This window comes from Pteronotus mesoamericanus, unplaced genomic scaffold (assembly GCF_021234165.1).
Source record: "Pteronotus mesoamericanus isolate MK-2021 breed Mesoamerican mustached bat unplaced genomic scaffold, CSHL_Meso_final scaffold_651, whole genome shotgun sequence".
Taxonomy (NCBI): Eukaryota; Metazoa; Chordata; class Mammalia; order Chiroptera; family Mormoopidae; genus Pteronotus; species Pteronotus mesoamericanus.
The window spans coordinates 35,348,275-35,636,632 of record NW_026555325.1 but is presented as its reverse complement, the minus strand read 5'-3'; the positions used below and the strand labels follow the sequence as shown (position 1 = coordinate 35,636,632).

The window sequence follows — 288,358 nt, the reverse complement described above, 5'->3', positions numbered from 1 at the left end:
TTTAGATTGTTAATATTTAGCCTGGCTACCTGAATCCCAACCCAGATTTTCAGCTCATGCTAGAAGCAGCAGCAAGGGTTGAGGGCAGAAAGTAGATGTCCACTGAGCTTGTTTTTCTAATCAGGAAAATACAAGCTCTCTAGATGGACTCAACCTGTAAACTTTCAATCTGAGAAGTGGTAAAGATTTTTCTTTTTTTTGCTAGGAACAGTGCTCCCCTGAAAAAGACTGAGGTCCTATTGGTAAGATGGTGGGGGGGGGGGGAGGATAGATTATTTAGTGATGGACCACTAGCTGTATCTACTGTGTTCAATTCAACTGTTGAGTTTGAAACAGGTTTTTTGAGCACCTATATGCAGGGCACTGCACAAAACCCTAGGAAGGCAAAAATTAAGACTACTTTAAAACATTTGCCCTTGAGGAGTTCATAATATCAAAGGGGAGCAGATTAGAGAGCTTACAATAACATTTAGTATGACAGTGGAAGTGCATATAAAGGACAGAAAGAATTCGAAGCAGGTAATGTTTAACCCTGATGTTGGCAAGGTGAGGAAGGAGCTCAGAGAAGCATTAGCAAAATCATGGAAAGGAGAATAGCATTATCTTTCTCCTAGACAATAGAATCTGGTTGTGAACAGAGTAGCATCGCATCCTGCATGCTTGTGATATGAGAGTGTGAGGATGTTCACATCAAATGAATGGGAGAGTGCATGTGTCCACACTAGTACCCAGAACTACACTGTTTTCCCCTGCACTGTGGATAGGTATTTGCCTACCATGGTGCAGGTGCCCCTTCCAACACCAAAGGCCATTTTCACAAGCAGTACTTTGTCAAAAAGCTATGATTTGGTTATAAAAATGTGCTTTTGATATAGATGCCCATTTCTTTTATTTGGTGATCACTTAGTAAGAGGAAAAATTAAATGGTTTTCTTAGGGTATGCAAAATATATACCAGAAAGTTCCCTTTTTATTTCCCAAGTAAAAATGGTTTGGTCATTGTTACATGGCAATATTCACTTGTGTTGTCTAACCTGAAAGCTGCCTGTGTTTGAATATTGGGTGTAGACCCCAACAAGCATTGAAAGCAAGAAATGGAAGGCCTGCAGAACATATAAACACTGAGAGATGACAGGTTTTTACAGCGGTTGGAAACGGGGGAACAGATAATTACATCATTGTCTCTTATTCTGTTCCCACGTGTACTTGCTTAAATGTCATTTCCAACTGCAGGTTCTCACTCTTTCTTCCTCGGAAACCTTATTCAACCTGTGCTCAGCCATCATGAGAGCAGAGCCTCGACCCAGGATGTGTGCCCCGTGGGGAATTTTTATTCAGGCATCGCCAGTCATTGACCTGGCTATTGTTGTTTGTGATACTTACTGGTAAAGTTTCTCAATCAATACAACATCAGCCCCAGGAGCTCCTGGGAATGGAAGGCTGCAGCAGCGCACTTAATCTTGGAGCCAGCTTGTGCTCTCTGCTCAGCTGCTAAACTGGGTAGTTGGCCTACTTGATGTGGCATTATTGCTGCTGAGGTCAGATGTGAGCGGCTCAGCGAGTACTGATGAATGGCTGTGTGTGATGAAGCGCCTCTCCCGCCCACCAAGAGACATTTAATAATGATAGACCATAACTGCACTCACACAAAAATCTGTGTCGCTTGTTTGTGAGTCTTCGGGGCTGGAAGTGTAGAAGGGTTGGCATTATTTTGGAAGGAAGCTTTGAAAGTGGTGGTTTTTAGGTTCAACATAGAAAGGGCAGGGGAGAGGCTGAAGGGACTGAAGCAGTATTTTATATGATACTAAATACATTTTTCTCTTCCCTTCTCAGAGAAGGCAGCTGTTATATGTACGTTCTAGTACTTCACACGGTCCTCCTTCTTTCTTTTCACCCTTTGTTTTAGCATGACTCCTAGGCAATGTGGGAATAATAGAAAAGTATTTTATGAAAATGAACCATTAATAATATGTTTACCATTAAGGGAGTGAAAATTCAGAATGTGAAATATGGATTTAGTAGTGTAATATCCATTAATATGAAAGAGGAATTAATATCTAAATAATAATTGAATGTAGCATTGAGCCCTCATCTCCTATTGTTTAGAATATAACCCTGCAAGCCTGAATAATTCTAAAAATGGTTGTCCTGCAAGAGGTTTCAGTGCATTATTTATCTAGCTATTTCCTGTTCAGTCCAATCCTTTTTTTAGTAATCAGACAAAGGAAAGATAAAAATGCTTGGCGTGACCTAAATATTGTCTGTTATAAATGAAGGCAGGTTTCTGTGGAAATAAATAGAACACAAAATACTGTCAAGAATATAATCAAAAGTGTAAATGTTGGGTTCAGACAGAATCTACACAGAATTAGAGGGCTTCACTAAATATTTGATCACATAACAATTATCTAAGGAGTAGAGAGTGATGGCTTCTCGGAGGTGTTGTTATCCTATGAAGAGTTTGGTCTGTGCATTTAGGGAAGTTTGTGGATAATAGTTACATACCTGGCCAGAGCCCCAGATTTATTCATAATCTATCCCAGGACCTAGCACGGAGCCACATGCAAACAAAGTCTGCTATAAGTATGTATGGCTTACATGGAATGAAAATAGAAAATGAAATGAAGTAGAGAATGGTTTTGGGACACACCCTCTGGTAAGAGAATTGATGCTTCTTCAACTCTGCAAAGTTATATTTTTCTGTCTTCCTAGTATTGAGGATTATGTTATGCGGATATAAACTACTGATGTTTGGTCTGAATGCTGCAAATTTTTTTAAAAAAATATTTAAGGTAGATTTCAACTCACCTTTATGATTGTACATGTTTGCATAGCAACTAACTCTCACTAATGTAGAAAGAAAATTGAATGTTTTCATTTTCCATCACCGAGGCAATCTTTTCTATATACTGCAAACCTGTGTAGCCAAGGCAGAATGGGTGTGGAGAACACCTAATTAAGTCCAAATTGTTCAATTCAGTCCCAGGTAACGATTTCAATAGACTATTTGGGTATCTGCAGACTTTCCAATTTTCTGCTCTTCTTCATGAGGCCCTCCAGTACAACTTCATGCGTATCTGGAAGGAAAGGTTTGTTTACACAACGCTTTGGTGGGGGGAAAGAAGGGGTTCTTGGATGACAGACTCGGGTCATTGTACTTTCTTCTAGATCCTGAGAAATAGATATTCCATGTCTTATAAGTCCTTAAGTGTCCTGCTGGCATCTGATGCTGGCTTCTGCCGCTGATGAACTTGTGATCTGTTCGTTCAACTCCATTTTTGTCTGGTAAGTTGTTTCCACCTTGATCTTGTAGGATCTGTGCATGCCCTGAAGTCTGGGTACAGTTCCCATTTATTCCCAGCCCTGGCAGCCTGCCATATGGATCATGCATTCAGGGCTCCTCTGCCTCCACTGTGGGGTTCCTCTTTGTTGGATCCCTGGACTGGCACATGCCCACCCCACCTCCTGTGAGGCTCTTGCACATACCTGGCAGCTCAGGAATGCTAACTTGGGTGCTTTCTCTGCTTGTCCTTGCGGCAGCTTCAGCTTGTTGTAAAGGCACCCTATGAGGTGCTCTCTTTACAAAGCCTCACATAAGAAACAGAGAAAACACTTCTCTGCTTTTGGCTTCTCTAGACCAATCCAACACATTTCTTCCTTCTAGGTCTTTGGCATAGGGTGGGGGACACCGAAGAAACGTATCTCCTCCTCTTACCTCTCACCCCCTCTTTCCCTGTAAACCCTCAAGGCCTGAGAGATTAAGGCCGTGTGTCCCCTATTCTAGGCATAGGACTACTTTGTTAGCTTGTCTTCCTCTTAGCATGCCATTTCCCTGGGTCTGTAACACTGAAACAGTGGATGCAACTGAAGGAAGGAAGGAACTATAAACTGAACATTTTTTGAAATATTATTCCCCTTACACATTCCTCTTTGTTTCACTTCCCTCTAGTTGCAATATTTTTTTCTCTACACCTCAGTAATAAACAGCCAATTTAGTGCTTAAATGTGGGTTTCAGGTTTCTCACAGAGTTTGGCATCATGTGAGGTAGAATGGTTTAAATGATGCCTCTCAAAATGATATACCTAAATCCTGGAAACTGTGAATGTAATCTTATTTTGAAAAAGGATCTGTGTAGATAAAATTAAGCTAAGAATCTCAAGATGAGATCATTCAGGATTATGGCAGGCATAGAAGAAGAGACCTAGAAAAGGAGAACGCTGTGTGAAAATGGAGGCAGAGATTGGAGTGAGTGGCCACAAGCCAAGGAATGCTGACAACCACAAGGTGGAAAAGCAGGGAATGAATCTCCTTATAACCTCTGGAGGAAGCACTTCTGACTGGCACTTTGATTTTGGACTTCTGGTAACCCAAACTGGGAGAGAATACACTTCTGTTGCTTAAGCCATCCAGTTTATGGCAATTTGTTACAACAGCCACAGGAAACTAATATATGAGGTAATGTCAAATTGCTTTCCCCAGCCATCATCCTTTGATTATGAACTCCATGAGTGTGCATTAAACATTCTGGCTGCTTTCTGTACAGTATTTCTCAGTTGCTTCCCTAGGCTATTTGCTTTTTCTCAGAAATATCTCATTTAATTTTACAGACATTTATTGAGCGTTTACTCAGTGTCAGACACTGTGAAATGTGTGCTAGCAGCCAAAGATGCATAAGACCCAGTACTTTCCCCAGGAGAAATTATGTGCCCATGTCTATCAGTAACAGAACATGGCGATGAGTCTCTTGGTTTACTGAGGAAATGGAATGCCAAATGGGCCTCTTTTATGCCTCTTTTCCTATCTAGCAGAATAATTTCTATACAAATTTCAGCCAAGAAATTCCAATGGTTTCATGGCAGCCCAGTTTTCAATCTTTCGTTCCAGGCTTGTCAAATTATTCCCTGTTTTCTGACACTGGCTCCCCAGAATAACAATAATAAGGACAAGTATCTCTAGATAATAAGATAAACTGGGAATTAAAACATGCGTCACATTCATTTTGCAGTGATTAGGCTGTGTTGACTAGACTAGGCTGGATAACAAGTAATAATCAATGTACACAAATGCAGAGTAGAGTGATTCTGGGACTATTCATGGAACCTTTAGAATCACTGAGATCATTGAGTTCAAACACAGATTCAGTGTCCTGAGCCACATCTATGATTTATTGAGTGCTCTCTGAGGGCTCGGTTTACATGGTGGGTAAACTGCATCCTGCTGGATCCCCAGGGTGCACTTGGGATCGTGGGGCAAGAATTATGGGTGTGCATGTTGGGCGCTTTATATTAACAAAAATAAAAGAAAGCCCAATACCTGAAGATGTAGAAATATGCCAGTGATTCTATATATATTTTAAAGATGGCAAGAAACTGAAAATTTAGGACTACGTTATTTATTCAGTCTTTGGAATAAAGCATAGCTTTGGAATAAAACAGACCTGGTTTTAAATCAGGGCTCTGACATTTACTACCACACAACTTGGGGCAAATGACCTCTGTGTTTCGGTTTCCTCACTTCAAAAATTCAGACACTGCTACTTCCCTTTCAGGCTTATTGAAGGATTAGAACTGGCATTTGTAAAGTGCCTAGCACAATGCCTGACACTTAGCAATCAGTTAATAAATGAAAACTGTGGTTGTCATTGCCCTCCTTATTCCTGTTCATCATTTTAGCTGAGGCAGCAGGGCATGAGATGTGTCAGGGGAACACACCTGTGCTGGCACAGAGAGTAGGGACCAGTGGAGGAGTAAGCTCTATAAAGAAAAAAGAGGATGAAAAACAGAAGGGCCCATCAGCCAGGAGGCACCAGGGTGCTGGGACAGTAGCCTGGTCTGGAAGTCAGGACACGGCTTTAGCCTAGATTCTGCCACTGATCTGCTAGTGACCTGTGGGAAATTTCGTGGCCCTGTGTCTTAGTTTCCTTGCCAGTAAAATGTAGGATTTGAGCTACATTAGTATTCTCAAACACCTTTCTGGGAACTAATGCTAGTCCATGATCCAGTTTGCACTGGTATATATTGAACTGAGAAACATAAGGACACTCTAGGCAGTTTTCCAAACGCTAAACTGGTTACATTCAAAGGATTGCCTTTAATATGAAATTATGTCTGTTCTGACTTTCTGATGTTATAATGTCCTTTCTCCTGAGAAATGAAGGTGCTAGTAGATGGCAACTGCATCTTGGCAAAATACAAAACATGGGCAATCTTACTCTTTTCCCAAAGTTCTTTTTTTAACTTACTGGACCCTAAAATCCCCCAACTTGGGAACCACTAAGCTAGATGATCTCATGTGCCTCTAAGCTGTGAAACCTCTAGCCCTAAAGAATATTACTAGTAATATTTTTGAATTTTGGTTGCTTTTCGGACCAAAAACTTGATTCAAAACAATTTCTAGAAGGAGTTGCAATTCAGGGAAGTGCGACTTGAGAAGGCAGTGCAGGACCTTGTGCGTCCGAAAAGGGGCACAGCCCTTGACAGGCAGTGGGATGGACCAAGTAGAGAGAAAGGTCCTGAGATCTAAGAAAAACAGACCTGTCCATCATGGTTAAACTGCCATTTGGAGGTAGGTATAACTTGTGATTCTCTGTCTTAGTGGTTCCCAAGCCTGGGGAACTTTTGGTCCAATAAGTTAAAAGAAAAACCAAACCAAAAATCATTGAATGATTATAAGGTCGTCCACTTTAAAGTTTTTCCCCCCAAGATGCTATTGTCATCATTTCTTAATAAAAAGGGCATTGACACCAAAAAGTGAGGAGGGACATAATCTCAGTGTAAAAGACTATCCTTCGAATGTAACCAGGCCACTGATTTGAAAACCTATAGCTGATATTTAGGAACTCCATCCAGTCCAGACACAGCACGATGTCCAGATGATATGTGGGCAGGTGACCTGGGAGGGTCCAGCTAGAGAGAGGGACTCTGGCTGCTAGGTCAAGAGGAGAGGATGGCAGGCATCTCAGAGCAGACAGCTGTGGCTGTACTAGCAGGTGGGCCTTGTGTCAGTATCCAGGGAGATTTGGCAGCTGGACATGATCTTTTCAATGAGGAGGTGGTTCAAGGACTCAACTCTAGTCCTGGAGAGGGGCAGATGGATGGATGATGAAAATAAGGCAGGGTCTCATTCCAGGAGAACTTTACGCAAAACCTGGTCATCTAGCTGATAAATCAGGCACAGAGGTACAACACCAAGAACAAGTTTCCAAACCGGGAGACAATGTGAGGTTACAGAGTAGACCTGGAATCCAAGATCAGAGTGGAACTGAGCTTTTGAACTGTGGCTGCTCTAGGGGGTCTCACACCTGATCAGCATATTCAAATCATGTCCACGTTCCACTCCCAGGTTCTAATGCAGTTGTTGAGGGGTTAATCCAGGCTTCAGTATTTTTAAAAAGCTCCCTCAGGTGACACTCATATGCAGCCAGGGTAGGAAGCCCTGGGCTACTCACAGCCTCTGTGGAGAGGATAGGATGTGAGCTGATAGAAAAGCACTGAGGTCTGGTTGAGTCTACAGGGGAACACCAGGCAGTTTGACCATGGGGAAAGTAAACCTGTAAACATAAGGCAGAAGGGAACAGTCAGGTGGAAGGTGCCCAGCACATGTGCAGGAGTTGCTCCATGGCTGTCTGGATGGGAGCTCAGGGAAAAACTAGCTTGCTGAAAAATTCAGAGGTCTTTGTTATTCGCTGGTATAAGCTAACACCCCCATTGGGGAGCACTGGCTTAGCAAATATAGCTTTGTGTGTGTTAATTGCTTCAGTAGATGTAAGAAGCATGACAGGTATTCACTCAAGCAGAAAGAGCAGAATTTCTCAGATATCTTCCACTCATTTTATTCAAAATTGAAAGCATAGTCTGCCGTCATCTGGGGCTTTCTGCCCTGCACAGGAAACCCAAAACCTTCATCCCCTGCCTGATGGTATCAAACTGGGCACAGCACTGACTCCATATATAGTTATTTCTACTGTTAGAAATCCAATGTTAAATTTTGCTTTTAAGCCATAGCTGTAAAAAGGTCAAATGGACTTTTTTGGCTTTGGTAGTTTGCCAAGCAAAGGAAAAACACCCCAGGGACCATTAGAAGAACTTGAGAAACTTTTGGTGGGACACATATGATATCAAATAGTAACAATAATAGCCAACATTAACTAAATGATTATTGTCTTAGCCTGCTCAGGGTGCTGTGACAAAATGCCACATATCTGGTAGTTTAATCAACATAAATATATTGTTCACTATTCAGGACTGCAAAGTCCAAGATCAGGTGCCAGTTCATTTGGTTTCTGGTGAGAGCTCTCATCCTGGCTTACAGGTGGCTGCCTTCTCATTGTCTTCTCATGAAGGGTGAGGGGAGAGTGAGAGAGAGAGAGAGAGAGAGAGAGAGAGAGAGAGAGAAAGTTCTCTGGTGTCTTTGCCTATGAGGACACTAATCCATGAAGCCCACTGGGGCAGGGCTCCCCTTTATGACCTCATCACTTTACCTCTTATAGGCCCACGCTGAACGCAGTCACATTGGGGATGAGGACTTTAACATCTGAGTTTGGAGGTTACAGTTCAGTTCATAGCACTTACCATGTGCCCGCACTGTTAAAGAATGTTGTACACATTATATACTTTAATCCTCACTCTCCTGTGAGGAAGATACTTTAATTTTCCTCATTTTACAGGAGAGAAAACAGGCTCAGAGAAGTTAAGCAACCTGCCCAAGGTCACAGAGCTGTAATCTCTTTGAAATATCAAGTATACCAAGAAATGACCAGACAGAAGCACTGCTAATACATTCCCTGATCCTTGTATAATTAGTTCTCTTGTTTATGTCAGGTTTCTTGGGGACTAGAGATAGCTAATGAGTCTGACACCCACGATTAGGAGAGCTATATTGGAAATATTTGGTACTCATACCTCCTCTTTTCACACTCAACCAAAAGCTCAATTCAAATGTACAACCTCACATTTGTTTACAATAACATGAAGTTAATTCTACTTCATGTATATATCAAACCAATATTTTTGAGAACCTACACTTATTTCAGGCACTCAGAACTTTTTGTGTGTTCAAAGAAATTGAGTAGGAGAGGCAGGCAGATTTATAATTAATTACAATACAAAATAATGAATGCTATAAAAAGTTGTATCCAGGAACTCAGAAAGAGGTGGAAGGGATTACAGGTCACATAGGCCATCAAAAAAGAGGTGGTGCTCAGCTGAAGTCTTGAAGAATGGATGCCAGTTGCCCAGTGAGCCCTCCAAGAAGGCCCTTCCAGGCACATGCAAGGAGGACATGGTGGGTGGTATGAGAGGCCATTCTGCACATGGGGCATTCCATGTGGTTCAGAATGGCTGGGCTGGAGGGGGAAGGTTGGGGAGCTCTGAAAGGTTGTGAAAGGGGACACACCCCAAAGCATGCAGAGCTTTCCCTGCCTCTCTGAGAAACACCGCTGCTGTAGCTGCTGGCAAGTCCTGTGGGACTTTAAGCCCAGGAACAACATAACCAGATTTGTTTTCCGAAGGATACTTACAAAGAGGCAAGAGAATTGAACCAGCAGCTTGAAGACAGGGGAGCATTGCTGTAGGTGTTGCCAGAGATTTTGGGAGCCTGAACTCAGGAGCCAAGAGTGAAGGTGGAGAAGCTGGAGTGGAGTCTTGGTATTTATAGTTTACATTTAGGGAAATCAGTGGTAGTCAATGCCAGAAAATAAAAACTGAACTTGCTTCTAAATCATCTGATTATATGTAAATATAACTTTTTGGAAAACATTAAGGAATTTTTTTTCTACTAGCTTATGATACTCTTTATATTTTTCATCATCAGAAATCACAGTATCAGGTTGCTGCTCACATGTAGAGGTCCCCAATTGCCAGTGTGAATTGATATAATTGTTGTATCATTGAATAATTTACATTTTATTATGCTTGAGACTAATTTATGCATTTCTTCAGACTCTTCTTAGTTCCACTGCTGTTTTAAGGAATAAGCCATGTGGGGAGGGAGCAACCACCATAGTCCTTGCCAATTCTATCAGCATCCTGAGTCTATCTTCATCAGCTCCCATTCCCCCCCCCCCGCCATATTTCCCCAGCTGTTTCCAGGGACATGCTGTCCTTTACTTTCCTGAATGTGGGGTTAATGTTTCTCATAATTCTTTAGTTTGGTTGAGATAAAGTTGGAAATTTTCAAAAGAATCTTTACAGATGACAGATTTCTTATATATCAATGAAAAATAGCCCTATAGATTTCTTTATGTAAGGAACAGCTTCCATAACTTTACTTCAAAGTATTTTGACTTCCTGGAAGAGTTATTATATCATATCCTTTCTTAAAAGGCAAATGGCCTCACCTTGTGCTTTGGTTATCAGGAAGTTCATAGCCCAATTTTGCATTCAAACGTAACAAACATCAGAGTTAACTCTGGTTTCCTCCACCCTAGTCTCCCCCTTTCCTTTAGTCCCTTAAAATTTTTTAAGCTTCTGACATGTCATCTCCAATCCTTTCAGAAAAGAAGTAGGTTGTAAGCAAATTCTCATTAATAAATACTTGTCAACTGAACTTGAGGTGCACACTGACTTGCCTAGAAGTTCTCAGATGTTAGTTCTTGCCCTCTTGTCTGACTCAGTCAGATGTAACAACTGTATTACATCTGTCAATGGCATGGTCACTGGAAAAGCTTGAAGTTGTGTCCACTCTGGAGCAGAAACATGCTTGTAGCAAGAATCATGGGGCCTCAGAGTGGGCAGCATCTCCTAGTTGACATTTCCTCCCCACCCTTCCCAGCCAGTAGAAGGCAATTCTGCTCTCTGTTCTAAGCTTATAATACTCCTCCATTCCTAGGTCTCATTTCTACTCTAAGAGTCTCTCTAGTTCTCTGTTTGTCTTTTAGAGCAGAGGTTATTGGCATGCTTTGGCCCATTGAATCCTCAAATCTTCCCTGACCAGGTTACCTAGAACTCACACTCCTCCCAGTAAGTATTCTTACTAAGAGTAGTTACATTAATAACCAACACATATTATGAACTTACAGTGTGACTGGAATTGTGCTAAGTCCTACCAGTACAGTATGTTATTTAATTCCTACTGCATCCCTAGGAGTTCAGCAATGTTATTATTACCATTTTTGAATAGAAATTTTAGACCAAGAGAGATTGAGTAACCTCTTCAAGAACACATAGCTCAGTAGGTTCAAATCAAAGTCAGGAGGTGAAGTGAAGCTTACACTCAGGCAGTCTGGTTCTTGGTGCCCTCCCCGAAGCCTCACAGCTTCCTGCACCAACAGGTGCACTCTTTGCCAAGGAGTGATCATAGCCAATTTGATCATTACAGTTTGGGAATGCCAGTACTTCATCAGCTTCCTGGAGCGGTAACAGGGAAGAGGCAGGTGGCTGTCTCACACACCTATGCCTAAATTACTTTTGTTTTGTCATGTTTGGCTTGAGTACACATGGAAATAGTGAGGAAAATGGTTTTGTGCATACTGTTTCTGGTATTTTCAGATTACAGAAAAGTAATTCTTTACAAATGTGAATTAATTTCTTCAAAGAGTAGCTAACAGGATGTGATTTTTTTCCTGGTAGAGTTAACAGGCACTACTCTCCATGCACTGCAGGCTTTTCCATTAGAAACTACACATATAAAATGTTCAGAAATAAATAATAAAGAACAATACTTATTATGCAAGAAAAAATACCTTAGTGGTAATAAACTGAAATTTCATAGTTGCCTATCTGGTCTAGCATACCAGGGTCTCCATATACTCTGAGAGAAATCTTTGAAGTTAGTATAAAGGAAAATGCCTTGCTTTGGCAGTAAGAAAAAGATTTCTAGTACAGAATCTGTTTCAGGTTTTGTTGAATAGACTCCTTTCTCTCTCTCTCTCTCTCTCTCTCTCTCTCTCTCTCTTTCTCTCTCTCTCTCTGTCTGTCTCTGTCACACACACACACACACACACACACACAGAAATTTTTAGCACACAATAGGCAGATATCTCTGAATGGGTTAAAAGTAAACAGAAGCTCTCAAAAGAAAGGCAGAAACAGTAATGACAGTTTTGAAGTATCCAGTACCTGTTGTGACAGGAATAACAAATTAATTGGGACTATAACGGATTCTTTGTAAAGGTGAAGTAAACACACTTGACTGTATATTTTTCACCATCAGTTAAGTCTCAATTGGTTCTAAAAATAAACAGAAGACATTGAACAGTTTTAATGGATTCTGACACCTAGGTATTATGCTGTCACTCCAGTATAAATGAATCATAACTTTGGACTGCATCTAGGAATTACTACACATTTGGAGAAAATTTATGGTGCACCAAGCTTTGAATCATGATGTGATATCAAAACTAAAGTCAAAAGTGGAAAAAAGCTGGGCATAAATTATTATTCTCAATCCCATATGTATCTTTCAGTGCAACAGGTAAAAGTTCAAGGGTTTAGGAATGCTGACAATAATTATCATGGGCACTAAAACAAATTTATCCTTCTGAAAGTCGTTTGTAGTAAAAAGCAAACAAAACAATCGAGCAAAAGGCCAGTCTTGTGCTCATACCAGAGACGTTTAATTTCCTTGTGTCTGTTCCTCTGTCCAACTAGACTAGAGTCCCCTTGAGCGCCTGAGCACTTGTGCACTCCCAGGGTACCTCTCAGGGGCCACACTTCTCTACTTTCAATAAAAGGACTAGCCTTTGCATCACTTCACTCACTGAATTGACCACTTTAGTAGCCATAATCAGTCAAACTCATTGTTTCCAGTGATGATGACAAAAATCTGTCCTTCTTACTTTTCAGATGAACAGTTGGGATGGTGTAGAGTAGACCATTGCCTTGAAGCCCATGACTAATCACAGAAGGAAGATGGCCAGAGGATATGCCATTTTGAAAACAGAAATCCGTGAATGAAACACGTAATGTCTGAGACACCAAGAAGATTGTTAAATGTTTCCATGTATTTATTTGGTTGAAATATCAGGTTTTAAAGAAAACAATACCTAAAGATATTGGATTCAGACACCAGGAAAAAAATTAAATTATAGAAGTGCTTCTATTGCATAATAGGAATAACAATGCCATACACTGATGTGGCATTTGGCATTTTCCAAAGCATTTTCAACAGTAGTACTTTATTCTGTCTTCTGTACAGCAATAGGGCTGTCATATTAAACAGGGCTGCCCTTCTTTCTCCTCTTTGGCTCACTGTATTCTCATGCTTCCAAACAACCCAGTTAGTTAACTCACTGGATTGGTTGATTTCCTCTGACAGACTTACCTTGCAACAACTGAGGTCCCACATTCTGGGATATGCATCGACGACTGACCAGAGATAGCCATTTGCAGCTATCTGTGTGCATCTCCCTGGTGTTGACGAAAAAATTGCAGTGAAGGCCCTCATCTTTTGGTGATAAGTCTATTCATTCCCAAATGTGTACCAGACTATGGGAGACTCAGAGTAGGTGCCTTTAAGTTCCACGTGTTTCTGAGCTAAGTCCTACTCTGGGCTCTGGCAGGACCAAGGAAAAGACAAATACCCTATGTGGAGGGAAGGGTGCAGGTAAGGTAACTTGCGAGGAAATGGGGAGTGGGAATTCTAGGGTAGAAATGTGCTGGAAGGAGGCAGAGTGGGCCCCCCACCCCCACCCATCTCCAGGCCAGGCCCAGGGAACCTCCCCCACCGTCTGGCCTTGCAAACGAGGGGCTCTTATGACGCCTTTCATGTTCGTTGGCCCATCTCTCCTAGGCAGCCATTTCGGTATACTCCTCCTGAAAGGGCATCTACACACACGTTTGCGATGTGCACTCTCACTTCTAGGTTTCCTCCACCCTTTGTGGCAACATGTGCAGTTCCAGTCTGCATGCAAGCCTTTCTGCATTGACCTTGTACAGTTATAAATGTTTTAACATCCATAAAAAAATAAAAACGTGCGCGCCCATAAAGAGCAGCAAACAGAAAACATAGTAGTGGGAAGATTAGAGGCCGCGCGACACTCGTCGCCATAAGGCCGACGTTACTGTGAGCCTCCCCTGGATCCCTGAAGTTTAATGGCTGTGAATATGGTTATCGCGGGCTCTTTAGAGGGTATTATATTAGTGTGACTGTCCCTAAGTACCAGCCTCACGTTTTTATTTCCTATGCGCCTTTAGAAAGAGAAACGGAGCTTTGCAGCTTTTTTTTAACCCCCTGATAATAAACCGCAGCTGCAGTATTCACCATCCACCCGCTTCGAGGAGGCTTTTGGAGCTTTACTTTTGTTAGGAAAATGTGCTGTTTATGCTCAAACGTAAGTTTCCTGGTGTTTTTGTTTTTAAGAAAACACTGGAGGGGAAAACAAAGCTTTTAAAGCTTCATAAAAGGTTGTGAGTTCACTCCTTTCTGTTTCTCAGGGTTATAAACATGGTTCCAGGAAAAGCTCCATCTCAGAGCTGAGAGACCAGGCAGATATTTAAAGGGGTAGCACCTTAACTTGTCAATTTCGAGAATACCAAATGATCCTGGAGGTTTTTTTAGTCCTTTAATCAGCTGTAATTTTCAGCTCGGATGCTGTCTGACAGGCTTCATCTCAACCCCTGTGCAACAATGCTCCTCTGGCTTCTTCGCTGTGAGATACAAATAAGGGGGAGGGGATCAGGAAAATGAACTGACAGCATAAATTGGACGGGGTCTCACCGACCTATCAGGACCGGTGCCACAGTTGGAGGGTGCGAAGGGGAAGGGCTGCAAGGTGCCCGCTTCATGGGAAGGGTCCTTTCCCCCTTTTTCTTTCTTGCCTTACATCTCTCTTCCCTCCCTACTCTATTCTCTTCCCTCCTTCCCTTTGCCCCCTTCCTCCCTTCTCTCTCTTTCTTTCTCTCCGCCCCCGCCCCTCCCGCCAGTTTTAAACTTAGTCCTCTCCTTTGGCTAATAGATCGCAGACGTCAGGTCTAGGAGAAAGTGAGCGTGCATGAACACACACACACACACACAGAAACAGACACATACACATGTATATTCAAAGGGGCCTTAATAGCTTGTGCACTGAACGACAATAATAGCAGTTACCACTAACTGAGAGCTTTCTATGTGCCAGCCCCTGTGGTTAGTGCTTTACAAACTGTTACCTGAATTCACCCTCAAGTCATCTCTATGAGGCTCATTTTTGCAGATAAGGAAGCCTATGTACGCTGTGGGTATGGATAAGAGACCCACTCTGGAGGTCCATATCCTCCAGGTCAAAAATGTCTCTGCTTTAAATTATTCTTACTCTCAGTTTTACCGATAATAGGTAATCAGCCTGCCATAAATATAGAGTTTCAGCAGTAAGAATTTGTGAGGAATCATATATGGATTGGTGGCCCCTGATAAGAGTTGTGTCTCAGTTGTGAAGACCAGAATTGTTCACACTTGGGTCCAAAAGGCACTTCATCCAGGTGGGCTTTGGGGAATGAGATAAAAACTGTAGTCTGGGGCTTAAAGTATGGGGTCTTAGGACTGCCTTCCTATCAGGGACGCCAGCAGAGAAAGAAGCGGTGGTTCTGGGCATTCTTTCTGATCTTGCAGCCTGGGGAGGTTCACGCCAGTGTTTTCTCGGTTACTTGTCAGGTACTAGGAAGACCTGTTTCCATGAAGTTGAGACCCAAGTGCCATTTTCCATATATGCAGTGCACAATATCTTCTCCTGCCTCTCCCCTTTCATAGGGCTTGCCACCTTTCCTGGGGAAGGTACCTAGCCTTAAATATATAAAAACACATGCCCTCAATTACTTCAAAGTCATTTCTAGAAATCTTTCTGTTTGCATAGTTAGTTTTAGAAGTGTTCACTACATGTGTACTTTAGCTTCCTTGTGGGTAAAATGAGACATAAATTACTTCCTGTTTGAAATTGATGACAAGAATACACAAAGATAAAATTAATTTTAATAATGAAATAATTTTATATTAATATTATATTCCTACTTGATGTGATTTTGTCATTGTATAAGTACAACTCACATTCTATTTCATAGGTACATCCATAGGTATTCTAGGCAAAACTGAATGAGGATATGAAAATCATACTTCTTTCTCATTTATGTCTAACCATGAGGTATATCCAGTGATGCTTTCTCACCCGTCTTCATTCCTCTTCTCCATTTCTCCACCACAAAGCAAAGAGAAACAAACAAAACCAGGCAATTAATTAGAGTTCCTATAGGATTTTGCTCTTGGTTAAGTTTGTAATTAAACAATGTGAGTACAGAGGTCACTCGATTCCAAAATGCACATATTCACATATATCACATATCCTGTTTATTTTGCATATATATATGAAAAATCCCACAATGTTGTATAATTTGCTACTCTTCATCTAGGATTATTTCTTATTGAGAATTATTCTCCCTAAATTATAGTTCAAGGTTGTTACTGACTGACTAGTTCAATAAAATCTAATATGGTCGTTGGCACTAGAGGCACAAATACTTTTGTTCTTTGCTCAGTGTTTTCAGTTTTAAATAATACTGTACCTTCTAGCCACCAAAGTCAAAGATACAAAATATTACCTTGAGAAAGTAAAATAATTGTGGCTTTTAGAGGCCTTAAACTCATAAAAACACCTGTGAACTCATGTGTAGGTGAGACTATCACACATCACATTCTAGTATTATGGTAATTAACTACCTCCCAAATAGCTGTTGTACTTATATAACACTCATGTCAGGATTAAAACCCTTGAAATAGCTGTCATGTTTATGGTTCTAATTTGGTTTTCAATTGATTCTCTTAAAAACCATAGCCAGAAAAGTACTTGTTTTATGGACCACAATATAGCCTTCATGGAGACTATTTTAAAATTACTCTGGTGTCCTACAAACTTCAAGATCTTTTGTTTTCATAAATTATGAAAGGGAAATGTCACAAGCGCTCATCGTTGTGGTGCCCCCGGCTCTGCTGACAGCTGTATGATGCACACTCACTGCGTCTGGTTGGGAGCTGAGAGTTTCATCAATAAATATGACTCCGATTGCTTCATGTCGACAGTCAAAGTAATGGCGTTTAGTATCTTGGAAACATACACCACTACCAGTCACATGTGGACTTGAGAGTTGAAATCCACAATGTAGAGCTCATTTCATTCTTCCCTCTTGACAGAAATTTTACTTTTTATCTTTCTCACAATTCTTGATGATAATCTGTTTTTAATACAGTCATATTTCTTTCTTGTACTTTACCAGCACATAAGGCAGCTCATATACTATAGCATGTGGAAGCAAGAGTTGAAACTAATAATGTCTCACATAAGGAGTATTTCATCTCCTAGCCAGTTTTAGCAGGGGCAGGACCACTGCTTCTCTCGATCCCTAAAGACAATTAGATCAATGCTTTAAAATATAAGAAAAGCAAACCACAGACGGCAAGAGAAACTAATCCTACATGTAGGAAGAATTGTGTGAAATAAATCTCAAGGGCATTTTTTTAGAAATCAATATTAAAACATTTTGTGTGCGAATTAATTTAAAAATAAACTGCAGCTCTCCTTAGTATTCAATCTGCCCTACTTTATCAATTTTTTAATTTACCTTTTATTCTTTATCTGCAGATATCTCTACCATGAAGGATATTTTGAATGGATGTTGGATCCAAACATTGTACATAACTAGCTTTTAAATTCTTTAGGTTTATTCATTTAAAAATGTACTTGTTTAAATTTTGCTTCTCTCACAATTTAGTTATATAGTATAATACATAAAAATGATAGATTAAAAAGGTTTTATGATAAAAAGATTTTTTTAAAACATTAAAGTTACGTGGTAACTTTGGGTATTTTTATTTTTAGCCTAGTCGTCTTGTTATGAAACAATTCTTTCTTGTCAGTTCTTTGTCCATAAATGCTCTGCTTGGAAAAAATTTTAAGCTAATACTTAAAAATATCTAGGTTTAAAATGTCCCCAAAATTAAGTTTACATCTCTTTGCCACTAAATTTTTGCATCAAGGTTTTCCAGTGTTGACTTATAACATTTTTTAATATCCGCAGTCACCTTGACAGAATTTTCAGACTCTGAAATACAGTGTATTAATTTGACTGTGAATATTTCCTTAAACCACAAAACACTGAAAGTCAGGAAATTGAGAAAATCCTTGCATCTGGGAAAACTCAGGGTGGTAAATAGGTTAGCATGTTACTGAAACTATAGGGAGATACAGTTTTTGACATACGAATGTTAAGAACAAGGTCTTGTAGACATTTAAGCTGTATTTTTTTACCCTTTTGAATATATTTTTACAGTGATTGTAATTGAAATAATGTTAAAATATAACCAAAAGAATTCTCAGCAAAAATGTTGAAAGGAACAAATTCATGTGTAAAAAAATCAAGAAAGGCTAATTTTTAAAAAGCCCTTTGCTTCCAGCATTAATTCTTGATCTCTGCAAAATTCATTTTATACTTAAATGACATTCTCTTTTTGTAAATAAAATACTATTTTTTTCTCCTTAATTGACCAAAATGTAATGAGAAAATAAGAAATGTGATGCCAATGGATTATTTCTACATTTTTTTTCCCTGATGACCTGGGAAAGAATTGGCTCCAACTAATGCCAAGGCCACTTTATTTGTATAAAAATATAACGTGATTAACAAAATGTTAACTATAGTGAAATGCAAATGTGGGTGCTGCTAATGTGCAATATTGAATACGCATGTTGATTTCTTTAGTGGAGGGAAATATCTATGATGCTCTCAGTAAATTAAATGATATCAAAATGTGTTCTTTAGGAGGTTTTGGAAGCTTGAGATTTCAGACTTTAATGCCTGCACACAAACTGACTTTTAAAGCAAGGATTTGAAACAGATAAAGCAACATTTTGCCTAAAGTTCATTCATCAAAGGGCCGCATATTTTGAAAAGGGTAAAAGTACTACTAAACCCATCAGGGATAAGTAAAGGCTATATACTATAGATTATTTTAATCCCCCAGCTAGATATAAAAGGGATAATTACATATTTGTGGTTGAAGCCATGTGGTGGAAAAATCAATACAACTTTTTTGTATGACACTTCATTAGTGTGAAAAATTTTTAAAGCTGAGAAGAACTGCCTTGCAATTAAATGCCTCTGCTACTTCAGCTTCAGTAATGGGTTTGTATTATTATCTAGTTTATTTGAAATAGTGGTTGCACTATGGAAGTAATTGGAAAACATTGATTATGCACTTGTATCGGGAAAGCCTGGCAAATCATTACAGTGCCCAGCAACAGTTAGTTAGCCTTACTAATGAAGCACTAATTGCTCTAAGTAGGTTAACATGTTAGTGAAACTATAGGGAGATAATAGTTTAGAAAATTCTGAGGTATTTTGCCAAACATGCATTTTCACTTAATATTCCAGAGATAGAAGCCATGTGTGTTTTTTTCCTTTTGTTTTGTTTTGATTATGATGCTCTCTTAAGGGGAAAAAGAGCCTACATCAAGTTCCCACATTCCTCTGGCTTGAAATGACTTCATTCCTTTTCATGCTCTTTTCCCGTTAACCCAACCACTTTTTGCAAATGGAACTAAGCCACTATTAGCAGAGTTGCCTTGAGTGGGTTTTTGGGTCCTTCAGTTGAGGAACTTCTGGCATATCTCTCCTGGTTCATTCTTCCCGCTCAAGGACTTTGCGATTTAATCCATGCAAAGTTTCCCTGCTGTCAAGTCACCATCCCATTGTCCCACCTATGTAAAACCTATAACTTAAGAACGATATAATTTTAAACCCAAAATCAATTAATTTAATCAGTGGAACTTAATAGGGCCTTCCTAACAGAAAGAGAAGCAGTACATCCCCTCCGCTGCCATTCTTTGGATTTTTAGAAGGAAAAAAAATTATTGGTGGAGAAATTCTTGCATATGTACACCAGGAGACCAAGACAAGAATGTTCATAACAGCATTATCTGTAACAATAACAAACAAAAACACTTGAAACCATTCAGGAGAATGAATAAATAATTGTGTTATAGTCACACAATGGAGTACTATGCAGGAGGGGAATATGAGCACATATGGGCAAAAATAATAAATGAATCTCAGAGATAAAATGTTGAGTGAAAAAAGAAAGTTTCCAAAGACTACATAGGACATTATAACATTTTATAAAGCCCCCAAATAGGCAATACTAAACAGTTGTGGTGATATATATGTATATATAAATTATACTTTTAAAAATCTACGAAGTGATATAAATATCAGTACAAAGTTCAGGATAGAAGTTACTTCAAGAGTGGGGTGCAACACATAGGAGGTGTCACAGATTTTTGTGGTGATGTAAGTGTTGAATTGGGTGGTAAATTCATGGGTGTTCATTTTAATATTATCATTTATGACTAAAATTTATGTTACAGATGTTCTTTTGTACATTATAACAGAACTTTTTAAAAGGTCATTATCTACCACCCCCTTAAGAATTACGTCATCTGGCCAAATCAAATAACCAAATTTAGCCCTTCTTGTTTTCTAAGGAAATGAAAATTATTGTATTGTTTTGGCTATTTGTTGAGAATATAAAAGAAAGAAACTGAAGAAGAAAATATTTTTTCTTTAAAAAAAATAAATCTATGTAGAAGTTTAAAAAAATACTTCAAATTGTCTTTTATGTGTATAATTTATTTATAAGTGAGTACTTCTCTTTGTAAGGCTTCAGTGGCCCTCTCTAGCCCTGGAGGAGGGAGTACATTAAGGCTTCCATCTGCGATGTCCGACAAAGTTCGTAAGTCAGTGAGAGAGGGGTGAGTGGGTGTTGCAGGTCTGGGATTGCTTGCCTGTCCATCTCTTCCTTCCTTGACCTATTATAGAGTGTGGCATATGTGGTCATTACAAACTTCGGAGGTAAAGTTTTTGTTGGACCAGTTTCTACAAAGGTAGATACCTTGAAATTTATTTAAATGCCAAAAGTGATCCTTTACAAATAATAAGGCAATGGCCCACAGAAGAAAATCTCAGCTACCTAAGTCCCTGAAATAAGTGAGAAAAACGCTCCTTTGAAACAAACCAGAGACCTAGCTATGCTCTTAAATTTTTCTTTATATCTTGAGCATGTGGTAGAAAGGCATTATTTTGAAAAATACAGCTCATGAGAAAATGCCCACATGTCTTAAAGGATTTGAAGTTCAACGTATTTCCTTAACCTGTTAAAAAATGCCAAAGCATTATTTTTTATAGATACCTAATGAAACGTATACACATATGAAAATGGTAAGATGCCTAAGGTTTGCTTCAAAATGGTGCAAAGTGGGGAGTGGGAGTATAGATGAAACTAGATTGGCCATGAACAGGAGTTGATGCTTGTTGGAGGTGGGTGATAGGTACATGGGGTTATGATATTACTTTGCCTCCTTTTGTATATTTAAATTTTTTTCTACAATAAAATGTATAAAATGTATAGGGATAGGTTTATTGAATTTCTCATGTGAAACAATTTTGTCTAATGGTTAGTACCTAGCCAACTACTTGTTCTCTTTGAGTTGGAAAAAAATGTCAGATTCTCATTCTGGCCACTGATTCTTCTGAAACAACTCATTTGTTTATTTTAAAGTGACATTGGGTGATAAACAGGTGTCATTAGGTGATGCAAGTTGAAATGGAACTCTCAGCCAACAATAGGGGTTTGTGTTTCCCTCGATGTTGATCTTTTTTTCTCTTGGAGTTATTGGAAGGATCTGGCTGGTGTGGGTGGTTGCAAAGAGAGGGGATTATTGTTTAAATGGGACTCTGTTTCTAGCCCGAAGTCAGAAGAGAGCCATTCTGGTTGCACTCAACACTGCAAAGAGAAGTAACAATGCTCTCAGAGAGCCGCTTTCTACAAAGCAGCTCATTATTGTAAATGGGGCATGTTTAGACTGCTAAGGCAAATCATAAAAGTACAGCCTCCACTCAAGCTCCTTTGGCAGTAAACACTGTTCTCAAGCCAGATATACTTCCGGGCGACCCCCGCACCGCCAGCCTGCGTGGAAGGGTCACCCGATGATTCTGAAACAGGAAAAGTGGAGTTATGGAAGTATAAATCTGCATGGGGAACATTATCTGCAAGGTCTTTTATGTTAAGGAAATCATGACACCTGCCAATCTTTCAAATTCCAAAGGGTAAAGCAGGAGGCCTAGTAGGCTGTCATTGAACATGACAGGCTTAATGCCAAGTTTATAACAGAAAAAGGGCAATCTTATTGTGGTTTATTCAGTTTTACGTTGCTGGGTCAGTAGGAAGTTGCCCTCTCTTTCTCTTTTTTAAAAATCTAATTTATGACATTTGAAATAACAAACAGATCCTTTACATATCTCCCGAGTCCCTGCTCCTCTCCACTACCCCCAGCCTCTTCTTTAGGGAGCAACCCTAAATCCTCCCAATTTAGCATCTTTGTGAGTCCAGACAGTGGTGTTAGTTGAGCATTTCTTTCCGTTGTTATAGAGCTGTTTCTAACAGCAAACATCTCCGTTTAATTACTGCTCCAATTGTTGCTATGTTTTCACCCAACCTGCCCCTCGCTTGAGCCCATTGGGCTGAAGAAAGAATTACTCCCCACGCTGGTCCTTAGCCTGCTTGCTCAGATCTGTAATTGGCCCTGTGTTTTTGACTTTTTGCTAATAAGCAGCTTACTTTCTCTCCCCCTAGACTCAACCCACCACTTTTGTTTCATGAATTTTACAAAGGATTTTAATAGATGCTTTAGGCTATGCAAAATGTTATATGAAGGAAAGCATTAATGCAACAGCCTTGACACAAAGGACGTGTGAATGGCTGCTTATCATTACAGTCAGGTCTCAAAATTTTCATTAGGAGTTCTGGAGGACAAAAGAAGAAAAAAGTGCAGCTATATGAAGGAATATTAACCTATACTGTGTAACCAACTATAATTGCTTAGCATTTTACATTAACTCTCTTCAGACATGGCCTCTCATTATTTTTACACATACATAATAACTGCTTATTACAGCGGTATAGTCCATGTCGATAGCATTGTGGATAAGGTTGTGTCAGCACTTCTAATATAAGACCCACTTTCATGGGTTTAAAACAGCTGTAAAATTTACCTCCAGACTAAAGATTGGTAATCAACTTTCCACCTGGAGAGGGAATTTTGTTTAAAGTTGAAAAAAAAAAAAACCCACTTTCATTAAGAGAAAAAGTTTGCTTGTTTTAAATTATGGATGTAAACAAAATGAATGAACATGCCTAAGGCGCTTTTTGAATTTCTCCTACACATGGAGATTTACTTAAACCCATTCAGAACTGTGCTTTCGATGATAAATGTAAATAACTGAATTTTAAACAGCACCAAACTTAAATACCACATCCATTAATAGACTTTATTGAAAATATTTATATTCCCAATAGATTGCATTTTATACTATGGTGCTAAGAACTCCTCATACATTTTCAAGATGTATAATCCATAGTTTTCATTGGAAAATGAATAGAAATATTTATCAATTTCAAGTGTTAGAGCCCAGGAAAAGCCGTCCACTTATATAACAACATTCAGGCTTTTAGAATTATTCTAAAATTCTGTCTTCTGAAAGTCTCAGAACAAACTGGCTTGGGCTAATAGAAGAAGGGTAGGGATTCAGCAACACAATAGTTTTACTTTGATCTAAAATCAGGGACTATTAAGGGCAGGTGGTAGATTTGCCATATGAAAAAACGAATACTGTTGTGGGGGTTTGGACTTCTGACAGAAGCCTATCCCAACGTATAATCCAAAGGACGACAAAGTGCAAACCCAAAGTATAATCCAAAGGATGATATTACTGGTTTTCATTACCTTTGCAAAATACTCCAGTTTTCCAGTTGTTATACATGATAGAAAAGTATTTTTGAAATCATGCTCAAATAATGATTATAAGAGATGTATCAGCAGTACCCCCCCAAAAATATTGTCAATTCATTTGTCATGAGTTAGATACATTTGTTCCTAAATGAAAAGGAAGCTACAAAACAGCGCACCATTTCTTGAAGTTACCAGAGAAACTCTACTAATGGGTGAATGAGAACTTACATGGAAAATTTCCCTTTTGTTGATCAAATAAAAATATTTTGAAAATAATTCCAACTATACTGGATCCATAGTAAAAAATAGAAAGATAATGTTTATGAACAATAGATCAAATCTATCAAACGCCAATGAGATAAGATAGAGCTTGTGTCCAATTAAGAATTCCAGTTAAGCTTCTAGTCTTTTTGTCTGCTCCTTTCACCTTTTTGCTCAAATGAGAAGGCCACTTTTAGCTACATTTCTTAGACTCAGCCAATTCCCCGACATAGCCTAAAAACTTCGAAAAAAGGAGAAATAAGAGATGTTCATTTAAAAGTACAAACCCACTTAGAGTAATACCAGATCCTACAAAGTAATGTATTCTAACACTACTATCTCCTGAAGTGACAGCTTACAGAAGGTGGGAACACAGACTAGAAGTTGCTCTTGGCACAAGGACATTAATGTTTCATGGTTTTAGTGCAGTAAGGAAGTAGCAGCTCTGTCCCTAAACTATTGGAGTGAAGGGTTCCTGGCTGGCATTTGTGCAATGACTCTTCTTCATTGGAGAAGGTACGACTTGTTAGTACAGTTCCAGTAAACAGCGTGCTGGCCTCACATAGCTAATTAGCTGTGGCTCTGGCTTGCCTGTGCTGTGTAGTGACAGTCTAATCATGGCTGATTGTCATCCGATATCACAGATGTCTCTGTCTTGCTGCTCAGCCCAGGCTGGTGCTGGTGCAGTTTGGGGAAGGAGGAGAGAGATGCTGTTCAAAGACCATGAGTCTCTGGTGCGTCAGCGGCCTGTCACTCCTGCCTGCTGCGAGCAAGATAGCAGGGTTTGGCAAGGGGAGAATCATACCTGTCGGTTTTTCCAGGAGGCAGTGATGCAATCAGTTTGAAAGGAGAGGTTTCAAAACCAAAATATGTAACCGAAGCTACTCAGGACTTTTTTGAGCCACCTGGGATTCTCAGACATGACAAATGCTAATTCTTTCAATTTTATGTAATTTTGAATTGAGTATTTAAGAGGGTCAAAGGAACAGGCTTAAAGATTAACAAGTCGCAATCGAGGACATGGTAAGAAGAATAAAGCATTGCACAAAGAGGTGTGACTTTAACCCTAAAGCAGGAATCGGATAGCCCTGTAATCCTCCGCTTCTCACTCTCCCCTAGTCCTTACCTCACCCCTGCAAATTTTCAATACTGTCCTCTGTTCTCTGACCCCTCTACTTAGCATCCTGTTATTGCTCAGAAATAATGGACTGTCCTCTCACTGGGGTTGCTGGTAGTCTTCCTTTCTGGAAGGCCCTCAGCTTTCTAAACTGCTCTCAGAAATAAAACTTGCCACCCCTCCCACCATTTCTAAACACCCACCCCCATGACTTCTCCAGCGCGCTCTCAATTCCTCCTTTGGCTCTGCCCTGGCCCTTCTTCCCTGTGTGGCTCTTAACATTGGAGTCTCAGGGAATCCATTCCCGTCCTCGTCTAGTGCCCTTGTCAGCTGCCGTCTCCTACACAAGCCCATTCCAGAAATGCCCACATTTGCTTCCAGAGCTCTCACCTAAGTGTCACATATTCATTGAACATATTCACTAAATATTATGTGGACATCTCAGACTTAATTAGCCCCAAACTATAAACTCATCTATCCTGTGCCCCATTCTTCCAAATCAGGTCCTCCTTTGTATTGTCATCTCAGCAAAAACATCTCAGCCAAAACTCTCCACTTAAGTCGCCTGAGTCAGAACCCTGAAAGCACTGTGGACCCCTGCTTCCCTTAGCTCCCAAAGCCTGGCTCTTGGGAAGCCTGGTTGTTTCTCCTTCCTCTGGATTCATCCCGTCTACTCCATTTCCCCATCTCTGGCCTTGGTTATCTCCCTGCTGGGCTCATTCTTGGACAGGTACACCCTTTGCCCTGCAATTCAGCATGATCTTTCTAGAAGGTAAGTCTGATCCTGTTGTTCCCTTGTTCAAAAACTTCTACAGATCCCTCGTTTTAAAGAAAGACTGAGGTACAAGGCTTTCTCAAGTGGCTCAAGCCTTCCTTTCCGGACTGCTTGTCCCCACTGCCCCGCTCTGGTCGCAGGCCAGGTTATCAGTCTTTGCATGTGCATAAAACGCCCTTCCCTGTTCTGCCCACCAGTAATTCCCAGGCGCACCTCAAAGATTTTCTTTTCTAGGAAGCCTTTTCTGACATTTCTAGCAGGGAATGCTACTTTCTAACTACTCCCAGTGTCACATTTTCATATTTCTGTTATATCACTAATTATATTCCTATGAATGTTAAACATATCTGTCCACTTTAATTGACTGGGAACCGCTGGAGGACAAATAATGTTTATCTTTGTAACTCTTTATCTGGCCTACTGCCTGGTATACAGCATACCCTTAAATACTTATTAAACTAATAAATAAATGCAAGGATGAATGAATGAATGAATATATAGGAATGTAACATTGCATAGCTTTAGACAGGAAGAAGACTAACATCTTAAAGGTTTCTTCAACTTTTCCAAAGTCTTAGGAACTCAGAGCCTATGCCAGGATGAGACTGCAAATAGCAGTAATAATAATGATGGTGATAACTAATAATTGCCATTCATTAGGTATTTTATGCCAGTTACTAGGCCAAATTTACATAAATTATCCTATTTCATCCATTTAAAATCTTGTAATACAGTTTTATCTCTATTACAGATAAGGAAACTGATGTTCAAGTTCACATAGCTGGCAAATGATAGAGTCAGGATAAGAACTCAGGAATACTTGCCTATGTGAAAGTCTGTAGTAGAGAACTACAGACTTCCCCTGCCTACATTGTCCACAGCGTGGTCTTGAGAGTTTTGCACTTTGGAATCTTAGGCTGTAGTACAAATGTAGAAGGAAGTAAAGGAGAAAAAAAGGAGGAAGAAAAAAAGGAAAAGGAGGTATGAAAAATACCCTTTCTACTTTGCGGTTAAAAATAAGACAGAGGTTTTTATTAAAAGTTGTCTACTCTAGTATCCCAGCTAATTATGGTGCCATGCTATGCTAAGGGTTCTATTTCTCCAACAGTCAATGACCTTTCTTAGTCCTGGGGCCACAGATGCATCCCTTACCTATGACAGTCACCTTGCAAATTGCCGGCCTTCATTCATGAGTCGGACTCAGAAAAGAATTAAGTTTGAAAAAGCATTTAAGTTGCTGACGTATTGTAGAATGGAATCCTTGCCCAAGAAGTTCAGCAAAAATGTGGCCAGAACACTTGGTTTGCAAATGAAACATTTTCACAACCCACTTGTTATTTGTTAGATGTGATGTTTTTCACTAAATTAGTAGAATAATTGAACCCGCGGTTATTGTGGCACTGAGCAGGCGACCTCAACAGCGCAGAGCATAAAGAATGTGTGTTAGAGCAAAGCGAAAGTGTGGGAGAGTTGGTTGAATTTAAAACTTCTGGATGCTTGTAAATAATATTGAAAGGCTGTTTTCCAACATTTAATTGGGTGAAATATAAGGGTCTTTTTATTTTTAAAAAATTTTTGGAATGGTGAGGAAGTACTGGAAAAATATGTCTTTGGCTTTGGCACTGAAAACAAAGTTTTTGTACCTTCCCTCCCACCCCTGCCTTTTCTAACGTGTTTACTACATTTTTCAGTCTCTGTGTTGAACTTTATTCTGTCAGTTTCTGAATTATAAGGAATACAAAATTTCCTAGCAATTGAGGTAGATGCTGACTTGTTTTAATTTGAACCTTTTTGCTCATTGAGAAACAACAACGGTCTTAAAAAACCACATGCTTTTAAAAGCCTAGTAAGGACCAGGGAGGACCACTAAAGGCTCCTGATTTGAGTGTGAGTTCATAAGTTTAATAAATACGTAATCTGTTATTTTTACTGGGGAGCACTTTTTCAGCCTATGGTTATATAAGGAGAAAAAAAAAAAGCAAAACATGTGTGGCCAAGGAAATAAAATAAATAAAACAGCCTAAATAAGCTAATACTTATCAAAATCTGTACTCGTGCTAAAGTGCAGTTTGAAAATACTTTCATATATATGGTCAGTTACATTTGGACCATAGACCAAAACCTGTAAGGTTGGCAAGTAATTATCATTACCCCTAATTTAGAGAAAAGATAACTGAAGTTCAACAAGTTGAAGTGACTTTCCCAGGGTACGAGTAGGTTTTCTGAATCCTGGTGCCTTCTCTCCCTCATAGCCACGCAGCATCAAATGTGCATGCACCTGTGTGTGCTTAAGCGGTGCTCAGAATGCTTACTGTAACAGGTTAGAACAGTAAGCAAATTTAAGGTTGTGCAAAAGTTGCATTTCTGGTCCCAAAGCCTGGTTTAATAAAAGCAAATCAGCCTTGATTATTGCCTAAGTACATGAAAGTGTTAATTAAGCTTGGCTCCCTGGTTAGAAATAAAAGCTTGTGAAATTCAAACATACCTGAGGAATGTGAGCAGGTAGCTGTGAACTTGTGACAAGGGTATAGGCACATTAGTTTTTTGTTTGCCTGGTAACCAGCTTGGCGACTGCAAGATAGTAAACCCTTTACAAATGTAGAAGGAAGTAAAGGAGAAAAAAAGGAGGAAGAAAAAAAGGAATGAATAAAAATGGAAAAAAAGGGAGAAAAGGAAGGACGGAGAGATAAACTTTATTCACTAATTGGCTGAACTCAAGGTGAATATTAAACTAAGGCATGGTTTGGAGAGTTGCCAATTTGTTCTTCCTACCTTGGCTGTTAGCTGCCTGCCTTTCATTAGGTATGAGTATATATATCCTCAAACATTCGCAGTTCTGTACCCACTCACACCCCCACCACATGCACTCATGCAGGCACAAACACACACTCACACTCAGACTAAGCTTTATCTCTAACACAAAGTGTCAGGGTAAAGATATAATCAAAGAGGAGGATGAAAATGCTGTCAAAGAGAAAGAGGTAAGAGAAAACATTGCAGGGGAGAGTTACAGATCTTTGGCGAAGTGGGACAACGAAAGTGCAACAAACACACATGCGCACGTACAGAGTTTCCATAAACTTGGAATGTGTAGAGAGATGACTGCTGAAATGGGGTTAAAAATATTTAGTAAGATATAAAAGCTGCTCAAAGCAGAGAGTTTTCTACAAATCATAATGAGAGAAAAGAGCACAACTTCTGAAGATGCTAGCCAAATTATGATCTGTTTCCAACAGAAAAGGATCCACCTTAAGAGAGGTCCAGAGAGCTCAACAGAAACCAAATACAATAAGAGAAAGTTGGGAGTGTGGGTGTCAGGCTGTCAGTAATCTGACAGCTATGGTAACTACCCTCTAATCCAGCCAGCTCCAGCCACGCTCTGGGCTGACACCACCAGGACTGACTGACAGCTGAGGAGCAGGCACTTTTTACAGGCTCAAGTGACATCCAGTCTATTAAGGCTGACAAGCACAAAGCAGAGATTTGCCCTGAATGGTTTGGTACTGAAGCCCAGTAAAGGGGTTATTTGAAAGGTCTTAGAGATAGTGTCAGACTCCAGCTCAGATGATAACAATATTGTAATGATGGTACTGGACAATGAAGTGCTATGATTGCCCATACGGGCCCGCAAGACTGCAGGCGAACAGGGAATGCTGACAAGGGGCACACAGAAGCTGATTCTCCAAGACCGGCCGGCGACCAACCAAGGAATTCCCTTTGGTGGTGTGTCTGCTTGGGCCTTGCCGGGCTTCCCAAGATTGCATATTAATTGTGCTGTGTGCGTGTGGGGCCGCGAGGGTGGAGTGTAAGCCATGAAGGAGACCTGGGTATAAACCAAGAAACACCTGAAAGGAATGTTTGCCTGCCTTCGGTTCACTCTTCTGTTTATAGAGAAGCATGGAAAATATTTTTGAGAAGAAAATGAATGGTAATTTTCAGACTACCGCTTTGCTTATTATCTCTGGCTGAAAAGTAAATTAGCAACTGCAGCAACATCACCAGGCTAATCATCACGGCCGTTCTTGACTTGACTGGCTCCCACAGCTGCCGGGCCCCACGTCAACACCACGCAGAATTTAATCAGCAGGATTTTGTCCTAAGGACAGTCAAATGCATAGTTTTCCCTCGGTGTCATTTCAGAGTTCTCTCTATGAACTCACCCTGCTTTATCGGGTGGAAAATGTCTCCCACTGTCACTCTGCACCCTCATCTGGGTGAGGCACATCCTTATGTATATATTTATTGTTGACCATTTATTTATTCTGCACATATTAAATCCTTAGTATAAGACAGGAACTAAGGTAGGTCCTGGAGATAGCACAAGGAATAAAGGAGTGCAGTCCTTGTCCTTAAATTCAGAGCTGGGGCAGATGTTCAGCTTATATGTATTTATTATGTGTACCACTGCCAGCATGTCAGATGTTAATATATCGAGGTACTTCTATACTGGCCAATAGCCCCTACCTTGAGCCCCAGGAAGTGGGTGCCTACGTCCCCCATCTCCTCCTTGGGTGTCTCCCTCATGATTCCTTCAAGCTTCCTATAATCCAGCGATGATAAAACAAAAGTACCTGGCACATCAGGGGCTCCAGTCCCTGCCTCAGCATTCTGCCCAGTGTCCGTTCTCGTTGCTCATTTTGACTTTCATGGCTACCAGCCATGAAAAAGTTTAAACACCTCTCTACTGAAGATTATAATTTTTAAATTTATGAAAAACTTCAAAACTCTTCCTAGACTTCCACATATACTCTTTCAAAATTCTTCTCTAAAGTTAACTTCTAAATTTTCCCACATAGTTGGGAGTCCAATCCATAAAGGAAGTTGAAGGTTGAGTGGGCTTTGATAATAAGGATCTTTAAAATTTGAAAACAAAACGCCAGCATTGCCTCCAAAAAGCTAGAATTTGCTCTTAGAAATTTGGATTTGGCTTTATGACTTCCATTTAATATGACCTCAGGCCTGATTTGGTTATTCCCACTTTTCTCTAAGATTATCCATGAAGAGACCATAAAAGGGCTAAAATTCATAATACCGCTTAAACGTTAGGAAAGATAGTGATTATTATTTCTTTTATGTAGGAATAATGGCCTCAAAACTTTGGCTCCCCCCACAGAGCTCCAATGGGGAAGAACACTGAGGGCCTGACAGTGCTGTACAGCTGAACCAATGGCACCCGCCACCAAAGGGTAGAGGGCGAAATAATATGTTTCTTTCCGTCTGTCTGCCCCATGGCTGAGATGCTAAAATACTGCACCAGTGAAAACACTTGGCAGCCACCCCTCCATTTACATGAATGCCACTTTTTAAATCAGCTCGTGTGCTGTAGTCCCATCCTTCTCCTTGCTTTGTATTTTGAGGCTTCCACCTCAAAAAAAATTAGTAAAACTAAAGACTGGGGGTGGTGCTTTGCATTTTTGGAGGAATAGTACAAAAAAAATAAAGTTTACAGATCAAAGCAAGGAAAAGAACACTGAAAACTGTATGAAGGGTTTTTTAAAAATATAGTTTTTAATGTGAAATATCTTTAGAGTATAAGAGAAGCAGGAAATGGAGAGAGGTAAAGATTCTATATCTACCCAGCATTGCCAGATGAGATGAAAACCTGCTTAACATTAAAGTTTGCCTAGAAGTAGTGCATATTCAATTTTAAGAGGGCCATCAATGGAGCTAAGAGTTATCCAAATAACCAAACTGTTGACAAACCCCAAATCCGGAAGATTTATTTTTGTTTAAGTTTGAATTAAAAGAGAAACAACGTAACATGAAGCCATTTATAAAACAAGACTAATGAATGTTATCTGGATGATCAAAGTAAAAATCACATCTATAAAGATAATTTACTCTGAGACTCAGAAGCATGCTCCTTTCACCTATAATTTTTTTAACAGGAAGAATAAGAATGTGGAGGAGGAGGATAAGAAAAAGGGAATGATAAAGAAGGAGAAGAAGAAATAACTTCTGTAAACCAGGAATAGAAATCTATGAGAAGAAGACATGTTAAGATCAGAAAGCAAATGATAAAAAAAAGTTTGGGTTTCATGAAAATGAAAAGAGCAATGCTATTATTAAAGTCTCCTCTGGAGGAGTGAAGGCAACAAGCACAGAAAATTAAATCACTGACATAGAAGACAAACTTGAAAACATCTCATAGAACTTCCAGTCAGGATAACATCATAAGATCATGCTTTGCCCCTCTTTTTTCCTTGCCAACATACCAAATACAGCAGTATTAAGTAAAATATAAAAAATAAGAGATGTACAAGACATACTGTGCTCAAAATCAATATAAATTTAGCTGTAGCCCAAAACCAAACAAACACAACGCAGTTAGCAGACCTGAATGCACCAGTCTGCTGGGCATGAGGTCCAAAAGAAGCGAGACACAGCTAGGAGTTTATATCTCAGAGAGAACAGAACCAGACTCACCATGACAAGCTGAAAGCTGAAGAGATAATGCCACACTATAAAAGAAAAATGAAGAACAAAGGTAGGAGCAAAGAGACAGGCATGTGGGACCTGGGCCAACCCTCCTTAGCGGATGTATCCGTTATAGCCTTAAACTGAGCCTATAATGTAAGACTGGGTTATAGACTTCAAGATCAACTGGAAGTGACAGAGAGGAATAAAAATCAGTGAACAGCAGAGAGAGGTGAAAGGTAAAAGCAAAAGGGACATGAGGAAGAGACTCAAACTCAACTTGGGCCTCCTAGCCACAGAATGCATGAAAGTAAGTTAGCTAAGAAAGAGGACATCAAAATCAACAATCAGAAGAGGAATTCATTTCAAATAAAATGTAGAGTAATCTGAAGATAAATGTTAAAAACAGTGTTTAGGATCCTGAAGGTAACTAAAACATAATGATGTACTAAAAGATAAAAGAAAAGATAGGCCATTATAAAACAAAATAAGCAAAATTGAAATAAGAACAGGCAGATTTGAAAGAGAACCAAAAGAAATTCCAGCAGTTTAACAATATGGATGTTAACATATAAAAACCAGTAATATCAGTAAAAATGAAGTAAGAACCACTGAAAAATATCCACAAAAGCAAAGGGAAAACTGGCAAAAATGATCAGACAACTTTTTTCAGAACTCTGAAATGCTTGCAGCAACCCAGGGATTGTTTATTCAAGGAAAACAGCTGAATGTTAGTAAAAAAAACTATAAGTTTTGTGGTGTTTTAATTTGCCCTACTCCTCTATTTCATTCTCCAACTCTGCGATGCTCTTGAAAGTCAACTATCTGAAATAACAGTGAAAACCAACAGCTTAGAGACCATTTGAGTCTCCAGAATGAGGCTTCTTCAAAGCCTTGTTCTCAGAACATAGTCATTTCTTGACCTTTCCGGTGGTTCCCTGGAAGACCGCATTTGAAATGTTGTCTTTATTAGACTTGAATCAGAGCTTGCTCCATGCAAAAAGACTTTTCCCTGTGGGTGACTATTGAAAGTAGTTACAGGCAATTTTTTAACTTTGTAACTGCCCAAGGTAGTGGGTTACAGTTGGTACAAACAGTAGACTAACAAGAATCTTAAAAGAAAAAAAACTGGGAATAAAATGTCACTGAGGGTGTGCAAAGCTCCATCATATTCCTAATACAGCATAAGTGCTATGTAAACATTTGTTATACTGTACTGTTTATATTTTTAAATTATTACATCTTTTTGATGGGTTGACACTTTTACATTATAAAATGTCCTTCTTTGTCTCTAGTAAACACTTTTGTCTTAAAGTCTATTTTGTATGATATTACAAAATCCAGCTCCATTTTGGTTATTGTTTATATGGTAGATATTTTCCCATCATTTCACTTTGAACATATTTGTTTCTTTGAGTCTAAAATGATCTCTTTTAGACAGCATGTAGTTGGATCATACTGTTTTTAATCCATCTTGCCAATATCTGCCTTTTTATTAGAATTTTATCCATTTATATTCAATGAAATTATTTGATAATATAAAATTTATATTTATTATTTTCTTATGTGTTTTATATATACTTTATGTCTCTTTTGCTCTTCTATTCCTACATTTTTGCCTTATTTTGTGTGAGATGGATATTTTCTACTGTACCATTTTAACTACCTTGTTGTTTAATACCAATCATGGATTGATAATATTTGGAAAAACATCATGTTGTTGCTGACATATACTGTGTAGTTAGGCCTATGACGCTTGCATCTGTACTGAATGTGTACAGACATTTTCTTGTCATTATTCCCTAAAGAATGTAGTATAACAACTATTTACATAGCATTTACATTGTATTAGGTATTATAGATCACCTAGAGATAATTTAAAGTATACAGGAGGATGTGCATAGTTTATATGCAAATACTACACAATTTTATATAAGGGACTTCAGCATCCATTATTTTAGTATCCATGGGGGTCCTGAACCAACCTGAGGGACTATTATACATACACATCTTTTCAACTGCACATAAAACATTCTCCAGCATAGATTATACATTAGATCCTAAAACAAGCCACAATACACTTAAAAATATTTATTAATAGAAAGTGTGTTCTGAAACTACAATGTAATGAAGTTAGAAATTCATAGCAAAAGGAAATTGGGATAATTTACAAACGTGGAAGTTAAACACATTTCTAATCAGTGGGTCAAAGAAAAAAATCATATGGAAAGTTAGTAAATACTTTGAAATGAATGAAAATGAAAACAGAACATACCAAAATTTACAGCATGCACTGAAAGCACTGTTTCTAATTTTTTTAAAATTACCATTATTAGAAATTATTACTGCCAAGTATAATAATTATAATAAATCTTCCATTTATTAACCACATGGCAGAGATGTGTCAACTCAAAACCACAAAACTAAGAGAAATGCCAATATAATCCCCACCTTGAATGTATAGGGTATTGAAAGCAGTGTTTTGATGGAAATATTTAACTGTAAATACCAACCTTTAAAAAAAAGATCACAAATCAATAACCTAACCTTCCACTTTAAGAAACTAAAAAAGAAGAGCAAATTAAAACCCAAAGAGAACAAAGTAATAGAAATAATAAAATAAGAAATAAATGAATTAAGAATAGAAAATAATAAAGTCAATGAAACCAAAAGTTGCTTCTCTGAAAGAGCAACAAAATTGATGAACCATTAACTAGATTGACCAAGAGAAAAAGAGGACTCAGATTGCTAAAAGAAGACACATTACTAGAACCTTCAGAAATAAAAAGGTTGCAAGGGAATGCTATGAACAACTGAATGCCAACAAATTAGATAATCTAGATAATATGGACAAAAACCCTAGGAAAATAAGAAAAACTAAACAAAAAAAAAAATGAACAAAACTGATTCGAGAAGGATTAGAAAATCCGAACATACTGATAACAAGTAAGAAAATTAAATTAGTAATCCAAAAGTTTCCCACAAAGAAAAGCCCAGAATGAGATGGCTTCACTGATGAATTTTATTAAATAGTTAACACCAATTCTTCACGAACTCTTCCAAAAAACAAAAGAGAAAGAAACATAACTCATTCAAGCACATCACAAGAAACAGAAACTAAAGATCAATATCCTTTAGGAAATCTTTAAGCAAATAGTAGCAAATTGATTCAGTAACATATAAAGAGGAGTATATACCTTGACCAAGTGTGATTTATTCCAGGAATGCAAGGTTGGTTCAGCACATAATACACCCTATTAATAGAACAAAGGTCCAAAACCCACATAATTATCTCATAGACACAGAAAAGCATTGGAGCAACTCTAATATTTTTTCATGATAAAAACACTCAACAAACTAGAATATGAGAAAGATTCCTCAACCTGCTAAAGACATCTGTAAAATATTCACAGCTATCATCACACTTAAGGTGGCAAGACTGAATGTCAGCATCAAGACAAAGATGCCTGCTCTTGCTATTGCCCCTTCTGTCCAGTATTGTACTAGAAATTTTTGCTAGTGCAATTAGACAAAAAAGTTAAAATGCATCCAGATTGGAAAGGAAGAAGTAAAACTATCTCTATTTTTTGAGTAATGTGACCTTATATATTGAAAATTCTATGGAATCAACAAAAAAACTACTATAGCTAATAAACAAGTTCATCAAGATTGCAAAATACAAGATCACAATGCAAAAATCAGTTGTATTTCCATTTACCAACAATGAACAATCCAAAGATAAAATGAAGAAAACAGATCCTTTAAAAATACCACCAAACAGAATAAAATATTTAGGAGTAAACTTAAAAGAAGTTGATACATACACAAGAGTAAAACAACATTGGAAAACAAGTAAAAGAAGATCTAAATAAATGGAAAGACATTCCATCCTAATGGATTGAAAGACTCATTAATGTTAAGAAAACAATATCCCCCAATTTAATGCAACCCCAACAAAGTTTAAACTGCCATTTTTGCAGAAATTTACAACTGACCCTAAAATATAGGAAATGCAAGAGACTCCGAATAGCCAGTACAATTTTGAAAAAGAACAAAGTTGAGCCATCACAATTCTCAATTTTGAAAAGAATTACAAAGCTACAGTAATAAAGACTATGTGAAACTGGTATGAAGATAGACATATAGATCAATGGCATAGAATTAGGAGTTCAGAAATAAGCCCATACATTTATGGTTAATTGATTTTTGACAATGGAGCCAGGACCATTCAATGGGAAAGAAGTCTTTTCAACAAATAGTGCTAGGACAACTGTTTGTCTAGATACAAAAGAATAAAATAGAACCTCTATCTTATATCACATGCAAACATTAACTCAAAATGGACAAAAGACCTAAGGAAGAGTGAAAACTATAAACCTCTTAGACATAAACAGATGTATAGCTCTGCATGACCTTGCATTAGACAACATTCTCATGGACAGGACACCTAAAACACAAGCAATAGAAGAAAAAATAAATAAATTTGAATTCATCAAAATTAAAAACTTTTGTGTCTCAAAGCCAATGAGCACATAAAACAATGTTCAATATCACTAGTCATTAAGGAAATGCAGTGAGCACATGAAAAGATGCTTAACATCATTAGGCCTTAGGGAAATGCAAAACCCCAGTGAGATACTGATTCACCTCTACTAGAATGACTATAATTAAAAAGTCTGACAATAACAAGTATTGGCAAGGATGTGGAGAAATTGGAACCTTTATGCATTGTTAATGGGGATGAAATGATGCAGCCGCTCTGGAAAATAACAATTCCTCAAAAAGTTCAACATAGAATTACCATATGACCCATCAATTCTACTCCTCGGTATAGATACAAGAGAATTACAACATATATTTATTTAAAAATGTGTATACAGCCCTGGCTGGTGTGATTCAGTTGGTTTGAGCACTGTCACATACACCAAAAGGTTGCAGGTTCAATTTCTGATCAGGGCATGTGTCTAGGTTGTAGCTTTGATCCCCTGTAAGGGCATGTACATGAAGCAGCCAACTGGTGTTTCTCTCTCACACATCAATGTTTCTTTCTCTTCCTTCCTTTCTCTTTAAAAGCAATGAAAAAAAAATGTCCTCAGGTGAAGATAAAAAAAGAATGTGTATACAAATATTCATAGTCAAACATGTTCATAATCAAAACATGGAAACAACACAAATGTCCATCAACTAATAAATCGATAGACAAAAGTTACATAATCATATAATGAAATATTTTTTAGCCATTAAAAAAACTATTAATACATGTTACAATATGGATGAACTTTGAAAATATTATGCTGATATTACAGGGATAATGAGAATAATCTTGACTTTGATTCTTATACGCTGTGTGATTTGGAACAAACCATGAAATCCTTCCCTCCCTCAGTTTCCTCATATAAAATGGGGCTAATAGTATCTATTTCATGTGATTATTGTGGGGATTAAATAAAGGAATATAAAGTGCTTATCCGTGTGCCTAGCACAACTTCACAACTGTTGAAGACTCATTAGATCCCTTCTTTCCCAATTAATTCTGGAGCCATTCTGATTAACTACAGCTTATACGGTATATCTTTCACAACCCCTGCTTGGAGTTAAAAACTTAAGGCCTTTTAGTGAATTTTAAAATAGTTATTGTTTAGTGTTTTTTATTTATAAATCTGGAATGCATCTCTAAAACTGGAATTCTGAATCTTACACTGCATTAAAATCCTAACCACTTAATATTACCAATTAAGCCAAATATTAAGTAAGCCCAGCAATCTATCATTGCTAGACACTATCCTGCATATGCAATTTGTATTTTAATATAATGATGTTGACTCTCCAGTACTGTGATTCAGAATGGTCCGATGTTTCCAGGTCTTGATTAAATAATGCAAAAGTCATTAGCATTAGCACCAAAGCCAAAAGGTTAATACTAGTTTTGATTCTAGACAGTATGAATATTTATTGGCTCATAGAGTCATATTGAGAAACATGGAACTGAAAAATAATACAGGCTTTCCCAGTGACCCCCCCCACCCCCTATTTCAGTATAATTCTTAATTCCAGAGACTGTCTACCACTGGGGGGAAAATTCAGCATAAAAGGAGATTTGAAATAAGAGTTAGTTGACTTAGTATGTTCTGAATCCAAATACACTTCATTATTTAACTAACAATGCCCAGCCATTTAGTTACCATTTTGGTCATTTCCGTTATGATACTTTCCCTTCATTTTTGTGTGTTAACCCTGTTACTTGTGTAGCTATTACAACCTATTTCATCAGCTCAGGAGACAAATTTGATCACATCTTGTATTCTTTAAATTAGAATAGCTTGATTCCCTATTCATCAGAATAACAAGAATCCAGGATCTTTCTAAGGGCATCCTTGTACATTATCTAAGAACCCTGGCTATTCCCCCATCTGGCCCAGTCCTCCTTCCAGATACGTTTCAGAAAGAGAACTGGAGAATCAGACCAGGTGACCAAATACCAAAGTTTAAAAATGACTTAGTACTGTTGTTGGTCCCATACTCTGATGCATTTTTGATGGTGCAGTGATCCTCTTGCTGGTTCATATTTGTGTACAGACTTATCAGTCCTTGGTTCACACTGACCTGTATAGCTCTGACTCTCAAAACATGAACACATGGTGCCAGAACCAGTCCTTCTCTGAATCAGTCTAGGTGTTGCCATTGAGCCAGGAGCTCCGCTCTAGACTGCTTTCTCTTATGGGGATTTCCCTCTTGAGTGGTCTTAACTTTCTTCTATTACCAGTAGACCTCAGTTTAGACTATTTGAATCCAGCTGAGGCATCTAAAGATGTTGAATCTCAAAGAGACAGGGGCTGGCAGTACCACTGTTTCCTCACACAAGACTTCTTGATGTCTAGGAAAATTTTATCATTTTTCCCACAGTGATCAGAACACCAAGTTGTTATTTGAAGGGGCTGCCTCTGTCAAGTCACAAAAAGGGCCTATTACTCTCCCCTCAGGGCAGCTAAGGCCCAATTTCCTGACAATTACATAATTGAGAGGAGTATTTCCAGTGTGTCTCCCACAAGTTCTGTTGCAAGGCAACTTGCTGTATTCACCTAGAGAGACATACTGCAGCAGATTTCATAAGGCACCTTCTGAAGGAAAGAAAAAAAAATTAATATTCCAGCGAGACACCACACTATGTAAGGGATTCACAGAAGAAAATTCAGCAGAGAAAATCTTTCAAATTAGCCTGATATCTATCTGATTTAATCATGGTTCTGCCAATCGCCAGCTGTGTGAGCTCAAGCAAGTAACTTTATCACTCTGAGCCCATTTAATGGCTCAGTTAAGAAGTATTGTGACTTTAAGTATGAAAGAACTGAAAAATAACAGCTTTAACAAATTAGACTTTTCAGTTCTTCTCCATAAGGAGAAGTCCAAAAGTTGGCAATTGCAGACATTGGTTCAATAGCTCAAGATGGCAGATCCAAGGACTCTGAAATTCTTTTGTTATTTCTGCATAGTCACAAGATGGCAGTCACAGATCTGACTGGCATATCACATTTCAGGCAGTAGAAAGTAGTAAAGAATGGAGAGAAGGAAGTGTCAGTGCTTGTTTCAGGAAAGCAAGAGCATTCCCAAAATCCCCAGCCAACTTTGGCTTACATTTCATGGGCCAGACTTGTGCCACATGGCCTCTCCTAACTTAAAGAGTCTGTGAATGGGAATTTCAGCTCTCTAGATTCTAAAGTATAAGAAGACACTTAAAAAGGGTATAGAAATAAATGTGGATAATTCAGCTACAGTATTCGGCACACAAGTAAAGACCAGAATGAAGGTAATAGCTGTAAGGATGGATTAAGCAGAGAAGACTGAAGCTGGAGTCAATGTTCTTTGCTTAACTGAGGTAGGCAGTGATGGGGAGGACATCAGTCAAGAACCACATCTTATTTTTTCTAGTAGGCTGCTGAAGGGTATAATAAAGTTCCCAAGACAGAATGGACTGTCAAGAAAGATTGGTCCTCAAATGATGTTCAGTATTGTGATTCTGTGGACATATAGTATGAGCTGAGACTCTACTTACAGGAGCCAGGCCTTACAGAATAATGAGAACTACCTATTAGCCCTTACTTGATTTTTAGCTAAAGTTTATGTCAAGATATTTTATTAGAGACTTTTCCCTGTTTTAATTTTGTGTCCTTATGTTAGTGACTGATTCAAACAAAAATTCAATCACTTCATATTAGAAGGCACTTTAATGGCATACGCAGGATAGATACAGGGCCTGATAATCCCTGGAATCCTCTCCAAAGTGTTGGTGAGTGAGCTTGATTTCCGTGAGAGCTATTTGGTCAATCTTTCGGAGCCCCTTTTACATGGGTATCCTATTATTTAACAGGCACTTTAAATTGAGACCAGCATCCTGATTCTCAAGCAGCCTGACTTTTATTGGAAGTCTCTGCCACGTTTAAACATCTTTAATACATTTTAAAAATAGAATTGTAAAAGGCAGCAACCAGACTTCAAAGTGTAGACATGTTGGCCAGAATTGTGAAGCTGGCGACAATTTTCGCTGGTTGTAAAGCTCATGGAGCCTCTTTCAATCCCCAGAACAATTGACAAGGAAGGGGTTCAGCACACATTCCTCCCGAGTGTCTCCTTGGGCCTGAACAGACCAGGTGCAGGAGACAAAGTTGGCAGGAGGTACCAGCGCACTTCAGGGTGGAGGTAGAGAACACCAACCAGAGCAGTCAGACCACAGCAGAGCCAGCAGAAACCAGGCCAGATCAAAAAGAATGAGATATGAGGAGGTACTGGCTGTGCTTTCTGAGCTTTGATTCTTTGCGTCTCTCATCTCCTGTTGCAGTCTTCCTTCTGCTGTAAATGTTTCAGACATCATTTGCCCTTCGGTAAACCTAACCTACTCTTTTTTGCCCCCACTGAATTACAAAGACACTTATTATACTCTAGTGAGATGTTTTATTTACACATTGTATTCTGTCTTCTACCCCCAGCTTCAGACTTTGAACACTTTGAAAGAAAGAACTGTATATATAAATAAAATTAAATTAAAAAATAAAATAAAAAATGTTCTCAAAAAAAAAGAACTGTATCTTATTCATCTCATGTACACAGCAAATTAAGTGTGTTTTTAAAGAAACTTGAGGCTCTTGGGAGAATCTGAGCAATAGGATATGGGTTGAGGGAATTATTAAGGAAAGTTGTTTGAGTTTCCTTAGCCTAAGGCAGTGGTTCTCAAAGTGTAGTCTCTGAACCGGGAGCATCATCGGCATCTCCTGGGAACTCTTTAGAAATGCACATTCTTGGGCCTGGCCCAAGACCTACTGATTCAGAATATCTGCATTTACCAGGGATCTCCAGAGGAACAGAATCAATAGGATTTTTTATATATAGAAAGAACTGTCACTAGGAATTTGCTCATGCAGTTATGGAGTTTGACAAGTCCCAAGATCTGCAGAGTGAGTCAGCGGGCTAGAGACCCAGGAGAGCCAATGCGGTAGTTCCTGTCCGAAGGCCAGCAGACTGGAGATCCACCAATGGTTCGGTTCAAGTTGGAAGGCAGGGCAAAAGATGGTGCCACAGCAGCCAGGCAGGAAGAAATTTCAGCGACCTGTGTTTTAACGAGTCTTTCAGGTGATCCTGATGCACACTAAGGTTCAAGTATCACTGGCTTCAACTTTCCAATCTGTTTCCTCATCTGTAAAAATAAAGCTAATAGTGGAAACCTCAAAGGGCTGTTCCAAGTATGAAATTAAATATCTGTATAGTGCTTAGTATAGAGCCTCTACATATTCATTACTCAAATTATATTTTGAGTGATTATATTTTGAAATTATTTTTTGGTTTGCTTCATTTTGCTGGGTTACTGACTTTTGGGAATTATTCCTAGTATTAGCATCATCCTATGGTATTTTGGGTTACTCACACAAGAGTTTCCTTTGGTTCATCTAAATTTCCAAGTTCACCCACCTAAAACCCTATCCTCTCAAAGTCCTTGTAACCTGGCCAGAGCCAAGCATGAATCCTGTTTCCCTGGTTAGGCCCCATCCCTTCCCCTCAGTCACTAGGGGAGATGGATTTCAGGCAGCAGTGACTGTTTGCGCTGTACAGGAAAAAACCTTCAGGGTCCGTGGAGAGCCTCGCTGGGAAAGGGAAGGGCAGCAAAGAATTGCTGCCCGAAAAGAAAGCCGAAGTGGAGGCGGTCCGTCAGCATCCTCTGACAGGACATGAAGGAGATCAAATGGTCTCAAGCCCCAGTGTTCAAACGGCCAATTAAGACATTTAAAGTTTTCTAATTGATCACCTCTAACTGAGTCACAATAGTTTAAAATTAGTCAACAAACAACATCCCTCCTTAAGGGAAACAGGCGACCCCCCACTGCTTTACTTAATTCTACCAGGCTTCTAGCATCGCCCCCACCCCACTCCATGAAAATCCAATTTAACTCCTCTGTGTTTGCTGCACCAGATGAGCCTCTCCCTCAAGAAGGGAAAAAATGCTGGTGAACCCACTTGCAAGTGGCACCCCCAAATAGGCTGTTCCCAAAAGTGCATTCACACACTTGCAAATATACACACACTCAGCAAACTAGGAGATGTTTCCTTCTTTGATAAGAAATGGGGAAGGCAGAAATACACTTTTCGAGGCCATGTCTGTTCAATAGATCATGCAAGGAGGGGAACCCAACCAGGATCTAAAGCAGCTCCCTCTGTCCCAGAAGCAGCTACCACATAACACTCCATGTGGGTTCTGCTGAAGCACCACAGGGGTGGTTGAAAGCAACCAACCTTCTGGCATTTCAGGCCAATGAAATCCCTGTCCTTTCACTCTCAAATAAACAAAGCTCTGAAAATTATTATTTTTACTGTTCTTTTCATGAGCCCGCATCGCCTCAGTGCTCCCCCCTCTTACAGGTTTCCATTTGTTTTCCTGTCGGAGCCAGGTCTCTGAAGCCGACATCTCCCTGAGCAGGGTAAAGATGTAGCACCCTCCTCTGCTGGGCTGACCCTCCCTGGAGAGGCCCGATCGGGTGAGGTACCACCTGGTGGGACTTTTCTCATTAGCCCTTCAGGCAACATGTATTCCAGCCTGCAGGCTCAGGCTTTGAGCAGAGAACTTTTAATATTTTACTAGAAATTAGTTAGAAGTGCTCAGAGTGTGACCACTAGTTTATTACCACCAAATGTGTTCTGTCTGAAACCAGCAGAAATGGGAAAAGAGGAGACCCCTCCACTCAGATGACTGGCTAGAAGGAAATAGCCAGGGAAGACAATAATTAAATCCTTGATCTCACTATGACTCAACCTCCATTGGCTGACCAGCTACGGAAACAAGTACTAGAAAGCAATTTGAAAAGGGCATCCGCTGAACCAATAATGTGAAGGCAATAAATGCCAGAATATCATTCTTGAAGCAGCATGTTTTTCAATTGACTTGATACTAAGATCTACAAAGAAGATTGAAAAGTGGCCCCTGCCCTCAAGGAGCTTGTAATTGATTATAGGGAAATAAGATACCTACACAAATAACAGTCCAAAACCAGAAGATTACAAAATCAAGAAGAGAGATTTAAACAAAAATATGGGAATTCAGAGAAGAAAAGACTTCTGCCTTGTCAGGAATTGTGAAAGGCCAGAAGAAAAACTCAGGAGTTATTAAGAATGTCCTCACATTATATTCCCCTGAAGAGGTTTAAAAAAATATACTGAAATCTAAATTCCTTCATCAGAGTTACTGATTCAGTTCGTTTGGGATGGGAAGCTGGTATGGTTTTGTTGTTGTTTAAGCTCATCATATGATCTAATGTACGGCCACTGCTGAGAACCCCTGCTGCAGCTGAACTGGGGCAGGGGCAGGAGGAAAGAAGAGACAAAAATGGGAAGCAGAATGGGCAGGATATAGAGGTTAAATGTGAAGTGAGAGTCAAAGATTTCAAGACCTCTTTCAAAATGGGGTGACTGGGCAAATGGCAGTACCTTTTACAGAAACAAAGGAGCCAGGAGAAGAAGCAAGTTTAAGGAAGAAAATTCAATTGGGGAAATACTGTGTTTTGAGTTTGAAATGTCAGGAGCAAGCTCTGAGCTCTAGGGAGAGCCAAGCTAAAATGACAGAGTTTTGATTTACTTACACCAGGAAATCACTGGTGCTTTGGGAGACGTCAATTCACCAAGGAGGAAGTGGAGGAGGAAAAAAAGAGAACCAAGGACAAAACCTCGAACATGAAATAGAAAGTGTAAGAAAAGAACACCCTGAAAGAGGATTCATTCTGGGGAATTAAACTTGAATTCTCCTCATCCACTTAGACTAACATATTGATATATAGGTAGCTGGTGGAGATTAGACATCAGGATATTAAGCTGGCATTACTGTAAATTAATTTAGGAAGCTAACCACCCTTCCTATCTAACTATATGGCTGAGCTGTAACATCAAGTTATCTGTCCTGCCTCATCTTCACAGTAGAAAAAATATAAATAATTACTCCTAAGAGTGAATTTTGTATTAAACTATGAAAAACCAATGAACAAGTTTCCAAGAGCTATTCTGGAATGAGAGAGGTTTAAAAAAATATACTGAAATCTAAATTCCTTCATCAGAGTTACTGATTCATGCTTTTGAAGAAAAAAATTAAATTTGCACACACCAGTGAGGCCATATGAGCTGATAAACAGCTGATTAGGATTGGGAAAATGAGATTTTTTTTTCCTTCACAAAAACTTAAATGAAAATACCTAAAACTTTTCCATCATCTTTGTCTTGGATTTCTTTATGAAGAATTGGGCAAACACAAATTCCATACCTCTCTAGTTGTGATAGTAAATGAGGAAAACTTAGAATCATTGAGAAATAATATTTTGTGGATTATTGTTATTCAATGACATTTCTATTTACATATTTATTATTATTAAGATATTTAATACTGATTTGATTACCACTATTGATTATAATGTTGCATTGCTGTCATGTAGGTACAGCCAAGTCTTCTTTTTTTATTTAATCTTTATTGTCTTTTTTTCCATTACCATTTAGTCCCCTTATATCCCTTTCCCCTCAGCAATCACCACACTGTTGTCCAGGTCCATGAGTCCTTTTTCCTTTCTGTTCAGTTCCTCCACCCCCTAAAATCCCCAACCCTGCAGTTGTCATCCTGCTCTCCATCTATGAGTCTATTCACCTTTTCCTTGCTACTTCAGTTTGTTCATTAGATTCCACATATGAGTGAAATCATATGGTATCTGTCTTTCTCTGACTGGCTTATTTCATTTAGCATAATATTCTCCAGGTCCATGCATCCTATTGCAAAGGGTAAAATTTTCTTCTTTTTAATGGCCAAGTAGTATTCCATTGTATATATGTCCCATAATTGTTTTATCCACTGATCTACTGATAGACACTTAGGCTGCTTCCACATCTTGGAAATTGTAAATAATGCTGCAATGAACATAGGGGTGCTTATGTTCTTTCAAATTAGTGTTTTAGGTTCCTTTGGATATGTATCCAGAAGTGGAATAGCTGGTCAAAAAGCAGATCCATTTTTAATTTTTTCAGGTATTAACATACTGCTTTCCACAGTGGCTGCACCGATCTGCCTTCCCACCAAGAGTATAAAAGGATTCCCTTTTCTCCACATCCTCACCCGCACTTGTTGTATATTGATTTATTGATGACAGCCATTCTGACACGTGGGAGATGATGTCTCGTTGTGTTTTAATTTGCATTTCTCTAACTATTAATGATGTTGAGACTCTTTTCATATATATATTGGCCATCTGTATGTCTTCTTTGGAGAATTGTCTATTGAGGTCCTTTGCCCATTTTTTATTTTTTTAATTTATTTTTTTATTCTTCAAATACATGTGTCTTCATTTTCCTGCCACCACTTTCCCCTTTGCCCATTTTTTAATTGGAATGTTTGTTCTTTGGGTGTTGAGTTTTATAAGTTCTTTATACACTTTGGATACTAACTCCTTATCAGATGTATTGGAAAATATGTTCTCTCATTCTGCGGGTTTTCTTTTTATTTTGTTCATGATTTCCTTTGTTGTGCAAACACTTTTGAGTTTGATACAGTCTCATTTTATTTTTTCTACTGTTTCCCTTGCCTGGGGAGATATATTCGATAAAGTATTTCTACAAGCAATGTCAGAGATTTTGCTGCCTGTGTTTTCTTCTAGGATTTTTACAGTTTCAGGTCTAATATTTAAGTCTTTGATCCATTTTGAATTTATTCTTGTGTGGGGTATAAGAAGGTGATCTAGTTTAATTTTTAGGCACATATTTGTCCAATTTTCCCAACATCATTTATTGAATAGACTATCTTTAGCCTATTGAATGTCCTTGCTTCCTCTGTTGAGTATTAATTGACTATAAAGGTGTGGGTTTATTTCTGGGCTCTCTATTCTGTTCCATTCACCTATGTGTCTATTTTTATGCCAGTACCATGCTACTCTGATTACTATGGCCTTATGGTATAGTTTGATATTAGGTAGTGTGATTCCCCCAACTTTGCTCTTCTTTCTCAGAATCGCTGTTGCTATGAAGGACCTTTTGTAGTTCCAAATAAATTTTTGAAATATTTGTTCTAGTTCTGTGAAATATATCAGAATTTTGATAGGAATGGCATTCAATCTATAGATTGCTTTGAGTAGTATGGACATTTTAATGATGTTAATTCTCCCTATCTATGAACATGGTTTGTGTTTTGACTTATTTTTATCTTCTTCAATTTCTTTCTTCAGTGTCTTGTAATTTTCTGAGTACAGGTCCTTACATCCTTGGTTAGGTTTATTCTTAGGTATCTTATTCTTTTTGTAGCAATTGTGATTGGGATTGTTTACTTAATTTCCCTTTCTGTTAGTTTGTCATTGGCATATAAAAATGCAACTTATTTATGGATATTAATTTTGCATCCTGGTACTTTGCTGAATTCATTTATCAGTTTTGGTAGTTTCTTGGTGGAACCTTTGGTGTTCCCTATGTACAGTATCATGTCATGTACAAATAATGACAGTTTTACCTCTTCCTTTCCAATTTGGATGCATTTTATTTCTTCTTTTTGTCTGATTGCTGTGGCTAGGACTTCCAGTACCGTGTTGAATAATAGAGGTAAAAGCAGACATCCCTGTCTTGCTCCCAATCTTAAGGGGAACACTTGTATTTTTTGCATGTTGAGTATAATGCTGGCAATGCTTTTGTCATATATGGCCTTTATTATGTTTAGGTATGTTCGCTCTATTCCCACCTTCCTGAGAGTTTTTATCATAAATCAGTGCTGGATTTTATCAAATGCTTTTTCTGCATCTATTCATATGATCATGTGGTTTTTATTTTGTTTATGTTGTATATCATATTTATTGATTTGCGAATGTACCACAATGTATTCCTGGAATAAATCCACTTGATAATAGTGTATGATACTATTGATGTATTGCTGTATTCACTTTGCTAATATTTTGTTGAGGATTTTAGCATCTATGTTCATCAGGGATATTGGCCTGTAATTTTCTTTATTTGTAGTGTCTTTATCTGGTTTTGGAATTAGGATAATTCTGGCCTCATAAAATGAGTTTGGGAGCCTTCCCTTTTCTTGAATTTTATGAAATACTTTGAGAAGAAGAGGTGTTAGTTCTTCTTGGAATGTTTGGTAAAATTCATCTGTTAAGGCTCTGGTCTAGGGCTTTTGTTTATTGGGAGTTTTTTCATTATTGCCTCAGTTTTACTAGGTGTAATCTGTCTATTCAGATTCTCTGATTTAGTTTTGGAAGATCGTATGTTTCTAGGAATTTATCCATTTCATCCAGGTTGTCCAGTTTGGCGGCATATAGTTTTTTACAATATTTTATTATAATCCTTTGTATTTCTTTGGTGTCAGTTGTTACTTCTCCTTTTTCATTTTTGATTTTATTTATTTGAGTCCTTTCTCTTTTTTTCTTGATTAGTCTGGGTAAAAGTTTGTCAATTTTGTTTAACATTTCAAAGAACTGGCTCTTGGATTCATTGCTCATTTGTATTATTTTTTTTAGACTCTATTCCATTTATTTCTGCTTTGATATTTATTATTTCCTTCCTTCTACTCACCTTGGGCTTTGTTTGTTGTTCTTTTTCAAGTTCCTTTAAGTGTAAAGTTAGATTGTTTATTTGAGCTTTTTTCTTGTTTTTGAGGTAGGCCTATAATGCTATGAATTTTCCTCTTTCCCAGTGTCCCACAGATTTTGGATTGTTGTGCCCTCCTTTTCATTTGTTTAAGGGTATCTTTTGATTTCTTCCTTGATTTCATTGTTGATCCATTCAGTGTTTAATAACATATTATCTGGCTTCCACACCTTTGCGTGTTTTTCATTGTTCTTCTTTCTAGTGATTGAATTCTAGTTTCATAGCCTTGTGGTCGGAGAAAATACTTGATATGATTTCAACCTTCTTAAATTTATTCAGACATGTTTTGTGTCCTAACATGTAGTCTATCCTACAAAACATTCCATATGCACTGAAAAGTATATTCCGCTACTTTGGGGTGAAATGCTCAATAAATCCATTTAATCCAGTGTGTCATTTGAGGATGCTGTCTCCTTGTTGATTTTCTGTCTGGAAGATCTTATCTTTTGAAATCAAAGCGATGTTAAAATCCTGACTGTAACTGTATTTCTGTAAATCTTTCCCTTTATGACTGTCAAGATTTGCTTCACATATTTAGGTGTTATTATGTTGGGTGTGGAAATGTTTACTAGTTATATCTTCTTACTGGATTGTCCCCTTTATCATGATGCAGTGTCTTCTTTGTCTCTTGCTATAGCCTTGATTTTAAAGTCTTTTTTGTTGGATATAAGTACTGCTATCCCAGCTTTTTTTCCTTTCCATTTGCATAAAATATTATTTTCCCTCCCTTTACTTTTAGTCTGTGTGTATCTTTTGATCTGAGATGTGTCTCTTGGAGACAGAATATATATGGGTCTTGTTTTCTTATCCACTCAGCTACCCTATGTCTTTTGGTTGGAGCATTTAGGCCATTTACATTTAAGGTGAGTATTGATAGATACGTATGTAGTGCCATTTTATTGTTAAACTATTTTCCTCTGGTCTTTTTTTTCTCTCTTTTTCTTTCTCTTCTTCTTAAAGCAAGCCTTTTAACATTTGTTGCAGAACTGGTTTGGTGTTAAAAAACTCCTTTAGCTTTTTTTTTTTTTTTTTTGTCTTATTTCTACTTCAATTGTAAATGATGCCTTGCTGGGTAAAGTAGCCTTGGTTGTGGGTCCTTGCTTTTCACCATCTTGACTATTTCACACTACTCTCTTCTGGCCTGAAATGTTTCTGTTAAGTAATTACATGCCAGTCTTATTGGTGCTCCCTTGTAGATAACTCCCTGCTTTCCTCTTGTAGCTTTTAGGATTCTCTTCTTATCTTTAAGCCTTATCATTTTAATTATGATGTATCATGGCATATGTCTCTTTGGGTCCAACTTGGCTGGGACTCTCTGAGCTTCCTGAACTTGTGTGTCTTTTTCCTTCACCAGATTAGGGAAGTTTTTTGTCATTATTTCTTCAAATATGTTCTCAATTACTTGCTCACACTCTTCTCCTTCTGGTATTCTTATGATGTGGATGTTGTTATGCTTCATGTTGTCCAGAATGTTTCTTAAGCTCTCTTCATTTTTTTAAATTCTTTTTTATTTTTGGTGCTCTAACTGGGTGTTTTTTTCTACCTTGTCTTCCAAATCATTGATTCGATCCTCTGCTTCATCTAATCTACTGTGTTTATTCCTTCCAGTGTATTATTTATTTCAGCTATTGCATTCTTTATTTCTGACTGGTCATTTTTTATGGTTTCTGTGTCTTTTTTCATGCTGTTGAGTATCCTTATAATCATTACTATAAACTCTCTATCTGTTAAATTGCTTGCCTCCCTTTCATCTAACTCTTCTGGAGAATTCTCCTGTTCTTTGATTTGGAGTCTATTTCTCTGTCTTCCCATTTTGGCTACTTCTTGTATTTGTTTCTATGTATTAGGTAGACTGCAAAGACTCTGGCATGGGCCTTTGTCAGACACTGATTGTGACTAGCCCTTGTCAACCTGTTTGGAGCTATCAGCAATCTACAATATGTGGCGCTCTCTCTCTCTGCTGGGCCTGTTTGTGTGCAGAAAAACCAGGCTGTGCACCAAGGCTGGCTTTTATCATCACCAGGCGTGGGGGAGGGTCAGCTGAAGTCTCACAGAGCTCCCAGAGATCTGCCTTAGTTTGTTAAACTAATCAGTGATATAGCCTGAAGCTATAACCAGCAGACAGGCATAAGCTCCACAGGATGGGGCAGAGAAATTCCTGTGGGAGGCGCTATTACTTCCCCTTATGCTGATGCCATTAAGAGAGGAGTGCTCTGTCTAAGATGGCTTCTGCAGTATGGAGAATGACTCAGCACAGGGATCCTGGCAGCTGTTCCTTCAGTTCTCTCTCCAGAGACACCAACCCCAGACTCTCCTGAAGTGCCTCTAGTCCATCCTGCCCTCCTTCTCCTGAACCCCGGGGTAAGTGGCTGAAAATGAAATTTTGTGCATTAGTCCTTTAAAAGTCTTTCTGCATCTCCAGGCATCTCTTTCTGGCAGACAGATACTCTGTTGCTTTTCATAGCTGGATGTTATCTGGGTTCCTTTCTGGCTCTGGTGCTGTAGGCTGGGGTGCCCAGCTTGGGATAACCCCTCAGCCACTGAAATATTTCTCTAGAACTTCAGCTGCCGTCAATGGGACCTCAGCCAGCCCTCTCTCACCTCCTCCACAGTCCCTACCAGTCTCATTGTGGTGAAATGGTTTCTTCTGTCTGTCTGTGGTTATCAGGCTTCTCCCCAACTAGTGTTCAGTTGGTTTTCAGGGTGATTTCTCTACAATTTAGTTGTAATTCCAGATTGGCCCTGGGAGGAGGTTAGTGTAGCTTCTGCTTACTCCATCGCCATCTTGGACCCAAGTCTTTCTTCTATAAAAATTTTCCTGGTCTTATAGCCCTTTATGCCAGGCTGATTTCAAGGAGGTGCAGTAGAATGAACCTGATTGTTTCCATTATTTTACTTTTGCTCAGCAAACCATATAAAGGATAAAAACCAGCAGTGAGTCTTGTGGGATAATGGAGAATCGTTAGCTCATTTGTGAAAGCGGAGTTTCAGGTATTTCTTTTTGTGCAAAGGAAGAAACTGTTGAAGTTACCAGATACTTTTATACTTCAATTTTAGTATAAAGTTGCTATGTTCCAAACTTTAAAGAAAAGGTCTAATGAGAAATAATTCAAGCTTCCTCTTTTACTGTTTGGTAGTAAATTGCATCAATTTAAAGTGTTCACAAACCTGAATTTTTTAAGGCAAAATTTCCAGTTAGGTTTTCTATCTAGGATAAGTGTACATTTGTTTAAAATTAGCCACTCATCCAAATACAAAAATAAATGGCTACAGCCAGTCTTAAGTATCTTTTTAGTTCTTAAACAAAGTTGGTGCCTATAATGGTTATATTACTAGAAGAAAGTTAAATTTATGAGGTTTTCTGGAGTTTTCTCATGTTCATACAAGGAGGGGACCCAAAAAATAGAATTTATTTATAAAAAATTGTGTATTTATTCTTACATTTTTAAACTTTTGTCATCTTCAAAGTACTCCCATTTGATGCAATATACGTATTGAGTCATTTTTTCCACTGCTCAAAACAGGTTTTGAACTCATCAATTTTGATGCCTTTCAGTGCTTCTGCGGTTTTTTGTTTTACCTCTTGCACATCAGCAAAATGTTTCCCTTTGAGGACTTTTTTCCATCTGGGGAAACAAAAAAAATATCACTCGGGGTGAGATTGTGTGAATAGGGAGGTGGGGCATGGGGATTATGCTATTTTTGGTTAAAAACTGAGGAACACTCAGCAAGGTGTGAGCAGATGCACTTCAAAATCACCCATCATGAAATGGGCAAACATGTTGAAAGAGTCTTAAAAAAAAAAATCACTGAAGCCAGACACATCCTCTCACAACAATGCCAGCTGGTACACTGATACAGATGGGTTCCTCGAACACTCACCTTGTTGGGGGAAGCCTACATTACAAGGGCCCCACCCTCCAGAAAATAATTCTGCTTATTTTTTTGGGTCGCCCCTCATATATGACCTTGGAGGTCCTTTCCAACTCTATAAACCTAGTATTCACAGGGACTCATACCTGGTGTACTCTCACGGCTGTCTTAAGGAAAGAGCAGTTTGGCTGAATTCTAGCTTATTTTTTTTACTTTCAAAACTACTTATATTAATTTTATACAGTGGAATAATTTTAGCCATTAAAAATTATGGTTGTCAAAGAAAAATATTACATATACACAAATATACACATTATATATACTATATTATTTTGATTTTAGCTGAAAAAATCTATTAATTTTACCAAAATTTTAAATAAGTTATGATGGTTAGCTCTGAGAGGCAGAACAATTGATGGTTTTAAAAATTTGTATTTTCCATTTATCAGTAATTTCATGTTCATGAGCATGTAGAACATATTTTGATCAGAAAATTCGGTGAAATACTGATGTGGTTCACCTAACTTTTATTTATAATCAATAACCTAAGGTACTATGGAAAGCTATCACTACATACAAACACAAACACACACACATACATTTAGATAAAATCACTTAAGAAACATTAATAGTGTTTTGAAAAAGGATATATAGGAATGCTGAAGTCAAATTTCCTTAGGCTTGAGCTACAAAGAGCAAAGCAATGATAACACTTGGCTTAGGCTATAAAATTATACAGATATTGGAACTTTGTTTGGGTCACTTGGGAGATGAAGATTGGCATAGGATAAGTTTGCACTTGGAAGGGACTTTGTTCTCCTTAATTTATTCAGTCTGATTTCATGAGTTTATTTTTAACAGTCCTAGATGATTTTTCATTACCTGAACAGGGTTCTCTGTCATTCAGCTGATGAACACTCCCATTTATGAAGGACAGGTTTCCCCATGTGGGTCATACACAGTCATCTTTGCATGGGAAGAACCCCATGACAGCCACAGGCTTGCTTTTAGGGTCGTCCACACACTTTGGTATTGAGCATAGACCTTTGCAAAGCAATATGGTGAGATACTTTTCTCAAGCTGGTGCCAAATTAGTCTTGAGGTTCTTGTGCATACACACACACAATGCCTTCCATTCTTTCAACACAGAAATAGAAATATCCTCCCCCACTTCTTTCCTTCAGTCTGGCCTTCTGTTACTTTTTCCTGTTGAAGCCTTCCTTGGATAGTCACTTGACACAGACATGCCCAAAACATTCCAGGGGAAGGCTTGCCCAAAACATGTCATTCGTTTACTCAGCCAATATGGATCAGATATTTTAGCACTTACTGAAGAAAGATTTCTAGAGTCAGCCTTCCATGATTTGGGAAATTCATATGATGAAACTGACCTGTGTAGATTATTGTAGATGAAGCTTCAGAGCCTAGTTGCAGAGAACTGAGTTATACAGGAGGGGGATGCACATATTAAACATTCACTATCTTTGCTTCAGAGCATTGACCATGGTTGAATTTCATTAATTCACTAATTGTGTGTTTAATGTTGAGCTCCCTGCTGAACTGTGAGTTTCATGAGGGCAGGGACCAGGTATTCCTTTCAGCCTAGCACAGTATGCTGGGCAAATTGCAGCCACCTAAAAAATATTCACTGAATGGGTAATTCTGGTCTTTGATATGGTCAGAATGGGAATAGTATGCAATTTCATGTGCAAATAACTCTAGTCATCTAAATTACCAAAATCATATAAATATCTCTACACATGCAAAGGGCTCTGTTAATGACTAGAACAGTAACTAAATCTTACATTTTCTCTGAAATTCAACATGTAAATTTGATTTATATAATAATCACTAATGATAATTTTTTTACTATTTCTGTGATCTAGGCACTATATTAAGTATTTCACCTAAATGATCCCATTCAGCCTCGCTATTGAACATCTGAGTTGTCATCAATTTACAGACATGGAAATTGTGACTCATAGTGGTTAAGTGATCCACCCATGTCCCTCAGTTCTGACCACAAATGCCTGTGTATTTAAGCACAATGTTGTGCTCCCTTTCTATTTGGAGTTACGTTAAATATCATATATTATTAAAAATATTACATTTATTCATGTATTCAGGAAATTTACTGCATGTCTATTGTGTGCAAGGAATAGAAGTTTTAAAAAAATGAGGCAAGGGTCCTGAAGGAGCTTACAATTCATAATTGGAGAAAGTCTACAGTTTTAAATAAATAATTGCAGCTATTCTACATATGTGAACCACAGGAAGGACCTGGTCAATTCTAACTGGAGGTCAGAAGAGGTTTCCTGGAGGAGATAACCCTTGAAATAATCCTGGAAGAACAAGTTAGATTTTGACATGCAGATAAAGATGAGGAAGGCAATCAAACAGAAGGATCATGGAGCATGGCATTGCTTAGAACCTGCAAATATTTGTCATGGCCACATCAGATGGTACAAGGTGTGAAAGAGAGAGGAAAACAAGAGCCTCTAAGTCAGTGGTTTCCAAAATGTGGTCCCTGGACCAGCAGCATCAACAATGCCTGGAAACTTTATAGAAATGTAATACCTGATCTCTAGTGACACCAACTAAATCAGAAACTTGGAAAGGCCTAGTGATCTGTGGTTTAACAACCCCTTCAGGTGAACATGATTGAGAACCAGCAGTCCAGGTAATAAGTAGTAAGTTGACAAGATTCTACAGTTTTTTCCCAACACTGTTGCCTAGTTAGAACATGTTATCTTAGATTGTCAGGGCAGTGGGCTTTTCCCGAAGACCATTTCAGACATCTGTTTCTAAATTTATTATTTTATTTTTTTAATCCTTGCCCAAGGATAAGTTTATTGATTTTAAAGAGAGGGGGAGAGAGAGAAAAAAAGAGCGAGAGAGAGAGAGAGAGAGAAACATCGATGTGAAAGCGAAACATTGATTGGTTGCCTCCTGTACATGCCTTAAGCGGAATCAAACCCACAATCTGGGCATGTGCCATGCAAGGGAATTGCCCTCGCAACATTTTTGGTGCCTGGCCCGATGCTCCAACCACCTGAACCACCCTGGCAGGGCCAGAAATCTTTTAACTAGATTGTTAATCTTCAGGATTTGTTTATGAAAATAGCAATTCAATAACGATTAATAAAGCATAGCAGAACAAATAATTTCCAAACCCTGTTTGTGACCTTAATAGGACCTAAAAATGCTCTCTCATCGTAGGACATTATGGGAAGAAAAAGTATCTGCATGATGCATAAACTGTGTTATTGCTCTTCATGTGACAAGTTTGTGGAAAACAGCATATAATACCTGTGGTTTATATTCAGCTCTAACAAATTATTTCCAAAGATTAAATTACAGGCTAGCAAAACGAAATGGGCTACGTGGTCACTTCTTCATGGAATCATCTTCTAGTGGCAATTTTGAAATGCGCAAGTTCAGCTAATTGAAAACAGGAACAGTGATGCTCCTAAGAGATTTGCGAAGTAGCATTTGATGGTCTATAATACTGGTTATACAGAGCTATAGGTCTGAGAGTGTCTTCATTTGGGCTGCTGGCCTCTAAAGAATGATCTAATAAGTAAGAAACCTACAGCCACAAACTTCACTTTGGTAGATAAAGGTGTGCAAATGGTAGGTGAAAACAAGGCCAACAAAATGCCAGTTAAGCCCTAGATTCTCAAAGAGAGGGCTGGTTAACTGAGACTGATTATGACCAAAGTCCGCCACCAAAATAACAAATCAAAATGGATGTTCACTGTAATGTTGTTTGTTACGTAAACCAAACACCAAGCTGAGCAAAGATTCTTTTCCGTTTAACTTATTGATACTGACACACATCTACACATCCTGTGGCCAGACCCAACACATCCACATGCTCCACCCCTCACTGTCTTTTGGTTTATCTGAATCTAGTCACATTAATGCTCACCTGCAGTGCCTGTCCTCTGCAATGCCACACTTACTTGTTAGTCTGATCCATTAGTTCCACCTCAGCAACTTCTATTGTGTTTACCATTTATGCCAATGTTTCCTCAGATTTCATCCCATTTTTTATTACCAGCTTTACAAACTGTGTTATAATAAACACCACCTGTTCTATCATATACGTGAATACTTAGAAACTCTCTTAAATTGAATCTTTTCCTAAAATAAATGTATTTAAATAACTTGATATTGATGCTATAAATGGAAAATCAGCATTTGACAAAAAATAAAAAAAAAATGCACACATTTAGTAAACAGTAAAGCAAATCTGTAACTATTTAAGTAAAAAATATTTTCTCCATCTCGCAGTTTAAATGATCATGCGTATCATCATTTGTCTTGCCATAGAGTTCAAGGCAAATTCTACAGTGTCCTACGGTTTGGATTCCCAAAGTGTGGGCCCTGGATAAGCAGCCTTGAACACTGAAAGGAAAAGAAATCAACAGAGACAAGAGGGAAGGAGGGGGGGGGGGGGGGACAAGGAAGGGAAGGGGAAAGTCAAGGAACATACAGCAAGGACTCATGGACAAAACCAAAGGGGAAGAGCTGAGGGAGGGAAGGAGGGAGGGGGCAAGGGAAAGTGGTGGGGGGTTGGCAGAGACAAATGTATTTGAAAAAATAAATTAAAATAAAAAAAAAACTTGTTAGAAATGCAAATTCTTGGGCCTGCCTCAGGCAGACTGAGTCAGAAACTCTAGGACTAGAGCCCAGCAATCCGTATTTTATCAAGTCCTCCCAATGAATCTCCTGCAATGCCAAAGTTAGTGAACCACTGGGTTAAGGAATGGGTTTTACTGCGGAATTTCATAACTAAGGGACAGTGAGAAGCAGCAGATGATGGTTCCCTGTTATTCCCATCATCTCTCAGAGAGGTGCTGGGGCGGGTGTTGCTCTACACACAATGGGTCCGTAGCTAGCAGAGGGACCTTGCCCTGTTTTTGCTCGCTCTTCTTAAAAGGCAAGTATGAAAGCAAACCTGTCAGCAGGAAGACAAGGCAGTTTGGGTTTGGGCACCAGCTAATTCCAGGAGTTGTCTGGGAAAACTAGCTGCATAGCATGTGTGGGAAATTGCATCCATTCCTACCAGGGAGAAAGAGTCAACATTCCCATAAGAAACTAAGACATTCAGGCGCAGCCTCATCCCCGGGTGGAAGAAAGCGCTGCGCAGTCCCGGGGGCTCTCCGTGTGGGCAGGTACGAGGCCGCCCTCAGGGCCGCTTTACTCCTGCCCAGTGCACTCTCCCAGAGACGCCCGCTGTGTGCTTTGGAAAACAGCATATGCTTACATAGGTTTCTCTTTGGTATTACACTCAAACTGTTAAGCAGACTTTCTACTGGTATTTAATTTTCAAAACTTCTTGTGTTTTGTCCCCAAGCTCCTTTGTGTTTTCCTTTGCCTTCTCTGTGGCACTAAGGTAAATGAGAAAACTGAGGCACAGAGAAGTGATGTGATTTTTTCAAGTTCACACATTTAGTTAGTGTCAGACAGGGTGAAAATCCATGTCTTGATTCTTAATGGGGCATTCTTCCAACATTAAACCATAATCCATCAAAGTGGTTGCTTTATCAGACATGTAGGGCACATTTCCTTACACTCCACCCTTAACATCATGTAGAAGCATGTTATATATGAGGTTTCTTTAAATTTACTACAGTGTTCCCCCCCTAGAAGTATTTACCAAGTGTTTATATTGCCTATGGAGGAAAGTTATTTATAAGTAACTTATAAAGAGGACTTACTTGACCGGCCAAGATGATTTTTCTTCTGAATTACATCCTAATATGTATAGCTTTCTTGCTCTCAGCTTATTCCGCTTGGAGCTATACCCAGCACAATTTACGTCTATGAACTGCTGAACATTTAAGCAAATTAAGTGTCCAAAAAATCAAACACAAATTGTTTCTTGGTGATTTATGCCTTCATAAAGCAAAACACATACAGTGTGCAGAGCACAGGCCAGATTTATAGCTCCACTGGTTACGGAAAATGAATAGACATCTTCTAGAGAATGAGTCGAGAATTGCGCATGTGTGTTTAATTCTTGACCATGGAGATTTTTCCCCAATGATATTTATCTTACAAATCATCTTCAATGCTAATATGCAATGTAAGCTGAGAATGGGGAAGATGTACAAGGATTCTGGATGGAGATTTAGAAGCCAATGACCTTAGACCTAAAACAGTCAAGCAAATGAACAACCCTGGATGTTCCACCTCTACCCTCACACCCTCAGGTTATGCCACCCTTTCTTATCAGTGTTAGCTAAGTAATTTCACTGTAACGTTGAAAGACAGAAAGTGAGAAAATAAATCAAGAGTGCCAGAGTAGCCCTGGCCAGTGTGGCTCAGTTGGTTGGAGCATTGTCCCACTCCCCTAAAGGTCGCAGGCTCGATTTCTGGTTAGGACACATGCCTGGGTTACAGGTTCAGTCCCCAGATGGGGTGTATAAGGCAACTGCTTGATGCTTCTCTCTCATATCGATGTTTCTCTCCCTCTCTTCACCTCTCTCTAAAATCAATAAGCATGTTCTCGGGTGAGGATAAGAAAACAAAAAGAGTGCCAGATAAACCAAAAAGGCTAATAGTTGATTCAAATCTTTACTGAAATATTTCTAGGGCCCCATGGCATTTCCAGATAAAGTGACCAAGTGAAAGCATAGTACAGGGACAAAGCATGTGCATTGAAGTTAGAGGGACAGCTTTGAATCTCAACCTTTCCACTTATTGGCTGTGAGCACCAGCTTTCCTTATCTGTAAATGGGGACTAACAATATCTGCTTAATTGTTGCATGATAGGTGGCCTCTAAGATAGCTCCCTATGATCCCCATTCTCTTCCTGGGCTTCGCATGTTCCTCTTGAGTATGGACTGAACCTAGTGACTCACTTCTAGTGCATAGAAGATGGCAAAAGTGTTGGTGCCATTTCCAAACTTCATTTACCAAAAGACTCAGTTCTGTCTTGTACGCCCTTTCTTGCTCCCTTTGATGAAAGCCAGCTCTCATGTTGTGAGCTGCCCTGTGAGAAATCCAGGTGGCAAGAAACTAAGGGAGGCCTCAAGCCGACAACCAGCAAAAAACTGAGGCCCTTGGTTCAACTGCCCAGAATGAACTAAGTCTTGCCAACAACTACATGAGTGAGGTTGGATGTGGATCCTACTGGTTGATCCTTAAATTAATGGGGAATAGATACCTTGATGTTAGCCTAGGAGAGGCACTAAAGTTCACACGAAGATTCCTGACCCACAAAACTGTGAGAAAATAAATGTTTGTTGTTTTAAGTTGCTACATTTGGGAGGTTTTTGTTATGCAATAATAGATAACTAATACAGGTTGTAAAGGAATCAGCACAGTACTTAGCAGGTATTATATTTTTTGTAAAGGATGGCTATTGTTACTGATGGCTTTGTGCACATACAGATTACATATGGATAAATTAATCTTTTTACTTCCCTCTAGGCTTCTAAATAAAGAATGTTTGGGACCACAAATTGTCTGTGTTAATTAGTGGACATTGTTTTAGCCTAAAATAATGAACATCATGGCTTCTGGAAAAGCCAAGTTTATGGAAGTAGCATAAAATAGAAAGTCACCTTTTTAGTTGAGAGGCACTGCCTTACAATCTGTCCCAATCCTGAGGTGCTCTGGGGTAAATTAGTCCCATCTGAGCTGTAGAATTTAGACATTTTAACTACAATTCACTGTGGCTAAAATCTCAGGTAGCTGCAAAAGACTCAATCTTGTGGAATCCGTTTAATTAAAGACCTGACATTCAGCTCTTACACCGTGTTTTCTTTTGAAGAAAAGCCAAAATATAATTGAGTTCTGGACAAACCAAAAATATTTCAATCCAAATTCAGGTTGGTTGGTTGTTGTTCTAAAACTCAAGTGAAATTTATCCCCCCCAAAATAACCAAAGATATGAAAATAGACTTATGTATAAGGATGTTCATTGCAGCATTACTTATAGACATGAGAAAAAATGGGAGACAATGTAAATGTTCAACAATGTGCCTAGCTGAATGATTTGTAGTGTGTTCATACATTGGAATACTATGAGGCTATTAAACATACTTTATAGGTATATTTACTAAGCTGGGAAAATGCTCATATTGTTGAGTATTAAAATGGCTATAAAATAATTTAAATGGTGCAATCCAAGTTTTGAAGGAAGAAAGTATAATTGCTTGCACAAGTGTGTGATTGAGTTTTCCTAGCCTTTCCTCTTTTCTAACATTTCTGCCCAACAACACACACAGTTTATTTTCATTTCCTGCCAAAGAAAGTCTTGTTACAATTGCTGTTGTTATTGTTGTCAAAAACAGAGAAGTACAGGAAAAAACAAAGGAAGAGGGAAGGGAATTTGCAAAGAGAGTCATTTCATTTACATAATGGGGGAGGAGGGAAGGGAAAGGAGCAATAACAGTGAAGAGGTCTTAAGGCAGTCCTGGAGCTTTTGAAACTGTGCTTCTTAGCTGCCAACCTCTGAAAGATGAACCACTGGGTTACAGTTTTATAAGTATGACATATGAACAGAAAAAAAAAACCCCAGAAAAATACCCCTTTGTTATTCTCTAGCAAGTGTGTAATACTCTCTCTGTACTCCAATGCCACTTCTCCCCCAAAAGAAGTCTAAGTTAAAGGCAAGTGGGTATACATTGAGCCCTGCTGCCAAGGGCTATTCTTCAGTGTAAGGAAGAAAGCGTTTAAACAAGTTACTGTGGACTGTGACCTAATCCTGAATTCATCTGTTTTCTGACCCGAGGTTTGTGCAAGAAGACTAATGATGCCTCCTTCATGGGAGGTGCTCTGCACAGAAAGGCCCAGGGCAGAGCCGCCTGGAGCAGCTCACCCCTGGGCCCTGTGAAGAATTCCTCCTCTTCTCTTTGTTGTGCTCTTCCTTTGGTGTGTGCTTCTCTTTGCTTGTTGCGTATCTTTACTCATCAGCCAAATATATACTCTGGCAATGCATCTCAGCTGAGCAGCAGGACCAATGAATCAGAATCTGATTGTATCTGGGGATTTTAATCAAACACAGATTCTGATTCAGTAGGTCTGGGGTGGGGCCTGAGGTTCTGCAATTCTACTGAGCTTCCAGGTGAGGTCAGTGCAGCTGGTCTGTGGATAACATCTCGAGTGTCAAGATGTATGAGAATCAAGATTAGGATGTGAGCATAAAGGAAATGGACCTCGAAGGCTGCCCCAACCTGCATTTAGTATTGACCTTGGACTAAATGCACAAAAGGAGTCTTTGTGATTCTGTGTCATCAGTCTAAAGGTTCTAAATGAGAGTGTAGCTTTTAAACCTTATAATAATGAATAGTGCTTTTCTCCTGGAGTGTCTGCCTTACATAGTTTCTTCAGTAACAGGCTTGCAGCGGAAGTCAGATGATTCAGTGATAAAGTGGTAACCTCCAGCTAGTGGAATCATATAGATGCTTTTAATTTCCTTTTTTTATGCTGCTGCTTTCTTGTTTTCTCTAATAAATATATATTACTTCTTAATTGAAAAAAATCAAGGTAACATTTCTTATTTGTTATTGAAGAATCTCTTTGGTTTTTATTGGCAAAGTGTAGATTATTTTGTTTCTTAGAAAATGTCATGTTCTTCATGTTTTTTTATGATCTTTGATTTCTGCAAGCAGCTAATGATTGGCTAGGAAATAAGGACAACAAGTAGAATGGCACTGGTTCTGCTTGACAAAGAAGAGACTCAAAAGGAGTTTTCAGCACTATCAGAGTTAAGTCCAGAGAGGACAGGGCCTGTTTATTTATTTTTCCCTATTAAGGAAAGCAGGAAAGATCAGTTTGTATTTCAGCAGAAGAATTGAGATCAGCATTGGAAAATCATTTCCCAGTGGTAAATATTCTTAAATAGAAAAGGGAATTATCAAGGGAGAATTGTAATCTCTATCCTTGCAGACCTTTAAGAAAATCTATATGTGTAAGTTATCAAATTTGTAGATGATGTATGAGATATATAAAATCCCAAAATGATATATTCTTCTCACATTATCATATTTGGGCTATTTCCATTTGCCAAAAATTAGAATGAAGTTAAGGGGTGCAAATCAATGCTAGTAATCAAAGGAAAAATGTAGTTAGAATTCCAACTGCTATAAATAGCTTAAAGAATGCAACCCAAAAGCAAATATAAGTGATTTTTGGTTAACCACAGCTTGGGATTACCCACACACTGCTCTATTAGTACAAGTAATTGAAAATTGACTCTGTAATCAATCCCCATTTCTTTGATTTAATTCAGGTGAATTCCTCACCAGGGCCAGGGGAATATACTCCATGGCTTTCCAAAGCCTCTTGTGTGGCCTGAAGGATCTTTGGTTATGATTTTGAAAGATGGCATATTATTGACACAGCAAAATTATTCAAGGCAGAGTAGTTAAATTTACCCCTTTGATACCAATATACTTTCATTAAAATTTAAATAAACTTTTAATTTTATTGAATCAGTATGAAATCTATATGTAAGTTGCTTTGGTCTTTCTGGGATCTTACGAAAGACTGAAAAAATAATACATTTTCCTAAGGATCTGATTACCGTGATGAGGACCATCCTAAGTGTGGGCAGTGGTGCGTCACAGTACACACCGACCCACCGTCTTCTCCATCTCATCACAGATCTGATTTCTGTGGGGGATCCCGTCTCAGGGACAAGAACCACCGTCTACCACTCTCAAGGATAACACTTGAGAGCCATGTTTTTTACTTACTTCCCTTCATATGCCACACCCCTTTAATTACTAAGCCCAGCCAATACTGTCTCAAGTATTTCTTCAGTCCATTCTCTTCTCTCTCTCTCCACAATCTGGTCAGGCGTATTTGGTCATCTGAGTCATTTTCCAGTTCCCTAATGGGTCTCTTCTTCTAGGCTCAACATCATTCCCTGCCACCCCAATCCAGACTATCTTTGTCAGCCACATTTGCCCCTTCTATACAGCAAGTCTGATGGTGCCACGCCCTGGCTTTAACCTCATCAATGAAAGACTACATGTTATGTGATTCCATGTCTACAGACAGAACATAGATTAGTGGCTGCCTAGGACTGAGAAAACCCGAGGAAAATGGGGAGAGGCTACTAATAGGTATAGGGTTTTTTGGGGGGGTTGTGAAAATGTTCTAAAATTGTTTGTATCGATGGTTGGACAACTCGGAATATATTAAAAGCTATTAAATTGTGCACTGTAAATAGGCGAATCATATGGTATATAAATTGTATCTTCAAAAATGTTATTTAAAAAACTTCATTGGCTCCCCATTGTTCTTTATATAAAGCCCAAGATTTCTGACAGGGCCTATGAGGCTCTCGAGTTACCCTCAGCCCCACCCCTTATGCAAGCCCTATGCCCATGTACCCTAACCACACTGATTTCTTTGGGTCCCTTAAACTTGACATTCTCTCTCTTGCCTGTAGATTACTGCACGTGTTGTTCCCTCTGTCATGTGTCCCATTCCAATCCCCACAGCTTTCACCTGGGTAATTTTACGTCTCTTCAGTGCTCAGTTTCTTACTTACTCTAGGAAGCTTTTCTGCATCTTGCTATTGGGATGCCACTTTTGCGAGCCCCCGGAAATCTTCACTTATCATATAGATGTGCGTTTGCTTATTTTCTTTTCTAAATCCTAACTATAAGTTCAGTGAGGCATCAGGGACAGTGTCTATTGTGATCTCTCAGAGCCTAATATGGTACCTGGCTCATACGGATACTAAATAAATAAATGGAATGAAGGAATGATATATTGAAGTTTTTTTTTTCAAAGACTATCATTTTTTTTTAACTTTCCCACTAGGATTATGTAGCCATTATGAGGCTGAATCAATGAACCATAATATATACGTGTTGCTTCTATTTCTTCACCAGCTCTATATCAGAAGCTTATTGTAAGCTTCATAATTGTAATGAATTCCATTTTAAAAGTTACCAGAAGGCTCTAAATTTAGTAATTGGCAATTACTAAAGCCAATGAGGAACTATTTTTTTTAGTTTTCATTTTCTCTGATTTGTTTGTAGCCATAGATGTTGTCTTCTTCTACCTAAGCCAGTGATTCTCACAGTGTGGTCCCAGGACCAGCAGCAGCAAAACCTAGGACTGTGTAGAAATGCAAATTGTCAGGGCTCACCCAACACCCACTGAGTCAGAAACTCTGGTGGGTGGAGCTCGGCAATCTCTTTTGACAAAGCACTCCAGGCGATTCTGATGCACACTGAAGTCTGAGAACCACTGTCCCAAACTAATTTGCTTTGGTGCGCTTGACTTCCATTGTCACAGCAAGAGGCAGAGCCATCCAGGCAGCAAGCTCCCACGGCTGCTCCTAAACCAAGCGAACTCCCAAAAGCTTTGTAATTCCTAGCATATGGTTTTCCTTTCACACAAGCTACCAGGTGGTACAGGTTAGGCAATATGGATTTTTGAACATACAGTTTATTTTCCCTGACCACACCCACAATGGTGGCAAAAATAACAGGCTTACTTAAGAAAGTCTCAAGTTGACAAACTCAGCATAGCCCCTTTATTTATAATTCAAATTAATCTTTAAAAAAGAATCTTATCCTTTGTGCTCTGCATAAATCTCCCTCAAATTCCTTCCCAGGCCGTCACAGAGGGTGGGGTTAGCTGGATCACAGGCAGCTCTGTTCCTGATCCTGGGTTGCTTTACTTTACTTATATTTGGTTTTATATTTACTTATATTTGGTAAAGTGCCGTGGACAAAAGGAAGCCCTTCAGGTGGTACCATCAGGCAGAGTAGCCTGTGCTGTTGAGTTCAGCTGGACTCTTCTTCACTTGACTAAATTCAGCAGAGTGGTATGATAGAAGCACCCACTTCTACCTTTATGAAAATTTATCTTCCCTTGACCTTTGTAATGGTGGTTTTCTTCCTACATTGACCACTTTTATGCTAGTTCTTCTCTCTCCTAAGGTTTAATTAGATTTCCATTTTTTATCCATATACATTCTGTTTTAGAGAAGTCATACATTTGACAATTACCTCTATGTAAATGATTCACAAAACTATATTTCTAGTTCTCATTTCTGACAAATTTCAAATCCATAAAGACAATTATCTGAGGGATATTTCCAATGAAATGTTTTATGATTTCTTCAAATTCTCAAATCAAGCTTATCTTTTTTCCTAACCTATTCCATTATGTCAGCATCACTTTTCAGTTAACCAAACTTGAAAATTAGAGTTGTCCTTGAACATCCTATCAATTTCCATGTTCACTACTCCTCTCCATTGTAACTTTAGTCACAAAGATATCCTAACACTTCTTTGCCTTTGTTATTTTTCCATAACCCTAACCCAAATTCATTCTAGTTCAGTGTTGCCATTTTACTTCCTTGCTCAAAAATTCTCAGCGGTTGTCCATAGTCTAAAGATAAAAATCCAAAGCCTTTTGTCTGACATTCAAGAGACCTTGTGAATTTGGTCAGAGCTCCAACCTCGGCATCCACCATTACCAGCACAATCTCTCTGCTCCTATCTGAGGGGTCTGCTGCTTGTTACACAGCTACCGTCATCACACCAAGCAAGAGCAGAAGACAGCAGCAAACATTTACTGAGGGTTTACGATGTGTGAGGAATCATGTTAAATGCCTCGAATTTATCATTCCTTTTAATCTTCACAACAGCCTTATCGTTATCATGCTATTGTCATCTTCATTATGAAGATAAGAAAACCAAGAATTATAAAGAGTTAAGTGATTTACTCATGTTCAGATAGCTAGTAATTGGTGGAGATCCAAGTTGAATCTAGATCTATCTATGCCAATAGACTGCGAATTCCATGAAAGTAAAGACTGCTTACTTTATCCAGTGCATAGCTCAATGCCTGATCCATATAATCAATAAATATTCTTAACAGATATTAAATGAATTTCAAATTCCATCCTCATAACTGCTGTGTTCCCTCACTCTTATAGTCCTCTATATTTTTGTTCACTCCTATTTTAATTCATTATTTTATCCTGTTCGCTCTATTTTGAATATTCATATTGTCATCTCTGTCTTTCTAAATCGTACCCCATTTTCAAGGTACTCATAAAGTCCTGCATATTTCACAAATCTTTCCCCAGGACACCAGTTCTTCCCTGAATTCCTAGAGGAATTATATTATTTTCTACTCATTTGCTTTTCATCATATTTTACTTTGTGTGATTCCTTAACTTTCTGTATTTTTTTTCACCTGCAGGAAATTACAGTACCTTTAGAAGAGAGACTGCACTAACCTTCAGTAAATTAGCAGAGTTAAATGAACGGATCCTAGAAAGTCAAAGACAGTTAACCAAAGTCTTCTAAATGGAGAAAGCAATTTGCTCAAAACTGTGATTCTCTGACATTTGAATCTTTATTTATGACTCATAGTACATAGTTAGGGCAATGCTAATGACGTAGCAGATAAACCCAAGAATTTCAATGGCTTAACACAATGGAAATTTTTTTTTCACTCACTTAACAATCCATTGAAGGTGAATGTCTTTCCTCTGCTTACTGATTCCATCCTATAGGTCTCTATCCTCACAATGGGAGAGAAGGTTGAGAAAGAGGGCAAAGAAGGTCCACCTTCTTATTTGCCTTTGCTTTGAAGGAACATATCACTTTGGCTTATATTTGAGAAGAGCCAGTCATATGGTCCCTCCTAGATACAGGAGATGGAGAAATGCAACTCTGTGGCTGGCCAGCTATTTAATAGCAACAATGTCCTCAAAGGAGAAGGGTGGATGTTTGTAGACTTAGACACAAGTGGTTACTTAAGATTTCTTATTTCCAGGAATAATAATGTATATTTGAATCAACCTTTTTAAAAACTCAACACATTTGTTTTCTGAATCCCAGTCCATTGGACTCCAAACATTTCAAATATAATCCACAAACAGTGTTTTGAAAAGTACACAAATAGATGGACATTAACATATTTGTTTTAATGATGTTAATCTTAAAGCAATATGCTTGTCCACTCCCTCTAAAACATATCCTAAAAGCAGCTGCAAAGGAGTCAATGATGAAATAGTACATGCCTCTCTAATTTTTAAGGCATTTTATTTCCTTCTAGATCATTGGAAGCAAGCTGAAAACCAAATTATAGAACTTGTAGAGCTTAGAATAGCCTCAGAGACCACCAAACCTCAGTAGTTGCCACATTTTCTATCCCTGAGGCCCTCCTTTATTGTTCTTGATTACCTCCTCCAAGCCCCATATTGCAAAAGATGTTTGACTTTCAGATTTTATTTAAGGAATAAAAATAGCATATATTTACTGAGTGCTAACCATAAGCAAAACATGTACAAAGCATTCTATGTTATTATATTTAAGTCTCACAGGAACTTAGTGGAATAGGTATGATAATTCCTATTTTAAAAATAAAGATATTAAAGTTCAAAGAGATGAGGTTGACTTACCTGAAGTAAGTGTAAGGCGGAGCATTTGACAGGAAAGGTCACAGGATTTGAACCCAAGTCTAACACTAAAGCTCAAGTTCTTTATCATTCTACTGTACTGCCTTTCTAATTAGGTAATATTTATTTTTTTCCTTGAGTTTTAATTAGCATATGTTGATAACATTCTAATCAAATTCAAAGAAATTGGGTGAACACAACCTAAGTGTCCATTAGCAGATGAATAGATAAATATGCTGTGATATATACACATAAAATGGAATATTTTTAGATCACAAGAAGGAATGAAGTTCTGATATATGCTACAACATGGGTGAATCTTGAAAATGTTATGTGGAGTGAAATAAACCAGATACAAAGGGACAAGTATTGCATGATTCCACTTGTATAAAATATCCAGAATAGGCAAATGTGTAGAGCTAGAACAGAGATTAGAGGTCACCAGATGCTGGGGAGAAGAGACAAGGGGAAGGTTTTGCTTAATGGGAGCAAAGTTTCTGTTTGAGGTGATGAAAAAGTATTAGGAATAGATAGTGGTAGTGATTGCACAGGAGTGTGAATGTAATTAATGCCACAGAATTATACATTTAAAATGGTTAAAATGGTAAATTTTATATTAAATATATTTCTCACATGAAAAAGAAATTGGATTTTTGGTTTACTTATAAAACTGATTGTGTGTACCTAGGACTTCAGTTTCTCTGTTTCTGTGAGTTTTTGAAATATAAAATAGGTTTCATGTAGATGTTATATTGGTTGGTCTCCAAGTACCCACACAGGGCAATGTGAGAACAAGGACAGCCTCTCACAAACATACACCTTAATGATGGCAGAAAAAAATGGGTCTCCTGACTCCCAGTTACACATTATTCTACACAGCCTACATAACAAATGCACAAAATAGTGCATTTAATCATTAAGTGCATTTAATCATGAATCCAATATGAATCATTGGATTCATATTGGTAAATGGCTCTCTAGCCCTTCTCCCTGGGGACAGAGAGCCAAGGACATAGCCAGCCCGGGTGGCACCCACCCTACCCGTCCACCACTTTCCAGAAAAGCATGGGGGAAAATATGGAGAGGAGATCAAGAGGAGACATAGAGCCTGATCGGTTGGTTAGGCATCATTCCACAAAGTGAAAGGCTCCTGGTTCAGTTCCCGGTCAGGGCACATGCCTGGGTTGCAGGTTTGGTCCCCAGTCCGGGCACATATAAGAGGTAACTGATTGATGTTTCTCTTTCACATTGCTATTTCTCTCCCTCTCTTTCTCCCTCCATTCTCCAATCTCTAAAAATGAATAAACAAATTTTTTTCAATTAAAAAGAGAGATGTTGCAGCAAAGAAGAAAGTCATAGTTATCAGAAAAGACGAGGAGAGGTGAAAAAATGTGCATATGATGAGACAGAGAAGGGACTAGCCAATGCCAGGCCTTCCTCCTATTCTGCAGAGCATAGCACAGGGCTAGAGAGTGAGTACTTGGTGGGAAAAGCCACTGATTATTGTATAAGGTAAGGCACTTCAGGCATTTAATTCACAGACTTTGGGGCTCAGAGGGCTTTAGATTCCTCAAAGAATTCCTCTGTCTCTCTCTCTTCTTCCCTCCTTACCTTTCTTGTTCTTGTCCTTCTCCCCCTTCCCTCTGACCTGTCCCTCCTTCTTTCCTTATCTTCTGTTACATGATAGAGTACTTTTACACTTTGAGGCCACTTTTTCCTTACTGGTAATGAGAGAAGAGAGTATGACCAGGAAGGGGAGGATGTTCAGAGATGTCTGAGCAGGATATGTGGATCTTTGTTTACAAGAGAAGGACAAAGGTATAGCAACACAGGTATTCCACCCTCTCTCTTGTATTTCTATGCTACCTCCAACTTTTCTCTCTTTTTTTATTGTTTTGTAATTACTTGTGCCTGTATGACCAAGCCTTGATAATTCCCAACTTTGTCTTCCACAAGAGTATCATTTATTGATTCCTGCCTACTTGCCCTCAAATCCCATACTCTGAAAGTTCTGCGTTGCAAGCCCTTAAGGTCTGGGGCAACATTTTAATCATCTTTGTATTCCTGGCATCTAGGAAAACGCAGGACACTCAACTCATGTCTGTCAACTGTGTGAATGAATAAATGTAAATTGTCTGAACAAAGTGGTAAGCCACATAGTTGGTTTTATGCAAGGCTGATTAAGGGCACAACAGGTTGGAATTCTTAAATAAGGAGTATCCCAGGATTCAGAAATATCAGATACCAACAGAATCAAGGGAGTTTCCAGTTCCCCTTAAGTTTAGTGATGTGGTTTCACAGCATAGAGAGGAGTAAAGCTTTGCTGCCGTCCTGTGGAACAATATTGACTCAGTACTATTTATGCTGAAACTTCCATGAATAGTCACAGAGGATGAGAAAGTTAATAACCAGCATAGTAGTTAGAAAGCATAGTAGACTTTCTAAACATGGGGGAAAAGAAAATTAAAATTTGAAAAGCTGCTGTAAAGGCGATAGACCATTTTAATTATTTTCAAATCAGCATCAAAGTAAAGGGGCTGCTCTTTTTGAAAGGGGCTAGATGGATAAATCAGAAAGCCGAAGTGGAGGGAGTACTTGGGAAGGTACATTGGTGAACTTTTCCCCACACATCGTTCTTCAGAAGGCTCTGGTTCTAGCTTCATCCCATGGCCTGCAAGGGTGCTGGTCTAGGCTCAAGCCTGTGTCAGCTGGGCCCAGCAGTGGTGCTTCGACACTCAACTGGGCTTTGCCAGGACCAAGAGCACTGTATCCAGGCTCTGGCACCTACAACGACAGTCCGCCAGCTACAAAGAAACTAGTGTGCCTCTGCCACCTTTTGTGCCAAATTGGAAAGCCCTAGATCTGCCCTCTGTACCACAGCCACCACCCCTTTGGTTTCTGCAGGTCCCTGGGAATGGGTGAAATCCTCAGAAAGGTGCTTGTGTTCTCTCTTCACCCACTGAGCTGGAGGAGGAGGTGAGAGATAAAGGGAGACAATGGGAAAATGATGTTCTAAGCCTAAATTGTGCTAGCATGAGATTTTTAGAAACTTTTTTAAAAATAAAAACAAGACAATAAAAGGGGGCCCATGGGGTAGGGATTTTTTTTTTTTTTTGGAAAACATCCATTTTAGTAATGTCTGTAAAATATAAACCACCTAAAAACAGCTAGTGAACTGCAGTTACATGACGTTTTAATTCCACTTAAGGACTAAGATTTCAACAGCACTGAGTGTGAGAGAATGCTGCTTTACCTCCTCTTAGTCCCCCTCTGATTTTTTTTAATTTTAACTCTGCTTATGCCAATCTGTTTGTAAAGTTCGACCTGTCCTTCCTAATGGTTGTGACTAAAAGCGGGGGTCCAACCTTTCATTATTGCTCTGGTGATAGTATCAAGTGCTCCAAACATGGATAACCTCAAATTTCTTACGACACATAGATGTAACATGGGGAAAAGCATATTAAGCTGGAAAAGAAGAATAGAGAGTAAGAGAGGGTTAAAATAGGAAACCATGGTCTTCTGACAATCGCTTGGAGCTGCTTTTTGGATCCACTTTGTATTATTTTTTTTCCCTGTCCATTTAAATGTAAACCAGGCAAGCTCTGTGTCTCCAGGAAGCTTTTTCCCTTTAAAGAGCTCTTTACTATTTAAACAGATACTGCATAGATACTTCAGTGCAGAGCCCACATAAAATCCCATATTAGGGATGATACCAAACTTAAAGAATGTTGTAAAATGAGAATGGAAAAAAATGTACAAAATGAATTCCTGCCCATTTACATGCTTTCCGTCAGGCTACTAGATACCAAGCCTCTGTCTTTGTGTTAACACTGCAGATTAGGTCAAGTTTTTACCCCTCTGAGCTCTTTTCCTGTAAATGACGGGTTTTGATGTGAAACAAGCAACATGTCAAAGCGAGTTGAAAGATGTAGGCATTTTATGCCATGTCACAATGACAGGCCGGTGAATATTTGGGCCATTAGGGGCTTATTAGTGAATAAATGACCAGATGGTTCAGTGATGCAAGGAGATGGACAGAGCTGGATGCTCCTAATCAGCACTGTCTGTACTCGATGTCAAATCACATGACACAGTAACCCATGGATACCAAGGAAGAGTTACCATTAGCAAGTCAATTTGATATCTGGGTGGTGTAAACAGACTTATAACCACACTCCAGGGCTGCCTCTGTTTTGAGGAAGGACAATACAGTAGAATATTAAAAGATACACACACACACAATAAACTCTAATTGTTATTTGGTAATTATACAAAGAATTCCTATCTTAGTCCTCCCTTTTATCCTTAAGAAAGGAATGATGCCTAGATGCACAAGAAAAGCAATTGTCAAAAATAAAGAAGTCAAATTGAGAGTACATTCTGAGTAAAAGACATGAAATAATAACTTTCAGCAGAGCGGGCCATTAGCGAAAAGATGCAGAGTGCTCTTTTTCTCTCTGTGATAGTAGGTGAAATACAAATTTTAGGCACAGAGCACAAACTACAAACATACTATTTGCCTTTGCATACTGCATACTTTCCAAATGTTGATCACCTTAACAGCCACCTTGGGTTTTTCCCACAGGAACATTGAAAAGTTTTTTCTTAATTTTTTATTTGTTGATTTTAGAGAGAGGAGAGAAGGGGAGAGAGAACAAAATTTGTTATTTCACTTACTTATGCATTTATTGGTTGATTCTTGTATGTGCCCTGATGAGGGATCGAACCCACAACTTTGGCATATGGGGATGATGCTTTAACTGACTGAGCTACCCGGCCAGGGCTAGAAAAGTATTTTTGAAGGAGAGTGCACATTTCTTTTCTCCTCCATCATTTTCAGCATTTTTAGACTGACAAGTATTCCTTGCATGGTGAACACCCCCAACTACTACTGAAGAAAACACTCACTCCTTTTAAAACCTGAGGAAGAAACAGGTTGTAAATAAACTCTTACTTCCATATTCTATCAGAAACGAGTGGGTTTGAGGGCACAGATTCAATGCATTATGAGTCTCTGATGGGAAGTGTTGACAAGCGTTTCCTTGCAAGACCATCATTTAAAGCAATTCAGTTTTAAGGGAGTGGAAACTAAATGATATTACAGTAAATTTTCTCTTTGAATAACACCTATTGTTTGTATAACATTTTTCATTCGCAAAGCACGTCATGATTAGTGCCTCTTTTAATTTTCTTTTTAGGCGAGTATTATTAGTTTTTAAAATAAATCCTTGGGCATCTACAATGTGTATCTACTGCTGGACAGGATGCAGAAGATTCACAGTTGCACTAAATGAGGCTTTTAAATGAGTACTATGTAATATTTGATGGCTAAAAAAAGATTATATGTAATATACATGTTACGAAAAATAACTTAAAAAGTTGACATCTGCGATCCCACCATCTAGTATAGGAACCAGAACATTTTTAATAATGTTAAAGCTATGAATGTGCCCATCTCGGATCAGCAGCCCACACACTCACCTCTCTCTACCCTGCCCCTCACACAGGTAACTGCGATCTGGGTTCCAATTTGATCATTGCCTTACAATTCAAAAATAATTTGACCTCACAGGCCTCTATTTCTAAACAAGATTTTTTTAAAATTTGCTTGTTTTCTCCATTTATAAAAAAATGATATCACACTCTCTATGTTCTCCTGGGAATTGCTCATTTTTACTCAACAATAGATTTAAAATTTAACCATGTTGTTTGATATGGCTGAAGTTCATTCAGGTTCACTATTTTCTTATGTTTCATAGTGTGAATATTCCACAATTGATGCCTCCATTTGCCTGTGTGTAGACCTTTGGCTTGTTTCCAATTTGGGGCTATTACAAATAATGCTGCAGTGGACATTCTTGTAGGTAAATACTGGTGTACATATGCACACATTTCTCTAGATGTGCAGTTTCTGGGTCATGGAGTGAATACACATTCACATTAACAAGATAATGTCAAACTATTTTCCAAAATTTGACCAATTTACACTCCGACCAATAGTGTATGAGGAACATTCTCTTTGTTCTACATCCTTACCGATACTTATTATTTTAATCTTGCCAATCTAGTGGATGTATAGTCAACCTTAACAGCCACCCTAAGAAGTAGTAATTATTATCTATATTTTACAGATAAGTCTCAAAATCAGGTAACTAGTGACTAGTATATTCAAGACTTGAACATAACCTCCGCCTTACAAACAAACCCAGAGTTCTTTTACTATCCCACATTGTCTTTCTCATCTAAATCCCCATTGACTCATGCTCCAAATTTGTAAGCACAGTTGACATTCCAGAACAGTACTGTGTTCAATTCAGGGCTCAGCCACTTGGTAGCTAAGCAATTTGGGTAAATTACTTAATCTCTTTGTGCCACTCGGTTTACTACGGCAAGAACAAGCTGGAATTTGCCATTTACCCAGCACCCCCATGTGTCCACAGCCGTGGTGGAGCCCTACAACTCCATCCTGACCACCTACACGACCCTGGAACAGTCCGATTGTGCCTTCATGGTGGACAACGAAGCCATCTACGACACCTGTCGGTGCAACCTGGACTTGAGCGGCCCATGAATACCAACCTCAATCGTCTGACTGGGCAGATCATGTCCTCCATCACCGCCTCCCTGAGCTTCGACGGGGTCCTGAAAGTGGATGTGATGGAATTCCAGACCAACTTGGTGTCCTACCCCCGCATCCGCTCCCCCCTGGCCACCCACACCCCGGTCATTTCAGCTCAGAAGGCCTACCAGGAGCAGCTGTTCGTGGCCAAGATCAACACCTGCTTCAAGCCAGCCAACCAGATGGTCAAGGGCAACCCTCACCAGGGCAAGTACATGCCTGCTGCATGCTGTATCGCGGGTACGTGGTCCCGAAAGCCGTCAACGCGGCCATCGCCACCGTCAAGACCAAGCACACCACCTAGTTTGTGTATTGCTGCCGAACGAGATTTAAGGTGGACATCAACAACCAGCCTCCTACCGTTGTCCCTGGGGGGAGACCTGGCCAAGGTGCAGAGGGCTGTGTGCATGCTGAGCAACACCACCACCATCACCGAGGCCTGGGCCCGCCTGGGCCGTAAGTTCGATCTCATGTACGCAGAGCGAGCATTCGTGCACCGGTACGTGGGGGAGGACATGTAGGAAGGGGAGTCCTCCAGGCCCGGAGGAACTGGCAGCTCTGGAGAAAGATTATGAAGAAGTGGGCATGGATTCTGTGGAGGGAAGGCCGAAGAAGGGGAAGAATACTGAATGGGAGAGTTGTGCTGGCGCCCATCCCTTGTATTACTACCCCCATAACACTACAAGGTATGTTTACCTATTAAAGTTTCTGTATTGAGACAAAGAAGTTATCATCTCTATAAAACAGTAGTAATAACAACACCTATTTTATATGATTATTTATTATATATTGCATTAGGTTGCAAGAGTTATTTCTCACACACACGCACAATTAACTAGATATTTAAATAAACACACATTCCAAATTCCAACCACACTGGGTAGAATTCAGTATATTTGCTCTCATCAAAATGCCACCTTCTTCTTTTTTTATGCAAATAGTTTTTTTTTATTAACTACCTTGAACTTCCATGTTGTGGGCTGGCAAACATGCTTTTGTTTCATATGTATTTACATTAAAACATAGAAAAGAACCTTTTAACTTTAGTACCATAGTGACTTGATACCAGTACAATCAGTTTAAAAGCTTTTTAATACATGTATTTTTGAAGGCTAGGCGATATCCAAAGTCTTGTAGAGTACTTAATTGAGTTAGTGTGTATATATTCCTATGAGTGACAATGTAATGTTTTGTCTCTTCATTAGGCTGTTTCTAGTTTTAATCACAACTATTCATATTAATGTGAATATTAAAAAAACAGATTAAGTGATGTGTTTTGGTGAATTTATGTTATTCAAATGCTGCTTTTTTAAGAGTCTGTAATGTTAAACCTGAGGTCAGTGGAACCTGATGTGCTTCAGAATTTAGTATTTTTCCATTTAAAAAATTAACAGTATATACTTACTGCATATTACATGACCTCCACAGCAAGACCTGGGAACCACCCAATACACACATGAAAATTTCTGCAGCAAAACATATGGATAGGCACATATAAAGGGGTTTTCAGGGACCACAAATAGCGTCACGTTGGTTTAGGTCAAGCAGGATAACAGCAGATTTGTGGAAATGCTTAGTGTCTTCGCAGATTTTTGGATTATAGAATTATGGGTTAAAATTGTGGGCCTATAATTTTTTAAAGTGTGGAAATTTGAATTTGTAAATCCTTGGTCCCTAATATTATAGATTTTATCCACACGATGGTGTATCTTACTCACACTTCATTCCTTCATCTCCACAAAAAAACTGTACTGGTCATGGTGCATTGGCACTTAGTTTAACAAGCTAGTGATTATCCTATTTGCCTGTGGTCATGGAATGTATAACTAATCCTAGAAGAGGCATAGCTGAATCTTAACAAATAATAAAACCTATTCCAAAAATTAAGAATTGGGATTTTTTATTTAAGAGACTTATAAAGTATTCTCAACTGGGGAGGGGGCGTAAATTGCCTATAGTTTCAAAATACATTTTTTCAAATTTTAGAGTTTTGATAATCTTTACTAAAAATGGGTGTTTTTTACTCAGACATGGAAGTAAGTTCTAAAGTTGATTTTGAAAATTCATAAAAGGGAAAGTTCACTAGATTTTATGAAGACCTAAATGGGGCAGGGGGAAAGAGTTGTTTTCAAGACCAGGAGAAGGTCCAGACTCTAGGAACTTCTCTGTTATGGCCCTTAAGTGGGAGCAAGAATAGTGTTACAGAAATCAGACACTTGGGCACCCAATGGCCAACCATTGAGTACATTTAAATTTAAACTTGCCAAATGTCCTACTCTACTTCCAAGAACACATACTTCTCCTCTGATAGTGTCATCACAGGGAACTGCCAGGGCCAAGGCAATGTCTCTTCTTTTGATCTTCAGGTGTAATGTATGAATCAGATTATATCCTTTACTTGACTCATGACCTGCACATAGTAAACTGTACTGACTCAGAGGTCACATCATCTTGTGAAAATCACAGCTTAGACCTTCATGAACATTGTGCCGCAGGAAAGTTATTTCACTTCTGTGTCTCAGTTTACCTATCTGTAAATGTGGGTAATAATAAAGCCTAAGCCATTCAGTTTTTGTGAGGATTAAGTTATATTTAGTATGTGTTTGACTCATAGTCAGGGCTCTATTCTTGCAAGTTATAATTCCAAATTCATGCTAATTATGAGCACCAAGCACCTCCTCAAGATTTTTTCAGTTACCTTAACAGTACGCTGCAGCTAGAACACAGTAACACCACACATTGTGATCCCAGTAGACCTTCTGATACTTTCCAGCACCTCAGTTTTATTCCTGTTATTTACTGATGAAGGCTGAAACAATGAGTTAATTCATATTATGAGTTCTTTCTTTGAATAATATTTACTGCATTATAAGTGTCAGCTATCTCCAGCTTAGAAACAGGTTGAGATGCAAAATTTTTATTTGTATGTGAGCTGTTCACATTTTGAAACATTTTTCCATAGAGGTGATGTTTTAAAAGAGTTTAGGTGCCCATGCTAACACAGTAAAAGGCAGTGAAATGGGTATCCATCCCCTATAAAGGAGAGTCTAAGACAAGCAATACAGTTCACTTAGAACCAGGATCCACCTGTTTGTCTGCCCAGACCCTGCATGGGAGGTCACGTTGATGGTTAAATATTGACATCTTCATCTAAGAAGGAAAAAACCGAAAGTCAGGGAAGAGGTTTGCTGTGTCCCAGTTTCTAGTCACTATCTCAGAGGGAGGTTGTATAAGCTATAGAAGAGATTGCCGCTACCAAGATGGTTAGAAACTTCTGGAACCTTGGTAACTCCCCTGAGTTTCATTTCTCTAAACCAATTTCCTCAGAGTAGTTACTAGGAATCTCCTTAAAACCAAATGCTCTAGGAGCCCACAAGGCAGAGTGATGAATGGGAATTATATTCCACTCTAAAGCTAGTAAAGGGCTAGTGACAAGTGAGTTGTTGGGAAAGAACCTCAAAGCATAAAATGGGAGGTGTCTATTATAAGAAAGGAAAGCAGGCTGAGTGAATCTATGCCACCCATGTGCCAAATTATGAAGGATGGACTACATCTCCTTTTATCGGTAATTTAGACAAAGACAAGTGGATGAGGTCACTTGAGGCTCCTCATCAGTAATAGTAACTATTCTTCATATCCTCAGAAGAAATGAGTCTCACTTTGGTTCTCAACCTTGGCTGCATATTAGAATCATCTGGGAATTTTTTTTAAAAAAAATCCCCATGACCAAGCTCCTACTCAAACCAATTACGTTGGAATACCAAGACTGAGGCATGAAGAGTGTTAAAGCTCCCCAGATGATTCCAAGGAACAGCTATGTTCGAAAGCCATTTTAAATGCCAACCTCTCGCAGGTGTCCTAGTAAAGAGTAAGGTGGTGTGAACTCCCCAGGGCCCTGAAACGTTCCAAACTGGAAGCCTCTTACCCAAATTCCTGTTTATAATTAAATGTCCTCTCCTCCAAAAACTCTTAGACAGGATTTTAGAATAGACTCAAGGAAGCTAATTATCCACATTATGATTTGATTTTCAAAACTAAAAATAATTTTAACCATGATATTCAGTAAATATGATGGCAAAATATAATACTTCAAACATTTTATGTGCAAACTCAGAGAGCATCCTAGAGAGTAATTTGCCCTGCCATGTGCTAGACACTAAGCTGAGTACTGGGGTTAAAATGATTACAAATATAGAAACAGCCCCTGACGAGATGGTAGCTTAGAGTCAGTGATGATCACCAGAGTTAGCAGGGGAAGCAGCTAGATAATGTTGACCTTAAACAAACTGACAGCCAGATATTTCTCCAGCAGAATGGGTTTATTCCAGAACAACAAAGAATTGTAACTTGGAACACACAGTCTAAGTTCAGAGAAAGGAGGGACAAAAACTCTCTCTTATGGGCTTGGGAGGGGCTTTTGTAAATGAAGAGTCCATTGGTGGAAACTGAAAGTTCAAAGTATAGTGATTTTTCATTGGCTGAGCTGTGGCCTCCCCTTGATGGAGTTGTACTGGGAAAGGAGGAACTTTTTCTTCCTCCTGCTGAGGTGGTAATGTACTGTCTTTTCCTGTCAGAGATGCAAGGTATGTCTCTTCCTGTTGGGCTCAGTAGTGTGTTGAGTGACACATGCATGCAAGCTCTTCTCTCTTCTAGCCTCCTGACTCCACTTTATTTATTTGTGTTTTTAAAGGTTTATTTTATTCTGATTTGAGAGAGAGAGAGAAATGTCGATGTGAGAGAGAAACATCAATCAGTTGCCTCCCCAACACCTCTGACTGTGGATCAAACCTGCAGCCTAGGCATGTATCCTGACTGGGAATCAACCAGCGACCTTTTGGTTACAGGACAACACTCCAACCGAGGCACATGGGCCAGGGCAGCCTGACTCCACTTGCAATCAGGTGTCTGTTTATTAATTTCACAATATAAACTGAGTGCTTGACCAGCTGAGGCCCACTAAGACGCAAGGAGTTACACCTGTGAAGACTGAGTCACCTGTTTTAAATCATTGTTTTCTGGGTCACAAACATTGGTCTCATGAGTGTAGTATTGCTTGGCAGGTGTGGCAATGTCCCCTCAGCTGAATTATATTTACTAAAGAAGGTACCTCCATTTGAAGTGGTTTCCTCAGCTCTCCCTGCGACATATATGCCTTTTGTACTAGGAGTGCCGGCCTGTGTGCTTGGTGTGTGCCTGACTGCGCACATGGCTTTTTCTTGGCCCCTCTCCCAGGACAACTGCCACTATTACATGTGGTCGTGTTAAATTACTCAGAATTAGTTCTCTGTTGACTTGTGTTTTTAGGAGAGAGAATTGATTGCCACTACCTTCACAGAAATCCAACAGGTCATGTGATTAGTGTGTCCGCATCAAATCTCTCCCATCCCAGTTGTTTCAGGGGCTTCGGAACTGAATGTCTCGTGGTACTGTAAGTATGTCATTTCTTTCCGCTTTGACATGGTTAGCATCTCTGGTGTTTACTAGCACAGTCCCCAAGGTTCCTGGAACTTGTGTTGTTAAGCATGCAGAGGGGTCTGACTGCAGAACATGTAGAACACATTACGCAGGCAGAATCAGCCCCGGTTTTGGGAAAAAAGTCTCTTCATAGAAAACAAGTGGCTCTAAATGATTCTCTTTACATGTCTGACACCCCACGCCTCTCCAATTCACTACTGAAGAGTATTCTAGCCCCATGAACGTGTAATCCCCCTTCTCCTGGCTCCCTCCCCACAAAGGGCTCCACATATGTGTTATGATCAATCCTGACACTGCCAAGAGCCACAGGTTCCTGCAAAGATGTGTTCCTCTCTCAAAGAACTGCAGATGAGAGGAGAAAATATGCTAGCGACAGGTCATGAGTAAACCAAGCAATTGTCAGGTAAGTCGTCTGAAAGCTCTTTGCAAGCATTTACTCACGGAGAGAACAATTTCATGGTCTAAGTCCACTGTAGATAAAACTAGGAAGGAAACTATCCATCAGATCAAAGTGTGGGCTTTTCTGGTCTGTATAAGCAAGGACGAGCATCCTGGCTTTAAACAGGGTCTAAATGATTCAGGTACTGCTGCTTTATGGTTTTTAAAGGAATTTATCTGGTGACATTATAATGCCCACAAAACCATTAGTTAAGAAACATGCGCAACTTGTGAAATGAACTGTATAGTTGGGCAAGTCATTGGCTGTTCGCTCTCAGAGCAATCCCTTGCCCTTCACTTGCTCTCATCTATACAATAAGGAACTAAGGGAACTACACTTTGATATTCTAGTGCCTGCCAGTCTGCGGGCAGGTCCAGCTAGAGGCAGGTATGGCAGAGGGGAGAAGTCAAAATGTTTCTCCTCCTCTGTTTCTGGTGGCATCTTCTTAGCACCCACCTCTTCCATGTCACTGCTGCTTGCCAAACAGACCTGCCTTCTGTAGTCCCAGCTCCTCCTCAGCAGACCCCACAGTTCACAGCTGCTCCATGATACCACCTCCTTCCTTTGTGCCACCAACCCTAGGAGAACAAATATCTTCCTGTGCTTATCTCATCTCTAGCTCGTCTCCGCTGAATGGCTCAGATCTTCTGTCACCTACGTAACCATTTCTCTGTGTGTCAAATTTCTTGTTTTAAGGTACCTAGAGTGATTTCTGTTTCATTGGCTGATAATAATATTTTACTGTTGTAAGTAACTAAATCATGTTATCTATGGTAACGCTATGTGTGTGTACTTAAAAATGAAAAAGAATTGTTGTCATGAGCTGAATTGGGCCCCGCTAAAAAATGTTGAAGTCCTTAACCTCAGTATTTCAGAAGGTAACTGTATTTGAAGATTGGATCTTTAAAAAAGTAACTAAGTGAAATGAGGTTGGGGATAGACCCTAATCCCGTATGAGATGACTTGATAAAAAGGGATTAGGACACAGGCACAGGAGAATACCTGTATAGACCACCTATGAGCCAAGGAGAGAGGTCTCTGAAGAAACCAACCCGCCAATACCTAGATCTTTGACTTCAAGCTTCTAAAACTGTAAGAAAATAAACTATTGTTTAAGCCACCCCATCTGTGGCTTATTAATACTAGCAAAAGAATACCACAGCTTATCTCTGAAATTTAGGGTGAACTAGTTAACTCTCAGCCCCAGTGTCCTCATCTGTAAAATGAGGATAATTACAGTAGCCAGGTTATTATGAAAATTAACTGAGAGAAGCTTAATGTAGCACCTGCTGCTGTGCTTCTCAGATGTTGGATATCATTGGGAAATGGGTTGGTAATGTTATGCAAGGAAGGGAATGCAGTGTAGTGTGACTTTTCTGGCATGCCTACGACTATCCACTGGGTCTGTTTTGGGTCAGCCAGACAAAGCTTTTTTGATGGTTACTGCCTAGAAGTCTCTGCCCCAGGGCTCAAATGCAGAGCCCCAAGCATTGTTGCCTACAAATATTCACACCGTGGAGCTAAAAGGAACCACCTACCTGGAAGCTTTTGCACCTGCAACTGAGCTCCGCCAAATCCCTGGGCAGCAGCTCATCTTTTTGAGCAGCTGCGGCCTCCCCATTCTGCCTCTTTTTCACTCACATCTTTCTCCTCCTGCAGTGTTGTGTCTAATAGTTTGGGGCTTTTGGTTTTCCTTTCTACACGGGATCCTTGAGTCCTAGTATGATGCAAACAACTAACCGATACTCTTTTTATGAGGATATTTGTATTTGTAGCCCTCGGCTAAAGGAATAAAGTTCTAACAGTATAATTTGGGCACTAAGTAATAGGATATTTGGGGCACCTTTACATAGAAATATGATGAAGAAAATAGTGAAAAAAGTCTAAAGAAAGAGGATGCTTGGTGTTCATTAGCTAAAGTTTTGGGGAAATGAGGGGGAAAAAGTAGGTGATCCCTTATGAAGAAGTATTTTTAATGAAGGCCTTCTTCCTTCATTAGTAAACCCAAGCTTGAATCTTACATGTAAATGAAATATTTATCATCACCAATTTATTATTAAATGTATGCTAGGTGATTGATGCTATATGGTTACTTGCCAATGAAAAGGAAAAAGGAAGGTAAGGTACAATAAAAATAAAGAGGCGCTCAAAGCATTTTGATCCATTTTATATTTTAAAAGCAGAAATATTTTTGTCTTGCAATTTTTAACCTCCCAATGGTTAGTTGCCATATGGTACTAATTTTGCTCATGGAATGTGAAAAATAAATGTCAACTCTTGAATCACAATCACTAACCTTATAGCTACACAGAATAGAATGGTCTTCTCTGCACATCAGTCTGTTTTAAGGGGCCAAGGGTTTCTGCTAAATCTCTAGCCCTCTATTAAATAATTTGCCTATTCCTGGAAAAGAAAGATCGCAGAATTTTGTTTCCATGCTGTTTCGCCACCTTCCCACTGGTATTGGACAGAATTTATTCTGTTTCTTCTACCTTGATATGGCTTCAGAGTAACCTGTTGGCCCAAGGATCCTTTAGAAGAATCCCTGGCTGGTTAGAATACTTGACCATTGGGTTCCAGACTGTATTCTCACATTATTTTTTAAAAGTAATACTAAAAAATAATAGAGTTGCTATAGCATGGTTTTGCTAAGCAAACTTGATTGGTAAAATAATGAAAAAAATATAAACCCACTTATACCACTCAGGGGAAAATCACATTCCCAAAGATAATTTCATTTAAAATGTGTATTTAAAACATGCATATTGCTAATAAGATTTCAACTATCAATAGGTTAGTGCTTTAATTTACGTTCAATTGTTGATTGGCATAAGGTTTTCCGTAGTCTAAAGGAAAATTTTATCTTACATTGCATAGACCAAACAAAGCGTCATGCTTCAGCTGTGGTTGCCTACCCTCTACCGCTTGCGCTCTCTCATCCTCCTTTCCTCCCCGCTTTCTCTCTTTTTCTTCATTTTACCATGGTTATAGTTTGATATATCAGTAACAATTGAGCAATCTTAAAGACATGATATGTAAGCAATAAAGAAAATATTAAATTTGAGGAAGTAACATATTTGCTTAACTAAGGAGACAAACACTAAGAAAAAACACCCAATGTTCTTTCTTCCCATAGTCATGAAAGTTAGCATGTGGTTCACAGTTCTAATAATTTGTACAAGAACACTGATTGCCCTTTTCCTGATAGGCATGGTCATTCACTGGATGGCCATATGGGCCTTGCTCTAGTTAAAGAGTCATTCAGTAATTTAATATCAATTCAGTTATCCGTATGTTATAAAGTAAGTCAGACTCTAATAAAAGCACAACGTCATAGACTTGTGAGGGGTCAGGAGGTATTACTGGGCTTCTAACATATCCCAGACTTTCATCCAGCCCCTTTTTCTCTAATATCCCATTTAAATCTCATACAACCCCTGAGATATGTAGTATTTATCATCATTTCAAAGATGAGAAATTGAAGAAAATCAAAATAAATCAATGCCAAAGACTGGTCTTCTTGCCTCTAGACTGGTGGACCACTTCTAATCTGTTCTCTGGCTTAAAAACTTTTAGGCAATTCTCCTTGCCTTTAGAAAAAAGTATACACTTCTTACCAAGTTTTTCAAGGTCCCTTCATGATCTGGCCCCAGTTATCTTCTCAAACCCTGCAAAACCTACCACTTCTCACCTCAAAGTCTACTCTCAGTCATACCAACCTTTTTTCAGTCCTTCAATATGCCAGGGTTTCTTTGGTCCATGGATTGCGCTTGTGTTGTACTGTGCCTAGAACGCCCTTGAACTGCCCTTCCCTGCTCTTCCCCATGGCCTGGCTGATTCTCCCTGGTCCTTTCAAATCTGAAATTAGTTATCACTTCCTCCAGGAAGCCTTCTCTACCCCTCCCGAGCACCTGTTAGGTGACACCCTGTTAGATCCTGCAGCCCTTCATAGTGTTGCACACACTGCCTTGTAATTGCCTGTTTATTTGCCTGGACAGTAAATTCTCTGAAGGCAGAAGCTGTGACTGTCAGGTTCTCATGGTGTCCCAGGACCTTGTACAGAGTAGAGAATAAGTGTTCATCAGAGGACTGGATGATTAAGAGAATGACATATGTACTTAGAGAACTTTGTTTTAATGACAACATAGCAACCATTCTGTGGCAACTGCTTCTGAAAACACACCATTTAGTATAGCATCATGGCAGTGTGTTGGGGAGTGTCCAAAGCTATTGGCACAGCATAGCTTTCTGAACCATCCATTTTACTTGATAGATAAATTTAAAATAATTTTAATAATATACAGATATGTTATACAGACATACAAAATCCATGTGAATCATTATATTAAAATTTATGACTTCCAAAAGCTTCCTATTTTGAATGAGGTCCCCAGGTAATCACTGTTCTCTGTGATAGTCAAACCTTATTTAGAAGGTTGCAATCATTTGGGGGAAGGCTTTAAGATGGGCGACATCAAATGTATAAGCCTCCAATGAAAGTGTGTGCTGAGGGGAATATTTGAAGGTAAAGTTCTGCCTAATGTAGGGAAGACTACGAAGTGTAATGGTTGGTTCACTTGGTTTGGAGGCTGTCACCTGGAAGAGGGAACAGATGAATTCTTAGAAGTGCATCTTTAGAAAAAAAGGACCAACGCCATTGGGCAGAAGAGCCCAGATTCAGCTCTGTTTGAGAAAACCTCTACGTTATCTCTAGATTGTGGCAATATGGGAGATTTTTTTCTTTTTACTCTTCTTCCATATGCCCTACATGTTCTACCACAAACTGTATCAAGACATCAGATGGAATTATTCAAAATAAGTTCATATAACCGTTCATGAAGAGCACTACAGAAAGAATTACTAATTGTGCAGAACACAACAATCTACCTTTAGTGTAAAGATTCCATAAGTTTCCAACCAAAAAATTAAATAAGTGGGGTTTGCTTCTACCTGGTTAGGTTTACCACAGGTACAGCATGTGCAATGCTTTCTTTTTTGCTCATTTAAAAATTGGATTATATTAGTTGTTTTAGATTTGTACTAATCCATACTTGGTGCAAAAACAAAAACAAAAACAAAAACCATGACAATGCACTGCTTTGGAAAGTGAATTTTCCCAGATCCAATTCTCTATGCATAGATTTTCAAATGTTTTATACAAATATATTAATGGGATCATACTATAACTATCCTGTGACATTTTCCCCTTGTGTGTAATATGTGTGTCATGGGCATCTGTGCATAAAAATACAATAGATTTTTATTATGTTTTGAAACCATTGCATGATATTCCACTGTCTTGATGTAATTTAACCAGTTTTCTATTAATGGACATTTATTTTGAAGCATTGTTGTGACAGTAAACATTTAATAAATAGTTTAGCTCATTTCATCAAAGATTTACCATGAAATAGACGGCCTCCATACTGAAGTACTGGTAACCCAGTGAGCACTTCACAGGGTGTTAGAGAATGTCCAAGGCCATAGACACAGTGTCTTCCCGGACCATCCATTTTACTCAATGATAAATAATTTAGAATACTAAGATTTTTTATTAATAAAAACAATTCAGATGTGTTACACAGAGGAATACAAAGTATATGCAGAACTTCATGACAAAAAAAACCCTCAAAGACATTTCCCATTTTGAGTTATGGCCTCAGGCCCTCAAAGATAAGTTGACTTTCTTTTGCCATTGCGGATATTTCAGTGGAAAAATCTGAGAAGCACTTGTTTAAAATCTTTGGAATCTGTTGAATGCCTGAGAGGATTCCAGACAAACTGGGACTAATTATAATGGCTGAACTAGGTTCTTAAAATAGAAATCAGCCAAGAGCTCCAAGATGGGTTCCTCAAAGTTAATGTGAGGACACAAAAGAAAGGAGAGGGCAGGAGAGCGGAAAGAGCCTTTTTCAGTTAGCCTAATAGCTGGATCAAGGCCGGGTATAAAAATTGGTTTGTGTGACAACTCAGAACAGAGTAATTTTCTATGCTCACAACAGGAAATATAAGGTTATCTTTACTGTGGGCTTTTGTGGTTCTTTTTAAAGGAAGTCTCATTTTTGTAAGGCTAATAGACTTTTCAAATAGTGAATTCTTAACTAGAAAGTCAAAGTTCAATAATAGCCTATTCTTTTATCTTATTTTACTTGAATAGAAAACTCAAAAGCTCTAATGAAAGAACATTTGAAAAGACAGGTAAACTCTTGTTAATAATTCTGGCAGATGAGAGGATTTACCCTAGCCTTATTTCTCTTGCCCAATTTCATCTGATGGTTTTAGACCTGAACTGCAGTGTGGGAGGGATTCCCATTTTCTTAAGCACCTTCAATACTGCCTATGGCAAAAATAGTTGCTTGTTACTATGCATAGATGTTTTTGTTCTCTGCAATAAGCCTGCAGAGCAGAGGTGAGTCATGTTTAAAAAGGAATCATTTTGCCTGTCAGACACTTTACATAAAACAGCCTTTGAATTCTGAAGGGTTTTAAAGCTGAGTTCTAAAATCCTACAATACACCTCTAAAATAATGTCAAAAGCAAGGGAATTGGTCAACTGACCTGCAGCCCTTACTCTTGGAAACATTTCTTAGTGTTTAACAGCATTTAACTTATGTGCATTTATTTCCAACTGTGTTTATTTTAAAACCATTACTCTAGACCAGGTAAATGGATTCAATAGAGATGAACACACCATCCATCATATTTTGCGAACCTACATGGCTGAACGCAGTAATATTCAGTATAATTATGCTGCCTAATATTCGCCTGAAACATGTGTCATACATTATAATATGCTAATTGTGCATAATTAATGTTAACTATTCATGGGTGCAAGATCAATTAATGAGTTATAAAGTAAAACTTACATGCAAAAGAAGGAAAAGAAGCTTCCCTATGCAAACGTAAGAACAGAACCTTTATTCTCTAAGGCATGTTAAAAAGATTATAAATGAATTGACCATTTCAATATTAGAATATATACAGTAAATAACGTGTAAAAATGCAGTCGTTTCAGATCCCCCGGGGAAAACAGCAGTAATTCTTCCTCATGTGAAAAGCATGGAAAGAATGCCGTCAAAAGAGGCTCAATCAATATATTATCTTCAGAGCAAACAAGGGAGCTATAGATGAGGGCTATGGATGGGTGTTATAGATGAGGGATTCTGTTGTCATAACCACTTGGAAAACCTGGCAGGATGTGCATCCAATTCATAAAATAAATAGTCAACTTATTATTCAGGTTTAGCTCAAATTTTGGTGAGCTTGGCAAAATTTGTCACTGCAGAAATGGACTGTGAACTCAAAGAAAAAGGCTCGTTTTAAGAGGCAGCTCTCTCCAGAATTGAATAGAAAACAGGGAGTTAAGTGCCTCATCCTCCAACTTTCATTAACCCTCAGACTAACAGGAAGGCTGTATATGTTATCGTGCCTGTATCTCTTTTCCCCTTGGAGGTACTGAAGCGAAGCCAGAATAAGTATCTTATTTAATGTGAATGCACAGTTCAGTGCAAAGACTGCTAAGAGAACCCTAAACTTCCAGCTCTCTGTTAGTCTAGTGTGTCTCCCAGTTCGCTTTCCCCAGGCATCCAATTTCAGATAATCTATGCACTCCTTCACACTTTACCTATTAGCTCAACCATATGTTGCTGATTTTCTGTTTTTAAAAAGAACCTTGTGTAACGCCCTGTTCCCTGCTGAAGTTGTCATTAGTACACTAGACCTGATAATTCTGGCCTCTGATCTTCCAGAATAGCTTTGTTCTTTCCCACCCACTTTGAAACTAGGTGTGGTCATGTGAGTTGCTTTGGTCTATTATTGTGAATAGAAGTGACAAAAAGCAGACTCTTTAAGAAGCAGTGTTAAGAAGCAGTGGGTGATTTGCCACACTGCTCTGGTGATCATTAGAGACGCACATCAAAATGAAGCCTCCATCAGCCAGGATATCCCAGCGCCTACAAGGACCAGAGGCCTCCTGCCAACCTTTAGTGGACATGTGATGTGAGCAGAAAATAAACTTTATGTCAAATCACTGAAATTTGGGGGTTGCTTGTTCGTGCAGTATACTCAAGCATATCCCAAATGATAAATGTACAAGATCAATGTACAAAATAAAATCTAAGTTTCTTCTACTCAACATTAAAGACACTCCACCATCTGGCCTCGACCTATCTTTTATATATTCACTTAACTTGTTGAGAGCTATCATGTGCCAGCAACTCTGGTAGTTCCTAGGTTTACAAAGATAAAAGGCCCATGTCTTCAATGGGGAGACGTGCATACAATGAAGTTATTACAGTACAACATGCTATAGTTAAGATCATACTGAAGTCTAGTAAGAACAAGAGAGATCATTTTATTCTTCTCTGGGGTGATGTTGGGAGCGGTACAGAACACTTTGTGCAAGGAATGGTCAGTGTATGAAAAGGCACCACAGTGGTTGAAAGCAAAGCATGTTCACAAAACTCAGTTATGTGTATAACTCAGTATGGCTGGTGCATCTTTCTACATCACATACCTACACTGGTACATATTTATACCTGTGTCCATGCTCTCTGCCTTCTGGTTCCCCTGAACCATTGTAGCTGGAGTCGGGGGGCAGGCAACAAATGTCAGGAGTTTTCATTTTATACTGTTAATCACTTTCATATGGGCCCTTAAGCTTAGACATTTATCTAATCTCCAAAAAAGTCACAGGGATAACTGATGGGATTCAAAGATGATGTTTTACCATCTTTACCTCTTTAAACTAGGCCACTCCTAAAGAAGACTAAATGTAATTTTTTTATGTAATATAATTTTCATACAGCTACAATTTTACCACATTGCATTTTCTATGAAAAAAGCATTCAAAGTAAACATTAAAATAGACCTCAATATCTGTAACTCTGCTTTGTAATTTCTTATTTTCTTTTGTTATATACTAGCAACTTTTAGGAGAAATAGCAAAGATCAGGGCTTCTCTGACCAGTGAAAACCTTTGGGTAGCTACGCTACCTTCTTCACATGTGAAAATGGCAACATCCTGGAAAAGGCACACGTGCACAAGCTCAAATGTCACCTCCTCAGAAAAGCCTACCTTGACATGTATTACGTTTCCTATTTGATCCCTCAGCATTTTGTTTGTAAACTCAGCTTTATATGACACAACCTATCCCTAATGATAAGTAGTAATTTCATGGCTTCAGTTCCAGCCAGTGGTCAATAGTATCTTAGGTCTGCATCCCTTATGGCTCCTAGCACAGTGCCTGGACAGAATAGGCAATTCTGATATATGCTGAATTGACTGGAGGATGTGGGCAAAACACCCAATATTTATAAACATGGGGGGAAACTAGTAAGAAAAAAATTTTTTCCCAGGGAACAGACCCTATTCTCACTGTAAGCAGGTATAAATTCTGTATAAATACTATGTATAGAGGGACTCCTCCAATAAGAACAAATAGTGAGATAAAACTCTTAAGAAAAATTCAATAGCATCTACCATGTGATTTTACAGGTTCAAAATTCCTTGTCTAAACCTTTGGGCCAGATATGTTTCAGAATTTAAAATTATCTGGAGTTTCAAAAGGCAATGTGGTACATGAACTTATACAACATCCCCAACAGAGCATGGGGCAGAACTACATAATCAAAACATGAATACTTCTACAGAGAAAACACACACAATTTCACCAAAAATGGAAACTATAGAGATAAGTAGCCTCACAATGGTTCGGGTCAGGTTTTGTTGCCAAATAAGTTCCAAAAAGTTTAAGATTTTAGAGTTTAAGAATTGCAAATGAGAGATTATTGAACCTGTATTACTAATAGCTGTATATCTGATACACAAACAACTGATTATTGTGGGAGATAGTCTATCCAACCCATCTTTATCAAATTTGCATTTCAAATATTTATTGCCAAACTACTTTACAATTTTTAAGCAACAAGAAATGAAATTTAAGATGAGCCATTGTTTATCAGACACAGATAAAGATTTTTTTAATTAGAAATTTAAACACTTGTTTATTTTAAAAAGCGTCTTATTAACAAATATTGATGTATAGTACAGACTAGATTTTATATGGAGTGTTATACTCCTTTTACAGACAGATATGAGTTAAGCCCTGAAAAATACTGGTTTAAAGGTTTGGGTCCTAATAAAGCAGATCTTTGGAATAACATAAAATGTTTTCTCCAGATACCAGGCCTAGTCTCATCAAGACTGTGAAGAGTTTCCCTGGGTCATTAGAGCGATGCTATGTGACAGTGCATCTAGCTGAGATATCACACATGCACACACGTGTACCCACATGAAATTTTATGTGCTTTGCCATAAACATAAATTTAATACATACACACAAAATTCAGTGCTACACACTTATTTCAGACAAACACCATCCTGACCATATTTTCTCATCAGTTTATCTCAAGTCCAGCAGGCAAGTTGGCCTCACAGTGTTTCTGTTGGCGGAGGGTGTAAGTAGTGCCAAGAAGGATGCCTGAAAGACTGCGCCATTTTCAAAAGCATCTCAGGCCCCTTTCCATTCCTCTTGGGCCAGATTCTTTTGGTCCAAGGCTTGGGGAGCCAGGCTAATTAGTAGGGCTTCTTTATAAAAGTTCTAATCTGTGAAATGTGGCTTTTCAGAGTTCTCACAGGAATAAATATGGGTGGCCTGGGGTTCTGAAGTATATGTCACAATTGCAGGGTGGTTGTTTTTTTTTATTTTTTTAAGGAAACTCTACGAATGGCTGTATCAGCTCTGAAGGAAGATGTGTGAAGCCTTTGGCAGGCAACACTTTTGCATGTATAATTTATAAAAAGAGATACATATATCTGTATTTCATAACAGTAACCAAAATAATAAAATTTCTACCTACAAGTTCTAAGTAACTTGAAGGTGAAGAATCTGGATCTTTGCAGAAGCTCAATAAATATTTGCTATTTGACTTAATTTCAAATGGCCTTTACACCAGAAAACGCAGAGACGTGTTTTAGGGGTGAGGGTCAGTCTAACTGAAGTCCTAAAGCAAGGAACATGGGGTGGATTTAGATGGGAACAGAGATTCTAGGAAGCAAGGCCCTATGTGGAGATTACTTTTTCAGCTGTCTAATTTGGGAACTATAAGGAGCTTGGATTGGCTCATGCCTCAGCAGGCACGAGCCTAAGTGTAGACTTGAGTGAACCAGGCAAAGTCATCTGTGGTTACCCAGGGCCCGGGGAGCCCAACAGCAGGATTTGTGAGTGCGCGGCCTCCTGCCACACACGAGTGCTGGGCAGGGGGAACTTACCAGCTGCCATTGCTGGGGGGGCAGGCCATGGCTCTTGTTTTCAAAGGGTGAGAGCAGGGGTCTGGTCTTTACAGCAGAAATGTTGGAGTAAGTCTTTGAGCTGAGATCTAGTAGGGAACACCAGACCTTTGTCTGGCCTGACTTCTGGTACAAGGGAGTCGGTTTCCAAGTTCAAGCAAGGTGAAATGAAAGAAAAATAGGGAGCAGCCAGGGAACTGTTTGTGTAGGCTCCAGCCCATGTCAGTTTGCTGGAGGCTTGAGCCTTTCACACTTGCATTTGACTTTCTCCTTTGGTTGCAGATGCAGGTTTGGCCAGGTAAGGAGGTCAGGAGACTCTCCCAGCCGGGCCTGCTCCCTCCTGTGGCCCATTGTATCCCCAGAACTCCCTGAACCCTGGGTGGTAACGGTCTGCCAGTGGTTACAGTTGTTAATCTTATAATTGAAATTTAAAAGGGACTTGCAGCTGTCAGGAACGGATTTAACAGGGTGTCTCTGTTCTAATATTGCATGCGGCTGCGACTTTGTAATTGTGCGGTGTGTTTACAGGCGTCAGAAAGAAGGGGAAAGGAAGGAAGCAAATAAAGAAACCCCTTGGAACTGTTTGTAGGGTTTGGGCCCTCAGGGCAGAAAGATATTTTGGCCAAGGGTCTCAAATAATATTACTGAACCAGCGGGATCTGTGGTTTGGGAGGTTGGGCTAAACTACACTATCACGTGTTTTAAGCCTACCCAACAAGTCAGGTTTTTAGGATGGCATCTAATGTCCTTCATGGTGACTGTGCATATGGCCATCCTCTATTAAGTGGTCCTCAACCTTTTGGCATCAAAGACCGGTTTTGGGAGGGTCCAGGGGCGGAGCTTATGTGAACTTTGCTTGCAACCTGGTTCCTAACAGGCCAAAGAGCCATGCCAGGGGCTGGGGACCCCTGTTCCATTATATCTTCACTAGATTCTAACCTTCATTTAAAAACTGTCCTCTCCTGCATGCTTTGTTTTTCCTTTGATTTCTACAACATTTGCTATCAGTGATGCCATATTCATGGCTGCCTTTCACTTGTATTCTTAAGGCAACTCTTTTACTTGCAATCTTCCTATGTCACTTTGTCTAGATTTATAGTTAAATAGGAGAAGTGGTGCTTCTCTCTCCCCGCAGCTCTAACTACTAAGTTTGAGCCCACAGATCTGATCTTGTTTCATGCTTTCTGGGTTTTAGCTATCCCTGCTGTTTTTATGGTCTTCTTTCTTTTGCTAACTTTATGTAGCAGTTTCCTTTTTTGTTCTACTAACACTAGCACTTTAAATGCTATAATTTTGACTTTGATAACCAGTGACTTAAAAAAGTCATATTTATGAAAACTAACTTACAGCAAAGGAGCCAAGAACATACAATGGAGAAAGAAGACTCTCTTCAATAAATGGTGTTGATGCAAAAGAGTGAAACTAAAGTACTCTCTTAAACTATACACAAAAGTTATCTCAAAATGAATTAAAGACTTGGACATTAAGACCTGAAACCAAAAAATTAATAGAAGAACACATAGATGATAAGCTCCATGACATTGGCCTTAGTGATGTTTGACTCCAACACCCAGGGAAACAAAATCAAAAATAAACAAATGGGACATCAAAGTTAAAGCTTCTGTACATTGAAGAAAACCGTCAACAAAACCAAAAGGCAACTTACCAAATAGGAAAATATTTGTGCAAATCATACATCTTAAGGGGTTAGTATCTCAAGTTGTAAAGAACTCATACAACTCAACAACAAAACAAATAATCTGATTTAAAAATGGGCAGAGGATCTGAATAGATATTTTTCCAAAGAAGACATACAGATGGCCAACAGGCACATGAAAAGATGTTCAATGTCACTGATTATTAGGGAAATGCAAATTAAAGCCATCTCACACCTGTTAGAACGGCTAGCAACAAAAAAACAACAAGTGTTGAATGGGATGTGGAGAAAAGGAACCCACATAAATGGTGGATGGGAATGTAAATTAGTACAGCAACTATGGAAAACAGAATTGAGGTTCCTTAAACAATTAAGAATAGAACTACCATGTGATCCAGCTCTTCTACTTCTGGGTATTTATCCAAAGGATATGTAAACACTAATTCAAAAAGATATATGCACACCTATGTTCATTGTGGCATTATTTACAAAAGTTAGAGATAATGGAAACAACCTAAGTGTCCATCAAAAGAAAGATGAGTGGATAAAGATGAGAGAGATATATAATGGAATACTACTCAGCCATAAGGAGATGAAATATTGCCATTTGAAACAACACGCATGGACCTTGAGGTTATTATAGTAAGTGAATAAGTCAGATGGCAAAAAAGCAAATACCATATGATTTCACTCATATGTGGAATATAAAAAACAGAAGCAAAAGTAAACGAACAAACAAAAACCAAAAGCAAACTCATGGAGGCAAATAACAGATTGGTGGTTACCAGAGGGAAAGGAGGTAGAGGGTGAAACAGATGAAAGGGATCAATTATTTGGTGATGAGTGGAAATCAGACTTTGAGTAGTGAGCATGATGTAGTATATGCAGATGTTGAATTATAATGTTGCACACCTGAAACTTATATAATGTTATAAATCAATGTTATCTCAATAAAAAGAAAATTTTAAATCCAGGTGTGGATTTTAAACTCCTTACCCCTGTGACCATTATTTCAGAAATATGTGAATTTATTTCTGCCTCAGTTATCATCTTTATTTATTCCTACTATTTTGTGGCCCAACTTGATTTATTCTTTAATTTGTAAACTGTAACGTTTAGAGGAGATGATATGAGTGCTTCCCGCCAGAAAGAAGAGTTCAAAAGCCTCAATACTGCTTACCAGATTGCCTTTGGATAAGTCAGTTCACACCTGTTTATCCTCATTTATAAAGCGAAAAAAATAATAGTGTATCTTCTAAGGCACCAGTAAGAGCTGAGTGAAATGACATACATGAAGGCCCAGCACAAAAATCTATGTCTAATCACTGTCTGTTGTTATTATTATCATTGGAATATTAATTCAGAAGCCAATCCCTGCTGTGTACCATTTATCTTTCCAAATACATTTTGTTTTTATTTGTTAAGTAAGGAAGACTTAACTGACATAAGGCTAACTGCTAAGCCATGAGAGTCATACTTCATTATGAATTGAAGAAATGTGTTTTGGGCTAGGTGCTTTCCTAGCACTGGAGATAGGAAAAGTTTAGACTGCTTTAGTTAACACATCTAGTCCCCACTGAAATCTCTACTTAGTGTGAAACCGCTGTCTTCTACCCCCAAATCTGGCTCCATGAGGAACCCAGGGTTTATCTGGATTCTTACTTTGACAAAGGCTGTCCACCCTTGGGTGGCTCCCTCCAGAGAGAAGTGTGAGGGGCTCCTCCAACCTGGACGCTTTTGCACAAGGAGGACCCAGGGAGCCAATTCTACCTCTAAATATATGTGTGATCTTCTGACCGTGCCTTCCTTCAGGGCCTGTTTCCTCTTGACTAAGGAGCCATATTATTCTAAACCCTTTCATAAACCGTTCTGTTTTCTTCAGTCTCATTGGACAGCCTTGATTGAAGCCTGAGTACTCTGCTGGATACTCTACAACAGATCTAAATTAATTTCAACCTGAACACGGTTTGCTGTGTGCCTACTATGTGTTAGGAGCTGTGGGAGGCTGTAGAGATGAGGATGTGTGAAATGGACCTGTTTAGAGGAGAAGACAGGAATGATTCCAGTCAGAAAGAAGAGTTCAAAGCCTGGGTACTGCGCACCAGAAAGTGTTCGGAGGGCGCGGAGACAATGCAAAACTAGGTAAGTAGATGCAGACACTGTCACCTCTAAGCACTTACCATCAAAAATTAAACAGAAGCATGGAAGAGGACATTAAGCAAAAAAAAAAAATGTATACATAATAATAGGACTACAGATGCAGCTTATGAGAACTTGCTTCCTGCATAACCCCACTAGCAGCAGCAATGAGAAGGGACTCGGGTGGAGCTTAATCTATGTCGCGCCTTGCTCTAAGGGCTTCACATGTATTGACTCTTTGTATCCTCACAGCAACCTTATAAAATGAATGGTTTTCCCATTTTATGTTTAAATTTTTATATAAATTTATTAGGGTGACATTGGTTAATAGGATAACGTAGATTTCAAGTGTACATTTCTGTGATAAAAGATCTGCATGTTGCACTGTGTGCCCGCCGCCCAGTGTTCCCCCCTTAAAGATGACTAAACTAGTTGCTTTCCCACCTAGCGGGGTATACCTACCACGTGGCAGGGCCAGATGTATGAGCACAGAAAGTCTGGCTCTAGAGTTCAAGTAGGTCAAGTTGTATTTGGGAAACCAAATTATATCTGGCTTCAACCTCACCAGGGTCAATAGAGTAATCTATTTTAGTCATCATAGGGGGCCTGCTTGTCTCATCTTAGGGTGTAACAAGAGTCTGGGGAGCTCACAGACTTCTGAAAATATGGGGAAAGGACAGTGGTCAGTTCGTCATGATGGCACTGGGAAGAGGTGTTCTTTGGCAAGCTGGCTCCAACATACTGCTGCCTTAGGGTTTACTTCCCAAACCTGTCACTTCTCCCCAGTCCAGGGTCCCATTATACTGTCTAGGTCAAGAGAGCACTGTGTTCAGCCATTAGCAGGCTGCCCTCGCCATATACATCTTCCTTCCAGTTTTAGAAAGCTGACGCCACCTCTCCTGCCTCTTCTCCCTCCAAGCCTGTCCCCTCTCAGACTATCCAAGGCCTAGGCTTTGGAAGCAAATGCCTCTTAAGGACAAAAGGTTAACACTGTTCTTTTTTTTTTTTTTTTTTTTTTTTTTTTTTTTTTTACCATAACTGCCAGGTAGATAGGCAGAGCTAACTTCTCATTCAGGTTAAATTGCTTCCCAAATATTCTTGGATACAAGGAGAATTTCACCTTTGTTCTCGCAATGCTCCTGTGAAGCAAGTCTCTTTAAATACGGGAACCACATTTGGGCTAAATTTCAAATTAAGGATTTCCTCACAGTTCTCAGACTTGAAATGATACAAGCCATTTACTGAGCTGGGGTGGGAAAGGAGGGGGATGAGGACTGCCAGGCAGCCCTCACCCACGGAGGTGAGTGCCTGACCTTGTGATGTTGCTGTGTCTATATAATTTGCTCCATGTTGCATCATACAGAATATGCCAACCTTTTTCTGCCTGCTCAAAAAAAGGTGATGCTAATTAGATCGGGCAAATAGCTGCTGTTGTTGATTCATTTGAAAATGATTATTCCAAGGCAGTGCGTTATTACCCAGCAAGTCACAGCTTTGCCTATTAATGCTCTGAGGTGGCTGCCAGACTTCAAAGTCGGAGGTGGAATTTGAGGCTAGCAGTGCCTGCTGGGTCACAACCAGAGCCTTCATCTGAGGACAAGGAACAATCTATTGACATTTAGGAATTTAATCCCTTCTGGTCAGTATGAACTCCACTATCAGTTCAGTGCCAACAAATATCATCTGGGACCCTGAGCATATGCAAAACATAGCACAGTGGGTTATACAAAAACAAATACGAAATTAAAGTTCACTATTAAGCTTCTCATGTTCTGGTGAAAGAGCTAAGAGGCTGAGCTGGGTAATAATGCAGAATGTTGCACGTGCTACAATTAAGTGAAATAATTAAGTAAAATGCATTTGATAAAGTGGCAAGTTTCCACAGATTGGTTACTTATTTAGCATGTTGGAAATATAAGTAATGTTCTATGGAAACACTAAGGATGCAAAGCTTCATTTTATAGAGGGTGTACATAGAAATTGAGATTGGGAAAAGCATCATGAAGCAAATAGCATTTGAGCTGTTTTTAGAAGTATGAGTCAAGTGTTGAAAAACCAGTAAACATAAGCAAGAGGCAAACCAAGAGCAGGGAATCTGTGTTAGGGGGTCCAAGTTGGAAGTAGAGGCACAAAAAAAAATAATCCATGTATTCAGAAGTGTCATCAGATCATGGAAGGTTTGAATCTGAACATAAAGAGTTTGGATCTCCTCTCTATCAAAATAAATAAATCATGATGCAGAAAATAAGTGTTTCTTAGAAAAGACTACAAGTAAAAAAAAAAAAAAAAAAACACAAAAAACCCAATGCCTATAAAAATGACCACAAGTGGGTAAACTTTCTATACCATTATTGAGGTTAACCTAAAAAATGTGTAAAAATAATTTTTATTTATTTTTAAAGGCTGTGTTTCCAGAGGCACAGTTTCTAGATAAAAATTGGGCCATAATCATCTAATAACATTGAAACAGATTTCATTGCCACCAAATAAAGAACATGCTTTCCCTTTTTGTCTTCTGTTTAAATTCCCCTTCCTCCTTGTGAAACTGTTTAATATGCTGAAGTGGAACACTTAGCCCACCTCCAAACCCTTAAAATGTAGTTAATTACAAGATAGGCCAATTTAAACTTTACGACATTCTTGATACCAGAACATGGGGCGGGTTGTTTTTGTTAACCAGCAGAAGGAAGGTGGTGTGTTACAGCAGGTGACGGAGGAGCGTGGGCTGTGCTGGTCTAGACACAGCTCCTCATCGCAGCCTGCCTCCCACCGGCTAGAGGACAGATACCCTCACCTCTTTCTCAAGCTGCAGAGCTAGCAGATTGTAATGGATTGTTTCCCATTTACTTTTCACCTCAAAGAGTCTATGAAGCTAAAGAAGAAAAATTGTGAAACACAAGCAACTTAAGAGCATGTACTGAGAATGCAGAAATGATTAGTTATATAAACAGTCTTATAAAGATGACACATATTGGAGCAATGGGTCCACCTGGGCAAAGCAGAAGAAAGACAAGGAACCCAGAGACACAGAAATGCCTGGAGCAAGCAAGGACTTTATTTCCAAACTAACAGGATTCCACACTTTCTTCCAGTGCTCAGTCTGCAGCTAACATTTCAGGAAGTCAAAAATGGAATGCATGCTGAATACACAATTGTGTGCCCTTTTTTTGCATCTCCCAATTGTATCCTATCAAATAATGCAATTTTATCCTTGTAGCTAGATTATTAACTTCAGAGTGACACAACCCGCAGCCTAAATTACTAAGAAGATATTTTAAGAATAAAAGGCTATAAATAATTGTTTCATATCTTTTTAAATTGATTGCTATCTTTATAAACTTGAAGTTTGTAAGATTGTATCTCAAGTATCTATCTGGAAGGGTGATACCTGCATGCTGCTATTTTATTTCACTTACCTTTCTGTGTTTTTGAGAAATTTCTTGATTTAATGAAAAAAAAAAAAAGTGTTTTATCGCCCAGAAATTAATTTATCTCTGGAAGATTTCAGGAGACAAACTCAACAACTTTCCTCATTATAGAAGTTTATATTACAAAAAGCATCTCAATAGTGAGAGGAGGATGGTGTAAAAAGTTCTGAGTACAGCTCAAAGTGAAAGTATTTATGTCAGCCAGTACTTCATAGAGTGAATATAATAAGGAGATATTGTGAAAATTGATTAATGTGGTCTTCCTCTGTAGTCTCTCTGAGCTCATGATCTTATCTTCAATTAGCTATCCCTCTACTGAGGGGGAGAGCAGAACCGGTATGGAAGGAATGTGAGAAAAAAGGGGAAAAAAAGACATTTAATATAGGATTTTGTAGCAAGACAAAAACTGTGCAAGCCAGGTTGTTACCTTTAGAGGGGGCTTTCTACAGTCCTTCGTTTTTGTCTTTGAGACTGCAGAATGAAGGTTACTGAGTCTGCCTATAGTGTAAATATTCATTCTGCTTTGGCAGCCAGGCTTAAGGCTTGCTGGCTGTACTACAGTAGGAGGATGATATGACATAGGAGAAATCAAAGAGAAACTCATTTCTTCTTGCCTGGGGGTTCGAGCAAGAAAGGAATGTGGGCAAAAGGTGAAGAGGATGAGAGGCATGTGGGTTGGGGGGTCACACCAAGGGCAGGAAGGGCTCCTGCCCCCTGCCCAAGGTGCTCACAGGCTTCCCTTGCACTGTGTGGGGTGGCTACGTCAGGGGAAAAGTGGCAGCCTAGCCCGGCTATGTGTCCAGAAAGGGCCTGGTTCAAGTACCCTGAGGAATCCCTGACTCTTGGGCACTAAAGGTATTCAGGTGTTAGACTGTGCTCTGGGAAAGACACAGAAGGTTCCTAAAGGTGTGGCTGGTGAGCTGGCCAAAATGTTTCCCTCATCAGGAGCCACAGTCCTTGTGGCTGAGGACACTGGGCCTTACAGGAGCATAGCTGGATAAAATACGGGATGTCCAATGAATCTGAATTTCAGATAAACAATAATAGTATTACATGCTTGGGACACACAGGGGGAAAAAAAGTATTCATTGTTTATCTGAAATTCAGATTAAGTAATTATCCTGTATTTTTATTTGCTAAGTCTGGAAACCCTCCCGAGGCCTGGCCCAGAGCTGCAGTGGGGCTGTTGGGAGTCCTGAAGCAAGCTAAACCCAGGAGAAGTAGAGCTGGTAGGCAGGGGTGACCCCATGCTCACATCAAGGGCATGACCAGGAACATGACCACACAATTGGCTATACCTACCAAGGACCATAACTTCAAATGTCAACACGATGCATATGGACAGGCCAAGCCGGTGGGTGGGATACGGACACCCCATGGATCTGAGTGCCTGTCTTCCTCAATGCCCTGAGGTCCCATGTACTCCATCTAGAAGCCACATTAGAGAGAGAAGCAGAGGCAGGGAGGCATCTGAAAGATAGAGCAATTTATTTGCAAATTATTGTATCAGACTATGCTTTAAACTGGACGGAGCTGAAGTATATTTTTTTTCCTGTAATACTCTGAGCTGGGGTTCATAAAGAAAAGCAATCAGTTGACGAGTCAAACTTTAAAAGCCCTTTTTCTCTGCACATCTGAGTTGCAATGTGAGCAAACTGTGATTCCTTACCTCATACCTGTCTGCCATGACTTTTTAATCAAGAGAGTAGAGGAACAATGAGAGATTAGCAGGAGAAACTCTGTGCTCCTACCAATGAAGTTACAGCCTCGCTCTTCCTTCCTTACTCCTCCAGCTCCAGAGTTTCTTAGACCCATGGCTTTGATCCACGGAAGTAACACCATGCATGTTAGTGGTTGTGGTTCTTCCCCAAACATCGCAATCTAGACCTCTGCAAACAGGTGTCACGTGGCTTCAGAACCCCCTGCATTGCCATGATATGAGAGTACAGATCAGAGAGGTGCTTTGCAGCTCCCAGTCCTGTGGGCACGCAGAGGGTCCCCAGCAAGCCAAATGCTGCCTCCTGGCTGCGCAGCAGGAGCAGCTTGCCGGCCCTACCCCTTGGAGAGGGTCCAAGTCGCTTTCCCTTCCTCCCAAGTAATGAACGTAATGGAACAGATAAATTTAGAGCTGTGGAAAGGGTTAAACATACATTCTTTAGAATCAGCCACAGCCACAGCCCAAATGGGCTTTGTAAACGTCTCTGAAAGTTCTAAGTCCTCCCCCAGGTGATAGAAGTTCAACGTTTCAAGGGTCTGGAGGCCTATCTGCCCAGTTTCTACCTGACACATGCATCCCTGTACCACTCCGGGCCAGCTGGTCAGGCTCTGTTTAAACCCTCCAGTAATGAGGGTCTCATTACTCCCAAGGGGCTCTTATCATCCCCATCCCTGTAATGGCCATAGGAAGGGTACCACACAGGAAATGAGTTCCAATAAGCTTGAGACTATTCCAATTCCTACTTTCCCAGCATCCTGTTTGACCCAATTTATTTTTCAAGCCCACATATGTGTTGATCTTCATAATCAAAGAACGATTATTGAAGACAAGATATACAAAAACCTACACCGATGAGAATTAAATTAATGGGTTAGAAGACATCAGCGGCCGAAGGATGTTGCTTCCTACAGAGTTCATGGAACCCAGGTCTCAGCTGAGGTTACCCCGTAGGTTAAAATGTAAATGAGATTCTCTCTAGCTTATCTCTAATATTCTGTGGAAGTCCTTCCCACAATTTCTGAAAGTCTCCGAGGGCTTATGTTCTCACGGCCACTTTGACCCCCCTTGATTTTACTCCCTTCTTCCCTTTTGGGCTTCTCTGCTCCCTCCATACTCACACCCCCTCAGGGAACCCCACCTTTTGCCTTACTTTGTTATTGAGATCCTCTCAAACAAGTAACTTTGGAAACTTTGGGGAGGTGAGCTATACAAAAAACTTTAAACTGAAGATTTTATATTTTCAAGAGTCCTCTGGCCACCCTTCCAGGGGAATCTCCTCAAGAGCCACCCTCCAGGGTGGACTCCAGCATCCTCCGGCGTCTGGCCCTGTCACGCCCTCCCTTCCGCTCTCCTCTTTGCCCTTTCCCACCCCCAGATTCCTCTTCATTCCTGAAATAGAGCTGTTCGGCTCCTTGTATTTGCTGTCTTCTTCCAGGCCCTGCCCTTAACTATAGCAGGTTTATTCTCTAAACAAGGAGTGCCGAATACATATACATATTTGTGTATATATATTTAATATATATGTGTGTAAAATTTATATAAATACCTATGTATATATTTTATATATGTGCCAAATATATATGTATTCGTGTGTGTGTGTGTGTGTGTGTGTGTGTGTGTGTGTATATATAGGCTGTTATAACTCCACAGAGTCTTGGGCCCAAACCCAAGATTAATTAAGTATTAATCTTCAATCTTTTAATTTTCAATCTTTTATTTCTCACCAGTGATACTGTGTATAGAGGACATGAGAACACCAGCCTTGAGTCATGGTAATAGAAAAACAGGGCCAAAGCCTCCCTGAGCAGGCCTGCAAGGAGCACTTCCTGGCTGACATGCACAGGACATCCTCTTTGAGGGTGGGCTTGGTTCCCCCCACCGCCCCCCACTGCAGCAGGCTCCCCCGATTCCACATATGCCGGGTGGACCTAGGAATGGAGAGGGGGATAATCTTCACTGCAAAGGCACCTGCTGGTGTCAGGGGAACAGGAGGTAAAGTATCTAATACTAAAATTCCCTGGGATCACACACATGCACCCTGCACAGCAGATGAGTCAGCCATAACCAGAGCACTTCAAAGTGGACAGGGAACCCAGGCAGCCCTACTCAGGATTTGTTATGGCCGTGTACCCGCCTAGGCTGGCAAAGAAATTGGAAAGCACAAAGAATAAAAAAAGAAACGGCCCCTAGATAAGGCATGGCTGAAATCTGCACCCTCTTATTTGTGGCTTCTGTTTGTGCTTGTACTCAGATGTTTGTGTTCTTCCAGGGAAACAATAGGCTCATTAGAGCACAAGTGAAGAAGTTATTTAATAGGTTCGTAAGTCACCCGGTTCTTACAAGACAACAGCCATGCGGGGCTGCAGATGAGTGAGAATCACTGATGAAGCTTTAAATTGATACACTCACTGAAGCGTGAGCTATCAATACTGACCTTGTTTGCTGCTTCCCAAGCTTGCAAGTGGAGTTCTCTGGAACCTTTGAGTAGCAAGCTGTGCATTTAAGCTTATTTCAAAGAACTGCATTTAACTTAGCCAAAGGCTCCATTTAATTGTTTCTGGATTTCCAAGGATTAAACTCATATTAGAATGGTGGTTTTAAACTTTTATTTTAGTTATCTACTTTTTTAAAAATCCGTTTTTGGCAGAAGAGTCTAAGTTTGAGTCTTCTAATGTATCTTTCTAAAATGAAAACACATTTGAAGGCTTGAGGAGATTGCAGCTGGGGCAAACCCAAAGCGTTCTAGTAATAATAGCCAACATTAATCCACTGCTTGCTGGTACCAAGCCCCATGATATGTGCTTCAACAAACCTCAGTTTACTTAATCCTCACCATGACCTTGGGAGGAACAGCCTGGTAAATTAAGGCTTAAAGAGGTAAAATGCATTACCCAAGATTCCAAAGCTAATCCAGAGTTAAGATTCAAACCTAGGGCCTAGGCTCTTAGCTGCTACCCTATCTTAGCTTCAATGTAATGCTACAAATATCTAAGTCCATTACTTTTTCTTAGTTGGGAATATAATATAAGAAATAAAAGTTGACCAGACGTAGTATTTCTCTTGATGCTTATCACGTGAATAGCATTCCATTCATCCAGGAGCTCAGCTTCATCTAAATTTTCCAAATTAAAATGCAACCTCTTAAATATCCTATAGCCCTTATCTCCCCTGGTACTATTGTATGCTGGCTCTCCTTTCCCTCCCATCCAGTTTCCACAGTGTGACCTGAGTTCTTACTGTAAAACACAAAGTTGGTCACATCTTTCCTCTTCTTTACACCGTCCTTAGATCCAGATGTCTGCCTTCCATTGAGTCCAGGCTCAGCACAGCACCCAAAGCCTGTCATGGCCCCTAGCCTCTTTTATCGATTAATTTTTCTTTCTTTGCCTCTCATCCTTATTTGTATACTTCAGTAATAACATTACTCTTTATTTCCCAAACTCAGGTTTAGAAAAGTTAAGTAACTTACCTGCTAGTATTATTCAGCCTCCCTGCTCACAGGTAAGCAGAATTTGGTAAGATTTCTGGGAGAAGCAGAAATTATAGTTTGGGGATTGGAAGAGGTCTTAGTGGTTATCAATTGTTCATTTTTCTTGTTTTTCAATGAAATACGGAAGTCTAAAGTCAAAAAGTGCCCTGCCAATGATCATATAGCTATTTAGGGTATCTTAGATTGTTCATACAAACCTACTCCACAAACCTAAGAATTTCTGGTCTATGATTTCTAAATTTGGCAAGTGGAAGTGCCCATCTGCCTTTTATTTTAAGCTTCAAAATTTCCAATTTAATTGCATTGCAAGTTGTACCTTGAAGGTATAAATTGCCGCATTTAGTAGGTTTTCACAGATTAAAAACAAATCTTAGAGACTTCTCAACCCTACAGTTTTCTGGCCTATTATTCATTCTCTAATTCATCAAATATTTATTGATACTACTACATACCATATAGCCCACATACCAGGCACTGTGGGACACAGATGAGAAGACTTTTTCCTTCCAGGAGCTCACCATACAGTACAGACAAATGTGTGTACATTTTTTTTCCATTCAATAAGAGAGCTATAAAGGAGAGACGTATAATATTCCATGGAAGCACAAAGACCATCCGATCTCACCTGTAAGTAGAACCTAATCAACAAAACAGACAGGCAAGCAAAATATTACCGGAGACATTGAAATAAAGAGAGGAGGGGGGATAATGGGGGAAAGAAAGGGAAGGGTCATCAAGGAACATGTATAAAGGACCCACGGACAAAGCCAAAGTTGGGTAGGATCGGGGGGAGGGGCAGGGGAAAGTGGTGGTGTGAAAATGGAGACAAGGAAAAATAAAAATAAAATTTAAGAAAAAAAAGCACAAAGAAATAAAAGTTTGACGGGAAAGATGTAAATGTCTGAGCTGGCCCAAAGCATGAGTGGGCGCTGAGCTGGGAGAGGCAGTAAGAGGAGTGGGCTTGCAAAGACACATTGCCCATTTTTCTGAGAAAGGCACCTTTCTCTTTGTCTCCAAAGCATCCTGAGATTTCAAAAGTAATAATGGCTAATAGTACCATAGTGTTGGCAATGGGCAAAGAATCTTCAAAATGCTTTTGATGTAAAAATTTACCTAATGCTCCAAACAATCCCATTACATAGATGAGAAAACATGGAACAAGAAAAATTAAGTAACCTGCCTAAGGTCACACAACTGTCAAGTCATTGAACTAGGATTGAATCCCAGCAGCCTGGTTCCTTAAGGTGTGAGCTCAACCACAACACTGTTCTGCTTCAAATATATTTCAGAACACAATGCTAAAACATTGACTCAGGTGGAGGAAGACAATTGCATCCTCATCTCAGCCAATCTGAGGCTTAGTGTATATATCTTGAGTTGGATCACTGAACCTCTTGACTCCTCTCAGCAATAACCACAGAATCAATCCTCCTGTTCTAGACCAAGGTTTGGCAAACTTCTTCTGCAAAATGCCAGATAATAAATAAGTTAGGCTTTGTGGATCATAACTGTATCTGTGTCACAATTACTCAACTCTTTTGTCATAGTACAAAACCACCTGTAGACAATATGTAAATTTGTGGGTGTGGCTATGTTTCGATAAAACTTCATTTACAGAGACTGACTTTTGAATTTCATATAATTTTCACGAGTTGCAAAATATTCCTTTGAATTGTTTTCAACCATCTAAAAATGCAAAACTCTGTCTTAGCTCACACACCATACAATCACAGGCAATGGTCTGATTTGGCCAATGACCATAGTTCGTCAACTCCTTGTTTAGAGTCTAAAGCGTAACTTCTCTCTTTTAAGGAAATTCTATAGGAATCAGCCCATACACCCACCAAGCACTCAATAAATGTTAACCAGCACTGCAGGGTGCCTCATGGGTATGTGGTAGAGGGAAAACCATGACCTGCAAAAGCACAGGACTAGGGATTAGAAGGCCAGCCTGGAGCCCCTGATCATTACTTACTAACAGTAACCTTAAGACAGTCATTAATCTCCAGCTGGGCCTTGGTTTCCTGATCATTTATCATTGCCAATGATAGGCCATGGTGTCCTTAGAATAGCTACATTTTCTTGTATTGTGCTTACAAGCATGGCACCTTGCATATGTTAATTTACTTAATCCTTACAACAGCCCTATGAGATATATACTAATAATATCCCCATTTTACAGATGAGAAATGGAGAAGCAGAATAACACACCCACTGTTCTACAGCAAGTGGCAGGGGCAGAATTTGAACATATTCTGGCTTTGTAATTTAGCTCTTAAACCCTAGGTTTTAATGCCTTCCTTAAACAGATGAGGAAAGTCTCTTCCTCAGCAAAGAAATGCACATGTACAAACCTCTTTGTCCCCTTAGAATGGGGTGTGAGGATTATCATCAATGAATTTGAGAAACATAACCTCAGCAAAAAAATATGTAAACAATCTTATTCATACCTGGTATTTATTGAGCACTTTATATCTGGTCAGGATTTTTACTCTGTCTTATCTCATTTAATCCTTTTAACAAAAATTTTATGAAGTACTATTACCAAATCGTTTCACAGTAAATTGAGACTTAGAGAGATTAAATAGCTTGTCAAGGGTCCCAGGATGGTAAATAGCAGAGCTGAGACTTAAACACAAGCCCCCTGGTCTCAGAGATCAAACGTTGTCTCTAGTGCAATGACACTCTTTCAGCTATACCTGTAGGTGCACTATTAGTAGTGCATCAGCTACACTCTAGGTTAAATGTGGCTTTGGCAGCTGACCTAAGAACCTAGCCACCATTTAACTTGTCTTCCATGGGAAAAATGCATTGTGAGTTTGAAACAACCAATTTACAAACAGACTTTGGAAAATAGCCAGTAGTTGAATTGGGGCTGCGTATGCATCTTAGCACAGTTGGAATGAGGGTCAGGCTTTTCGAAGTTTGTTTGCTTACATGCATCTGTCTTTCCTACACATATGTTAGGCACTTTTGCCTTTGGGGACAGACGTCTCTCATTCCACTTACCTCCCTGAGGTGGACAACCAGTGATCTGCTGGTTAACTCCTGAACACTAAAGGGAGGTGTACAATGACAGCGTTCAGCAGCCACCCCAAGAATTTGCTTCCCAGCATACTGCAGGAAGCAAACTAACCTATGAATGTGTCTACAGGCACATGCTGCACGATTATTGGGACACAATAAATTGAAAGGCTATAGATCAAGGTCAGTGTGAGTGCTGAAGAGAAGCATAAAGAGGTTGAGGAGTGGCTCTTGTAGTCACGGAAATGTGGCTCCTTGACAAGGACCTCTGTGTGAACCATGCAGAGGCTGGATGGCTTACCCAGTAATAACAACAGTTCTTGTTAAGCTTGTCTTGTTCATTTGCTTTTAAGGCATGTGCTGTATTTATTAGCAATGCTTATGGGGTCTCCTTAATGTTGGATTAGTAACCCTTTCCCTGGAGTACTTTCTGTGTCTAAAGCCATGGAAAGGAGTGAGAATGAGTTCAAGGCAGAGATCTGGGACTGGGTTGCAGTGTGACCTTGCACAAGTCACTTTATCACCACCCTCCTATTTCCACCTCTGTAAAAATAGCAGTGCTAATACCTGCCCTCTTTCTAACTCTCAAAGATAAATCAATGTCTGGGAACTGCTTTGAGCTTTTTGATATAAAGACGAGCATTCCTTACCGTCATTAATTAATATGTATTAATAGAAAGAGTAGTACAGAAACCTCAAAGGTAATCCAAAATAGTGATGAACAAACCTGTCATATTATATTAGCAACTGTCACAGAGCAAGCAGGGGAAATGAACAGCTTCTCTCCCTAATACTGCAGAGTTTCTTTTCCTACAAACTGATTCATGTGAAATTTAATTTAGGGGGAAAAAAAACTTGGATGCCAAGTTTCATTCTCTTGGAAATTTCTTAGCAAGTAATGCAGCTTTCTGAAAAGGAGTGTGGGAGGGAAATCTCACCTTTTCTTCCTAATTTCATGACTGCCAGGTATACATGATCTTATAATAGGGAAAGGAACACCCATTAACCACCGTTACAGCCAGGGTTTAAATATGAGGACACACTAATTTTTTTAAGTGCATCACCTCTTTTCTCCTTCATCAGGCTATTTTGGCTGAAATAATTTGACAGCAAAGCAACCTTTGGTCTTGTTTGAGAGGTTTTGTGTCTGTCCGCGCAGTAAACCTGACTGTAGGACTCTCGTCACAAATGAACTGTCAGATCATTACTACAGTTGATGCAGTATAATCTGTCTCGAAATTAGAATCCGTCTGGCCGGGCTAGGCGCTCACTTGCCACAGAGGCTAATTCAGTTCTTGAATATGCATTCATGGAGATGCGCCTCGATTTGGAGTCCAGGGGGAGTACATGTTAAGAGCAGATTTTCTGAATTAGCATGGCGCGAGGGAAGGGTCTTTCATTTAGACGGCTGCAGATGCCGCTCCCTCTTGTTCATTACAATTGCATTTCATCAGCTTTATGATGTCCACATGTCAATTGAGTGTGAGGATTTTTCACACAAAAGAGCCTCAGGGAAAACGACTTCACTAGCTAATCAGCTGATTATCATACCTCAAATGGGCTGCAGTATTTGCTGCTCCCAACCTGTATGGGCAAGAGCAGAATCGAATATTAAGGCTGCGAAGAAAGAGGGCTCTTCAGCCAGTTTAGGGAAATTAAAGAGGAATTTGTCAGCTAGAAGAAGAAAGAACTATAGGAGCTGAAGTGGAAGCCTTCGAAATAGATGGGCGTTCCAAATAAAATAACTAGTGTATTTCTTTAAAAGTTTGGTGGGAGCGGGTGAAAGGTTAATTAACTATATTATCTGCCCGTTTATGCCCAGCTGTGTAAAACTCTGTCTGCTCTACCCTGGATTTTAAAACCTAGATTCAAGAACCCAGTTCAGTGTGAGGAAGAGTGTCTTAGACTAATTGAATTAGTTTCTGACAAGTCAACTATTCACAACTGCCCCTAGGCATCTCCTTAAAGATATCCTTAGATTGTTTGGGAATTAATTGATTAATAACAAGAAAATAATGATAAGAGAAGAAAAACACATTCACACAACTCCATGAAGAGCGCTAGCTTGGGGAACTATTCATGAGAGTCATTCTTTGAGATTTTTATCATCAGAGATGTATTTTTATATTCTTTGAGGGGAAGATATTAATAGGTGGTCTTTTTCCATTTATGTCTGGAATTTACCAAAGTTTTCTCCCAACTCCCTAGGGTCTTCCTCAAGTCTATCTAAAATGCAGTTAGAGCAGAGGCTGTCTTTTGCTTCACAGCGCGCCTGCCTTATGCTTTCATCAGAGAGTCTAACTCACACAGATGCACTATTTAACAATGCCATCCCCTGCTTTCATCAGAAGGGGGAAGGTTGCAGAGCCGAGCCCTGCAGAATAAGGGGGGGGCAGGTCCCCTGTGATCGGCGAAAGCTGAACATCGGTGCCAGTTTCCATCTGTCATGATAGCCTATCTTCGAACCTTCAATCTGTCAAAAGCTCGCTGCCTGGCTGAAGGCTCCAGGAGATTTGGTGCACTAAACACATTTGACAACAGCATTATCGCTGCAAGGAGCCAGCAAAATGCCATCAATGTGTTAATTGTAACTGGCTATGTAAAGTGTCACTTCCCATATCATTTAACACCAGCTTCGCCTCTTTTGCAGTTCCTAATTTTTTACACTTTATAAACATATGGATTGCTCTTGTAACAACAATGCGATCTTCTTAGCAGAGGTTTAATTTTGTTTGGATACACTGCACCCAAGCCTCTAACGGAGAAACAGCAACACAGAGAGGGCGGGGGGGAGTGGAAAAGAGAAAATAGAGGGAGGCTTAAGGGAATGGAGCTGTGGGGGAAGATGGGAAAGGCCAGCAGGAATCAGAGTGCTTCTCACACGGGCTGTGGTGATATTTTTTCAGATGCATGGAACGGTGGTGCTTTTTTCAGGGTGTGTTCATACTAATGGGTAAATAGTTCTGTTTCTCTTGCAGGGGGTAAAAAATGTATATGCAGAATTTTTGCAGGCAGTGAGTTTTCTTCCATCATAACATGAACAGTTTTATAATGATAAACATGAGAACAGCACATAAATAAATGAAAAATCTCCCTTGAAGATCTGAATGGGTTTTTAGCACCCAAGTACCTAATATTCAATTTCTGGTACAGCCACCGCCAGGTGTTAAATTTCTCTAGTTACTGTCACTAATGCAAATTAGATTCTTTTTCTGCTCGTAAAAAATCAAATCCACATTAGAAATTAGCTATAAAATGTAATGACTTAAATGCTATAGTGTTTTACAAATCTCCCTGCATTTCTATGGTAGATAATGCTGTAAAACTGAGAGAAGATAATAAAATATGGTAGGAAGTTGAGTTATTTAAAGGTCTTTTGTGACTGCTTACTTAGAAATGTGATGTATTCTTTTGCTCTTCTCCTTCCCTATTCCCCTTCATGGTGGGAAATGAGCACGTTTATGATTCCAGTTTTTTACAAGCTTAGAAGTAATCAAAATTCATCTTTAAATGATGCTGCAAGATCTGGAGAGATCATTTGCATTATTGAAAAAAATATCACCCATAGAAGTTTACAATACCTTTGCAACTTTTAATCATTGGTATTGTAACCATACTGAGGAAAGTCTGGAGTGGTTAAATAGTTTAATTAGCATTTTTAAACTCTTCGCTCATGGCATCACCAAATTTACCGAGAAAATTGTTTCACAGTCTGCATCCACAGCCCTAGTTCATGCCTGTGTACAAAAATATCCAAATGCAAAAGAGAAACTTTCCTTTAATAAAAGCCTTTTAAAAAATTCTACAATACACAGCAGAGCAAAATTGAACTGGGAAGATCATAAAAGCTATGCATTTATCAAAATTTAAATCCTAGCAGCACTCCATTCATTCAGCTGTAGAATGCATATTTCATTCCACCTCTGCCAAGTACCCAATCTAAGTTCTTAAATTAAAATCATAATGAAACTTTAGGCCCCAGATGAATAGGGAGTTCTTACAAAACAAACAAAATTATGATTAAGGTTTTAACATTTCTGAACTCAGTTAAAGCAACTTAGATCACAGAACAGGTTTATCTGAGAAATAAACTTGATGATCAAGGAAAAGAACTTTTGAGCACATACTATGTGCCCAGAATGGTGGTGTTACATGAATATTTTTCACTTAATTTTTTTCAATGAAACCCAGACAGTGAAACTAACCCAAGGCCACACAGCTAGTCCAAATCCTCACCCAGGTTCTTACCGTCACTCCCTGGAGAGACCTACAGAGACCACCAGCCAAGGGAAGGTATCCCTCCCAGCCTCCACGCAGGGCCAGTCATGCTCTCTTTCCTCTCCCGTAGCATCATAAGCCATGGCACTGGGCCCAAGGTGTGGTTGTTATGTTTAGATTCTTCACCCTGACTGGGAGAGCTTCGGGGCAGGGTTAGTTTACATTCCTATTTGACTTCCCAGGCACAGTACAGTGTCTTATCTGCTACTAATGCAGAACTTCCAATGGACACCTTGTGTTAGAGCAGAAAAAAATAGGAAAATAGCGTCTTTTCTGGGGAACCCTATACATTTTTTTAAAGCCCCGTATCATCCTGCCTGAGGTCCCTGACTCTACTGTACTCATTCCAAGTGGCTTTCTTGCTTTTTTCTGCAACATTCTCAGAGACCTTGCCCCTATTCCATCTCTTAGCAAGTGATAGATAGGTCTTGATACCTATAATCAGATGCCTCTACCAATGGCCAACAGAAAGCTCTCTTCATCCAGCTGCCTTTTGTTGTAAAGTTATTGTCTCTTTGATCTTTGCATGAATCTATCGAGACTTTCTGCTTTTGGCAACTCTACTCCCCTTTTCCTTGCCCAGTGGCACTTCCCTACAACTTCCTACTTCCTTCCTTTAGCTTTGTGCTTTCTTCCTCCTCTCTCATCCAAATTGGCTCTCAGAGAAATTTATTCTCAATAAGATATCACTGTCGATGGGGTCTATTATGTTTTGCCTTCAGAGGTGTTTGAAATTTAAAAAAACAAGCATATCCCAGAAGGAGTTTGGAACTGCTGTTTAGTTGGGGGTGGGTGAAATCCTTCCCAGCCTTGACCACAGGTGCTCAGCCCTGCCTCCTCTTATGTTTGGCCCTATAAATAATATGTCTTAAATTTTTAAAATATCCATAATGGATTGAATAGTTTTCCCAACAAAATTCATATTTACTTGAAATCCATGAATGTGACCTCCTCTGGAAATGGCATCTTTGCAGATGTGTGAGAGTTAATATGAGGTCAAATGAGATTAAAGTTTGGTCCTGAACCCTATGTGATTGGTGTGCTTATAAAAAGAGGGAAGCTTGGACACAAACACAAGGGAAAGACAGTCCTGGGAAGAGGGAAACAAAGACTGGATTTATGCTGCCACAAGGAACACCAAGGATTGCTCACAACAACCAAAAGCTCCAAAGAGGCACGGGGGGCTCCTTCTCCGAAGCTTTTGGAAAGCTCAAAGTCTTGGTAAAATCTTGATTTCAGACTTCTGGCCTCTAGAACTGTGAGAATAAATTTCTGTTGTTTGAAGCCACCTAGCTCATGGTACTTTGTTATGGAAACCCTAAGAAAAATACACAGTATCTTTCTACCAAAAGGCTCAAAGGGCTCCATAATGTTATGTCACCTATGCTATTACTACCACTCGTGGAGTAGCGCTGAATTACCCCAATAACTCCTTCAGGCAGCACATATTAACAGTTCCGGGCGCCATGCTCCGTGAAAGGGATTCAGCCCTAAGAACAAGATGGACAGGGCCAATGCCATATAATAACATTGATCATGATGATCATATAATTCCAAAGGGCCTGGCTTTCTTTAAGAATCTCTAAGAGTCTTGTTGCCCTTCTCTTTGGAGACCCAGTGCACTGGTAGCTGTTGTGAAAATGAGTTCAAAATATATCACAATTATTTTAGAAGAAGCATAAAAGTGAGGATGTGTAGTTTAAAGGAAAAAGCTTGGGCTATGAGAGAGCTAAATTCAACATCTGCTCCACACCCACCTCATAGGGTGTTAGTAATAATAATTAAATTATTTATTATGTGTTCACTGCTTTGAATTTTGTTGGTACTCTTAATTTTCAGCTATTATTTTTAATTAAAATTTATATAATAAGGGTTTCATAATATAATAATTGTTATTATTACTAATGACAAAAGTACTGTATTATTGCTGAGATGACATGGCCAGTGCATTCAGGTTTGATGTGTCCATCTGTAATTTATAACCTTAATTGCTACTGTGTGCCCTTGGACAAGTTACTTAACCTCTTGGAACTTCAGTTTCCTCATCTGTTTGATAAAGATAAAACAGCCCTGACTAGTATGGCTCAGTTGGGCATCATCCTGCAAACCACAAGGTCACCGGTTTGATCCCCAGCCAGGTCACATGACTGGGTTGCAGGTTCAGACCCCAGTCAGGGTATAAGCAAGAGTCAACTGACCTATGTTTCTCTCCCTCGCTTTCTCCCTCCCTTCCCTTCTCTCTAAAAATAAATAATAAAATCTTTAAAACAAATAGATCTTTCATACTGTGGCTACAAAGATTAAATGAGAGGACATTCTGGCAAATAGCAAGCACTCAGGAAACACCTACCCTATTCTACCCTAACTCTGCAACAACACGCTGCATTTTGTGTGGTTCTTACTTTTCTTAATTACTATATCGAAATTCAGCATGTTTAAACATACTAAAAATTTCAGAGCAGCATTTTAGAAAGTAACAAATATTTACTTTCAATGCATTTTCCTAAAAATGCTAAGAAAGGCTTAAGGGCCTTAAACAAAGGCAAGCTTACACTAATGTGTGTGTTTTCTCTGCAGTAAAATGATATACCGCATAGCCCCCATAGTTGCTTGGCTTCAGCCTTTAGCCTCCAAAGGGCAGAAACTTTGAAGCGATTTAAAAAAAGAAATAAGGATATTGTAACATAATGCCAGTGCAGTGGATCCTTTCGTTTTCTTCATATGAGCTTTACCTTCAAATTGGCTCTCACCCCACTTACTCTCTTCTCCTTTTCTTTCCTTGCTCTCGGTTCTGTTGCCCACCCTGGCGTTAATGAGATCTAGAGAAGGGCTACTGGGGAAATAGAGTGGAACTTTGTCCCTTCCAGTTGCATTCCCCTTCTCTGTTGAACAGCTTCTGCTTCATTGAAGGTAATAGTAATAGTGCATGGGTCAGTTGGGGAAAGGAGGATGGATATTCAGATTTTTTCCAGTCTAGTCATACTGAAAAAGCACCACAACCCTTAAAAAAAGTAAATTAGTTAGTTTTTGCTGCATAAAAAACCACTTCAAAACTTTGTAACTTAAAGCAACGATCATTTATTAACTCACAATTCAATAGGCCAGCTATAGAGGCTGAGCTCAGCTGGGTTTACAGCAGTCAGCTGGTAGGTCACCTGGAGACGGGTTTGCGTCTAGGATGACCTCACTCACATGTTTGTCTGTAGGCTGTAGGCTGGGATTATGAAGATAACTGTCCCCAGCAGGCTAGTCCAGCCTCCTTCACATGATGATGACCATAGGGTTTAGAGCAGCAAGAAAGAGTATGTCCTAATGCCCAAGTTTTTGCTTGTATCATATATGAATTGTCACGTTGGCAAAAACAAGTCCCATAGCCAAGCCATGTGTTGAGGGTGCCATCCAAGAGCATGAATAGAGAGAGGGAAATAATTTGTGGCTATTTTTACTATTTACCATGATTAATATTTCCATCCTTTCTTTTATCTGGATAAAGCAGAGCATGTATCCTAAATGTGCATTTTAAGGAAGATTTCATTATTTATACATGTCATTAAAAAACCAAGTACCTCAGAAAAATTAAGGAATCCATAACTCAGCAGAGGAACTTTTAAAGAACTATCAGAAATAAGTAACAAGTCTCCTTGACAGTAGATAAAGAAATGGCTCTCAATTATACTCATCAGAGAGAATTTTGAATGACAAGAATCATCTCTGGACACACATATAAATTTATATTTATAATTCAAATCTCTCTTATTCTGCAAATGTTTACTCAACAAGTTTATATTGGACATTGAAGTAGGTGCTGACGGTACAGGCATAGTTCTCTGTCCTCATGGAGCTTAGAGTCAAGAAGGGAAGATAGACAATAAAAATTACATATTCCCATTTATGATAGTGCTGCAAAAGTGAGGTCCAGGCGGCATGGCATGAGGCATCAGCCAGCTAGAGGGCTGACAGGGGTAGCTTCTGGACGGTGAGTGGCTTCCTCCAAATAAGGAGGAGAGGGAAGGAAAGACTAGTCAGAGGCCAGTGTGAGAGGAGGACTCTATAAATGGACAATATAGAAAGTTCTTTATTTCTCTCACCATGTGAATTAGATGATAATGAGATATGAAAATGTGCTATTAATCAAACTGTATACATGAGAGCACAATGTTGTGGTCAGTCATGTGTTACTCAATGTCAGCATTCTCCTCTTTACGGTTCTCACTATTTATTGAATAACCAGAATGCATGTGGTCCCCCTCGATTCAGCCCTCTGTCCTGTGTGTGGCAAACCCAGACAGGCTAGAAGTTTATGATGCCACAGGGGCACATAATTCCCAAACATTTGAATTTTCAGATTTTCCTGAAAATGTAAGAGATCTGGCAAAACTTGGCTTGCATGGACACATGGCAACAATTCTTTTTACTTTAGACGCACTCCAGTTTGCTCCTCCAGTCCATTATGTTCCTGTTGGCCCCTGTAAGTATGTGAGTCTGCAGCTTCTAGATTTTTCCCTGTCCCAGATTTTTATTTTTAACATAATTAATAATTGCATCCAGGAAATGCTTTCCGATCTTGAATGGAAAATTGTTAAAGTGGCATGCAGAACTGCCTTTTGTCTTTGTGTCTGTGTGTGTACATGTGATGTTTTTTCTTCTCTTCTAGAATTTTGGTCCATCATCGTCACTGCATTACAGTTCGTGTGCCTATTACATCCAAAGCAATTACTTCTAGGCAGACTATTATAAAAATATACTTTTACAAATTTATTCATAAGACAATGCTCTTATTCCATAACAATATCTCAGTATGTTTTCTCTACACTTTTCTGATTTCAGTTTTGAAGTTTACCATCTTTCAAGGTAATAATAATTACTGAAGACATTTAAAAAGATTATATTTTAAATTTTAACTTATGCTTCACATCTGTAAGGAGAAACAGAAACATAAGCAATTATATCACTGTGTAACATTATTGATGTATGTGTAAAGTACAGATAATTGCTATCCAGTTGGGATGGGCATAGAACTAGAGATTTTTGCCTTGGGTTTTCTTCTTTGGCTATACTGTATCATCACTGTATTGCACCCAAATCCCGATTGAAAAGGAAACATAAATATATCACATGAAGGTTTTTGAAATGCAGCAAGCTTCTTCTTTAAGTATAAGAACACTCCAACTAACCAGAGTCCATGATTAACTAAATTGTTTTACTACAAGTCACCTTCAAGGAGAAGGAGAAGATTGCAATGGATACAGTCCAGTACAAACTCGTTAGTCTGTATCTACACAGCCACCATCCAGGATGTTTATCGGCACAGGGCTTAAACCCCTGAGCCCTTCTCACCTAAACCACCGTTGCAGCCCTTGGTGAGGGTTACCGTGCTGCCTCCAAATCATTGGCGACTAACCCAAGGAAGACCAATGAGAGTGAAATGGCATATTTTAGAAATGCTTTTCATGGATTGAAATGAGAAGAACTTTCTTTTTTTTATCTCCAATTAAAATGACAATTTAATCATTCAGAATTTCAGCAATCAAGGTTTTGTAGTCAGATTGGCTATGTCCTATGTATTATGGGTTACTTGTTGTGAAGCTGACACACAGACAGGGAGTGGAGAAAGGGGACGATCTTCACTTCATCCCACCCAAAGGGCTTGCAGAGCCAAAGCAGCATGGTCCTAGATCTCAAAACAAGCTGAAACAGTGCATTCTGCCAAGCTACGTACTCCAAAACCCAAGAGCAAGTGAGGGGGAGGTGTCTCCGTAGGGCACGTACTACAACTGCCTTTCCCAACCTTCGGTGGCCTCACAGCTCCCACTCCTTTGGAGGCTGCTTCCCTCTCCTACTTGCTTCATAATGGTCCACAAGCCATTCCTCCTATTCCTCTCTTGCTTTGCAGGAACTGTGGCAGAGATTCCAGAATAAGAGAATAGCTTTGTTAGTCTGGTAATTAAGACAGGAGTGACATTCAAACACAGCTTGGACAGGATGTGGCAAATTACTGTATTCTTTGTGTGAAAAGCTGTTCCCAGTCTGCTTTGTCTGCCCTCCTGGGATCTCATCATCTCCACTAAAAGTCAAAATGGGATTTTGTACCCTCTATTCCCTTATCTTTTTTCCTCCTAATATATATCTGCTTTGTGGGAGCTATGTTTGTCAAAATGTGCTAATTTATGGCAGTATGGGGAAAAATGAAACCTCAGCTTTCAATTCTTGTTCCTTCGGGCTGCTTTACGAAGGATCTCTTCCTTTCTCCCTCCCTCGTCTCCATTTCTGGGGAGGTTATTTGCTAAACAGAACATGTTCGTTTTTTCCCCCTGCAACATATGAGGCAGGCAAATGGCCACTAGTCATCTCTTTTTCAAGTACGTTGTACATACAATTCTCTCACAACTAATAGCTTCTTCTATTGTCCATAATTTATCACTGTCAAGGTTCTTTACATTTTATTTCCTCCTTATGTGTTTCATGAGAACTCTATGCTTCTACTATGTGGCCCTGGATTTCATTAGCATAAACTGCATGATCTCAAATAACTATATATTCCGTATCACACTAGAGTTCATGTTCTTTTCAAAGAACAGGATGTTATTTTATTGGTAGGTTTTTTTCCCCCTCATATCCTTATGGTCTTTTTCTTTTCTACTAAACCATTATGAAGTGAGTACCAAAGGTATCCTGGGTAATTAGCCATTACAGTACTGTCACAGAGGGTTCCACAGTCAATACAAAGATAATTTGGGCAATGGTGAATGACAGTGCTGTCCAGACTTTTGGGATAATCAAGGACACATCCAGCTGTACCAGACATCTGTCAGACCCATGAATCATTTCAACTGGCTCGACAATAGCCAAGCAGCCCCCGAGAAGGTAAACACTGCAGCAGGCAGCACACGACCGCAGGCAGCAATACTTGCTCTTGCATAAAACCTGCTTCTGCTGCAAAAGCAGAGCCCTCTGCAGAATTGGAACATTTGTGATATTTTCATGTTGGTTTAAAAAAATAAGAGAAAAGAAAGGAAGAAAATGTAAATAAAATAGGAGAAATATAGGGTCCGGCAGAAGTAAGGCTTGCTTGAGTGTGGTCGGTAGGATATGTGACTGTCCCACACGAGATGGAGAGCAGTTTGAACATATCACCTAAAATGTCAGGTGGTGTGCTTAAGTGTGATATTGTTATGTTACAGAATTACATACTTATGATTTTTTAATAAAAGAATTTTTATTTAAAAAAAGGGGTATTATTTGTGCCAGACCCTGTAGTATGCATATTATAAGAACACTGTTTTTATCCTAGTTATAAATAAAATATATGCTCAAGTAATTTGGGACATGTTAGTCATGATTGGTTTTATGTGATTAACTTTTATTTCCAAATCAGTCCAGATATTTTCTATGCACCCACGTTGTCCTACACAGTTAAGGGTTTGCACAATAAGATGGTCTTCTGTTAAGACTAACATTCTTGGCTACAAAATGAGCAGGACAGTGAACACAGAATACCATTTTGAATTAGATGCAGTGTAATTACTTACAATTTATTTTTTAATGACTGCCTCTATGAGAATCTTTGACATGCACACATGGCACGCATGGCAAACAAGACAGCTAGAACTCTGATTACAAACAATTGACCACCTGATCATAGACTAACTACCATGGGGTGTAAATATGACCTTGTCTTGGTTAAGTTTGATGTGTTATTTCCTAGATTTCCTAGCCTACTCCTAGGAAATCTGCCAAGACCTTCCCAGCTGACACTAGAAGCAAGAAACTTATCAGTTTGCCACTCCCCACCCTCTTGTCTCACAAGACACTTTTTTTAAATACAAATCACTTTTATGAGTTACTTAACAAGCTATTCATTCACAGTGCCTTGTAAATCCTTTAAATGTCAGACAAGGTGAGTGCAGAGTGAGCTGAAATGGAACAGCACTTGCAGGACCTGCTGTGGAACAGGGGGACCCAGGGCCCCATGTGATGCTGTGAAGGCAGGATCCAGGTCCCATCGGTGTCTATCATGGAATTCAAAGTAAAAGATACATTTGCTTTCAATTTTTTATTATTCTACTAATTTTTCTATCACTTTTTAAAACAACTCAATTGAGGTATAACTTAGATGCAGAAAAATGCACTAAAGTATACAGTTTGATAAGTTTGACATACACATATACCTGTGAAACCAACATAACCATCAAGGTACTGAATATTTTCATCACTCCCAGGTTTCCTTAAGACCATCTGTAGGCCCTTCCTCCCACTCATCCCTGTTCTGCTTCCCCAGCAACCACTGTAACACTTTCTGTCACCATAGATAAACTGCACTTTCTGGAAATTTATGCAAATGTACTCACTTAGGGCATACTCTTTTTTGTATGTCTGACTTCTTTCACTCAGAATGATGTTGAGATTCATTAGTGTTTTTGCATGTATCTGTAATTCATTCCTTTTTATTATCAAATAACATTCCATTATATGTATACTTCATAGTTTACTTATCCAATTTACCTGTTGATTGACATTTGGCTTCTTTTCAGGATTTAGCTGTTACAAATAAAACTGTTATGACCTGGCCAGTGTGACTCAGTTGGTTGGATCATTGTCCTGTAAACCAAAGGTCAGGATACATACCTAGGTTGTGGGTTCAGTCACTAGTCAGGGAGCATATGAGAGACAACTGATCAGTATTTCTCTCCCTCTCTCTCGCTCTCTCTCCCCCTCTCTCTTTCTCTCTCTCTCAAAAATCAGTAGGCATATCCTCAGGTGAAGATAAAAATAAATAAAAATAAATTTAAAAAACTGCTATGAACATTCATATGTAAGTCTTGATATGGATATAAATTCTATTGGGTAAAGGGTAAATACCTAGGAAAATATCTGGATTACACTGTCAAATCGTTTTCTAAAATGGTTGTATCTTTGTACATTATGACCAATAGGGTTTAAGAGTTCCAGTTCCTCTGCACCATGACCAATACAAGATATAGCCAGCGGTTTTAATTTTAGCCATTTTAGTAAATATATAGCAGTATCTCACTGTGGTTTTAATTTTTACTTCCTTAATGACTAATGATATTGAGCATCTTCTTTGGTGAGCTGATTATTCAAATATTTTGTCCATTTGTCAAAAAATCAGTTTTCTCTATATTACAATATCTATTTCTGAACTCTGTTCTGTTCCTTGATTTACTAGTCTATCTTTATACCATAGCCACACTGTTTTAATTACTGTAGCTTTTAAAAGTTCTAGATAAGAGGTATCACTAGTCTCCCGGCTATGGTTTTCTTTTTCAAACTTATTTTGGCTCTTTGAGGTCATTTACATTTTCACAGAAATGTTAGGCTCATCTTTTTACTATCTACAAATATAGCTAGAATTTTCATTGGTGTCTTATTGAATATATAGAGTAATTTGGAAAGAAGTAACATTTTAACAATATTGAGTCTTCTAACCCACAGACAGGGAATTTTTCTCTATTTATTTAGGTCTCTTTAATTTCTCCTCCCAGTTTTTTGTGATTTTCAAGTGTACAGATTTTACATATTTTGTCATATTAAAATAAACAGTACTTATTTTAAATGCTATTTATTTTTAACTTCAATGAGTTAAATCATTATGCTGCTTTTATTTCAATTCCTTAATATTTGTTATTAGTATGTAAAAATATAATTGATTTGTATACATTGATCTTCTCTGTTGCAATATTGCTAAATTCATTTATTAATTCCAATATTTTTTTGTAGATTCCACTGGATTTTTCACTTAGACAATAACAGATTGTTTGGGAATGAAGTTAATTTTATTTCTTCCTTTTTCAACTGGAATGTCTTTTCTTTTTCTTGATTGATTGCACTGGCTAAAATCTTCACTATAATATTGTATAGTAGTGGCAAAAGCAGACAACCCAGTCTTGTTTTTGTCCTTAGGGGGAAAAGATTTTGCATTTACCATGAAGTGTATGACATCAGCTGTAGGTTTCTTATAGATGTCATTTATCAAGTTAAGGAAATTTCCTTCCCTTAGTAATTTGCTTAGAGTTTTTATAACAAAAGGATGGATGTTGATTTTTTTCAAGTGATTTTCTTATGTCAATTAAGATGATCATGTAGTTTTTCTTTTTAGTTTGTTAATATGACTATTGGTTTTCTACTGTTAAACTAACCTTGTGTTCCTGCAATAAACCCCAGTTGATCATGGTATAAAATTTGTATATTATTGAATTTGAATTGCTAATATTTTGTTCAGAATTTTTGCATCTGTGCTTATGAAGGATAATGATTTCATGTAGTTTTTATGTTTTATACAGAATTGATATATCTTCTTTAAACCTTTTCTAAAACAGCTTTATTGAGATAAAATTCACACATCATACAATTCAATTACTTAAAGGTATAACTCACAGGCTTTTATTGTATTCACAGACTTGTGTACCCATCATCACACTCAAACTCAGAACATTTTTATTACCCCCCAAAGAAACACTAACTTAGCCATCATCCAACCTCCCCACCCCTCCATCTCTAGACAACCACTAATCTACTTTTTGTCTCTGTAGATTTGCCAGTTCTGGATATCTCATATAAATGGAATTAGATAATATGTAACTGGCTTCTTTGACTCAACATGTTTTCAGGGTTCACTCATGTTATAGCATGTTCCTTAAATTTTGGGAAGAATTCACCAGAGAAGCCATTTAGGCCTGGGGTTTTCCTTGTAGAAAAGTTTTTAACTAAAAGTTGAAATTTTAAAATAAATACAGGCCCATTCAGGCTATTTGTTCTTGAGTAAGCTTTAGCAGTTTGCGTCTTTCAAAGAATTTGTTCTTTTAAACTAGGGTGTTGTATCTGTATAAAGTTGTTCATTAAACTCCCTCATTATGCTTTTAATAGCTGTAAAATTTATTGTGCTATTACTTCCCTCATTCTTGATCATTGTACTTTGTGTCCTCTTTTCTTTTTTCTCATTAGTCATGTCTAGAGTTTGTAAGTTTTGTTGTTTATCTTCCCAAAGACCCAGCTTTTGGTTTTATTAATTCATTCTTTTCATTTCTCTCTCTCTCAGTCTGGTTTTTATTTTTCAGTAATTTTTGCTTTGATTTTTTTCTTCTTACTATATGTTTGTTCTTTCTGATTCTTGGTTTCTTAAAGTAACAGTGAAGCCATTGATTTGAAGTTTTTCTTATTTTTCTAATACAGGTGTTTAATGCCATAGATTTTCCCCTAGGTACTTCTATCATGGCTTCCAACGAATGTATAGCATTTTTACTTTCCAGTTTTAAACACTTTCTAATTCCTCTTTTGATTTCTTCCTTGATGTAGGGATTAATTATAAGTGAATTATTTAGTTTATAATTTCTAGGGATTTTCTGGCTATCTTACTGTAAATCATTTCTAATTCAATTCCATTGTAGTCAGAGAAAATTCTGTATGACTTGGATCATTTAATTATATTGAGACTTATGTTATAGCCTACCATATTATCTATCTCAGTAAATATTCCATGTGCACTTGAGAAGAATGTGTATTCTTCTGTGGTTGAGTGAACTGTTCCATAAACGTCAAGTGGGTGATAGCGTTTTCAAGTCTTCTATATCCTTGTTAATTTTCTCTCATGTGTTCTATCAATTATTGAGAGAGATGTTGAACTCTGACTATAGTTGTGGACTTGTCTATTTCTTCTTGCAGGTCTCTCAGTTTTGCTTTATGTATTTTGGAGCTTTCTTATCAGAAGTGCAAGAGTTGATCCAAGTGATAGTCTTTGTTTTAAAATCTACTTTGACTGATATTAATAAATCTGCTCCAGCTTTCATTTGCCAAAAGTTAGGATTGTATATATATTTCCTTCTTTAACTTTTAATCTATTTTTATTTTTATATTTACAGTTCATTCCTTATAGGCAGAATATGATAGAGTCTTGCTTTTTCATCCAGTATATCTCTGCCATTAAGTCGAGATGCTTAGATAAGGGGTTGGTAAACTATATCCCATGGCTCAAATCCAGATTGTTAACTGTTTTTATACAGCTTTCAAATGAAGAATAGTTTTGCATTTGAAAACATTGGTAAAATAAAACAAAACAGAGAAAAATATGCAACAGGGACCTATATGACACCTTACAGAACAGGGTGCCTACCTGTGGTTTAGAGTATTTATATTTAATGTGATTATTAGTATGACTTGATGTAAGTCTATCATTTTGCTCTTTGTATTTTATTTGTCTCATCTGATACATTTTGCTTTTTTCTATGATTATTTCTTGAATATTTCTATTATTATTATATTTTTCTTTTATTGGCATATTAGCCTTAATTCTTTGTTTTGTTATTTTAGTGGTTGCTTTAGGGCTGTCAACCTTCAAATAATATTATACCCCTTCATATGTAAGAAATTTTAAAGAATATCCTTTCATTTCTTCCCTCCCAATCTTTAGGCTATTGTTCCTTTCAGTGTGTTTTATCCATGCATGTGTTATAAACCCCACAATACACTGTATTATATTTTATATAAACAGTCAAGTAAACTTTAAAGAGTTTTAAATAATAATAAAGCATCTTATATATTTATTTATGTCGATGCCATTTATGGCACTCTCCATTTCTTTGTATAGATACAAATTTATATTTCCATCTGATATCATTGTTTTTCTACCTGAAGGAATTCCTTTAACTTTTTTTTTAATGGGTCTGCTGGCGATAAACTGTTTCAGCTTTTGTATGTCTGAAACTCTTATTTCACCTTCATTTAAAAAAGATTTTTCACTGGATTTAGTTCCAGTTGACAGTGTTCTTTTAGTACTTTAAAGCTGTGGAGCCACTGTCTTCTCATTTGCATTGTTTCTGAGAAGTCTTTTTTCCTCTGGCTATGTTTAAGATTTTAAGATTTTCTCTTTATCACTAGCTTTGAACAATTCGATTATAGTCTGTTTTGGTATCGTTTTCTTCAAGTTTCGTGTGCTTGTTGTTCATTAAGCTTCCTTAATATGTGAGTGGTTTTTTTTTCCATCAAATTTTGAAAATTTTCAGTCATTGTTTCTTCAAATATTTTTTCTTCTTCCCCTCTTCCTTCTCTTCTTTGGGTACTCCAATTTTATATTTATTATTCTGCTTAAAGTAGTCCCACAGCTCCCTGATGCTCTTTTAATTTTCCTGTGTTCTTTTTGTTTTACATGTTTTATTTGGGATATACCTTAAAGTTCATTCATCTTTTCTTCAGCAATGTCTAATCTGTTGTTGTTAATCACTTCCAATGTATTTTCCATTTCAGACATTGTACTTTTCATATTTAGAAGCTCGATTTTGGTCTTTTTCATATCTTTCATGTCTCTAGTTTCTTTTTGAACATATTACATACAGTTACAATGACTTCTCATGCTAATTATAATATCTATATCTGTCTGGGTCAGTTTTAATGGATCATACTTCTCCTAATTAAGAATCATATCATCCTGCCTTCTTACATTCCTGGTAATTATTGATCAGCCATTATAAATTTTACCTTGAACTTTATTAAGGAATGTAGTTAAGTTCTTTGGAAAAAGTGTGATCCTTTCAGATCTTCCTTTTGTAATTTGTTCTATGGTTCCATAGAAGTGCTTAGTCTATAGCTAAGGCAAGACCCCCCTCAGTGTTCTGTCCAATCCCCAGCGAATTATGGTTTTTCAATTGTCTGGTGGTAAATGGGCAATATTCCTGTCCCTGTATGAGCACATCTACTGTTCCCTTTAATTCTTTTGGATGTATTTTCCACCAGCCTCAGCCAGTTTCCTCACACACAGGTACTGATCAGTATACAGTTGAATATTTAAGTAGGACGTTTTGCAGCTCCCTAGGATTCTCTTCTCCCCAGTACTCAGCCCTGTGAACTTCCCTTACCTTGGTCTCCCTGAACTCTCTACCCTGTTTTCTCAACTTAGAGCACATACTAGGTTCCTCTGCCTGAGTTCCCCCTGCCCACACCACAGCCTGGAATCTATCTGAGGCAAGAAGTGAGTTGGAGAAACCATAGAGCTCACCTCATTTGTATTCCTTCTCTCAAGAATTACTATTCCATATTGCCTGAGATACAGTGTTTTGAGAACTTTGTTTTAAGTATTTTATATCTTTGTTGTTGTTGTTTCAAACAACAAGAAAACTCTAGTCCTTGTTACTCCATTTTTGGTGCTGAACATTTTCACCACTTCTTGTATTCATTCATTAGTTCGGCAAATACTTGTGTCCTATTGCTGTGCTCTGAGAGACTGAGAAGACTCAAATGAAAAAGTCTGCCCTGTGAGGTTGCAGTTATGTCTGTTCTATCACTGCTGTAGGTCCAGATAATGAGCAGAGTCCTCGTTCATCCCAGTGCTCAGGAACATTGGGGTGGATAGACAATTCCAACTCAGTATGGAGGTTTCATATGCACATAGCACCTGTGAACACAAAGGAAAGAATGCTTTCATCCGCATGGGGGAATCCAAAAGGCCATACAGAGGAAGAGACAAGTAGCTCCTTCATAATGGAGGAAACGGAGCCTGCCAGAGAGAAAAGGTAGGGAGGGCATTCCAGGCAGGTGAACTGATATGAGAAAAGGTGTGAAGGAATGAAGAAGCATAATATGTTCAGAAAACTAAAATGTACTTGGAATGTTATATGTGTGAGGGGCAAAGGTTAGGAGCTGGAGTTAGGAGCCAAATCATATAAGATCTTGCATATCATGCTGAAGTTATAAATATTTTTTAAAAGGAAACACCATTTCTAGCAAGTAGATTATAATCTTTGGAAAAAAACAAACCAGAAAAAAGATTAAATCACAATACGAGGTAAGTCCAGAGAGCTAGAACCCTGCAGTGTGAGTGAATGGAAAGCTAACTTCCTTGGAAGCTGGAAAGCAGGCCCAGGATTAGGGTGAGGCAAGGGAGGCACTGAGGTAGCTAAACGTGAGGAGACCTTCAATCCCAGTTATGAAAGTGTGCACCCTGCACTTCCCTGCTCAGGAGAGTAAATCTCTTTAAATTTGAACCCAAGACACAACTCTTGCCTCACCCTGGCCCAGGCCCTGATAGGGTGATTTTTCATCTCCTGCAGGCACTCAAACAAATCACAAATCAATGACACAGAGGCCAAAATAGAAAGAGAATGAAGACTACAAATTAATAGGCAATATACAGACCTAAACAGTACGTAGACAAAACACTTATTGGAGCAATAAGAATTTCAGCTAAATCTCTATCCATTGACTACCAGCAAAAGTCAGTCACATGTGAGTATTCTCTACCAAGAAGATGGAAAATTTGAATTAAACCTCTCTCGAAGTAAAACTTCCATTCGTGCTTTCTGAATAGACAGCCATTTCACCTGGGCTGCCCAGCATGAGTTCTTGGCGACCCTTGGAAAAAGGGTGGCCATGCTGGCTCCCTCAGTCAGATATGTCTCATTCAGGAAAGTTTTGTGCTCTAAAGCCTTGCCGCCCTACGTGGCACCAGCAGAGGCGTCATCTGGGAGCTTGTGAGAAATACAACTTCTCAGGCCTCTCGACAGACCTGCATTTTCCCCAAGATCCTCAGGTGATTTATATGCACATCAGAGTTTGAGAAGCTCTGCTAGAGGTGACTCTCTCAGGGTTGGTTCCAAAGGACTTTGCTTCCCAGAGTATATTGGTAATGACATTGTGTGGAATGGTGGTCCTTAAAAGAGTATGTCCACACCCTAATTCCCAAAACGTGTGAATATAACCTTATTTGGAAAGAGTCTTTGCAGATGTAATAACATTAAGGAGCTTGAGAAGAGATCATCCTGGATGGGCTCTAAATCCAATGACAATTGTCCTTATGAGATGAGGCAGGGGAAGAATTGACAGAGAGAAGAGGAGAAGGCAATATGACACTGGGGTAGAGAAGCCCAAGAACAGCAGGGGTCTCTAGAAACCAGAAGAGGCAAGGACCAGACTCTTCCCTGTCACCACGCAGGGAGTGAAGCTCTCCTGACACCTTGACTTCTGACTACGGTCCTCCAGAACTGTGAGAGAATGAAAAATCTGTCGTTTTAAGTTATCAGATTGTACAGTTTGTTATGACACTAATATAGAACTACCTAGTTTATTTATTCATTCATTGAGTTAATCAGCAAATAGGTTAGCAACATTTATTAATCATCTCTCATGTACCATTTCTCAGATGTAGAAACTGAGACCTGTAGAGTTGAGACTTGCTCATTGTCACACCTGGTGAGTAAATGGGAGAACTAGGGTTTAAGGTCAGATCATTTCACTTCACATCCATGTTGTCTTCCACTAAACAATCCTTTAGAAGCCAAAATAAAGGCCAAGAGTGTCCACCTTAGACCCAAATGTAATTCTTGCAAAATCAGGGTCTTCACAGTAGCACATATACAAAATACCTCTGCTCATAATTCTTGTTTTTATACATGGGAGAAGATAAATATAGTCAACCTCTTTTTGTAAAAATTTCTGTCATGTTTTTCCCAAGTCCAGAATCCCAGTGCCTTCTGTCTAATGCTCTCTCCTGGTAGCAGAACAGGAAAAGAGCTGATGTTTTCACTTATGCAAACCAATGCACTCTAATGTCTTACCTCTGACAGAACATTTGCCTTTTAGGCCTGCCATAGTTAATATAGAACGAAAACTTTATCTCCTGCCATACAGCAGCATGACAAGTAAATCAAGAGGGCCCTGGAAAGGCTGTGAGAAGTGGTCGTTTTAGGGGCCAGAGATGATGAAGTCAGAAAGAATATCCTATCTTCCTCATTCATTCATCATTTATTCACTCAACATGCCTCCATTGAGCACTTTCTACATGTTAAGCACTGTTCTAGACCTTGGGGGTAGAGTTGTGTACAAGAGAGCCTCAGCCCCTGCTCTCGTGCGGTCAAAGATCTGATGCCTGGTGGGGAAGGCCCATGAGTGAAGCTTGCCAGCGTGAAGACAATCTCATGTACACATGGTGCTTTGGGGGCAGTTGGGGTTCATCATTATCATCAGGATACAACAGGGCAAAGTAGGGTCTGTGGCAAACTGTAGGAATTCCCTTCTCAGCTCCAAATAACTCACTTTCACCTAAAGCACCTCATTTAAACTGATCCCCAGTCCTGAGTGCACACTATAGCAGGCTTAGGCACAGGGAGCTACAGGAGCTCTGCAGGGGGCATTAAATAAAATACTTCTTGGGCTTTGCTGGAAAAGATTAGCCATGAGACCCTGCTATCATGTTTGTTCACTGGCAGGCATCAATTCTTGCGCCAGCAATTTTTTTGCAGCTGGGACCCCAAGTGAAACCATAGTGTCATAGGCTAAGCTCACATGTTTCAGGACTTATCAAACGCATCCTTTTTGTTCAGCCTCCACAGTTCACCCAGCACAGCCCATTATTCACAGATTGTAGGCTCCTGAGTAAACATTCACTTTAGATAAGCTTCCCTGAGGGAAAAAGGAAGAAACAGAGCTGGGCCTGTGCTGGAAGGAGCAAGGCCTCAATAAGATGGGAAGTGCAAGTGTGAGGCCACCTGGTGAGGGCAAAAGGGCTGGGTGGAGCATAAGGTGGAACAAAAAGCCACCTGTGTCCTTTTAAAGGGATGAACTTAAGTTGAACTCTCCAGTATTGGCTTTATTTTGATATTCGTGTGTCCTTGGGAACCTGGGAACAAAGCTATAGTTATTTGCAGATCAGTTTCGTATTTTCACTTCACTTTTTTTCAGTGCCAACAGCAACTTTTAAAGCTAAAAGCAGCTCCATCTAAGAAAGAAGAAATTAGGGTCATGCAGACCATGTGGCCTCGGAAAGCGAAGGCTGCCGCAGCTCCAGGGAAGGTCTCTCTCACTCACTCCTTCTCATTGGAAGGGGTCCCAAGAGCAAGGGTACAAGATGCCTTTCGGTCTTTCTAAAGCCATGGCAAACAAGTTGTCCCAAGAGCTCCTTTTTTGGAAGTCCATGAATAGCCTCTAAAAAGACCTCAAATCTAGAGCAATTGACTTGAAGCTTCCCAGTAATTATGAAGTCCTAGCGGGTATTGCTGAGATAACTTATGCATTTTGTCAATATCAGCTACAATCATAGAGGCTAGTGTTAAATTATTTTATTGCACACCCAGAAGTACATTAAGAGGGTTCTTGGGAGTCAGGGGCAATAACTGGGGCTAATTGAATAAGGAAGACAAACCATCTGCAAAGGAGTCATTAAGAGTAGATAATAGAAGTCGCAAATTGGACTTCTGAAATGAATTAGCAAGAGAAAACCTGAGTTCAAATCCCAGTGAAGGTTACTTGACTAGCTTTTAAATTTTTGGTCAATTATTTAACCCAGGGGTCCCCAGCCTCCAGGCTCAGGACCAGTACTAGTCCGGGCCTGTTAAGAACAGGGCCACACAGCAGGAGGTGAGCTGGAATGTAATGCGTTTGAATCATCCCGAAACCGTCCTCCCACCCCTGTCTGTGGAAAAGCTGTCTTCCAAGAAACTGGTCCTTGGTGCCAAAAAAAGTTGGGGACCTCTGATAAACTCTCTAATCTTCAGTTTTCTCATCTGAGGATATTTGAAGAGATAACATAGGGCTTTACACTGTCTTGTTCAGAATAAGCACTCCCTAAGTAGCACCTGGAAACACAGCGGCAGATGAAGACAGTCACAGGTACTAGAGGAGCACAGAGGGTCCAACTGCCAGTCATCAGGCAGGAAGCGGACAAGAGGGAGGCAGGCAGCTAGACACAAGGCGATGGTCACATCATCAATCCAGCACCTGAATTCAAGTTCCTCAACCCAGGCTGCACACTGGAATCAGTTTAAGCCCGTTTTAAGGAGTTTTTATTTGTTTTGTTTTTTAATATCCATGCTTGGGCCTCACCCCCACTCTGTATTTAATTGTTTTGGTGTGGGGACAGAGCATCAGTATGTTTTTCTTCCCTTTAATTTCCTAAGTGTTTCTAATGTGCTGCCAGAATAGAGAACCTCTGGTTTAGATGGTGCAGATCTAGATGATCTTGAATTCTGCACCAATGCCTGAAAAAGTTTGAGAGAAAAAGAAAGGAATCTTGGATGACCTGAATAACTGCAAGGCTAGAGTTGCCATTTCTCGAAATAAGGAAGAATGTGGAATAACCACTTTGAACCCAGCAGTGAGTATGTGAAGCCTTGGGGGTATTAAGCGGCCCTTCTGGAGAGAGAGGTGTGGACTCAGATAATGATACTGCTGTGTGATAAGGGCACTAGGAGCAACCTGCACTGGGAGCCACAGGTGCAGAGAATGAAGGGACTAACTGCTTGGAGAGGATTTGCGGAAAGATCATGCAGCCAGCAGTGCATGGAATAAACTGAGAAAGACAGAAAACTGGGCTGGAGGTCATAGTGAGAAAGCAGTGATGGAGAAGGAGTCGGGGAAAGCTGGGTGGCACCATGAGAACAGAAACTGAAGGATGCCTGGCATAAGCCCCGCTAAGAGGTCTGTCAGTGAAGGCTTTCCCTTCCCGCGCTCTCCTCCAGCGCCTTTGCTTTGCTCCTGGTCCCAGAGCTATCTGCAGACAACTTGCCCCTCCTGGAAGTGCACGGTCTTTCTGTACTTCCCTTGTGCAGCCTTCGAAGTTCTGTTTCTGAAAAGCAGAATGACTAAATGAAGCTGGGTGGACTTTTCACCTTTCTAACTGCTTTAGTCTCCTCCAACCACTTAGTTTTTCTCTACAAGCGGTTTCTGCCTCTTGGCTTTCCAAACTCCAACAGCTCAGATACTAATTTACCAGGCCCTTTGGTTTTCTTCCACCCTGACTGCCTTCACTGAAAGATTGGTTTTCCTGTAGCTATGGAAGTTACACAGTGTCAGTAAATTGGAATTTGCATAATCTTTGGGGAAAAACTCTTACATTGTGCCAAGATATCAGGACAGTAGTGCATCTTTATTATGTTGCTCAGATGCTGTTGGAGAGCTTCAGCCCAGATAAGTAATTCATTTTTGTTTAGTTTGGTTTAGTTTAGTTTTAGTTTCCCTGAGACTTTCTGTGGGGTCAGCACTTCGCTCTGAGTTCCAGCTCCAGAGTTCTCCAAGGACCCCACAATAACTATCACATTTTGGGGCAGAGGGCAGGAAAGGCCAGGCCAGTGCCCAGAAAAATAATACAAAGTTCATGCTGTTATGCTGATTTCTGCCCTCATATGCCAGAAATATGAGTATACTCATGTATATGTGTCTATAATTTATGATTGAATTATAAATTTAATGTACATATATACATGCATATATATGTATATATAATTTAAGATTATAAGAAAGTATTAACCATGCTGCCAGGTCTTACCCTAATCCACACCCTAAATCACCCTCTTTGGCAAGCTTTGAAACCTCCCCATGGGGTGAATTTCCATGTGAAAACATTTAGCCTGGTTTAAATCAAGTCCAAAGATTGAACTATTTAGTATTGCCTTTTCATAATCTGCTTTAATTGTTATTGATTTGTATGTTTGGAAAGCGCCCTGAGATCATGAAGGCCTTCCGTCTGTTTCACTGCTGACCGTTTGCCGGCTGATCTCCAGTTCATCCTCCCCCTTCAGTCGCTCTGTCTTCGGCACTTCCACAGCCGGTTACACCTCCTGCCCCGCAGAGGTCCCTGCTCCTGTAGCAAATCAATAAAAAAAAAAACAAACCTGGTAAATAATAGGCAATTAAATGAAATCAATTATTTAAAAGCAGACTTATTATGAGAAAGCGATTGGGGCTTTATTCAGCAGTGAATAGAAATAAAATATATACATATATTCTAAGGTAAAAATGAACACAATTAGAATCAAAACAGGACAAGCAAGAAGAAATTCCTGGCCCAGCCTTGCACAAGGTGCTGTGCAGTACCCCTCCTGTGCTAATCTGTGACAGGGCCTGTGTCCTCCGCGGCGTCTGGATTTAGGCTCTCAAATTTTCAGTAGAGGGTCTGAACATTTTTAGTTACCTTTGGTCTTTGATTGACTGACAATAGCGGGGAGAGGGGGGAGGCCTATTATAACGATGTGGTGGGGAGAAGACTGGTATTTTGGTGATGGATGAAGTTAAAATTTCATAGAACGTTGTAAAATATATCGACTAGTTTATAATTATCATCAGTAACTTTTCCCCATAGTGTCATCATTTATATTTGTCTCATTTAAGTGCATTTAAACCACTTCAGAAGGTTGAAGTGTTTAATGCAGGTCTTCCCCTCTATAACAGCAAAAGAATAACTCAGCTGCTATGTGAAATAGAGAAAAATCAGAACTTGAGCTTTGTAGAACACTGGAAAGCTGTAAAAATAAATAGTGGGACTTAAGAATATATGACAATAAAATCTCCCTGATTCAGCCATTTGTGTAGAAATCATTCCACATCTGTGTTCTAAAGCTATTCTGTTTTGTTTAAATGTAGTATTTTAGAATGGAGATTCAAGTAGAAGGCTAAAGGTGGGTAATTTATCCTTTTAGAAATAAAGCAGCTGGAGACATGTTTGCCTGGTAAAATGAAAATACTAAGCAAATTAATGAAAATTAACTTTCTACAGTTTAAGCTTTAAGGTCAGCAGGAGACCAATATTACAGCAAGTATGCAGGGCTGTGTACCAGAGAAATCTTCTGTTTTGGAAAGGGAAGTCTTGGGGTTAGTAGATGTGCAGACATATTGGAAACATGAGATCCTCCAAAAAATGCAATTTGTCAAACTGCGTGTACCAAAGAGGTCACTTCAAGGCAAAGATGATTCATTGGGGGAAGGAAGTTGGAGGTGAATTGTTCAAGAAGTGAGTCATTTAGGATTAAATTCAAATTGCCTCTAAACAATGTAACAAGCAAATAAAAAAACAAATAAACAAATTTATGCCTCTTTTGGAGAACTGTCTCTTCAGGTCCTTTGCCCATGTGTTAATTAGGTTGTTTGTCTTATTGGTGTTGAGCTGTACAAGTTTTTTATGTAATTTGGAAATTAACCCTTTATCAGATGTATCATTGGCAAATATGTTCTCCCATTCAGTGGGTTCCCTTTTCATATTGTTGATGGTATTTGTTTTCTTTTTTGCTATGCAAAAGCTCTTTAGTTTGACATGGTCCCATTTGTTTATTTTTTCTTTGTTTCCCTTGCCTGAGGAGCTATATTGGCAAAATATTGCTACAATAAATGTCTGAAATTTTACTGCCTATGTGTTCTTCTAGAATTTTTATGGTTTTACAACTTACATTTAGGCCTTTAATTTATATCAAGATTATTCTTTGTATGGTGTAAGTTGGTGGTCTAGTTTCATTTTTCTTGCATGTATCTTTCCCAGAAACATTTATTGAAGAGACTGTCTTTACCCCATTGTATGCTCTTGCCTCCTTTGTCAAATATTTATTGACTATGTATGCATGAATTTATTTCTGTGCTCTCTATTCTGTTCCATTGATCAATATGCCTATTCTTATGCCAGTACCATGCTGTTTTGATTGCTATAGCTTTGTAGTATAGTTGTGATACCTCCAACTTTGTTCTTTCTCAAGATTCCTGAACTATTTGGGGCCTTTTGTGGTCCCATATAAGTTTTTGGAATATTTGTTCTAGATCTGTGAGGTGTGCCATTGGTATTTTATTGGGAATTGTATCAAACCTGTAGATTGATTTTAGTATGGACATTTTAATAACTTTAATTTTTCCTGTCCAAGAACACAATATATGCTTCCACTTATTTATATGTTTCTCAATGTCTTTCTTCAGCATCTTAAATTTTCCAGAACTTTTACCACCTTGGTTAAATTTATTCCTAGGTATCTTTGTTGTTGTTTTTACAATAGTAAATGGGATTGTTTTCTTAATTTATCTTTCTGATAGTTTATTATTGATATATAAAAATGCCATCAATTTCTGAATATTAGTTTTGTATCCAACTACTTTCCCAAATTCATTTATTAGACCTAGTCGTTTTTTGGTGGAATCTTTTGGGTTTTCAATATCATGTCATCTGCAAATAATGACAGTTTTTCTTCCTCTTTTCCAATTTGGATGCCTTTAATTATTCTTCTTGTCTGATTGCTATGGCTAGGATTTCCAGTACCATGTTGAATAACAGTGGTGAAAGCAGATATCCCTCTCTTGTTCCTGATATTAAGGGAAATACTTTTAGTTTTTCCCCATTGAGTATGACATAAGCTGTAAGTTTGTCACATGTGGCCTTTATTATGTTGAGGACATACAGATGGCCAATAAACACGAAAAAATGCTCAACATCACTAATCATCAGAGAGATGCAAATTAAAATCACAATGAGATATCACCTCATGTGTGTCAGAATGGCTATCATCAATAAATCAACAAACAACACGTGCTGGCATGGAGACGGAGAAAAGAGAATCCTTGTGGAGTGTTGATGGGATTATAAACTGGTGCAGCCACTGTGGAAAACAGTATGAAGGTTCCTCAAAAAATTAGAAGTGGAACTGCCTTTTGACCCAGCAATCCCACTTCTGAGAATATATCCAAAGAACAAGACTCTAGTTTGAAAGAATATATGCACCCCTGTGTTCATTGCAGCGTTCTTTACAATAGCCAAGAACTGGAAATAGCTCAAGTGCCCATCAGTAGATGAGTGGCTAAAAATGCTGCAGTACATTTACACAGTGGAATAGTACAGGGCCATAAAAAAGGATATCCAACCTCTTGCGACAGGATGGATGGACGTGGAGACTATGCTAAGTGAAATAAGCCAGTCAGAGAAAGACAAATACCATTACAACCTCACTTACATGTGGAATCTAATGAACAGAATAAACTGAAAAACAAAATAGAAACAGGCATGGATACATGGAACATACCAACAGCTATCAGAGGGGAGGAAGGTGGGAGCTGAATGAAAGAAGGTAAAGGGATTAGCCAAAAAAACATATTCATAACACATAGACACAGCAACAGTGTGGTGATGGCCAGAGGGAAAGGAGAGTGGAGACTTGGTGGAAGTTGGCAAAGGTGGGGAAAATGAGGATGGAAAGAGACTTTGCCTGGGGCGATGGCGCATGATGCAGTGTGTAGATGATGATTTGTTGAGCTGTACACTTGAGACATGTATGGTTTTGTAAACCAATGTCACCCCAATAAATTCAGTTAAAAAATGCACACCTTCTTTCTTTTAACTGATAAAGGGAAGGTGAACTCCTCTGTGAGAGCTGCTGAAGCAAGCCTGCTCCAAATCCCCAAAGCACTGAAATCACCTCTGGCTCTGCCCCCAAAATGTTTTGATTCCAATGGAAATGCCACTGTGAGTTTTCCATATAAATGGGAGAGAAAATTTTTGGTTTTTAAGATTTTTCTCTTAATTGTAGTATTACTTTAGACTTTTATATGCAAACTCTTTTTAGTTTCTCCATATTTAAAAAAAAGTGAATATTTGAATTTCAAATATTTTTCTAGATATTGAATAGTTTATTCCCTACATAGAGTTGTTTTTGCATTTGTTTATGGAAGACAAACATTTAAGATCTGAATCTTATAGTTATTAAAAATTGCTACTTTATAATGACTCAGCTACATGGTAATGGCCTGGGAAACCAAACTAATAGACAAAGAACAAACAAACAAAAAGTTGCTTAGGTAAATTCCTGCACTATTTGTTGTTTTTGGCTCTAGAATTTGTTTGCTTTGCCCTACTGTTTCCTAAAATTGGAAGGTTAAACTTTAGAGCCAATATAAGGACCCAAACTGACCTTTTTTTATAAATTTTTTTTCTTTTTATCTCTAGTCTATTTAATGACTATGTAGCTATGTTTGAAAAACCTTTAACCAGAATGCCACAACTTCCTATGGGTATGTCTAAGCAGACATTACTAATTTATCATAGCACTCTTTCCCCAGTGAGTTTGGACAGAGCCACACAACTCTATGCAATGTTCCAAGTAGCCATTATGACTGGTTAGAATTAACCTATGAAATTAATCCTATTTGATGTCTTAGGGCCAGCTGTTGTTGGAGCTTTTGAAATTTTCAAATGCATAAGGTGAGAATCATGCCAAAGTGGTATTTTTCATAGCTTATTTTTACCAGAAACTATATATAAAGACAGTAAGGAAGTAGCAACATTCATAATCTATTATCCATTTTGTTGCTGTTCGCTAAATGGATTTGTTTTATCTCTGTTGCTATTTAAGTGCAACATAATTACATATTATGGAGTATATATACTACTTTAATAGAGTTTATTATTTAGGCTTTGCCATAACTATTTTTATTTCTTTCATTACAGTGTATAAATACTTTGGGGAGGGAGACTTTTTTAAGATGAAAAGATGGTTTTTAATTATTATGGCTTTCTTTGCTTGGAGCTGCTTTTCATAATTAACACATATTAGAGTCAATTGCAACCATGTATTTTATGCTCATTGGAGTATACAAAATTAAACTTCTCTCAATGGGCTGTTTGTGCAGTAGCATTTTCACGATGGCCTTCTGCACACTCTGGTAATGGTAATATTATGTTAATATGCCGATCTATACCATCTATACTGTTGTGGGTATTAGATCAACTTTTTGCAGAGTTTACACAATGTCATATTTGCTTGATGAATATGTCTATAGTATCAAATTTCATTTTAGCAATTCCAGAGTCAGATCAGGCTAACTGATCAGCAGGTGCAACCTGAGGGCTGGGATCAGAATGAAAAAGGCACAGGATTACTGTATGTTACTGACTTTTTTGAAACAACACAAACTGCTTGTCTAAAGCTTTATTTTTCTCCTAAACTTCTCTTCTTAATTTTGCTACTGCTGTTCACCCCAGAGGCTGGCTAGCTATTCACCAGACCCATTTTCTCGTCTTCCTGGGCACACAGCTGGACTACATTTTCCAATCACACGTTCACTTAAGTATGTCCATGTGGTTCTGATCCAGCCTGTAGAACGTGAGCAGAAGTGGTACAAGCCACTCAGGCCTAGCTTATAAAAACTCCTCAGATGTGTCCTCCATGTTCTTCCATCTTCTGCCAGCTTGGTCCAGACAAGCACAGTGACCTTAGAAGTCAAAACTGAAGATTATGAAGCTACAAGTTGGAAGGAGCCTGAGTCTCTGAGTCACCACCAATTAGGAACACTAATTGGGCTTTACAGGGACAAAAGGCAGATATGTATGATGGAGCCATTTTAAGTTACTAGATGTGTTGCTTATAGCAGCTAGCATTATAACTAATATACAGTTTTTCCAAGCAATTCCTTAGGCCAGTGGTTCTCCATTTAGTTACAGGGTTGAAGGAAGAAAGTGGAACGAGTTGGGAGTAGGGTAAATTCCAAGGTAACTTTTTCATCTGCATACTCTAATCTTCCCTTACTCAGATTCTTATTCAAACCCATAGCATGCTGTACCAGGTTGCAGGGGACAAAGCATTATGGGAAGAATAATATACCAAGGAACCTGAGGACAGGAAATTTTAAGTAACTTCCTCCAAGTCACACAACTAGGACCTAGCAAAGCCAGGATTCAGACAAGGGTGGTTTAACTCCAAGCCCACATTTGTAACCACCTTGTTAGCCTGTCTCCTGATCCCTGCTTGCCCTGTCAGAGGACTTTGTCTTTGCTGGATTTCTTTAATGTCATTACCTTTAGATGGCCTATAAGAACACTTTACACTTGGCCTGCCTTATCTGCAATAACATCCTAATACTAATTTGCTATTTGATGTCCAACCGACAATTTTACAAATTATTTTGCCTCGGTAAAATGTGCATGTTATTACCCAGCAGTATCTGCTGGGGAGAACTCCACCGTACACTCCCAAGCAGTATCCATGACTTGTAAGCTATCCTGCTGCTGCTTCCTTCATTTACCTGGGTAGTTGAGAGGTGACTATACATGAAAGGGAAATGGCTTGTGCCGGCACTAGAAGCACATTACAACATTAAGCCTAGGAATAGCCAATTGGCATGTTTTACAGAACAATTGCATCACTGGGAGCACTTTCACTCCCTCTAATGGGTTCTGGAGGAGGACAGTGGTTAAAAGGGTAGGTTTAGAGCCACACAATCCAGGTTCAAATCTGAGTCCACCCACTTACAAGCTTTTTCTGTAAGCAAGGTATTTAACTTCAAGCCTTGGTTCCCTGTAGGGTAAATGGAGACAGTCCAGCTTCCTCGCTCAGGTAGGTGTCTGGGTAACTAAGGGAAGCAGTTTCTCACAACCATGAAGGGGTCTGATAAAGCAGTGTTCTCACAGCCCTGAGACTGGGTTTCCTAGCCATGAATCTGGGTCCGTTAAGCTATTCCCACAGCCTTGAGTGGGCTCGCATGCGTGGTATGACGCTCTGTTGTTTAAGGTCTGTTGGCACCCTGCCAGCTTTGTTTGTTCTAGGACTTAAGGAGGCAGGAGTTTATCACTGGGTGTGCACAGCCTTAGATGTGGGCTTGTGGCCTGCGTGGCTCACCGCCCTCGAATAAAGGCCTGTCAAGCATCCCCACGGCCCCGCGCATTTTCTTCCGTCTACCTGAGTCTCGAGTGGACCTGCCTGGCCTAGACAGGCTGCAACACATTCCCTCATCCATAAATGATGATAATGATGTTGATGATGATTATGTGATGATGATGGTTTCATAGGGTTGTTGGAGGTTTAATACTATGAAACAGAAACACATAGAAATTTTTCTGTAAATATTAGCTATTTTTAGTATTTTAAATACTAGAAAGCTAAAAGGCCAAAAAACGAAGGTGCAAAGGACCATTTCCACACTGGAGGGCCCTTGGGAAGGAATGTATCTTTTAAAAAAATAATAATTAAGTCTTGAGGACAAATAGAGCAAGGCAGCATAATAAGGGAACTTAGAAACTGGCAAAACAAGTGCAAACACTGTTTCTGAGACTACTTGTCTGGTCTTCAGCAAATAATATAATCTTCACAAACTTCAGTTTCTTCAAATGTAAAATGAATTAATAAATGCAGAAGTTTGTCTTACATATCAACCTTTTATGCATTTTTTTCCTGTATGTTGCTCATTTATATAGAACACATTTGCTATGCCATTTTTAAGTTTAGCTTTTGGTAAGTTCAGAAATTCCACTGGCTTGGAAAGAATAAAAGTGAATTCATGTGGAAATTATTGAATTTTATTTTCTTTCTTAACATCTTCAAAGGCTAAAGAGGCAATAGGATGTTCAGACTTTCAACTTTGCATCCCCCGTCCCCAGTATGGAGTTAATGACTCCATCTTGGAGGCATTTATTTCTGGCTGTTGCTGTAATTCCCCATAATTCTTCCAACAAATTCACCATTTTAGGTAAGAAAAATTACATAGTTATACTCATTCTTTATTATTTATTTTACTTATTTAAAATATATATGTGCTGGTCTTGCTTACTAAGTAACATTTCACACTAAAAGAAATTGGAGCTCCTTGGAGAAATTACTGGGGGGAACAAAACAAGATAAGTCTAGAATAACTTTTGGATCACAGAGTAAGGAAATGATTGAAATATAATGCAGATATGTCATAAAAGATGATGGAACCAGCTTGAAGGGGTTCCAAAAGGCCAAATCTGGACAGTTTGAGCACCAAAATAAATAATGAATAATAAACAATAGAATCTATGAGAGTCTAGAGTTCATATTGACTTGAATAAATGAAAAGTAAATGAGGGATAAAGAAAAGCTCATCTTTACAGTAGAATTCAAACTTACAAATTTAGAAAAATTGAGTTAAAATCAGCATTTGCAACCATAATAGTTGTAATAGGTTTGAGTAGGAAGTATCAATAAATGCTCAAAGGAGTGAAATTATGATGAAGAACAGAGTACTTAAATAATAGTTTTAATGCTCTCCCTAAAAACTATGTATAAAGTACAAAAAGAAAAATAGCTCTTTTACAAGGGGAAGTCTGGCAGGTATCACCTTAACAAAATTTTTGAAGTTTACATCACTGATACTGGGTAAAATTGACATCTTGTGATTCTTTATATAATTCACTAAGAACACAATATGACTTCAGTGTCATCCCTGTCAAAAATGCATAACCTGAATCCAATCACGAGAGCATAGCAGATCCAAACTTTACAGCAACTGTAAATAGGTGGCCTGTATGTATGCTTCAATAATTCAAGGCTGCGAAAGACAAATAAGCCTGAGGCATCATTACAGATGAAAAGAACTAAGGTTAGAAATGACAAACAAATGTAATTGGTGATCCTGGGTTAGAATCTGAGGAGGAGGGGTGCAACTGGCAAAATTTTTATGTGGATTGTGAGTCAGATAATAGTGTTGTATTTAATGTTAAATTTCCTGAACTGATGGTTGTACCATAATTATATAAAGAATGTCCTTGTTCTTAAAAAATACATACCAAAGTATTGAGGGGTAGAGAGACATGATGTCTGTAACTTACCAGCAGTTGGTTCAGAAAATAATCTCTATCTATCTCTACCTATGTATCTACCTATCATCTATCTATACAGAGAAAAATGATAAAGCAAGTGGATAGAAATGTTAATAAAACATTAACATTTATATCCTCTTTGCTTGGATAAAGAATATATGAATGTTTTTATAATATTCTTGCAACTATATAAAAATTTATTAATAAGTAAATAAGTTAAATAAATAAAACCCATTGGGCTCTTTACTTTTTTAAGACATGCTATATACTGTGTTTGGCAAGCTGATGGATAATTGACCTGGGAAATAACTAGGCTTTTTATATTCAACTAAAACAGAATTAACTCTTCTTTCTACGTCTTTCTACTATAGCTTGTATTTGTCTGGGATATAACCTGGGCGTGTAATAGAGCGTCTCCATCAGATTAAGCATATCTTTCCCTGGGTTTGGTTTCTGAAACCAGTGGGGGCTTGCAGTGCAACTCCACCTGGTCTATACATGCTGGGTAATAGAGGCTCAATATGTACTTATCTCATTTAATTCAATCCTCATAGCATTCCTATGAGCTGGTCATAAGGTCTTTATTTCACAAATATGGAAATTAAGTTTCAGGGGCATGAAATATTTTGCCTCAGTCTTGGCCCCTAAGGCCACACCCCTGCTAAGTGATGGGACAGCTCTCTGTAGGCCTAGACTGTACCGGCTCCACTGTACTGTACCACCTGCACTGTTGAATCAGGATGCTGTGTCCAAAACTTGCCTGAAGGAGAGGGGAAGAGAGCTGTCATCTTAAAATATGCAGGAATTTCTATTTTGAAAGAGAAGGAACTTGGAAAACACCCCTCAGAACTTACTGGGTTTTGTTTTTTTTTTTTTTACTTTAACCACAAGAATGAATGTTATACATGGAAAAGATATCTGATAATTGGAAGTTGAGCTCTTTAAGAAGCAGAAACCATGAGGAGCTTATATGTTAAGTTTCATGTGATAGATTGGGGGCAGTGTGGCATGGTAGGTAATCTGGGGATACTGTATATACTGTTTATGACATAGATCAAATTATATCTCTGAGGACCATGAGCACAGGACTTAGAACAATGTATGCACTCAGTAAATATTTAGTGAATGAATACATATGGATTTAGGTTGCCCTTGGCCTTCAAATGGTGGTGGGTTCTTGTGGACATATCATTTTTGGTTGACCAGTTGTCCATAGGACATCCAGAGCTGAGACTAAACAGATTTCAAGGATTTGCAGGCCTGATCACCAACTCTCACTGTAAAAGACTGTAAAATGGGAACTGGATTGAGTGGACTCAGAGGTTTAACCTTGTTGAGTTTGGAAATAATACAATTTTAAGAGGAATAATCCAATATTAAGAACTATAAAAACGAAAGAAACCATTTTTCTCTCTGCAATTTGGAAGAGGGAGAGGAAAGAAGAGCTACTATCTATGTATCATTTCTACCAATATAAGGGAATCAACATTCCCACTATCAATAATGCTGGGAAAAGAAAATCCTTGGGGGAGGGGGTAGTAAGAAAGGCAGCCTAACTGAGGCAAAGAAAGATGTTTCTTCCATAAGAGTTGAGAAAGTGGATGCACAAGGAGATTTAGTCCCTAATTTTAATTTAGTCCCTAACCCTTCAGCAAGCTGCTAGCTTGGCTCTGCCCAGTGGCTCCCATGTGCATGACCAGTGGCGGGTGGAAAGGGAAAGAGTGGGAATGAAGCCATCCCGATCCAACAAAGGGGTCTGGGCTTCTACCAAAAGAGAGTATACGGCATCATTGCTTGTAACTCTGGAAACTCGCAAAGGACCGTTCTGCCAGGGGAATCTGATCTCTTAATGCAGATAAGCTACATCCTGACTTCTTAGTGAGTTTGTGACGGAACACAATGCCTCCAATTTTGAAATAGCATGCGTGTCGGTGGGTGAATACCATGTGGTTGTCTAAAATCTCATATATTCATAAGACTGCTCTGAGGGGAGTAGCCCTTTCCTCTTATTTTTCTGGCAGGTGGATTTGGTGACCTCGCCTACCCACTTAACTCTCCCAGCTTTCCCCAGGAAAGTTAGCCTTGCTAAAAATTCCCATCACTGGTCTGGCATAGAATTGGATACAGAAAGCACCTTCAATGGAGAAAGAAATGGGGAGGATACCGGTGGACCAGCCCTAGACTGAAACCCAGTCTGGCCGAGGTTTTGAGCCCCTTGAAATGTTCCCTGTGGTTATATACATGTTAGTGCTGTCAGTGGGGGAGAGTGTATCAGAAACCCACCCAAAGCTGACTTGTGTCTGTACTATATACTCCCTTTTGGCACCATGTCAAGAACTTGCTGCAAGGTTGGATAGGTTCCAGAAATACTTCTTCCTAAAAAGAACACAAACACTTTTTCTTTTAAATTTCCTTGTAATAAATGGAAACTTTAAAGGCATTAAAGGGAAGCATAGCAACTTTAATATTTAATGTCTTTTACTTCTGTCAGTTTAAATTAAGCCCATGATATCTGAGCACAATTTCCTATATTTAATAATACATAAAGCAAGATAATTAAAAGGTATATACACATGCTGGGAGAGAAACAGTGTTGAGTAGAACACTGACTTTAATCTCTGCCTCTGTTGATGAAATGCAGTGAAACCAAGCAACTAAATGCAAATAAACAGAAAGGACATTGGCAAGGACTGTTCCTCACATTAGCTCTTTCTTCTGAGCCCCAGACTTCAATAACTAACTATTTACTGGACAATTCTACTAGAAACCTCACTTCTCCCTCTCCCTCAATACAACCAATCACACACACACACACACATCTTGTCAAGCTCTACATCTACGGCTACCACCTCACTTAAACCATGTAGACCCCTGCAGCAGTCTCCTCCTCTCTGACTTCAGTTTTGCCCCTTCCCAATTCATCCTCCGGACAAATCCAGAGTGCTCTTTTAAAAATACAAACTTGATCATGCCATTTTCTGTTTTAAAATGTCAGTAGTTTCCCTTAGGAAATAGTTGGAATAAATCTTAAATTCTTTCCTCTTATTAACAAGCCCTACTTCTTCAGTATCAGGCTTTATTGCTCCCATATCCTTGTCTTCTATAAACTGCTCATACCAAACCTCAATGGGTTTCTCCAGCACACGGTGCCACCCCACAAAACTCCCCCTGTTCAGTACTAGTCTTCCCTTAAATCCCAGTTAACCTGCCCCTTCAACTCTGTGAGTCCTTCTCATGTGCTCTCATTGCATGCTAGATGTTCCTTTACCAGAAGACACACATATTGGAAGTGCCTGTCTGCTTAGTATATTGCCCACTAGATTGCAAGTTCTGTGCAGGATCATGTATATCATGTTCATTTTCAAACCTTAGAAGTTGGCACATAGCAAACACTGAGTAAATATTGGTGTGAGTGCAGGAGGGAGGGAAGGAGGAAGGAAGGAAAGAAAGGATGTATAGTTGTGGCTATGTCTTAATTAATTCCTTAGGAGACAGTGTCCTAGCTGTGAACTTAGGGACAGGGATTCTTTTGGCACTGATACGACCACACTCACAGATGGTAGGGTAAGTCCTTTGAGGTGTTTCACAGTTACAGGATCAGCAAAGAATTTGCCCAGATCCCTCCAAAATCTCCTATTCTCTCCCTCCTGGGACCCAAGGTTTACATCGATAAGATGATTGTCCCATACTAAGCTCTAAGTTCTTTGAAGGCAAGATCCATACTTAATTCCACTGTGTTCCCATAGTACCCAGTGTCATGTTTTCCACAAGGAAAGCATTTAATACATATTTGTTGAATGAATTATTGAAAAACTGAGAAGCCAGAATTAAGAGACCTACAAATATATCCTCAAAGGCTCTTGGCCTGGACTTTTCTCAAGTAGTGAATTGCTAATGAATTGGATTGCTGGAAAAGCTATCGGCGTACTGGCCACCTGAGTTCTCACCATACTGGCACGGGGGCAGTCCCAATGATTGGCAGCCACAGGGTGGGCAGCAAACTCTCTGGGCAATAAAGGAAGCTAGGCTGGCAGATACCAGAAGCTTTGACCTCTACATTCTCAAATAATTTCTCCCTTCTGTAGAACAAGCAAAATGCACAAATATTCTGTCATTGTTTAGCAAAGTTCCTGGGGCAGCCGAGGCTATGGAGTGAAAAAAGACTTGGGACACATTGTGGAAGGCAGCTAGAGTCTATATGTTTAACTTAGCATTGCTGAACATTTTATTTTAAGCCAGTGTATAATTAGAGAGCCTGCCATGAAAATGAGCGGTTTTGTTTATTTATTATGTAAGTATGCCTTTTATTAAAATGACTTTGTGAAGATCTAATTGCCACTACAGTAATATAGCATAGCAGTCCCTTACATAAATACATGATTATTATGTACAGTCACTTATCTGTGAACGAGTTCTGCTACTACTTTCCTTAATTAAGGATACAAAAGGGCTCCTTCATCTTTGCATATTCCCTGGCTAGGACATTGATACTCATTATTTCGTAAGTCCAAACACTGAAACTGTGTCAAGAATGCATCCATCACTAGATGGGTACTTATAGTCAGCAGAATTTTCAACCCTGTCAGCAATTTCAGCAATTCGCAATTTCTGTTCGTCTTACATGTGTTTTTATTGGTGAAGATCACTTTCAAATACCAAGATCATGAGAATGATTCTTTGGGTAGTCTGCTGCAGCCTAATGTAATGACAGTAATTAACAGCCTGTGATTAGTAGCCACTCTAGAAAGTGTTTGAATGTTAATTTGCTTCAACTAATATGCAGCACTTCTGTGTAATGAGATCTAAGCTATAGGTTCATAGGGAAAGCAAATTATTTTACAGCATTTAATCATACAAATGATTCTTAGTTAATCACTTGAACAGTAAACCCCGATGTTCTAATAAGTGACATTTGTTTTTCTGTCATTCAGTTTATTATGGTATAGGCCAGGGCAAAGATGCCATTTTTCCTAACGGTCAAATTCCCACTTGCCAGTAACATCACTCTTAAATAGGGTCTCATGATGCAGAGTAGTGGAACCGGGTTTGTGGGTGAATACAAAACCGGGAGAACCTGTATTTTTCCAAATGTGCTTTTCAAACTTTAAAGACGTTGCTTGGTGCCATCTTTGCCTCAGTTTACATATCTCTAGAATGGAATGAATGACTTGGCTCTTAATGCAGATATCTCAGCATCTAATGTTCACCAAGAAATTGGGAACAGGGTGTTGCTCATTAACCAAGTATTGATTACTTGAATCCCTACAGTTACAAGCTTGGGTAGGAAGTCATTAGAACATAAACATATTCACTAGAAAAGTGACTTCTTAAAAAACAAGTATCATCTCCACATTAGCTTGGGACTACTCTAATCATGAAGCGAAGCTATTGACAGATGACGATTTGGCCATGTTAGACCAGCTATAAGGATTGAAAATGCAATAGGTATTTCAAAAATCAATGATGTAAGTGCCCAAAAATAAAAAGGCCTTTGGGAAATTGGATGAAACCCTGGACTACTTTTTTATAAACTAACTGACTTCACATTTAAACTGAAAAGGTCAAACATGCCATAAAGGATGCTGAGTCATGTTGTCATGATGTCATCAGAAAAATTATACCTAAACATTGGCTCTTGATTGGCCCTTTGTTTTTAAAATTGGCACAGAGTTGCAAGTGTGATCTAAATGTGATCAAACTTAAGAGAAAACATGCTTGTTTTTATTATTTTGGTTGCATCTGTAGGCTAGAGTCTCCTATATTTAAGAAAAACTATAAAATTCGATTCCTCATTTTTTTGTAAATTTACCTCAAGTACCCTTTTCCATTAACAGTTATCCTTGGATAGAAAGAGCTTTCTGTGTTGTTTTAAAGCTAAATTTCAGGGGCTATCATTATTAACAAGAGTATTTTCTAAGCTCCTAGGAACCAGAATTAAATGATATTCCTTCACTATATGAGTTTGGTGTGGGTACTACAATATCACACGGAGACAGTCATTAAGGACAATCACTGAACAGATCCCTAATGTCTTATACAAGGGAGGCCTCCTTACGAGGAGCGAATGTCTGCCTGCAGTAGGTGTCAGGCATCCGGAAGGCTTTAGACCTTTTTGTTAACCTCTCCAATGGATGTCCCAGCCCCATACTTAGATGTTCCTGCTTCTGATTTACCAAAACAGAACTTTGGGTCCCTAAGGTAATTGTAAATAACACCATGCCAGTCACTAAGATCTTAACATAAGAATCCAATAAACCCATTTTCCTAGAACAAGTTTCATAATTTAATAACTTAAAATACATTGAGTATTTTGGGAAAGAAGGAGAAAGTGAGTTTTTGAAAAGAGAAAACAGAAAAAATGTCTTGGAAGCAATAGGAGAAAAAGAAGCCTTAGCTTCCACTTTCCTGTTTTGCCTAGAATTATCCCTGGGCTAGATTACATTTTAGGGGGAACGAGTAAAGCCTGACGTTTCCCCACATCTTTCTCTTAACTTGTCATTGTGCTTGAAGGTTTAAGATTAATCAAACCCTTTGACTCAATAAGACTATTTTTATGAAATTATTTTAAGTAAATAATAATGGATATGGCAAAGATTTCCCTTAAAAGCTGTTCATGACAGTATAGTTTATAACAAATTATTTTTTTAAACTTTAATGCCCACAAGTCTGATTTATCTATACATTGGACTATTCTGTATAACTACTAAAATACCATTGCATAAGAATGTTCAATATGTGAAAATGTGCCTGTGCTATTTTGTTAAATGAAAAAAAATCCAGTTACATCACAGTACCTACCTGTGATCTCATTTTGTTGAGAAGTAGAAATAGATGCTGTTAAAGGAGAAAAATAAACATAATTAAATGATTAACAAGATGGAAAGAAGCCACAAAAGGCAAATGTGAGCTGGTGGTAAACCAAGAGTGTGAGAAAAGAGTTCTGGGTCAACTCCTTAGAGTGACAGAGGTGGGCAAGGTAGCTCTCTTTCTGCTATTGTCAATCAATTCCAAGACCAACTGTTTGCTTCACAAAACAGTGCAACTGTCTCTGACAAGGTGTACACCAAAGTGCATACTATCTGTGTGCAAGAGGATTCTTTTGACAGTGCTGTGCTGGTAATGAAGTGCTCCGAGATTACTTTTCTAGAACCTTATGTCATTTCATTTATCCACTGACTAACCGTTTAAGTGGTTGTTAAGTACTAACATATGTGAAATGCTGTACCAGGCCCTCCCATGTTTACCCACCTCTTCCACTTCCACTGGTGCCATCCAAGATAGATGGTTTCCTCGCTCCCTCCCTTCCTTCCCCTTTCCTTCTTCCCTCCCCTTCTCCCCTCCATCATTTACCCAGAAGATCCCATGACAACAAGGTGTCAGTGTCAAAAGTGTTTCTGTGGCTGGGGAAATTAAATTGTATGGATTCCAGTGCAATTATCAATGTATTAGAGTTTATCTTTTCACTTAATGTTGCCTGTCAGTGAACTAAAAAATATTCTCATCACTATGTGCAGAGAAGACTTTAGAGTTATTTATGACACCAACAAAGGAAGGAACCAAGATCTAGTGCTAAAAGTATACTTAAAAAGCCCAAAGAATAGAGAGAGAGAAGTTAAATCAGTAAAAGAAACGAACAGGATAAATGTGAGAAGATTTTTAAGCAAAGGAAGGGGAAAAGGCTCTTCCTTAAGAGTACTTTGTTATCGAGCACTGTCTCATTCCTGATCATTTCATTTTGGCCTGATTTGAAGTCGGCCAGAATGTCTAACCGAATGAGTAGCATTTCTTGTTAACATCCCCTTTGGCCATTCTTTTCCCATTACCTGCAATGTGTTTGATCTTGCTGCTTCATTTTACGTTCTAATCAAAGTTCAGTTCCCTTATCTGTTTTCTAAATTGTCTCTTACTTTAAAAAAGAAATAATCTACTTTTTTCAAGCACTGATAAACTACCAAATTATTCTCAAAGTTAAATAGCAAAGTGTGTTATCAAATATGTATCAGACCTAATTATCCAGTAAAACTACCATCTTCAAGCAAATCTCAGTAGAGCCCTCTTTAAGAATTGCCTTTTAATTTCCAGATTGCTATCTGGTTTCCTTGTCCTCCTTCTCACAATGTTTTACAGACCTGCAGTTTCCTCCATTGTAGCAGCTCTGACACTATCATGAGAATCACCAGTGATATTCTGTAAATGCCAGCCAAAATCTATCTGCAAGAACATCTGCTCAACAGTGCAAAACTGATGTAATTACCAACCATCATCTATTCTCCTCCTGCTGGGGTAACTGCTCCAAATCATGACTTTTTGCCCTGAGCTAACAAGATCCAGAAACTCCGTGTTATGTACAAAACCTGCTGCTTAAAACCCATGTAGTTTCAACACAAAATTATAACCCAGTCTCTCAACTACAAGAGTCACTACCACCCCTGTGCCAGAGGGTCTCGGAGAATCTTGCTTAAAACCTGTGAATCCAAAACCTCATCCTCCACCCTCTTCTTGTTTTTGTCTAACATAAATGGTCTTCAGAAGAATATGATAGGGGAGGAGAGAATATATCTACAGTTAACAAAAACACTGTGTTAAATGTACTACTGAAAGGAACAATTAAATGTCAAATGTCTTAACTGGAACTGAGGCAGAAAGAGGAATTTTAAAAATCTTTATTGAGCATCTACTATTTGCCAAGTGCTGTCCTGGATGCTTTGCATATGTTATCTCATTTAAGTAGTTTAAAAAATTCTGGTAATCTAGAAATTCTCAGTTTGAATCCATTAAGTTTAGGAATATCACATATGCTTCATCTCTACCTTCTGAGGATGTGAAGTTTAACCAATGATGAAAAAGAATAAATTTTAAGGTTTTTTTTCATTTATGTTAAGGGAAAGAGGGAGAAGAGACCACGCAGTTTTAGAGTATGGCACCAACAAGCTGTGGAGCATCCGACATCTTTCTTAATCTGAATTTCAGTTTCCACATTTACAAAATGAGGGAGCGGACTGGACTTCTGGGACCACCAGCCGTTCTAGAACATCGTAATTCATTGATTCTACAAAGCAAATTTCATTCCAAAAGTTTTTGAACTACACACTCATTCCTCTCATTTTTGATTTCTCTTAAATTCATGGTGAGGCTAAGAACAAGCTATATCTGGTTTCAGAAGGACTAGGAATAAATAGCAAGCTTCTAACAAATTATTTTTACAGATTGTTTGATTTTTTAAGTTAAATTTATTGGGATTACATTGGTTCATAACATTATATAAAGTTCAGGTGTATAGCTGTATAATATGACACCTGTATACTCTATGGTATGCTCAGCACCAAATCTAGCACCTCCCATCAATATATATTTGATACACTTTTCCCTCTTTATCTTCCCTCCATCCTCCTTTTCTTCTGGTAACCACCAGTCTGTTGGCTGTGTCTATGAGTGTGGTTGGTTTGTTTTTTCGTTCGTTTTGTTTGTTCGCTTGTTGATTTTTATTTTATTTATCCACATATAAGTGAAATAATACGTTTCTTGTCCTTTTCCACCTGACATTTCATTTAACATAAGCCTCTCAAAATCCATCCATATTGTGTCAAATGGCAATATTTTATCTTTCTTATGGCTTAGTAACATCCCATTGAATATGAGGTCTGTCCAGAAAAAGTCCAGCCATTGTTAGTATAATAAGAATGGTTTGCCCAACATTGATGTAAGCTGGCAGCCAAGGAGAGCAGCCAAGGAGAGCAGCCAAGTAGGTATGTGTATGCATGAACAATGACTTCATTGTCTTAGTCAGTTGGGGTGGTAGATACCATTGAGTGAGCATGTGTACTGTGTGACTGTTGCATTCAAAATGACTGAGCAAGTAGAGCAATGAATTTGCATCAAATTTTGTGTTAAGCGTGAACACTCCTTCATGGAAAACTGTTCGGATGATTCAGAAGGCCACAGCTAGAGGCAACTGGTGACTGGCAGCTTCATCACAACAACGTGCCCACTTATGGATCACATCTTGTGCAGAGTTTTTTGGTGAAACATTAAATCACCCGGATGACTCGGCTCCCCTACGGCCAAGATTTGGCACCCTGTGATTTCTGGCTTTTCCCAAAACTCAAATCACCTTTGAAAGGGTGATTTCAGACCATCAGTGAGATTCAGGAAAATATGACAGGGCAGCTGATGGCAATTGGGAGAAGTGTGTGAGGTCCCACGGTGCCTACTTTGAAGGGGACTGAGGCATCATTGTCCTATGTACAATGTTTCTTGTATCTTGTATCTTCTTCAATAAATATGTCTGTTTTTCATAGTACATGGCTTGATACTTTCTGAATAGACCTCATATATCCTCCACATCTTCTTTATCCAATCATCCATCAAAAGGCACTTAGACTTTTTCCATGTCTTGACTATTATAAATACTGCTGCAATGAACATAGAGGTATACATATTTATACAAATAAGTGTTTTCAAAATTTGGGGGTATATACTCAGAAGAGGGATTGCTGAGGCATATAGCTGGTCTATTCTTAATTTTCTGAGGAACCTCAGTACTGCTTTTTATAGTGGCTGCATCAATTTACACTAGCCCCGCAGTGTTCAAGGCTTCCCCTTTCCCCACATCCTCTCCAACACTTATTTCTTGTCTTATGGATAATAACCAGTCTAACAAGTATGAGGTGGTATCTCACTTCTCTTATAACTATTGATGTTCAGTATCTCTTCATATATCTATTGACCATCTGTATGTCTTCCTTGGAAAAGTGTCTATTCAGGTCCTATGCCAATTTTTTAATCAGACTGTTTCGTTGTTGCTGAGTAGTATGAGTTCTTTATATATTTTGGATATTACCCCTTATTGGAAGAATTGTTTGAAAATATCTTCTCCAATTAAACTGGTTGTATTTTTGTTTTGTTGATGGGGTTTTTTTGTTTTGTTTTGCTATGTATAACTTTTTTAATTTGATATAATCCCATTCATTTATTTTTGTTTTTACTTCCCTTTCCTTTAGGGTTAAGTTCACAAACACCCATCTGAGTCTAATGTTCATACCCTTGGTGCCTGTATTTTTGTCTATATGTTTTATTGTTTCAGGTCTTATATTCAAGCCTTTAATCTATTTGAGTCTATTTGTGCGTTTGGTGTCAGACAGTAGTCTAGTCACATGGTTTTTGTTGTTGTTGTCGCTGTTGTTGTTGTTTTTAAGAAAAGATTGCCATGTAAACTTCCAAAATAAATGCATTAACTAAGGCTGAACTGAGATTGTAAAGAGTACTCCTATCCCCAAGTTGAATTATGGCCACTGTGCTCACAAATTATTTCTAGACAGTGAACAAAACTACCGAGAATTCAACCTTTGTGTGATTTTCTTAGAGGAAATATTATATCTACTTTGCAAATGAAAATAATGTTGAGGTATGTGTATTAGTTATATAAACATATTTTATGTGAATGGATGGAATATTGCCTTTGCATCATGTTACCCTGCCTTGGATGTATCAGACCATTTTCTAGCTCTTAACCCATTAAAACCTCTAAAAATCAATGAAATATTTGCCAAATTTACCTCTTGTGTTCAGCACTGAGTCAGGCAGTTGAATGACTAGGAAGACACCTCGAAGTAATACAAATATCTTAATCCACTAAGACACAGGTACAACAGACTGTGGGAATAGAAAGTGAAACAAACTAACTGCAGACAGAAGGAAAAGAGAGGCTCTAAGAGCCCAGGGCAGACCCAGCACCTCAGCAGCAGAATCTCCTGAAGATGCTGGGGAGAGAAGCAAGGACATAATGACTAGATGGTGTTTTCAGTATTTCCACCATAGTGCACATTCACCACGGTTAATCAGAACCCCTAAATACTTCAGGCATGGTAGGTCTTCTACCACATTCGCAAATGTTGTCTAACATATCAAACAAGATGTGTGATTTGTTTAGCAAGTCCCAACTTCCTGTTACATAAATAGTTTTATTTCACTGAGCCTCATGAAGTTTTGCTTTTCTAAAACAATAATAAGCTTGCAATTTATTATATTCTAACATTTCCAATCACAGAAAGTATCTATGTTCAAAAACCAAAGTCATCTTCTATATTAATGGTTCCAAATGATTATCAACAAGGAGAGAGAACATACACCAATCAAAAAAAAAAAAAAGACAAAAAACAAACTTTCCAAGGTTCAAAGGGAAAAGTAGGTAAAAAATCTACAGCTGAGGTCTATGGGGTTTTTTTAAAGCCTTATCTCTTAATTAAGCCCCAGTTCTGGCATTACCTGATGTTAGAAACAAGACAACAGGCCCCAAATGGAGTCACTTGTGCTAAGTTCCATGTCACCAATCTGAGACTTAATACTTGATTAGTCTCAGCTCTCCTGGAAATGGAATCTCAAACCAGTCAATCAGGAATTGCCTGATTGGCCCTAGGGATGTAATGTGCCTGCTAGACCCCTGCCATCCCCCAAGGAAAGTGACCTTGCTATATCTAATCCACTTTTTGGTATTATAACGTTCTTGTCCCTGCTTCCTCGTGCCTATAAAAGTCTTCCATTTTGTATAGCTCCTTGGAGCTCCTTTCTATCTGCTAGATGGGTTACTGTCCAATGTGTGAATAGCTGAATATGGCAAATAAGATCTCTAAGATTTACTTACTTGAGTTTTGTAACACTGATATACCTACCCTTTTACCCCATTAAAGTCTGAAGTGACCATGTTCCCAAGAACAAAGGTAACCCTGGAGGCCACTCTCCCAAACAGAACGGATCATTGGAGTGCCCTCTTCTCAGTCATCCTGGGCATGACCAGAAGCACACTGACACATGGCCACTAGAAAGACTTTACAGTGTATTAGTAAGATATTTACTTAGTCACAGGCTAAAGACTAGGAGATCTGGAGTGTCTTTCCTAATTCATGTGATGATAAAAGGAAATATTGAACACCTACTCTGTGCCAGGTAGTGTGCCAGGCACCTACTGCGTGCCAAGCATAGAACCTGAGGATTTTTTCTCACAACAGCCGTGCTTGAGAATAACTGATCTAGAACAAGAAGGCAAATTGGCTTGAGTCCATACCAAATCCTATTTGTGGGGAAGATACTCCAATCTTGTCAGGAATATATTTGCAATCCTCCTTACAGAGTGAACTACTCCAGGATGATTTCCAGAGAGTGCTAAACACATTTTGTTATGTGACTTCTTCACTCTAGTTGTCATCATTCTTCATGCTCTTACTTTTCAATTCTTTTGAAGTAATTTATTTGGGGCCTACAGAGCATTTATGATGGCTGCAAATAATACCTATGAATTAATTTTGAAAATAATCAAATACTTAAATACTTAATTTAGGAAAGGTGAAAAAAAAAGCAATCCTAGAAAAGTGATATACTAAAAATGGCATTTGAGGTTGGGGTTGGGGTAAATATAGAGGTCTAGAGTCTGGAAGCAGTTACCATTGGCCAACTCAATTACTATGGTCATAATTTTTAGACAGGATAAATAGGATAGAGAAAAGTGAACAGATAGAGCCAAATTAAAGAAATGAAGTCTCAGGAGTAGTTGGAGGTGGAACTGAAATTAGGAGCTAAAGAAAACAAAGTTGAAAATGACTCGAAGCTTGCTCTTTGAATAGTAGCTCTGTTGATGTCAGTAGAGAATTTGGGAGGTGGGGGCCTTCTATACATTTCAAAAGATACTTTTTCATGTCTTCTATGAACTCTCATTGCATTTTCCATATCTTGCTTTTACTAAGGAATGAAATTTAACATTTCCAAAGACAATACTGAAGGGAGGGAGGGGGGAGGCAGGGAGGGAGGAAGGAAGGAACGAAGGTTACTTAATAATGAATACAGGAGAATATTTTCCCTCCCCCTCTCATTTATATCATTGGGCTATATACCATTAAATAGGAGTCAATCGTTGTCTGACTGTATATATTCATTGTGTAATCATCCTGACCTCCAGCTTTAGTTCCATCAGCTCTACTTGTCCTGCTGTCAATGTCATTCTGTGTCGCAACAGCCCCTCGTACTTGTGCTTTGGAGAAAGGCTGTCCAAGGAAGAATAAGCTGGACTCCGTTGGGGAAGTAATGCAATAAAATATGCTTCTGGAAGGGAAATTTCAAACCCCAAAGCTTTATATACGTAATAACAAAGGGTCTACTTCACATTTGGACTAATTTATCTCACTCTCTGATTCCTGGAGTGGACTCCTTCTAGGCTGCTGTGCTGTGCCAGCATTCATTAGACATAATGCGCTGGCTAACATCTTTGTGGTGCCTGGAAGACCTACTTAAGGGCTTCAGCTGAACACATATAAAGAAAGGCTTTCCAAGAGGAAAACTTTCTTCCTGGAACTCTTAGTGGTTTAGCCTAAAAGCTTTTTTAAAAAAACAACATCTTTGCCTTACATTCTCCCTCACCATTCATTGTTCTAGTTTTGGAGAGTCGTTTTTAAGATTTTATTATTTATTTATTTTTAGAGAGAGGGGACAGGAGGGAGAAAGAGAGAGAGAGAAACATCAATGTGAGAAACATCGATCAGTTGCCTCTCATACATGACCCAACTGGGGACTGAACCTGCAACCTGGGGCATGTGCCCCGACCAGGAATCAAACTGGCAACTTTTCAACTTTGCAGGATGATGTCCAACCAACTGAGCCACAACAATCAACACAGACAATCATTTTTACAAATCAGCTTCTCTCAGTTAGTACAGTGAACTCCGTGAAAGAAGCCAAAATTTCACCTCCTTGTTTAAGATTCTCAACTGCAGACACAGAGGTGGAGCAGGTTAGGAAAAAGTTCAGAGGTACTTGGCTAAAAATCAAAGAACATCACTTTGGAAGACACTTTTTCTACCTTTAATTGATAGTTTATTCTATAATCTTTTCCTTCTCAATTTCAGTTTGTGCTTTCAATTTTCTTGCTAACGTGAGCTCAAGTGCCTTCCTAACTGAAAGCATGATCACATGGGACACACAGTTCAGGGTTGTTCATTAATAGCCATAAAGGCTTTCATATCAATTGTAGATCAGCACCACTTAATTTATTTGCCAGTTGGCACATGACCTATATGTGCAGAGTGATTCAAGGGGTCTGGGTAGTACTAACAGAATCACCTCCAAATGACCTAATAGTTCCTCATGTATCTTCCAGGGCATACTAAAGTTTTCCTCTAGAACATTGTATCTCACTCTCCAAATGCAGTTTTTGTCCCACCACCTGTTTATAAATCAGAGGATTTGATTAATAGTGGGAACAAAGAAAATGGAATATCTCAGAGATGAACGTTAGTGGTACTCTCTGTGGCAGAAGAGCTGACGCCAAGGACTTCCAGTTTTCAGAACTCTTGAGCAAGTCCATTTATATTGTGAACTTATGCATCAAGTTCTATTAATGTGACACAATTAAACATTTGATTCTTTGGACTTCCCTTGTTTTGATTCAACACTCACCAAGTTGCCTTCTTATTATGATTTGATTGCCTAGACGAAAAAACTAACTGTATCTTCTAGACTTGGAATAGATTCATTCCAGGGATGCATACATTTCCACTATCAATAAAACTAGGAAATTGGAAGTTATGGCTTTATACATCTGTCTCAGGAGCTTGGTTACTATGAGCTCAGTTATGAGAAATGAACCCACTCTTGGTGTGCCAATAATGACCAAGTCTTTAAGCTTGTGAAACTGAGGATCAGTCTCTGGGCCATGTAAATCCACCGATATAATGCATGCCACATTGTGAGATTTTTTGAAGACCATGCAGCCAACTATTCCCTAGGCGGACACATACTCCCTCTGTATCATTTTGTCTAGCTATTGGGTTGGTCAAAAAGTCAAGTTAGTTTTTTCCATAAAATAAAAGACTCATTTTTCATTTTCACCAATAACGTTATTGATTTGGATATTTTGAGTATGTCTGATCTCCCACTATTGGCTTCTAGCGGGTAGAGGCCAGGGGTGCTGCTAAGTATCTTCAAATGCATAAGACAACACCACAGCAAAGGATTATTTGGCCAAAATGTCAATAGTACAAGAAACTTCTCAAACCACTTTTGGCCCATTCAGTAAGTCACAGCACCCTCTCTATACACTGTACAAATCTTTTTTGGTATTTCAGTTGCATTTTTACCTTTCTTGAAATAATAAAACACAATATGCCAAAAATCTTACATATCTTCCTCCATCTTTAACATTAAAATGGCTGCCCAAAAATTCACCAATTATGATAGTTTTTTTAAATGCATGCTGATATGACAGCTGTCACAGTACAATCAAACAAAATTGTTTCAAAGGAAGTTAAAGACAACTAAGCACTACTAGAGCCATTGTACAGAAAAAAAGAAAAAAAAACTAAACAAACTTTGTGACCAACCCAATAATAGGCCCTTTATTCCTTATAAGTTGCTTTTCTGAAAATATAACCAGCAACATTGAAAGAAAAAACAAGCTGACAGTAACAAGAGGGAAGGAGGGAGGGGGGTAACGGGGAAAAGAAGGGGAAGGGTCAGATCAAGGAACATGTACAAAGGACCCGTGGACAAAGCCAGAGTGGGGAAGGATTGACGGTGGGAATTGGGGGTGGGTGGGGCAGGGAAAACTGGTGACAGGAAAATGGAGACAAACGTATTTGAACAATAAAAAAAAAAAATCAGTAAATAAGTTGTTTCTCTGAAATTCAGGCAGGAACTTGGCAACATTTGATATCCACATCTTTGCTGAATAAAATCTTCTTTCCCAAATTTTAGATCAATTGCTGGGTAAGTGTTCCTCAGCTATTATCAATGCAGCTTGGCTGTGTTAAGCATGTTTCACACCCCCAGGCCAATGACAGCAGGTTTCCACTACCCATTTATTTTGTGGCTCCCATAAATGAATGACTTCTGTCATATCTGCCCGTCCTCCAGTAAGCCACTATTAAATTCCTGATGCCACTCCTTCAGTTCATTGACTAGGTTAGGGTTGTCCATTTTTCAAAATAAATGATGTCATGTATTTCTCAATACTGTGTATTTTTTGACATGATGAAGAAAAAAGCCTATAAAATTACACCTAAGTACTGCTACTGACACATGATCAACCATTTGACCAGTGACCCAACATACTGCATCTTGTGTGAAAACAGTCCCTCTGGCTGTCTCAAGGTCATACATGAAGCTGAAGGAATCCCCTCTACAAGAAAACATATTAGTCAAAATACTCTGAGCCAGTCATAGTCAATTTTGTCTGCTGCAGGTAAGTATCCTTTTCCTTTGAAGAACTCAAGACAACAATAAATATTTAATTTCCTTGTCTTCTCACTTCTGGACTCCCAGGCCCTAGCAATGCCTGTTGTTTAACTGGCCTTTAACTCAATATTTGTTCATTGAGTTTGTTAAATGATAAATTACTTTGAATTTTTTAGTTGTCCATTCTCGATTTTTTTCCTATATACTCCTATTTCTTTTTTCTTTCTATCTTTAAAATGTTCCTTATGTCACCTTCATGTCATAATTTATGCCTTTATTTCTCTTTCTCAGCGATATATAAGAGAAGTAATAATAACTATAAATGCATAAGCCATCAAAACAATAAGAATTAAGTTCCCTTGGAGCACTGAAGGATGAGTCTAAGATAGACTCTAAATGGTGTGTGAGTGGAACACACCTCATACACAATATAGTCATTACAAAATATTTTTTCTTTACCCTAAAATATAATGGTCATATAAATAATCACATACTTGTATAGTGCTTTATGATTTAGGAAAACTCCTATGAAGATTCTCTCATCCAATGCTTTTAAGAACTGTATGGTTATATCTACACACACAAAACATGGGTTTTTTAAAATAAAAATTCTGATGTTCTACATCCTCTTGTTTTATTCTTTAATCTATTTTGTTGTCATCCCATTGTCCCCACTTCAAACAGTAAATTACAGTTTCATCATTGTTGCTTCAGGTGTTACCACCTTTCATTTCTTTGAGGTCTACATCTCCATGATGTTTCTGTATTTATGATTGTGTCATTGGTTTATATTTCTAGAATAAAGGACAAATGGCTTAGAAAAGAGTGAAATTAGAACTCATCATGATTTCATGTTATGAATAAATTTTAGAAGATATGTACAGCAATGCTTCATTACACTTATGTATTTGCTTAAATATTACACGTTTCCCAGCCCAATGCTATGCTAAAATAGAGCACTGGTGTTTCCAGGGACTAGAAGACTCAGTGATAAAAACAGTATGCTACAAATTTACTTATTCTTATTGCTACTCTGGGTGACCTTATAAACTCATATATTTAAAGCACCTCAATTCCAAAGTCATTGTGTCTGGGGAGGAACAAAAAATGTTCCTGACATGGAATCCAGGGTTGCATGGTATGTGACCAAACCCAATGTCATTTTTGCAAACCAGTTGCATTAATGTTCGCTTTCCCTTCTTGGGTTTTAATCATTTGGTGATTAATCATTCTCTGTTGAGACCTGCCCAGATTCTATAGACCAGTAATTTCTCAATATACACACGTATTGGCAACGAACTCTCTTCTATGATGAGAGTTGAAATCAGAATCTTTGAATGTTGGACAGTGTACACTTCTAGCATTGAAATGCGATTAAGATTGGAAAACAAGTCCAGTGAAGACCTTTCCTTCCTGCCAGATTCTGTGACTCCATTCAGCACACTGTCCTGGATGATTGGATCAGGTTTGAACAGGTGCCACCATTATCCTTATATCAACGGGGAGCTCTTAGGGCACAGCTCCAAGGGATCTTCATCTGGGTGTTTTTTCCCCACAGGACAAGCTATTTATCTAGATCAATGAAGTAATATTTCTTAGTTTTGCTTCCTACCTGACAATTAGAATAAGGGTTAAGTTATTTGCATTGATAGCACCGTAAGTAGATGAACTTTATTTAAATATGCATCCTTAATTGTCCTTGAAAAAGATTACACTATGATGCAGCATTGGAAGAAAAAGTTATTGAGAACATACAGAAATGCATGTCTTGTGCTTGGCAATATAATTAAAGGTAATAGAACTTAATGAATCTAGCAGATTATATTTTAGAATTACCAAAACTAAGAGGCTGGTGTGACTGATTGATGGATCATGAAGGATTATCTCTCAAGCACCAAATATCTATCTGTCAGGAGATTTCATCTGACTTTCAAGCTAAGAAAAAAGTACTATATGTTTAACCAAACAGGAAATATAGTTGGAAACCTGGTTCTCATCCATAACCCTCAAAAATTACATTTCAGTCTTAAAGGTGCTCACAAGTCTAAGATCACTAGTGTCAGCTTTGGAATGCCACGTGTCATTGTCTTGCTTCACACACACAGCTATTGATTACCAAAAGTGATTCAGAGGGCTCTTTATCTCAATATAGAGAAAACTAAGTTGCAAACTTAGAGTACAGTAAGAAGAAAGTACATAAATATATACTATTCACAGATTTTAATGTTAGTAATCTAATGTTTCTTCTTTTGTCGACTATGCTGTTATTTGACCAAGGTTACATTGCCCAGCTGACAACATCTTAGACTCAAAAAAATCTGATATTTATGTCTTAGGTCGTCTGATACATCACTCCTTTAATCCTTATAGCAATGCTATAAGCTAAACATTTCATTTTACAGATGGGAAAACTGCGGTTCAGGGTGTGTAAGTCACCTGCCCAAGATGTATAAGCTAGGATAGTAGTGAAGCACTTGAACTTGGTTTTAGCCTAACTGCAGGGCCAAAATTCTTGACCATTAAGTTGAATGCCACCCCGTTCTCTTCCAGCACTGAAGTCACAGTGACTCTGTTGAGGATGTTTTAGCTGTGCCTTCTGGATGCCTGTCTGAACTAGTTGGCTTAATGATCAATAAAATGAGTCCAGTGCCCTAAGAACACACAGATCATTAGCTAAATGAGTTCCTATGACAATGTCAGCTTCTAAAGATGGCTGCCATCTTTTGGCCTCTTTTTTTTTTCTTGTGCCTGAAGGTAGCCAAATAGATTAAGACTGCTTATTTTCAAAATACCATGGCTCATACCTCATCTCATTTGCACATAGCTGGGCATATAATAAGCAACCAGTAAATACTAATAAATTAATCTTCATCCTAAAGAAACAAAATTATCATTTGTTTCTGAAAAAAGCGAACAAAAAAAGAAATATGTGCTTATTCACCCACTCTGTTATTGTTTGGTGTATTTTGGGTTTGTTTCAACTGTTAAGAGTTCATCTTTGCATCTATATAAAGCTTCAACTTCATTCTGTCTGACTTTGTTTCTCAACAATAAACATCATCATAATTTAAACTCAATAAATTACAATATTCCTATTTTACCCCTGGAACATTTGTGATGTCCACTGATCTAGGACCTAGCAGCTGGGACTAGGAGATCCAGGAACAATCGTGCTTTCCTTCCCATCGATTAACCTTAGTCATCCCCGAAAGGGACCTGGTGGGTCGCAGTCACTGATGCCTGGAGAGGGGCTTAGAGACCATTCGTGAAAGTCAGGAAAGTGGTACAAACAGACAATAACTATTCTAATAGTCTGAGCCCTTAGAGCTGAGCTTTTCTGGAACTGAATTCTAAACTTCAACAAACTGTCATTTGACTGTGGTTCGTGTTCACATTCTAAGGAGCAATGGTGACAATTTTGGTCTTTATCTCCATAGGATTCTTGGATTGAGACTGGCAAAAATCATTTGTGAAATTTCATATCTATTTGGGTGTTAAAAGAATTAGCACAATAATTACAACCCCTTTTTGTGGCCAGAGAGCTGACCTTTATTGACTTCTAAAATTAAAAACTACTTAATATCCCAGGTCTTTGTTTTCTTATGGATAGTATTTATACTTGAAAGTGGAAGTTGGAATAAATCACTTGAATTAACCTGCTATGAAAATCCTAAGGACATAGAATGTGCTCTAAAATTATATTTCAAAATTTGATTTGTCAAAATTTTAAACACCTAGATTTAACCTTCTATCCCCTCATTTTGAGCCTTAACCACTACTTGGTATTTATAGAAAACAGCTCTAAGTTAATGAAAGAGAATATATACCATTAAAAATCTATATGCCGATTAGATTTATAGAGCATAATTCAATAATTTTTTATAAAGCAATAAAAATACTTGCCAACTCTCATGAAAAACAACCATATGTTTTGGTTTTAATAATGAAAATGTTTTATAAATAAGCTCCAATTATGGTCCATATTATTTAAAAAGCATTGAATCTTTTCCCCTGCCAAGTATATTTTTTCTCTATTTTTTGAGGCAACCTTAATAATTTACATGTAAATGTATAATATTTCCAGATTTATTCATTTTTATATCACAAAAATATATTGCATTTTTTTCTCTTTTAGTTTCAAATGCACTTAAAATGACATTTATCAAGTTAGATGACTAATGTATCAACTATGAAAACATTTTATAAGAACTACTTTTATCCATGAATTTCAAAGCAAATTAAAACATAAGCATAGATTCTTCTATAAGATTTAAGGACAGGTTCATTCCATGAATTAATATGCCCACTTAGGTTATATGAAATAAGACTTTGAATGTCTTTTATATATCCCCTTATCACTTACGTGTAGGTGTAAAATATTGTCTGATTCTTTGTGGAAAGAAATTTGGCAATATGTATTAAGAGCTTTAAAAAGTTCTTATCCTTTGACCCAGAGTCTATCATGAGGATATAATCACCAGGCTTACAATTTCTTTGTGAGTTTTTATTACAGTGCTAGTTATGATAGTGACAATTTGGAAATATCAACGTCCAACAGTATAGGCCTGGTTAAATGACTTGTGATCAATCTATTTGATAGAAACTGTACAACCCTTAAAATTTAAGCTTTTTTTAAGAATATTTAATGATATGGAGAAATGCCTATAGTAAAATGTTAAGTTTAGAAAAGAAAAACTTTATATGCTACTTTTAATGTTTTTTCCAAGATTAGAATTATAGACTCTATAATGTAAATGTACAGACACACAAGAATGGAAGGATACACACATGAAAACATTAATCTTGATTTTCCTTGAGTGGTGGGATTATGAGTGATTTAAAATTTTCTCTTAGTATTTTCTACAATGAATACCTATTATTTTATCATCAGAAAGAATATGTGATTAATTTAAATATTTCAAAAGGGTAATAGTTAAATAAATAATATTGAAGGAAATGATTTACTGATATAGGAAGCTGTTTACATGTAAGTGAAAAAAGATATCAAAAATATTTTGCATAAGATGATTGCATATGATTTCATAAATATTTTAATAATAACATTTGTGTTCTACTATAGTAATAATGAATGTACATTGTAAATTATACATAAAAATGGAAATATGAAGAGGATGAGATTTAAAAGACAAACAGAAATTCGTATAAAACTATGTACATTTAACTGTTCCCCATTTGCTCCCAAAGAAAACCATTATCTAGAAGACATAATATAGGCTTCATAACTTTATCATTATACTTTTCAACTTATATATGTACCCAAAACAAAATAGAAGTATCTAGCAATTTTTTAAATTGCTATTGTTTCAAAGTGCACATACACTGTATATTTCATTTGCAAATTTCTTTTTTCAATCAACTGCATGTTTTTCAGATGCATCCATGCAGACATATGTAGAGCTAATGCATTCATTTTAACTACTATATAGTATTAATCTATTTTATGATTTTACAACAGTTCATTTTTCTATTTTATAATTAATAGACATTTATCAGGTTTCCAATAGTTTAACATTTTAATACTACACTGAATAATCTTATACATGACTTATATGCATGGACAAAAGTTGCTTTACTATATTATATAGGCCTAGACTAGGAATTGCTATTATGATATATGCTCAATTTTAACTGTATTAGATATCACCAGATTCTCCCCAAATGAGTTGATAATTTATACTCCTGGCATTATAAATAAATGTGTGTGCACATACAGAGAGAGTTTATCTTTTATCAGTTATATGTACTCTAAATATCTTCTCCTGGTCTGCAGTTAATTTCTGTTTACATTTAATTTAGTGTAATTCGTCAATCTCTTCCATACTGGTTTGAATTTTTCTTTTTTTTTAACAAATCTTTCCCTATCCCATTCTATATATTTTCCATACTTAATCTTAAAAGTTTAGTTTTTCACATACCTGAAATGTCTTTTTGTATATGGTATAAGATAAAATTTTGCCTGTATGTCTATTTATCCAAGCAACATATAAACATTGTGATGCCTCTGAAATCTCATGCTGTCTCTGCCAACTGCTCCATGCCCATTTGTCTGCCACTGAGTTTTCAGATCGCCTTCATTGGTCTATTTGTCTGTCTTTTAACCAATACCCCAATGTCTTAATTACTGTACCTTTATAAGGAGCTTTGATATCTTCTAGGATGAATTTGCTCTTCTAATCTTCTTCAAATGTCCCTTGACTATTTTTCATTCTTCATCTTCCAAATTTTAGGATCAGCTTGTCCAGTTCTGCCTGCCCTCTGTGTGAGTAAGCTGTTTCTGCCTGCAGTTCACTCAGAGAATGAGTCCACTGATGTGCCTTTCCTGGAGTCTCAGTACTTTGCTGCAAAGTCAGTCAGCTAAATCCTAGAGAGCTGACTAATCTTGTTTCATTTAATTTATCAAGGTCTTCTTCATTAAAATGATGTCTTTTCAGTCAGGCAAATACAGTTGCATAAATAACTTTGAAGGCTAATTTGTTTTTTTCTCTCTCTCCCTCTCTCTTACTCTCTCCCTCCCTCCCTCTCTCTCTCTCTCGCTTTTTCTCCCCCTCTCTCCCTTCCACACCAACACTCCAACATTCACATACCCCACTCAAGAGGTGATCATCTACTTTTTGGACAGCTTGTTGGATTCTGGGCAGAGTGATCACGTATTTTCCAAACCCCAAAGCATGGTCTAACCCATTCTTAACATTAGCAAAATATTTGTAATCAAAACGGACCTGGAAAAATCCAAGATGAATAGTTTGCCAAATTATATGTATTGAAATCTTAATAAGACTAATCATTGGGTCATACTAAAAGCAGCTCTCTCACAGAAAAAGGCGAAGAAAGGGAGAGGAAAAAAGCCAACCTCATTTTTTACTGATCAGATTTAAGAATTTTCTTAGAAAGATTTTTCTTCTATGAAATGTCCAATCTAGAAATGTACATAAATAGTACCTAACTTATTTTTAGTTGCGTGTTTACAATTACTGCATAGTTTATTTTTCATATTGGAACTCATGTTAGCTGAGTGTGTACATACTAACCACATCACCATGCACTTCACCAAAACAGAAGAGAGCAAAAAAAAGTGTGTTTGCTATTGCTATTATTATTTTAAGGACATAATTTCTATCAGAGATTTCTGTCTATCCTATATGCCTGGCAAATTGCTAGGGAGTAATTTCTGGTACAGAAATACTGTGCCACCAAGAGATGGCAAGTTCCAGGAGAAAAGCAGTCTGGTTGCCCCAGTTTCATTAAAATGTTCTAACAGTTTTCAGCGTGGCCAGTTCTATGCCTTTACAGCCTTCAGCCAAAAGGCACTAGGGCTGCAATCGAAGACATCATTGTGAGAACTTCTAATCATTTTGACATTTTGTTACCCTGGCTTTTATTTTGGGGACATTCTCCCCTTAGACAAGCACGGATAGCTTTAGGAACCTCTCTCAGTGTGTAGCCCCGAAATCCAGCAGAACACCTCAGGAAACTGAAACCCATGGCAGGAGAAACCCAACCAACCGAAAGATGAAAGAAAAGTAAGAGGGAAATCAAGGTCACAGTGGAGGAAGGGGAGGGCTGTTTCACAAACCATGGGCTTGTCTAACATGTGCTCCCTTTTTAACTGAATCTGGGGCTTCTACTTTTTTCTTAAGTAAGGCCCTGGGGGGAGAGTTTGCCCAGCTTGAGTCCAGGCCAGGGCACCATAGCCGAGGGATCTTTTGACTGGGCTCTGCAGCTGCAAGACAAATAGGTCCTATCAGACCGGTACCCAGCAAGTATGAGCACCTATAATCATTCCAGGCAAGCTGAGGGCCTAGGTGAGGCAAGAAGGGGTAGGGGCTGGGGAGAGAAGGCGGGCAGCCAGGACGGGCAGCCAGGACGGGAAACCTCTATGTGTCCTGTTGTTTCCTCACTTCAGTGCCCTGGCAGGGTGTTTCTCTGTCCAACCTTAGCACCAAACACTTGAGCACAAATAAAAGCCGGCTTTATGGAATATGTTTAAGTAAGTGCTAAAACGAATCCCTAGAAATCCAACTGTCCAGGCCCAGGTGGACGCTCATTGTCTGCAAAGCGGGGAATGCGTGCCAGGGACTCCTGGATTATCAAAAAAATATCCAAACAGCCCTATGTAACATTTAAATAGTAAGAGGACCAATAAAGATTTCTCTTGCTTAAAAGTACTAGCATTTTACAACTGTAAAAGGCTCCACCATAGTCTATATGAAGCCCTGATTGCACATGAAATGCCCAGTTAAGCCTGGGGGTTTGGCCCACACTGTAATCTAGCTACAGTACAGGCTGCATATTATGGAATTCAGCTTTCAGGATCTCAGACTAATTAGAGAGGCACCCAGTAGCACTATGCGGGTTCTGTCAGCATTTCCACTATAAAATCCCCTTTTCTGGGGTTTATAACTTGGCCAATAAAAGATAGCCCCAGGCTGGAATGCGCCACGCAAAAAGGTTCAACACAGGAATAAGATTTTTTGTTTTAAACCAAATTTCATTAAAAAATCAGTTCTTGTAAGAACAGGGCAATAAAAATATGCTGCTTTCATTATTTCTGATGTTTTCAGCTCCTTGCTTTGTTTAAAAATAAAAAAGGAAAAAATAAATGCACTTTCCAGGCATCAAGTAAGTAAAAGGTAGTGTGTACTTTAATGAAAATATTTGAATTATTGGGGCCGAGGAGCAACTATTGCTTGCCACACACTAGTTTTGTTTCACAATGTGGGTCTACAATTTAGTCTGGCTCAAATTGATTTGAAAATAGTGTACAATGCTTACAATCATAGGGGCATTAATGTTTTTTCATGATTAGCACATGTTAACCATCATCATATTGTGGAGGAAAATCCTAACCATTAGCTGGGCTTATTGAGAGCAAAGCTTTGCAATGATACCAGCATTTTATATTATCTATTAGTGCTTACAGATAACAACTTTATTTTCGACATCTTGGCCAGAGGAAATGGGGAATGCACAAACTGCATATACTTAACAACAGCACACCCTATGCACAAATAAAATTAAACATGATCTTCTTAGCTTTAGTTTTGTTTATTTTACCCTTGCTAATTAAAGTCTGTTTCTTGTTTGTAGACATTTTATCTTAAAAGGTTAAGACAGTAAGCATCAGTATTTGAATTTAGCCAAATCAGTAATGTCTAGAGCAGCGACTCGTGCCTGCCACTGTTTTAGATGCTTTCTATATGTGTTTTTCAATAAAAATTCACAGCAATCCCATGAAAATAAGGCTCCAGGAGGTTAGGCAAGTCTACCCAGAGTCACAAAGTCAAATGGCAGCACAGATATTCAAACGCAATATGTCAGACATCAAAAACTGTATTCTACTTTCTGTAATTTACTATAGAGTTGACTTTCTTTCCCCTCCACTAATTTTACTGTGGAACTCTTGCTCAGTGATTTCTTCAGTCTCTACCCACAATTACTCTCAAATTAGCCTTGTTTATTGTTGACAGAACCTGCTAATCTTGAAGGAAATGGTGAGAGTGGAGCTTAATTTTGAAAGCATTAGATTACCAGTGTGCCCACCTCTCGAGGCAGCCCAACAGGATAAAGAATCAGAAAAGCTCTACCAGGTAAATGCACAGGGCCCTTTCCAACGAAACTGCCGGGACGGAATTATGCAAATGAGAATTCAATGCAAGTGACTGAATCCTCTTCAGAAGAGGTCCATCCAAAAGGCCAGGGAAGCGCTTTTACAGAGAGAAGGTACATTGCACCTGCACTATCCCATCTAACTTCAGGGGCTCTGCCTTAAGAAAGGTTAATTTTATGCTTCTTTGTAGTCTACCACTAAGCTATGCTTATCTATTAAACAAGCTGTGTTTGCTTCTTTGGAGACCAATGTCCCATGAGACCTCCTTCTGTCTATTTACATTATACATACTGGGAAGAATGGCTGCGAGAGGACTGGGTTGCCACTAACCTACCAGATGACTGGCTCTTGGCCCCATTCAGTGCTGCCCTGGGTGGTCAGAGGCTGTGAGTAAGAGCCAAGAGGCTGAGGAGACTCGACCTTGCCACCAACCTCCTTTTCTATTTCATACACTATTTGTTCCATCCAGCTACAGTCCCCGCCACGGGATGATGTTTGTGCCATCCACACATAAGTGAAAGAAGTAAGGGGCACCTCTGCTACGAATGTCCTTGCTTCTGTCTATTTAAATTAGAGCCTTAAGGGGAAAACCACATGCTTTTAATGGCCTTTAATTGGTTAAAGAGAACAGTAAGTTCCCTCCCAGAAGCTTGAGAACAGAGCTCTTTTCCTTCCGGATTTCTTTCTTGGTTAACCAGACTGGGGAACAAAAGAGTTGTAAAATATTTGTTAGGCTGCAAAGCTTAACAAAGAAATGTTAAACAACACTGATGATTATATTGATTTCTTTCTCTCCATTTCTGCTTACTCCCTGCCGCTAATTCAGAATGACTGTCCTTGGCTGTGGCTGTTTGTTAGCGTGGGGAATATGCAACGTCCAGGGGAAAGTGGCCCTCATTGATTGTTGGCTGCAGAGTCAGTTCTGCCTAAAAATTCCCTGGTGGGGTCAACCACATTTTTTCCCTCTTTGGTAACTCAGACTCACTAAGGAACTTTATACATGTTTGTGCATGTTTGTCCATCCAACCCTGTTTAGAGAATTCAGTTTACCAAAATTCAGACTTAGAGGACAGAAAACATAGTAATTTATCCCCACTAAAAAAGTTCTCTTCTACTCTGGCTTGTGTGGTTCAGTTGGTTAGAGCATCATCCTATAAACTGAAAGGTCATGGGTTTGATTTCCAGTCGGGGCACATGCCTGGGTCGTGGGTTCCATCCCCTGTCAGGGTGTGGCAACTGATTGATGTCAGTTACTCTCTCACATCAATGTTTCCCTCTCTCTCTCCTTTCTTTCCCCTCTCTCTATAATTAATAAACATGTCCTTGTATAAGGATTAAAAAAAGTTCCCCTCTGCTTAGGAAAAGGAATCACACACAGCAGGATTTTTTTAATTGTACATTCCTATAGTGTAAAATGAGGAAGTCTAAATGTACATATTACATCTCTTTTTTTTGGGGGGGGGAGAACCACTGTTTCTTGAGAGAGATAAATAAAATTATAAGTTTGAGAGCTGACTATCTTTAAAGTTCTTGACAATTACCTGCAGTATCTCACCCAGTGCTTTTTACAGAATGGGAGCTCAGAGGCATGCCCTTAACGGAGTGACTTAAGGCTTGCAGCACATGGCTCAATGTTCATTACAGTCATAAATCACTTGAGTGATGCTAATTATCTTTTGCCTTCAGTGCTCACGATCAATATATTGTGTTTGTTTTTTACTTTAAATATATTTCCTCGCATGTGTTATATTTCCCAACAGTGAGCACAGGACCAAGGGTAAAGACCATGCTTGTCTCCTTTTTCATTGTTTCTTCTGTACCTGGGTTGGTAAGGAGCACATAGTAGACACTCAATAAATATATGTTGACTGAAAGGGTCTGCTTTTACATATTAAGGCAGGCAAGTATACTTGTGTATATTCAGTAGCATTGCTTTGAAACTCTTCTCTTTGAAAAACTGATGAGTCACAGAGAAGTCACTGGGGGCTTTTATAAACTAAATGCACTCATAGGGACATGATAAATTCCCGCCTGCTCCACAACTATTAGATCTTATCCAAGTGTTTGCAATCCAGGAGAAAGGCCCATGAAAAGGAGATCTCCAGCTTTGGAAAGCTTTAAAAGCAAAATTAGATTAAATCAATATACTGTTGAATAATAATTTACCTTATTTTAAATAATAAATTTTTTTCATAAATTACCAGTATGCTAAATCAGGTGTCAACCAAACTACAATTTTCCCAAAACTCAAGTTAAGGGTAAGTTACATTCTAAACCTCCCTATTTTGATTGGCATTTTTCTCCTTGTATCAGTTTTCAGTACTGCTCCCCCATACTAGTGTCTCCTAGAAAACTAACTTTCAGTGTTCTCACCCACTCACCCTCCTTTGCATCTCCTTTCCCCGCAACTTTGAACCTTCCAATCAGAAATATAGGCTACACTACATGAAGTAGAATGGGTCCCATGCAAGCACTGTGGAGTGCAAGCTCCTGCTAAGAGGAAAGAAACAAACAAACGTCACTGGACTCCCAAAGCATGTGGTCCTCGATCCAACAGAAGACATTTACATCTTCGGGCCACCCTCAGTCACCCACCAGTCTGTGGGCCACAGTCTGTATTAACTACTTTCCTTTCTGTCTGTCAGTCTTCAGTTTTCTATCTCATGTGAAAGGGTAAGGAAAAAAAACCAATGGAAAAATAATTGGATTATTGGTTGAGAACACAGATAACATGGGGAGTATTATAGTTTTCAGAAGATTTTTAAAAAATTTCCCAATATGTTTTCTTCTCCCCTTTTTTCTCTCTCCCCTCCCCCCATCTTGGCAATTATTATTTTGAAATTCCACTTTGCTTCCTGGCTTTGCCCTGAGCTCTTACTTCCTAGTATTCATCAGTGACTATTGCAACCCACATTCACTGCAATAAAAGCAAATAGGGAAAAGGCTTTTCTACACCATCCCGGCCATATGTATGTAGTGAAAGTGGGGGAGAGAGAGAGACCACATAATACATGTTTTAGCAACACAAATGCACACCCTCCTTTTTGCATATATATTTACCCAGTTTCTTCTGGAGGTCTCATGTGTTTCAATTGCTCATTTATTCTTCAACCTTGAATAAAGAGACAAGGAGATGAGGGAGGGGGAGGGACAGACAGACCTATAGATGACAGATCTGTAGACAATGTTGTTAGCATGCCAGATCTTATTACAGAACTGTGGGAGGTCATGTATGCCACATCCCGACTCCATGGGGACCACCACATTTAAAACAAGATGAAAAAAATTTGATGTGGGAAAAAAACCCTCATGGGCAGCCTTCAAAGGCAGAGACAGGTTGTGACTGGATTAACATTTATTGACTGTTTAAGCCTGCTTTTTTGCTTCAGGACAGAGATACACGAGTTTAATTGCAGAGGCTGTTCTGCCAACTGATCACCAGAGTGGCAACCAAAGCTTAACTAATCGGTCCTTCATTAGTGAAAAGTCTCTATTACAAAACAAATTAAGCATGCTCTGATCCTAACCTACAGGTCCAATGGCATTACGGCAAAGTTTAAGCTGTTAGAGCACTGAAAAACGTATTAAGGGTTAGCGCTGAGATAGCACTTTGCTATTGATTTTACAATACACAGGTATTATGATTTATGGAGTGCTGGTGTCACTCTAACAAGCTGAAGGACACACAATATCATCTCCAGCATCATTAAAATTCAGAAGCCTCCAGAACTAACTCATCAACCACTGTGCATTGTCACAGCCTGTGGAGCTGGGCTCCAGTTTCAAAATGTCCTGAGCTTTAGCAGAGTTGTCTGCTGGTTTGGCAACCAGAAATGAAAAGATGCCCCTGAAAATTCATTCCATGCCTTCAATGAATTATCAGAACCCATTTTCTCACTGAGTTATCCATTATTTTTTTGTTATTTACTTTTGCCTTTTAACATCAGAAGTGCTTTTGTGCATGTTTTAAGAAAAGAAAATCTTTAAGAAAGAAAGACTATATACCAGGGCCATGTGGAATTCAAGCAAGGCTCTAACTATACCATGCCAAAAAAAGATTACCTTTATTTTTCAAAATATTCAGATAACAATCTGGCTGCACTCTGTATGATAATCAATCAATAGATATTCACTGAGCACCAATTATGCTCAAGTAATAATAGTAAGAGCTAATCGTTATTGCGCATTTACTTTGTTCCAGAATTGTTTTAAGTCCTTTTGCTGTATTAAAATATTTACTCCTCACCCTATCCTTTGAAATGGACACTATTTTTATATCCATTTTACCGATAAAATCATGGAGGTACAGAAAAGGTAAGTACACAGCTACGAAGCGGAAGAACCGAAAGTTAGACAATCTGACATTTAGGCATTATCCTGGGTCAGTTCCTATACCATAACAATCATTTCTTTTAGCAAAAGCAGCATTCCGTCAACTAACATCAGTGTCTGTAATTCTGTGATTTTAGGATCAGGTAAAGATCTAAAATTGATCATTTGCTTTTATCAAAAACCTTCCTGTAGAATATTATTGAGACACTCTTCAGTTCTCTGTGCTCAACTAAATTATCCACAGTGAGTATAATATTCTTCCAGAGCACCTATTTTCTGTGTCTTTAATCACCTTTGATACTTCCATTTATTTATATATTTCTTCTTTAGATGAGAGGGAGGATAACCTAAAATATAGTATCTTTTTCTTTCCTGCTTTACATTCCCCAACCCTACCCCCGTCCCAAACTAAACACTGTGTTCAGCTTCATAAGAGCATCTGTGGTGTTTACAATCAATGTTGGATTAAACTAATTAAATTACAAACTTTTAACTTGGCTTTATATTCATATTTTTCCATAACAGTGTTTACTAAAGAATGAAAGTTGGTTAAGTGCTATGTTTATCTTTTAACTCAAACTAAAGAATTTAGGGCTGGTGTAGCAAAAGATTCTCTTTCAAAGGTCTCTCACCTTTTAGAAGGCCCCAAAACATGGCCCTCAGAACTAGCATTATAACTATATTATTGATTCATATTTAACTTTATAACCCCCGATCATTTTCTGTCTAATATGAATAATGAATCATTTTCTAAATTTCATTCGAGGCTCCTTTTCTCACATATATTGCATGCATTATGTTCCTATTAAGTGTTATCCCAGTTGTTTTAGCCATTTTTACAACTTAGAAGGTCATTAGATTTCAAATTTTGCTTATAATTTCCTCTGATTAGCATGGCTCCATTGTCTTCTACGTCCCCCCAAGACTTTCAGAAATGTTAGAGGGTGATGGCTGGCACCTAAGGAAAACCATTTGCCTCGCCAACACTGAGTAAGTAAGATCTTCTCCTTTGTTATCTACCCATCTAAGTAGGTTTCCTCTGCTTCTGAATGTAACTTGTCAGTCCCAACGAGTCTCCATGTTTCTTATTATCTTCTGATCACTCTGGTACCTTAACTCAGAGAAGTACCCTTACGCCCACTTATAAAATCACAATTCACTTTTAGTGATAGGGCCTGAGTATCATCTCTTCTGGGAAGCCTTCCATGCTTCCTCATGTTAGAATGAGTCACTCCATCCTTATTTGTTTTCCTAAGTTAGCAACTTAATTTTCACTCACTGAAAGAAGTTGTATTTGAAATCAGAGTTTTCCCAAGTGCAATTCTACTGCATTTACTGAGTTGATCCCAGGGAACTTAGAATTGTCCATAACATTCATCTCATTGATATCTTAGCCTCATTTTCAAATATTATGATATTGTTTTCTAAATTTGGACTCTTCGGTCTTCATTTAATCAAGTTGTTCTTCCACAGCTTTTATCTTTCTCATTAACAATGAGATAGTTTTCTGTGTCCTAAGTGGTATTTCCTATAAAATATGTAGCTTTTCTGAACTCCTCTAGCTCATGGAATATGCCTAACTGTGTCTTCAGTCTTACTGTGATTCACAAGATGCTGAAGAGCTGGTAGAAACCTCAACTATGAGCTAACATAACCTCTCATGTCACAGATAGTAAGTTAATCTGGGGAAGATTGGAGAAACTAACACTGAAGTAACTCATCCATCCATGCAGAGTGACAAATAAATTATAGTCAGTGTTCTGTTTCCAAACCTGAATGGAGCAAATTGTCCACACCTAAATGTGGAAAAGATGAAATAGACCGCAATGGTGCTGATCACATGGGGTTGTATTGAATCAGCCTTTACACAGCCATGCGCTTTGTTTCAGTGGGGTCGTTTTTGGCAGTACGCCTAAGCTTACTGAATCGGATTTCTGGAAATTAACATTCTGTATTTTCTGGGTTTACTTGCATTCTCTTACAACCTTGAACTCTAAATTCAATTTACCTTTACCAAGGCTGTCTTCATCTTGGTAATGTCACCTATCCTCCCTTCTCTAGACAAACAAGCCAACACATCTCATAAAGTTTACTCCATTTCTGTATATAACTTGCCATTCCATGCATTGCCACCAAGTCTTGCACATGGAACATTTTTCTCCCCAGCACTGCCCCTCACAATCCTATACCTGATTCCCAACTCATCTCACAAGGCAACTCATTTCTTACTTCCCTCAAACCCCTTCTTCAGAATTGTTACTTTTGCCTCAATGCTAGCTCCTTCCTTAGTCTGTTTTCTATTAGGATTTCTTTTATATTTATTGTTTACTAGACTGCACTCCTTAAAGAGAGATACTTTCCTGTAGGCACTGAATGACTTCACAAAGCAAATGTTGGTTGGATGAATAAATGAATGATAAGAAAGACATGTTGCCTTCTACACAAATAGATCTCACCCAAAAATACTAGAAAGGTCTTAATCTGTTAGTCAAGTGTTTTAAAAACTAATAAAGAAATTCCATGGTGCATAAAAAAGACATGTATGACATCCTTTATACTTCATGAACCTGTACTGCTATTTCTAAACATGACCTAAACTTTATATTCAATTATGATAAATTGTAACCGCCCTTTCTGGATTTCCTTACCATAATTATCTGTAATCAAAAGGAGGAAAGGCAGGTTTAAATACCTACAGTCTTACTAAAATATAAATAACTTTATAAAACATTATTATGAACCAGTTTCAGGGTTGATATTTAAACAGCATCAATTCATTCCCAAAAGAGTCAAGTGAGAACAGAGAAATTCACTCACTCTTTTGGGGGTTTCAACTAAGCAAAGACACATATTTAAATATTTGAAACACCAATGTAACTGCCTGCATATCCTTTCCTCTGTTTGAGGAGCGGTCAGACTGTGTCCACATCGCTAGGTTAAAGGTGTCCTCACACCAAACCTAGATGTCTTTGCTTCTCCTCGTCACTTCTAACTTCTGACATCATCCTTTTACTCCTTGAATAAATCCAGTACTAGGCCCGGCCCATATAAATCTGTTCTGCCCCTTTGCTTGTGTCCTCATGTACAGCATACTGTAAATAATCATAATGGAGTGGTTGTAAATAGTTCTGTGGTACACTGGAGACCCCTATTGGTGAGACTCAGGCAGTGACCGCGTAGCTCAACATCCCAAGGAACAGAAACTGGGTCGGCTTTCTCTCAGCTCCTTTGGGTTCCCGTAGAGCCCAAAGTGACACCATTGACAATTTTCACATACTGATTAATCAGCTTGTGAAAGTAAATGTTTGTGTGTTAACTGTACTTTGTGTTTGTATGAAGACATCACTGAATAAGAAGGCAGTACAAATGACAAGGAAAACAGGATGTGACCTGCAATTTTAGGGCAATTCATTTTCTGTAGATAAGAGACAACAGGGATAAATGCAGCATTGCTGTTATATAAGTAAATATTGATCAAATACGACAATGCATCTGCAAGTCCCAATCTCTCTGAGAGCTGGGTGGTAAATTATATACTTTATATACCCAACTTTAAAAACAATATTGTATTGGTTTTAAATATTTCTGTGATAGAGTTTAGTAAATAATTAGGTTTTTGCACAGCACTTAACTGGTACTTTGCTTAATTTAAATTAAAAGGTACTAGTTTGGAACCCCTGAATGTTAAAAATAAATTTTTTATTTCAATCATAGAGAAAAAATTAATTTATAATGAAAAAATGATTACCTCTCAAACATCTAGATGTATTCTTCAATGTGCATATTGAAATTCATTTGACAGCTTAGAAGATGAAACAGCTAGTGTTTCCATTATAACTATAATGTAAAAGGTGTTGCATGATGCCAAATGTTCCATAAATCTTCATTCATTTGGGATGGGGGATTGTCTGAGAATGTTAATTTGTATATGTTGTCTGGTGTTTTTCCTCTTAATTTCTCACATCAATCTTTTAAAATAAATTTTTAAAAGAATAATGGCAACATAGATATGATAGCTGCTTATTTCAAGTATTAGCTTTAAAAATATTAAAAACTTCTACCCTGTCCATGCTGTTTTAAAAAAGCAAAGCTCATCACCTACCACACGAAAAATGTCTTTGTGCTTTGACTCGAAATATCCATATCCCTAAACTGGCATATTAACATAATTCATCTTATTAAACAAAAATATGGCTTATGGGGGAAGAAAAGCCTTCAAAAAAATTTACAGACACAGTTCTTGATTCACCTTTGTTATTGGTTTTGTTAACATTTTCATACTTGTTTTTTTCTCCGTGATTTTTCTTTCAAACTAAATTGCAACTTCTCTTGCCTTTCTCTTCTCCTTCATTCCCTCCTCAAAACAAAGACACATGCACACACTTGTAGGGACATTCTCTTCTGCAGACCAGAAGCATTTGCTTGCCTTTGAGCTCCTACTGTAGGAGAGAGCATAGGCGTGGAGCAAAAACCTGGTGTCTGTGAGTTCAATGTAAAATACAAGTCCCCATTCATACACTGTGTTCATTGATCACTTATTTCTATGCCATGTGTACCAAGTCATACATGCCTGTGTAATTTATTCATGATGAGTTCTGAACCTTATTTGCTACAAGCAAACGCTTCTAAACTGCTCGGGAGTTTTTATTTACAAGTTCAGACGTAGTCCTGTAGGCGGAAGCCTGAGAGGGGCTATGTTTGAGCAAAATACTCCTTTTCGGAAATACACCCATCTCCCTCTCCCCTCACAGCTCCCCAGTGAATGTGGCCTAATGGAACCAGCACCGAAACAAATGCTTTCCTGGTATGGAGTTCTTAGAGCATGACTGGGTGCAGGTGGGACGTTGGAATTTCAGGAAGGTCAGGAAGTTGCAGGGCTGTAGACATCAGAGAAGGAAAAGCCCTGAGTTCTAATCCCAGCACTGCTGCCTCTCTCACCACCTTTTCCAAAGGAGTTAAACAGAAACAATAATTTTCTTGAAAGTTATGCACTCTCTGAACTGTTTGGAAATACTAACAGATTGGTTTTTAAATGCAGAGTACACGAGGCTAAATTCTGTGCTATCTTCACGAACTATTGGGCAATGCCCCACAAGGAACAATTCTAGAATGCACGTTTGGAACTAGGTAAAGATCCCACAAAGAATAGCCTGGCAGGAACACATTTTTGTCCACTCTCCTGGCTCTGGGCCACTGGGGGGTACAGGATGAACACCCTGTACAGGTGGCATTTCTGCAAATTTGAATTATAAAAAGGAAATATTGTTGTTACTATAAAGAACAGGACTGCTTTATTCAGAGGAAAGAACAGAAGACAAAAGTCAGAAAGTTCAAAGAACAAAATGGTCCCAATTCTGCCATAAGCTAATTCTACAGCCTCTTTCCTTGTTTTGTTTTCCCTCTTGTGGTAAATGGGCGTTATAATCCCTACCCTGCCTGTGTCATGCGTGAGAATCAAGGGGCATAATAAATGTAAAACTGCTTTGAAAAGCTGTGCACTCCATCTCCATGGGGGGCGGGGGGCATTATTAGGCTCACTGCTGTCAAAAACCGCCACTGTTGCTCATTGCTATTAGCAAAATCCAATTCCTTTTGTTTGAGTTTTGCCTATAGAAAGCAATATAGTGAAATAAATATCCATTAGTCAGTAGTCAACATATATTGGAACAGCTGAAACACCAAATCTTTTTCCTTTAAAAGCAGAATGCTAAACCAGTGTTATTTCAGGAGCTGTGGGTGGGGGGACTGGAATGAGGAGGCATTGCTGAGTCGAGGTGGGGACAGGCTGGGGAGATGCGGCTTGGATGGGGCAAAAATTCCTCTTCCCAGTACCAAGAAAATGCTTCCACTAAATTCATGCCTAAGATAAAAGTCAGAAAGGAGGGTCAGCTTGAACGGAGGCCTGTTATTGGTCAGCATTAAGAAGATATTGATAGAAAATGTAATGCAATACATTTTCCTCTGCCACACATTTCTGAATAATAGCAATTTGCCAACTAGCTAACCACCTCAGCATAAACACTGGAACGCTCCTGCTGAGTCTCGGAAAGCCTGCTTGTCTGCAAGTGCACAATATACAAGGAAAATCACCATAAAGCTCTGTGCCACCATTCAATGCAAACAGTCCTCAGGTCCTGCTGTGACTTGGCACACCCCACTGGACAGCTGGAGGCTGGAGAAGAGGGGCCGCTGCCAATAACATGTTACAAGGGATTTTAGAGCAATTTTCTGGAAACCAACAGTCCTGTGCTTTATTATTTCACAGGCAGATATTGCTATGAGCTACATATAGTTATATTATGGTACAGGGTACTGTCTATTTATACCTGATATGATATACAATAAAACACTCCAACACTTTCCAGTCCCATTTGTGAGCTCGAGCAAGGAAAAATAGGGAGACAATTTGCACAGCCTTATGTTATACCTAATATAATTTTGGAAATCAGCTATTGCCCCAAACAACATTTTACTACATGCATCAAAAAGATTTAACTTGCTAAGGGTCGCGTAAGTGTACTCAGAATATGCTTCAAAGCCAAAAGACGCTACAGATAGATGGTTTATTGTACATCTTATTCCTTCCCCCACCCCCAAGATAGCTTGCATTGAAGTGCTACCAGAGATCATTAAAAAAAGATTGCTCATTTTATGTACCTTGAATATATAAAATGGTAGTTATCTAAATTCCAGAGGCAAGAATGTTTGGAAGACAATGGCAAGAGCTAAACGAAAGTGAGTTTAAATCAGGAAGACAGTCTCTGTGGCAATTAGTCTAATGTAATATCATTTTTAATGTAAAGAAGCTACATTTTCTAATTTTCACTAAAAGCCCTAGGTGCTGAATGGGTTATAATAAATGCATGCAATAAAATACAGGTACACTCATCTTATAAAGCAGCCTATTAACCAGACTGCTAGTGCTGCAAAATCCAGTACACAGTAAACAATACTTTTTCTGTTAGAATAATGATGCATAGTTTACTCTTTTATACCATGCAGCATTTGGGGACCACATCCATTTACCAAAATAATACCAAATTAGTACTGTAAATATTGAAATCAGACCTTTCAGGCTAACCAGTGGCCCAATTTTCTCTTCAATCTGCTCTTAATCTCAATTCATCAATAACACTACCTTATTATCGAACTTTGACAGCAAGCTAAGGCTTTTGATAAATGATACATCTCAAGCCAGATTTAAAATTTGAAGCTCAAGTGCTAATTATCTGTACAGGCCTAGTTAATAACGAGATTTCTTGTTAAGTATCTGATCACAGCATGGGCATCATTTGTCAAGATCCTCAAGTCTACCTTAGAGACCGGCTCTTCGAATCCTCCCTTGCCTACCATATGTAAAATTGGGATCTTTGTTTCTATAATAACCTTTTATTAGGAAGCTGACATAATGATTAAGTTCACTGTAGACGCACACAATGAATTCGACAATTACCCTTGCTGCTTTAAGCCACTCAGACTCCTAGCAAGACAAAATAATTAATATTGAATTTTAATTTGATGTGTTCCACATTTAAACCCCAATTTGCAAAATACACCTGGAAAGCTGCCGCTGTTTCCTTGCAGTTTGTGCTGATGAAATAAAGGCCCCCGCAGTTTGAATGTAAAAGCACAGAAGGCACGATGCACCACGATCACTTCTCAGTGGAGCACAGAAATTTCTAGCATTAATGGGAAAGGTAATTACCTAGGTCTAACTTTATAGCCTTTTCTCTAATGAAACTATAATCTCCCAGGCCTATACATTTTAAGCATTTGCATGATTTTAATGATTTCAGCACCATAACTGTTGGTATACCCAGTCATTTTGAAATGAAATGTCTTAAATGCAAAGATGTTAATTATATTAACAGGCCACTCTTATTGATGCAAGATAAGGCTGAGTCAGAAAGAGGCACCATTGTAAAAACAACTGAGGGCAGCATTTTTCAAGTGGCCAAAAAAAAAGGGGGGTGAGAATAAATCTGTTTCTTCTTGTTCATCCTCCCTACAGACTTCACCATTACTACCTACTAAAAGGGCATAAAAGCTCAAGCCCTTTGGATGCAGTTCCCATCCCTAATATATTCCAGAAAAAGTTTAGAATGGGTACAACATGAAATATTTTCACCCTCTAATTAGATTTCCTTTTAGAAAATGATTAACCTTCTTGGTTGGGGCATTTCAGCCTTACAGGAGGGACTGCAAATGCATGCCATTTTTCTTTTCTGTAAAGGTTGGAGTTTGGAATAGAAAAGAAGACTTTCTCCTACAGCATCACACAATGCCAAGATTGGGACGCCAGACTAGACTGAGTTATCTGTTTTAAGATCTATTGAGGCAACTCATGTTATTGCAGGAAAGGAATAAAGATTCACAATCCATCTATTATGGACTCTAAAAGCCCTTACCCATCCGGATCAGGCAGCACACGTGTGCCTGGGAGGGATGGCCAAGTCCAGAAACAATGGCTCTTCTTCTCTCCTTGGTGTTCCTTTTACCTGTCTCCTTTCCATGGGCTCGCTGACTCCAGGGTCCCTCTCAAAGTTGGGTGGCAGCCACAGGAGGATCTAATACTGCGAGATAGAGAGCATTGACAAGGAGATTTTTTCAAAAATTCTCTCACCAAGGCATGTATCCATGCATCCTCAGCCTTTGTTCTGCCATCAGTGCCAAATAGAAGGCACTTCTTTCTGAGTGCCCCACCCCCCGCCACTTGCCTGCACTACCGAAATGACCAGAAAGTCATGGGAAACGGTTCCTGAGCTTGACTTTGATACTTTGTCAAGTTAGAGATAAACAGCCACTTTATTTATTTATTTATCTATTTATCTATTTATTTATTTATCAAATACATTTGTCTCTGCCAACCCTCCACCACTTTCCCTTGCCCCCTCCCTCCTTCCCTCCCTCAGCTCTTCCCCTTTGGTTGTGTCCATGAGTCCTTGCTATATGTTCCTTGACTTTCCCCTTCCCTTCCTTTTCCCCGCTCTCCCCCCCCCTTTCCTCTTGTCTCTGTTGGTTTCTTTTCCTTTCAGTGTTGCTGGTCTTATTTTCCTTGCATCTTTGTATTGTTGGTTAGGTTTCGCTTATAGGTGAGATCGTATGGTATTTGTCTTTCGCCCCCTGGCTTATTTCGCTTAGCATAATGCTAAAGAGCCACTTTATTGATAGCTTACCATATAGATGAAACAGTCACACGCAAGTCTCCAAAAGTCCAGAGCTATTTACCCAAACTATAAATGAGGTCTATGTAAGGAGAATGAAATGATCACCACTTTCTAAGCTAAGTATCCTAGAAAAAGGCAAATGTCCAAGGCTCTCAAATCTGTGAGTGAAATTAGCAACACTCTATGTCTTCTTAAACACTTTCTTCTTTGGTGATTCCCATTAAGCTATGGAGCCAAGTACTTAATATATACTGTTTCCCTAGATCATCTATTTTAAAACTAGATGTGAATCTAGGGTTAGCAAGTTAAAAACTATGCCATCTCGGGCAACTTAGGTAACCTCTCTGAGCCTCCATTTTATCAGGAGTAAAATTAGAAAAACAAGGGCCTATTTCCTAAAGTTAAATATTAAGTAAGATAATATACATCACATTCCTGGAACAACTGTTGTTACTAGTAAGTAAAGTGCTTAATAAATATTGGCTGTTACTAATAGTGTTATTAGTTATCATCACTGTTGTTTAGAAAGATGTCCCATGGTGACTACCAGAGAGGAAGAGGGTGGGGGCAGTAGAAGAAGATATAGGGGGTATAAACAGTGATGGAAAGAGACTTGACTTGGGGTGGCAAACACACAATATAGTATACAGATAATGTATTACAGCATTGTATACCTGAAACCTATATAATTTTATTAACCGATGTCACCCAGATAAATTCAATAATGAAGTAAGGAAGGAGGAAGAAGGAAGGAAGGAGGGAAGGAAGGAAGGAAGGAAGGAAGGAAGGAAGGAAGGAAGGAAGGAAGGAAGGAAGGAAGGAAGGAAGTTAGGAAGTTAATTAGTTGCAGGCCATTATTTAGTAGCCCTTAAATGGATCACTTGCTTTTGGGGGTCTGGCTACCACACATTTAATGAAGATCATGAAAATTTTATTTCTAGGAATAACAAACCTATAGTCAAAAACTACGTCTCTTCCTCAGGCATGATTTGCAAACAGAGCCACAAGTCCAAGTAAATATAATTGACTGTTAATAAAAGAAAGACTACATGTGTAAGAAAAAGACTAAAAGGAAATATACTTTTTTATTAAGGTAAAAAAAACAAACAAAATTTACTATCTTAATCATGCTTAAGTGTACATTCAGTATAATAGTGTTAACTACACATTGTTATACAACAGATCTCTAGAAATTTTTCATCTTGCAAATTGAAACTCTCTACTCATTGAACAACTTCCCCTTTTTTCCCTCCCCCTAGTCCCTGCCAACAACCATTCTACTTTCTGTTTCTAAGAGTTTAACTACTTTTGATACTTCATATAAGTGGAATCATGCAGTGCTTGTCCTTCTGTGACTGGCTTATTTCACTTAGCATAATATCTTCAAAGTTTGTCCATGTCATAGCATTTGACAGGATTTCTTCTTTTTTGAGGCTAAATAATATTCCATTGTATATATATTCCACACTTTCTTTTTCCATTCATATGTCAGTGGACATTTATGTCACTTCCACCTTTTGGTTATTGTGAACATACAATGAACATGGGTGTACAAATATCTCTTTGAAATCCGTTTTCAAGTCTTTTTGGTATATGAGGTCTGTCTAGAAAGTATCCAGCCATGAACTATGAAAAATAGAGACTTAAAGATGATACAAAATATAAGAAACATTATACCTAGGACAATGACACCTCAGTCCCCTTCAAAGTAGGCACCTTGGGACCTCACACATTCCTTCCAATCACCTTCATCTTCCCTGTCCTATTTTCCTGAATCTTGATGATCTGAAATCTCTTCCCTTTCAACGATGCTTTTAGTTTTTGGAAAAATCAGAAGTCATAGGGTGCCAAATCTGGGCTCTAGGGGGGCTAAGTCATCTGGGTGATTTGATGTTTTGCAAAAAACTCTGCATGAGACATGCATGAGCAGGCACACTGTCATGACGAAGCTGCCAATCACCAGTTGCGCACATCTGTGGCCTTCTGAATCGTCCAAATAGTGTCCACAGAGGAATGCTCAAACTTAATGCAAAATTTTACGCAGATTCGTTGCTCTACTCGCTCAGTCATTTTGAATGCAATGTCCACACAGTACATATGTTCACTCAACAGTGTCAACAGTGACTATTACAGTCAAGTCGTTCATCTTTGCTCAAGGATGCGCATTCCAGCCCACTCTTCTTGGCTGCGACGTCACAGAAACCATTCTCGTTATATTATCAATGGCTGGACTTTTTCCAGACAGAAGGAGGACTGCTGGGCCGTATGGTAATTCTGTTTTTAATTTTTGAGGAAACTCCATTCTGTTTTCCATAAAGACTGCATCAGTTTACATCCCCACCTACAATGCATAAGGATTCCAATTTCTCTGCACTTAAATAGGATGTATTTTCTGGTTTTGAGAGTGGCTATCTCAATGGGCATGAGGTAATATCTCACTGGGATGATCAATGATGTTAAGCATCTTTTCATATGCTTCTTGTCCATTTGAGTATCCTCTTTGGAGAAATGTCTCTTCAAGTCCTCTGCTCATTTTTAATTGATCTATTTGTCTTTTGTTGTTGTTGTTGTTGAGTCGTTGGAATTTTTCATATATTTGATATTAATTCTTTATCAGGTTTGCAAATATTTTCTCCATTGGTTGCCTTTTCACTCTGTTAATTGTTTCATTTGCTGTGCAGGAGTTTTTAAGTTTAGTGTAGTCCCATGTGTCTAGTTTTGCTTTTATTTTCTGTGGTTTTGGTGTCTTATCCAAGAAACCATTGCCAAAACCAATGTCATGAAGGTTTCCCCCTATATTTCTTCCAGGAATTTTTTAAGAATTTCAAGTATTATATTATGTTTGGGCCTTTAATCCACTTCAAGTTCATTTTTGTATATTGTTTAAGGTAAAAGGTCCAACTTTATTCTTTTGCATATGGTTATCCAGTTTTCCTAGGACCATTTGTTGAAGAGACTATTCTTTCCTCATTGTGTAGGTTTTGACACACAATCATTTGAAAATTAATTGCCTATATATGTGAGAGTCAATTTATGGACTCTCTATTCTGTTCCATTGGTCTATGTGTATGTCTTTCCACTGGTACCATACTGATTTGATTACTGTAACTTTGTAATAGGTTTTGAAATCACGAAGCATGAGAGCTCCAACTTTTTCTTTGTCAAGATTGTTTTGGAAAAGCATATTATGTTTTATGTTATTGTTAATGTTGTTGTCTTTGGTTAGTGGGACTATGGGGGTACCTATCTGAATTTCACAGGTTGCATTTAATAAGCAAACATTACAAATGAATATAAATTGGTATAACTTGCGGGGGGTAAACATTCTTAATTTGATACCTGCATAATTTTGATTCCAGGTCTCTTCTTCTGCTAATCATGAGAAACTTAATCCTGATAATTGAAAATATAGTTGGTGCAATAGAATAATCATTCATCTTAGGAAGATATTATCAGCCTAGTTTAAATACAGTACTTAACACCATCTCTAGTCTGTCTCTTCTCCTCGCCAGTAATCTAGACAACAGATCGAGAGGGGTGCTGGGTGGTGGACAGAGCTGGAGGATCTCTCACCTGATGCTGTCACTGGACAGCCGCTGACACCCACACTGGGCTGGTTCCTGAAGGATAACGTCTGATAGTTGCTCTGATTGTTGGGAATTGGCTCTCCCACTGGAATTCTCTGGCTTACTGCCCAATATTTGCAATGGATGATATCCCATAGATGTAGGCAATTTTTCTTCCTAACTTAGTAAATGGTCCATGGGAATACTTTCAATGAACTCCTTGGCTTTGTGAAGAAGCCTTGGGGACAGTCACATCAGTACAGGCTCCTAACTCCTCATCTCAAAAACTTCCGGGCTCACAAAACCAAGCAAGGCAGGGCATGTTCCAGAAACTGGGAGAGGTGAGGCCAACTCTGATGTTCTTCCATCTCTATGCTACCCTCCCCCTTGACCATGTAGGCAATAGATATGTCTGTAAGGGCTGATACTCAAAAACAAACTTACCCCCCCACCACCACTCCCTGCTTGCTCCCTGTTGTAGGCATTTCCAATTTCAAGAGGAATTTGATGGATTGAAATGATAAGAGGGTCAGTGGCTGAGAAGAAAAATAGAACATAAAATTAACATATCAAGTTATTACTAGACAACAAATTAAGAATACATTTATCATCCTGATATAATTAACGGAAAGAATAATTTTTAAGATGCTGGTGGATCCCTCTCCTGAGAAAAATCTGAAGGGAAATTTAGTAGAATGAGCTGCAGCTCCATTCTTATAGCTAGTCTTGGGGCCACAGCTGATCCTCATCATTTCTCTCCTCCACTACCTATTCTAGATTCACCCCTCCCTCAGGTACCACCTCTAGTGGCCTCAGTGGATTACCTGGTAATGTCACCTAAAACCTAATTCCTGAGGCATCTGAGCAATGGGCACTAGGCCCTTCTCAGACCAAGGTGGAGGCATTTGTCCACTTATTATCAAACCTGATAAAGGGAATACCAAGAGGCATTCAAATGGATCACCTGTTGGTCAACATATCACTCCCTGACCTGCTGTGTGGCCGCAGCCTGCCACCACCTAGTGGTTAAGGTCAATGACTCCTGTCAGAATGGCAACTCCTCTACTTGTGTACTTATTCCCAGATATAACAAGCCCAAGAACCCAGTTCTTGGCTACAGTAGTAGCTACAGTTTATAGCTCAGTGGGACTCTTTCTAGACTCTAGATCCCCTTTAGGAACTATAATACCCAACCCTGTAGAGCCCAGATTTGTAGATATGAAATGCACAAATCCCTCAGGCAGGTCATTGAAAATGATAGTAAGTGGGATCTGCTGTCATCCTCTAGTTCCAAGACCAGGGTATTTTTCCTATTGAGGATACAGACACATACAAAGGTCTTCTATTCCAGGTATATACCGTGTCCTGGAGGGTGGCACCCACCTTCTAAAGTAGCATATTCAAGCTGGCACTTTCTTCAGCTGTGCTTTCAGCAGTCTACTCCAATGCTCTACCAGGTGCAATATGTAATGTGACCAGTGAATCCCATGGTCATGGATTCTCCAACAAACCTCCTTTCCTGTAAAGTGGGTCCCCTAGTCCAATGTCATAGTACATAGGATCCCATACCAGTGGATCAAACTCATTATAAGCCCTCAAATAGTGGTGTTAGAGGAGGTCCTGTGGACAGGAAAAGCAAATCCTTTCCCAGAACATCTATCTATTCTTGTCTGAATGAATCACTATCCTTTTTAGCGTGAAAGGGATCCAGTGTAGTCAACTATTCACCAAATGGTACCATGTTGGAGACTCAATTAGCCAAGGATCCCATACAGGGATGGGACCAAGTATGTCCTTTTCAATTATATATTCAGAGACCAGGAAAATGACCACCAGATGAATATGCAGACCCAATTTACCTACTGTGAACCAGCCTAACTCACCCACTGTGGCAAGGACTCCATTCATTTATTACCTGGCTCTGACTTCCTGCCACTGTAATAGGAACCCATGATGATGCTTAGGATCTCCAGGTGTTAACGTCCACTAGGATCCTGTGTCCAATAATTCTTGAAATGCGTGGGTGCTCAATGGTCAGTTATCCAGGTAAATGGCAGTAGACCCCTTAAAGAAAGGACTAGGAGGATTATTACTATGTACACCTGCTGTGGTGTTGCAGGATCCTTTCACCAGGGAATTGAACCTTTGCTTTAGCCAGTATGTTCCAGACCTCAAGCCTTGCTTAGGTCTAGAAAATTGGGAAGAGATTGTGACTTTTGTTACAAAAACTAACAGAAAGGGATTGAAAGATTGAAAGAAAAGTTAGGATTTGAGCAACCAAAAGTCTCTATGGGGTCAAAGTGCAGTTGTGGGGGGAAATAGGGTTGTAAAAGAGAATGGAGGGGACAATAGCTGACCTTCTAATTCAGAGCAGTTCTAGGTTCGTTATGACAGTCCTCAGTGTATATTATCCAGGAAGTGGGAGGCTGAACTGGGACAGAGACAGAGGGACACAACGATGACAACATCCAGGGATTGTAATGCAAGTACGATGGGCCTAAAAATAGCCTGGAATATATCCACATCCTAATCCCTGGAGCTTGTGTGTTGCAAAAGGCCAGTGAGCTTGCAAAAGTGGGGGTGGGTTGTTTATGAAGATGTGATTAAGTTAAGGATCTTGAGATGAGGAGATTATCCTGGATTTTTTGGTGAGCCCTAAATGCTATCACATGTATCATTATAAGAGGGAGGCAAAGAGATTTTACATACTCAAAGAGTAGAAGGCAGAGATTAGAGTGATGTGGCCACAAGACAAGGGATGGTGGCAGCCACCAGAGGTGGAAGAAGAAAAAAAACTGGTTCTCCCCTAAAGCCTCCAGAGGATGTGTTGTCCTGTTCACAGCTTGATTTTAGCCCAGTAACACTGATTTCAGACTTCTGGCCTCCAGAGCTGTGAAAGAATAAATTTATAGTAGTATATTACAACTGCCTCATTAAGTAGTTCAGCTACATTGTTGAATGTGTTACATGGATGTTGAAATATTCTAAGTTTACATTGCATAGGGTGAAAAGTCTTCAATGGTTAGAGGGAATGAGTGGAGAGCTCAGTAATGACACTCACAGTGAGGAAATAGTAGGCAGTACAAAGCTCAAAAGAGGAGGAGTTTTTACATGGTGAAAGGGTAACTGTCTAGAAATGGCTATGATGGAGCAAAATGAATGCCACCATCCCTGACTTCAGGGATGTGAAGAAAAAGTACTCTCCTTGAAGGCAGCATTAGGGGAAGATGGATCTAGAAACTTAACAAGAGGAGTCTCAATTTGATTTTTTTTTTTTTAAGTGTTAGGGATGTGGAGATGTAAGAATAACTTTACTACTGTTCTTCAATTCCAATTCTTAGAATGTCAAATGCATTTTAAAAATTTTAACCTAAGATTTCAGATATAGAAAACTATAAACCACATGCAACTGTGACTATTATATATATCTTCCTACATAGCAATCAGGCAAATCCTGGTTTTGTGGGGCCTGAAGTTTATACAATTTGAGGAGCCTTCTTTAAGAAAGAAAACCAAAGTTATTTATACAAGTTAAATATGGACATAAGCTTTTATTTAGAGTAAGAAAAATTAAATCTCAAAAAGCAAAATTTTAAAATTTTTACTACTACAAAATTTTCTGCTACTACTACAAATATCATAAAATCCAGAAAAATACATATTATTTTATAATTAATATTGTGATACACCTCTATTTTTCATATATTTTTGGCTGTATATTCTGAAAAATTATGCTTTATTAGTCTTAAGGCACCCACAAGGACAATTATTTTTTTATTGCTTCTTACATTGTACATTTTTAATGCTTCTACATTGTATTGAGGTACAATAAGAATGTAAATCAAGTTCCTTTCATACAACCCACATTGATTTGAATAGTATAGTTTTGTTTCTTATTTTTCTGGCTGTTTATGAATCAGTAATAATTTTGTGTGCCTTTTCACCTGGAACCACCAGATTTTAGTAAAGTAATTTATATTTTCAAGGTACAATGCAATATTTTGGAATGCGTAAATTATGCGATCCCACCTACAAATGTATGCACTGGTGGTGATACTGCTACAGATTCATCCCTACCTTCAGGAATTAAAATAAATTTTGAATTCCCATCAAAAAAGAAAATGTATGGTGCATTTATAATCATGTAATGCATTACTGAGACTATTCCTGACAGGGAGAACATCGATGTTAACTAGGTTTTAATGGGAGGGATGCCTTCCTTCAAAAATGTTCACATCTGATTTTTTAACTGATTTTTTATTTATTGATTGATTTTTTTACTGATTTTATTTACTGACTTTTAGAGAGAGAGAAGAGGAGGAAGGAGAGAGAGACAGAGAGATCAATTTGTCATTCCACCTATTTATGCATTCATTGGTTGATTCTTGCATGTGCCCTGACCAGGGATTGAACCCACAAAGTTGGCATATTGGGATGACACTCTAACCAGCTGAGCTACTCAGCCAGAGTACATCTGATTTTTTTCAAAAAAGACTTTTCTAATCATGTGTCTCTTCTGCCACGGACCTACTATTTATGTTGGGTACGATAGGGTAAATTCATATCATGATTGTACTTCTGGTCCTACTCATTCATTTCACAAAGTCAGGTGTATCAGCCCAATGGGCAGCTGACGTATACCTAGGAGTCATTCCTTTACCAGCATGGCTAAAAATAACTATACACAGAAGGGACTGCAAACCACATAAAACCAAAACCCCATGCCAGAACCCCAAATCCCAGGCATTTCAACACCACCCAATTCAAGGGGTGAGGGGTACAATGGGAAGAAAGTTAGACTGGAAACAGACCACATTATTCTATTTATTTATTTGTTTGTTTGTTTATTTGTTATATGCTAAATTTTCAAAACTACAACCATGTGACCACATTGCTAAGTTTCACTGGCTTTACAGTAGATCTATCTCTGGTTACAAGGCTCAAAACCTGCTCAAAGAAGTCACCTTCCTGTCAATAAATGTTCATTTGCAGAAACTTGCAGTCGTTCAGATTGAGGTCTGACCTACTATAATAGCCCCTGAAATATTTACGATCAGTCACACCTATCCCAACCATCTTCATGGAACATCCACCTTCATTTGCAATCATGAAATTGATAGTGTTGGATATTATTGATGTAAATGGATCATTAAATGGAGGTTAGAAATGTTTGTGATTTTCAAGGTCTTATCATTGTTATCATAATATGATATGCATTGCCTTTACAAGCTCATTTTGCATCTTTATTTGGGGTCAGTTAGCCATGAAAACAGAAAATGTATATTGAGCAGAGTGAGCATCAGCTCTTTCTTTGCATAGGGTCCTTAAAATAGTCAATGTTTGTCAACAGAAATTAAATGCATGGTACAAGAATGCAGCATGCGTAAGCCAGATGTAGTGCAGTTAGTAGGAACAGATCTAAAGACTTTAAAAATCATCCAACATTTGTCATTTTTGCTTCATCATCTATCAAATGAGAAAGTTGACATGTCCTTACAAAATGGCTTGCCACTGCTTGGAGAGCAGAACCCCAAAGTGCTGCTTCATAAGCCCACAGGAGCATATTGGCGTGAATTAAAATAGCATTCACATCATGTGAGATTAAAGGACATGTTTCCAGTTATTTATAAGTCCACGTGTTCTTCAAAGTAAACTAAAATACCCTGGGTTCTAAATGAGAAAATGGAGGAAAGCTTGGCATAGAAACATATCACCTTCCTCACTCGCAGCAAACTCACCAGCCTATATGCTCACCACTATCCTGGAGGCTGGGGAGTAGAGGCAATCACCATTATCCGCTTTCTGAGTGTGGGTTGTCCAGGCCCATGGATCAACCAGAGTCTGGGGGTGAACACCCCCAAGGCCTCATGTATAGTCAGAGTCCTGTTTAGCTACTTTTAGATAATTTCCATAAAATAGCAGACTCATTCCCCTCCTCAGGTAAGAAACTCAGTCAGCCTAGCAGCGTTTGGTGCAGTAATTAATCTCTCAGAGGCTAAAGACATGGCACTAAATCAGTGTTCAGGTTACAGAGGTACAGTTATGTGGAAAAGTTCAGTGTCCTTATCTAACTCTACTCTAACACTTACTCTAAGAGCTGTCCTGATATATCAAAAGATTTCATTAATTTTCATCTTTTATTAGCTAAAGAAGGAAAAACAGGGATATGGTTTTAAAAAAAGAAAAGATAAAACAGTCCCAATGCAACTATATTACCCCAATTATCCATATCCTGTGAGAATATTTCAAGGATTACTTCTATCATGGTAAGAACCACTTAAAGTATTATTATCAACTTTTTAAGCTTAAGAGGGTAGATCAGAGTCGGGGCTTTGAGTAAAGATGTATAAATGCAATGCATATTCTTGATCATCAGAAGTAGCTTTGTATGTAGGAGCAATGGTGGCCACATTTGACATGTGATTTCAGGAAAGGGAATCTGCATTCACTGGGCACTTCATACGTTTAATGTCCCTCCTCATAAAACTTTACAAGGAAGCTGACATGTTCACCATGTTACACACAAGGAAATTGAGTCCCAGAGAACGTAAGCACCTTGTCCAATGTCAGAAAGCTGGTCACTTCCTAAGCCAGAGTTCAAACCCGGAGCCACTGTCGGCAGCTCCCTGTCTGCTCCAAGCTTCCCTCCTGGAGCTCCCAGCAGTCCCCATCAGTCCGCTGGCCGGATCCAATGCTTGAATTTTCTGATCAGAAATAAAGCCCATTACCCCACAAGTAGAACTAGAATTTTCGGTTTAAAACTCTTGGGAGACTCTGTCCACATGTTCGTTTACATTCAGGGGCAGATGTCTAAGTCTATAAACTTCTCTGTGAAAAGAAGTTTGGGTAGGAGTAAGGATTGTGTAGTGTCTACTCAGCACACCCCAAAAGCCTTCCCCACCGCAGTGATGATGTGGCCTAGGTGGAGTTAATCAGTATCCCATTTCCCTGCCACAGCCATCGGCTCATGGGCTGGGACAATGTTCAACAGGCTTTGAAGCCACACGCCGCACATGGCAGCCTGGGTCCCTTAACAACTTCGTGGAGCAGAATCACCCTTCTCTCTCCCCACCTAAGCCACCCCGGAAGGCCAGAGTAGCCACTCTAGACTGTGTGAGAACAAGAAAAATCTTTTATTTCATTGTAGTCATCACATTTTGGGGTCTATTTGTTATAGACGTGAAGCCTACATTAAATAACAACTATCAATAAATTTTAGTTTCATTCCCACCCCCATGTCTGGGTTCTGCCAATTAGGACCCTTCAAGGTTTTTAGCAATTTAATCAAAGCTTAAGAGTATTAGGAATCTATAGCTATAGTATATATGCAAAGATGGCTGCATTTTCCCCACCAATCCCTCCAAGTACACACACATGTGTGCGTACACACAAACAGAAATACACATACACATACTCTCTTCCCAAAACTGTAATTGGGCCTTATTGATAACCCCTATACTTAATGTTTATTTTGTTATTATTATTAAATTATTAGAGTGACATCAGTTAATAGGATCATATAGGTTCCAATGTACGTTTCTGTGATACATGATCTGTACATTGCATTGTGCATGTACATCTATACATGACCACTGTTATAGTTAGTAATATACATAATAAAATTCCCGTTATGAAGTGGTGGATTCAGTATTTGAACCCAACTATCTGGATGCAGGGCAGTATCATCTCCCCATAATAAGTGTGTTTTACTTTATACTAGAAGCCTCGAAATAACTTTTAAAAATAAAGAATTACACACAATCTGTCATAGGAATTCAAAGGAAGAAGAGAGGACCTCCAGCCCAGATTAGAATGGAGGCTGAATGGAATTGAAACATGCAGCAATTGAAGGAAGGGCATGTTGGGGGATGGAACACCGGGAACTAAGTCAAACTGGCCATCCATGGCCTGCAAGCAATGAAGATGCATTGTTTTTATGCCTACTGTTTATATTTTGTTCAGTATTTCACCCCCCACCTCTTGGGAGGGCTTATTCTGTTCCTGTACAGAGCCTGTTTCTGCACCCCGAAAATCCAGTATCCTTCAGACAATGCGAGAGCTAGAAGGTATCGTTTAAGACAACCTCCCTTTAAGAAATGGTCCTTTCTATCCTATTCTTAATGGAAAGCTCACCTCTGTCCCTAAAGAGCCCGTTCATTTTCACTGCAAATGTTCAAAAATTCTTCTCTATGTGAGGGCTGAAGTCTAGTCCAACTCTCTATTACTTTCCCCCAATTTTCTGGTTTGCCCCCAGGAAGGATTGATATTAACACTAAGTGATGCTCAGTTCTAGAGCGCTCTGTTTTGGGATTCATCTTAATCTTTTCTTCTCCAAGATAAAAATCTTCTGTTTCTTCAGCAATTTTCCTTATAACTGGGTGCAAGGACCCTTCCCATCATCACCATATTGTTTTCAGAAAACAATAAAGCTGGTGAGTGGTCCTGTTCAAATGATTTCCCAGATCGAACAGGACCCTCCAGCGAAGACAATAGTGAAATGTTTATCCATGGAGACCAGGGCGCCATCTACTAACTAAGGACAATTTAGGGGCTGATTTAGGAGCATCTTTATGCCTTGCCCCATATGAGATGTCATCAACCAAAATCCTCAGATGTTTTTCATATAAATTTATGTGAAACTACATATTCCTAAGTCTGTATTTATACAATTAATTTTCCCAACCCAAATATAGATTTTAACATTTGTTCTAGTTCAACAAAATAGACTGTGGTCCTGGTGTTTGGGGGCGGGGGGGAAATCCAGTAACGGAATTTGACAGTTTTACTTCTCAGAATAGAAAAATCACTAAATTATTTGGTTTGAACATTGGAGAAAAGACAGGGAAGTTGCATCATGACATTGTAAGTGGAGATAGGAGGTGGGGGTGGGTTCTGGAGATCTGTGGAAAGAGCCAAACCAACCTGCCTTTTCCTAGTAGTTTAAAAGGAAGACAAATGTTTCTACCAAGAGCTTCCTGAGCTCACTGAGAGCACTAGAATATCTCATAGTGGGTGAGGGGATGAGGGGACACAGTGTCGTGGGCAGGCCACGGACAGGTGCTCATCCATGATGACAATGCTACTGTTTCAAGGCAAAATTAGGGGGAATATGAGAACAATGTAATGACTTTTTCAGAAAATTAGATGTATCTAATTTAAAGGATTGTTCTTTATTTTGAGATGCTATTCTTCCAACAAAGGCATTAAGTGTTCTTTTGTGTGACATAAATGGTTGAACCTTTTTTTTACAAGTGTATTTATTTAGCAAATGAAAAGGAAGAGCAGAGAAATAGAGAAAAACTGAAACCTCACTGACACCAATAACTTGTTTTTGGACCAGCTCTTGCCTGAACATCACCCTATAACCACATGTAAGTTCTGTAAGCCAGTAAATTTCCTTATGTTTAAACCTTATTGTTACTATAACCTGATACAAGACACAAAGGAAGGGAATCTGAATATTGGCTAAATTAATGAATAATCTCAGCTGAGTTCTCCATGCAACTTTTGAACACTGGTACCCAGTCCTCTAGCCTGTTTGGTTGGCAAAGCCCTGCACTAGCCATTTTCTGCTTCCTTTTCTCTGCTCTCCTTTGCCTCTGGAGTTCCAGCAGAATTTTCTTGAGATGTATCAAACACCCAGTCTCATATTACTTGAAGAGTTTAGCCTAGGTTTAAATTCAAGGCACCGATCTAACTTGTTCAGGATCATTCTGTCTTCCCTCTCCCTGCCATCGGCTGGATTCTCCTCTCACCACAGGCCTTAGAGGGCACCCTCCGGACGGACGTGGAGCCTGGCTGAACACTGCCATCAGGTTCCTCTTTGTTTCTGGGCACACAGATAACCTCTATTTCCTCTTTCTCGTTCAGTTAGGGGTGGGCGTGTAGTTAAGATCTCCTGGGCTAAGTATGGCTAGAAGACTAAGGCTTTTAAGAATGGGCGTCACTCTTCAATGATCTTAATCTCCTTCCACTGATTGCCTGCAGTGAGGCCCCAGGGGATAACTGAGCTGCTAGATGGAAGCAGGTGTGGTCCGGCCACCCTGAAACATTTACCTTGGTTTATTCTGGGGGTGATAAATAAACTTCTGTTCTGTTTTAGCCATTTTATATATATTCTAATTGTTACAGCAGCTACTGACATACTAACTAATAAGCCTGACTTTCTCATTATCTATGTTTCTACCCTCAGGTTCAGTGTAAGGTACTTTCTCTCGGTTCTGTGTTTCCTTGGAGAAACAGCCTCCTTTATGGCCTGAGCCTCTAGTCTGTCTTTTCTTCTCCTCAATTTTTGATTGACACCGTCAATCCAGCTACCTCAACTCAGTCTGCACACGCTTGTCCAGAGAAAGTTCCCAGCTGGTCTGTCCTCTCCCTGAACCTCAGAGCTCAGCCAGCAAACTTTCTGGGCCTGTCTTTTTACTTATGTGTATTCTTTCTCAAAAGCAAATGAATTTATAGATCAGACAGTACTAGAAATATTGAAAGCACCAGGGCAGTGGCTTACAATGCTAGTTCTCAGGCCTGAACTGAGCTGTCAGCATCAGAATTGCCTGGTGATAACTTTCTAAAGTAGAGCTTCATGGGCCTCACACCTAAAGATTTTGATTTGGTGTTTCTGAAGTAGGTGACTTGGACATGTATTTTCAAAGTATCTTTGTGGCCCTGACGCATAACCACTGTGCTAGACAATGGCATGTCAGGGTCAACAACAGTGTTGGCAAATATTATAACAAAACCTCCCATAATGGGCAGGAGAGTGCAGTGGGGAAGAGCTTGGGATTTGAAGTCAGGCTTGAGTTTGAATCCAGGCTCGGCCACTAACAAGCTGTGTGACTTTGATAAATTTACTTAACATCTCTGAGCCTCAGTTTCTCCCAGCTGTTAAGTTGCTTTAATAAGGCTACAATAATAAAACTTAAGTGAGATAATGACTGTAAAGTCCCTGGCATAGAATAAATCATGAAATAAATACAGGTATAGGTTTGTGCCTATGTGTTCGTGTGTGTGTGTGAGAGAGAGAGATACAAGTCCATCTATAGAAGGAGAGATGACAGATGACAGAAATGACTCTCATACCCAGGAGGAATGGTATCTAGAAGAATACTGCTTTTATCTTAAATGTTTTCCCTCTCATGGATCTTGCTATCATAAATCCTTCTTGGCTCTTGTTTTACTGCTGCTTGCCACTACTAGAAATAGCCACCAGAGGGAGCTATTTTGCCCCATCTGATATTTTGAATCTAACCACAATTTGGGTTTTTCCCTCTTTTAAAGAAAAAGAGAGTGGAGCCAGGCCCAGCGTTTTGACTCGGGCGAAGCTCCCGGGTGCAGGCTGGGCTTATGGCAGCCTTAGCACTTCCGAAGTACAAAGCAGGTCCCATTAAGGGCAGCTGGCCTCCCGCCCTCCCTTCATCCCTTGGCTGGGCCCTCTGGTTTTCTGGCTTTCGGGGAAAGCTGTTCACATCACCCGCACGCTGCTCTCTTCAGTCCCGCCACTCCTGCTGGTGAACTGCAGGTGTCAGAGGCTGGCTTTGAGTCCTCTCTGCCTCCTGCCCGCTGGACAATTTCGGACTCCTTCCTTAACCTCTTGGAGCCACAGTCTCCTGATCTGCAGATCATCAGTTTCACAGGGTTATCACGAAGATGAGATGTGTGAAAGGGCTTGTCATCGGAAAGCGCCAAGCAAGTGTACCGCATTGGCAGTAACATTTAGCAGCAGGGCTCAGCCCAGGGGCGAGCATCACACAAGCGCTCCTCTTTTCCTGGGACCTATCACCCCGGCTCCCCAAAGGGACCAGAAGAAAACTGAAGGGCCCTTTTGCTCAGTCTATTCACTTACCCAAGTTTGAGTAAGAGATGTTTGCAAGCACCCCTGAGAGCCCCATTGCATCACCTCTGTCCCAAAAGTCTGGCGATGCTTCGCAAATCCACAGTGAATTCGAGGAGCTGGATTTTACAAGAAGGTTCCCAATTACAGAAGGAAAATCCTCGGAAAATCCTCGGATAGGAAATTGATCCCAGAAGACCCCACTAGGAGTTTCCCAAAACATTTTGAGATTAAAGGGAAAATAGTACTTTCATTCTAGGCCAATGACAAGAGACCAGATCCAGGAGTCAGGAGCTTTTACTTCCAGAGCTGCCGCAATCTTGGAGAAAGAGAAAATCAGACCTTGCTAGGCCACAGGTTCCTCACCTGAAAAATAGAGACAATAATAACATGCTCTCCCTACTTCTTCACAAGATATTGTATTGTTAATTACAATAACAAAAATAATGTTTAGCACTTAGTATTTGTCAGACACTCTATCAGTGTATTACGCTTAAATACTCGGGACAACCCCATGTGAGAGGTACTAGTATCCCCACTGGGTAGATGGGGAAATCAAGCATAAGGGAACAACAGCTTGAAAAGTGCTTATAAATGATTATATTATTGAATATGATGTCCAAGGTATTCACATTTCTGTGCTACTGCTGTAGCTTATGGAGATTTGGACTTTTATTACTTGGATGATAGATTTGAAGTGAGATGAGGCTCCCTGGGCCGTGTCCTTAGAGGAGGGCCCTTCAAAGTAGCACTTCCAGTAACAAAGTGGACTCACTCTCAGCGTTCAAATGAATGGGGTACTTGGAGGATTCTGTTACAGAAGAGACATATAATTTACACATCAATCATTTATTTCAAGGTACTGATTCCCTGCCTTTCCTTAACCATCCTAACCCTTTTCCTAAATTTTCTCCCAGTTCTTCTCCAACCCATTCCCAACTCCAGACCCCGGAGTTGGTGGCTCTGTGATCCATGTCATCCTCCATTATTTGTGTGCCAGCTGCATGCAGACCTCATGGCCCCGTCAGACCAAGGGTGTCCTCCCCCTGGGGACCTGGCAGTGGAATTTAGAAGCCCTGTGAATGCGGGGCCCTCTGCTGCGTGGGCCAAGGGTACTATCCCATAGATTTCTAGGCTTGAAGATTTCAGAAGCGAAGCACTTACCTGTGACACCGGGAATTCTCAGTAATTATGATGAGGGCAACAGGTTTCAATTCATTATATGACAGGCACAGTGCTAAGCACTTAACATGCATTCGTGTGTGTGTGTGTGTGTGTGTGTGTGTGTGTGTGTTTTAACAATCCTTTGAGGTTGCCGTTTCACATTTAAGGCTTAAAAAGCATAGAGTAGTGGTCAGCAAGTAGCCCATGTGCCAGGCACCTGTGTTTGTAATTAAAGTTTTATTGGAACACAGCCATACCCATTCATGTTAGCATTGCTTACACCTGCATTTGTGCTACAATGGCAGAGTTGAGTAGTTAAAACAGAGACCACATAACGTCGGCAATCCTAAAATATTTATTATGTAGCCCTTTAAGAGAGTTTGGCAATTCCTGCTTTGGAACCAGTGTTCCTGCATTTAAGTCCTGGTTCTGCCTCATATCTGCTGTGTGACCTTGAACAAGTTATTTCATGTCTCTGGGTTCTGGCTTCCTTATTTGTAAATTGGGTATAATAGAATCTATATCATGGGGCATAGCACCCAACAGCAGCATCATTGTGTCAGCTGGAAACTTGTTGGAAATGCACACTTGGGTTCACTCCAGGCCTAATAAACTATGGAGGCCAGACCTAGGAATTTTTTAACAGCTCTGATGCCTAATGAAGTCTGAGAACCACAGACACTGTATTTGAAGTGACTGCCCATAGTAAATGCTAGACAAGTTACTTTTCAGCTAGGCAAACTGAAGGAAAATTTGTAAAATTCCACCAGCAAAAAGATGGCAACTCACTTTATTGTGGATATTCACTTTGTTGCTGTAAGCTAGAACCAAACGTGCAATATCTCTGAGGTACGCCTTTACTTCCTATTGACAGTTAATCAGTTTCTATGAGTTTGAGGGGGTTGTCTTGAAAAGCATCCATAAGTTCATAAACATTTTAATTTTCTTTTTCATCTACCTAATACTGACCTAGGTGGTATTCACCGAGGTGCTTATTCAACACTATGTGATTAATTGAACAATTTCTAAAAATGGGGTTGTTTTCCTGGAATCAATTGCTTGGAATCCATGGATGGGCCTCGACGAATCTTAGCCCCCTGAAGTTATGTGCAAATGTTTGCATTTACAGTTCTGCATCCTTCTCTGTAGATGCCCCAATATTTTCATCCCATTCTCGGATTCCCCAACATTTTAAACCACCGTTTCAGACACAAACACCTAAGTGTCATTACATGGGATGGGCTGTGATAGACGGACCCTAACCCGTTCCGTGGAGCAGGGCAGGAGCCGGAAGGCGAAGATGGCCTCCTCTCTTCGTTCCCACTTCCCTGCCTCAGCCCTCTGCCTTCCTCCTCCCTGACCCTCTTCCTTCCCCGGAATAGTGGGGTAGACAACTCTGCATCACATCATGGAGATGGCTGTTTAATTTGAGATGAGTGCTACATGACTCATTGTGCGGGGCCCTCTTTGATCCACCAACATTTGCTTCTTTTATCCCCATGTAGTGCAGACATTAGTGCCCTGAATGCTTCATGGTCTTGTTGTCTTTTAGATGCTGTCAGAGATTATTTACTTGGGGAACAGATGATATCTTGTTTGATGTGAAAATAATTACTATTTGGTTGGCCTGATAGTTTATTTACGCTTTCAGTATTTTTATACTTACATCAAAAGGACATTGCAAAAATTGTATTTTGTCTGTTAAGGTAAACAGGATATGCCAACTATTTTTTAAAAACCTAATTTTTCTGTTGGAGGAGTTGGTTTATTAAAATGGTTAGAAGATAATGAAACCAAGTAGGAATGGTCACTCGAGCTGAACTGCACAGCTGCATGTTTTTTATTTGTATAAAAGGAGGAAAGAGGCAGTAAACAATGCTTTAAACGAGGAGCAGTATAATATAGTGCTTAACAATGGTCTTTAGCTCCAGTTTCAAATCCCAACTCTGCTGCTTACTAGTTGTATGAATCTTAATCTAGTTTTTCAAGCATTCTATGCCTTAGTTTCTTCATCAGCAGAATATAGTGATTGTTGTGAGACGTAATTAAAGGAGCTCATATATGTAAATTTTGTGGTGTATGCAACATGCTATTTAAGTATTGGCTATTATTTAAAGAAACAGAAGTTTTAAAGTAATTCTAGAGTTTGAGAGAGGAAGCAAGTTCTACACGTTTACGAGAGCCTTAAAGACCTAGAACGACTCTCCATGAGCTACCACCTTCCAACTTCTCTGTCCCAGTGGTTGCCTTGTCTCCATGTCACAAGTCAGGAAGCCTTCTAAACTCCAAAGCCCTGTCCTGACACTGAACACACATTCCTGGTTCTCAGCTGAGCAGGCCCAGAAAAGTGTTCAAGAGTGAAGTTTACTTGGAGGTAATATGACCCTATTTCTCTTTGCAAGGAACCACCCTAAGATAGTTCATCCTCTCTCTAGTGAGAGTTTCCCTAGTCAAACACCTTTACTCATTTCCGTTTAGCAATGTTTATTTCAGCTCTCTAGTTCACCAAAGAAGGATGACGGGGGAGAGCCCTCCTGGCAGGTCGCTCCTGCGAGACCACCTGAAGCGCCACAGAATATGGCGGTTCCCAACTCAACCTCTGGTGGGAGCTCTTCTGCTTATTCTGACCTAACACGTGTGTTCCGTTACTTCATTTTTCACATGACTGCAGCCTTCAATTACAATAAACATATACTACTAGATGCTAAATAAATGGATTTAGTCAAACCAGATTGTTTGTGGTTTTCGGCAGTTTTGCTAGCTGTTTGAAAAAAATTAATGAATTGGTTTAGCCCCAGGCCTGCTTTTTCAAGTTCAAGTTCTGTTCCCAACTTAACTATGGCTCACAGAGACTCATCTTTCTTCAGGATGTCATGCTTGGAGCACTTCTACTTATCCTGGGAGTAGTGAATCCAGAAATGGTTGCATTCATGTGGCAGGTTACTAGGTTGGGGGTTTGTTCCAAGTCTGTGGGGCCTTTGAATTCCCCTCTTTGCAGAGGAGAGATGGGTAAAGTGGTTAGAATCAGGCCTTGAAGAGAAGGCTCCTGGAGCTCATTATCTTTTCAGAAAGTAGGAAAGAATGCGCTGGCTTCTTAACTTCCCCAAACTCCCTGAGCACGAGTCCAGGGGCCTCACAAAAGACACATCCTGTCTGGTACAAATTAGATGGCAAACATTATTTCTTGGCCCACAGGGGAGTGCTTACACATTCCTGCTGCGGTGTATATCCCTCGAGTGTATCTCACCTTGAAGATCTGCAATAATACTTTCTTATTGTTGCAATACCTGAAATATCAGGGATATCAACATCCAAAAGACTGAGAAGGCTACAATTTAAATCAAGCACTAATGAAACAGGAATTTCATCAAGAAATGTCACAGTGAGATACAATTCTGTTCGTTGGAAATAAAATAGATTCTTAGCCCTCAAAAGGACCTTGAGAGGCCATTCAGGCTTCTCCGGATATTAAAGAACTACGTCAATTGACAAAAAAGTTTAAAAGCAAAGGATGTGATGAAACGGAAATATACTGCTGGTGGGAGTATAGGGCAGCCCGAAATGTTTTGGGGAACTATTTTGCAATATATAGAAAACTCAAATATGTGCATACATTATGATTCACACATTCCATTTCTGACAGATAGGTCTTAGGAAAGAATCTCACATAAATGCCCGAAGAGACATGCAGAAAGATATTAACCTCACTTTGGTTTTAACAGCCAAATATCAGAAACAGACATCATCAATAAACAGACAAATAAATTATGATATAATACTGGAAAGCAGTTAAACAAACTAAGCTGTATAAGTCAACACAAATAAGTGTTGGAAATGATATGAAGCGACAAAAATCAAGTTGTTGAAGGATGTGTGTGAAAGTTAAGACTCTCTACAGATACATGCATATCCAGTAAAAGACTAAAAATACAGAAGGGAAGGATAGGTACTAATTTCACAAACATGGTATCTTTGAAGAGGGGAGCCAAATCAAGGAAGAAGGAAAAAGCTTTCAGCTACATCTGAAAAAATTACAATTTAAAAAATAGTTCTAAGGAAATACCAGAACTAATACCATGACAGACACATGTTTTTTTTTTAATTACCTGAACTTTTCATACATATGCTCTCTTTGGAAAGCCCTCTCGATGTTGCTGACAGGTCAGCTGGCCTTTTCCTCACATTATGTTGCCATATAGATTCCTTTCTGACCATTAACATCTTTCATCTTCCAATCCTGGAGTAGACTGGATTTCAGAGGGGGAAAAAATGTCGTTCTAATAAGTTCTTTCTGCCCTCAAGTCCACTTGTTCAGAGAAATAAAAATTATTTCCAAGTTAAATTAAAGCATCAATATCCAGGCAGAACCTCTCCTCTGCCAATAGATATCATTTCTCTCAGGCATTTCCTCACTCCCCATGGACGTCCTGACACCTCTCCACCTAATTGCATGAGTTAATTCACTAAGGCCCTGTTTGTTCCTCCGTCTTGACCATTAATAACTCTGCCATGTATTTCCATCTCTTGGTTACTGCCTACACTTAAGGAAAGAATTCCCTCTTAGTAGGGACACAAGAGTTGCCAAAATACTTGTGTAGGATTGTCTACTCTCTCACTCTCCTGGGTGCTGTCTTAAGATTACAGTGAAAACCTGAACAATATATTGCATCACGAAATCCCCGTTTATCACCCTGGTTTACCCATCCAGGCACTCTCGTCTTCTCTGTAGTCAGCCGGAACCCCAACCAGTGTGCCTCTACTTCCAAACATCAGATCACAGTTACCTGGATAGAAAAGCCAACATTCAAATGTTCTTCAACAAACTTCCAAGGATACTAAATGGGAAATAAAGAATATAGATACATTGCTATCAGGCTACTAAATAGACGGAAATGAAAATATGTAGTGCTTGAGGCATTACCAAGATTCTGCCCTCTTCTATTTTCTAGTTCCTCCAAGAGGAATGAATAAAAATGCTGCGAAATACAGATGAAGGAAATCTGGAGTATAATGGATAACCTTAGAGATAAAAGCAAAGGTCTGTCAAAAATGGATAAGGTCAAAATTTTTTAATTAAGAGAAAGAACTCAATTTCTAGTATATGCCTCCATAATTTATAAGCATGTTCATTTGTGATAAATTATTATTATTGTGGAGCAGATGGATGAATCTCAATCATTATACTATAATGGAAGATTAAACATTTTCTTAACTTCTATTCATCAAATCAAGTCTTTATGCTCACAACAAAGGACAATGTATCAATGTATCATTATGGCTTTTTTTTAAATATAACTTTAGCGTGAAGCATAAGACATGATTAATGTAATGACAGAAGTAAATACTAAAAAACACACATTAGTCAGATTAGAATACCCTATTTAGTCCTTATTTTTGTGGCTTCTCAGTCCTGTAAAAGTTTTGTCAAAAAGAAATGACCATCAAAACCACTCAATGTTTTTTTCCCTGGATGTTCCTTTTCAGCTACATCTTCGTAAAATGTTACCTACTCCCTAAATCTATGTGTGTATTTGCGGGGGGAGGGGGGAGAAAGGGGGAGATACCTATTCAGCCCCTAATGGGGAGACAGGTTTCTCTCACAGATGAGTTTTGTGACATTTTAGAAGATTGTAAGATTTGGATGGCACAGAGAGAAATCTCATGATCCACAGCTCCTCACGCCTACCGCACCCCAATATGAAAGACTGCCCAGAACAATTCCAGATCCAAAAAACATAAGTTTTACAACATCGAGAAAGGCAGTTTCACAATCTCCCTCAGGAATATATTCCAACCCTTTTCACCATGACCAAGAACTCATTTGTAGTGATAGACTGAAAGGACTGAGGGCGGCAAAACACTACACAGCGAACCAAGGAGCACTAACCTTACAGCCTTAGGACCGAGGTCAAGTCCCTGGTCTTCTACCTTAAGGACCAGATGACCAGATGCTGTTTTGTCTCTTACTTTCTTTTACTTATAATAGTTATTACCTTCTCTGACCAAACACACATTAAACATTTTGCATATAACATCGCAGTGCATGCATTAGAAAACTCCCCATTCCATAGGTTTTATTATCCTCTCTTATACCCATTGTTATTACCATGCTTAATTTATAAAGAATTGAAATGCAATGAAATAGGAAGGCTTCAAGAAAAAGTTTGCTAGTTGGCTTCATACATAGTTCAATAAAAGATGAAGGGTTAAATATTTAAAAACGTAACAGAGAGCACCAAGCGGCAACGACTGTGCATCAGCACACCATCCAGTAGTTGTAGTGATGTCCAGCTGAAATATATGCTATAATTTTTATGTGAAAAGAAATTTCCATAGCATATAGTCCCCTCATGCCAACAAAATTTTAGAAAAAAATTAAATTAATGAAGCCTAAAATAACAGGTGTTAAGTTTGAGGAAGGAAAACAATGCTCCAAGGATATAATAGAATACCAGCAAGACAAAACAATGACTCTATGATTTCTTCAACTTCCAGAGAGAAACTTGTCCCACACAACAAGAAATATTTCAACATTTCATGAGCTGATGTAAAAAATTAGCAGGATGTTGTTTAAATACCTGTAATACTAGAATAATTACTCCCACCTCGAATACCCAAATAACCCTGAAGTACATGAATTGTTTTTAAAAAGATTTTATTTATTTATATTTAGAGAAAGGAGAAGGGAGGGAGAAAGAGAGGGAAAGAAACATCAATGTGAGAGAGAAACATCAATCAGTTACCTCTCATATGCACCCCAATCAGAGACCCAACCTGCAACCCAGGCATGTGCCCTGACTGGGAATTGAACCAGTGACATTTCACTTTTCAGGATGATGCCCAACCAACTGAGCCACACCAGTCAGGGCACATGAATCATTTTTTGATAATGACCCAGAATTCATGTCAGGTCTTGAGGAACCCTGAGTTATCATTTCCCACATTAATTATCACTGAACGGAGCTGTAATTTCAGAAACTATATAAAGAAGGACAGAATCCTAGCACTAAATCATACCTTTGCCATGTATCTCTATGTCATTAACATGTAGAACATGCATGTGCATGTGTGCACAGTTTGGATTCCAGATGAAGAACTGGCAATATCTACTCTAAATCTAAATGCTTTTAAAAATCGCATTGCCTTTCATTTTTACACTTAGAAGAGGTGAAAAATAAGATGCTGTAGTGAACTTAGCCAGCTCTCAACATTACAAAGGAGAAGGTACACTTGCAGGCAGGGCCTGACAGAGGCAGGAGTTGCCATGCGCACACTTCGCGGAGGGAGCCAACCAGCACATTTATTGTTAAAGAAATATGGAAATGGTTACATAAAAGAAGTTGGTTACAATATAGTGTACAGTATGACCTCAATCTGTAAAAATGCAGACATATACATACATACATATATATGTTGACCTACAATTATATGGATGAAGGTATAAACAGGGGTAACCCCCGCATAGTGAGAACATAAAGTTTCCATATTTTTATTTTTATCTGTATTTTCTAATTTTTGTTCAATGTAGAAACACTGATTTGGTAATAATTAAAGATTATACTAAAGTGATTATTTCTTTAAAATGTATTACTTTCTCTATACATTTCATTGTTTTGTTTCACTGTTCCATCTTCTGTCTTCTCATCATAATCTCAACCACAGGGTAAGGGTAACATCTCCCCTTCTGCTCGGGCCGTTGGAATGGCCCCATTGACTTTTCTGGGAGGCTCTATTTGCTCTGTCTCATCCCAGCCCCACCAACACACATGCACACACACATGCATGCACACACACACACACACAGCCCTATGCTTTTAACTCAGCCCTGTGATTGATTCTAAGTTTCACTATGTATTAACTCTATGGCCCAGACAGATGAATTAACCTCTCTCAGTCTTAGATTCTTCAACTGTTAAATGTGGCTGAAAATACATAAACCTTAAGATGTGTTGAGTGAATTAAGTGAGAAAATACACGTAGGTACTTATAAATGGTAGAGCCCAATACAATATTGCTTATATAATTCCATTTTTAGCAGACACTTTTCTGCTATATTATTTAAGCATTTATGTGGATATTATGTGGAGAGATCATCCCCTTGGCTGCTGACAGGTTGAACCCCGAGTCTTAATGCCAAGTCTCCAGGACTATTGGAGCTGAAACCTAAATATGATTTCTCACCTACAGAAACCACTGAAGCAGTTAAAGGAAATGGCAGTTGTCTACTTTCTTATTGTCAGGAAAGAGGAAATCGTTTCCTGATAATCTGACAAAAATAGAGATAAGGAAGAAAATGAGAATAAAATGCTATTATCTTAGTTCTCAACTGGAGAGAAAAACACTCAAAGGTCTTGGTATTATCCTGTAAATAACAGTATATTTAAAATGTCAGAGGAGAGGATTGGAGGGCTAATCTGGTGGTAGGAATCTACTGTCATCATAAACCGTCCCAACCCTCCTCTCTTCACCTCCAAAAATGTCTATCAATATCTATGATAACTTGCCAAAAAATATGGTTTACAAAGAGTAAATGATAGAGAAGTCAATTTCATGACCAGTAACCAAATAAAAGACTTGGGAAAAGAGATCATTCTAAAGAGATTTTTTTTTCCTTAGTGAAATACTCTAGCATGTGCAATGTGAATCATACCTTCTGTCTCTCCTATGAAACCTTCAGTAAAATCTTTATTGTTCACAAATGCTTTAGTGGGAATAGATTCTTTACGATGAATTTAAGGGAATGCTGATTCTGCTTCAAAGTAGCATGTGATAATTGTACAGGCTGCCCTTAGAGCCAGCCAGCACATGGACTACTTTACTTTGGGTGAATTTAAGGTCTAATTTAGTGTCTCAGACAAAGAAACCTTGGCAACTTTACACCATTAGCAATGCAATGCGGACGCTTCATCGCCTGATTTTCATCATTGATTTAGACAGGCAAGGCAACGTGTCCCGTGATGCAAGGTAGAATCTCTCAAACTGACCAATTCTCACTACTGCCCTCTCAGCCTGATTTGCCCCCAGACCACATTCACTGAGCCTGAGACTTCCTGACCTACCATTTCCTGCAGAACATATCATTTCCGAGGGGCTGTGGGAGCATTGCATTAAACGATACTGTGTAATCATTTGGAAATTAGTTCTCCCATCACCTTTTTCTTTTAAATGACATTGCCCAATATCCCTACTACCCAAACAATGCTTCTTGGGTTCCTGCAAACTTCCATCTCTACTCAAGTAAATTCCAAGAGTTCAAATCAATCTTCAGAATTGAATTAAGTCTCATAAGTGGACTGACCTAGTAGAAGGGGTCAGGAATAGGTGTAACAAAGAGAAACTGCTCTGAGTCTTTCAATCAGCAAGAGACTTACTACAGGGAATTGGGGTGTTTCAAACAATGGAAAGTTTCAAAGGGTAAAAGTCAAGGGGCCCCTTAGACGGAGTTACAAGATCCTAACACTGTCACATGATACAACAATGTTTCTGCGACTGCTGCTGCCATTTAGACCAACTTCTTGCTCCCAGGAAGATGGCATCCCCACAGTGGAGCAGAGTCTAACTGACAACACTTGCATCTGGCAGAGCAGGCTTCCTCCACTGTAAGGAGACAGCTGCCACCTGCCTTCCATGCAAGTGTATTTTAAAAGCAGAACATAATTCACATGCAGAATCCTAGCTGCAGTGCGATCTAAGTAATAGAGCTTTAAGATTTTCAATACCTTCGAATGGGAGGAGGATCACTAGTATAGACGTGGCTTTCAATAAGGTTCAATGCAACATATAGAAACAGCTCTGTTGTTCAATTCATGAGAAATTTAATATAGGAAATTCGTGTTCTTTCAAATAATGGAATATAAAGTATATTCCATCCCCCGAATTTAAAAAAATATTAATAATTATTAAAGCTGGGCTATAAGTAGATGGTGACTTGTTATTCTATTCTGTACTTCATGTGTGTTTGGAAGTTGTTTTTCACCTTCCTAAGTGTCTGTACTGTTTATTCTCTGTTTGCCCCGACCCACACCCACTCTCTCTCCTTCTCCACCCAGCTCTCTGCTTTGGGAAGCTGGCTTCTCTGGACTATGTCAGTTGGGTTCCCTGGTGAGTTGTCTTCTGGTTGCATGGCCGGCAGTTAGACAGACATGAGCGAAGCAGGGATGATGGGCCAGGCACAGAAGGCCGCCAGGGTGAAAAGCACCCAGTGCCTAGCAATGGGCCAGGCTGGGAAAACAGGACGCTGCCCCCAGGGTGACGTTTCCTCCCTAGCATACCACTGGTCATTTGGTTTGTACCCTGCCCTGACTTTTCCTCCCTGGTTGTGTTGCCAGTCCGGTGGTGTAGGCCCCCGTAGAGAATAGCCCTTAAGCATTAAGACCCCAGGACAATGAAGTTCTGACCTGCATCAATACATCTAGGCCTCAGCTGTGTTTCAGTTCTAGGCCCAGAAAAGCAGCAAAACCGGACAAGCGAGGTCATAGCTGACATCAAGGCCAGCTGCATTGACTAATGACCCCTGCCCTGGCACTGGCCAATCAGTAGAGACCATGACCCAGAAAGGACACCCTGGGAAGGTCTAGACTATCCTACTGGGATTCTCCCCCTGAGGCCTCCAGGTAAATACCCTTGAGACGGAGGACCAGGCGCAGCTCTGTCCACGGAGCCCGTCAGCACCTTTCTCCGCCCTCTTCACCCAGGTGTGTTTTGCTTGTCTCTCTTTTTCTCTAGCAGCCCTTTTGCCTCTGTAACTTGTTTTCTGAGCCCTTCTATGGCTCGTTTCTTCTACCTCTGTGACTTTCTAAATAAATTTTCTCTTACAGTTTGAGTCCTGGCCCTCAATTCTTTCTTAGCCAGAACTCAAGTACCAACGTTGCTGAACAGGGTCTGGTCTGACTCCACTGGTCTAATACCTGATACTGTTTTGCCACCAACACTTGGATTTGACAAATTTGAGGTTCCTGCAGGAGGTCAGAGTGTGTAAAAGGGAGGAGCCTGTGTATTTCTTCTCTCCCTCCCCCCCCGAATCACTTTACTTGACAGTGCTGTGCCCCCTCCATGATGCTATCTCCTGCTCAAGCATCCTTCTCTTGCAGCTCTGACTTTTAATAGACTCTTGTTACTCTTGTTACACTATGTCCTTCCTTAGTTAATGGGTGACGATGGCTTTCTGCTGCTGCTGGTGTCTGGGAGCTTCAACATGCTTTGTTGCTTCCTTTATCCCCATCCCAATACCTGTAAGTAGTCCTTTCACTGAAAACCTTTTGAACCATCCTACTGGAGCTCTATTTTCCACTGGGCCCTCTAGCTACCCTTTAAGATCCTCCTCTCTTCTCAGATACAGGTGCCTCCTCCCACCTTGGCAGCCCTCAAGCCACCTGCCTCCTCTTGCTCTTTTCCCTCTCCTGCCTAGCCCCACACTACCAAGCCTTCATGCCTTCTGTCTGGGGTCTTACATTGTGCCAAACAGTTTATAAATGACTCGGTAACTTATATTTTTAATCGAAGAGAAGCTTTCTCAGTTTTAAGAGAAGGCACATGGTACAATCATGCAGAGATATCAATATTATTATCAACATTACCGGGAAAATTAGGGAGCTTATTTGAAGAAAACTGGTCTATAGAGCCTAGAACCTATGAACAAGAAGGTCTGTTTGTCTTGCAGCCTGTCCTGCATGGTGATGAAATTTGGTTCAAGGTTAGAAAAAGCAGGGAACAAGCTCCTCAAGGACGGAGATTTTTGTCTTGTTCTCAGTTCCTTCCCCAGTACCCAGCCGCAGCGTCTGGCGCATTGTCAGAATTCTGTGCGCTTTAAAGCGACGGAAGGAGTGCGCGCGGCAGAGCGCTGCCCGGGCTTTTCGCCCTCAGCCTTCTCACCGCCTCCACCCTTGTGATGTTGGGGGGCACCATGTTTTCATGATCAGTCAACACAAAACCCACCTTTGGCCCTTAGAATTGTCACTGTGATCTGGATGAATCCCTTCTCCTCTGGGTCTTGGCGCCCTCCTTGGAAGGGAGGTCAGGGTCAGAGACAGTCCACATTGATAATTAAATCAACATTAGAGATGTTTTCACTGCGTTTTTATTTTGGCAAGTGTTCTCACTTTGTTTGACTTTTATCTGGTTGACTGCTTTGGTAAACTGTGTGTTTATTTTTGTCATGAATATTGCATTTTGAGATAGCATATGTTTCTAAGATATTTCTCACTTGTGTTGACATTAACCACTTTATAGAGATTGCTCAAGGCACCCTGCCCATGCACAAGTTTATCTTTCAGAAAAGCTTACTAAAAATGTGCAGAAGAGTAGAGAAAGGGAAGGAAGGCCATTTATTCCAAGTGAGGTATAAAGGGCCTCACTGGCAAAACACTCTAACTAGCATCATGGACCAGAAATAGCAATTATTAAAAACTGAGAGGCAAAGTACATTCCATAATGTCGACATAAGAAACATCTGAAACTGTAAGAATTTTTATGAGTTTACTGGAGCCAAACTGATGACACTTGCTGGGAAGCAAAATCTCAATGGATTGAGAAAATGCTTCAGAAAATGGTAGTTTTACCACTTATTTTATACATCAGAATCAAAGGGGAAGACTTAAGGGGGTCACATGAAATTCACAGGTGATAGATTAGGGAGAGAGGAGAAAGAAACACAGAGGGGTGGGGAATCTCTGGGACTGGATGAAAAGAAAGAGGAAAAGACAAATACTCCTTTTACATAGGTGGGTATAGGATAGTTAACAGTTAATTAACAATATCAGTGTGGGGCCCTGCGTTCTGCGCTCTGGGGGTGATTGTGCTCTGAGGGGTATGGAAAAAGGAAATTACCCTGACATCCCAAAGGTGTGCTGTGTTGATGGAAAAAGACGATATGAAGGCTCCATTAAGGTAAAGTTGGACCTCAGTCAAGAAAGACACAAGCCTATGACATGGCTACTCACCATGACTCGGTTTTAGTGGGAATGTTTTAATTTCAGACCATCCTCTCTGGATACTTTAGGTCTCCAAGTCGGTGAGGCCTCCCCTGAGCTTGTCATGTTTAGTATGTGGCCACTTCTTGGTGTATAATAACCATAAACACACTGCTGATACAGAGAAAAATCTAAAACCTGTTTTTCAGAGTAAATTGCAGTTTCTGGAAAGGTAAACTAAATTTGGGAAACTATTAAAATATAGAGTAGAATGGTACTCTTCTACCATCAATTTTGTCAGAAGTAATAATAGTCCTCCAGCATCTTTAACTAAAAGTAAATGATCAATCCATTTTTGAATAGTGGAAATATTGACATGCAAACAAATGCTATTAAATGTTGGGTTAAGAAAGTCCTAGCTCAACCTGGGCAGACGCTTTTCCAAGGAGGAGATACAGAGGGCCCAGAGACATTTGAAAGGATGCTTGGGATCACTAGCCATCAGAGAAATGCAGATCAAAACCACCATAAGGTACCACCTCACACCTGTCAGAATGGCCATCATAAACAGATCAACAAACAACAGGTGCTGGCGAGGCTGTGGAGAAAAGGGAACCCTAGTCCACTGTTGGTGGGAATGCAGACTGGTGCAGCCACTGTGGAAAGCAGTGTGGAATTTCCTCAAAAAGCTGAAAATGGAACTGCCTTTTGATCCAGTGATTCCCCTGCTGGGACTATACCCTAAGAACCAAAATGCCAATTCAAAAGAACCTATGCACCTCAATGTTAATAGCAGCACAATTTACAATAGCCAAGTGTTGGAAGCAACCTAAATGCCCATCAGTAGATGATTGGATCAAAAAATGATGGGACATTTACACAATGGAATACTACACAGCAGAGAGAAAAAAAGAACTACTAAACTTCACGACAGCATGGATGGAACTAGAGAGCATTATGCTAAATGAAATAAGCCAGGGAGCGAAAGACAAATACCATATGATCTCACCTATAAGTGGAACCTAACCAACAATACAAAGATGCAAGGAAAATAAGACCAGCAACACTGAAAGGAAAAGAAACTAACAGAGACAAGAGGGAAGGGGGGGCAGGGAAAAGGAAGGGAAGGGGAAAGTCAAGAAACATATAGCAAGGACTCATGGACAAAACCAAAGGGGAAGAGCTGAGGGAGGGGGAGAGAGAGGGAGGGGGCAAGGGAAAGTGGTGGGGGGAAGGCAGAGACAAATGTATTTGAAGAAATAAATAAATAATTAATAAATAAATAAAAATCCTAGTTCAAAAGGTACAGGCATAGTAAATTAAAGGAATAAAGGCCATATCTCCTGAATTACTTTCTTTCTAAGCCAAAAGTAATTTGTGGTTCTAAGTTAGTCTAATGTATTACATTTGGGTAGTTGTAGCTTCCTTTAAACTTTTCAAATAGTGCCCATTAAGTTGGGCAACAAACATAAATATAACCTCAGCCAAACATAGTTCTTACCTTCTAAGTTAGGAATTTACCTCAGAAGTTATTGCTAAATTGTGGCAAAATGAAGTTGAGAATAAGAATGTAAGTCCAAGGGGAAAATATTCTTTTTTAATTTTATTTTTCAATTAGAGTTGACATTCAGTATTATTTTATATTAGTTTCATGTGTATAGCATAGCGGTTAGACAATTATATAATTTATAAAGTTATCCCATCAATAATTCACATACCCACCTGGCACCATACATAGTTATCACAATATTATTGACTATATTCCCTAGGCTGAAATTTACATCCCCATGACTATTTCATAACTATCAATTTCTACTTCTTAATACCGTCACCTTTTTACCCATCCATTAACACACACACACCCCTCCCCTTCACTTAATTCAATAAAATTGAGGCAGTTTAATTAATTATGTGATAATACAATCTTAGTATCTCAGGGTTAGAAAGAACATTAAAGATCACCTACTCTAACCATTCCCATTTCCTCTTTCTAGGATAATCCCCCCAGGTGGCTTCCGATCTCTGCTTGGCCATGTCCTGTGTCAGAGCAGCCCATGTCGTCTCTGTGTGGCTCTCGCTGTCTCTAAGTTCACCCTGACATCGAGATGAAGTCTTTCTGTAATTCCTGCTCGGTGGCCCAAGCTCTGCTTCGGCAGACGTACGAAACAAGCATAATGCCTCTTCCACAAAACAGACCTTAAAATACTTGAAGGTGGCCGCAATGATGTCTTCCTCTCTCTGGAAATTATTTTGGGAAAAGCATGACCTATATCCCCTTCTCAAGCCTGGGTGAGGTCTATCCCTTTTCTTCTACTAATTACTCTGCCCTTCAGAAATGGGTTAGATGGCAGGAAGGGGGAATAAAAGGGAGTACAGATCATGTTACTGTCGACCTAAGACCTAACTAAGCAGGATTTCTTGTCTGATCATTACCTCCTCATGAATCTCACCTCCAGGGACCCACTGAATGGGTGAGAACCAGAGTTGATTTTTGAGTAAATCAAGTAAGGACTGCCTGCCTGGTATAATTTAAGACTATGCCAGAGCCCTCTGCCTCAAAATCCCAAACCCAACACAAACCGTTCATCCATTGTTTCTTCTTTGTATAACTTAGTTTCCTTGATGTACCACCACAGTAACAATTACGAAACATTTCTCTGGCTGCAGCCCATTTACCAAGATAAGACCACCCATTCCCGTTTGCTAACAACACTCCAAGGAGTCAGTCCAAATTCACGGGGCTGACATTTGGATAGTGCTGAAATAAGGAGTTTTCTTCTCTGTACCTTTCTAACATTGCTTATGACATGAGCCCTCATATTATCCTTGCATGTCTTACTGAGTTTTCAAACAACTCTTTCTGGTTTTATTTTCAGTCCTTAACTCCTACCATTCAGGCGGAGAAACAGACTTCTTGCTGACCACCACCCCCCTCCAATATCTAGACATGTCTTTGTCCAAAATTGGACTTCTCCTTTTCATGCAATAAACTCTTAAAGATTAGTCCACCAGGTCTTGTAGAGAGGTTCACACCAGTCTGAATTGTATGCTTAGGTTAAAGCTGAGAGTGAGAACTGCATATATCCAGTTCTTTTTTTTTTTTTTGAGATTTTACACTACTTTTATTTTTTAATATATTTTATTGATTATGCTATTACAGTTTTCCCGATTTGCCCCTCTTTGCCCCCCTCTGCCCAGTAACCCTTTCTTTCCAGCCATCCCCTCCTTTGTTCATGTTCACAGGTCATGCATGTAAGTTCTTTGGTTTATCCATTTCCTTTACTATTCTTAACATTCCCCTGTTTATTTTGTACCTACCAATTATGCTTCTTAATCCATGTACCTTTTCCCCCAGTCTCTCCCTCCCCCCTCCCAGCTGATAATCCTCCAAATGATTTCCATATCTATGATTCTATTCCTGTTCTCATCATTAGTTTAGTTTGTTTGCTTGTTGCTGTTGTTGTTGTTGTTTTAGATTCAGTTGTTGATAGTTGTGAATTTGTTGTCATTTCAATGTTCATGGTTTTGATCTTCTTTTTCTTAAATAAGTCCCTTTAATATTTCATATAACAATGACTTTGTGATGATGAACTCCTTTAGCTTTACCTTGGCTAGGAAGTGCTTTATCTGCCTTTCCCATCTACATGATAGCTTTGCTGGATAGAATAATTTAGGTTGTAGGTCCTTGTTTTTCATCATTTTGAATACTTCTTGCCAGTCCCTTTCTTGCCAGCAAGGTTTCTTTTGAGAAATCTGCTGACAGTCTTATGGGAACTCTTTTGTAGGTAACTATCTGCTTTTCTTTTGCTGCTTTTAAGATTCTCTCTTTCTCTTTAACTTTTGGCATTTTAATTATGATGTGTCTTAGTGTGGCCCTCTTTGGCTTCAACCTGTTTGGGACTCTCTGTCTTTCCTGGATTTGCATGTCTGTTTCCTTCACCAAAATTAGGGAAGTTTCTTTCATTATATTTTCTAATAAGTTTTCAGTTTCTTGCTCTTCCTCTTCTCCTTCTGGCACCCCTAGGATTCGGATGTCAGTACATGTGAAGATGCCCCAGAGGGTCTTTATACTATCCACATTTTAAAAATTCTTTTATCTTATTGCTGTTCAGGTTTAATGCTTATTTCTTCCAGTCCCAGCCTCCTCCCCTCCATTGATGGTTCCCTGTATATTTTTCTTTATTTCACTTAGTATAATCTTCATTTCTTTCTTCATGTTATTGCCATACACAATGAGTTCTTAGAATACCCTGATCACCAGTGTTTTGAACTCTGCATCTGATAGGTTGGTTATCCCCATTTCATTTAGTTCTTTTTCTCAAGTTTTGTTCTGTTCTTTCGTTTGGGCCATATTTGTCTCCTCAATGTGGCAGCCTCCTCGTGTTTGTTTCTGTGGATTAGGTAGAGCTGCTTTGACTCTCTGTCTTACTAATGTGGCATATTGCAGAAAAGGCACCTGTAAGTTGCGTGGGCAGAGCCTTAGGTAATCGCTAAGGCAGGGCGACCCACTTCATGGCTCTATGGCTCTGTGTTGCGGGAGGGCTTGGAGAGGGACAAGGCCACTGCCAGGCTTCTGGAGATTTTTCTGGCTCTTGTCCTGTTTCTAGTCACTTCACCCACTTCCCATATGCGGCCAGCACCCTTCCAGCGGTTGCGCTGCTGCTGATTCCCAGAGTGGGTGGGTTTGTGTACATTCTAAGTCTGTGAGGGCACTTTAAATGGAATCTCCTGAAAATCCATCAGTTTCTTCCACCACCCCAACCCCCACTGATTTTTACAGCCAGAGTTTATGGAGATTTATCTTCCTCATGCTGGAACCCTGGGCTCTGCAGTCTGGCCTGGGGATGGGATCACTGGCTCCCAAGGTATTCCTCCCAATTTTTATCCACCATACATGAATGTGGGACCATCTGTTCCACTGCCTCCTCTGCCTATCCAGGCCACACCATGTCTCCTTGCATCTCTGCCTGTTGCCACGACTCTGTCCCTCCCACCCGTCTGGATGAATGTGGCTTCTTTAAATCCTTTGTTGTCAAACTCTCACACAGCTCAATTTTCTGACGGTTCTAGGTGTTATTTGTTTTGAGGTCTAGTTGTAATTCTTTCAGTGGTTGTGCAAAGAGGTGAAGCATGTCTACCTATGCCTCCATCTTGACCAGAAATCTGTTTCTGGTTCTTAAAGAGATTTAGTTTGAAGATGAAATACATGAGTCATACTAAGGTAAAAGGTTTTACGATAGGTGTATTTTGGTGGCAAATTACTTGTTCTACATAGCCCAAGGGTAAATGCCAATACATATTCAACATGGAGTAGGAGAATTAAAAATAAATTTGAACATCCCTAATGCAAAGCTTCTGTTTCATATTCTGGCTCTTACCAGCTGAGTGACCTTGGGCAAATTATTTAATCTCATTCTCTTTTTAGTTACATTTGACATACAATATTGTATTAGTTTTAGGTGTACACCATAGTAATTAGACATTTACATATCTTACAAAATGATCACTGTCATAAATCTAGTAATTATTCATGACCATACATAGTTATTATATTATTGACTATATTCCATATGCTATAGATTACATCCAGTAACTTATTCTATAACTGGGAGTTTGTACTTCTTAGTCCCCTTCACCTTTTTCACCCATCCCCCCACGCCCCTCCTCTCTGGAAACCATCAGTTTGTTCACTGTATCTGTGACTTTGTTTCTGTTTTGTTTTGTTTGTTCTCTTGGGTTTTTTTAGATTCTATATGTAAGTAAAATTATACAGTATTTAAGTCTTTCTCTGTTCAACTTATTTTACTTAGCATTAATACCCTCTATGTCCATCCATGTTGTCACAAGTAGCAAGGTTTTATTCTTTTTTATTGTTGAATAATATTTCATTGTATAAATGTACCACATCTTCTGTATCCATTCATTTATCAACAGACACCTAGGTTGCTTCCATATCTTGGTTATTATAATTAATGGACATAAAAGTGGATATATCTTTTTAAATTAGTGTTTTTGATTTCTTCAGATAAATACCCAGAAGTGATATTGCTGAGTCATATTTTTAATTTTTTGAGAAATCTCCATACTGTTTTCCATAGTGGCTGTACCAGCTTACAATATCAACAGTACACAAAGTTTCCTTTTTCTCCACATCTTCGCCAACACTTATTCTCTGCTGTCTGTTTGATAACTGCCATTCTGACAGGTGTGAGGTTATATCTCATTATGGTTTTGACTTGCATTTCCCTTATGGTTATAGTAATGTTGACCGTTTTTTTCTTGTGCCTGTTGGCCATTTGTGTGTCTTCTTTGGAAAAGTGTCTGTTCAGATTGTTCATTTTTTAATAGGATTATTTGATTGTTTTTGATGTTAAATTGCATGAGCTCTGTCTATATTTTGGACATTAACCCCATATCAGATATATCATTTGCAAATATCTTCTCCCATTTAGTAGGTTGCCTTTTCATCCTGTTGATTGTTTCCTTCACTGTGTAAAAGCTTTTTAGTTTGATGTAGTCTCGCTCGTTTATTTTTGTCATTGTTGTTGCCTTTGCCTGAGGAGACAGATCCAAAAAAATATTGCTAAGATCAATGTCAAAGAGTTTGCTGCCTATGATTTCTAGGAGTTTTATAGGTTTCAAGTCTTACATTTAAGTCTTTAATCCATTTTGATGTAATAAAGTGATCTAGCTTTATGTTTTTTCATGTATCAGTCAAGTTTTCCCAGTTTATTGAAGAGACTATCTTTACTCCATAGTATATTCTTGACTCCTTTGTCATAGATTAATTGATTATGTAAGTGAGGGTTTGTTTCTGTGCTCTCTAGTCTGTCACATTGATCTATGTGCTTGTTTTTGTGCCAGAACCATATTATTTCAATTACTATAGTCTTGTAGTATAGTCTTATATCAGGTAGCATGAGACCTCCAACTTTGTTCTTTCTCAAGATTACTTTGGCCTTTTGGGGTCTTTTGTGGTTCCATATAAATTTTAGGATTACTTGTTCTAGTTCTGTGAAAAAATGCCATTGGTATCTTTGATAGGAGTTATGTAATCTCTTTGATCCTTTATTTTTGCATCTCTGTAATGGAGACAATATTAATCCCATCCCCATTACTCTCAGCCCCCTCACTGTTTTTTTCGTTTTTAACCCTCAGCTGAGAACATTTTTCCATTGCTTTTAGAGAGAGGGGAAGGAAAGAGAGAGAGAAACATTGATGCAAGAGAGAAACATCAACCTCATGCCTTCTCTTACACACCCCACAACCTGTGTATGTGCCCTGACCCAGAATCAAACCCGCTGCCTTTTAGTCCATGGGATGAGGCACCAACCACCTGAACCACACTGGCCACAGCCCCTTCACTTTTCATGTAAGAACTACATGAGACAATATATGTAACTAATATAGTGCCTGGTACAAGATAAATCAATAAGTGTTAGCTCAACTCCTTCCCCGACTTGCTTGGCTTTCTTCCTTTTCCTTATTCAAGTAGCATAGAAATGTGCAGATTCGCGGGAGAGTCTGGACCTACAACCTCAGGTGTAGCAGAGGGACCAGCCCATCCCAACTGTAACAATGGGGAATGGAGCAGGTGTCCTCCTGCAGGTTGACTGAGAGTGTGAGCAAATGCAAGGCTTCATAAGGAGTGGCTGCAGCCACAAACCCTGGTCAGTGGTCACTGGAGCTTGGTAGGAGTGGGAGGGTGAGTCGTGACTTTTTTTTGGCTCAAGATGGAAACACTAATAGAACTTTTTTTACACTCCCCCCTCAAACTAAGAAGTGTATGCCTGTGCATGTGGTATATCTATTTGCCTTTTTATTGAAAGAAATCCAGGGTCTTTTATAAAAATAAAAACAAAATAATAAGAATATCCAATAGGGGAAGAGATGCATTATCTGCTCAACACGGTAGCACACAAAACAATGCAAACTTAAAAAGCTTTTTATCTAAATGTATAGGGTGAAGCAAAAGTAGGTTCACAGTTGAGAGTATATGAAACACAGAACTTGTTCTTGTATTATTATTTATTATCATGTTATTTTCCATAGGAACAACTGTAAACCTAATTTTGTACCACCATGCATGTAAAAGCCAGCCCGTAATGATTCAATTTAAATAGGAAAGGAAAAAAAAGTTTTAATGCCAGATCTTCCTTACTTGCCATTTCCTCAGTGTACCTCAAAAAAGGAAAGAATTATTTTATTAAGCAAATAAAGCCAGAACCCCCTCCCCCTCCCCCATCCCCCAACACACCCAAGCCCTTTTTCTAGGGAACAAACAGCAAGGCATCAACTCAGAGGGGAGGCTGCCACCTACTGGGCCACCACTAACATCCCTCAACATTTTTTGTCAGCCTTTTGAGAAGGTGTCTTTAAAATCCCAGTTTGTCCTGAAATTGCTTAGTTAGTGACAGTGACACATTCACAACTCAAGGTACCACTATATAAAAACTTAAAAGCTGCAGCATGAATTAATCATATGACAACCTCTTGCAAACTTCACAGCAACGTTTTTTGCTTTTGGCATTAGAGAACCTGCATATTCGAAGAGAAAAAAGAAACCTTTCTCTCTGAATTTCTGTTGTTGTTTTCTAAGGACAAAGTGCTTTAATAGTTGGTAAGTGCTGCTAATTGCTCCCTGGACAGCCCTAATCTGGCCATTTCCTCCCTGCCTTTTACTCCATAAATCCTTCAGAAGACTAATACATTGGTTTAGTAGTGCTCAAAAGTGCCCCTTGGATTCCATTGGCTTACATGTTTACAAATAGCTTCTCTACTCCCACCGTTTGAAAGAGCCTATTTTTAGAAAATCTTCTATTATTGATGCTCTGAACAAATAAATCCAGGTTTATCACAGTATTGCCAAAATCAACCACCAAACCCTCTTTCTTTTTCTTTCTTTCTTTCTTTTCTTTTTTTTTTTTTTAGAACACATTACCTTGCACTCTTTATAAGCAGAATATCTGAATTCTCTGCTTTCAACCAGTTTCGTGTCCTTGGACAAATCTTTGTGCCTTGGATCCTTCATTTAAGAAGCAGGAAAAGGAAACCTGCTCTAAGAAAGAGCTGTGATAATGGCTGTACTTAATAGGTGCATAGTTCTGTCATGATGAAGCATTTTCTCCTACTCTTTGACTCCCCCAACAACACTGCCCGTGAGGTGAGCATCATCACCCTAAAGAGGATAGGTGATTGACAAGGTCAACCATGGAGTTAATACAGGAGAGATTTCACACTCAGAACTTTTTTTTTAAATGAGAGAGAGACAGAGAGAGAGGAGAAACATTGATCTGTTGTTCCACCAGTCCATGCATTGATTCAAATGTTGATTCCTGCATGTGACCTGACCAGGAGTCAAATCCACAACCTTGGCATATCTGGATGCAGCTCTAACCAAATGAGCTATCTGGGCAGAGCTGCTAGGAACTCTTTATACTCTTGCTTGCTATTTCTCTTGTGCACGAAATGGACTCATATGTGAATACATCAGTGAGGATAAAGCTATATGCAAATTCAAATTCCATGAAGAACAAATACTAGCCTTTGAATGGATAATTTGGAAAAACTGGCTCCCAGCAAATACTCAGTACTCTAAAATATAGAAATATTTGCTTATAAGACCAGGCAAGCAAAACAGATGGATGGATGGATGGATGGACCAATAAGTAGGTTAGAAAGAAGTCTTATTTTTATGACTCTTCCTTAAGAAAGATGCCAGCTATTCGAAAGGAACATTTGCTCTTTCTTTTTCCTTTCAGGCTTTTTCCGCCTGCGCATTTGCAGATTGCTTAATTACTTCATTGGGCTTTGGAACACGTACATTACAGATCCATGATCACCCGAGTTATTACCTGCATATTTCCCCATTAAGAATAATTATAGCTCTTACCACCACTGCCCACATACTTACGTCCTGCAGGCCTGGGCACACTGAAGTAATCATCTTTTGAAAATCATCTTGATGGGCAAGTGTTGCATGCACAATCAGCAATAAGCAAGGTGAAGTGGGAAGATTTCCATCTCCTCCATCACTGAGCGGCTCAAAAATCACATCCCCGTTATTTCATCACAGTGCCACGCAGGACACTGAGGTAGTTTATATTCTTCTGAAAAGTGAGTTGGTGCTAAATGAGGGTGCAAGCCCCAGGGGACGCTGGATCGTATCTGCCCCTTCATGGATTACCTTTCTGAGCACATACACATCACCCATTTCATGGCTCAATTTCATGGCCTACAAAATGGGATTTAAAAGATGCTTTAAAAACCTCTCATCATCAGATCTGAGATGGGACAGTCTCATAGATGGCAATATCACTTTAAACTGATGAAGAGCCCAAGTTCTGAAATACTGGCTCCTCCTCTTTATCAACTCTATAACCTTGGGCATGTTATTTAACCTCTTGAAGACTCAGTTTCCCCATCTGTAAAGAGAAGACAGTCGTAGTCGGTGACCCTTAGGGACTCAGTGAGATGCCACTTGAGGAGCACTTCACCCAGGGCCTGGGGCAGGGGGAAGTCTGACCACTGTCGGCCGTCATTAGTACCTTGGAGCCCAAATGTAGAGTCTGCAGGCTGCTCAACAGAGCTCAGGCAGCACATCTGTATGAAAAACAATTATCCCCTGCCAGGGAATAATCCAAAAGCAATGTGAAGGGGTCACATGTTATTTTAATCAGTGTATCATGGGTAAGTTTTTAAAGTATTCTATTGTACCCAAGAAAAATCTGTTTCAATGCCTGGTTAGTGAGTAATCTGCAGCTGGTTGCTTCAAGAGTTAATCAATTATTCTTAAGTTTAAAAAAAAACTTTTTATTTTATTTTTAATACAGGTTTAAAAACTGATTCATTGTTCAATGTTTTATATTTTTAAATAAGCAGAGAAAAGTCTCAATTAAAATTGCCTATTACCACCTAGAAACAAGGGTTAATATTTGTTTTAAATAATTTCACTGGTTCTAACCTATAATCTGTCTTATTACACTCTCCATAGACAATAAACGTTTGTCTGTATACATCCTTCTCTACAAACATTGCTCTTTCCACTTAGCCATATACTGTAAATACCTTTCTACATCATTTAATATTCTTTGTCATCTTCTTAATGGCTAGGTAATTTTATATTCAATTAATGTAATTTATTTAACCAGGCCTCTATTGTTGGCTATTTAGGTTTGTTCCCAAATGGCTGTCATGAACATCCATGTAGCTAAGTCTTTGTTTTTCTAAAGGCGGACTTGCCAGATCAATGAGAAAACCCTTTTTAAAAACACTTGATTTTTAACTTCCTATATTTTCACATGATTTGTACACATAGACACACATCCTCATCTTAACTAGTTTGGTGTCCGCTCTGGAATGACGTGTATGCTTCTTCTGGGACAGACTGTCTTTGCAGCTGGTTCTGCAGGTGCTACCTGGCAGTGCTGCAAGCAGCAGGTGGCCCAGAGCTCCGAGCACAGCGTCGACCTGGGCCCCAGTAGACTAAACATGTCACATCTATAACCTTCCTAGCTGTGCTTCGCACAAGCCCAAGCTTAACTGTCCTAGCCAAAATACCCAACTGAATATGATAATCTGAATGTCTGAGGATCTAGGTTTTCCAGGATACAATTGGTGTCACTGATTTGAGCAGGCTGATGTTCAAAACTGTCTGTGCAGAGAGTTGAACCATTTTTCAAAGTTGATTTGAAAAATAAGTTTGTATGTGCACAGAATATCTCTAGGAGGATATACAAACAATTGAGGACAAGGTCTGCCTTGGAAAGGTGAAAGTTACAGAAGTGAGTGAGAGACTTACTTTTTACTCTCTTTTGTATAGTTTTTTAAAAAATATTTATTTATTTAAGAGAGGGGACAGGAGGAAGAAAGAGAGAGAGAGAAGCATCGATGTGAGAGAGAAACATCAATTGGCTGCCTTTTACACATGCCCAGACGGGGACCGAACCTGCAACCCAGGCATGTGTCGCAACTGGGAACGAACCGAAGACCAGTCTGGTGTCCAACCACCTGAGCCACACTGGCCAGGGCTGTTTGTGCACTTTTAATTCCTTACCATATGCATGTATAGAAATGGGGATTTTTTTTAAGCAAAAAAAGATTAAGCCCAAAAGAAACATGTACACATGGATATGTTTTCCTTTGTCAGCTACTGGATTAGTAAAACTTAAGCAATAGTAAAGCACTTGAATGATTTCATAAAAAAAGGTATAACTGAGTAATTAAGAAGAGGAGGTCTGGCGCCAGACCATCTGAGCCCATAGCGCAGCCCTGTCACTTAGCGTCTGTGTGATCCTGGGTGATCACTAAGCCATCCTCTACCTCAGTTTCTTCTTTTATAATATAGGGCTAATTATCATACCCACTTCACAGTTAATTGTATTAAATGAGTGAAAACATAAAAGTCCTTAAAACAGTAACCAGCATAGGGCACATGATCATTGCATATTAGCAAACATTGTTGCTATTATTCTCCACTCAGTGCATACTATGCTATAATAACAGAGAGCCCTCTCTAGGATTTATAGATTTTGAAAATTAGAGGAGCATTTTTACTGCAGGTATGTAACTGATACTATGATGTTATTCACAACATGCAAATAGTCAATGGGTAGGAGAGGAGGTTGTAAAACTTAACCTTTGTTAGTAGTAATTCCAAATTTGAGAATTGCCATAAGCCTTTGCAAGAGTAGGTGACCCAACCCATTTGAGGAGTTTAGTTTTGTTTTCTTTATTTTTTTGTGTCAAAGCAATTTCATTTCTTTCTTTTTGGAGCGTGGGTAGTAGGGATGAGAGAGAGAGAGACAGTGGTTAAACAAATAGCAAAACTGAAGCTGTAGTACCCATTCAATGTGATTGTCCGTTAACATCTAAGAAGCACCTGTTTTGAAATCACTGTTTGTCTAAGGAAACCACTCGCAGGATAGGAAGGCATTAAAGATTCTTGAAAACATTCTAATCTCACCTACTGTGCATAATGTGCTCAGTCATTGGAAATGTACTGCCAGCAAAGCAGGTGATACGGTGACGCGGACAAGTAGACTCTGCTGTCACACAAGCCTACGTACATTCTTTTGCCCAACACTTTACTGAACGTGATAAACAGTGTGCTGTCATGCCTGCGTTATGGGCGACCCCTGCTGCCTCATTCCAGTGAGGCTTTCCCACACTACCAGCGTCATCAGGATGGGGTCTCCCCCCAGGATTTTAGGTTCAGACCATCCCAAACTCAAATCAACATATTTAATTAGTGAGAGCACAGAAGGCTATTTATGAAGACTCTATTCTGAGGTCTTAGCAGATTCGGCACTGTGCTTCTCACACAATAGGCGTTCAATAAGCATTTGTTAAATGAATCCCCAAATTCATCATGTGGATATAACATAGTTTTTCCCTCATAAACACAGGACAACCCCAAATGCCCTGGATCTGCTGCACCTTCAGACACAACAAGGCTGCGTTGTTTGTTCCAGGTCCCTCCCACAGCTGCTGCTTTGACTGCCAGAGGTGATTTAAATAAAGCAAAGGGTTAGAATTGGGTCTCAACAATAAAGGCCAGTTAGAAAACATTTTCATTGTATGAACACAATTTGTGTTAAGCTTAGAATTCTGACTCACAGCACCTGCCTATGATAACACCCTCAAAAACAAACTTAAAATTGGTTGTTTTATTTTACGAAATTATTCAAAATCCAAGAAGTTTGAAAAAGTGGGCCCCACAATAAATGATCTGATAACCTAAAAACAGAGACATCCTCTGATGACATGGGCAGCCGCCAGCCTCCTCAGTCATCAGAGGAGGTGATGAGCAACGATTGTTCCCTGTGCCATGGTGCTCAGTGTTCCTCCTGCGGATTAGACTTTTTCTTCAGACAGTGGCGATAGAGCTACTCTGCGAAATTTTGAAGAGATTAAAGTTAGAATGTTTTATACTTTTCCAATGAAAATTGGGTGAACATATTTAAACCACCTAAATTAGAATTTATGAAGATACCAGACCCAGATATTTCAAAAGCAATGCAAGAGTGAAACGTAAAGACACAGATGGGTACAAATTAACCGATGGAATCATGAGCTTGTCTCATCAGTGGCTGCAAGCTATGTGGTATTACCATTGTTAAATCTCCCCCACATACAAGGAAGAGCTAGGTTCTTGGGCTACAATCCGTCTCAATAATATAAAGGCTGATCGAGCCTTCTGGGGTGGTAGACATTCCAATTATACTACATTTGTTTTGTAATTTTAACTGAGGTTATTGTATAAACATTTTTAATGCATCATCATTAATAGGCTAAGGAAAGAAATCTCATTCTGCCAACAAATAGGAAATAAATCTTCCCTATCTCTTTGGTCCACTAGTTTACATTGAGAACATCACACCTTTCCTGAAAAGCTGCTGGAGACATATGCTCTCATTATTATCCTGCAGTGATTCATCACTTAACTCTGAAACACACAACACATCCAACTTACCCACAAACTGATGTCCTAGTCCAATTACCATTAATTAACTCAAAATGTTACTTTTACACAAAGCATTTTTGACAAGCTTATGCTTTAAACCTCCAATTGATGTTTACACATCTCATCAGTTAATATTTATTGAGAACCTACTGTGTGCCCAACACTGAGTCATGCAATAGTAATTTTTTTGGCTTCCTAAATATATCTGAAGCTTTTATTATGAAAGTTTATTCTCAAAAAGGAGAATCTGTGAGAAGAGGCTCAGTGTCAGAGCATAAAAACACAGCCAGTGAGTATTCCTGCCTGCTATGCCGCTAACGTGCTGTGTGACCCAGAAGCCTTCTCTCTCTCTGCGCCTCTGCTTCTTCACCTGCGACACAGTAGTAACTTCCCTCAACCTTATTCAGCCTTTCAGAGAAACAGCTAATAAAAACTGTTGCAAAGCACCATGAATATTGAAAAGTACATCATCATCATGATTAATAATAATGTATAAAGCTCAAATATTGAAATGACGCTCTGGCATCATTCCAAATCAAGAAATATAAGCTCTGGCCTTGCATAGTAATGAAGAGAAACAGTGTGAGATACCCTTATTGTACAAGTTCAAATGAATATAGTGATGAATATCTTTAATTTCACTGTATTCTATAACTGGGTGTGCCGGTCTATGTTTTAAACCAAATGTATTACAAGCCTCTCAACAACATATCTAGGGTCCAAACAGAACCATTCCCCCCAAAGGCAGACATTTATATGTCGGTACCTAACCTTGAAATGCATGCTCATTTTGATAAAGAAGTTAAGCAGCCAGCAGCCCTCTGTTAAAGAAAACTAGCTCTGATTTCATAGATCTCAGAATCTGTCATCTCCCCGTTAGCTGACTGGCACCTAATGAGAAAAACAAATTGCTTTTACTTTCCACATAAGACATTTACATTTAGAACTTTTTTTGGCTCATAAAAGGTTTATAAAGCATCCGCTCAAACCATTCTACCTGCATTTTTCACCTAAAAGGGTCTTTATGTAATCTTACAGTAAATTTAATAACCCTCTTCAATAAACATGAGCTTTTATGAGCATGACATATCTAAATAGACTCAATGGTCTGGGAATAAGATCTGCATCAGTAATATTTTCAGTGCTGTAATATCCCACATTTTTTTAAAAGCCACATACAGAGCAGACCACTGCATGAGGAAAAAAAATTAGTCTCTGAGTTTAAGAAAGCAACTGGTCAATGAACACCTAGGTGACTCATTAAGTTAAATTGAAATATCCTGATGTGTACAACATCAAGCTTCAGAATATTCAAACATTAGCATCTTTCATTTTCTCCCATTTTCAGCAAATGCACATTATAGAAATAAGTTTAGAAATGGCCTTCAGTAATCGCTCACACTGGGTTTTTCAGGAGAGGGACCTTCACATGAAGCGTTTCCCCATTTCAATCACCTCCACAGGGGACTTCTGCTTGGGTGAACCTGCTGACATGAGCCCTATTGCTCCGCGTAGCTCAGAGCTTCTTTCTCCAGTTAAGCTACCAAATTAGGCATGAGACTGGGACCCTCGTTTCTCCCATTGCTTGCGTGTATCAGCAAGGAAGACAGGAAAATGCTAGTGACTTTTTTATAGCTGCTATATAACAAGAGAACGAAATGTCAAAGCCCGGGAAACTCCATCTTTCTTAGTCCCATCAAGGCTCATCTAGCTGCCGCTGATACTGAGAGTTGCCCCTCACCTTCAGCTTTGCCTTGCTAGCAAGCAGCAATTTAAAATTCAGCAAAGCAGAGCAGTCCAAAGAGTCAAAATATCCTGATTGTGGATTCAGTAGTTATTGATCATCTACATGTGCTAAGGGCTTGGGCAAACATTCAGAGCAGCCCCCCACTCCCCTTACTGTCTCAAGGTAGCTCACTTCCCACAATTAGACATGTTCTTGAGAAGTATGTAAATTGTTTCTTGGTAATTAATTCATATACATAATATACCAAGGGGCGATATCCTAAAAGCTATAGAATGTTCTTATACAAGTTTTTTTCTTAATTCTTAAGATCAGATATTTTTAAAAATCAAGATTTTCATATTTAAATAAAGGTTTGCTTAAAGTGGAATATATAGGGAGACAGAGATCAGTTAAACTCAAGTTAAACCACAGATTATCATCGTGGTCCTTATTTCTATCTTCTTTTGCCATCTCATATTTTTTAACCAGACTTTCTAGTGAGAATGAAATAAAGGAAAAATATTCAATAGTCAAAAGAATGCTGTTCCCTTTTCTTTAAGTTCAAACTTCCTTTTGCAAATCATTAGATGATAGAGGCCAAGAAGCAGAAAGACTGAGTAGAAGAAGAGCTAACGATAAACATAAGGTCTCAGGAGGAAATGATTCAACTGTGTTTTTGGGCTTTTTGCCACCTTATCCTTATCTCCGCACTGCCCGGGACTCTCCACAGTTTGGAGCACAAGAGCACATGGTAACTAAAGATAAAACTTCTTCCATCTCATTTCTTCCATCAACAACCTCAGGCTAGACCCAGTAGAACTGCCTGGCCAGCCTGCCCCTCCTGCTCAAGCTCCGGGTCCTCACCTGAACCTCCTCCTCTGCTCTGGTCTGCCATCTTGGTGACGTTAGGGGCTCTTAAGCTGGAGAGCCTTCTGCACCTTGCAGGAAGCTCAGACAATGCAGAGTGAGACACTCCCAGAATGCCCAGGCCTCACCTTGAAATCTCCCAGTCTGCCCTTGGACAGCAGTACAGTGAAGAACGATTGGTCCAAAGGCTGACAAAGAAAACAAAAATAGATGAGAAAGGACTAATCAACAAAGTAGTTCACTGTCCCTAAATAGCCAAGAAATAGCAAAGCAGCACTTAAGCCTGGCTTTAAAAACTTGCTCACAGGGCCTTTAGACATGCCTGCCGCTCGCAGAGCAGTGGGAGGGTATCTGCTGGGCTCCTTGCCGACCTGGACCGGGAACCCAGTCTTAGTGCCAGAGAGCTCCCAGTGATCATAAAGAGTTTCTCTAAGGCCTACCTAGCTGTGCCTACTAAATGTTCTATTCCCAAGAACCAGTGGAGCCTACTGCTTTAAATGAGTGCATTTTAAAACTACCAAATAAAATGAATGGGGTGATGATACAGAGAAATGAAAACATTTAAGGATAATGAGCACTGAGCATAGAGCTTCATTCTGTACAGGGGGAAATAAAGGTCAATAAATTTAGCACACACATAATAGTCCTCGCAAGTCATCTCCCAATTAATCCTCATCCAGGCCAAATGTACTGGTTTAACCTTTTCATTCTGGGCTTCTCAGATGTTTACAAACCACTGCCTCTCAACAGGAATGGAAAACGCCCACCCCCGAAGCCTCGGCACTGAGGGCGCCCCTCGGCGTGCTCCTGCAGGGAGGGTGAGAGGGCGCCTGGCACTGCCCTCCTCCTGCTGGGGACAGCGTCGAGTCCGATCATGATTATGGTCAGACACCACAATCTAGTCCCTGACGGCTATTGTCTGCTTTGTCCGTGCCCAGAATTATACATATGTGGCCGCAAAGGGTTTTTGAGTTTTGTTTTCAAGTAACGGTAATATAATTGATGCTTTAAAACAATGAAGCTGACCTCCATAAAGAAAACAGTTTGCACTTAAAACCTCCCCAAGAGTATAATTGGTGATTTATTAGAAAACCTTGTCAAAAGGCAATTCAATCCATAAGGAGAGTCTACAGCATGGGGACGCTGCAAATGAAGTCCATTCCAGGAGGCGTGCCAGGGCAGGGCCTCCGAGACACCATGTCCGAATACACAATTTCTCAGGATAAGCACATTGATAACCGACTTAAAGGCTTTGGAAACCTCAATTGGGAAACCCTTCAGGAAAGTGCAACACGTGTCACCGACCTAAAACCATCATTTTCAACCCCTGTTGTGGTACTAAACGAGCTCCACTCTGAACTAAGAATGCAGAAAATGAAGTAGCGGTCTGAGCTTTTGCATCAGGCCTCCATAATTCCAGTGTCATTCCAGCCAGTACCCAGCCCTCAACCCTCGGGGCCAATGACTTGCACCACTGTCACACTAAGAGTCAGGGGACCAAGGAAAGTCAGGGTTGGGGAGGCGGGGGCCCAGATCAAAGCGACTGCGGCGTTGGCCTGAGTGCTTATAATAGATGATAGTTATTGAACACTTTCTGTGTATTTTTAAGTACTTTTCAGCCTCCATTATAACTCCATGAAGTAAATACGATAGCTGTACCAGTATTATAGACAAGGAAACTGAGGCACAGAGAGATTAAACAATGTTCCTAAGGTCACACAGCTAGGAAGAGGAGAGGTCACTAGACCGTGGATTTCTCAAGAACAGAGGTGATATTTTATGCAACTCTGTATCCCATCAACATCTAATCTGATAGTTCTCATCCGTGTAATTTGTAAAACTAGGAGTTTGTTGAAAAGAATCAGGGTGAACTGAACAGCTTGAGGAAGGTAGAGGAGACTGCCTGAGACTACAGAAGGGATAGGGGTGATACTTGTAAAATACTCCGTGAGCAAGAAATGCAGTCTCCTAATCCTGATCTGTATTTCCAGTTTGCACATGCATTGGACAGCTTTCTCTCCAGGTGTATAGCACCTTGAGAGTATACATAAGCCTCCATCTCCCTTTGATATTGCCCTTTCTTGAGTGGTGAGTGGTGATTACAAGTATTAAGCAGTGTGTCCTACTGCTGTGTATTTATTCAAATTTAATTCAACAACTATTTATTAAGTATTTGAGCAAGGTGCTATACTAGAGGCTACAGGTGACAGGGCAATTTGTCCCTGTCCAGCCAGTATTTAAACTGGAGAGGAGGAATGATGGACAGCTCGCACAGCCCAGATAATAACCCAGGTGGGGCCCAGAACTTGATCCATTTCCCACGTGCATTCCCCTGAAGAGGAAGAAAAGGTTGCATGTGGCAGGCCTCAGGGTGTAGAAGCCATGCAGATCAGCAGAAAGCTGGTAAGAACCCTGGCAGAGGAATTAAAAGTCGTCACAGCCACCAATGTGTCTATCGTTGAAGCTGAAGACTTGGCCTGCGTAGATGCAGTTTGCTATAGTGTGAGGGATGCTGGCCCTTGAATGTCAAGTTTCTGATCACGCAACAATGGAAAAGAGAAAAACACCTCCCTACGAAAAGCTTTTTACAACAGCACAAGGGCTGCAGTCATGGTTTGGAGAATGAGACCCTGTTATAGCAAATTGCTGCAGGGGCGATACTGTGAGCCATTACTGGAGAAGCTCAGACTGCTGAAGTAACCTGAGAGGGCACTGAATTCTCACTTTTAGGGAAGCTAATTTGGAAGGAGGAAGAAAGGCAAGGTTATGGGCTGTCCTTGGGAACAAATCAGACCAGCAAAGCTGGAATTGAAGACAGAGGTTTTGATTCGCAGAGGTCTCCTGCCTGCTGTGGTCAGATTCTGATAAAGCAGAACCCTGGGAGAAAGAAATTAGTAAGTTATTCATCTCTGGTTAAGGCCAGGCCCTAGAACAAACAAGGCGCCAGGCATACAGACAAAACCCACTAATTGGCCCTCAGTATAGGGTCAGGTCACACACAAGACATGAGATTCTGTCGTTCCTGCAGGAGCCAGGCATATACTACACACAGGACTGTCCGGGACTGTGTGATACAAACGTCTTATTCAATTTTGAGAAGGACAAATGTACATTAGAAGTCCCAGTCCCTAATACCACAGTATAGAAATCAGCGACATAGCCCCTAGCCCTCTGTGGACCAGAGAAGACTCCTGATGAAGGAAATCTTATGTCTGCATGTGGGAATGGAGAACATTGGAAGGAAAATGACAGTCTCTCCAGATACCCAAGGTGACCAGGCAGAGCCCACAAGGAATACCCCAAAAAGGGTTTCCAATTTTTTAAAATATTTATTTATTTATTTATTTATTTTAGAGAGAGAGTGAGAGAAAGGGGGAAGGAAGAGAGAGAGAAAAAGCAGTTTGTTGTTCTGCCTATTCATGCATTCATCTGTTGCTTCTTGTACATGCACTGATCTGGTATTGAACCCGCAACCTTGGCATATCAGGGACGACACTTTAACAAGCTAAGCTATCCAGCCAGGGCCAGGGTCACCAATTTTAATAAAAGTCCTGTCCAGTCCCTTGGAATAAAAAATATATATAAGTGAAATATAGAGGCTACAAATAAATCTAGAATTCTGTGGCACAATGGAAAATAGATATTTAGTTTTTGTGTCTGGTTCCTGGCTCCTAACACCTTTAGAATCTTGGGCCTGGTGAGTTTTTGTACGCTGACACGGTGGCTGGTGCCCCAGAGAGCTGCAGCCAAGTTACCAGAAAGACAAAGGCATGACTAGAGAGCTGAAACTTTCAGTCTACCCCCTAACATACAGGGAAGAGGGAGGAGCCGGAGATCGAGTTCAATCACCAACGACCAATGACTTAATCAATCATACATACTTAATGAAACTTGAAGGAAAAGCCCTTAAACCTTGGTGTTTGGAGAGCTTCTGAGCTGGTGAACACAGGGAGGTGCTGGGAGGGGGGCACGTCTAGAAGGCACGGAAGCCCTGAGCCCCTTCCCACATCGCTAGCCCTATGCATCTCTTCCATTTGGCTGTTTCTGAGTTGTATCCTTTGTAATAAATGGATAATAGTAGGTAAACTTTAACCCAATTTCCTGAGTTCAGTGGGCTATTCTAGCCAGTTATCTAATCTAAAAAGGGAGTCATGAGAACTCCTAGATTTATAGTCAGAAGTACAGGTGACAACCTCGGACTCATGACTGGGGTGCAGCCTCATGGCACTGAACCCTTAACCCACTGGGTTCTGCACTAACTCCAGGAAGTGTCAGAATTGAATTGAATTGGATGGTGGACACCCAGTTGGTGTCCACAGAGAACTGAAGAATTGCTTGGTGTGGGTGTCAAAAGTGTGAGTCAAAACAGGATATCTTCTTACATATGCCTCAGAAAATGTGCATAGTAAATTAGCAAGGATGAAAATATTTTTCCCATGGGAGACCGTAAAAAGATGGTGAAAATGTTATCCTCTTAGCAACTACCATAGAATTCCTCTTCAGAGAGGGAGGCAGCTATGTTGCAAATTTTTTGAAAAGATTGCATGGGACAGAATGGGCTGCCCTTCCCCCAGCTTTTAGGCCTGTTCCGGAAACACAGGAGGTATGTGTTGCTCAAGGGGAGTTGAAGAAAGTTGAGAGAGAAGGAAGAGCAGAGGCAGTGACATGTGGATGATAGGAATACATTCACCAAAGTCACCAAATGCTTTGTGCACGTTGGTTTGGGAGGAGATTAACTGTCAACAAACAGGTCTTTCTGTCAAGGTTAGCATGACAGTGGTATCGAAGCAGCAAATGTATTCACTCACAAGCAAGAACCAGAGATAGAAAGATAGAGCTAGAAAGGAATGTTCCGAGGGAAGGGCATTCTCTGAAACTCACAGAAATCTGGGGAGAGGAGAGGGAAGTTGACTGAGCCAAAAGTATGTGAAGCTCCCACAGCCAGGGAGGCCTTAGGCTTCCTGGGTGACCCTTCCTTACTCGCAGGGATGCTACATGTGCCTCCCTGCCCCTCTCCCCCTTGCGCTTGCTCCCCTCTTCTCCTTGCTCTGTCCTCAGCCTCTCTCCTCCCATTGCCTATCTCCTTCCCCTGCTAGTTCACAGAACTTTCATTCCAAAGCATTCCCCCTTTTTATGTGAAATCATTCATAGAGTCATCCAGATTCCTGCTCTTGTTAGAGAAGGTCTTCATTGGCATTCAGAGGGTACAGGAATAGAGTCACTTTTTTCTGTTTTAGCCAACTAACAAGATCACACAGCACACGAATAACCAGGTTCACAATTCAACCCACCCACACCTGGAGATGTTTTGGTTTTACAATTAGAATACATACTGAACAGAGTAATTTAAAATAAAGAATTGGATGACTACATATTACAATTTGTCATTGTTAAAGAATGAAGGTGATTGGATAAGTAGACAGGACAAATGCATGCAAGATAATATCGACAGCATGTTGACTAATCAAACACCCAATCATCTTACCTGCCACAAGTGAGAATTTGGTTAAACATTTTGATGATGTACAGAAGAGCTTGCAGAGGGATTTGTTCCCAGGTAATTGGCAGGAACTGAAGCTCATTAAATTACCTCTCATCTGACATGCCAAATGATGCTCACAGTTGATCCGTTAGATCATCAGCAAGCAATTGTGTATTTCTTCCATGAGCCAGGATGACAAATAAGCAATTTTAGCCAAAAGGGTTAAGGCCAGTGCCAATCATTATTCACACTGCAATTTAACTGATTCTCTAGCAATCAATACCATGCATTCCAAATGCAATACAGCAGTTTCTTCCACATTGTACAGCCCTTTATGTGAATATTCTGCCAGAATATAAACAAACAAAATGCTAAATAAAGACAGGTCTCAAATGTAGTATTTGTCATCGGATTTTAAGGGTGTGAGCAAATCAGTAAACCTGGACGCATTCACATTGGGCAGTGGTATAACAGAGCAGGTAAATTAAGAGAGCTCCTACCCAGATTATTAGGCTAAACTTGTAAAAAATCATGAAATGCGGCAGGAGAGAAATGACAGAGGCTGGTTTAATGCCCACACCAAGCTTATCAGACTCATCAGGAATTCTGAGATGATGGATAAAACAGCTCAAAATGGCTACATTTTGCGCTCTGTTTCTAGGCACTTGAAAACAAGGTCTTTGCATGAGATCCACTAAGGGAGGAATTCTGCACCACCACCACGTCTTACTCAATTTGCCCGTTGACATGGCTGGCCATTGTCTAATAATAGATGCTATTTCCTTTTCTGGCTGACCTTTTCTCATCTTGCCTAAGGCTCCTGGCATTCTGGCAAGATTCTAAGCTGTTGGGACAACATTCCCTCATTGTACAAATGACCAAAATGCAAATAGTAACCAGGAAAATCCCTGCCAATGAGGAGTTTAAATCTTAAAGCCATAGCCCAGAAATTCAGTCATTGCTGTGCCACTCGGTGCTCAGTCTGAAGTCTTAAATTCTCTTTCACTGGAACATACAGATTCTTATCTAGTTTGTGAATTGTTTGGGTTTCTTGATGTCTCCTCTTACCTTGACTGGGAATTGTGGTCACTTAGCTACTATAGTGCTCGTCTGGTTTAGGGCATTGAAGAGGCGGAAATTCAAGCTTCTAACAGCCTCCTCACATGTTGTCTGTGCTGATAAAATATTAAGAGGAAGAGAGAATTGAAGCTGGTGCCTAACATGAGGCTTCAGGCTCATTTCACGATTCCTATCCCTTGTGTTTTCCTTGGCCTTCCAACCAATGTAATCAAAATTTGGTCATAAATCTCCTTGGTTAAGAGCCTTCCTTACGATATGTTCTAGTAATCATTGTGCTAATCAAAGGCCCTGTGGAAAAACTTTAGGTCTTTAAAACAACATATGTAATTAATGTGGTCGTAATACTAATAGTTTATATTCATAATTAAAATAATAAATACAACACACAAAGCTCTCTCTCTGGGATCTTGTCAGAGACACTCAAGGACAAAGGCCTGAACTGAGTTAGTAGTAACGGAGCTATAGCAAAAAGCATGGGGACTGGTCAGATTCTGACTAAGCAGAGGCGTTAGGGTAAAGGACAGGGAAAAGCCAAGATTTATTCCCAAGTTTCTGACCTTGTCGATGCAGGATCAAGGTGGTTTTGAGACAAGTGAGAGAGATGAGTTTAGAGCACATTGAGTTTAAGATGCCAATGGAGCTGTCATGTGGAAAGATCTAATAGTCGATTAAATATTTGGGCCTAGAGTTCAGGAGAGAGATGGGAGCTGAAGATGCAGACTTGGAAACTGATAGCATACGGTTAATGCTGAAGCCATTACAGGTGAATGAGACGTTTTGGGGGCATGTAAAGAGAGGACAGGGCAAAAAGCAAAACTCGAGGGGCTCCACCCTGAAGGAGCCAGCTAGGGAAAACTGTGATCCAAGGAGCTGAAATAGGGCAACAGAGAGTAGTATTAGGGAAACCTCAAGGGTCACCCAGAGTGGGTTCACAACTTTCTGGAAAGATAATTTCAGTCCCCCTGCCATTAATAAGTAAATATGTAATAATATGCAATATAATCAGGTCTCTGCTACCCCATTCTCATGAGTAGCCCCCCTTTATACTCCTCCTTCTATAACAACCAAAGAGTTTCCGACGATATGATCATAGTTTTAGATGTTTCCATAACTCAAATAAGAAGAATAAAAGAAAAAATATTCCACTGACTTTAGAAAAAAATAAGTTCTTGGAAACCTTGAAGAATGAATTTGCATGAAATAATGAAAGCAAGAGCCCGCTGCAATGGGCTGGAAAGCTAGCAAAGGAAGGCTCGCGTAGCTGCTCTTTCTGGAACTCAGTTGTGATAGAACTCAGAAGAAAGTTGGCAGAAGCAAGTGGGAGGAAGCCAGGTGGAGGAAAGTTTTTGGTGTTTATTTTGTTTATCAGATTAAAGATCTAAGTTTATTTATGGTCTGTGAGGAAGATGCCAGGAGGATTTCTTTAAAAAATAAATGATAGGTCAATAGATCGATAGATGAATAGATCGATAGATCAACTTAAAGGAAAACAGTGGAAAGGGAGCAGAAAGCAAGGGATTCATCTTGAAAAGGAAAAGGGCTCCTTCTTCATGAGAGGCCCCAGGTCTCTCAAGTAGGTGTGACTGATGGAACCATAGAGCTGTGGAAGAGGGGTCACCCATGTTGTGGGGAATGAAAAAGAAAGGGTGGATCTGGAAGGATAAAGTACTGTTCTATGTTTTAGGGGTGCCCATACAAGTGGGAAATTACACATTTACAATGACATCAGTTCACACACCTTCATGATTACCTTAGCTGTTTGGGATGCAGGGGCCAAAATGACTTGGTCAGATTGAGCCTTGTTGGGGGTTAGCAGAGCACATTTTCTAAAAGGACATGAAAGCACAAACATTGAGAATATTAGAAAGAGAGGAGTGAACTATCAAAAATGCAGCACTACTATGATTCTTGTTACTGCTGTTTATTTATTTATTTATTTACTTTTTTTTTTTTTCAAATACATTTGTCTCTGCCTTCCCCCCACCACTTTCCCTTGCCCCTTCCCCCCTCTCCCTCCCTCAATCCTTCCCCTTTGGTTTTGTCCATGAGTCTTTGCTATATCTTCCTTGACTTTCCCCTTCCCTTCCATTCCCCCCGCCGCCCACCCCTCCCTACTTCTCTCTTGTGTCTGTTGGTTTCCTTTCCTTTCAGTGTTGCTGGTCTTATTTTCCTTGCATCTTTGTATTGCTGGTTAGGTTCGACTTATAGGTGAGATCATATGGTATTTGTCTTTCGCCCCCTGGCTTATTTCACTTAGCATAATGCTCTCTAGTTCCATCCATGCTGTCGTGAAGTTTAGTAGTTCTTTTTTACTTTCTGCTGCATAGTATTCCATTGTGTAAATGTACCATCGTTTTTTGATCCAATCATCTACTGATGGGCATTTAGGTCGCTTTCAACACTTGACTGTTGTAAATTGTGCTGCTATGAATATTGGGGTGCATAGGTTCTTTTGAATTGGCATTTTGGTTCTTAGTCACAGCAGGGGAATCACTGGATCAAAAGGCAGTTCCATTTTCAACTTTTTGAGGAAATTCCACACCGCATTCCACAATGGCTGCACCAGTCTGCATTCCCACCAACAGTGTACTAGTGTTCTATTTACTCCACAGCCTCGCCAGCACCTGTTGTTTGTTGATCTGTTTATGATGGCCATTCTGACCGGTGTGAGGTGGTATCTCATTGTGGTTTTGATTTGCATTTCTCTGATGGCTAGTGATGCCGAGCATCCTTTCAAATGCCTCTGGGCCCTCTGTATCTCTTCCTTGGAAAAGCATCTGCCCAGGTCCTTTGCCCATTTTTTGATTGGATCATTTGTTTTCTTGGAGTGGATTCGAGTGAGTTCTTTATATATCTTGGAGACGAAACCTCTATCTGATGCATCATTAGCGAATATATTTTCCCATAGGGTTGGCTCCCTTTTCATTTTGCTGATGTTTTCTTTAGCCGTGCAGAAGCTTCTTATTTTGATGAGGTCCCACTTGTTTATTCTTTTCTTTATGTCCCTTGCTTTAGGAGACACATCGGTGAAGAAATTGCTGTGTGGGATATCTGAGAGTTTCCTGCCAATGTTCTCCTCTAGGACTTTTATGGTGTTGTGACTTATATTTAAGTCTTTTATCCATCTTGAGTTTATTTTTGTGTATGGTGTCAGCTGATGATCAAATTTCAATTTTTTGCATGTAGCCATCCAGCTCTCCCAACACCATTTGTTGAGAGGCAATTATAACTCCATTTTATGCTTCTGCTCCCTTTGTCAAATATTATTTGCCCATATAGACCTGGGCTTATTTCTGGGCTTCTATTCTGTCCCACTGGTCTATGGGTCTGTTCTTGTGCCAGTACCAGATTGTTTTGAGTATAGTGGCTTTGTAGTAGAGTTTGATGTCCGGTATTGTGATCCCTCCTACTTTGTTTTTCTTTCACAAAAATGCTGCAGCTATTCAGGGTCGTGTATGGTTCCATATAAATTTTTGAAATGTCTATTCTATTTCTGTGAAATACGTCATTGGTATCTTAATAGGAATTGCGTTGAATCTATAAATTGCTTTGGGTAGTATGAACATTTTGATGATATTAATTCTTCCAATCCATGAGCATGGTATATGCTTCTATTTATTTGTGTTTTCCTTAATTTCTTTCTTCAATGTTGTCTAGTTTTCTGCATAGAGGTCTTTTACCTCCTTGGTTAAATTTATTCCTAGGTACTTTATTTTTCTTATTGCTATATCGAATAGTATTTTTTTTTCTGATTTCTTCTTCTTCTATTTCACTGCTGGTGTACAAAAATGCCTTTGATTTCTGAATATTGACTTTGTATCCTGCTGTTTTGCCAAGTTCACTTATTAGGTTGAGTAGTTTTTTGGTGGAGTCTACAGGGTTTTCTATGTACACTATCATGTCATCTGCAAACAATGATAGTTTTACTTCCCCCTTTCCAATTTGGATGCCTTTTATTTCTTGTTCTTGTCTGACCACTGTGGCTAGGACTTCCAATACGATGTTGAAAAGAAGTGGTGAAAGTGGACTTCCTTGTCGTGTTCCCGATCTTAGTGGGAAAGCTTTTAGTTTTTGCCCGTTGAATATGATGTTGGCTGTAGGTTTTTCATATATGGCCTTTATTACATTGAAGAATGCCCCCATTTATTTCCATTTTGCTGAGTGTTTTGATCATAAATGGGTGCTGTACCTTATTGAATGCTTTTTCTGTGTCTATCGAGATGATCATGTGGTTTTTGTCTTTTCTTTTATTTATGTGATGTATTACATTTATTGACTTGCGTATATTGAACCATCCCTGCATCCCTGGGATGAATCCCACTTGATCGTGGTGGATAAGCTTTTGAATGTATTGCTGGATGCGGTTTGCCAATATTTTGTTGAGGATTTTAGCATCTATGTTCATCAGCAAAATTGTTTTCTTTCTTTGTAGGGCCTTTATCTGGTTTTGGGATCAAGGTGATGCTGGCCTCATAAAAAGAGTCTGGGAGTCTTCCCTCCTCTTGGATTTTTTGGAATAGTCTGAGAAGGACAGGGGTTAGCTCTTCCTTAAATGTTTTGTAAAATTCTCCTGTGAAACCGTCCGGCCCTGGGCTTTTGTGTGCCAGGAGTTTCTTGATGACTGCTTCAATTTCCCCAGCTGTTATCGGTCTGTTCAAGCTTTCTGTTTCTTCCTCCTTCAGTGTTGGAAGATTATACTTTTCTAGAAATTTGTCCATTTCATCAAGGTTTTCAAACTTCTTGGCATAATTGTTCATAGTAGTTTCTTACAATCCTTTGTATTTCTGTGGTATCAGTTGTTATTTCTCCTCTTTCATTTCTGATATTATTAATTTGGGTCCTTTCCCTTTTTTTCTTGATGAGTCTGCTTAAAGGCTTGTTGATTTTATTTATCTTTTCAAAGAACCAGCTTCTGGATTGGTTGATCCTTTGAATTGTTCTTTTCATCTCTATGTCATTCAGTTCTGCTCTAATCTTGACTATTTCCTTCCTTCTCCTTGCTCTGGGATTTATTTGTTGTTGTTTCTCCAGTTCTTGAAGTTGTAGTGTTAGGTCTTTCATTTGAAATGTTTCTATCTTTTTTAGGTAAACCTGTATTGCTATGAACTTCCTTCTCAGGACTGCTGTTGCTGTGTCCCATAGGTTCTGGACTGTTCTCTGTTCATTTTCATTTGTTTCCAGAAATTTTTTCATTTTTTTCTCTCATCTCATTATTGACCCATTCATTGTTTAATAGTCTACTGTTCAGTCTCCATGAGTTTGCACGTTTTTGAAGTTTCTCTTTGAGGTTGATTTCCAGTTTCAAGCCCTTGTGGTCCGAGAAAAAGTTTGGTATTATTTCAATTTTCCTGAGTTTGCTGAGGCTTGCTTTGTGTCCTATCATGTGGTCTATCTTTGAAAAATTTCCATGAGCATTTGAAAAGAATGTGTATTTTGCTTCTTTGGGATGTAAAGTTCTATATATGTCAGTTAAGTCTATTTGATTCAGTGCGTCATTCAGCTCCACAATATCCTTGTTGATGTTTTGTTTGGAAGATCTGTCCATTTTTGACAGTGGGGTATTAAAATCCCCTACTATCAGTGTGTTGCTGTCTATATCTTTTTTGAAGTCCTCCAAGATTTTCCTTATATATTTGGGTGCTCCTATGTTGGGTGCATATAAGTTTACAATGTTTATGTCTTCTTGATGGAGTCTTCCCTTAAGTATTATAAAGTGTCCTCTGGGTCTCTTTTTATGGCCTTTGTTTTGAAATCTATTTTGTTTGATATAAGTATTGCAACCCCTGCTTTCTTCTCTTGCCCATTTGCTTGGAATATTTTTTTCCATCCTTTTACTTTCAAACTGTGTAAGTCTTTTGTTCTGAGGTGGGTCTCTTGTAGGCAGCATATGTGCGGGTCATGTTTTCTTATCCGTTCGGTTATCCTGTGTCTCTTGATTGGGGTATTTAGTCTATTTACATTGAGAGTTACTACTGATAGAAACCTATTCAGTTTTTCTCTTTGTACTTGTGTTTTTCTCTTTCTCACTCTTTTCCTTCAACTTCTTAAACCAGTCCCTTTAGCATATCTTGTAGTGCCGGTTTGGTAGAGATGTATTCTTTTAGCCTTCTTTTGTCTTAGAAACTTTTTATTTCCCCTTCTGTTTTAATTGAGAGCCTTGCTGGGTAGAGCAGCCTTGGTTGTAGGCCCTTGCTTTTCATTACTTGGAATATTTGTTGCCATTCCCTTCTGGCTTGTAGTGTTTCTGTTGAGAAGTCAGCTCCTAGCCATATCCGGGCTCGCTTGTATGTTACTTTCTTCTCTCTTGGCTGCCTTGAGGATTCTCTCTTTGTCTTTGACATTTGCCATTTTAATGATGATGTGTCTTGGGGTGGGCCTCGTTGGGTTCCTCTTGAGTGGGGTCCTCTTTGCCTCCTGGATCCATGAGAGCTTTTCTCTCCTTAAACTGGGGAAATTTGCCATCATTACTTTTTCAAAGAGGTTCTCTATCCCTTGCTCCTCTTCTTCTCCTTCTGGTATCCCTATTATGTGGATATTATTGCGTTCCAGGTTGTCCTGCATTTCCCTAAATGCCTCTTCATTCTTTTTGAGTCTTTTTTCCATTTCTTGTTCTTTCTGGGAGCTTTTTTCTACCTTATCCTCCAGCTCACTGATTCGATCCTCGGCTTCATTTAGCCTGCTTTTGATTCCTTCGACTGTGTTCTTCAATTCAGAAGTGGTATTCTTCATATCCCCTTGTGTCTTCTTGATAGTTTTCATGTCCTTTTCCAGGTTGATATAGTTTGCTGTAAGATCCTGATAGTTTCTCTGCAGTTTCTCATAGTTTTCTTTGAGCTGGCTGAGCTCATTGAGCTTCCTTAGAACCATTGTTTTGAATTCAATATCTGATAGTTCCCTTGCCTCTATTTCATTTAGCTCTCTCTGTGGGGATTCCCCTTTTCCACTCACTTGGGGAGAAATTCTTTTTCTTCCCATTTTTGTGAGAGTCTATTATTTTTATTTATTTATTTATTTATTTTTGCTTCTGCTTCAATTGATCCGTCTAGATTTCTTGACTTTGTGGATTAAACTTCTATGGTAGTAGGTGGGTCTTTTTATTTCTTTCTTTCTTTTTTCTTTACTTTTCTTTCTGGGCCTGCCTCTGATGATGTCAGTTGTTGACCCTATATGACCTTGGGTCATTTGTTTGAGCCTTCCAGGAATCTACTGTCTATGTCTGACTCCGCCTTTGGGCAGCTCTGTGACCCCTTCCGCCAGGGATCCACTATTTCTGTGGATTGCTCTGCACTCTCACGCTGGCTCCTTGAGTGCGCTCCCCAGCCTGGCAGGATCCCTTGCCAACCTGGGCGAGCGCACTTCCCCAGCAGAGGGGTGGGGGGGTGCTTATTCGCCCGACCTCGTGCGTGCTCACCTGCCGCCCGTGCCTGGAGGGCGCCCAGCACTCGTCAGTTTAGGGTCTTCTATTGTGTGCTTTCCCCGTTTTTGGCTTAATGGAGACTAGGGAAATGGGAAGAAGTCAGCTCAGGGACTCTGGTTAATCCTGTCTCCAGTCTCCCCTCCAGGGTCTCTGGGCAGCTCTGTGACCCCTTCTGCTGGGACCCACTATTTCTGTGGACCATAATTGCAAGCCTCTGGCTTCCGCGCCTGCTTCTCCCTCTTTGGGGGCATGGCCTGCCTGGGCAAATGGGGACTACGGAACGGGGTGGAACTCTGCTCTGGGGATCTCAGGTAATCCTCCCGTTCTTTCCCCAACCCCCCGTCTCCAGTCTCTCCTCAAGGGTCTCTGTGCAGCTGTGTATCCCCTTTGGCCAGGGATCCTCTATTTCTTCCAGCCAGTCTGCACTCAGCCCCTAGGCCCACATGCCCACAACTTATGTGCAGAGTGTGCAAAAGGCAGGTTAATTGATTCTCTTATGTCTGGGTGAGGTGATAGCTGCAGAGTGGGAGGTGAGTTATGACCGGGGCTCCGCTAGCCACCGTCTCTGTTCTCTTCACAAAGTTTTCCTCGCCAGTCTTTCCTCAGGCACCAGCCCACTCTCCTGCTGCCTCTACTCAGAGATCTAGGAAGGCAGCTGCCACTGCAAATTTTTGCGTTGGCCCCTTAAATGTCTCTTTGCATCTCCAGCCACCTGTCTCTGGCAGAGAGCGCCCCTGAGCTTTTCGGGGTTGCATTTTGTCTGTGCATTTTCCTAATTTCAGCTGCCGTAGTCTAGGGGTCCCTGTTTATGGTTCAGACCCTGTTCTTCTCAGGGGGATCCAACTGGCCATTTCAATGTCCCTCTGGTGCTGGTGCCCGTGGTCGCCCAGCCCACCCTCTCCAGCCTCCACAGCACTTCTCACCCGTTGGGATGTGTGAGAGTTGAATCCACTGTCTGTCTGCAGCTCCAAGGCTCCTCTCCCTCTATCGTTCCATTGTTTTCCAGGTGAGTTCTCCACTATTTAGTCACAATTCCAGTTTGGTCTTGGGAGGAGGTCAGCGTGACTCCCGTTCACTCCTCCACCATCTTAAAACCCTCCTTGTTGCTGCTGTTTTTAATTTGCCCTAGACACACCGACACATGCTGGAACGCAAGCAGGTTCCCTGTCTCGATATGCTGCTGCCAAAGGTGCTTGCTGCCGTTTACCCAAAAGGGATCCCTTTCTTTCCACATCCCCTTTCTGGACTCTACCAGCTCTCCGTTGTGTTTCAGTGGTGGTAGGGAGGTTATGTGGACCACCCCAGCTTTTTGACAGGCTACCAGGATATGTACAAAAGAAAAAGTCTCCCTCACTGTGCAGAAGTCATTGACCGACTAGAACACTTCCTGTGTCATGCCATCAAGCATCCCTCCAGCTGCAACCCCCTGGGTTGCACTGTTGAGCAGTTGCATGCCCACCATGTGGCCTAAACTTACAGAAAAACAGGCCATCTATTGGGACCTTCACAAATGCATAATGTGTTCTCAGCCTTGAGCTAACGGTGGGATTAGCAAGGGATCCTACAGAGACTGATTCTTTCCTCCTTGGTTTGGTCAGAATCTAGCCTTTAACTATTTTTTTATTTCAATTTTTATTGAAATAAAATGGCAAAAAATTCAAATCTATCAACAATTGAATCTAAAAAACAAACTAAGCAAACAAGAGGAACAGAGACATATCATGGATATAAAGAGTATTTTGATGGTTGCCAGATGGGAGGGGGGTGTGGTAAATGGGTGAAGAGGTGGGAGGATTAAGAAGTACAAATGGACAGTTACAGAATAGCCACGGGGATGTAAAGCACCGTATAGGAAATGGAGCAGCCCAAGAACTTACTCACATGACCCAAGGACATGAACAAAGGCGAGGGGTTGCCGGACGGAGAGGAGGGTGCTGGCTGGAGGGGAGCAAAGGGGGGAAAATCAGGACAACTGTAAGGGGATAATCAACAAAATATAATTTTTTAAAAATCCAGCCAGAATTGCAGTGATACCACCCAGACACTCTCTCCCCATAACGCACAACCACATGGCTATTCAGGACATCTCTGTCATCAAGCAAACCCCGCTGGATTTGCTAGGTGAATCGCCATGTTTTCAGTGATCACCACAAAGTGCAGGTATCCTGGGCTTGGACAACATATAAATGACATCAGAACCAGGAGTTTAATCACATTTAAATCATCAATTATAATTTGATCCATAAATTTTCACAAAATATTTATTATATACTTACACATTTATTATTTTTATATATTACTATATCATTCCCTCTTATAAAAGTTTTAAAAAATCCTCAATTGTATCAATAAAAATGATTTAAAAATCGTAAGTGTTGAGAATGTAAGAATTGTGTTTTTTAAAAAAAACACAATTATGGCTTAATTAAAAGGTGAAAATTCTATGTAAGGATATGGTAGAGAAAATAAATTTAGAGTATTTATGTGAAATAAATTTTTAAAATAAATTTGAATTACTCCGGAAAAATAATGTAACACATGATCTTAGAAAGAACCATTTTTCCAGCTCTATCACTAGAGGCGTCCAAGAGAAAACCAGCACTTTTGCCCACCACCAGCTCTCAAGCTCGGGCACATCTAGGTACTCAGACTTTAGTCTCTAATATTGTCCTTTACTACATAGAACCAGAGCTCCATTCAGGGTAGGTGATCCTACGTTCTGAGACAGGAGAAAGTCAGAACAGGCTTGACATGCCCTGTTGTTGCCAATCATCCCTAGACCACTAGGGAAGTTCTCAGAGACATCAGACGCTGTGCTGAAAAAAGAGGCAGTTTTGAAGGCTCCTGGCTGGTGCCTCCACAAAGGCCATCCACTAGGTGAGCAGTCTGAGATGAGAGCTGAGGGAGAAAGCAAGAGGCTAAGATGCTCACAGGGGACTTCTCAGGGGGAAGTGTCTATCCAGCTTTTGGAAGAACTCATCAAACATCCCATACCACTCGCACAAGAGAGCAAGCATGTGGACAGCCAATGCGTCACAGAGAAGGAGCGAAAAATAATGGAAAGAAAGGGGTCAGACACGAGGTGTGCTTGGAGGGGAACAGCAGTTATAACCAACAAAGACTCTGAACACTGGAGTTAAAAGGAAATGGTTTTGTTCTCTCGTTCCTCTTCGCCCTTTCACCAGAGTAGAAAGAACAGGGAAGAGAGAGACAGGAGTATGACAGAGCAAACTGTGCAGTACGCACATCACACACACACACTCCAAGCTGCTGGAGTCCCAAAGCTAATCTGTACTAAAGGAAGATGAATGCTTTAGATCAAATAGGAGATTAAAGTTTTTAAATAAAAGGGACTAAGTTTTAATAACCAAAATTAGACTCTTTTAATAATTAAAATGACTGACAAGGTTGAGAACCAGAGGGAGCTATTATTAAGGCAGATCACTCTGCAGAAAATAGAAAGATAAAGCCCATGGTAGCACTGATTGGAGTACAGAGCTCAGTGGTAGCAGTTATATCTCAATGAGCTGAAATTCTTCAGTCATACAGCTTATATAAGATGTGTAATTTGACCACTAAGAAAGCAGAAAAATAGATTTCCCTCTCGACACAAAAAAAAAATCTTTCAAAAACATATGACATATAACTCTGTATTTAATAGTTCTTTATATGTAATAGGAATTTTTAGACAAGTTTCTTTTTTGAATTAAAGAGGCTAATTGTGCCTACTTTCCTGTACTGCTTGAGAGAGGCTGTTTATTGTTGAAACTGCAATTGCAACTTAAAGGGTCAAGCAGAAGCAACACCTGCTTGAGTGCCGTTGGTAGGGTAATAATATGGGTGTAATAATTTACATTTTTAATTCGAACATTTCACCTAAAATGCCATATTGTATGATTTGGTATGATATTGTTATGTGACAGAATTACATGTTTATGGTTTTCTAATAAAAGATTGTGTAATAAAAGAGGGGTGTTATTTGTGCTGGACCCTGCATTTTAAAAACATATACAGAGTATCTTCATCTATATTTAAGATAATAGTAATTAAAATGTATGCATATATATTTAGCTTGTAGAATCTACCCCTAAAATTATCAGCCATTTCCCCATATACATATGTCAATACATTCTATCTTCCCATCCCCAATCTCAAAATTGTTAGGGCCAATAAATTATCTTAGGATGTCTTCTCAGGCATGTCTAATTCTACCTAGTGTTCTGCTGTTCCATTATTCTTTACAACCAATGTGCTGAACAGTTTCATGGCCCTCCTTCACATATGCTCCTTTAACAACAGAATATAGATAACAGCACCCTAGCTCTATTTTAATAGGTGTTGTAATATGATTTTTTATTTGTTGTTGCCTTCCAAGATATTTTGAGCTTTTATAAACCATAACTGTTATAAACTAACCTCATATAATTAACGCAGATTTGCAGTCCAAAGTAAATACATAATTAAATTTTTTTTTACTAAACACAGATCCACTTTGTAAGCTCTTTTGAAATACATTTTGAAATGCATCTTGCAGCAGGATAGATTTTTAAATTTTTATTACTATAAATGAATCCTTTAATTATGAAAATTACCATGAGTTTGATATATTGAATGTTTAATTACTATATGTACTTAAAATACTCTATTTTGAAAAGGTTTAATTCTTTGAGGGGAAAATGAGGCAAATGATCGAGTTGTGAGTTTGTAGGAAAACGTGAAAAAATTGAAGCATCCTGATTCATGTGGCTCCCTCTGCTCTGACAGGATGTCTGGCCACAGAGTGCTGGGCTTGGAGAGCCTGGTTTGATTTTTAGGTCCCTCACTCACAGCACATAAGCCTGAGCAAGCCACATACCTACCCCATACCGTGCTGTCGTCATCACTAAAGTAGCCTACTTAATAGTGTTCCTGTAAGGATCAAAGGAGTGACTAGAGGCCAAAATTCTAAGAAATTGTTATCATTATAATCACCCTATATAATACATTGCCCCCTAATGTCTTAACCACTGGGCAGTCTCTCAAGACATAAAAACTTAAGTCTGGATAACTACAGCCACCATTTATTAAACAGTAGGTAGTTTGCTAAATGTTCCACGTGTACCATTTCATTTATTTCTTACAGTACCATGAGCATATCCCCATTTTATAGTTGAGGAAACCAAGATTCAGAAAGGGAAGCAGCTTGTCTACAGCCACACAGCTGGTAACCTGTGGAGCTGGGATTACACTGGTATCTATCTAATTCAAGCTGATTCTCTAGCGCTCAGGGTCTATGCCCTCCTGCTGACATTGGTAAGGTTTCACCAGCTCCACTCACCACGTGCCAGCTCTCTCTTCATTATTAAGCACAAAATATTCAGTGAATTCTAAACCTAGAAGAATATACTGTTCAGGGTAATCTCTCTCCTTGCTATGCCACTACCGCCAGCAGTAAGCGTGGTGGGCTGGAAGGAGTTACTGTCCCACTAGCTAGACTCTGAGCTTCAGGAGGGTGGTATTTCCCCTCTTGTTTAGCACAGAATCCCCAGCAAATGGCAATGCTTGTTTGGTAAATATTTCATGTTATTGCTGAATTCCTGAAAAACACATACCATTGAAGAAAAATTCTTGTCTTGCTTGTCTTCACATCATTAATGCAAGAAATACTATTTGGAGGATGAGACAGAACGGTACTTCCTGGTTGCCTGCTGGCCCAGGAGCCTTGGAACGGAGGCATTCCCGCAGCTCCTTAGTCCCAGCAGCCTGCATTTTACCTGTGAAGACACCAAGGATGAAAAATCAATGAAGGGCTTCTTCCTCTGGGAGATAAGGGTATAAGCAAGAGGGAAGGAATCAGAGAAGCCATTTCTCTTCCTTATCCTAAGTTACTGGTGCAGCAATAGACCCTGTGCCACGGGGCACACTGGGGAGAAATGTTCACTGCAGAACCCAGATGCCAAAGCGAAGAAGAAATAGAGCACCTCCATCGGCTGCATCTGGCTTTTTGGCAGGCTTTCCATGCTGGGCTACTGATTCTCCCTGTACCTGCTCCTTAACGTTTCATTAGTTACCTGTGAACTAAGCGTTTCCTGCTTTGACCACACGCTACTTGGAAGTTGGATAAATGTGACACTGTTATGTCTATTTTCAAGCTGCTGTGAACCTTCTCAAAGAAATCAATATCAAAGACTTTCAGTTATAGCAATAAAAAAAAAGGAAATTCTCTATTTTGGACCACCAGCAGCTAAGAACGCTGATCACGTCCACATATAATGATTTTGAAAATCAAGAGAAAACTCTACCTTATCCTAAATTAAGCTCTCCCTTCCTGTAAATGGGTATAGGGTTCAAAGGGTTAATACAGTGGCTATACAGTTAGCTAGGCTCTTAGGAAATTTAATCTACAAGGAGCCTTCATTAAAACCCTCACCTTTAGCAGAGCTTTTTTGCACATTGGAAAAGTGAGATGTATTTCATGGCTTTCCCTCTACACATTTTTATACCACACCTTTCAGCAAAAGCTTTTACAATAATATTAAACATTAACTCTGTATGGGTTCGTCCCAAGACACAGCGGCTGCCTTAAGGTTAATAGTCCTTTTAATTAAAGGATAAGTCAGTTATTGAACGCAGAAGCTAATCACAAAAGGATTACCACTGAAAATGAACATAGTCTGTGCAATTAGTCTGATAATTAAGACTTAAGTACTGGACAGAGATCAAAGTGCTTGTAATATGCCATAAAGTTCCTAGAGTTGTAAGGATATTCAAAATGTTAGCTTGTGCTTTATTGCACCTTCCATTTATCGTGTACCCATGATAGCAGCAAACACATTTCCCCGATGGATGTCAGCATGGATAACTGCAACAGCTGTTACTACATAAGCCTGGTGTTTCTCACAATATGATTACTCTGTCAACGACGGCTGTAAAAGGTGACATCTGCATTCATCAAACAGAGTTATCAATAAATGTAAAACCATACAACAATTAGAGATCTCAAAGGAAGAACAAATCCAACTAGAAAAAAATGTCAACCACATTCTTTAATTACTAAGATTGTTAATCAATAAAACACCTTCATAACTTTTAATTAAAATTTTATTTGATCTGGATGTTTAGAGAATCTGATTCTTTGTTTTCATTACATTTAACAGTTGCACAAAATTCTGGTGGCATCTGTGAGTGGCTATCCCCTAGGGGACACTTTATATCTGTAATTGCATATTGTCACCTACAGAGGGTGTTAAGAATCCTTGTTAAAAATAAAGGAAATAGGAGACATTTCACAGCAGCCATTATTATGGAGCAAATTGCTAGGTAGAGTAATCCAGAAGCTGTCAAGGGTGGTTAGCAAAAGGAGTGCGAGCGAATCAACCATTCAGGAATTCATCATGGACCAAAACTAGGTCTAAAATAAAACAAAGGCAAATAAGGTTTTATGAAGTCAAGACATTGCCTTTGTTTATAGCGATGAATAAAGATTATAAGAGGCTACTGATCAAGGATAAAAAGATGAAATGGTAAAAGAAAAATCAATTGCTTTAATCACACTGCTCCTCAGGCAACAAGTTAGAATTCCAAAGCTCTATGCTGTGTATACATTAACTTTATCTTTAATTTGTGTTCATAAGAGTCTGTGTAATTTATTTATTACCAACTCCAGGAGTTGACTGGCAAATTCCCCATACCTGCATCTTCAAGCCAAATAAATATAAACATGCTGTTAAATTTTTAAGTGGTCTCTTTTTGATTTATAGAAAAAGAAAATTGATCTTGAATGGGTTTTTATTTTATTTTTATTGTTTATGCTGTTACAGTTGTTCCCACATTTTCTCCCTTTCCCCACCTCCACCCAGCCCATCCCCTCCCCCAATGGTTTTCTCTAATGAGTTTCCACTAGGATTTCATTTCACACTCAGTTCCAGCCTACATAAATAAATGAGGATGTCTATTGCCTATTTTATTGCTGAAATAATTAGCAGTTTCTCCTTTCACATTTTTGAGTGCTGATAATATGTAGAATTTAGTACTCAGAGGCTGACACTTGGGGGTTTCCTTTCCTTGCCCTCAGCTTAGTTTATTGGATTCCCAAAGAATAAGAATGACTGTGAGCTATAGCCAACCAATCTACCCAGTGTCCTAGCGAGGGCTGCCATCGCTTCTTCAAAGTTCATAGCAGATAGAATGTACCCTCCATGTTTTCCTTCTCCCAGGAAAAGTTAACATGCTATTACCAGAGCATTGCTTGGAAGATCAATGAGGAAAAGTCCCAGCCCAACTTTGTTTCCAAACAATCATTATACTCATGAGATCAGGGTCATACCTTGGAGAAAGAAGAAAATAATAGTGCTTCACACTTAAATAAAGCCTGCCAGATGCCAGGCACTATCCTGAGCACTTTACATATATTAACTCATTTAATCTTCATGAAAACTCTAAGAAGTAAATTATTATTATCACACCAAGAAGTTTGTTGCTTACCCATGTCACATGCACATAAGTGATGGAGCTGTAACCATTCACCCAGAATGTCTGGCTTCAGAGCCTGTGCCCTTCCCCTCTGTTCTATGCTGCTTTTAATGAAATAGCACTTACTGAACATGATAAATGTTTTATTTCTGTTTGCATAACTCTGCAAGGAGAGTTTTACAGATGGGGAAATTGAGGCTCCAAAAGGAGAATTGAACCTGCTCAAAGGCACACAGTAAGCAGTAGTGCCAAGTCAGATCTAGTTCTATCAGAGTCTAAAAACCCATGTTACTTCACATATTGTCAGAGTAAGAAATGATCGTTGAATTTTAATTTCACTAACATTCAATAATGGGTGAGAGAGAGGAAAATAAAGAAAAATGCGAGAGAGGAAGAGACTGCATGTATGTGTGCTACAATACATTCTTTCTCTTCTAGCAGGTTGAGAAGTAAATTAGCCCTAAGAAGACTAGGCAAAGTTTGGAAATTCTCCCAAAAGGTAAGAGTGGTTATTAAATGGGGTTCAAATATGATAGGGTCGATTTTCTAAATAAGAGAGGACATTCTAAGAATGAGAACTTTAGTTTCTAGGGGAATCTGAGACCTAGGTCAGAAGGCAAGTAAATGACATAAAAGTTTACGTTGAGGCGTTTCCAAAAGTGTGGAGGATTGCCTTCAATTCTGCCAGAGGGTCATGTTTTTACCATTCTCCTCAGGGATGAATATTAGCATTGTGGTGTTTGTTGTGAAGCACACTCCTCTCTACCAGGTTAGTAAAACAAGTAAAAATAAACACCAAGGAAGAAACAGGGATTTGCAAACAAACAATTAAGCAGTCCAGGATGCGGGGGGGGGGGGGGGGGGGACGGGGACTGCTGAAATGGGAAGAATCAGGGTCTGATTCACCTTTGTAAAATCACAATGCCTTGTGTAACTGAAGGCTCTAACAAGCCTGTCTGAACTGAATGATGAGCCTCTTCCCTCTCTACTTAGCTACAATTAGGAGATAGCAACTCCCACCTCTGCTAAATCAGCAGGCTCCATAGTTGTTTTCAACTAACAATGACAGCACTTTCCCATCTTTTCACCTGTAGCATTTGACTCACTCCCATTTTTCTGTCCTATTAACCTTGCAGTTATTAGATTTTCCCCTCTCATTCGAGTCAATCAGTTCAGGTTGGGCAGCAACTCCATCTAAGTTCATCAAAATGTCAATTTCAGATATAACAGTAGAACCCTCGTTTTCTTCCCCAGTGCTTCATATGGCCTCCTACGTTACAGACAGCAGTCAAAACATATATAGAGATGGTACATACTGTGAAAACTGCTTTTGCCGTATTTAGTATTTTGTTCACACCTACAAACAAAGCAGGGAGATAACCCATCACAAGTAATTTTAACCCTTTCATCCATTGCATATAAATAGTCATATTTGAACAACCAAGAGTTGTTTTAAACCTTAAATGATATGTAAAAAGCATTGCAGATTCCTGAATGTTACTTAATTTCTACATTTTGGGACGATTGAAAATGAACGTGATTGAAATATGAAAGTCGTATTTTTTTTTAAACTTTCATTTTGCAAAGGTTAATTGACAAGCAGTTTGAAGAGAGGGAATGAGCTTCAAGTAAGTTTCCAATTATCAGAACTGGGACACAGATTTGGGAAAATGTATGAAATATATAAATCTTGAACTGCTAACAGAATCTCCATTTACCAGGATGAGGAATGAGCAGCATAGATTTGAAGATATTATGGCTCATTTCATAAAGCTATAGCTATCTACATAAAGATAAAATAACTATCTTGATTTTAATTTCAGGAAAAAATTATGTAAAAATTTTCCACAGGAACTATCAATGACTAATAAAATGAAATTTCTTTTTCTTTTAAAGAAAACACTCGTGTACAGTTGCAGGACTGTGTGAATATATACTCATATATAGACACAGATATGTAAATTCACTGCCAAAGAGATTAGCAAAATGCTGGTAGAATAGCAATCTAGAGGAGAGTCTATCTTGTTGCAATTTTTAAATTTCTCAATTCATCAGTTAAATGTAGATTCAGAGCACAGACTCATATTTCCTTGTCAAATAAATTATGTCTTACATCAAAGACCACACAGATTCCTACTTAACAAAACAGGAGAATGTCTGAATAGATCATAAATGTGAAATATGAAAGAGAACAAAATGAGACAGCCAATAAAATAAAAGATTTGTTAGTCAGCTAAAAACTATCCACAAAATGGTACTACTGACAATCAGATCTGGTGATTAAAGAAATATTCTTTCAAACTGATGCTAATTTTTTTCCATGAGAAATGAGGTCTGGTGATAATACAAAATGGTAAAATTGCTATGCATAAAAAGTTTTTAATTAGACAACAAAGACTGAAATGGTACATGTATCTTTTCTGCTTGACTATTTATACGTCATGTACATATAATATAATAGGAGAAAAGAACGAGAAATGTGCTTGGTCTTTAAGAAATAAACCAGGTACTAAATAATAATCCAGTTGTAAATTGAAGGATCAATATTTGTTTTATCAACTTGACATTTTTCCCTTTCAAAGTAATTTACAGTAGTTAATTATTGTTTATAGATATGTTTTCTACTCTGTTTTTCCCCCCAAAGATGGTATTGAAAGAGCTGTCCCTGTCTAGACACCCCTGCTAAGGATGTTATTTAGTTTAATGATTTTGTTAAATTAAATTGTTAGCAGTCCTTAGATTGGAACTATCTTAAAATGTAACAGAATATAACAAATTATGAGATAAAGAAATTATTTTCAACTTTTCTTTAAAGCAGCTTCATTACAATATTGAGTTTCTTACATAAGTCTGACTTCCAAAGGACTTCAGAGGATCTGGCGTAACAGTTAAAAGAGATGAAGCGGGGCAAGGGCTTGGCACAGTATTTAGCACATGGCAAATGCTCAGAAAGTGGGGGCTCTGTCTAATGGGATGAACAACTCAATAAATACTCCAGAGAAATGATAGCCTTTTGTTGTCCAGGCCTCCATCATATACATATTAGTTTGCCAGAGCTGCTACAGGTCAGGAATTCCTGAACTTGGAGAGGACACAATTCAGCCAATAGCGATATAATCTCGTAATGTTAGAGACCTCCCAACACCGGGGGAGGATCTTGGGATCCAAAGTGCACAGAAAGATAGAAGTTGTGACAAGCAAGTATAGAGGGGAAGGGCTGACATGTATGAAGTTCCAGCACCATCTCTTGAACTTACTTCTAGTCCTGGTCCTGCTTGACCTCCCTTCTGCACCATATCTTTGCAACTTTGCATTTTTTTTTTCTGCACCAACCTCAAAGCACCTTCACCCTGATTCAGGTGTTGATCTGCTCATATTAGTACTATGTGAAAGTGAGTAAAAGGCTTAGCAGTCTTAAGAAGTGCTATGTATCCCCACAGAGGACCTAGTTATACCAGTTGAATGTGGGAAGGTGGGGGAATGAGTAGGGGTGAGAGGCAGTGGGATTAGGGGTGAAGGAGCGAACAGGGAAGGGTAAGACAGGGAATGCCCTATATTTAAAGGGACCTGAAAACAACTTGAATAAAAGATATTTGTTTCAAGCATAAACAAAATGTTATTTTTATCCTGTTGTTTCATCCTGTGTGATACTTGTAATTTATGAAACTATTAATGTGCTAATCAGGGAAGAGTCCTTTTTCTTTAACAGGATGTTGGTGTTAAGAAAGACAGTCATGGCATGAAATCATTTCAGGAGAATATGTAATTAGCCACAATGAATGTTAAGGAAAGGGAAGAAACAATCATCTCTTCCCTGCTTCCCTTTTCTCCAAGTTACAGGAAAGAAGGTGTCTGTAATTTAAGCTCTGGCGTAATGTCTATACCTTAATGCCTACGCCTCTTTCAACAAATAAATGTTGTCAACTGACAACCCCATTTTGCAGTAACACTTGTTTCTTCAGCCAAATTCACTGTATTTCCAAAGTTCCATTGTTCTTTGGGGCTCTTTCCTCCTTAAAATGATGGATTACCAAGTAATAAAAAATGCTTTCACCTTTATCTTCGCCTATCTCACCCCCTTTAGTTCTTTTATAGCCAGGCTTTGTGTCAGGTGAATCCGTCCACTCATTTCTCATTGGCTTCCTAGTACTCAGCAGCTCAGAGACATTCTGGTTTTAAAATAATGGCAAGTCTTTCATTATAATCATTGAAGTCGGTCTACTGGAGGAGATGGAGGATTGTGTCTTAATTGTTCAGAAATAATAGCATTCTGGCTGGCATGAGCCAGGAAGGTCTCCCTTGAGAAAAGGTGTCCTAACTGGGAAAAATTAAGAGGCAAATTCAGCAATAGAATCAAGCAGCTAAGAGCAATGGGATAGCCTAGCAAAGGGGTTATCATCTTTGTCCAGTCCTGAGGTAAATCTGTAATAAAACAGAGGCCTAAGATTGTAAAGGTTATTTATCCTTTAAAAATACCTACGAAATTAACGGTTTTGGCAAATAACACCTTTACCAAAAAAGGAGATGAGTGGTTTCCTTTACCTCTCTGTGTACCATCTGTCATTGTGGAGCTTTCTGTGACCCACATTGCCCTCCACCTACAAATCAGAACCTAAAACACATGAAGCACCTGGAGCAAAGGGGACTTGAAGACATACAAGTCACTGTTTGACTTCTCTTCATGTAGTATGAATATTCTTCCAGATAGACCCAGAAAGATGATATGCATAAATTCATTGAATTAACTTTGCAGTTTAGGATCAAACTTAATCGATGAGATGAGACCTGAGCAAATTCCACTTTCAAAGGGCACCTGAGAAGCTTAGGACTTCTAAATTAGACATCTGAGTTCATGATTTTGTGGTTTTCCAACAGTTACAGTTTATGTGTCATTTACATTTAAATTAGTAACATTGACTTTTTCTTTTAGTTTTCTGGCTGAAATATACCTGCTATTGAGTTACTAGCAGACATTTGAGAACAGTAGTAGTACAATTACTTTTATTATCCTTCTTTGAACCATAAAGATCTGAGTCCACTTGAACCCACCAGAAAAAAAAAACATTATGATTCCCTACATGGTGGTATAATAGAAAGAGCTCTAGAACAAAATCTAAACTATCAGGATTCTAAAGCAAGGCTACTCTTATGCTGTTGTTAGCTCGTTAGGGACATCCTGGATTGACTTGACAGTGCCCTTGCTGGGGACTTGGGGTGCCCTGTGAAGAAAATCATTCATAAGGAAGTATGAATTAAGCTTATTGCCTTCCCATTTTTGTCTCCCCCTTCTTCCTACAGTGCTACCTCTTTAAATTTAAATTTCGTGTGAACACTGTCAATTCTTCAGAACATACAATAACCGAACTACTTTTTTTAGCACTAATTCTACATTAAATAAATGAATGATAATTTGGTTAGCTTAAATATCAAAGTCTTGAAGCCTATCCTTGGGATGTCACAGGACATACAATGTCCTAAAGTCAATAGGTTATGAATATTTTGGCAGCAATATTTAGTAATCCAGCATGCAAATTTTTATTTTCTGCACCAATAACATGGATTTACAGTTTTATTTAACTAAAAAGGCAAGGTTGTAGATCATCTCTTTGTATAATGAGCCTGAACATAAATAAAGCAAAATAAATAGGTTATGGAGCCCTGACCAGTGTGGCTCAGTTGGTTGTGCATTATCCCGAGAAGCAAAAGGTTGTGGGTTCGATTTCTGGTCAGGACACATGCCTGGGTTGCAGGCCAGGTCCCCTGTCGGGGGTGTGAGAGGCAACTGATTGATGTTTCTCTCACAGGTCGATGCTTCTCTTCCTCTCTTTCCCCCTCCGTTCCCCTCTCTCTAAAAATAAATAATTAAAATCTAAATAAATAAATATATTATGGAAATTTCTTTAGAAATATGCCTCTTAATTTATTTTATAAGATTTATACTTTTCACCTTTACAAATATTTTACTAAAAAATATGAAATGCGATGCTTTTATTTGCAACAATTTATCTAAAGACGTTCCAGCATTACTTACAAAGAAAAAACACAAATATCTATTTTTGTATGGGGTGACTTTCATCTTTATATACCTTGCTTTTACTTTTAATGGAATGAAAAGATGAATTTCTTAATTTTGCAAAGCCCAAATCATTTCTTGATCTATAATAAACTAACACAAATACATGCTCAAAGCTTTTACCCTACACCAAAAGAAGCCAAGTGACTAACATTACATTGTCATTGCAGTTTTCCCAGGTGAAGTATCTAAGTGAGCTAAGCTACTATTCATGTAATGTTATTTTGCAAGATTCTATAAACACATATTTTTCACCTTGAAGTGAATTATATTTGAAAGGATGGGGGAGCAATCCATCTGAGTAAAGGCTGGTCATTTTAGAGCCCTGAGTTTCATAGCTGGAAGGACTGGAGGAGGCTTTGCTCTGCCCTGGGGCTCCATCGGCGCTGCTTACACCTCGGTCACAGTGCACTGAAGCCCCACAGTCTCTATTCTGCTACTAGGGGAGCACCTGGAAGAAAGGGATGTCTTACTTCCTTTGTTATCCCATTTCCTAACTTGTCTTTTCAAACATGTTCGCTAAATCATAGGTGAACAAATAACTCATGGCCAAATTTGCCCTTGTTACAGATAATAAAAAAGAAAACAATAGAAAAACAATGACTTTTTTTAGGTTATACAATTGGTTAAAATCAGGACAGGATAAAAGCCCAGATCTTTTGATTTTCATGCTGGCCAATCTCAGCCAGCAAGTCGAATGTAGACGCTAAAGTATAAATTGGTTGAATATAGTTTGTGGCTCATGATGACTGATTTATGTACCTTTTTATGATGATGTTGCACTAAGTATTATAAAAGTAATGAATTATTATCCTAGCCCATGGAGATATCCAGCATGAAAGTCCAGTGATTCAGAGCACATTGGATTCAAATTGCAGGGTAGACGCCAGCTGTGTGGCCATGCTCAGTTCCATGGTCTCATCCTCAGATCATGTTCTGCAATGTGGATGGACTGTAGCTACCTCTTAGGAGTTGTAAGGACCAGACAGAAAAACACATATAAAGCACAGAGCTCAGGGCCTGCCACATGGTTATCAACACAGCAATAATTTAAACTGCTTTGTTGGGATCTGTTGACCTTGAATGAATGAGAAAAACAGATCCCACCACAAAGTATATTTTAAATATATATTCATATATACATTTATATATATGAATACAGATCTTTGAATATAAAGGTTAATATGTACATACATTTATATTTTTAAATACTTATATGTGTATAGTACATAAACATAGAGGAAAAAATTCTGATAAAAAAGTATAAAATATTAAGACAATTGTCTTTGGATAGTAAAATTTTATAATCTGTATTTGTATATTTTCTGCAATAAGCATAAATAATTTGTGGAAAATAAATGTAATGTATTTTTAAACATAAATATTGACTCTTTTTCATTTGGTTTTGAAAACTCAGTTATTTGGGGTAAATTCTAAAATCATTTTCACATGTGAGCTACTGATAATGCCAAAGTTATTGGAATTTTCCCCCAAAATATTACTGGGTTTTTATTTTTAATTAATTTTACAATTATTTATTTATTCTCTTTAACACTTACCATGTGCCAGGTATTATTCCAAGTGCTTTATCAATATCAACTCAATTAAGAAAGTGCAATAGTTCCCTATTCAGGGAGGAAAATAGCTATGTGTGGGGATAAGACATATCTAGAATAAAAACTTTTTATAAGGATAGTCTAACTTCTTTCTTTAAGACCAGACTAAGGAAAATACAGGACAGATGAAAAATTCCTACCATTTGTTTTATTCATGTTTACATAATAGCCACCAAAATAAGATAATTATAATTTAAGTATATCCTGCTAAGAAATTAATAATGATTTTCTAAGTAATTTAGACATGCTTTTATAAGGCATAATTTCACAAGGAAACCATCAGAAACTATGTAAACAAAATAACACACACCTAACATATGTTATTTCTCTCTAACCAAAACTAGCAATTACTGTTCCCAAAGTGAAATTTAAGTACATAATTACAAATGTAATGATAAGATTGAGAACTAGTTCTCATTATCTTCTCATCACTTTTCTCTGCACGCACAAGGTCCCCATAAAGCCAGCAGGCAGGACTCGGTAGCTGCTGAGGTCACAGAGGGGGCACAGCAGTGGGTAAGACTCGGGCTGGTAGTCAATATGATATACTTCTAGAATCAGTATAATCACCCTGAATAACACCGGAACATCATGGTAATATATGACGGGCTATCATTTTTCCTTGCTGTTCCTTATGTAGCCGTGATGACCATAACTCAACAACAGATTTGTCATAGAACCTTCAAAGAAGGTTGGGTAGTGGGGTGGGGGGATCAACGGGATTCTGTACATCTGTCCTAGGAACATACGATTTTTTCTAATATAAATCCAAATGCATTCATAACCATATTTGCTTCATGTGTAGAAATGCTACTCTTAAATATTAGTGCTCCAAAGGCGTCAGGTTTGCTATTTCTGCAAGCCGAATGTTGAGCCATGGAACGAAGGCTGTGGCATACTAAGGTTGAAACCTCTTAGGAACAGGAAGAATCAGAATGCCTTCCTGAGCTGGGTGCTGCTGAAAAGCCACTGTGAAGGTCAGTGGCCAGAGGATAACCTGGGAGAGAGTAATTGTTTTCCAAACCACCCAAGTGTTCAGTTAGCACCAGAAGACGTGTTCATGTTCAAAGTGTTAAGCTATAAACATTTTGATTGATGAAACAACAAAGTCAGCCTTAGTTTTCCTAACTCTCCCTTTCCGAAGTACCTGGGCTGACTTTGGGAAGAGTAGTGTGTGTACAGTTGCTAGGGGCTGCACTGGTAATTATTTTCACATTGAGAAAGAAGAGAGTAGAGAATTATGAAATCATCTCCTTCTGGGGGGTTAAACAAAGGGAGCTCGCCAACTCCATAGGGAAAAAAGCAGAAATCCTTGGGGAAAATTTTCTTAAATTTCTTTAGAAATCTCATGTACGCATGCTAGAAGGCATACCAAAGTGCAAAGATTCCTGAGTGAAGAGAGGTGGGGCTCTGAAAATAAGATAATAATAATAATAAATACAAAATACGAGCTGAAAGGGTATTTGGAATTCACCATATCCAAGCTCTCACTTTCTACCCCTTTACTGATGAGGGAGCAAAGATCCAGAAGAGAATCCCGAGTCAGACAGGGAGTTTGAGGCAGAGCCAGGATTAGAACCCTGCTTGGTTCCCGTGGTAGCCCACAGCTCTTCAGGTCCCCCCTGCAGATTCTTGGGCTGCAACAGCTGTGTCACAGTAGGGAAGAGGGAGCCATTGCAGGTTTTTGAGCCAAGAAATGACATGACTATCTCTGTGTTTTAGGAAGATTGTTCTGGCACATCCATCTATAGGCTGGATTAAAAGATCAGGACTAGCACAATATAGCATTAGTCCAGGGACGCGGAAACAGTAACTAAAGGGACAGAATGGAAGGGGGAAGATGCAAGTGATATTTCTAACCTGCCTGTCTGCAGGGCTGCACGAGAGCAGAGCCAGGTGTATCCCCAGTGCCTAATGCAGTACCTAGTGCAAAAAAAACCAAAACAAAACAAAAAAGGTTACGGCTGTTAAATGAGCAGATGAATTAAAGAAGTAGTAAAGACAGGAATCAGTGGATCTGGAGAGGGCTTTCTTTTCTTTTTAATTTTTTGTTATGTTTCAATTACAGTAGTCATTCAATATTATATTAGTTTCAAGTGTAAAGTATAGTGGTTAGACATTTATGTAACTTAGGAAGGTATCTCCCCGATAAATCTAGTACCTACCTAGCACCGTACATACTTATCACAGTATTATTGACTATATTCCCTAGGCTGTACTTTACACCCCCGTGACTATTTTGTAACTGCCAATTTGTAATTCTAAATCCCTTCACCATTTTCACTGAGCCTCTAACCCCTCTCATGTCTGGCAACCATCAGTTTGCTCTCTGTATCTGTGAGTGTGTTTCTGTTTAGTTTCTTCTTTTATCTTGTTTTTTTTTTTTAGATTACTCATATACGTAAAATCATGCAGTATTTGTCTTACTCTGGCTGACTTATTTCATTTAGCATAATACCCTCTAGATACACCCGTGTTATTGTAAATGGTCAGATTTCATTCTTTTTTATGGCTGAGTACTATTCCACTGTATATAGCTACCACATCTTTATCCATTTGTCTTTTGATTAGAGCATTTAATCCATTTACATTTAAAGTAATTATTTATAGGTAGGTAGTTATTGCCATTTTATTAATTGTTTTCTGATTGTTTTTGTAGTTCTCCTCTGGTCCTTTCTTATTCTCTTGCTCTGGGGAGGGCTTTCTTGAATCACTGATGTAGAAGTGGTCAGTGAAACCCTAGAATAAATGTGAATGCCATTGAATTATGGAAATGGAAAAACAGCTGGAGTTATTGGAGGAGTTAATCTATGTGCCTGCGGTGTGCATTTAGGTATGGCTTTTTAGGCTCATAGTTCTTTACACATGGCTGACTGACAGAACCGTGGAGATGGCATTTGACAAAACAAGGGACAAAATTTCAGACTCAAACTAAATATCAGTGTGAAATTCTCAAACAGGAAAACCCAAATGTACACTTACAGTAGCAGTGAGAAAATGTCATCTTCAACTTTGAACGTGACAGGAACTTTATAATCAGAAAACCTTTAAAAAAGAAAAAAATGGGAGGAACACGGTTTTTATTTTAGTATCTATATAAATGTTGAGTTTCATGGTAAAGAAATATCTCCCTTTTGATATACATACCAGGTTGTGTGGGAAGGGCATCATAATCTTTTCAGTGATTGGGCAGGGTAGCAGAGAGGCCGCCACACGCCCATCGCTCCCCCCACACGCACACCTCCTGGAGTGGCAGCACATGAATGCATCCTTTCTGCAGGAACCTGGGGGAGCAGTCACCTACACAGGTTTGCTGTTGACACTGCAACCTCCTCAGTTGTATCCTACAGCTTTTCTGCTCCTTGCACCCACCTGACCAATCAAATAAAAGCCAGACCTTTGAAATGAGCGTTTTCTACTCTGCAGTTACTACTACTTTTTAAGGTAGCAGGATCCCAGAACCCTAAATACCAAAATTCATTGACTGTTATATCTGAACATAATAACCTTAGAGATGAGCTAGTTAAATCCCCTTGAGGGAACCAGGAACCATATTTGACCTTTGCTCCAAGGACAGAAGGGCTAGGCTTTTGGTCAAGGCTGGTGTGCTAGCATCTGAGGCTGAAAGTGAGGCTGAGTGGTAGCCCTGCTGCTGTGAAGTGTTCGTTCAAGAGAACAGCATAGGGCAAAGAACCACATTCTCACAGTTGTCAGACACAGGAACAAACAGGTTCCAGATAGGAAGTGGGACCTGGAGAAATGATAGATGGTGACTGGACAACCTAGGGGACTGTGGAGAGGTGGGGATGGTGCTTACAGACTCTTGTGGGTGAAGACTTCTCCCCACCGCAACCTGGTTCTGCAATGAGTTAAGACCACCCCCTGAAAAGCTATCTCCAAAACTCTTATGGTACTAACGTTAATTCTCATCACTGGTGGAAATAAGAGTTTTGGAATAAAGGGGAAAACTACCGTAAGATCATAAATATTAGCTAAACATAATGGAAATATGTATTTTAACTAAAAACAGTACTATTAATTTGCCAAAAAGATAATTGAACCTGTCACCTTGTGTTGGCAGTACGTATAAAGATATCTAGGTGTCTTGTAGCTCTTTTTTTTTCTTTATTGCTCACTGACCTCTCTATCCACTTACATTTTAAAAAGTCGTTTACATATTCCTTTGTTCACTACTTATTCAGCAAATACATATTGTTTGCCTAATATGTTGGAACTGAATATACAACAGTTCACAAAATGCATAGAGCTTTTAAAGAATAATTTTAATCTACTGCTAACATGAATTCAGCTCATTTCAGCATTTGTTTTTTCTTTTCATAAAATACAATTGTAGTTTCATAGAAGAAGAGTTATTTCCCTTGAGCTGAGAGTATCTCTTTTTCAGAAAAGAAGAGAAAATGAAAAAAGCCTCGTCGTCACTGTGTCACTGGCATTTCATGTACATTCATCCTCAAACTGAGCAAGAATTTATAATCTGCCCCTTAGGAATATTCAAAACTAATTTGAAAATCACCCTAGCTTATCTTCTTTTCTGACAGGAGTTTGTTTGTCATGTCTTTATTTTCTCTGTCTAGCTTGCCTTGAATTTCAACATTACTCAGTGTTTACACTTGAGTTTCAAGTCTTCCCAGCCTCTCTCCATACCAACGTCTTTCAACACCTAACTAATCTGTGGATGGTGATGTTACTTTAACTTATGATCAACATGATCTTCAGTATGATCAGCAGGGAGTGTTTTCTGTAAAAGGCATTTTCTCCTAACTGAAAGGAGAAGAAAGCTAACTCTAGCTTCCTGTGGGCCCAGCCCCTTGTGAATTCCGAGATGGAGAAAAAGGTTAATTGTTAACAGGTCCGTGCATGTGTCACTTACAACTCACCACTGGATCCCTTCAGTCTCACACCCTTTCAGCAGTAGCGTTTAACACACTGAGACCAGACGGAGTTTTTTTTATTGCTTTCTTCAATAAGATGCGGAGTGAGTTTAAAGAAGGCGATCTTTAAGATTTATCTCTGTGTTCTGGAATAAGAGTTCAATAAGCCCTTTAATCCATGTTGTCATCTCCTTTGGACTTTTGCTTTACTTTAGTCTTTTAACATCTCATCTTATATTAATAGCAATTACAAAAATTCCTATACTAATTTAACCTAACAAGAACTCCAGTATGAGCCTAGTAGGAGCAGGGCACAAGACCAGGCACTCATTTTGTATTTCACAATGGTACCATATTTCACAGGCATATGAACTGCTTTTAATAACAACAATTTATCTACAACTTACCTTTAAAAGATCTCTGACCATAAATCAAAAGGGTTAATTGGATAAATTTTTCTTAAGAGGGAATTAGAGTGTTATAACATCTCTTAACACCAGTTGAAGCAGTGGGCATAAACTTGCAAATATACCACAGAAGGATTTTAAATTTAGTGAACAGGAGTGGTAGAAACAAAAGCAAGATTTTTTCTATTGCAATCTATTTTTTAAGTCATTTGACATGTTGCATTTTATAAATTTCAGGCATACAACATATGATTTTTATACACATATACTGTTACATGATTGCCACTGAAGAAATAATTGTCATGTTACATCATTATGGTATAATATTATCATCTATATTTATTATGCCGTGCATTATATCTCTATGGCTTACTTACTGCCCATTGAAAGTTTGTACCCTTATATACCGTTTGTCTTATCCCCGACCCGACCCCTCAGTTCCCTGGTAACCACCATTTTACTTTGTTTTGTTCTACAGGTTTGATCTTTTTCGATTCTACATTTAAGTGATATCATACAGTACTTGTCTTTCTCTGTCTGACTTATCTCACTTAGCATGATGTGTTCAAGGTCCATCCATAACGTTGCAAATGGCAGAATACTCTCTCACACCTGAATAATGCTCCGTTGTGTATAATATCCATTCATCCACTGACGGGCATTTATGAAAACCAGACTTTAAATAGAATCAATGGATCTCAAATTACTTCTAGAATCTTTCAAAGTATATCTATATCACCTATTTATTCATCTATCTCTATAACTATGTGTATATATATGTATATATATTCTTAAATATATGTACACATATATACTTAGTTCTTAATAAGACTTGTCATAATTTTCTACTTCAAGTGACACTACACACAGGCTCCATTTCTGGATGTTTGGGGTTAAGACAACAGCAAAACATTTCTTGAAATTTCACAAAATCTTCTATATCATATCTCTACATAAATATCAAGAGATATGAACACTTCAATACTTGTAAACCATATGACTCTACAATCCTGGAAGTAAATCCACAGAATCATTCGTCCTTATTTCACAAGTTTTTCCAAGAACTAAGATTTTTATGCATCACGTTGTTCGCCCTCTATCTGAAATAATAGCCATCTTTCCAACTCAAAGCCTTCTTAGTAACCTGTTAGTCCACTTTTTCTGAAACTTCCTTCCAAAGAATATTCATGTACTTCAACATGTTAATAGGTGTTTGAGGGAAGAATTTCTGTGCTGCATGAAGCTTCACAGTGCACATTAGCATATTAAAGGGTATTAAAGGCTGTTAAAGACCTACATGTAAAGCATAAATAGTGGGTAATAAATAAATAATAAAAATTATAAAACAGCTGGGGAGAAAGGTTTTTATATTTTATTTTCTAAATGTATTTGTACTTTTTTATTATTTATACAAAAAAATATATTGCGTGCTACCTGAATAAGAAATGGAAAAATCTCAGAGAAGGTGGAGGAGAAAATCAACGGGGAAAGAATTGATCAGTCCCAGTGAGAAATGAAACTTTAAGGATTAAGAAATATACCTAAAGAGCATTTTTATAAAGTTTTGTAATATTACGTGCTTTATATCTCTTCCTTAGTGTCTTTAAGACTTACCTTACTTGTCAAGGCAAGAGAATGAAGAAAAGAGGGAAGAAAAGAAAGAGGAAGGAAGGAAGAGTAGAAGGGACAGAGCTCTGAGAGGAAGGATGGAGAGAGAAAAGAACTGTTTAACTTTGTAAAACCTGTGTTTCCAAAACATATTTGACTGTAGAACTCTTTATTCACAGACAATCTGTCAACACTAGCGGTGTGCTGGTAAGTATTTAACAGCCAGCTCTTGGGAAAAGGAGGTGGCCTGATTTGTAGCATTTACCTATTTCCATGGTGTAAAGCCTCCCACCATGGCCAATTTCAAATTACCAACATGACGTTCACTGGCTCACAAGTCCTGACTTCAGCATACACTGCTTGTGTTTCCTTAGGAAACAGAGTTTGTGGAGCTGGTGTATCTTCCCCTTCTCTCTAATTCCCTCTCCTGTGCAAACATATTTTAAAGAGAGCAAACTAAGGCCTAGAAAAATTATGTGACTGTTAAAATTATACAGCTAATCATCTTTATGGGTATCTAAACTCTAACTTCTAAATTAAATAATGATTTCGCACCATCTAACATAAAATTTTAACTACATGAAAATGAAGTATAGTAAAGATTCCAATAATAAGGAAGACCCTTACCTCAGATATGTGAGTTGATTCCTTTTTGAGTGGCTTAACTCCTCTGCCTGTAAATGACATAATTTGGATAATATGTGTGTATTATCAGTATCTCCTAACAGTAATAAAATATGTGAGTTCATTTATTCATAAGTATGTTGAAATCCTTAGTCAAAAGAGCCTGTGTAACAATTTAAAATGTTATTCTGAAGTCATTAGTGTCTCATCCAAGTTTTGAAATTTCTTAGATCTTGATCTTGAGCTAGACATTACTCTCTGAGGTCAGAAGAAATACCTTACTTAGTTAACTCTCATTTATTTTACTATTTTTGTTGTTTAAACTTTTTGTCTTTAACCATAATTCACCTTATATTTTTTACTTACCTTGTCATATTTTCAAAAGTCAAAGATTTCTTGAAATGCATGCTTTTAAAACATGGAATTGTTTTGATATCTGTTTATACATAAGTATATAAATAAATTTGGTTTTGTTTGTGGAAGCTGATACTAATTCCTTGGGTTCAATGATGGAACTATAAATTTGCTTGCATCGTAAGTCATTATCCTTTGTGGCAGAGGCATCCTGTGAGCCCTTCTATCAAAGGATTTGTTATAATACATAAATCCCAGGATCTTCTCTGACTGGTCTCCACTGATATTAGACAAATGCTTTAATCTGTTATTCCTTGATATCCTTTTTCATTAAAAAAATGGAATAATAGTAATCTATTCTTTATGGAGTTTTTGGTCTCAACTACAGAGATTTTTGAAAACTGATAAAGTTTGTGAATTTCATTCTAACTTTGGCCATTTTACAACACTCTGACTCTTTCACCAAAAAGCTTGGTGTGAAAAAGAACTGGAGTCGAAATTAGTTTTAAATTGTTTAGATTTTTTAAATTATCTGTAGATCGAAGTCATTCAGATTCTCCTGGTGTCTCTTTAGGGATAAGTACCAAGAATTGATGACAGTGGACAGCTGATATCGTTGTATAAATATAATAATGGATTTGTGTTGCCACTATATTTATTTCATGAGCAGCATCAGTAAAAGGAGGACAATTATAAAGACAAAGGCCTTACAAAATTCAATAAGCTGAGAGAGAAGATTAAAAAAAAAAGGAGCTTAATGAAAAGGAAGGAATTAGAGGGCGGCTGGAGTGGCTGCTGGTTGGGACGCTTCCCTGAGCGCCTCTGGCTGAGCCCCTTCTTACACCTCATGGAATGAAATGACATTTTCCTTTGGCCCCTTCCCTCTAATGATGAATTTCTGATTTTTCAGAGGTTCTAATGAAATTCTGAAAACTTTCAGAGGTTTTTAATGAAATTTTCTTTTATCTCCAAGTTTCTCTGTGGTTGCAAAGTGATTGGTGCCTTTGACAATGAAGATGTATCACTCAGGAAGACAATTCCCTGACAGTTACCTGAGTTCTGTGGAAAAATTCAGATGAATCTGAGGGCTGGTATTCTCTGACACCTGTTCATTGCTTCATCCAAGTATGCTCAAGTAATTTTGTAGGCAGATTGTGAGTGCAACCATTTAAGAAGAGATTTTAGTGAAAATCCTGAAGATGATGTAATAAGGAGGAAAAAATGTAATTAATACCTAAATAGGACTTACTGTTTCTGCATTATTTTCCCCTACGATCTCTCACAATAACCCCCATAAGTATGGAAGTGTATTATCCACATTTTATGAATAATAGAGTTGAAGTTGCAAGAAGTTTCCTTATCCAGGTAAATTGAAGCCCATCAGAGAATTTGTGGACTCAAATACCAAATTTTGGGCACCTTCCACTACACCACATTAACTCTTAGAAATGAACTTGACTTTTGTTCCTACTATTCAACTACTGATGTTAACCAGTCCCCTAATCCTAGGGAACCACTACAGGTCAAGTAATTATGTTGTCTCTGCATATTTGCCACAGAACTTTGGCATGCCAATCCAGCAGCAATGAGACCTACAGCAGAAAGCGCTTCCTCTGTAAGCGGACGGTACAAAACGTAATTCCTGATTCCAATGTTTACTTGGCCAAGTTACCTAACATGTCAGAATCACAGTTTCCTCATCTGTGCACTGGGGATAATGATAACATTTACCTTGTTGTGAGGATTAAATGGGGTTAAATATATAAAGCTCTAAGCACATAGTAAATAATCAATGCTAGCTTTAAAAAGTTATCTGTTTTTTATTCTGTGTGTGATCTCAGTTTTTTAGTTATCTCAGTTTTTTCCTTTTAATCTCTTCACATAAACCTAACCTAAATTAAAATTTCTGTATTAAACTCAAGGCACACACAGAATGTTCACAAAAGGCCCAGTACTGGGGGCTTCACTGTTTACCCCTGGCTGCAGAAACCTAAAGGCCACCCCAGGCCACCAATTTAATTATATCCAGGATGCGCAGCAGAGGTGAAAAGCTCGTAGAACTGTTTTTCAATCATCATCTCTCCAACTGAGCTGGACTAGTGACACTAAACCCAGCAAATAAAAGTCTCAAGTTTAGAAATATATTCAGTTTCCCAAGTCCCAAAATGGCAAAGGTTAAGTGAATTATGTGGAGATAATTCGCGAGGTTCCCAAGGGAGGGGCCTGCTAACTTCAGATTGTTGGCTGTTTCCGTCTTGTTTTTCCCTTCCCAACTGATATGCTTCACATAATGGTGCAGCCAATATAAATATCAGGAAAATAAGAAAAGTTACAGATGGGAAGTATAAAAACCATTCAATATGGTTTCTAGGAAGAAGCATGTGATTTGCACATTTAGTGTTTCTGTTACACTGAAGGCTTTTTCCTTTAGCTATATTCAAGAATAATTGTGAGTAAATTTACACTCAGCTCATACTGAAAGTATTTCAGATCTTTACTGTGTCGCTTTGCTACTTCAATTGGAGTGTGTTGCCCGGCATCTTACTGTGTGAGACCATAATGGGACCCACAACTCTCCTCCAGGCTGAATTAGAACCACCCATTACACCTCGAGTTGTGTGGTAACACCTCCACAGTGTTTCCAATTAACTTTGTAAGTTTTTAATCAGTGACAAATGCATCTTTGTAAATTCAATTTACCTTTTATTGCAGCACTATAAACCGTCTTGCAGCATTCCGGTACTTTGTGAACATTTTACTTGCTACTGACATAAGACAGCTGTTGGACCTACAACAAAGGCTACGCTTTATGAGTTACCTGAATTAGGATGTAGGTGAAGTAATTAAACCCCAAAGAGAAAGAGCAGGGAAACAGATAGCCCTCCACGATCCACATGCACCAATATGCAGGCAGGAACTCCTGAAGCAACTCTGAAGCCGAAACATGCAAGATTAAAACCCCAGAAACTCCTTCCTTTTATTGTGGGTTTAAGCTCACAATATGTTGAAAGAGGTAGATGAGTGAAAAGGTCAGGCACATTTTATTAATAAATCCATACTGCTATTTGTTTTTCTTTTTAATCAGATTCAAATGCATCCTGTTAAAGAGCCATGGGTGATTAGATCATAAATCTGAATGACCTTGAAGATGATGAAGGAAATGCTTCTCTGTAAAGCGATCATCATGCTGCCAGTTTCATCATTTACACATTTTTACAGGTGCAAGGAAAATGTTTAATTTCAAATCACTTTCAAGAATCACTCAGAATAAAATATTGCTTTATAAGATCTCCAGATAATAAAGACAATGAGCTAATTGAACTACATGAAAATATGTGGATTTTTTTGTTTCTATCTTTGCTCCTAAAATAAGAAAAGGGCAAAATATTAGGAGAAGGGTTAGTATAAGTGCTTGACCTCAACTATGCCTACTCTAGGATTCTGGCTCATTTTGTTTGAATATTACTAATGACACATTAACTCACTGCCCCTTGCTGCAAATTATTAACTAATTGTAAGCAATATGGTCATGAGACATATCTTTTGTTCCATAGTTAATCAAAAGTCTGCACTTTTATAAAGGCAGCAAATTTATGGATGACATTTACAGTTTTTTCCTTAAACACTGAAGAATTCTTTTGTCTTATTTTTAGATTTATCACTCAATCATGAGACATTTGACGTTCAGGATGTAGATCTATGCCTTGTTATTATCACATTGAAAATACTGTAAGTGTTGTAATCTGTCAGGAGTTTTTAGACCCTGGCTTTATTCTAATTCATTAATTTGTTCACTTATTCATCAAGTGCCTAGAATAAAGAGCGACTGAAGATGTGGTCCCTTGTCCGAAGGTCAAGGGTTAAAAATGCAAGAAAAATTTCAAACCTATATAAATTACTGTGTTGTTTATTTTTTAGATGTTTATTTAGATTCTCTATATTTTTAAAAATCAGCCATGATTTAAAACTTTTTATTGAATCCGTACATAGTTTCCATTTTTAAACCATATGCTTGGCTTTCTTTGACCTTTTCTGAAGGGCATACTCTTTGAATACTGTTTTGATTCTTCTGTATGTATCAAAGATGCTTTTGATAGCTTATGAATTCTTTATAATACATTTACAAACTAGTCAAAATGCAGCTTTGATTTCATTACCCTAGTTTTCTCCATTTCTTATTACACGTATTAAAAAATAAGAAAACACTTGACAAGTTACTATATAGCTATTTTAGAATGTAGGAATTTGACATGAAAAGCACTCTTATAAATTGCTATATACTGATCATTGGTTTCTCACAATTTCTTCTGGGTGCTCAGAAGAATATGGCCAGATGTAGGAAAGGAGTTTTAACAGACAGTATTGAGTTTATGGTGTTTATTCCAGAGGATAATCTTCACCCAAAGGAATACTCAATGACAGTCCTGTGACTGACTTGGAGGACGAAAGGACTCAGTGCCCTGGCACAGCATAGCCATTAGGTAAGGAGGCCTTCAAGGGGTTGCTAGGCCTTCCGAGTGCTCAGCGCTTGGCCTGACCCTGACAAAAACAACCCAGGGATATTCCCAAAGGGGTGGAGCGAGAGGTAGTTTCCCAGAACTCCGGATTTCATGATCATTTTCCAGGATGTCACCTGATACCCCCACATGACACCAGAATATGCCTTAAAGATGAGGCAAATCAATGGTTAGAATCAAAAGCTTGGGGAAGAACCCTAGTATAGTGACCAAGCTGTAAAAATCTGCTAATTTCTTAGAGCAGAGGCTCAGGGGTTTGCTTGGAGCTAACAACACATTGGAGCTGGTATTCATACCTGTATTGGCTATGAATTCCATGTGGGTCAGCCCACACTACAACTACCGCACCACCCTGCCATGAAATGCCAAAATGCCATACAATCTCTGAAACCTAAATCCTTATTCTTTAGAATAAAATTTAAAATCTATGGGTAACCTCTTAAGTATCAAAGTTGACATCCCAGAAACCCATTTTTACATTGGAATTAAAGATCTCTAAAATAACAAAGGGTCTGCCTATTTTATGGCAAAACATGCCTCTACCATAGAAAAGCAGGTTAATTTTCTCCCCACTGGATAGTTTCCATCTACCCCATCTTATAGCCAAAGCCACTTTACCATAATATATGCTTACATTTTTTAATAGAAGTCTTCTAATAATGTCTCTTGCATAAGAAGGATTCTATAGGATTGTGTGTGATACACAAATTGTTTCCATTAAAACAAATCTAAAAAGGTTTATTTATATTCTGTATTATTTGGTGGTGTAAAACTCTAGTTCTCAAAGTAATTAATTAAGGATCATTGGGAATTAGCATTTTGGATCCTGGTCAGAGAACATTTTAAAAATCAATGATCCTTGGAGGTTTCACTTTCTCCACACCCAAAGGAAAGAAAAAAGAATAAATTCATTGGGTATCATCAGGCATTCTCAGCACACTCACATCTGGTATCATCTGCAAGAGTTCAATCAATAGGGAAGAGTAATGTAATAATTGCTGCAACATTTTCTGTAATTCCTCATTGTGGTAGCAACAGCATTTCAATAATATTCAGAGAGACTATTTATGGCACTTAAGGTAAGGGGTTTCTGCCATGTGCAGAATAACAAAAAATTCAGTGCTGATATTTAACCCTTAATGTGAAAAATCCTTAGTGAAAGTAAAGAAGCAGTTAAGCACTTACCTAAAACTTAAGTTATCAAATACTCTCTAGGCCAGACAATAGTCACAGGATGTTGAGCCACAGGGCATTTAAAGAGGCAAAACAGTACTTGATGACCATTAATTAATAGAAGACCAGTTGAATTAAATATGGCATATCCACACAATAGATGATTATGTAATTGTTAAAACAAACATAGGAAGCTCATCACATACTGGTACAAAAATTGTCCAAGATAATTTTGTTGAGTGGACAAAGCAAATACAAGATAGTATATGGAGTAGTAGGTTATCTTTTACATATAATAGGAAGAAAATTAAGAATACCTGTATTTAGCTTTATATATTTATATTTACCTGTATTAAGCACTTGGAAACTCAGAAAGCTATATTTAAAACTAATAACAATGTTTTACCTAAGTGTATGTGTGTTGGGGTGGATGGAAGACATGAATGAATGCAAGATGTGTATATGTGTGTGTATTTATATATACACACACATATATAGTTTTTCAACATGTAAATGTATTACTTATTCAATAAATTAAATTAAAAATCATTTAAGTGATGTACTACTCTTAATAGGGAACATTAAATAAATATAGTATACTCATAGACTGGACTACTATGTGGCCATGAAACAAAATAAGGAAGCTTTTTATGTGCTAATATAGAAAAATCTCTCTGATATCTTATAGTGCTTTCCTTAATATGCTACCTTTTGTGGAAGAAGGAGGAATATCTACTTGCATACGATTAATTAGCACTGAAAGTACATGCAAGAAATGAGTAACAGTGGTTGATTGTGTTGAGAGAAACAACCGTGTGATGTGGCTTGAGGGTACAAGGGAGCCTTTTCACTGAATAGTCTTTTACGCTTTTTTCTTAACCATTTGAATGTATTATCTTTTTATGAAAATAAAATTTAAACTTTTAATTGTTTAAAAACAGTATTTAACTATAAATACTGCTTTTTTCTAAAGAAAATTTAAAAATCAATCAATAATTTGATCTCAAAATTAGAGAAAGGAAGAAAACCAAGCACTAATTTATCAGACTCTCTAATTTATGAGATCACTAATCCAGCTACTATCAGACTACTAATTGTTCTCCTTATTTTTTCCTAATTACTTTGATCAAACTTATCTTAATAAAGTTAACTGGGTTCACTCTTTCCAACCATATAAATAAATGTCATGTTTGCCTTTCCTCCACCCTACCTCTCGCTCCAGGAGGAACAACTAAGTGGGTTGAGACTGTGTAATTTAAATTTTACCTGGTTCATTATCACTTTCAAATAATTTACCCATTTTAAGCAGCTGTTTTCTTCTCCTTATGTGTCAATCATGCACATTAACAAGACCTCAAAGAGACTAGTCTATAATAAATCAATTTTTAAACTAATCATTTCACAGGGTTATCTTTCCCTGTGTACAGTTTAACAGCTGTAAAGCACCCACACTTCCACACTAGAAAGTAGTAGAAAGATTATGAACTAATAGTTAAACACACGTGGAATTTAATCTTGCCCTGCCATTTATGAGCTACATGTCCTGGACAAATCATTTAGCCCCTTTGAGCCTCAGTTTTCCTTATCTGTAAAACAGGAATAAGAATGGCTGTTCACAGGGCTGTCACTTAAATGAGGTGGGTTAGTGTTTCATGGAACACCCGTCCCTAGGGTGACCAGGAGTCCTGGTTTGGCCGGAACACGCCCCTTTAGCACTGCAGGTCCTGCGCCCTGGGAAGCTCCTCAGTCCTGGGCAGATCAGGACTGCCAGTCACCTTCTTTGGTACAAAAGAAACACTCGATGTGAATTAAAATGTTGAGTGCACAGACTAGGAAGGGCATTAGTGTTCATAGTAGATTGCTTTTATGTTTCTTCTGGGGCTTCAGTGAGAAAGATGGGAAAAAGTCAGTTCTAAACGTGTAGGCAACAGAAATACCAGACAGGCAAGGAAAGATGAGTAGTGACGACTCAGGAGCCAGGTGGCCTGAGTTTTAGTTCTGGTTCTGGTGAAGACCAGCTGTGTGGCTGGCTTTAATGCCACTGGGTATTGGGTTCATCATGTATAAATCAGAAATTTAGACCAGCTCTTTCTGAGCTCTAAAATTCTAATTTAGGAAAAGCCAGAAATCCCCAACTGCTATGAAAAAACTCTGAGCACCGCCAAAAGGAGGTGGAAAAGCTCAACATCCCTTGTCTTGTCAGACCTTCCCATGCGGTGAGCAAGTATCAAGTACTGTTTCCTGTGTGGGAAACTTTCTGCTGAGTAGACACAGGTGAATAAGATGCAGCAAATGCCCTCCATTCACATAGGATCAAATGAGCTATTTTTGCTTATGAGAATCTAAGAAATCTCTGGCAAGAAGTGGGATAGCAGCTGAGCCTGAAGGATGGGTAAAACATTAATAGGCAGTAGATGGCAAGGCACCGAGGGCAGAGGCAACAGTCTGAACAGAGGGGAGGGTGCTGGTTGTCTAGAAGCCTACTGCAGACAGGCTGCAAAGAGAGGTCCCTGGGGTTAGTGAGAGCAGATAGCAAATACTGCAGACAACTGTTTTACTAGAGTCTTAGCAATACCACCAAAAAAGCCAAGTGAGGCGGGCGATTGGACAATGAGGGGAGGAGAGAGATGAGAACCTGAAGTGAATGCAAAGCAGGGCCAAGGAAACGTTTCTTTAGAAAAGGAGGGAGATTTGAACAGGTTTGTACCTATGTGACAGATTAGCAGCATGAAGAGAGAGCACATATAGAAAAGTTTACTTTGGGTAGGAGCAAGAAATGTTTTTTCTTTTTAGACTTTAGGGTCAGGAAGAAAAGAAAACTTCAGAGAAGATGAAAATAATTCATGGAGGGTGGGGAGAGGTGGAATTGGAGAAAGATGGTCAAAGGTACAAACTTCCAGTTATAAGATAAATAAGTACTAGGGATGTAATGTACAACATGATGACTATAAATAGTTAACATTGCTGCTGATACATAAAAGAGTTGTTAAGAGAGTAGATCCTAAGATTTCTCACCACAAGAAAAAAAACTTTTTTTTTTTGCATATATATGTAATGAGATGATAGATGTTAACTAAACTTTTGGTGGCAATCATTTCATAATATATGTAAGTTAACTCATAATGTTATATGGGACCGTACGTCATATCTTAATAAACTGGGAAAAATAGTATAATTATAATACTATCAAAAAAAGAAAATAGCTGGTGGAATTTGGGTTCAACAGCCTCAATCAACAGAGTAAAATAAGTCTACTTTTGCCATCCTTGTGCCATCCTTGTTAGTTAAAATATCATCTTAACTTGGTGAATCATCTTTATGTTTATATACCAAAGGCAGTGGTGCTCAATTAATGGGGTAATTAATCTAAAGTTTTGCATAACTGGGGTTTATTGAAGGTTTCGAACAGAACTTGTGCCTTTGTTTCAACTCCTGTCTTTGAATTTTGAAAAATATACTGTCTACTCTCCTTTCTCAGCAATCAAAGGGTAAAAATAGACTGAAAACTAGGATCTATTGGGTTTTTTTAGTAAAATTACTTAATTAAAAAATGGTTCTAGAAAATATTGAAAATAAAGAAAAATATGAGGAGAAAAATTCTCACATAACCACAAACCCAAACATTACTAATATTTTGGGGCCCATATATTCTTGTCATTTTTTCCTAGGCATTTTTTTTTGTTGTTATAGTGTTATGCAAATAATTTGTATCACAGTTTTTTGCTCACTTAATAGAAAAGAGGTGTTTTCTCATATTAATACAAACTCTTACAACATTTTGCTTACACTCCTCATTGTACTATTTGCATTCATGATGAGACTGCTGTAAATTATTTAACCCCTTTTCTATTTAGACAGTTGGTTTTTAATAGAAACAGACTCACAGATACAGAGAACAGACTGACACCTGTCAGAGGGGAGGGGGGAGGGTGCCTGGGTGGAAAAGGTGAAGGGATTAAGAAAAACAAACAAAAAAACAAACCTTGTAGATGGACAACTGTTTGGTGATTACCGGAGGGAAAGGGGTGGGAGGAGCTACAAGAGGGTAAAGGGGGGATAAATGGGGATGGAAGGAGATTTGATTTAAGGTGGTGAACACAATATAGTATACAGATGATGTATCATAGAATTGTACCCCTGAAACCTATATAATTTTATTAATCAATGTCGCTCCAATAAATTCAATTTAAAAGTTTTTTTGCCATTATATATAATACGGAAGTGTGCAACTTTGTGTATAAAGGAGTTTTCTAATTTATTTAGGATAATTTTATTAACTTTGATTTCCCAGAAATGAAATTCTTTTTTTAATAGCTTTTTATTGACTCTAGTTCACATACCATACAATTCCCCCATTTAAAGTATACAATTCAATTTTTTTCATATATTCATGGATACGTGCAAGTGTCACCACAGTCCATTTTAGAACATTTGTATGAGCCCCGAGGCCCTGTATGCTTTGCTTGTCACCTCTCCACCACCCACTCTACTGCCTCCTCCCACCAAACCTAGGCAACCACTACACGATTTTCTGTCTCTATAGATTTCCCTCTTCTGGATATTTTATATGCATAGAATCAAGTAATATGTGGCCCTTTGTAACTGAATTCTTTCACCCAGCATAATGTTTTCAAGGCCTGTCAATGCTGTAGCCTGTCTCTATACTTCATTTCTTTTTATAGCTCGATAATATTCCATTGTATGGACATACCGTACTTGTTTTTCACTTGCCAATTGATAGGCAGTTGGGTTGTTTCTGTCTCTCAGCTCTTGTGAATAATGCTGCTATAAACATTTGTGTATAAGCTTCTGTATGGACATATGCTTTCGTTTCTTTTGAATATATATGTATAATCTCCTAGGAATGGAATTGCTGGGTCATAGGGCTAGAAATGTAATGCCTGCTTTAAAGAGCTTGGAAGTCTTTTAATATTTATCCTCAAACTGCTTTTCCAAAGATTTTGAATTAACTTTTACTTCTGTGATTGAGGATCTGTTATTTAGTCAGTTGGTTCTCAGGGAATAATGATGTCCCAGAGTAAAAGTGTAAGACAGTGTTGTCCAATAGAAATATAAACCAAGTCATGTATGTAATTTTAAATTTTCTAGTAGCCACATATTTTAAAAGTAACAAAAACAGTGAAATTAATTTTAATAATAAATGTTATTGAACTCATTATATCCAAAATAATATCTTTTCAACCTGTAATGAATATAAAAATTATTACTGAGATATTTTATCTTCTTTTCTTTTTGTATTCACACTGTTTACAAAATCTACTAATTATTTTAGGCTTGTGTGGCTAGTGGCTAGTATAATGGAGAGGAGTTTGGCTGACTACATCTTCTTTGGAAGGTAACAGGAACTTACTTTTTAAAACATATCCTCAGATTTATTTTTCCCAGTTATCTTCCTCTTTTTAATTAAAAATAATGAAGCAGGGACAAAATTTAGCTAACTAAGGATTCCTCCTAGATGGAGAATGGTTGGCTAAGTACTTAGTGGTTTCACATAGTACATATTTCTATCTGATGTGTGACAGTGTATAATGTGTGAAAAAAGACAGTTTTAAAATATTCACCCCCTTATTTCAGAGAACGTGGGCAGACCCTGGAGCTGCTTTTTTTTCTGGGATCTACGTCATTGTGCTGAATGCTAAACACCAAGGCTAACATTCTCCCAAATTGGTAAATAATTTCCTTTATTAGGTTTTTAATGATGAAATAAACAGGAAAGAAAAAAGAGTAAGGAATAGGTTTCCCTGTGCTATTCTGGTGAAAATCATGTTTTCCAATTTATTCTTCTCACAATATAAAGTATGTGATCTGAGATCCTATATAATCCCAGGACACAACAATCCTTCTCTGTTGTATGGCAACTGCCTGCCATGCATAATTATTTTCCAAAAGCATATCAGGTCAGAGATGAAGCAGAGATTGGGGGATAGAGTCCATGGTGACCTTAGGCAGGTTTTTTTTACTTGTAGGAACCAGTTGGATAGTTATTACCACCTGGCGCTGCTAATGAGTCTAGTTGGGAAAACAAAGCTGCTAAGCATTCCACAGCAGACTGCTCTGTGGTCCAGGTCTGGGGAGTCTTTTGGGGTCTGGTGAGCATCTAAAGATATATTTTAGGGTGTTTTGTTTATGATGGAAGTTGAACTCTTAGTTTTTCAGTTTTAAAAAGAAACATGTTTTTTAGAAGCATTATTAATGGTTAATTCATTTGTGCTTCTGTAACCTAAATATTTTACTGGGTTCATAAAATAATTTTGAAAGTTTAAATATACCTTACACATTAAAAGGAATTTATTTATAATATTCTTGGAGGGAGTAGACCATCTCTTCCAAGAAAGTATTTCCACTACTAATTTCAAATGGCCTCTAAGCAACCTAAATAAAGAGACAACATAGTGCAGTCATTCAGAGCAGGAAGTCTGTTGTCAGAAAGTCCTGGATGCAAATATGACCTCTACCTTTTACCAGTCCTGTGACCAGAAGCCAGGTATTTTCTTTTCTTTTGCATAAGATCCTTCTCCTGAATATAGGAATGATGAGAGCTGTTTTACGGATCGAGTGAGATAGCGCAAATATGGTACTTAGCTGAATACTCATCACTGCTGTCTTTGTTGTGGTATGATATTTGTTTTTGTTTTGGGTTATTATTCTTACACACAGTTCATGTATTCCAAGCTATCACATCATGAAGAATAGCAAATGAAAAGCCCAAGGAATAGTAAATAATCAGACATCAATTACTATGTGACCCAACTGCTATGTTGTGTAAGAGGAAAGCATGGTTGTCCCACAAGCTGTGAGAACAAGGGAAACGAAGACTGGAGTGATGAGAAGCGGAAATAATAGGACCTATTAAAGAAATATACTTACCAAGAAGATGCTTTACTAATATATCCCACAGATTGTTAATTAATCCAATACACACTTACTGCGCACTAAATATATGCAAAATGCTGTGCTGGATATGAGGGCTACAAAGATTAGATATGTAACCTGCCACCAATAAATTGTAATACCCAGCCTTTATTATTGCATGAGGCACCTTACCTGTAGTCCTTGGCTTGCTTGTCGGCCCCAGCCTCTTGATTATGAGCAGGAATGCTATCTACTCACATTTGTACCTCTGGACTGCGCACAGTGCATGGCTCGTGATAGGTACTCAATAAATGTGTGCTGAAGTGAATTCCTGAGCGTGAAGAAGAGAATCAATCACTACTGGATTTCCAACTGTAATAGATAAGCCCCTTGAAGGCAAAGGCCCATGGCTTGTAAATGTCTTGACGTCAAAAATAGTGGATTCTTGGTATTAGTTTAGCAGTTATGCTCATATTAAAATGTCATTATTAAAATGAGATTTGCTCTGTAATTTCAAAATGCAGTTACTGAGGTTTCAATTTTCAGTAGGTTCCTATAGTCACAGGTGTATAAAATACACAATTGCATTGCACTGTTATATCTAAATAAGGGAAATAAAGCAATGAAAATGTGCTCTCTCATAAATATGTTGTTTTTCTTGAAGTTTGGAAAACCTTTTACTTTTCAATGAGATGCTATAAACAAGCTTTTCATTGAACCATAAATACTGGGACTTCATCATTTATTTTCCATTCACATTACTTTAGTCTACTCATATAAAAAATGTATATGTTGAAATATGTTTTAATGAGGAAAAACTGATTACAGAATATGTGTGTGTATTCTAATTCTCATGTGGAGGTAATGTAGTCAATGAGAGCAATTCATAATATTGTTGCAGTGTATTTGATAAAATTATGTTTTGAGGAGTGCATCCATTCTGATGTCTTGTATGGTAAATTGTACATCAAGATATTATTACTGAACTTTGTTAGATTGTGGAAGTTTGCAGCTGATTCTTTGATAGGATGAGTGGAAGCAGACTATATATATTCCTAGTCTATTGAAGCTCATTATAATTGGTGGTCTGGAATCAAATACTAATCTACAGCTTAATCCAAGCATGATAACTTTCCATTAATCTGTGATGGGTTTTTATTTCTTTATTATGAGCTAAATGTGTAAACACAAAAGAATTAACAGGCATCTTGGCACGATTTAATTCTCAGGGCTCCCTCTGCTGGTAATGAAAAACAACAAATTTACAGAAAGCCCAAGAATGAAGTTAATATTATTACCACACTTTTGCCGTTTATATTAAAGCTAAATTTACTGTTGGACACTTATGCAATAAAACCAAATGTTTTGGTTTACAGCAAGCCAGCTTTTCCACTAAAGATTAAGTGATATTTTTTGTGGTTGAATTAATTAGTCTTTTCATCACAGAAAATTGAACTATTTTGTATTTAAAATAAATATTTGCCAGAGTTATACAGAGTAATTTACAACATCATTTATACAAATGATTACCAACAGCTTACATAAATGGGAACAGAACACTTAATAGAGACATAGTGAAGATTTAGTAGCTACCCACACTACTTCACCCTCCCCTATATAATTCCTATACAACATAAATACACACTGTGCATACCATCCAATCAAACAATTATTTTCTGGGCCATAATATTTCAACATAATACATAAAAATACATTAAAATTGAAAAAAATGTGTTCAATTTGCAACCCTCTGAGTACTCGTGTATATAGTGCTCTTTTAACTTTGAAAAGCACTTTCATATTCTCCACATTTTACCCTAACAACCCTGGAGATAGAGCAGATACTATCACCTCCACTTATCAGGCACAGTAACCAAAGTCAGGGGTTAAACAATTCACCCAAAATTACATACTCTTTAGTGGAAAGTAGCCTTAGGCTCTTCCAATGTGGCCTGAAGGCCTCTTTCTCTCAAAAGCTATTTAATAAAAAATCATCAAGAAAATCATTTGTTCCCTAGCTTTTTATTAACCAAGTTGTCTTAAATTGTCCATATTTATGCTTCAAAATTCCCTATTCAGAACACCTCTTAATGAACCCAAATCTTCTGAGAGCCGTAGACAATTTTCAACTAAGGGTTGTATCATGAATTAGAAGACAGAAAAGAGTAGAACTGGCGAGGTGGGGATCATTTTAGCATTATCCACTGTGTTGGTACATAGGACACTGTGTTGGCCAGTGTCCTCATAACTCTGAGTTCCAAGATCATTTGGGAAGTGCTAAGAGTCATGCCATTTCATCGAACCATGGGTTCCAACTGGGTTAACCTCAAGATAAAAACAAATGAATACTCTAGTTTCCAGGATTCAGCCAGGCCTATAAGCAGAGAGTTTTTGGAAACCAAATCACGAATTTAGCTTTTTTTCCATGCATAAGTGAACAACCTTTTAGCGAAATTTAATGATAGAGTTGAAACCAAAAATTCTGGTCTAACTAACAATTCTCAGTGAAATAGGTTTGATGGTTTCAGTTCAGTGCATATCATGAAAGCGCTCTGGCACAATTGATAGGATGTTCATGAGGAGGTAATATACAGATCCACAGATTCAATTACTTTTCACCCCAAGAGATATTTATAGGGGTGATCTATCAAGGTTACAGGGGAGAGAGGTGACATGACAGTAACAGCACTCAACCTAAGCTGATATGCTGGAATATAAAGACACCTGCAGTCCTATCCTTTTTTAACTATTACAATTGACAACTTTTCATTAAAAAATGTTTTGGTACAGAATCCAGTTCTGAAATTTATACCTGTTTTTCAAGTTGAATAAAAATGCAAAAAATGTATCAATCTACTTTGGTATAGAAAAGATACTATTTACACCTTAAGATATATGAAATTAGAACAGATGCTACTTATATCTTAAAATAAGAAATAAAGACCAGAAATAAAAAAATATATTGTTTTCACAGCCATAAATCTATTCAGTTGTAAAAAAATATATAATCTTTTTGAATAGAAATTTAAGCAAACATTTTTGCCTCTAAAAAGCCTACCATGACATCAACTCGATTTCAACTACATTTTAATGTTAGATAATACAGATGGATGAAATTGTCAACTTCCAACCCATAATCTCTATTCCATAATCTCTACTCTTAATTGGAATGAAATATGGTCCACCTGACATTTAGACTTCACACACACACACACACACACACACAAATTGTATTATTTTCTTGATCTTCTCAACAATGAAGAAAGTAGACCTAAATATTCTTTCAAAAGTATAGTAATATTTTAACTGTCTCATATATCTGAGTACTTCATTCTTCAGAATACAACAACCAAGGAACCAAAAGAAAACTAAACAGGCATCTAAGAATAAAAATAAATCTGGCCCAAGCTCATCCACTTTATTTGTAAGAAAGTTCCTTGGCCCCTTCTTTTATAGTTTATTTACTCTTGTTTTATACACATTCCGACAAGCTTGATTACCCTGGAAGAAAAGTATTACTAGAGGTGGACATACTGACATTATAAACAGCATTTTATGTGTACCAGATACAAATCAAATTACCTCTCAGGTCCAAAGAAAACGTGAATTGTAAATAACACACACAAAATTCCATCTTTAGTCTAGTCATTATATCACAGAGAAAGATTGAAATGTACATTTTATAATCTCTAATGCATAACAAGCTGAAGATCCTCTGTTGCAAGCACACTGGATAAGGAGTGTTTACTCCACCACTAGGCTCAGACTGGGCTGTCACAAACTCGAGGGAGACCCCTGAGAAGATTTACACTAGGGAGGGGAGGACATGTCTATTCCTCCATGCCTGAGTGCAGACCTCTAGTTTCAGATGCTCAGAGGAGGGTTCAGTGGCGGAGCGGAGTAGCCAGAGTTGGCAGCCCATGTAACTGGTATTCACTTATCTATGTAAGCCAGGGACCCCAACCTCTGGGTCATGGACCGGTACTGTTCTGGGCCTGTTAGGAACCAGGCCATAGAGCAGGAGGTGAGCTTAAATGTGATGCACTTGAATCACCCCAAAACCAACCCCCCACCCCAGTCTATGGAGAAATTGTCTGCCACGAAACCTGTCCCTGGTGACAAAAAGTTTGGGGACCACTGATGTAGGCCACTTCTACCAGGTCTCCACAGTAGGTTCTAATTGCACTTCTGTTCAGGAAAGCTGTGTCCCCTACTCTTTCTGGGCAGTATCTGGCAGGACTGAGAGTAAAGAAATATTTTTTTCCTTTTGATGTTGACAGTCCGACAAGAGCAAAAAATGGAAATTCGGGGGTTACATACTTGGTGACCAGTTGTCCTCCCAAAGCGATAAATCATGGTTAAAACAGAAAGCCATATCAAATACATTCTGCCAACCGAACTTTCAACACTGAATTGAAGTCCTATTTTTCTCTCCATAAATATGACCTTGATTTGGTGAAGTCATAGTTCCTGTGTTTCTTTGGTTTTCTCCTGAAATGTTGGCCAAGAAAAATAGGAATATTCTGCAAAGTCAGTGTCGTAAGAGAAATTTCTGATTCTGAGTGTGTATCATTGGCAATCAACTTTTAAGCAAACGTTTGAAAATCCTAGTGATTATTTAAAGAACCTCAAAAGTGACTAATTGAAACTGGGTTCTCAAACTTCTTAAGTATGAGAGTTCCTTGCTGAGAGTTCTTGATCTTTTAGCATCTGCTGATTAGAAAGCCCCATAGTGATAACAAGCTATTGCCAGATTAATGATTAATTTAATTTTAAATTCACTTGCATTTAATTAATTACATCATCTAAATATATTTGGGAAGTAGCAGTATAGTTCCTATACACGGGAGACACAAATTCAGAATCCATTTACACACAATGGATTACACAGAATCCATTTTACAGTAAGTCCAAGGGCTCCTAGAAACTAAGTCCATTGGTTGGAAAGTACTTCTTTAGAATAACTAAAATTATGAAAATAATAAGTAACTGAAGGAACATCCGACCATTTTAAATGTGGACATGTTTTTTATTGAACTTATTGCGGTGGCATCGGTTAATAAAATTATATAGGTTTCAAGTGTGCAATTCTATAATACATGCTCTGTGCATCACATTGTTGTGTTTTTCACACAAAGTCAAGTCTCCTGTCATCATACATTTGACCCCCTTTACTCATTACTGCCTTTACCTCATCCCTGTTTACCATACTGTTGTCTGTGTCTGAGTTTTTGTTTGTTTGTCCTGTTCATTCATTTGTTGCTTTCAGTTTTATATCTCACATATGACTGAAATCATATGGTTCTTCCCTTTTTCTACCTGACTTATTTCACTTACCATAATATTCTCAAGATCCATTCATGTTATTGCAAATAGCAGTATTTCATCTTTTCTTATGAATGAATAATATTTCAATGTGTGTATGAACTACATCTTCTTTAGCCAATCATCTATTGAAGGACATGTATATTTTCAAATTTTTCAGGTAAATACCCAGAGCAGGGGTTGCTGGGTCATATGGTAACTCTATTCTTAATTTTTTTGAGAAACCGCCATACTGTTTTCCATAGTGGCTGTACCAGTTTACATTAAAATGTGGGCATGTTTTACATTGGCAAGAACCTGGAAACAGCTCAAATTGAGTACCCTGCCTTTATTTTTTAAAGATCAAATACATTTTGAATATGAATAGGATAAATAAAAATTTTTTAGAACCTAATTACTTGACTGGCATTGAGACAAATGGGACTTCACATTTTAACATAGGAAGGGTTGTCAATAAAAACTAATTCTCGTGTGGAAAAAATAACGTTATTTTTCCTTTTTCTCTTTTATTTTAGAAAAAAATAGGCAAATACAGAAACATATAAGATGGCTAAGTGGTAGAACCATATAGTGGCTAAGCTCCTGGTTTTCAGAGCCAGACAAACCCGGGTTTGAGGGAAGGCTCAGCCCTAACCAACTGTAAGATCTTCAGTTTCTTCATACCGATTCTTCATCTGTAAAATAGAAATAGTGCCTACATTAGCAAATGGTAATATGGATTGAAAGACATACATCTGAAGTGCTTGGTACACAGTAAGAGCTCAAAAAATGGTGGCCATGGTTATTATTAGTGAACTTTGCATGTAAATGGATATTCTAGTGAGATTTATTTTCAGAATGCTAATTTTTTTTAGTATACATAGAGAAAGGACAAACTGCAGACAGACCTAAAAACTAGATCTCCAAAATGCAAAGAGTACAGGTAGCTAGGCATCCTCACTCCACCTAAGTCAACTCCAAGAAATGAGAGAAGGAGAAGGAATTTTTAGCACTGTTTATTTTGAGCTTGGGCTCTTTGCTGAGGCCACAGGTACTACATGGTATATGGTCTCTATAGTCTTGGTATTATAGGTACAGAAGAATTTACACACACAAAAGAATTAAACTATTTTCTTGTGCGTGCGCGCACGCGCGCGCGCGCACACACACGCGCACACACACACACACACACACAGCCTCTACCCTTAACAGAATATCTGAGACAAATGTGGATTATGATACAAACATAGCTTTTGGACTGACTTATTGTTTGAGTGAAATTTATAAGCTTCCTTTGTGAAAGGCTGACATTGTATTCTTTCTTTAATACAACATTAATTCTTTTCCACCACCCCTTCAAAAGAACAGTTAAAAAAATACAAATCACAAACATGTTGTGGATTTAAGTTGGAAAATCAAATTTCCACTTCTCATTCTTGCATAACTGATTATTTTGCATTTCTTTTACCTTGTCAATAAACAGGTATAAACATCTATTTCTTCTTATTTGGCAGGGTGGCTGCAGTGGGAAGACTCCGACTTAAGAATTTCCTTTTTTCTGGAAACTTACTAAAGTCCTTAGGAACCAAACATTTAGCTTCACTTGAAATAAAGATTGTAACACCAGGCAAGTGTCCTTGGCCCTTCAGGGATTTACAGGAAGTCTGCAGGAAACCATCCTGATAGCACCTGGAGGACCAGGAGGGCTAGCTCAATTACAACGGGGAAGTGCTGCAGGGGGAGATCTGCGTGTAATTCTCGCAGTGCTCCTGACCTCTGGCTTTCTGCCTTAGCCACGGCCATGGACCCCATCAAGCATGTAAATGTTCTATGCAGAACTCTTTTTTTGGTCACAGCCTTTGGGCCCCTGGGGCCCGGACAAGGCTAAAAGAAAGTTAGCATAAGACATTTGGGACTCAGTTCCCTAAGTTTTTAAAATATTCAGGTGTTAATCGTGAAATGTATGATGAATAAGATTATCTAGATGTACTACATAACAATTAGTTGGTTAAATCATACAACAATTTTGTGAAAGATATAAACACTATTACCATCTTCAACTGGGTTGTTTGATGGATTGTTTTCCAGTATAAGGTTTAAGAAGTCATTCAGTGCCAACCATCAAGACAGGCCTATGTGTTCTAATTCCTCTCATCTGCTATGCTTTTCTGAAGTCACATGAGGTCTGGGCTTTGTTCTATCAGATTCTGTTTAGGGTTTACTCTCCTATCATTCATAAATCACCCCACAAGTATTTATTAGGCTCCTACTGTATGCTAGGCACTAAGTATACATAGGTATGTACTTCCTGCCCTTGTGTAGGTTACAATCTATGGGAGAGACCAATAATGAAAAAATAAATATGCAGCTACAAATTGTGATCCATGCTGTGAAGAAACTAGTAGGGAGCAGTGACAGTCAAACAGAGGGGGCCCTTCTGGGTTGACATGCAAGCTGAGGGGTACCCAGAGCTCTCCAGGGAGAAGGACCAGTAGGGAAGTGCGTGAGGATTTCTGGGCATCCCAAGGACCCACACAAGGCCACCGTGGCTGAGGCAGAGCGGGAAAGAGGCAGCATGGGGGCCGGATCCAGGCAGGGGTCAGTAGGCTGGGTTTTCTGAAGTGCAATGAGAAGCCTTTGAAAGGTTTTAAGCAAGGCAGTGACATGCATTTAAATGACCTCTCTCTAATTGCTGTTTGCTAAATAGACTGAAGGTTGCTAATATTGGAACCAGGAAAAAAAAAATAAGGAGACAGTTGCAATTGGCTATGCTATTGGAGTAGTTCTCTTTTTTTTACTTCAAGAGAAGTCATAAATGCAGATGTAAAGTAAGCTCCAGGGCAAATAAAGACTGTATGGCTAACCAAACTTTGTGTAGTATTTATAAGCTATATCCAATTATTTAATTTCCCTGAGCATCAGTTTTCCTGGAGTAATTTGCCAACCTCGAAGAGTTATATTGAGGATTAAATGATAAAATTAATGAGTGAGAAGCATCTAACACCATGCCTGGCACAGAGTAGGCACTCAGTAAACTACATTGTTATTATCATTTTTCATAAAGTATAATAAGTACCTTCTTATGATCAACAAAATTCTCCATTTAAAAGAATTGTCAATATTTTCATTTGTATACTTGTTAAGACATAGGACTTACCTTGTTTAAATGGGTTCCTATCTTCTTACTTGCTTTTTCTTTTATATTTTGGAACAGAGATTTATTTTGCAAGAAAGTGCATAGTCTACTAAATATATGAAAATCAATCAAATCCTTAAAGATTCAAAGTATGTTTAATGCCGTCCTAGTGGTAGGTTTTGTTTTTCTGGTTTAACATGTAGGACATTTTACCAGACCATCTTTGTACATATACAAATGGAGAAAAAAATATTTCAAATATGAATTAGCATTTTATTTAAAAACTTTTTCCCAGTTTTAACCACTTGTTTTCTAAATTTAAATTACATTTTGTGACTCAGTATTTGTCATTTAAAACAGTATATTGAATTTCACATTATGAAACCACTAATTAAATTTTAACAGCCAAGTTCAACTAATATTTTCACTCACTAAATTTATAATTAAGACATTGGTCTATCCTTGTCAGCAAATAATTATCCTTTACAACAGAGAAAAAGAAATGGTATTCTCACTAATGTTTTCCATATTTTTTATTAGTGCTTTAATCCATGTTCAGTTTTTAGCTATATAAACAAAAAGGAATTTGACTTTATTTCAGTGGAGAAAAAACTGAAATTTTGTATTTGGAAATATTGGATCAGCAATAGCTTGAAGGGCTTCTGGAAAGGACTCCATAAAGGACCTATGACCCAATCATGTGTGTGTGTGTGTGTGTGTGTGTGTGTGTGTGTGTAAGAGAGAGAGAGAGAGAGAAAGAGGGGGAGAGAGAGAGGCCTACAGCCACACCGGATCCTAACCTGACAATATTCAATCTTTAGGTTTCTCTCTGATCTTTTCCCCCTCATCTGACTCACGTGAAAAGAAAAAAGCCAGTCCATGTTTGGGCATATGTTAGAATCTAGTGCCAATTATAGAACCTTCTATAAAGGAATATGTTATTAGATTGACAGAATAAAAGTCAGATCAAACGCAGATCCCACAAACATAGCTATATTCAGAAAAATATGGATTAAAATACTGTTGGTGAACAAATTAAGTTGGTTCTGGTTCTATTCCCCAACACTAGCATCTGTTTGTTAATGAAGAGTTGTGTCTCTAATGTTGACTTATGAATCAGTATCCCTCACATCAGCCCCAGGATTCCCTTTAACATCAAGTGCAGGTGAAATATAGAATCAACAAAGATGGCAGAAAATAACCACATCTTGGTTCAATCTTTCCTAAAAAACGAGTTCAGGAAATCAAGCACAGATACCTTAATTATAAATTTAATGAGCAATAATTGTCAAAACCTGGAAGCAACCAAGATGTCCTTCTGTAAGTGAATGGGTAAACTGTGGTGCATCCAGGTGATGGAATATTATTCAGTGCTAAAAATAGCTCATTTGAGCTATCAAATCATGAAAAGACATGGAGAAAACGTAAATGCATATTCCTAAGTGAAAGAAGCCAGTCTGAAGAGGCTACATACTGTTTGATTCCAACTACATGGCATTCTGGAAAAGGTAAGATGAGGAGACAGTAATAAGACAAGGGATTGCCAGGGTTCCGGAGAAGGAAGCGATAAATAGGAAGAGGACTGAGAATTTTGAGGCCAGTGAAACTGCTCTGTATTGTTCTATAACGATGGATACATGACAGTATACATTTGTCCAAACACATTGAATGTACAACACCAAGAGTGAACCCTAAGGTAGACTATGGTCTTTGGGTCATAGTGATGTGTCAATGTAGGTTCATAAATTGCAGCGAGTGCGCCTTTCTGGTGGAGGTGGGTGTTGATAATGGGAGAAGCTTTGCCTGTGTGAGAACATGGGGTATATGGGAAATCTCTCTGCTTTCTACTCAATTTTGCTGAGAAAGGCTATAAGTAGTGTCTCACTATTTGATAATTGTTAACTTTG

The 288,358-nt window shown here is 38.8% G+C and overlaps 1 pseudogene; it reads left to right on the top strand.

Annotated features, from left to right (window-relative positions):
• The first annotated feature begins 71,632 nt into the window (after nt 1-71,632).
• LOC129061904 (tubulin alpha chain-like) lies at nt 71,633-195,841 on the top strand (annotated as a pseudogene).
• Nucleotides 195,842-288,358: the final 92,517 nt, after the last annotated feature.